The 229,315-nt window shown below is 39.6% G+C and overlaps 10 protein-coding genes and 2 long non-coding RNA genes across 25 annotated transcripts; 4 read left to right on the forward strand and 8 right to left on the reverse strand.

Moving 5' to 3' along the window:
* The first annotated feature begins 2,079 nt into the window (after nucleotides 1–2,079).
* Nucleotides 2,080–23,435, forward strand: LOC120786950 (brevican core protein-like). The gene is made up of 14 exons (XM_040122766.1): nucleotides 2,080–2,222; nucleotides 8,630–8,709; nucleotides 8,964–9,341; nucleotides 10,301–10,475; nucleotides 10,782–10,909; nucleotides 11,277–11,570; nucleotides 11,935–12,786; nucleotides 13,382–15,754; nucleotides 19,717–19,824; nucleotides 20,747–20,905; nucleotides 21,025–21,107; nucleotides 21,687–21,831; nucleotides 22,011–22,193; nucleotides 22,591–23,435. The coding sequence occupies exons 1-14, from the start codon at nucleotides 2,203–2,205 to the stop codon at nucleotides 22,710–22,712; spliced, it is 5,100 nt and encodes a 1,699-aa protein (XP_039978700.1). The 5' UTR covers nucleotides 2,080–2,202; the 3' UTR covers nucleotides 22,713–23,435.
* A 773-nt stretch (nucleotides 23,436–24,208) lies between these two features.
* Nucleotides 24,209–39,874, forward strand: LOC120786846. Its single transcript, XR_005706769.1, has 3 exons — nucleotides 24,209–24,289; nucleotides 31,495–31,596; nucleotides 39,511–39,874. It is a non-coding gene; the product is annotated as an uncharacterized LOC120786846 (long non-coding RNA).
* Nucleotides 39,875–72,015: 32,141 nt separating this feature from the next.
* On the forward strand, nucleotides 72,016–96,901 carry LOC120786329 (myocyte-specific enhancer factor 2D homolog). Of its 7 annotated transcripts, none has more exons than XM_040121742.1 (12): nucleotides 72,016–72,211; nucleotides 80,654–81,028; nucleotides 83,978–84,181; nucleotides 84,842–84,979; nucleotides 85,528–85,744; nucleotides 86,808–86,864; nucleotides 87,578–87,759; nucleotides 89,103–89,132; nucleotides 92,187–92,316; nucleotides 92,539–92,761; nucleotides 94,051–94,119; nucleotides 96,321–96,901. In XM_040121742.1, the coding sequence occupies exons 2-12, from the start codon at nucleotides 80,975–80,977 to the stop codon at nucleotides 96,808–96,810; spliced, it is 1,794 nt and encodes a 597-aa protein (XP_039977676.1). In that variant the 5' UTR covers nucleotides 72,016–72,211; nucleotides 80,654–80,974; the 3' UTR covers nucleotides 96,811–96,901. The 7 variants fall into 7 exon arrangements, with proteins under 7 accessions (XP_039977676.1, XP_039977677.1, XP_039977680.1 ...); XM_040121743.1 differs by having other exon boundaries at nucleotides 85,531–85,744; XM_040121746.1 differs by lacking the exon at nucleotides 94,051–94,119.
* A 7,777-nt stretch (nucleotides 96,902–104,678) lies between these two features.
* Nucleotides 104,679–113,703, reverse strand: tmem79a (transmembrane protein 79a). The gene is made up of 5 exons (XM_040122623.1): nucleotides 113,515–113,703; nucleotides 110,705–111,571; nucleotides 108,493–108,687; nucleotides 108,163–108,385; nucleotides 104,679–106,421 (listed from the first exon to the last, which is right to left on the reverse strand). The coding sequence occupies exons 2-5, from the start codon at nucleotides 111,444–111,446 to the stop codon at nucleotides 106,229–106,231; spliced, it is 1,353 nt and encodes a 450-aa protein (XP_039978557.1). The 5' UTR covers nucleotides 111,447–111,571; nucleotides 113,515–113,703; the 3' UTR covers nucleotides 104,679–106,228.
* A 1,362-nt stretch (nucleotides 113,704–115,065) lies between these two features.
* LOC120786901 (origin recognition complex subunit 4-like) lies at nucleotides 115,066–121,353 on the reverse strand. Of its 2 annotated transcripts, none has more exons than XM_040122652.1 (3): nucleotides 121,173–121,353; nucleotides 117,829–119,378; nucleotides 115,066–115,294 (listed from the first exon to the last, which is right to left on the reverse strand). In XM_040122652.1, the coding sequence occupies exons 2-3, from the start codon at nucleotides 119,335–119,337 to the stop codon at nucleotides 115,205–115,207; spliced, it is 1,599 nt and encodes a 532-aa protein (XP_039978586.1). In that variant the 5' UTR covers nucleotides 119,338–119,378; nucleotides 121,173–121,353; the 3' UTR covers nucleotides 115,066–115,204. The 2 variants fall into 2 exon arrangements, with proteins under 2 accessions (XP_039978586.1, XP_039978587.1); XM_040122653.1 differs by having other exon boundaries at nucleotides 115,178–115,294; nucleotides 117,873–119,378; nucleotides 121,173–121,352.
* Nucleotides 121,354–122,285: 932 nt separating this feature from the next.
* On the reverse strand, nucleotides 122,286–153,711 carry LOC120786842. 4 transcript variants are annotated; one of them, XR_005706767.1, is made up of 6 exons: nucleotides 149,861–150,620; nucleotides 146,717–146,770; nucleotides 144,840–144,941; nucleotides 136,072–136,151; nucleotides 125,649–125,731; nucleotides 122,286–122,419 (listed from the first exon to the last, which is right to left on the reverse strand). It is a non-coding gene; the product is annotated as an uncharacterized LOC120786842 (long non-coding RNA). The 4 variants fall into 4 exon arrangements; XR_005706766.1 differs by lacking the exons at nucleotides 122,286–122,419; nucleotides 149,861–150,620 and adding exons at nucleotides 152,860–152,924; nucleotides 153,581–153,711 and having other exon boundaries at nucleotides 125,553–125,731; XR_005706765.1 differs by lacking the exon at nucleotides 122,286–122,419 and having other exon boundaries at nucleotides 125,553–125,731.
* On the forward strand, nucleotides 153,245–156,649 carry LOC120786841 (40S ribosomal protein S19). Of its 2 annotated transcripts, XM_040122555.1 has the most exons (6): nucleotides 153,245–153,358; nucleotides 153,606–153,676; nucleotides 154,538–154,638; nucleotides 155,175–155,358; nucleotides 155,450–155,504; nucleotides 156,372–156,520. In XM_040122555.1, exons 2-6 carry the CDS (start codon nucleotides 153,606–153,608, stop codon nucleotides 156,417–156,419), a joined length of 459 nt encoding a protein of 152 aa, XP_039978489.1. In that variant the 5' UTR covers nucleotides 153,245–153,358; the 3' UTR covers nucleotides 156,420–156,520. The 2 variants fall into 2 exon arrangements, with proteins under 2 accessions (XP_039978489.1, XP_039978487.1); XM_040122553.1 differs by lacking the exon at nucleotides 155,450–155,504 and having other exon boundaries at nucleotides 156,372–156,649.
* Nucleotides 156,650–156,945: 296 nt separating this feature from the next.
* LOC120786565 (trypsin-like) lies at nucleotides 156,946–161,802 on the reverse strand. The gene is made up of 6 exons (XM_040122062.1): nucleotides 161,704–161,802; nucleotides 161,215–161,266; nucleotides 160,871–161,024; nucleotides 159,564–159,821; nucleotides 158,416–158,536; nucleotides 156,946–157,095 (listed from the first exon to the last, which is right to left on the reverse strand). Exons 2-6 carry the CDS (start codon nucleotides 161,252–161,254, stop codon nucleotides 156,946–156,948), a joined length of 723 nt encoding a protein of 240 aa, XP_039977996.1. The 5' UTR covers nucleotides 161,255–161,266; nucleotides 161,704–161,802.
* Nucleotides 161,803–162,804: 1,002 nt separating this feature from the next.
* Nucleotides 162,805–194,030, reverse strand: kmt2ba (lysine (K)-specific methyltransferase 2Ba). The gene is made up of 36 exons (XM_040121881.1): nucleotides 193,728–194,030; nucleotides 189,398–190,937; nucleotides 188,759–188,925; nucleotides 187,849–187,938; nucleotides 187,123–187,279; nucleotides 184,429–184,699; nucleotides 182,976–183,037; nucleotides 182,570–182,812; nucleotides 181,517–181,626; nucleotides 177,979–178,893; nucleotides 177,385–177,498; nucleotides 176,992–177,138; nucleotides 176,595–176,687; nucleotides 176,234–176,351; nucleotides 175,952–176,065; nucleotides 175,130–175,320; nucleotides 174,775–174,870; nucleotides 174,460–174,570; nucleotides 174,120–174,196; nucleotides 173,687–173,868; nucleotides 173,363–173,448; nucleotides 172,727–172,861; nucleotides 172,380–172,538; nucleotides 172,077–172,194; nucleotides 171,852–171,930; nucleotides 171,292–171,452; nucleotides 170,837–170,998; nucleotides 168,265–170,611; nucleotides 167,929–168,054; nucleotides 167,416–167,534; nucleotides 166,971–167,096; nucleotides 166,415–166,667; nucleotides 166,133–166,243; nucleotides 165,894–165,977; nucleotides 165,659–165,788; nucleotides 162,805–164,721 (listed from the first exon to the last, which is right to left on the reverse strand). Exons 1-36 carry the CDS (start codon nucleotides 194,028–194,030, stop codon nucleotides 164,446–164,448), a joined length of 9,573 nt encoding a protein of 3,190 aa, XP_039977815.1. The 3' UTR covers nucleotides 162,805–164,445.
* A 1,814-nt stretch (nucleotides 194,031–195,844) lies between these two features.
* On the reverse strand, nucleotides 195,845–198,558 carry LOC120786007 (oocyte zinc finger protein XlCOF7.1-like). Of its 3 annotated transcripts, none has more exons than XM_040121064.1 (5): nucleotides 198,497–198,558; nucleotides 197,849–198,001; nucleotides 197,574–197,689; nucleotides 197,228–197,371; nucleotides 195,845–197,103 (listed from the first exon to the last, which is right to left on the reverse strand). In XM_040121064.1, exons 2-5 carry the CDS (start codon nucleotides 197,946–197,948, stop codon nucleotides 196,417–196,419), a joined length of 1,047 nt encoding a protein of 348 aa, XP_039976998.1. In that variant the 5' UTR covers nucleotides 197,949–198,001; nucleotides 198,497–198,558; the 3' UTR covers nucleotides 195,845–196,416. The 3 variants fall into 3 exon arrangements, with proteins under 3 accessions (XP_039976998.1, XP_039976997.1, XP_039976996.1); XM_040121063.1 differs by having other exon boundaries at nucleotides 197,849–197,983; nucleotides 198,497–198,556; XM_040121062.1 differs by lacking the exon at nucleotides 198,497–198,558 and adding an exon at nucleotides 198,071–198,470 and having other exon boundaries at nucleotides 197,849–197,983.
* Nucleotides 198,559–199,101: 543 nt separating this feature from the next.
* Nucleotides 199,102–204,689, reverse strand: ndufv1 (NADH:ubiquinone oxidoreductase core subunit V1). Its single transcript, XM_040120973.1, has 11 exons — nucleotides 204,600–204,689; nucleotides 203,231–203,340; nucleotides 203,053–203,135; nucleotides 202,624–202,794; nucleotides 201,745–201,928; nucleotides 201,002–201,191; nucleotides 200,579–200,791; nucleotides 200,033–200,199; nucleotides 199,857–199,938; nucleotides 199,563–199,708; nucleotides 199,102–199,349 (listed from the first exon to the last, which is right to left on the reverse strand). Exons 2-11 carry the CDS (start codon nucleotides 203,333–203,335, stop codon nucleotides 199,272–199,274), a joined length of 1,419 nt encoding a protein of 472 aa, XP_039976907.1. The 5' UTR covers nucleotides 203,336–203,340; nucleotides 204,600–204,689; the 3' UTR covers nucleotides 199,102–199,271.
* A 2,271-nt stretch (nucleotides 204,690–206,960) lies between these two features.
* On the reverse strand, nucleotides 206,961–217,729 carry hcn3 (hyperpolarization activated cyclic nucleotide-gated potassium channel 3). The gene is made up of 7 exons (XM_040121800.1): nucleotides 217,315–217,729; nucleotides 212,204–212,633; nucleotides 211,906–212,067; nucleotides 210,460–210,678; nucleotides 209,773–209,919; nucleotides 208,496–208,736; nucleotides 206,961–207,371 (listed from the first exon to the last, which is right to left on the reverse strand). The coding sequence occupies exons 1-7, from the start codon at nucleotides 217,437–217,439 to the stop codon at nucleotides 207,169–207,171; spliced, it is 1,527 nt and encodes a 508-aa protein (XP_039977734.1). The 5' UTR covers nucleotides 217,440–217,729; the 3' UTR covers nucleotides 206,961–207,168.
* Nucleotides 217,730–229,315: the final 11,586 nt, after the last annotated feature.

Consider the following 229,315-nt stretch of genomic DNA (forward strand, 5'->3'; position numbering starts at 1 on the left):
GGAGCAGAAGGGCATACTTGGAATCATACTGTATGAAACTGATAATGACCACAGGTTTATCCTCGGCTGTGAATTTTACACATTACTGACTGATATGAGATTCTAGTCAGCTCTGCACTGTTTCTGCACGACTGTGCTAGAAGAGGGATCCCTCCTCTGTTGTTTTTCTTGGTTTCTTCCTTTTTCCTTCTCGTTTTGAGGAGGAGTTTTTCCTTTTCCAAATCGAGGGTCTAAAAATAGATGGTGTCATATGCTATTGAGATTGTTAAACCCTTTGAGGTAAATCTGTGAGTTTTGATACTGGGCTGTATAAATCAAATTAACTTGACTTGATGACAGGGTCAAGGATTGATATTTGACTGGGCGAAGCAGGCAGCTTGCCCAGGGCACCAAAACCCACCCAAATCTCCAGATTCACCATGTGTTTGTCAGTTTGCGGTAATTTGAATAACTAAATCTTTGTTTGAGAACACGCACCATGAAATTACAATATCAACTGATATTGATATTACCAGTATGTTTCGAATAAAATGTTTTTGAAATCCTTGAACAGCCTCCCCACACACCTTTCGAACAAATCTTTTAACTTTCCAAAACCGAAAATCTAACCTCCCTCTCAATTGCCGCTCTGCCGGTCAGTTGGTCGAGCACAGACTGAAATATCTCCACAACTGTCGGATGGCTTGCCATGAAATTTTGTACAGACATTTGTGGTCCCCAGAGGTTGAATCCTACTGACTTTGGTGATCCTGTGACTTTAACTTTAGCACTGCATTGAGGTTGAGTTCTTTGGCTTTTGGGTGAAACGTCTTGACAACTACAGTGTGGATTGCCACGAAATGTGACACAGATAGCAATGGCCACCTTTCCTCTGGCACCACCAGCGGGTCAAAGTTTTCATTTATCCTGTGAAAATATCTAGACATCTACTAGGTTTAACTGGCACAATATTTTGGACAGAAATTCATGGTTCCCAGAGGATGGAGCCTCTGGCTCAAAGCCCCACTTTGCCTGAGCACAGCCTCATAGAGCTGCAAGCATGGCTGTAGGTTCTTTGTCTTGTTTATTCTTTACACAACCTTTATCTCTTTTTGTGTGTAGAAATGAGCGCAACGCCATGACTGCTTTTTGAAGAGAGAGTATCCAACAGTCTGCACTGTTATCCCGGTTTTTACAATTCAACACATCTCACCCCTTTTGTCGATTTTTGTTGAGGGACCCTGTGTCAAATCTACTTTTACATGGCGCATTTTACTGAATAGATTTTTGTTCAGTTTCTTTACTTGAAGATGACAGGTCGCATAATGCCTGGAGGAAAAAACGGGTGGGGGGAGGGGTGGAGGGGTGGTCAAAGCTCCTTTTTGCCCAGGGCCCCCATGCAGGTCAATCTGGCCATGAACAGGAGACAAATACATGCTTTATTTTTCTTCAACAGCATTTATATAAACCTTTTGAGCTCGTTGAGGTTGGAAATGATGGAGCAGCTGTTGCAGTCTGTCACGCATGTAAAGTAAAGTTGTTGCAGACTGCTCATTACTCCAGTGGTGATGCATGCAAACTTGCTCAGTGTGATTTCAAAAAGACCAACAGTCCACTTAGCTGATGTAGCGGCAACATAAGACGGTGAGTCACTGTTCTCCCTCGTCCTCCGTCTCCACTATGGGTGACTGTGCTGCATTATCATGTCTGCAGCAGCATCAGCTGCTCCCCCTGTGTTGCTCCTGCGCTGACTCAACTCAGCCTGGTTTTATCCAAGTGACGCTCAATGCATTTGTCGTTTCCCTGCAGAAAAAAAGAGAAAAAAAAAAAACCATACAGGTCATCTCCTGATTGCAGGCTTCACTTCATAGCCTATAACATCGGTTATTTCAAATGTCATCCCTCCCAATCCCCCTTGACAGACATGCGCCATCTCCATCCGTGCCGTTGGGTTAAAAAAGTGGGCAGTTCAGGATTTCATATCTGGCTTCACTTTCGCTCAACTCCCTCCTTTTTCTTTCCAAGCCCCGGAGGCGTTCGAACAGCGGCCGCAGCAGCAGCAGCAGCAGCAGCAGCAGCCTCAGCTCCCATATAGGCTACCTGCGCACAGCATCCCCAGTCCACTCTCCCCTGACAGGACGGTCGCACTGCAGCAAGCTGTGAGGAGCTGACGGAAAAATACTTTTTACAGCCAAGAAGTCAGTCCATCCTGCGTCAGCTGAAATGCTGCTGAGAAGAGTCCGGTAGGTTTTTCTGTTGGGTTGTTGTGTTGATGATACGCAGTTGAGGCGGTTTGGTCGTTTCAAAGTTCTTTTGAACTTATATTTTCACGTTAAATTATGGTGTCATTTAAGATTTAATGGATTGCAATAGCTTTTCTGCATTTGGCGCAGTTAGTTATACATATTTTTTTTCCCCATAAGCTTTTTGTTTTCTCTCTTTTTTTCCCTTTGTTTTATTGCACACCATGAAACCACCACATGTGTTTCTAGAGGCCTTAGTCACTTCCACTTTCTCCTAATCAGTCCCCATGATAGTCTGATCACGGTGGAGCCCTGTAATGGTTTGTCACACAGAGGAATTTCCATGAAACTGAAAGAAATTCAAGGATGACTGCCACCTAAAACAGACTTACTGTCCTCTGCACTTCTACACTGAGGCTCTTATGTGATCCATTGCACTGCAAAACTTCTTTTTAACTTAAATGCTATTTTTGTGGGAGTAAAGCAAGGATGCTGCTGATTTCAAGCTCTGAGATGTTGCTCCTGTGCCCTGCAGGAGACACAAGAAGCTGCTTTCTGTCTTAAGTGCACATTTAGCCTCTTCTGTTTGTTTTCTGTGGTGCACCTCGGGGCTCAGGTGGACCTCAGTAAAGGGCAGGTAGAGAGATAGAGAGAGACCGAGGGGAAAATTGAATGAGGAAATAGCAGACTTTTAAAGATTCCCCTCCTCTGTTTGATGGTCCAGTGGCTCTCTGGTCTGATGTTTACCTCTGGAGCAAGTGAAGCTGAAAAGACTGGTTCTTTCTGACCAAACATGTACAAAAAGTAGCCCATGATCTCCTAATCCTTTATAATAATCCCAGCTGCTCATACTGACCCATCAAAACCTGAACTTGGTCGCTTAGTGCTGATTCTCAAACGTCAGGCATCAAAAGCAGATGCTTAGTAAAGTGTCACTTGATTATTTGCAGCATCTCCTCAGACCTGGCTACAGTTTTAGAGCCAGCTTAAGAGCCACACGTTAAAGAGTTCTTGACAGGAAAATGCAATTCAATAGTCCATTTACTGCCTTTATTCAGCTCAGTTGATTGTTTTATCGTCAGGAACACATGACAGAGCTAAGACTGGAAACCCCCTGTTTGCCAGGCACAGAGCGAATTCACAACCAAGTGTGTCTTTGCGTGGTTTATAATGGGCTGGCCATGCACAGGCTACGGTCCATCCATGGAGTTGTTGAGTCAGAACTGAGATCAGATGTTGTTTGAAACGTCCTTTTACTTTTTTCCCAGACACACTGGTTGGTGAATCATCTCCTGCTTTGCCAAAACAGCCATCGTATTAGAGACAGACAGCTGGTTTATTAGAGATTTCTGTGAAATGTAGGTGGGTGGGGGGGTGGGGGGGCTTGATGTATGCAGATGATGTTGCTGGGAGCCAGAGCAGTGGGGTTGAGTGAATAGTCTGACTTGGGTCCGACAGGGGCAACTTAGTTACACAGAGGCCATGCTGAGATACATACTGAGGAGATGACTGTACACTATCTGCTGCCTGTGGGTTCACAGATCAGAATGTTTCTGAGCCCAGAATCATTCCCAGATATGCAAAGACGGTGCTTCAGTTTCAAATCAGTGTAATTCTTTGGCAGGTTTTGTGTTGGTAGGTTGCATTTAATGGGTGACATTTTCCGGTGTGTGTTGCCAGATTTTGCAGAATGACTCCAACTTCAGTGATCAGCTTCTCCAGTGATTTAAGATCCGGTGCTTAAGTTATCCGGCAGATTTCATCAGCATAGATGAATTTTTGGGATCTGGTCTTTGGTGCTTCATTGCTACAGAGGTTGCTAAGGGGTAGTGCAGGAACTGATCCTTGTGAGAGCCTGTCCTCTTTATACACTTATAATCTGTCCAAGGTGAATTCTTTGTTGTTGACCAGAAATCTGACCATTTACCACAGAGACTAGATAAGAAGGAATAAAAATAACTTCTCTAACTAGTTATTTGTCAAATTATAATATATATAAAGACCGATATTTAATTTTGTCTGATTTTCTTCCGAGCAGAATATAAAAGACTTGGCACTGATATAGGTGGTAAGGTTGCAAAAATGGTCCAAATGCCCCAAATGTTAAATGTCAGTTATACCACTCTGGAAAACCTCTGATTTTAGGTTAGAAGATTTCTGCCAAGAATCAAGGGTGGGTGAAGTGGAGGAGAGTAAGGAAAACAAGGAGTAATAGGGAAAAAAAAGTACTTGCCAAAGGCCTATATAAACTGTCCATCTATGTTTAAAGTCATGTTGTTATTACCATAAAACAAAAGATATATGTAAATTAGGTGCCTTCTTGAAGAATGTTGTGCCTTTTTTAAGTAATTTATGTTGCACTTCACTTGTATATTTTGTTTGGAATGCATACCCATGAGTCAATAAATCTGAAATTTAAAATCTAAAAAAAAAAAACTGGAGATGAAAGGAGAGGGATAAAGCCACAATGCTCATGTGGTCGACAAAAAATGTAGACTAGAGGGAATTTCTGCCTTGTTAAAACGCAGTTACTGTGCATTTTAGGAGATCGCTACTGTATTTTATCATAGAGCCATCAGTGCCAAAGCCAGTTCCAGCTGAGCTCCCCACAGAGCTTTCATCAGTCAAACCAGTGTCTTTGCATGTTTGAACTGGCTAAACTGGGATCAGCAGTCATTTTCGGGCTTGTTGGCGGAGACGAGGTTTGCCTGACGTGACCTTGATGCAGACGGCTGCAGAGACCACCCACAAGATGTATCCAGATGGTTTTTGTTGTCAGTGCAGCACTGACAGGGATCTCAGCATCTAATTGCATGTTCCTTGTTTACTATTACTTCTTGCATCAACAATTAAAGTTGGCGAAAGTTATTTTGAACAAGATTTTTCATGTCTCTCTTCCACTGATGACCAAAATGTCAGTCTGCTTTCACTTACTTGTCTGTGTCTGCAGGAGGAGACTGGGTTAGTTCTGCTTGTGGATACTGCACTGGCTGCATTTTCTCGACCTTTCAATGCAGTGGGTGGCATTGATTTTTAGCTTGACTTGTCTTTGCTGTTATTCACTTTAAAAAGAGCAGAACTGCGGAGCGCCTGGTGACGGCGCTAACTAATGATAAAAAAGTAACAAAATGGCCAAAATGGTAATCAGGATCACCTCCTCTGCACAAACCCATATGTGAGCACACTCTCACAACAGTTATACAATTTGAAACACTGTGCAGTGTCTTAATGTGGCCGTTCCCTTTGTACGGAGCCTGTTTATTCTAAGTGGTTTAAAACTTCCTTTTCCATCCCAGAAAAGAGCGAGCGAGAAGAAAGAGAAAAAGCAAGCAAGTGTGCCAGTGGCCTGTCCTTTAATTTCACTTGAGGCCTTTTGTAAAGGAGATGGTATCAAGTGAAAGCACAGTGTGCAGCTGTCTTCCTGGCCCACTGCTTGCTTTTTGTGAGACGTTTTCTTGGTAAGAATACTAATAGTGATACCAGCTCTGTGGAGTCCACCCAGCTGGTGAGGGAAACAGGCAACAATTATTCCGCCATCAAAGAAGGCCATTTAATATGTCACAATTTAGTGGGCTGTGTGTGTGTGTGTGTCAACTCCTTACGAAGGATGTGTTGGATTTACAGACGCAGAATTTATTAGTACTTCTTAAACCTCTGGCTCACTCCAGAGGCTCTGATCCTGTCAGTATTACCTTTTTTTTTTGTTTTTAGCTTCCACATTGACATTACGGCTCTGAGGCTCTTAATGAGGCTGCGTGTGTCAAAACTGAGTGAGACATACAGCCATCTTGTGTCTGTTTTTTAAAACTTCATCTTGACATAAATCAAGGAGGTTGGCATGCACACACACACACACACACACACACACACACACACACACACACACACACACACACACACACACACACACACACACACACAGTGCCTCCTCTGTGCTTTACTATGGATTTCTTTGGAGGCTCTTTTCAACATTTGCCCATCCAGAGTTTTGTTGTGCCGGTGGCATCAGCAACAGTCAAACTCTTTGTTAAGAGTTTCTCTGGGCTTTTTTAAAGCCCCTTCATTATATTCAGCTTCTCCTTCATTTTCACACTGCACAGCTCTTTCCCACACCCATACTACACAATCTGGTGTGTTCACACTGGAAACGGGACAAAACAAGCTATACTCAAAACACTCAGCCAAAAAAAACCTTGATTCTTCAGAGTGCTGTCCCACAATGCAATGCTCGAAAGAAACAGAGGAGCAGCTCACAGCTGGAAAAATATAAAACCAATTTCTCCAAGAAAACCTCAGAAAAGAAATGAGTATTTTCCCTGGTGGTGCACAATATATATATATGTAAAAGTATGTTGATTTCTTGTATATTAACTGCACAAATAGTGTACTACAAAGATTACTTTGTAGTACACAGAGTACTGTATACAATTAGTGTGTATAGATTTACAGGTCATTTTTTAAAAATCCTTTCATTGCCATATCCTTCACTGTTTTATAATTTCTCTTTAAAAAGGGAGCACCGTTAAAATTACTTCAGACTTCCACCAAGACTCAGTCAACTTCATGGAGCAGGTTTTATGTAAAACCTTAAACTCTCAATATTCCAGGTGCAACACATTATGATTTATAGATTTGTCAAGTGTAAGGTGGGAAATCAATGATACATATCCGATATTCAGTATTTTTGAAATCAGACCTCATAGGAAGATCATACAGTATAGAGCTGAATGTAGTAAATGCTACAAATACAACAAGCAGTGTGGTACTGGGCATGATATTGATTGAATAACCTGACAAGGAAGATGCACTTTGACATCAACATTAAAACTTTGCCACATTTTGAAATTAAAAAAGATCCCTTATGACTATATCAGCCCTGAAAAGTGATTTGGAGGGCATGTGCTGCTTTTTAATGATGAATGAACATTTGCAGCTTCATCATGGCCGCCTCAGGAGGTTGTGTGAGGTCACTGTGTGCCTCCTGCCATGCCTGCTGGGTTAATAACAGGGCCAGACTGGTGATGGAGAGCTGGCAGGATGCTGTTGGGCTGAGACGCCGTGTCATTAGCTCCCGGAGGTGATGAATGGCTTGTGGTCAGGAGCCTTTGCTCTCAGCTTTGCTTTCAAAACCAGAGAAGTTGCTCTTTTATGCTCCATGGTTTGGCTTTGAGATCCGTTTTTTAGTATTTTAAGGGCCTTGTATGTCAGTGTTTTACACAAAGATTCACTTAAGATCCTGCTCCATTGATATGCTGTCTATAAAAGAAAGAACCTTTCTGCCCTATTTAGAAGGTTTTCTCCAAATGTATGATGTATCATCCAGTTACCAGTTTATTAGGTGCACCTTGCTAAAATCCAGTTTAATACCACAGTACTGCAACAAATACTTTCGTGAAGGTTGACACTGTTTTAGAGAGGTGTTGATTCAAATTTATGACATTTTGTTACATTATATACAGAGGCCTTTCTTTCTTTTATTTTGTAAGATGAAAATTAGACTGGCAGACTAACTTTGGCTCATTTACAGATCGTTTTCTCTGTTTATCCACTAGAATTGTCCCTTAAACTGATACTGATAAAATGAATACAATTTTTCCATCCCATTTACATTATATAGGTGAGTGTCAAATACTAAACTATGAGAAACATCTCTCAGTATAATGGTAATATTATTTCTGTATTTATCCAGTATGTACATTACAGGTATAATCTTTCTTTTATTGTGATGGAATTTAAAACAATATCTACTCCCAAAGGAAGATTTTATGGTGAACGTTGCTGTTTGTTTTAGTTTAGAAGTTATGTCATTCTTCTCCTAAGATATCCTGAAGATTTGAATTCCTCCAATTTTACATGGGTTTTGGGTTTTATGACCCTTTTCCTGATCTTAATTGTGTACATCTGTCCACATGAATTTTCATGTATCTTCTGTATTTCCAGTGGTAAGATTCAGCTCTAAATTATTATATAATTTTATATATATATATATATAAGCAGCAAATCATATGAAATACAAAAGAGCTAAGACTCAGAACACCACAGTGCAACTGTGAGACTGCCTTTTTACCCAGCTGTCTGTACATTTGCGAACCACAGTAGGTGGATGCTGTGGTGAAGGTACTGAAACATAAAGGTGTGCACGCTGTGACCTTTGATATTACAATAAATCAGTTTGGTGAGATCAATGGAGCGTGTTCCCCTGACTAGCTGAACCAACCCAATACATGACTTCCAGTATCAGAAATTGCTCTTCCTATTTAAGGTTAAACCTGTGTGAAATTGGAAACTGGGGATGAATCATTCGTTCAGTCATCATTTTTGTGTCCCTTCCTCCCTGGTTTTATTTTAGGAATTCTTTATTAATCTTCATCTTGATGTTTATTGTGTTGGCCTCTTTATCTCCATAGACATGTCCAAACTCTTCCACTTCTCTGTGCAGTCTGCCATCTCACTCTGGCGTTCCCCACCCAAACACCATCTGCATATGGTACGTCTACATTTTCCCAATATCTCTTACTTTTAATGAACATATTCATTATTCTTAATGTAGCATAAAATACTCTGTATCAGAGAAACCAACATAATATGAGAAATAAATATCAGATCTAGTATTTGTCATTCAGTTATAAGCAAAGGATACAAAGGTGCATTTAAAACTGTGGGCATGATTCAATATTCTCAGCAAATTTACAGAGCCTTTCTGCTCTTCACGCTCTGGATCCTCTATCTTTTTTTCTGCAGATGATGTCCAGTCCCTCCAGGTGAACATCCCCCACTCAGGTCCGGTTTCTGCCCCATTGGGCAGCTCCATCTCCATCCCCTGCTTGGTGTCTCTATCCTCCATACCCACCACCTCCTCCTCTTCCCCTGTTGTACCGCGGGTCAAGTGGACTGTGGTGTCCGATGGGGTGGAGACGCAGATCTTGGTGGCGCAGGGTGAAAGGGTGAAGGTCAACGAAGCATACAAGTACCGCGCCGCATTGCTCAACTACACGTACTCCTCTGATGATGTGTCACTGTGGCTGGGACATTTGCACTCCAGTGACTCGGGTCACTATCGCTGCGAGGTGCAACAGGGCCTGGAGGACGCCAGTGACCTCATACAACTCAAGGTCAAAGGTAACAAAATGACACATGGATCATCATTGAAGCTTTTGAATAATTAAGAGGAATATACAGTATAGGTTATATACTGTAGGATAGAACTTAACACAAGTTCAGTAACAATGGTATTGCATGTGATATTGATACTGATACTTTGACTGTAATCTTCGTGTTCCAAAACATCACACATAAATCACCTTTTTTTCAAAACCTTCCACAAATTGGCGTTTTGTACAAATTATCTAATTTATTTGAAAGCAGTACCCAGCAGAAGGGGTCAGGAGTGACTGAAACAAAGGGAAAATGTATTCTGTTTCAAAATATTGCATGAAATCTCTGTTGCACTATCACATGCAAAGGTTTTGAAACTAAAGAAGGATCTTTAGGATTTTTATAAGTATGTAGTTGGTTCCATGTGGTTAATATTTACTAGTTACTTCAGATGTGATTATCTTGCTTAGTTCACTGGGACTGAAGTGGTGGGAAAATGTTAGTGTGGAAAACAAAAATCCACATCGAAGGTTTACTTTGTGTGTGTCAGAGCAACACTCCTCTGACCAGAATCATTCAAAGTAGCTGAAAATAGGTTGTTATTAAAGCATAATGTCTCTGTGCATTGCCAACAGTCATTTCTCCTCCATTCTCTGCAAGAACTGGGCCAAAATGCTAAATAGGTTTAACAGATGTTGCCACATTGTGGGCTGATGCGTACTCGATCAAATGATCCACAGTTGTTTGTTTGATAAGTTAAGCTTTGTAACGATAGGAATTGATGTATTAATGCGATTATATACACTATATTGTACTTGCTGTGTGACTACCTCAATGCCCCCTAATGGATTTTGCTGTTACTGTAGCTGGTAAAGTCATTCTTTATGCTCTTATTATTATTGGAATGTTTTTTATACTTTGAATATGAAAGTGTTCTTAATGTGTGCTTATGTCCGTGCGTATGTGCATGTTTGTGTTTTTAGGTGTTGTATTTCACTACAGAGATGCCCTGGGCCGGTATGCGTTTTCCTTCCATCAAGCCCAGAGGGCTTGTGAGGCCATCAAGGCAGAAATCGCCACTGCCGACCAGCTTCTGGCAGCATATTATGATGGATATGAGCAGTGTGATGCAGGCTGGCTGGCAGACCAGTCTGTCAGGTATCTCATCACCTCTATATTCTGAATGATGCTCACACTCAAACTCCACAAACACTCAAATACTCAAACCGATGCTTTAAAGGCAGCACCTGTTCATGGAAATATTCTAGCTCCTTTTTTCAGTCTTATATTCACATTTTCCAAAAATCAAGGTATCTACTATTTTTGGAAACTACAGAATCTATTCGTTTTAACAATACCTGACTGCTCAATATGAATGAATTGTAATCACTGACTTGCTGGTCATTCAGACAAACTTAAGAGGTTAATGTTATGTAAAAATGCTGAACAGTTCCATTCTTCTAGGTACCCAATCCAAATGCCCCGTGAAGGTTGCTATGGAGACATGAATGGGCAACCAGGAGTGAGAAACTACGGGACAATGGATCCAGATGATCTTTTTGATGTTTACTGTTACGTGGAACAAATGCACGGTATGAATAATAACAGATATTTCTATAGCAAAAGCCTCTCCAATACTAGATTTTTTAGGCCAATACTGACATCAATATTTGAGAGCTTAGAGGCTACAATAACAGTATATCGGCCTTATTTATTTCAAAATTTTTGATCTCTTAAATTTGGTTGTTATAGTGAGAATTGTTGTATGACATATGTACTGAACGGCACGTTGAATAATGAAAATCAGCCAATAATATAATATAATAACGGCAATGTACAGTATCACTTGGGCTATATCTACTTATAACCATAAGAAAATAAATGATCCAACTAAAGAAATACTGTACATACTATAAATCAAAATAATTAAACTTTATAAAAAATATTTTGTGTTTTTAGGAGAGGTGTTCCATGACTCTGTGCCGCAGCGGTTGTCATTTGATGAAGCAAAGTCATACTGCCGAGCTGCCGGGGCAGAGCTGGCTACAACAGCACAACTGTACTTGGCATGGAGTGAAGGTCTGGACCGTTGCAGCCCTGGCTGGCTGTCTGATGGCAGTGTGCGCTACCCCATCACATCCCCCAGAGAGCGCTGTGGAGGGCCTCAGCCAGGTGTTAAATCCCTCTACCGCTTCACCAACCAAACTGGTTTCCCAGAGCCATCCAGCCTTCATGACGTTTATTGTTTGAAAGGTGAGTGTTTTGCGCCTCAAAAATGATTGTGCATAAAATATATTTAAAACTACATGTCAAAAATATATTAGATATACATGCAAACTTTTCATTACTACTCATTTGGGCAAAAACATTAACCAGGAAACTGCTATGAATACCATAGCCTCACGGTAATGAATCCTTGCTTCGCTTTTTATAATCATTACTAGAATACATTTTGTGGACATTCTGATATATGTAAATTTTAAAAATCTACAATTAGTTTGTATGTAATTAAACTGTAAGGAGATGGGCTAAATATTTGAAGTATAGAAAGCAAAATAAAATCGTCGTTCTCATACCTCTTACACTTTATTGTTAATTACTTCTCTGTCCTCTACAGATAGCAGAAAAGCTGCCACTGAATCTCCTATGGACTACATGGCCACAGAACCTGAAGACATTGGGCAAGATGTTGTTATTCTTATGGAAACAGCTCAAGAGCTCCAACTGAACCAACATGCAGAGCAAGTGGAGCGAGAGGCTCAAAGTGTCCTTGAATCTTTTCCCTTTGTCTCCCACCCTTCCACCAAGGAAAACCTGGTTGACACACATCCAACAGTCATATCAGACACAACAGAGTCTCCCCTCAACACCACATCTACATTTGACCTCCTTCAACAATTGGTTGAAAATTCATCTCCTACAGAAATGAGCTATCACTCCCAGCACCCTACAGCACTGATGAACAGCCCTATCAGCAGCACAGAAACCTATGATTTCCCACAAAACACATCATTACTGCCCAGTTTTTACAATGAGACAGATTCCCACCAGAACCTCAACTTCACCTTTCACCAATTTGAACTTGAAAACACCACAGGGTTTCCTGAACCATCATTTGAACCTCACTCACATAACTGGACAGTACCAGACACAAACCCTGAGAGGCCAATGGATTCCCAGGAACTTCAAGAGACCAACTTGGATTTAAGCAGATCACAAGCCAATTACAGCGAGGCAGAGAGCAACCATACTCAAGAGGAGAATGTCCTGGAGGCAGCCCCAATCACGCCTGACAACATGCTCCATCTGAAGCTTGAAGAAGCAGCAGTAGCAGGCCCTGGGCAGATGTCTCTCTCGACTCAGTTGCCAATTGAGGAAGGACAGCTTCTTACACAAACTACCCAAGCTACCATCAAAAAGCTAACTTCATTGTGGCTCCCTCTTGATGGGTCTGGAGATATTTCTCAAGGTAAGACTTTTATTGAATTATGATATAAACAGAACTAAGAGTCTTTAGCCATGCTAGCAGCTCTGTAAGGCTGCAGGCCTACTTAGCTAAATGCTAATGTCAGCATGCTAACATCTACACAATGGCAACGCTAAACACAAAATAAAGATGAGGCTGTTGGGAATGTCATTAGTTTTGCGGGCACTGTACTTGTTCGTAAACCAAAGTATTGTACACATACAAAGTCATCCTCTGGGTGCTAGCTGTAACAAATTTCATGGCGATCCATCCAATAGTTCTCATGACATTATCAGTTGCTTTCCACTAAAAGCCAAAAATGTCAACCTAATGGCAGAACTAGAGGAAAAATCAGGGGATAGCCAAAGTCAGTGAGATTCATTCTCTGGGGACCAGGAATGTTTACACAAAATTTCATCTTAATCCCTCCAGTAGTTGTTGATATATTTCAGGCTGGACCAAAGTGGTGGACTGACTGAATGACACTGCATTCTATAGAGCCATGCTGCTAGCATGGCTGAAAACATCAGTATCTTAATAGATACTTAAGATACTTATATGCTTACAGCTCCAAACATGTTTTATGTTTTTTTTCCAGAGAGTGACCTTGATGTAGAAGCTGTCAGTTTCACCTCCACATCAGATTCTTCTTATGGCTTCACCACTCACCCGTCACCTTCTACTTCAGCTAGCAGCGCTCCTGCTGAGCCTCGGACTGCACTCCCAGATCCAACGTCTTCATCTGGGTCACAAAATACTGACAAACTTGGCTTGGATATCCTCTCCACAGCAGCACAATTGTGGGAGTCATCCATTTCTAGACAGGAAGGAAGTACAAGCTTAGAAACTGAAAACACAGTCACCATGGAAAGTGAGGAAAAACAGCTGCACACGACAAAGGCTGAAGACAATCTTACTTCTGGAGTAAGTTTAGCTACAACTGAGTCTCCAGATGGGTCGAACACCTCTCAGTTGCCTACTGATTCCGCAACAGCACGGTATCAGACATCGGGGTACAGAGTGTATTTGGATCCTGTGACTACTACTTATGAAGAGGCAAGTGGACAGGAGCCTGGTACATTTACTGCAGTCCTTGGAGAAGACGTTAAAGTTGCTCCAAACCTTGAAGACGATGTTAGATTTAGCCAAATCCTTGAAGAGGAAATTAAAGTTTCCCCAACTGCTGAAGAGGAGGCTAAAGTTTTCTTTTCACTGGAACAGGAAGTTAAAGTTTCCCCAACCACTGAAGAGGACATTGCAGTTACCCCAACAACCGAAGAGGACATTACAGTTATCCCAACCCTTGAAGATGACACTAAAGTTGCCTCAACCTTTGAAGAAGCTGAAGTTTCCTTTTCACTGGAAGAGGGACTTCCAGTTGCCCCAATCCATGAAGAGGAAACTGGTGTTGCCCCAACACTTGAAAAAGCTAAAGTTGCCCCAACTTTAGAAGCTAACATTTCCCCAACTTTAGAAGCAGAAGCTAATGTTGCCTCAACCCTTGAAGAAGAAGCTAACATCACCTCAACCCTTGAAGAAGAAAGTAAGATTTCTCTTACTTTAGAAGAAGAAGCTAATGTTGACTCAACCCTTGAAGAAGAAGCTGACATCCCCTCAACCCTTGAAGAAGAAGCTAACATTTCCCCAACTTTAGAAGAAGAAGCTAACATTGCCTCAACCCTTGAAGAAGAAGCTAACATCACCTTAAGCCTAGAAGAAGAAGCTAACGTTGCCCCAACCCTTGAAGAAGAAGCTAACGTCACCTCATTCCTTGAAGAAGCTAATGTTGCCCCAACATTTGAAGAAACTAACATTGCCCCAACCCTTGAGAAAAAAGCTAATGTTTCCACACCCTTCGAAGAAGCTACCATTGCTCCAACCATTGAAGAAGACACTAACATTACTTCAACCGCTGTAGAAGAAGCTAACGTTGCCTCAACCCTTGAAGAGGAAACTAATGTTGCCCCAATGCTTGAAGAAGCTAAAGTTGTCCCAACCCTTGAAGAAAAGGCTAACATCTCAACAACTTTAGAAGAAGTAGCTAACACCACCCGAACCCTTGAAGAAGCTAATGTTGCCCCAACCCTTGAAGAAACTAACATTGCCCCAACCCCTGAAGAAGAAGATAATTTTTCCCCACCCTTAGCAGAAGCTACCATTGCCCCAACCATTGAAGAAGAAGCTACCGTTGCTTCAGCCCTTGAAGAAGAAGCTAAAGTGGCCCCAACCCTTGAAGAAGCTAATGTTCCCCCAACCTTTGAAGAAACTAACATTGCCCCAACCCCTGAAGAAGAAGATAATGTTTCCCTACCCTTAGAAGAAGAAGCTGTTGTTACCTCAGCCTTAGAGGAAGAAGCTAATGTTGCTTCAACTTCAGAAGAAGAATATAATGTTGGTTCAACCTTAGAAGAAGAAGTTAAAGTTGCCTCAACCTTAGAAGAAGAACTTAATGTTTCCTCAACCTTAGAAGAAGAAGCTAATTTTGCTGCTGCCTTAGAAGAAGAAGCCAACGTTGCCTCGGGCCTTGGAGAAGAAGGTAACGTTGCCTCAACCATTGAAGAGGACTTTACCATCTCTCCTCTTGAATCTCAAACATCTAACTGGGCTCTGCTGACAACCACAATAGGACCCCAAGAATCTCTGAAAGATCTTGAGTACAGCAGAAAAACCTCCTCCATCACCTCCACAGTAGCTCCAGATTCCTCCTCTAGTACAAAGCCCTCCTCTGCTACGACAAAGACGACCGCTGCCAACATCACAACCACCACACACTGGTCCAGACATACCTGGAGCCCAACCACCTCAATACCGAGAGTTTTCCACAAGACAACGGAACCCCAGAAGGTGACGCACCTCATACCACCAGTGGATCAGGGTCTGGTAGATGTTGAGTTTAGGCTCATCCAGCCACCAACCCTGCATATCTTGCCCAATGAGAGGGCAGCTGTAGGCGGTACAGGGAAAGTTTCAGGTAAAGTTAAAGCCACTCTCATCAGCCTAACCGTCCTCCTCTTGCTACTCGACGCAATGATGCACTAAAATCCCTGGTCTGTCTCTGCCCCAACCTGCCTTTGCTCCATTTTCTGTAAAGCACCTCCCCTCCTTTTCAAATGACTTCCCACGTTTGTTTCACTTGTCTCAGAAAGCCCACTCACCCTTTTGACTCCTCACGCTTCTCACTTCTGTCCTTGTGATCCCACCTCCCCTTCAACACTGGGACAGCTCCCATTAGACATTTGTCAACAGTCCAGTCTTGTTATGCATGATGTTTTCTTCCTCATCCAAAGATTGACTTCTGTGAAGTACTGTAATATAGTGGTATGATTGAATGAGTGTTTTAGCGCTTCTTCTACGTGATGATTTTCTGTAAGAGTGATGGTTACGGAATTGGTAAACCTTTTTATAGTAAAAGCATTTTTTTTGCAGTAATCTGGAAGTAACATGACAAAGGGACTTGAACTTTCTCTGTAACAGCAATTACGTTGAATGTAACAGCACTGACCAGTGCAATAGCAGTAATGTTTTATATTTAATGCATAACTGTTAGGTCATCACCTGTTAAGAACTGTTCTCTTTCCACAGATTTTTAGACTTCTATTGCTATTTTAGACGGTCAAGTACCAGAAGCACAAATTATTATCATGTATATAAGCACAAATATTGTTAAGTGTTGATTTGTTGTAAATGGTAGCATTTAGCAATATGTTTTTAAATGTTCCTTATGGGTCATTAATGTTTCATACTCAAGTCATGTTCTATTGTTTAATCATAATCGTTCAAGATTTGTACAGTATTGTATTTTTTAGGTGTAATAATGATAAAGTCAACTAACTGATGTTGCTGCTCGTCTCACCATCAGTCGAAATCTGTTATTTTGTTTTCCTGCAGTCTTAAACATTTTAGTTTGAAATTTTTATGCGTCAGTATAGAAAGTATAATGAACATTAGTTTTTACAACTAAATAAGGCAGCTGCAGAGAATTGTAAGGAAGCCTATTTCTGTCAAGGAAAGAAAAAAACAGGTAAAAATAAAAGAAACACAATCTTATTTGTGATGTAGGATCTCATAATGTTGATTTACCATGAGCATTGCTACTTTTATTATGAATAACTTTATATCTCTTTTTTTTCTTTTCCTGGCAGAACAGGGCTTCCACAGAACTTGCATTACTGTGTCGCCCGAGAATTGCTTTTCAACACAGTGGGCAATTACAAGTCTTAATATTTTAATCAGAGAACAAGACATATTTATTTATAGAGGACATTTCATTACAGGGGAACTCACTTTACTTTACATGAATGTGCATACCGCCAGTTCTCCAGAACAGTACTTAAAACAGAATTTAGAATGCAAAGACATTACTGTGCACAAAAAAACCAGAGTGGCACTGCATTTGGCTCCATACATATCTACAGGCACTTTCAGATTATTTTAAGATTACCGCATCAAAAAGCAGACTCGTCTTTACCGGCAATCCTGTTTTAACAACCCTTTGAGTCGTTCCAGTCAACCATAGTTGTGGTGATAATTGACTCGCCTGCTGCAAGGTCTGCTATTACATTTAGGACTTATTATCTAGAACTGTGAGAGAATCTCTTCAAATACATATGTTAGGAACGCCCATATTCATTTAAGCTCTGCTAAAGTGTTTTCACTTACCGGAGGACAAAATATCTCACTGTATTCATCATGGTGGTGATGCTGTACTTAATGACAGTCTTGTCCAGATTAGCTATATGTTCTCAAATTCAAACTGGCAGATACCAACAAGCTACGGTTAATCCAAGGTTGCAGGTACAGTTTTGTTTTGTTTTATTCATATCACCATATGGAGACTTTTTACTGTCAGGGTCTTACCACTCATGGTGATGAAATAGTAGGGAAAGCGTTTTGCGCTCTCAGATAGATCTGTGCAATATACATTTTTGAGACACACTTCCAGTAGAAAACATTCATCAAGCATAGGGAAAGATTGTATGTATATTAGACTGTTCATGATAATGAAAGACTGGAGATTCTACATCTTATAAAGGCCGAGAAACACAGTGGAAAAGCCACCGCTCATTCAGTAATTCAAATGACTAAGGTCATGACATCATATTCTCATGTGAGGAAAACTACACTACAACTACAAAACACAGGGAGATCATGTAAACTCTTCACAGACGGGTGAGAATTGAACCGAGGTACTTGTGGCTGTGCCAACTTGGAAAATAAAACGACTTTGATTATTGTAAAAATGCCAACATGGGTGACAGCAAAAGGTTTCATTGTTTAATACTCATGACTAGAAAGGCATCTTGATGGTTTTACATGCCCCAGCTGTGTCATTTTCAGCAAAACTGAATGATGGTTTATCTTTGACTGCATATGATTCTCATTAGACTTGTGTAGGGCAGTTATTACTTTTCATACACACACTGACTCAAAGAGAGCTGTCTAAATAGCAGTATGTGAGTGTTCAGTATAATGACAGACACCACAGAGTTCTTGTTTATGGGGTGTCAAAGAAAACCAATAAACCAAATCCACTTGTAGAAAGGTTTGATGGCAGCTCAGACACACATTCCGCCATTTGTCCTTCTTTTACAATTTTAAGAAACAAACTGAAACTCCAATCACGCTTTCTTCTTCAGGACTTTAAACAGCTAGGCTACCTTCTGATGGTGACCCTGAAGCACTGAAGCTTAAGATGAGGCGATATTCCTTTTGTACAGTGTAATCACCCATAAGGGGAGTTTAATTTTCCAAATATGTCAACACAAACACTTCAATCTAGCATATAAAGGAAAACATTTTATGGGAAATGAAATGATTAATAATTCATTCATTACATTACTTAAGAGTAAATTGAGCTGTCACATGATGCAACAGCAGCCATGAGGTCCTTGAAGTAATCTACAGTTTGCTGTAAAAAGTTTTTCCTTGAACTTAGTTGCATCCAAGTCTGAATAATGGTATCAAAGTGTGTAACAAATGTAGACAGGTATCTAGTCTATGCGAATTACAGGACGAAACACCTAACTTCAGATAAGGATTTTTCACAGCAGAGACCCAATGCTCGGGGTCAAAATGCACTATTGTGTATTTGTATCCACCATGACATGTTTGACATACTGTATGTATCTAACGACCAAAAGAGGGAGTTTCTGCTACTGCACAGAAACAGACTGTATACTTTGGTAGAGAGTAGACTGTCAATTATCATGTGTAACTATGTCATTGCATTTTAAAAGGCACATTGTTGGGTTTTTCCAAGTATAATATGCTGGCATGTTATAAACCCTGAACTACTGTTTTTAACTCCAAACCACAGAAAATCAAACTGAAGCTATGTGGACAGAGTATAGACACTGGTTATAAGGAGGATAATTGGAAGAAAATGAGAGAAAGACGTCCTGCAAGAACAGGACCCTAGGAGTTTGACATCATGACTCTCTGAAGTCTGTCCGCTCCTGCCATCTGGTGGCATATGTGGATCATGATGCTTTGACAACATTTTAACCGAAGATGTGTCCTGAAATTGGCCACTCTTACGATATTTCTACATGTTTATTTCCCTCTGCATATATGTATGCATTTAACTCATGTAAATATATATCTTAATTCACATTGTGTTACACATAATTGCAGTTAGTGCAGAGGATGTCTGCAAAATAGACTTGATTTCAAGATTTTTAAGGAGGGACAATAATATTAATTCTTGTGAGTTGCCTCAATCGTCGTTCAATATTCCTTACTCTTTTTGATCCACCAAACCCACCTTTTTCTGATAATTCTCTTGCTTTCATTTGTACTTGCAAATACATGCAAACGTTTCATTTTCTGTGCACTATTAACAATAACACACAGTATACATACTGTGTCCTGTGCTCTCATGTAGTTTAAGCTGCAGAATATTCTACTAATAACTGGACCTCTGTTGTGTTCCAGATGCCTGTAAGGACGACCCCTGTCTCAATGGGGGCACCTGTACAGACCGAGACGGGCAGATTAAATGTCTCTGTTTGCCAACATATGGAGGACACCTCTGTCAGACCGGTGAGCTCTCTGCTGGGGGCTGTTTCATAAAAGAAAAAAGAAAAAATCATCATGCAAAGATGCTTGATCAGTGATCACCTTGTAATATTGATAATTTGAATTACTTTGCACACAGACATACTGGGGTGGTTTCTTATTAGATTAGTCTGTTCAGATGTAAAACTATCACATATGGTACAACATATGGTAGTGCAAAATTTGTTTTTGTGTTTATACCAAACAAAGCTCTTGTATAAAAAATGGCACATTTCATCCAGTAAATTCAGTATACACCGAATATCCTCCAGGCAGGATTACCAACTGGGAAAAGCAGGTGGGTGCCCAGGGATCCGGACCCCCAAGGGCACCAAAAGCCCCCAGTGTGTTATCAGTTGTTTCATTGTAAATTGATTAAGAGCAAATTTTTAATTGTATTCATGATTTTACAATCACATTCCTGTTTCAATCAGACTTTGTAGTATATATTTACATATACTAAAAATATGCGAGGCATTATTGTTACTGCCCATCTTTTCCATTTTTGAAAAGGTGAGACTTTTAATCAAAACGAGGCTTTCCCTGGTCACATTAGGGATCAGTAAGAAAAAAATAATTGTCCAGCAATTGTACCAGTAAAAAAGTGCAGTACAAACTAAGTTGGGTCCTGCATTATGAACTTAAATTATTTTACTTCATATTGCGGTCATGAGCCACTCATTTCTTAATAATTTTGTTTGATCAAATTACCACAAAAAAACGGACACATGGAAAACTTGTGGTCAAGTAGTTATGATCCAACATAAGAGCAGCCTACCGGCTGGTTTCTGGGTCTCTGTGTTAATCTGTCCATGTCCATTTACTTGAAGCAATCAACATTTAGGGTAATTCACACATGTATGTCTACAAGTGAGTACCTTCACCTCTTCTTCTGTGTTTCTTTCAGACCTGGAGCGATGTGAGCCAGGCTGGGATAAGTTTCATGGTTTCTGTTACCGACACTTCAGCCAGCGTCTGAGCTGGGAGGCCGCGGAGCAGCACTGTCGCATGCAAGGAGCTCATCTGGTGTCCGTCATGACCCCCGAGGAACAGAGTTACATCAACAGTAGGGTCACTCTGCCAGCTGTTCGTGTATACAGGAATTTAGATAGTTTAGCCTGCATGTGTGATTTATTGATTGTTTTGTTAGGACGGAATATTTTATCTTTCTGTCCTCCTCCCCAGGCAACTACAAGGAATACCAGTGGACCGGTCTGAATGATAAGACCATCGAGGATGATTTCCGCTGGTCTGATGGCAACCCACTGGTGAATAATACTAGAAACCAGACAAACACAAACACACACAGTTGCGTGTAGGCTACAAATGTGTGACCGGCAAACATTTCACAGTGCATCACAGAAAGATAAACCTTGCTTAGATGAAGGGTGAAGTCCAAACAGAGGTTTTTCTTTGTGGAAAATGTTGAGAACCCTTCCAAACATCGGGTATTTTCTTCTTGCACTTTCATACCTTCATACTACATTTATTAGATTACTCTTCTTTTTTTTTTGTTAGTGTTTGTTTGATTTGTGTGGATGCTCTAATTATTGGACACTGAGCAAAGTATTTTCTAGTTTATGATTCGACCCACTTGTTAGATCATACTCTTAGTTTAATATTTAATGGGAGGTCCTGAGAAAACCCATGACCAAGGTTAATTAGATTATATTGATTAGGTAACTTTTTTTAAAAGTTTCACCAAAAAGAAAGCTTAACTAATTTAAGTTTATCAAACATCAGCATTAGACTTGTATCCTGCCTTAAAAATAGCATACGTCTGCTTGATATAAACTCCTAAAAACATGGATCTATACAAAATACATCTTTTCTCTCCATGTTTACAGCTGTACGAGAACTGGTACAGAGGGCAGCCGGATAGCTACTTCCTCTCCGGAGAAGACTGTGTGGTGATGGTGTGGCACGATGACGGACGCTGGAGTGACGTGCCCTGCAACTATCACCTGGCCTACACCTGCAAGAAAGGCACCTGTGAGTAAATCAGTGAGAATGAGCACCAAAGTCGTCATTTAAAGACCCTTATGAATGGGTTCAACTTCCCCATGTGGTGGATTTGGGTTATTACGTCAGTGATTTCTACAAGCTGAACAATTCAAGGAAGCAAAGTTGTGAATAGATATAAGATCTAAAGTGTTTATCTCTTCCAACAGCCTCATGTGGCCCACCACCAAAGGTCCGAAACACCTTCATATTTGGAAAAGCTCGACAGAGATATGAAACCAACGCAGTTGTACGTTATCACTGCGCCCAGGGTTTCCAGCAGAGACTAAATCCTCTGATCAAATGTCTGTCTGGGGGCACTTGGGAGAGGCCACAAATCCTCTGCATCCCTGGTAAGATTAGAGATTATCTTAACCCTTACAATAAAAAAGAAATCTTTATTTCTTAAAAAACCTTCATGGAATGTACCTTCAGTTGCCAGTGATCTTCTTGTGCACTATGTCTGATATGAAGTTATCATTAATTGGATTTATAGTACTGTACTTCCTGGATGAATTATCTCTGGTTTGGTTTAGCTTTATTTTGTTATAAACAATTTAGGCATAAAAAATGAAGAAGGCTGAAACAAAAGACACAAATTTAATCCAACATGGAACCTGGACAAGAGACAAAAAATATAAAAAGGAAATAAAAAAAATAAAATAAAAAAGACTTAAACAAACAACAAACAATTAAACCATGACACAGGATAAAACATTTTTAAAAGTAATATAATTTATTTATTTTCAGAGGCTGGAAGTCCAACCCAGCACCCTGACGTGACGTCACCGACCAACGACAACTTTGCAGCGAATGAAGATGAGTTTGAAGCCACTAAAGAGACACCACAGTACTGGGACATCAAGTTTTAAAAGTCAGCCACGCTTTCCTTGTCTTGTTTTCTTAAACTCTGCTGTTGTAACATGACAAGGTGTAAAGAACCGAATGCTTTTACCAATGAATGCTCAAACAGGACAAAATGAACCACAAAAAACACAGAAACACAGGTCAAACTGAACTGAACTTCCTCTTTGCCTTAGTGCACAGAGAGGAGCTAATTTTCTTTGGAGGGAGACACTGTTTACTTAAAAAACATTCCTATTTTTTGATGTCCTTTAAAATACATTTTAATGTATTTGGTTAAGGGGATTTTAGGGGTTAATGCAGTGACTGGCAGAGCGAAAAAGAGGCTAAAGTGATTACCTGATGAGTCCTAATACAGTAAATGTGTCTAAATTACTATGCCAGCTCCAAATCTACATTATAACTGTTCTCTTTGTGGTTTTTCTTACATCAAAAACCTTTTTATAAAATGGTGCTAATGTCTTCAAGACCTTTCAATCCAACAGAGATTTTTGTTTTCAGTGTGACATAGGAGTAGAAAACATGTTCATGGTTTTTCAAAGAATCCTACAACTCCAAAGCACAAAGTCAACCTTAACAAAGAGTCAATAAATACTGTACATATATTAGTTTTCAAACCTGTGATGCTGTCCGCATTTTTTTGAGAGAAACCTTTGACTTCCTGCAGACACAGTTTTGTTCGTCAGCTTTATGTTGTAATAAAGTTTTGTAGAACAGAGCAAAGAATAAATCAGTCTCTTATTTTACCCTTAACACTGTTTGTGGGCTTCATTTCATTCATTCAGTCACGTGAGAGGTGAACATAGTGACTAAAAGCTGACGCTGATTTTGGTGATTTGGTCTATGTGTAAACAAAAGTAGTAAAATCACTTTACGGATCCCATGGATTGAGATTCCACAATGCAAAAGGCATTTTAAAGGGGAAAAGATGATAGAAAAAGGAGGATTGTGTGATGTGTGAGTGTGATGAAATTCTTAAATGTACTGAAATCCATTGGATCCAATGTCCTGTTTTTCCTTAGTAGTACTTCTGAAGCTGCATCAATAGTTGATAATGTGGTATCACTTTCTATGTTAGGGTTTACTATACAAGGGGTTTATAAATTATAGCTCTAATCCTAATTCTTGTTGGTTAACTCGTAGTTTTTTTTAATATCATAGTAATAGTGGGAGAAAAAAAAACCCTGACAAACTACCAGCAGATTTCCTCCTCTAAACAGTGAAAAATAAACGACAGTGAGCTGTGTTACATTTTCTAACTGCACGAAAAATGAGTAAAAGTAAATATACACTGATTAATCCTCAGCCTAAGACGGACAATAACTATAAAAGAGAAAGTGGGGGTGTCAATTTCATAACGACTTTCTCAGTTTATTATTAATTCTAATGCTGCACAAAAACAAACAAACAAACAAAAAAACACACACTCAAGGTCAGGTGACCAATATGATTGTGCGCACGTGCGCCCATACCTGTCCGCGAGCAGCACAAACGTTGCGTCACGGTTTCGTCACGGTTTCGGGACTCCTCGGGAAAAAAAAAAAAAATCGAGGAAACGTGAAGGAAAACCAGAGTAGCACGGAAGGTCAGTCTGTTTGTAGATGTGTGTTGTCCACAGGTAAAGTTAAAAAAAAAAAAAAGTGTTCACCTGTGACATCTTCAGCGAAATGGGCAAAGGGAGGGAACCAGGTGCAAATGCGAAGTTGTTTGTGGGTGTTTACGCGCGCCACCGAAACACGTGACGCAGGTGAGTAAGCTAGCTTCCCAGAGGTCCTGCCCTGGGCCGGGAAAAGGCAAAAGGCGGGTGCTGATGAAAAAGATGAACTCCCACCTCGAACCGTTTTATTTGTTCATTTCCCTCCACAAACGATCGGTTTGATACGTAAAGTGTTCTTTTATTCTCGTAGCAGTTTGGGAACAGCGGTGTTTAAACACGCCCTGACGGTTCACGCAGGTCTGAGGGACACTTTGTCTCGCAGGCTGTTTGTTCCTGTGAGAGAGAGACACACACACACACACACACACACACACACACACACACACACACACACACACACACACACACACACACAGCAGGTGACAGCCAGAGTCGCAGTCACTCTACCACCAGATGGCATCGCTGGGCCGTGGTTTCTTCAAATGGCTTGGAGGCAACTCATGGCAACATGTCAGGGAACTCTGAAGCGTTTGCTGCTCTCACAGCTGAGTCCTCTACACAACATTTTGATCCGGCCCATATTAACAATGGAGGGGCTGAAACAAATAAAGCTGCTACCAGTCCTTCAGTTAGATATACGTGATGGACTGCACATATTGTGTCAGGCGAAATACTCGAAACCTCTGTCGTTCGGACACTTCAGCTTGGACCCCTTGCGGTTCTTACAACTAGCTGCATGTAAAGTTACTTATTCTGTTGATGAGCTGTTGAGTGCGGCCACATTATTAAACAACAAGTGGTCCGCACTTTGCTTTACTCTCCATCTTCCTTCCTGAAAACATCTCCACTTACTTGCTGCTCTGTTGCGTAAGTCATGAGGCCTCACTGTACAGTTTACTTTCCTTTTGACCAGTGAAAAATTTGGCTGTAAATCTTCTGTAGGTGATGATAGTGAATCGGGCAGTTTGCAGCTGTATGAGGGGGAAAAACATCCCTCAGGCTAATGCGCAACAAACACTGAAATCCTCAGAGGGAAACCATCACACACCCACGACCTACTGTTTGCGTATTTCAGAGCGCTATGCATTTTAATAGATAACAGTGTAAAACCTGTTTTAAATCAAATCAGAAGTTACCTTTAGTTTACACTGTGCTATCTTTTTTTTTTTAATCATCACCCATTTTTAATACTTTCAATCTTTAAGTATAAAGACCCAAATTGATTTGAGTACAAATCCACTGCTTTTGTCTGTTTTTATATTATTGTAAATTGAAAATATTGGGGGGGTTTGGATCCTAAATCGGAATAAACAAGCAACTTTGGGCTCTGGGAGCTTGTGATTAAACAGATTAACACCCAACCTTATCATTAATCCAGACACTCCCTATGTTTAGTGCAGTGGAGGAAGAAGTACTCAGATCTTTTTAAAAGTAAAAGTAGCAATACCACAGTGTGGAAGTACTGTGTTACAAGTAAAAGTCCCGCATTCAAAACTTTACCCAAGTAAAAGCACAAAAGTATTATAATAAAAATAGACTTAAAGTACTCATTTTGCAGAATGGCATATTTCAGAATAATGTATATCATATTGCTAATTTATGATTATTGATACATTAACATGTAAATCACTTTAATGATGCAGCTGATAAAGGTTGGGTGAAGTTTAATGGCTTTGGACAGCATTAGACATGCCAAAAACACGTGACCAACTTTTTCATCATTATATTTTTGTATGTGCGCGTGTCTTTTATGTAGAATGCAATAACATGTGTGAGAGCAGTTTCACATCAAAGTAAACAAAACCACCTTTCTTTCTAAGCAATACGCCAGTGAGCGAGGCATTTAGCCCGAAAGAGATCCACATTAGTGCTGCTCAGTGGCCAAAAATACAGGATTATAGTTGCTCCGGGCAGTTCCCTCTGTGTGCAATACGTTTGTATGCAACCTGCCTTCCTTCTGTTCCAGCTCAATTAAAAAAAAAAAGACAGATCCACATTATCAGACCTGATCAAAGGGCGAAGTTGAATTCATAAAGCCGGGCGGATGTTCGGAGAGGTGTCCCGGTTGGAGCAGGACTGCAGTTCTCAGGCCTTCAATAGCGGCGCAAAACTCAGCCTGAATGCCGAAGGTTGGTGTACGTCCCCTTCATCACAGAGCTGATAACACAGCGCCAGATGGGAGTGCATTGTGGCCTGTGACCTTGAGGTCACAGGGTCAGAGCGGAGTGAGCAGAGGCCAGTCTTTAAGGACTCTCTTTCTTCCAAAAGACACGTGGCTCGCTAATTGAGGGCCCTCCTCCCCAAACCCAAGTGAGAGGTCCTTGACACTCAAAAATGACCGCTGGTGCAAACTGCAGGGGGAGAAGAGAACTGTAGGGAGTGGAAAGGAGTGAGTAGTAATTATTGGGGGTGTGTTGCTAGAGCGGCAACAAATTTTTTTTTAATTAGTTTTGTTGATGGTATTTTAGTCTATAAAATGTCAGCTGGGTCGAGGACTGGAACAAAGGATTATTTTTGTTGTTTAAACTCTGTTTTTTGTTTTTTTTTTAATTTTTTTTAAAATTAATTTTTAGTCTATAAAATGTCAGAAAATAGTAAATAAATGTCTGTCACAAGAGCCCAAAGTTATGTATTCAAACTGTTTTGTTTTGTTGGTTTTTTTTGTTTTTTTTCCCCCCTCATATTTGAGAAAATGGAATCAGCAAACATTTGGGGATTTTTGCTTGATAAATGACCTAAATGACACATTTATTATCAAAATTCCTAGCTATGAATAATTTGCCAATAGACTAATCAATTGCTAGTCTAATTGTTTCAGCACTGTGTTGCCCTACTCCCTAAAAAAGAAACATTAATTTTTAAAAAGGAAACATTTACTCCACATTTACAACCCACATGAGATTCAAGTCAAGGGGAGACTATTAGATATATCAAAATGATCTTTTTTTTTTCTTTTTTAATCCTCCATATTCTCATACTTGGACTTTAACGAGCACATTTTTCCAGATTGTGTGTTGCACAGTTTTCATACTGAGAACCGATGTGAGGGCAGATTTTCCTTGGAAACAGGAGTTGAATATATCACTAATAATCAGTAATAATCGGACAATTGGTTCAAGATTCTGTTCGCCCTTCTGAAAAGACAGAAGGGTGAGGAGAAGCTGAAAAGGCGTGCCAAGCTGGCTGGGAACCTCCGCAGTAAGCTTTACCCACAACCCTTCACCCCACCATCACTGCTCACTGGGATACAAACAACCTTTGTGGCTTCACTCCCGCTGGTGAATTCCAGTTTGGACAAATGCAGAGTGTTTTTGTGTTTTTATGTTTTTTATTTTTTTATTTTAATTTGGGGTCTGAGCAGCATCCATATCTTCCTCTGCTATAACTGCCACAATATTCAGGCACACACTCAATTAAAATTTGTGTGCGTAGTCCACTGTAACAAAACCACAGAGTGAAATAAGTCTTCTCCCATCGGTAAAAAAATCCAAGGCTACAGCGTTTACATTTCTCTTATACAGGTCATGAGATAAAGTTATTTAAGCTTCATTCCCCTCACATAGATCAATACTTAATTTGATTTTTTAAAAATCTATAAAGACAATTTTGTCACAGGTTTTTCACGATCTTAAGAGATTTCATATATATATATATATATATTTATGCATTTTTTCTCGCTTCCCTCGCAACCTCGTACTCTTTCTCATTTGCAATGTTGCATATTAAGTACTAGTAATACATACATTTCTCACAGTTTCTTACTGTAAACCTTATCAATAATTCTTTGTCACAGTATTTTGAGCATTTCATTTTTCTTCACTGCATCTTATTCTGGTTCTTATTCAAGCCCAACTGATGCAGTATTTTTGAGGCTGATACCAGTATTGATAATTAAAACTTTAAAAAATCAAATAATCATATCAGTCAATATTACTTTTTTGTTACACATAACAAAATGTAAATACATATAAACAAATATATTTAATAACAATCCCCTTAAATGTGCATTGAAAGAGCTGTGATCAAAATCTGTACTGAGTGGGACATGAAAAGAAATTTCTCAGTTCTCTCTGGTGAACAAACACATGCAATGACAGTTGCACAGTTCCTAAAGCACCTCAGACATATACGTTCTCTACTACAATTTCTTGTTACCTTGTTATCTGCAATAAACTATTACTAACCGAATTATCAATCAGGCTCTAGATCCTATATTTTATAAACGTGGTTAACAGCAAGCAAATGAATTATTCATCGCTTATTATGCTTCAGACAGCTGAACGAATTTTGTCTTAACAATCAAAACTATTTTGGTAAAGGAAGTGGTAAGCAGTTTAACTGTGCAGCCACATAATGCCCAGGTTTGGTGGTGAAAAGTAAATTTTATTATTTATTTTATTTATTTATTTATTCTACCTTTCTTCATCTTTTTCTTCTTCTCACATTTAGAATACGTACACGAAATGAGTTATAGCTTACAGTTGAGTTGTTCAGCTGAACTAATGAATCAAGCCAGCCAAAAGAGAGCAGGTAACACTCTGCTGAATTAAACGGGTTGGCAGCCAACAGCAAATATCCAGTGTAATTGTGACGGGGTAAACTGTAATTCCATTCTTGCAAACAGTCATTGGAACCGTTTTATGCACAGATCATCAGGAGTGCTGTGCGAGACCTATCCTTGGAAAAGAGAGGGCATGCGGGAGCTGCAGCAGCTGCATCCAGCTGCACCAGTTTTTCAGCATGATTTTTTAAAAAGGGCGGGCTGCCTGCACTCAGCGGCTCGGCTCTCAGATCAGCTCCACTGATATAATGGCCTCTTTAATCCGAGCCAATTAGACCCACAGGGCACATGGAGTGGCTGTTTTCACACTGCACCAATTTGCACTTAGGGGTGGGAGGGCTGATTGACAGGCAGCCGTGTGAAAACACTGAGTAGGTTATAATTTGAACCCATGGAGAGGCGATATGGAGGATGCAGCTCGCAATAATCAGAAAAAAATGTTTTTAAAAATCTTTTTAATCATATCATAGATTTAGTAATTTTGTTACCTTTTAGGACCACATTTCTGAAACCACCGTTCTAATAATGAAAATAGGTGGGAAAGATGAAGCATATTTTCTTATAATTACTGTTGCAATGAATATGTATTGTGTTTATTAATTTTCCTTGCTTACTTGGATACTGACTTGCTTTTGAAAGCCAAGAAAAGTTGGCCTCTATTAGAAAGGAAAATCAATTAGGAACTACAAGAATTAGGATTTCTGTGAACTTCAGCATTTCTTAAAGTCTCCCTGCAAGGCGTCATAATCATAGCCACTCCCTTCTCAAAAATATTTTAAATAATCAGGGGAAAAAAATTAGCTTTAGTTTGAGAAACATGCAGTTTTTGGTCCTATTTGGTGATCTAACGAAGACTTAAACATCTCGATGCTGTTGCCAGACCCTCAGTCCTTGCAGTGCTGCAGAACTCCTGCTGGGGGCACTCTGAACTGAAGTTACGCTACAAAATAACTGCATGGGAATCACCTCTTCTCAACATTCAGCCTCCATTTCAGTTCATGTGATTGAAACGTGGGGAAAAAACTCCGGAGGATGCTTGTTGACTGTGTGTTTCTGTGAGGCTGTCTTGTTCTCACAGCTGTTCCTCTACATCAGCCACTGATTACCCATCTGAGTATCTAAATGATCCCCCTAGTTATGATGAAGTAGGAAAAATTAAATATAAAGAAACAAAACTGGTGTGATATGATGTTACTGTTTTGTTTTTAGTATTTTTGGGGCATTTTTGCATTTATAATGTAGTGAACAGCAAAGACCTGATAGGAAATGAGGAGAGGGAGAGAAGGGGGATGACATGCAACAAAGGTCCCCGGCAAGACCGGAACACCTGGATGCCTCGTGAGATATTAGTGTTATGTTGTCAGTGCATAACTTTGGTGCTTGACGGTTTTAAAGCACTAAAGCAAAATACACGCGGTTAAAATCTAACAGTAGAAAACTGTGCCCATGTTTCTCTTTTATGTAGACTATTTTTTCAACATTTTCAAATGGAAATGGCCAATGATTTTCCCTTAATAACCGCTGTAAAAAAATATTGTGACAGTGGCCGTGAATCTGAGGCAACAATAGTACAATAAAAGACATGAGAAGTTACTGGTTTATATTCAGTGGAGGAGCGATTATTCAGATCCCTCGCTTAACTAGAAGTAGCAATACTACAATGTAAAAATACTCACAACATTGTTACAAAAAATGTTCTTGTTTCAGTAGAAGTACGGAAGTATTATCTGCGAAGTGTACAGAAAGTATCAAAAGTAAAAGCACTTGTTATACAGAAAAACGGCCATTATCATATTAATGGATTGCTAATACTGATGAATTCATTTGTAAGCATCACTTTACTGTTGTAGGAGGTTGAGGCAGAGCTAATTTTAACTACTTCACTGAAGAAGTCAAAATTGATATTTTTGTAAGATTTTATAAGATAGTGTACATGTAAAATCTTGATTTTATAAAGTAACTAGTTGCTCAAGATGCCAGAAAAACATAGTGGAGTGAAAAGTACAACATTTCTCACTAAAATGGAGTGGATTTGAAGAAGCACAAAATGAAAACTCTCAAGTTATGGATAGTACAAAACTGTACTTAAGTACAGCACTTGAGTATCATGTATTCAGTTACTTTTTGCTACTGTATACAATGCAGCACACTCAGCTTCAAGGTTCCTCAGTCTTATGAAAATATGAAAGATTTATTCCAAAAACATTTTTCTGACGCAGTGAAATATAGCTGGAAGTCTGCTCCAGTGCTGGGTCAGATGGAGAAGGCGCAGTTGGTGCATTATAATTTTCTCAACACTGTCATCCATGTTGGCTCATGTCCATATTGTCATGTCATTTTGAAAGACATCTCAAATTTTGAACATTTGGCAAACCAAAGTCCTTCATATCCACAAGTTGAGTAGACATGTCTGTCAAACATGAGATTGTGCAGGATTTAAACAAGCACTGTCCTCTCAACGTCATAATCACCTCTCTGTGTTTTTCTTGTGCCGCTCTGAAGCATTAACATGTGAATGCCCCGAGTTCCTGTGAACTTATTTGACCTCTGACCTCCTCTCTATGTGTCGCAGACAACAAATAGCTGCAGCTGGGATGGAGGGTTCCCAGTTGGTTCTCACCCACAGACTCCAGTTCAGATTGACTGGGACGTGTCTGCTCAGACGCAACAATGAGTGAGTAAGAATAAGTGATTATTGTAAGTGGTTCTGACTCATTTTCACCCTTAATGACGTACTCAGACACACATTCTTTATCTTCTCTTAATACACTTGTATAGTTAAAACATGTAGGGAGCCAGGCCAGTGTGAGAGTCTGGAGCATTTGAACACACAGACATTACATTAACAGTTCAACAGCAGATAAAAACCTATGTAACATGTTGGAGGACAAATATTTCCTGCTGGAAATGTCTTTGAAATGTCAATAAAAGCTCCTCCACTGCACTGGAAAACAGTCATGTGATATATGATATTTGATAACCTGCAGAGGGTGCTGTGTTGAAGTGAGAGGGGAAATGTGACAACGAATGAAACTGAAGAGTGTCAGAGACCCATTTGAAGCAAGCATGTCATGTTAGATTGCTGGTAAAGACTGTAAATACAGAGAGAATATCACTCATTACAGACGTTTATATTTCTCAGTTTAAATACTGTTATTGCTGAATGGATGTGGTGTAGGTTCAGTAATTGTGCGGCATTCGAATTATTCACCGTCTTGATTTGATAGGTGCAAAAACCTTGTCATGACTTATGATACTGTCAATATTTGTGTAGCTGCAACATCACAAATATTATATATTTTGAAACGTTAAAGTCATGTGCATCTACACAATCAAACACACTAATTTTGCAGGTTATTGTCAAGTTAAAATAAAATACAACACATTAATCTCTAGGATTATTTTAATATCACATACTCCCTATAACAAGACCTATGGTGGATCTTTGGTAGAAATTATCGGCTTTATCTTCATTTCTTTGACATTATGTAGTCTTATTTAGCTGTTTACTGAAACAGTGGATAAATTATTCAGAATCGAACAGTTTTGGGACTGAATCATCTTTCACCAGGCATTCCTGAAGTGCAAGAGAGCTTAGAAATCATACTTGAAATAAGCCACTGCTGACCTGTACGAGATACTAACATGTTATATTTCTGTCCAGCTGAGTACTTTTTACTCAGTGTGTTTTTACTCAGCCCATCCACTTTCTAATGAATGTACATACAAGGCATTGGGTGTAGACAAGTGTCCAAACCTTTTTGGCTTGTGACCCCTTAAAAGAGGAGTCAAACTCTGTCCTGGACAGAAAACACAAGAAACGCTGAAATCAATGCAGCAGAAGCCGAGTTATCGTCTTTTTTCATTCGATGCGTTCTTCTTCCTTGTCAAAATCTAGCACCCACATTACCCACAATGCAACTCGACCATCAACATTTTGGTCACAGATTTTGGGTGTAGTATACAAGTTGCAGCTAGTGTAGCCTCAAGCCTCTAGCCTCAAGCACAGATGAGCAGTGGGCTACAGAGGCCTAGTAAACTCACCTCTTTGTAACTCCACACCCCCAGATTTTTTTCATTTTCAGACTTGTAGTCTTCAGACCCAACTGACACAGACTCAAGTTGACATCACCTGAGGCCTCTGGAGCCACAAAAGGTTTTTATCCAACTTTTTTCACATGCGCAGTAGTACTCCCCAACACCTGTAAACAGACTCTGACGTGTAAAATTGTTGGTGAGCCAGTCAAACAGATTTCTATTTGCGACCCCTCGTCACTACTTGCATGTGCATGCTGGTTGTGAGCAGTTTAGCCACAGGGATTTTTCACGTTGTGTTATATGAATCATTTTCAGAGGAAAAAATATTCAGCAATACTAATAATTTTACCTATAAAATCAAGAAAATAAGCAAATATTAAAGTCTGAGCCCCAGTTTGTAAACCACTGGTCTATACTGTGGTGTGACATGTTGTTTAGTACCGAACTTGGCACGTATTGGTAAATTTTTTTGATCATCTGGGCATGCAAATTGCCATTAGTATTTCATATTACAAATTAGTCATTTGTACCCTTAAGTTTATCATTCTTATGCATGATTTATGTCCCGCTGTGCTGCACGTATATGCTGAGCATTTGGTTTAAAGTACAGGCTGCTTACTTATTCATTTATTTATTTAATTCCAACTGAAGAAATATATGAAGGAAGTGAAGAAAGGAAACCCTGACATGTGGAGGAATCTTCGATTACAGGCCAAAGTCTTTGTCATTTTCATCTCAGGTGATCATGTTTACCTTTTTTTTTTAATGGACAGGAAAGTTTGTCACACTCTGCTACGACGGAACACCTCCAACATGTTCATTTATTAATGCAGCACACGCAGTGAGAGTCAGACCTGCACAGCCGAGACTCAGACATGCAAACGACACGGCACACACTTTCTCACAGCACTGTCCAGACACACACACACACACACACAGTGTGACACAGAGAGTTTGAAGGGCCTCATCTCGCCTGCCTTTCTTTGCCTGTCTGCTCTGTCTGACCCAGCCTTTTTATATGTCTAATTAAGTAGTCAGACCCTCCAGCGTGCCATGACATACTCATGGCTGATTTCTAGCCATGTTTTGTGCCTGTGTCTTCGTCTGGGTGGATCGGTTTTATATCGCAATCTATAAGATATTGTTTTCCCATTGAGCCCGGCACCCCTCTGTCACTGAGAAAGTTGAGGGATAATTCACAAAATGCTCAATAGCACCCACTAGATTGTTTTTGTGGGAAACCAGCGAATGGATGACTTTTAGACAGAGGGAGAAATTTCAGACAATGTTCATTTGTGGAGAGGGGTTCAACTGTGCATTCCCATGTTTGATCTCTGTCACACATCTAAGAGCTAAACAATATCTGATGAAGTGAGGAAAATGCAAAGTCAAGAGATTCTTTTTAACTTGTGTGGTCAGTCTGAATTGTTTTTTTTTTTTCAGAAGTCTGTGCATACGTTTATATATGCTTAAAAATGAGCTGTTAGGCTTGTATGTGTGTCTGTCTGAGCACATATGTGTGGAAATAAATTTCCACGGCCCACTGGGGATGGACGACACACTTCCTCGTCCTGTCTGGCTGTCCGAGGAAGACTTCCCCTCGACCCCTCCTGACTGAGTCACGACCTCTGAGCTCTCATCAAGAAGGAGGCCAAAAGGTTAAACTCAGCAAACCATTAGGGTCAACAACCTCTTTATCCAGCCTTGACCTCCATTCTGCAGTCTAGGATCGCACCGTGGAGCCTGTTTCTGACATTCCACATTTTCTAAAACTCTTCATCTTCACTAAACTGCTTTCATCTCATACAGGTTAATGACCTCAGTCCAAAAAACAAATGTAAATATGCATAGCAGAACTTTTTTTTTCTTTTCTCTCATTTCCATCCCCAGTTGATCATCTCACGACCCCTCACATTTATCTCGTGACCCTTTTGGAAGGGCCTGACCCCTAGGTTGGGAACCGTTGGACTAAACTAGCTAACTGTAAATGAAGTAAACAAAACCAGTTCTACCTTGAGCAGCCGCAACTGTAGAATGATACTATTGATGCATCAGGATTAACAAGCTAATAATTTCATATATAATTGAGTCAAAGGGTCTGATTTTCAGCAGAATGAGTACTTTTACTTTTGATACTTTAAGTAGATTTAGCTGGTAATACTTCTGTGTGTTTACTCAAGTACGATTTTGAATCCAGGAGTTGGTGGACTTTTACATAGTCGTATGGGGACTTTAACTTAAGTAAAGGATCTGATTAATTCTTCTACCGCCGACTGTCCATTTCGGGAAGAATTAATTGTGTTCGATCAGGAGGGTGTGTCACCATGAAAACTGAACAGCGGGATATCGCAGGTGTCTTTATGAGAAATCCCTGAGGCCTGCGAGGACACAGAACGATAATCAAAGGGATCAGAGGTCAGACAACTTGTGGAATTAAAAGGCCACTGAAGAGGGTCACACAGAACAACCCACCCCCCCCACGCTCTCTCCCAAGCCTCACACACGCAAACACACACAAATTCAACAGAGCAGTCAATTATGTGTAGAGAAGTGGTGAATTAGGAAGGAACTGACCATTGTCCATCTGCCCTGAGGTCCCATCTCTTCATGTCACACATAATTTCTGACCTCTAACAGGCTGAGGACCTTATATTTATTCAGTGCTTGTTTTTCACAATACGTGTTACTCTGATACGCAGCATACACTGTACATTACATAGACAAATGTTAGGAGTTGTTGCACAAGTACAGAGTTTGCTTTCTGCTTCTAGAATCTAATTAGTGAAAAAAATATAAAGTAGGTAACTTCCAATGTAAAAACATCAAAAGATAAAAAGAAATAAACATTTTTCTACACAAGGCTATTTTTGAAGTTGTATTAACTTAAAAAAAAAAATTACTTACCATTACATTGCTTGACTTGAAAAGAAAATCTAAATTGATTAGCAATCAGTACCCTTTATAGTGAATTAGGTTCACATGGCTTTAGAGTCTACAGTAAACAGCTTTTTATACTGGATGTTTGTGTTTGCTTCATAAGCAATGCAGGATATTCCCATTAGGGCTGGGTATCCTTTGGGGTGTTTTTTGATACTAGTGCCAATAGGTTTTTGTACCCGTACCCCGTACATTTTTTTGATATCTTATTTTGAGTACTACCACACATTTTTCTACAAACGCCTTTTTACCTTTTAGCAAAAGGACTGAAAACTGGTTGAACACGGGATTTTTTTTTTTTTTTTAGGCAATTTGATGATGTCAATCATACACTGGCTTATTGAAGTGATAAATATCAGTGGGGTTTTAGCCAGAATTGCTCGCTGGCTAAATAAGCTCAGATGCTCTGGAAACCATAAACAAGTCAAGTGACAAGTCAGAATTTGTAATGACTGAGAAGGTTTGTAGCTAAACGGTAAATTTACAGTATTTTGTGTTTCTCTTACCATGTGATCTTTGCCTAAATTTGTCTAAAACTCAGTTATTTTAATTAGTGTCTGATTTAAATGACAAGGAAACAAGAATGCAAATTTCTCAGTCCTAAGGGTTCAATGCAGCCCAAATTCTCAAATATTAAGTAACTTCATTTCTCATTTCTGATTCATTCTCATCGAGCGATGTCCATCTTTCATATGGTATCTAATTATTTTCTTCGGTAGTTAATGGACTTTTGTTTAGAGCTGAAACAATTAATAGATTAATCTATAGGTTGATTGAAAGAAAATTAAAATTAAAGTAAATTTTCTAGCACAAATACTGAAGATTCCCCAGTTCCAGCTTCTCACTTTGTGAGAATTTCATCTTTCTTTCTCTTGTGAGACAGTAAATATCTTTGAGTTTTGGATACTGCGACAGGTCAATTTTCAGTATTTTCTGATATTTTACACACTAAATGATTAATCTGTTTGTTGTGAATAGTCGTCAGTTGCAGCTCTACTTTTGTGTAACTGTCAGTAGTGTGTATCTGAATCTCAGTAAACTGTCCTCTGTGCTCAAAAACGTTTTAAATCAAATATGACCTTCACATTCACATTCTTAGTTAAAAGATGAAGCACATTAGACCGCCTGTGATCAGCTCTAAACTCTGTTTCATTGGGGAATCTGAGACAACCACGACTAACGCCCCCCCCCCCAAGAAAAGACTCTCTCTGAGAGTCATTCTCTGAGCTTTGCAGCAGTAGATTTAGACCGAGGTAGTTAGAGTGCGACAGGATTCTTTGGGAGATATTTTGTCTTCATCACCTCAACATGCAAACAAGGATTTGCCGTTGAACTTGAACCCAGTTCCCTCACACCGCCTGATTTCACGGTGGCAGCCTCAAACCCTCCAGCACCTCCCCCGTCCTCTCTGCCCCCCCCCCTTTCTCTTTAGCACCATGCCTGTCTTTGTGAAGCTGTCTTCCTTGACTTTCCGCATCCCCCGTCTGGCCCTCTGCAACCTCTCTTCCATCGCTGCCCCCTCCCCTCCCGCGCAGCCATTCTTCACTTCGGGGTCGGGGGGCTCCAGGAGACGGCCAACGGGGACTAACAGTACAGAATGCTAATCAAGCCCTCGGCGGCACTTCCCACGATTTTCCTCCCAGACATGAGCTATTGTTTTGTTATTGATTCCATTATAATCAGTCGGTTCCCGTAACTTTCCTGCTGTCTGGAGGCCGGCCTGCCGCACTGACTGCAGCAGAGGGCCTACCTGTCATATGGCCCTTCTCACATTCATTGAGGATTTACCTGTCACTTTAAAGTCAATCTACACTGCTAATTCTCATGTTTACAAGACCTGTAGATGTACTTATGCTCAAGCTTAAACAGAAGTACAAATTTTCACCCTCTCTTACTGTGATATGCTGCCAGTTAAAAGGATTTGGATAACCTAAATGTTGTTATTTAGGGTGAAATCTCAAGCAAAGTAATTTTAAATACCTTTTTATATTAGAAAATAAGTGAACTGAGAAATCTTGTTATATTTTTGTCTTGTTGAAAAATATGAATGTTGGTCTTGATCAGTCTGTAATTAGGTTCCAGTAACAGACCACATACTGTATAATTTGTACAGCTGCTACTAGGACTGTGTGTTTTTCACACTAGTAGATCTGCCAGGTCTTGTTTTAAATCTGATTTTTAATTTTTAATTTTTAATTTTTTGCCAGCTTCCACATTTAGTTCAATGCCCTTCTGAATATTGTTAATTTTTATGTAGAACAACAGGAAAAAAAAAAAGATTCTAACGTACATTGGCCATTAATAAAACTGAAAACTGCTTAGAGAATCATCTTGAAGTTACAGAGGGGTATAAATGTTTTGATTTGCCGATTAATTAATGCATTGATTAATGCTCTGGTCTCGTGGAATAATCTACAATACTCTTTCTCTTTCCTAGATCAATTCCTAAACAGTTTTTTTTTCTTTTTTTAAGCAATTTCTCTTTAAGACCATATTTAATTCCTAAGAGTAATAACTGAACTGAAATTTGCCTCCTGTGATGACTGCTTAGTGTTTTAGTGTCTTTTAATTTGAAACGACCTAATTGTTAAGCTCTGAAGACAGAAACAAGTGAAAGGTCAGACAGTTAAGCCCATATTTGTTAAAATATGTAGACAGTGATGGCATCAACTGTAAGACGAAGTAATAGAAACAGAGTCGTACTTTATAAGTTGTGATATTATTATAATACTGATTATGACTTAGGCCATTTCTAAACACATGGATGAATTAAAAAAAAAAATCATAACCACTACTAAATTCCTATACGCAATCTGTAATTGTGTTTTACAGTTTGAATGTATTTCGAACAGATGAACAGTCGCACTGACTGATAATTAACCAAAATGTTAAAATAGAGAATATTTAGAAACATTTGACTCTGTGCGTGTATGTTAAAAAGCATCTCTGAGTTTCAGGAGCAAAACAAAAATGGGTTTGACATAAAAGTAAAATGTAGTTACATCTTTATTTATTTTTTTTAAATGTTTTTTTTTTTTTTTTTTTTCCCCTCTCTGCCTGAGCAAAGCCTGGTCTTCATTGTGATCACCCGAAGTCATCGGTTTTGTGAGTCAAGTTAAGTCCACACAAGCTTGTACCCCTAGTGTTACAACCGGATGACCTCTTTTTGTTAGGAGTCAGGCAGACGCTGCATTCAGCACATACACTCCTGCCAGTAGGTGACGCTCTGAAAAGTGGCGACACAAATGTCCAAACTATACACAGCCATTTTAAAAAAATGTTAAAGTAGATTTAAAAATAAATTATTCTCTTTATTTTTTTATTTTATAGAGGTTCATCATTCTGTCTGCCTTCACTGACGGACAGCTTCACACATCGCATGTAAAACAGGCTGATGAAGCATACGAAAGAGTACGAAGCACGGATCAAAATACTCAACGTTCAAACTCCTTCCTTGACGAACATTTCTAAAACATCAGACTTACACTATTTGACTATAGTACAAGCTGTCTAGCCTCAGTCACTCATGTTGTTGTTATCATGTCTGTCCTATATAGTGGTTTGAAGGAGACTAGTACACTACTGTTTTCTCTTTCCTTGATCTGACCTTTAGCCCAAGAGTGTTTGTGAGCTGAGGAGCTTGTACTTCCAGATGTTTCCTGATGCTGCATGTAAAAGTAGCAGCTGGATCCACTGGCCCACACCTCCCTAAGAGCAGCTGTGCCACGTTGTCCCAGACACAACGCATCATCCAGATGTGACTCGGATTTTCCTCTGCAAGTGTACAGTGCGTGTAAACATTGATCAACATTATGTTTCGTGCTCATATGAGCACGTTGTACTCTTCTGCCTCCTGACGTTTCTAATGAGGGTTTCGCGTAATCAGTTGGTCAGTTACATGCCTGTACAGTTATATTGCTTTCACTGTAGCACTGTACAACCATGTCTTGATCCTGAATTCATCAACAGACAATAAATACTCAGTGCAGCCAGTCTCTCAAAGTTAGCTAATGCATTATTTATTAAATATAGCTGTAATTAGCATTATAGATATCAAAACATATAGCTCACACTTCCACAGAGTAATTTCTTAGGGCCTTCATCTGTTCGTCAAACACACTATCACAGTCAACACTGAATATATTTTAACAAAATGTGGGGTCGAGTAATACTGTAACCAGAATCACAGATATCAATACAATTACTGATGCTTTAATTTTTAAAAGCATCTAGTGTTTTATCATGTTTTTATGAGTTTAATGCAATTAACAGGCTTATGCCACACCACCACGATGGAGAGCATGCTGGGATTTAATCCAGATCCCATCTAAAATGTGTAACGAACTTCATCTCTATAACCTTTTTTTTCCCATTGTCTCTTTCTGTAAATGAAGCCCCGTGCTCGACATGCATCGCTCATTTTCTTTGCCTTTGCTAAGTGGAAAAAATGGGTAAATTTCTCAACAGCAGCGGTCTGCCTTCAATGTGAATATTCAATAACAGGCTCAGTTATCCTGACTAACATACTCGTTACCTGTCTGATTATGTTAGCAATGTCAAATGAACTACATTTAAAATGTTTTATATTTGATCAATGCATTTACTAATATATTTTACTTTTATTTATATTGGTGTGATATTAAAAACAATTAGAGAGCCTCAGCTAACCACAACTAAGTGGATTAATCAGTTCAGGTTCACATAACTTAGTCGGCAAACACGTATTCTTCATATGGGTTGTTTTTGTAAGATGTCAGCAGTGTAGAAGGAAATGTGATGCACTTCTGTAAATACGGACCTAATTTGACGATCCACTGTATTTGTAAAATGAGAATCCTACAGATTGAACTGTTAATCGTCTCAGTATTCATCTTGATTGTATCATGGTTGCCATTCTGATCTTAATGTACATTTAACACACAGAGAAAGACATATTAGATCATGAAGGTAGACATAATGAATCCACATTTAGACAGTTATTGCCTCATTGTAAACATTAATACTTTTATTGATTATATAAACTGCAATAGAAACAGTTGAATAGTACAGACACAGTAATGCGTGCAAATCAAGCTTATAAGATTCCTGACACAGTAGCTCCTAGTGCAAAATAATGCAATCATATCATTCCCTCTAAATAGTATTTAAACTGAAAAAAAAATCTATTGCACATATTCACAACTTCTCTGACAAAATGCATCCAAGTAGTTGTAATACAATGTCAGAGGAGCTGATTTGACAAATAAAATGAGAAATAAAATCCAGATTTTAGTCTCTGAGACTGTGAGTGCACTGACTGATTAAATCAATTGAAAGACTACATTTCTGCTAGCAAAGACTGACTTTGTTGTTTCTACTCAAACCAACTAAAACACACACATTGCACCTGTGCTCATATAGTGCACATTAGTAAAAAATCACATTTTACCACATTTCTCTGACTGTGGCCATAAACTAAACCCGTACATTTAGCTGTTAATGTGCGACCTTAACAACAGTACTGTGCAAACACCAATACAAATAGTGCAAACTTAACAACTCCTGCTAATTTTCTTTTGCATAGATAGAATGTAAATATCACAGTTTTGAAATTGAAAAAATATTTCCTGCAGTGAAAGTTGCTCTCTTGATTAAAATGGTGCAGTGTAAATGGAATTCAAATTCATAAAGATTGTAAAAAGTTGCTGTGACATTATGCTCAAATCACAAGGTACTGTTGTACATGAAATACAAAATAATGGAATAAAATGTAATGCAGCTAACCAAAGAACCATTTAAGACCACATAAGAACCAGTGCATTCAATCTAAATCGATTGACATGTTAAACAACATTTTGAAACAGAAAAACAAAAAAACAAAAAAAACGATCACATATAGAGTCAGAGGATGATGAAATTCTAAAATTGTACTGTGCACTGCTGTATCTGTCTAAAAAACAGTCAAATCTTCTGAAGAATTGATATAAAATTCATACTTGATGCATCAAGGCAGTAAAACATTTTTGACATTGAACCAGAAAAATAATTTCAAATGTATCAAGTAATATAGTCACGCAGATTGTCAACCGTTTGATCTAAACATCCAGTTTTAAGTGAGACAAATAGACAATTTTTTTTACTAGCTAACATAATTAGGCACAAATAAGATTCAAATGTATGAGAAGAAATGACATATTGACATTCAAAAATATAAATTTAAATTTTCTACTCTAGGAAGGTTAAATTGTTGAACTAATTATTCTAATCATTCGAAACACCACAGCTACTGTTTTAGTCATTATCTAACTTTTCCCCCTTCTTTTTTAAAATTAATTTGAACCACAAATGTGCATTAAAATCTCAGTTATGGCCTGACTAGGTGTGTGTGTGTGTGTGTGTGTGTGTGTGTGTGTGTGTGTGTGTGTGTGTGTGTGTGTGTGTGTGTGTGTGTGTGTGTGTGTGTGTGTGTGTTCGAGTGAGAGAGATCTAAGCTCTGACCCACATGAAAATCTAGTGCAGATGTTTCCTGAACATCTGTGCAGAGCAGTTCCGGAGAACACAGTGTGTAACACACAAACAGGCACACACAAAGAATCCCCCTTGCCGTCCTTCACTCCGGCAGTTTCAGCCTCACGATGGCCGAATGCCCTGTTGATTCAAAGTCTTCTGTCTTCTTATTTGTTTCTGTCATCACACAGATAAAGATGTTTTGTTTCATCAGCCGACAACAGTTTGGATCTGTTATCAGTTTTCAGACCTGAGAGTTTTAACTCTGTCCACGGTCAGTCTGACAGAGATGAATCCAGGTATTTGACCAGCGTCCTCCAGTATTAAAAACAGCAGCTAACAGTGATGTAGTCCTGTGGGGAAAAAGGCATCACTGGACTCAAAGTCATAGTCCGAAGATCAGGTTATTCCCAACTCCAGACTGATCAGAAACCTTAAAAGAAGAGGCAGAGACATTAAAAAGACTCCATTAATAAGTGACAAGATAAAGTACAACCACATTTATCTACAGTCTTTCAAACTTTGCATCTAGAAAGACCAAACTATGTAAAATATACTATCATCACTGCTCTAGCATTCATGTCTTGATAATAGGTACAGTTTTTAGATTAGTTATGCATTTTTAACACTGTATTTAACTTCAAAGTATAGAGGTAAACTATTTGTTTGGTTAAATCCATACAATCCTCGAGTTGCTCTGATTCTACTGGGTTCTAATTTACCGTATTTACACTTACATTTATCACAAAGCTCAGTGTTACTGTTTACTGTTTTGCCTTCTAACGCTCTACCGCCAGCTCCCATTCGCTGCCCATAGATGGCACACTAATAAGAGGCAACAAACTCACACTCACACTCACACACACACACACACACACACACACACACACACACACACACACACACACACACACACACACACATACACCAAATCATACCAGACAACAAAGTAAAATATGCCCCCAACCCCCCCAAAAAACACCAAACTCCAAAACAACCAGTCTAGACACAAGCTGCTCTACCAATCACCAGCATCACACCTCCTCTCCTCTCCTCTCCTCTCCTCTCCTCTCCTCCTTCCCTCCTTTCCGACCCACCTCCTCCTCACCCTCACCATTATTGTGTGAGCCACCAAAGTGTGTTTTCCCACGCTTTATTTTTGTCTGTTCCTGTTTGCAGCCAGGCAGTAGGAGGACGTGGAGGAGGAGGAGGAGGAGGAGGAGGAGGAGGAGAGGATGGGCGGGTGGAAGGGGTAAGGCAAAGGGGGGTGGGGGGTACGAACTGATGGGGTCGCCATGGCAACCCCACATTGGCATGCCCCTGATTGGAGTATGTGTTGGCTAATTATTCAGCGCATATGCTTAAAAAAAACAATAAAGTAGGACGTATTGAAATGCAGAGCCAAGCATCACATGGCGTGTAATTAACATATAAGCCCGGCACTGCTTTTGAAGAAAGACGCCTCAGTTACATCTTTCCATCCATCCATACAGCATGAAATGCCTCAAATGTAATATTTTTTTAATCAAATTTTAGGTGTATATTAAATACACTAGGATCTATCTTTAGAATTTGAACTGTAATCATGAATAATATTTTTTTGCGAACTGTAAACTCCTGTAAAATCCTGTATTTTTCTGAATTTATTGATACTACAAAACTACTCAAACTATTTAGCAAAGGTTAATAATTCATCTTCATGACAGTTTGCATGTGAGGATCAACCCAAACTTTACATTTAGGCTGTGAAAACTAAAACAAAAAAACTAGAGCAGCTTGCTAATGGCAGGCCTCTAAGCACTGGCATGACAGACAAATTGTGTGTGTGTGTGTGTGTGTGCGTGTGCGTGTCAGAGGCAGTAGGGATGGAGGGTCTGCTGCATGAAAGAAACCAGTGGGGTAGGGGTTTGTGTGTGTGTGTGTGTGCGTGTGTGTGTGTTGGGGGGGGGGGTTACTTTAACAATGGCCGGCATTGTTTACCGATCTCCCTCGTCCATTAATCAGGACGATCCGGCTCTAATTGGCGTTTTGGTTAAGCTGGTCTCCAGACCCCGTTCCCTCCACTGGCCTAAATAATGGCGTTACGCCACAAGTGCCGCCACACATTGGGGAGGACAATGTGCCGCTTGTCTGAGGGCCCGGGATAGGATCCCCACCCTCTCCTCTTCCCGTCTTTTCTTAGCGCCCCCTGCGCCCCCAAAATAAACCTCACACAGAAACACAAAGAAGGCCTCTCACTATTGAGATCTCACTGTCGCATGCTCTCTCTCCTTGTCTGTCTACCCCCCCCCTCCTTTGACTTTTTTTCTCATTCATTTACTCACTACAGTTTTCCCTCTGTGCACTTATAGATAGGTTCCTCGTTTTCTGGTGGTCGCCGTGAGAGTGGTAAGGCCAGAAAACCACATCAAAGGAGCTGATCCTACTCAGTTCAGAATTGCTGCTTAAAGGTTGGCTAATTTGCTACTGTTTTATGAAAACCTCATACCTCCAAATTGGGGCGATTTTTCATGTTTTTACACCAACTAGAGGATTGCATTGGTTGGGACATTTCTATGACTACTTCAGCTTGTAAAACCCTTTCAAAATCCAGTGTTTGACATTATGGTTGACATTTAGATGTGACTTTATATTGTTTAAAGTAATTTAAGTGTTTTTCCAATTAAATCCTTTTTAAAGATTAAACTTTCCCCTGATTTGGAGATCAGTGAAATGTAATGATAGTATGTTGAACAAATCATACGGCAACACGTTTTGGTTTTACTCTATGCTTCTCGACTTGTGACTCCCTTTGAATACCGAACGGTTGTGAACAAAAATTGCATGCTCACATAGGTTATAAAATTAAAAATAGGGTCAGAAAAGTTGACACGATGGAGGCACAAGGGGTTTCCAGTTAAATCTCAAAGTCTAGATGTTACCACAATTCAGGATTCAGTGAAAGTTAATGACAATGTGCCAAATTTTCCATATGGCAACACATATTCTTTTAAAACCCAAATAGTAAGTGTACTGCTCATGTGGGAAAACCGACTCTGTGGTAACAAGTGGAGATTTATGAAGACCACTGGGTTGCTAATTATGGCTCCTTGTGGATGTCAGAGAGCATGTAGGTGTTTTTTTTTTTTTCTTTTTCACATCATCAAACAAAGCTGTCTGCACAATCACGCGGCACAAAAACCGCATCAATGCTCCACATGCAGAAATCATGCCAGTAGTACAAATTGTAGCTCTTTGTAATTAAAATCCTTAGAATAATCTAATTAAGATAGGAACAGGGCAATCGAAAGAGATTCTGAGCGTCTCGGAAATCCACAAAATGGTCGATCATCAGTGCCTGCAATGTGACAACGGGCACAACGAAAGCGACGCAGGAGCCGCAGCTGCCCTTAAAAATGCCAGCTTGTCGACACTCAAAAGCCACTGGCTCCCCGGTTTCCTCCTATCTCATCCCTTCCTGCATGTCTCTTGGGGCGATCTCTGCAATTAACACACTGGCAGTAATTAACAGTGTCTTGAGGCAACCAATGGCGCGGAAAGGATCGGGGCCAACTTGAAGTGGGGGAAGGTGCAGCGCTGGCTATCCACGTTCCGCTTTTTCAGCTGCCATTTTGTGCCAGTCTCAACACCTAAGATGGTGGCAGGACTGTGACTTGCCGTGTGGGAGAGGAGGACAAACTGGCAAGGGAGGGGTCGGAGAAGAGGAGGATTATGGGATTGAGGAGGGAGTCTCTTATTTTCATTCTTTTAGTCGCTGCATTGCTTAATGGTTACCAACACAGGGGAAAGGGAGGCGGAGAGACAGAAAGAGGCATGATCGTCACATTGCTGCCCTACATGCAACACACATAAAGGAGGAATTCTCCCACGCATGAACAAAAAAAGACACTCACACACTGACATGTCAGAGAGGAAGAACAAAGTGTTTATACAGAGTGGGCGCGAAACACAACACCATGTGATGGTCTGTTTGTGTAAAAAAAAAACCCAAAAAACCCCATGTAATTTACATGTGCTTAATAAACGCTGCACACATATGAACACACACATGTGCCCATGCATGAACACACACACACAAACAACCAACACAGCCGTTCTCATGGTATGGTCTGCCCCTGAGCATGCAAATGACATTCATTATGCAAATGCATACAAATCAGAACCAACCATCTGAGAATCCAAGCTGGGAAAAAAAAAAAGAAAAGAATAAAATTAAATGAATGAGGGGAAGGCGTAGAGAAGAAGGAAGAAGCGTGTTGGGAAGTGTGTGTGGAGAAAGTACAGTGTCACTTTAAGGTGTAAAAAGCACATGTCAACACCTGTGGTCAACAATAAATAGCTTACAACCTGCTTCGTTAGGACACATATGCTTTGTCCACTGCACAATGAGGTTTACAAAGATAAAAACCTGCATAAATGGTAGTTAGTAAGTAATATATGCAGATATTAATGAATGGCAAGCAGAATTTGTAAGCTTTAACATCAATCCAGGAAAAATAATATATAGTGTATGCACATAGTGTATTCCAGAATAATACACTATGTGCTACAGTTCGAGGTGAGTGTGCTGTTCATTTGATCCCGATGGAGCTTAAAGGTTTGAGAAGAGATTATGTGGCCCATTTTTAAAGATTTCTAGTTCCTAGATACCATATATGCTCAACAAAGTTACATTAAAGATGGGAGATGGGATGACACACACACACACACACACACACACACGCACACGCATCTTTTCGTCACATCCTTTCTCACTACCAAGCGGTGCCCCACTGATGCCCCACTGTTGCCTTGTTTGAGACAAAATCCATTGATTTTTTTTTTAGCAGGAAAAGCAGAAAATCAACTGCAGAAAGAGCATCGACTGGAGTGGAGATGCTCCAGCGATGGCAAAGTGCCGCCAATTGCCTCTCGAGGTGTTCTTTGTTTTGTTTCACCTCTCTCACCGCCACTGCCTCTGTAGGACATGCTCTCTACCTCCAGAGGAGCTGCATGGCATTATCGGCCTTTTTTTTAAATGTATCACCTAAACTCTGAAACTCGACAAAAGCGGAGGAGGCGCATGATCGTCTGTTTTTGCTTTGTGTAAAAAGAAGCAAAACACCGATAACTCTGGATATCTCCACTGGAAATTAATTTCCGTATTCAAGTTCAAAAAATACATGTAAAATATATGAAATAACTGTTATGTGAGGGCAATTAAGAGGTACATGAATCTCCCTCTGCTTGCCAGTTACAGATGCCTCCATTTAGCAGGTGTCTGAATGTATGGGGCCTTGAGCTCCATGTCTCAACCTCGTGTTGTTCACACCTCATCTATCGACTACAAAACACAACAAACAGATTTCCCTCCTGAAAAAGGATTCAGCCAAGAAAACTGTGGTAAAACCAAAATTTAGCCAATGATTTAGCGTCGTGGAAATGGCCAAAAAAAAAAAAGGAAAAACAGAGGCTAATTAGGGACAAGTTGAGGCCAAATTCTTACCCAAATCAAAATGCAATTAGCCAAAGTAATTACTGTGTTTGGTTGTACGTTTGAGTGTGAGAGAGAGAGAAAAAGACAGAGGAAGGCTGATAGAGAGGCTTACAGTATGTCAGTGTTTTTGTTTTTAAGAATAGGGTACGGGGACATATTTTCTTCATTTCTCAATCCCTTTGAAACGCTTTATTCCCTTGTTGTTCTTACGCTTGAAATAACTGTGGCTCATGCCAGCAGAGTGCTTCATTCTTCGCTGAGCTTGTGCTTGCAGTATTGACAGATTTTTCAGGTGGAGACTGTTAGTTCTCAGAGGAAACCTGATTTGATTTGTGATCAGTCGGAGAGGCCTCTAAACTAAAAAACACGAAGACAAGATGTGACCACGTGAAGGCAAAAAAAATATCTGAGGCACACTAAGTAAACAACCTCTACTGAGTTTAAATACTACAGTACAAGGAAGTCATTTCTCCGTTTACTCCTCTTAACATAGATGTGTGGGATTTGCCTTATGAGAAAGTGGCAAAAAATCTTGTCAATAGCAGTCTGCTGTAGTCAGTTTTGTATGCCGTTTTGTCTGAAATACATAAACTGGGCAACACTGTTTGGTCTAATCTGGTACAGCGAGCAGATTAACACCCCTGAGAAGTAACTTGAAAATCAGCCTTGTCCTCAAGTGTGTATGTCAGCAGCAGGAATGCATGGTCAGTCACTACGAAGACGTAATCATCAGAGTGAAATGAATTTTCATAGCTTTGTGCTTTTTAAATTTGAAGCACTTCCATCGGAATGTTTGGACAGAATAGGAAAGGATTAATTCCACACTAGCACGCCAATCTGATTTCATTTATAGAGAGAAGGATGGTTTTACTGGATTTGAAAGGTTGGAGGCAACGGAATTTCTCAAAACTATGATTACACCAACAGTTGGCATTTTTCTCAGTACACAAAGTTATCACAATTCTGTTTTCTAGGAGGGACACACATTTTTGGATGTGAAAATGCCAGATTGTTTTCTTTCAACAGGAGTAGGTGTACATATTTATTATTAGCTGTATGCATCTCTTTTTCATTGCAGCGTGACTTTAAGTGCGTATTTGGGGAGGACGATGAAAACATAAATGTTAAACTAATCTTTTCCCTCCCTGTCGACCCCCTTGAGTGACAGTGTGTGCTACAGCAGCAGCGGTTTGAAATTACCCGGCATGAGGAAATATTCACACACACAAACGCACTAATGCACACTCCACATGTTGCACAATCATGTTGTCAGTCAACACCAAAATCCTCAGGGCAGCACAGCCTATACCCCACCTTCACTGTCGCTGTGGTTTGTATCAACAAGAAGCAGATTTAGTGCATTTTGTGAATTCTGTAATTATAGTTCATGTTGCCTTCAGTGCATCTTAGATCCTCTACGAGAAACACAGCCCCCCCACCCCCACTTAATATTGCCCCTAATGTAACACAGCATCATACCTTCATGTCATCAGTTAGCAGCGTCCGTCCGAGTCAGTCCCTCTCTACTGGTTATTTTTGTAGGTTGTTTTCGATGTGTTTTTTTTTTTTCTCGTTTTTTTTTCTCGTTTTCTTCTTCCGTGCAGGCGTGTAATGGGATTCTTGTTACTTTCGGTTATCTAGCTTTATGAAGAATGTACGTCACTCATACAGCTAGATAACCAAAGATAACAGACAACCCCTCAGGCCTGCGAACGTAGCTCTCTGCCAGCAACACACACACACACAAACTCCGATACACCTGCGAGGACAAACAGTGACAGGGGAGAATGCTTAAAGAGCTAATTCACCAAAACAAAGCTGATTTACACTAATCTACTGTTTTGCACATAATCCAGAGGTGAAAATAATGACAATAATAATCATATATGTGGAGTGTTAATGCAGATGATTTATCACATGGTCTTAAAGATGCCTCAGTGAAATGAGATGAAAAACAAGCATGACTAAAGATTCACAGGGGATACTGCTGGGAAAACACATTTTCCAAGCTATTAAGTGTTTTTATATGACTGAAATGTGAATGGGCTCTTATAGGAATTCAAAACAAAGCATTACAGCCGAATATCCAGTGGACTGAAGACAAAACACAGTAAAGATTTTTATGAGGGCATCAGAAGCTGGAGATAAAATAGCCCTGAGGGGAATGATTTACATGAATACCCCTGTAAAGAAAATATTATAGCAGAATGTAAAAGAGAAATCCCCAGAAAATGTAACACGTGCACTCATTTTACAGTAGGTAAATACTCTCTAGTTTCTGTGTAAAGGTATGTAAAGTCAGCCAATCTATTTTAAAGTCCTATCTGGAATTATTGTAACTATATAGCAAGCCAGATAAATTCCTAAACCATGTGTATAATTCTTAAACATTTACCTTTTTGCAATATCCTCTGTCTTTTCACATCTTCAATTACAGCTTTTTTTCATCCTGCATTTTATTATTTGAATATTATTAAGAGAAACTCTCACGGCCTCGAAAATGTTCCCTGGTCACGCACTGTTTAAAAAAAACAGTGACAAACATTCATCCAGCATTTCAGTTTGGATGCAGCACCTGCCGGAGAGCAGCTAGTTTAATAGAAGATGTGGAACTGACACTGACTTTACAAGAGACTCACATCCTCACATAGCTGCAAAAACTGATTCAATTAGAAAATGTATAAATTAAATCAAGAAATGTGTGGCTTTTTATTGTGATTAAGTTTCTGTTATTATTTTTCATTTACATTATGAGCCAATATTTTTAAACCCTGACATTTATTACATGTAACAGCCTCTAGTTTATATAGAGTTAAGTACTCTGTTCACATTTGTTTCATAAGGGTTTGGACATAACTCCCGTAATACACTATTATGTGAAAAGAATCTAATATTTAGACACTGAGCCAAATGGACCTTTTTGTGTATTTCACTCTAAAAAATGATTTTACGTATTAAAAAAAAAATAAAAGCCTTCCTCCATTTTTTTTTTCCATGAACTGCTGAGAGTGACGTCACAATCAATGCGAGGTGCGATACCTAATTAACACACACACACACACACACACACACACACACACACACGTCTCAAACATGCCATTATGGAGAAGGATGTTCTCTCTTGCAAAATCGTGACAAGGGGCCACTGCTTCTGTCCGCACACCCGAGTCAGAAAATACACAACACTGAGGGGGCACTTCAAGTTGCTGCTGCCGGTTTTTTGTTTTGTTTCTTTGTTTGTTTGTTTTTGTTTGTTGTTGTTTTTTTTTTTTGCAGAAAACCTCTATAAAAACAGGCCCACTGATGAAGATGTCATACACATAATTAACGCGTTTTTACATTTTACCTTACAACCGCTTTCTGGAAGAGTCTCCCGTAGCCTAAATCACAGAAGGCTGAATTATGCTCAGGCTCTGGACTTCTGCCAACGAGCATCCATTAGTGGAGATCACTTGGCTGTTTTACGTTTGCAGGCCGTGACACACACGTTTTAACACGAGTTCACAGCACTAATGTTCATATTTACATCTACCGACGACTCCGGCTCCCATAAAGCAAGCATTGTCGGGTTTATTAATGTATTCAAGACCAGTTCCACATATATACATGTATATATTTTTTTTTCAGCTAATAGCCTTTAAAACGTTTGTAATTTTGTGATTAACAGCGTTTATCTATTTTATCTATTGACGAGCTGCTGCATACAGATATAAAGTTGTATTGAACTGAATTATCTGGCTGCAGAAATTTGTCCCAATCAAGTCTAAGAGTGTGTGTGGGGGAGGTTTCTTTTTAAGTTTTTAAAATCCTAAATTTAGACTTTATATTTTGAATTGCATGAAATTTGAGTAGGATGTCTGTAGCTGCTACAATGGAAAAGACAATAGTTCAGTAAAAATCGACAAAATTGCCATGGAATTCGCTTTATATTATGAGGAGTGTGCTTATTTATGTCAATCTAAATTTAATAATAATAATAATTATTTTTATTTTAACAGTTCATTTATTTTCATTCTTTATTTTTTGTGTTATTCAGATCTCTCAGTCAGGTGCTAATTTTAGATTGTCACAATCATCACATCATTCCTCAGTTAAAAAGTAACTATTACTAACTAATACTGATCACGGATGACCGTAGATGAATGGCTCAAATGAGACGACATGTCATAAATACTGTCAAGGGGGGGGGGGTACAGTATTAATTTAATCTGGACATCTGGTGCATTTCCGGGATTCAGGAAATGCAGAGACCAGTAGGCTATAGCAGAGAAAGCAGCAACACACTATGGAGGAGCTATTAAAAAAAACCTGTAGTCTATTATAATACATTAAAAAAAATGATTAAAAAAAAAAAAAAAGAAAAAACAATTTACTTCCAAACTGAGTCGCCTCCACAAAAGCGATCCTGAAAGGATTTAAAAATGATTTCCAGGAGTAATCAATTAGTTCCACACAGCATGCTGCTGCTGCGTACTCGCTTGAGTGTGTGTGTGTGTGTGTGTGTGTGTGTGTGTGTGTGTGTGTGTGTGTGTGTGTGGCAGAGAAAGATGTATGTTCCTAATTTTCTTGAGGTGCTGTGAGAGCTACACGCCAGTTTAACACACGGAGTCCTCAGTGCCGGTAGTGATCCATGAATCCATGACAAAACCAAAAGTGAGATCATTCATATTCACCTGGGAGTTGGAGGAAACCTTGATCTTCAGTTCTGGTGCTTTCCTGTGCAAGTTTCTGGGGGAGGGGGGGAGAAAAAAAATGACTTGGGAATTAAAAAATAAAAATCTACCAGGCTTAACTTTGGTAAACTCAGAACTTCATCCACGTGAATGAAATCTCTCCTCCCTCTCTCTGGAAAACCCCAGGAAAACACCCTCCCTGGGAAATCTGCCTACTAGGTCACTGACAGCCCCAAACTAGTCCAGCTTGCGTTGCCTCGGCAAGGTCGTTCAGTCGGAGTTTTTGCACCTGCACCTCCACCGACTCTGCAGCAGTGAGGCTCCAGAGGTGCTGCTGCAGACTCGCAGCAGGTCCCGTTTCAAATCACAGCGTCTCATTTACTTGTGTCTCACAGCACAGTCTAAAATGTCTTAGCGTGTCTTCTAACTTTCCGGCCATCCCCGTCTGGCACTTAAAGCTTCTGGGGAATTTAATGGACGAGATCAATTCACAGCGGGTCGTATATATATATATATATATATTTTTTTTTTTTAACCTGGATTCACCTGTTAAGACTTAAGTGCAGGGTCGCGGTTCCCGCCTATACTGTAGCCTCCTTTCGTGTCTTCATTTTGGGGAAGGCCCCGACTAATTTCTGCTGTGCGTAATCCGACCTGGGTGCATATTGTTCAGGTACAAAAAGTAGCCCGGTGCATAGAGAAAGTCCAAACATATTGTAAATAAACTGGGAAACTTCACTAGGGCTCTCCCACTGTAAACCAGGGCATAGCGCAGCGACCACGAATACTTGAAATGTAATTATGTACTCATTATTATAAAAAGGTTAGGTAATCGTTACAACATGTACATGCATGAGAGGGAGGTCTGATACCCTCTCCCACAGATTAAGCAGGCCTTATGTAAGAGCTCCGCGCTGGCACCCTACTGTATAATCCCAGGCTGCAGGAAGCCGTGTTGGAGTCGCACGCTGCTGGGTTCATGTACAATAATCATCTTTACTTTCTTTCTTTTTTCCTTTTTTGTTTTTGTTTTTTTGTTTTTGTTTGTTTTCAACATGCTTTTCCTCCCGTTTAGCCCTTTCAGCGAGTAATCTGTTAACAGCAAAAAGGCGCAACCCAACACAAAACTGCGCTGTGAAAGGTTGCACCGCCCAAGGCTGCTGTGACACCACCAGCACCACCACAGGCCCGCGTTGTGGACCCAGTGCAACGCTGTGATTTCAGTTCATAGAACCTACAACCGAGACGCCTTATAGAAGAAGAGGTGCTGTATAATAACATCTCTCCAGTTTCTGAACTGAACTCATGGAAAGGATGCGGCGTGAACTTATTGTAATACTTGGGATGACAACGGAGCATATGGCTGATCCGGGGTCAGCATCACAGAGGAGAGTGAAATTCAAATTTAAATTCAACATTGCGTTATTGGCATCAAATACACGTAAGCTGTGTTGCAAAAAGCAGTGTTTAAAGTAAAGATTCCCTGCTCATTAGTGTGGTACTTTCTGGTTGTCATCTTTTAGTAAAATGTAGGTTAAATGGCCCGAGGGACTGGAGAGAGAGAAAAGGGGGACAGAAAGGGATTGTACAGACAAAAAAGCAGGTCCTCATTCTCTGGTATAATATTGTACTCAACGTCAATATCAATAAAGCTGACTGAAAACTAGTCAAAGGGCCTTGTGGGAGACAAGAGATCACCTGTGACCAACCTGAGACAAGTCAGATGAGCTGAATACTGAGATTGCGGACTGGCTTCACACTCCCGTGGACACATCTCCACAAACTCCCATGGACACACATGTCTAGTGCCAAACAAAAGTGGCCGCAGCCACAAGTGAAACTACACGTCTGTGCTTCTGTCCACAGATGAGGCTGAGCCTTTTCCCTCGGATGCTGCCGCTCCGCACCATTCATGCACCTTAAAGTGGTCCGAAAAACAGAGAGAGGCTCGCTGGGGGAGAATTTAGACCTCGATTTACTGTGAAACAGCCACCAAATCCTGTAAATCCTCACTTCTTTCACAATAGGTTTAAAAACACCAGACAGCTTGTTCTAGCCCAAACGCGCCCAGGCTCGCCATAAACCCTCTCCCGTGCCGCTCCTGCAGGTTTTTGTTAAAACTCAGACTCATATGAAATAGAATCACTTCTAATAAAACAAACAAATAAATGGGGGGGGTAAAAAAAAAACACGTTTCTTACTGTTTCCTCCTCAGATGCTGCAGGATGGGTTTGCACCGGGCTTGGATCAGCTCCTGGTAACGAGCGGTCCCCCCGGACGTGCGGCATGCTGGGAGCCAAATGAGCGCGTTCATGAGCGGCGTATTGAGCTTTGTGGCGACGGCGCATCGTGACGTCCCGCCGGCCGCGTCCATTTTTTTTCATCTAACGGGTCCAATTGTTTTTTGTTTTTTTTTTTTGTTTTTTTCACCCCCCCCTCGCACGTCGTCACACGGCTGTCCTCCACATCCACAGCCCCCGGTCCTCCCCTCACCAAACAGGGGAGTTGGGGCCGTCCGCCCGGAATGGCTACATCTCCACCACCGTTGTCTCCAAATGGTTTAACATCTCATTTGTCCAAAATCATATACGCCGTCCAAGGCCCACCCCCTTGTGAGACGGTGAGGTAACGCTGTTCCCACCCTCTGAGATTTCTGATATTATGCAAGACGGCCGATGTTATTATAATATGGACCTATGGCAGCGCCTCTCACGCCCCCCAACAGACACACGCAGAAGTGCACGGTGGCGCCATCACTCATCCATCCGCCAAATGCCACTTTCATTCCCGTTACGGCTTCTCATCAGTCAGCCTGTGTGTTTCAACATGCATGACTTTTATAGTGCTGGTTGCATGTTATCCCTGAATTATCTTTATATATCCTTACACTGGGAGTTAAGGAGAACTGCTCGGGTTCCTGTAAGGAGATATTACAGGCCTACTTACATTACATCACTGTATTTATGCTACTCTGAGCAACACAGCCTCTTTGTAAGTCTATTGTGGTCATGGTTTTAAACTGCTGATATCGTTCTTATAGTCTTATTGGCTTACAAGAGGCTTCTCCTGAGATATTTAAGCCTGTAATTCTTACCGTTGTATTTGTAGGCCCCGGTACCTTTTTAAAGTTGACCGTAGAGCCCATAGGCTCATCTATTCAGTGCTATAGTGCGGCCTGCACTACAGCTGAAGGCAAATCCCTCTAATTTACACGGTTAAATGTGGAGAGTCATGTGCTGTTTGAGTTTGGCTGCTCGACCATCTCAAAGATGCTGGTGTCTGCAGCTGAAACTTGCAGAGACAGAGAGGCGCTCCGGCTTGACTAATTATCATGATAATCACAGCAGAAATCTTCTCAGTGCACTGAAAGACCTCTCATACATTATTGTATAGAGTCTGAGTCTGTCCACATGCCTAGACGTGTTCATCATTTGCATCAAACAAAGTTAACTCAGTCATGTTGATCTGTCTAGACCGCGTCAATGTGTGGAAATGCCTTCACATGCAGGCCCCACTGTTGCATGTCTTTTGCCCAAGCACTGCAACGTTATATAAACGGCCAGCAGTTAGACTTAGTCTGTCTACGGTCGGCTCTTTTTGGTAACACTTTCTAGCAAGACACCTTTTTATAAAAGGTTTAGCTGTGAACTGTAACTAATGGTTGTGTAAATGGTTAATAAATCATTTACTAATGTTTTATAGAGCAGTTATAAACCATTTATAAGGACAAATTTTGCGTTCTTGTGAAAAATTGACTGATATGACCATTTACCTTCCAAAAAACTACTGGCCCAAATCCATTTACTAACAATTTAGTAAAGTATTTATTAATGGATGACCTAGGGCCTACACTAAATAATCATTAAATAGAAAGTGTCCAGATTCTCTACTCCAAGTAAAAGTAGCAATACCACAATATAAAAGTGCTCTATTACAAGTATGAGTCCTGCACTCAAAATCATACTTCCTTAAAAGTACAGAAGTATTACCAACAAAGTGTAATTTAAGCATCAAAAGGAAAAACTATTCATTTTGCAAAGGAGTGGCCCCTGTCAGTGTCTGTTAAATGTATTATTTATGCCTCAGCATGTAAGCAACATTTTAATGCTGGTGCTGGTTGAGAGGGGGCAAATGTTAACTAAATGATATACATTTGGGTAGTTACATCTTTAACGGCAAGTCATATTTTATAAACAGCCCATATGGATTTTACGTAAAAATCTTCCCACTTGCAAAAGCTTTCCACCACTGCACCAGTGCAAAGGATATTTCACAAAACTGGCAACCCAAAATTTGTTCTAATTGATGGCATAAAAAACTAGCCTATAAATGGTTAGTGAATCATTTATTAGTCATTAATAAAGCCATTAGTTGCACTCTATAAAGCCTTTATAAATGGGGGCTCGTTAGAAAGTGGCACCATTATGTTTAAATAGGAAATGTTCTAAAATAAAATCATTTTACCCTTTTCCATTATTATGGCTTAATAGACGACCAATAGGTTCTTGCATGAAGAAATGTTTCTTTTAATCCGTTGTTAAGGTGCTGTGGCACATCTTGACACAAGTTACCTACATCAGAAACAAGTGGAAACTAGTGTGAGTCCCCTTTGGCACTTTTATCACTCATTTAAAGAACACTGAGATTTGAAGTTTCCACACTGATGAGTCAAGGACTGATGATTTTCTCTGTGCCGTTCGCATGGGAACCAACCCAGACACGTTTACTGGGCTGCGAGGAGATAACTCGGGTTCATCACCAACAGAGACCCTCCACCTGCAGGCTTCACGGCACACACAGGCGTGCTCACAAGGATACTTGCACGCACCTCGTTGCCACGAAACCGTTGGACCATTACACTATGGTCCAAAAAAATATACAACAAATTCAGGACTTCTGTTTAAGCTACTTTAAGATTAAAAAGTCGACGCCGAATATACAGCAGGTCTAAAGATTTAAACTGCTGCCCCGGCACCGTGCAGCCAAAGGCAACTTTAACCAAACAAATGTTTAACCAAGTCTGGTTTATTAGTGTAGCCTCAAATCACATGTTGGTCTGGTGGGCTACCACATAGGACACCACCCACAGTATCCCTATGCCCTTAAGAGAAAACCCCCCTCCAAAAAAGGAGGATATCCCTCTTCCAGGACCGGTGGAGATGTTAAACTACATGTTGCCTACTTAGACAAAAGTAGATTCCCATTTCGACAGACGTCTTTTTCTGTTCAGGGGATCAACAATCGGAACTCCTTACCAACACAACTCAAAATGGAGCATGACCAGGATTTTTTTTTTTTTTTTAAAACTCAAATTGAAAGTTTTTTAAGAGGAATCAGTCTAGCAAACTGAACTTCCAAACTAGTATGGGCCATAAATGCTTTGGTATGTGGCATTGGTCCCTATACAAATAAACATTAAAGTTGAATTACGGTGTATGTATGAAACAGAAATGTAGTGCAACCAAGAATTATAGAAGTAACAAATCTACAAAGTAAATGAAGCCCCACAAAATGCCAGAGTTTTTAGCATATTTACAATATACCACCAAGGACTTTGTGTATAATAAAAATGTAGCCTACAGGCTATAGTGTAAAGTAAGTTAAGAGTCTCAATTATGTACTCCAGTGCTAGAAGAAGTGTCCAGATGCTTGGCTCAAGTAAAAGTAATACCACAATGTACAAATAGTAAACGTAGAAGTCGTGCTTTTTGCTTTCAAAATTGGAAGCAGTGTTGTAGGTAGGCCCACTGATAGTATCAAGAGAGTGAAGCCAGTGAGTAAACGTGCTCATTATGCAGAAGAAAAGCTCCTGTGAGTGTCTGGGGTCAATTCGATTCATATAACTAATGCACTGGTTCATGTGGAAGCTGCATTTACTACTATTGATCCAGGTGGAGCTCAGAGCTGCATTGCTAGCACATCATACGTTCATTTTCTGAGTATGTTACCTCTTGTAACGCGTTACCCAGGGCCGTGAGAAGCAGACAGCCCTTTGGCTGTGCGGGCCACAGCCTGTCTCGGATCCGCCAACCATTGTGTTACCGCTGCCGGCCCAGACGCCATATCGCGGCTTCCCTGGGCGGAGAGCGCAGCGTTTACCTGCGCCGGCGAGCAGCGTGTCGGCACGGCTGACATGTGCGAGGCCTCACCTGTCATCGCTGCAAATGCGAGCTGTAATACTGCTGCCTGCCCACAGTGAGTCGGCGCGTTTGTTCGTGCCCATGCATGCATGCACTCAGACCTGGCACCCTTTCACCCCCGTGTCGCGCCAATATTCAAATTGGGATCCTCCGATTTGAATAAGAGCTTAATGAGACATGGTGGTGTATAATGAATGAAAATGGAGGGGGGGGTAGTTCAGTAGATTGAAGGCATGCTGCAGAATTACTGGAGTTATATCAGAAGTGTAAAAAAAAATAATCATTTTTTAGAAATCAGGATTGTTTTTTTGCATGTTTGAAAAAAGTTATTTTCATGTGAATATATTAAAAAATTCCCAAAACACCACGCAGCCAAGTGTAAAAACTCAGAGAAATATACTTAAAGTAGGCTATATGGAAATACTGAAGTATATGAAAAGGACTCATAGTTAGTTAGTTAGTAAATAACTTGCTGAAACTTGCAACCTTAACTGCACCAACTGGTTGATTTCTGATGTGCACAAGACAAAATCCAGTATTTTTCAGTGTCAGTGGAGTTGAGGGATTCATCGCTGGCAGATCGGGGTGAAGGTCCTGTATATCCTGTAGTATTATGTCCTGAGAGAAAACTGCACAAATTCAACTGGTGCCCTATCGTGAGGACCACAAGCAAGCTCTCGCTCACCGTGAGGGGGGGGTCAGAGGACTTGCCGTGTCCAATATGCCACAGAGCGCTTATATAATGTTCCTCTTGTGCTGCAGCACAGTTCAAAAGCAGCAAAGTGGAGTTTGAGATTTCACTGGGATGTGAAGTCAGACATCTGATCTTCTTCATTTGTTTTTTCATTCAAGTGTAGTATTAAATTCTGCTTCTTGTTGCTTCATCTAGAAAAGTCAGCACCATAATAATGTATTGAGCAGCCTCCCATTTTACACCCCAGTGAAACGATGAACTCAAAGGGGCTTTTTCTCACTGATTTTCCTATTTAAGGGAAGAGTAATGTGTTTTCACAAGCACTGAGCCAGCTGTCCTGTATCCCAAAAGTTGTATACCAGATATTTAAGATTGACGCTCAAGCCCAACCAGAGGCTGTAAATGTTTGGATTCCTTTGTCTTTGCCCACTCGTGGGTATTTTCAAGAAGCTGACTGAATCACAGCTGAAGCAAAAGGAGTCCTTGTCTTCCTGGCCAGTGAGCCCGTGAAACTCAAAGGAAATGTTCACAATTTTTCAGTCTTTCTTAAAGAACAAATGTCAGGTACTGTATGTACAGTGAAACTGGTTTTGCTGGCTGTAATCATTCCTAAAAGTAGTGTTGAAAATAATGTCAAGGTTTTAGTCTACATTATGGACCATCCAATCTCATCTTCTTCTTAGGATTTGAGGCAGGAGTGTTAGGATTTGAACCACTATGTGTGCATCTCAAACACCTGTGGGTTATAAAAACGTTTATACTTTAAAACATAGACCAGTGTGACGTGCAGGTCACCACACGTATCCCCTGCAAAAGAGAAAGGAATCAAGGATGTTAAATGGCGTGGGAGATTCTTGATTTAAAAAAAAAAAGTCATATTATAGTCAATGCTTGTGAATGTTTTCATATCGAATGCAACTCCTCTAAAATAGTTTTTTAATCAAAGTATCTTTATTCCATATGTAGTCTATGAAAGACAGAAAAAAGAAATGGAAATAATATCCCAAAAGCAAAATCTCAGCAGAGACACATGTGATGGCAGCAAAACGGACAGATGTGTGGTGAGTAAAATTTCCTGTCGTTTCATAACACTAAGTTTTGTTTTTTTGTTTTTTTTTTGTTTTCTTTAACTGGTCAAGTAGGCTGACTGGATGGGTGGCTAAGTAGAATAAAGCGGAATAAAAGCGAGGAGGTTTTTCAACCAACAGGTGCACTTTGACATTTGTGGACACCAATTGAACTGGACAACGAGGCAAGACGTTTAAATAACAGCATTTGAATTGGTTCGGTTACCGGATCTGCACATTAAAAAATCCCCTCCTAACGAAAATACGTTATAAGACAAATAAATATTACTCACAGGCTATAGCCTATAATTTTTTCGCATCAATAGACAGCCCCCGTGAGAACAGCAGATGAATGAACTTCACTGAACTCACTGTCCACTTTTTATTTTCCGACACATTTAACTGAGGACCGTGATCGATCCGATCTTCAGTCGCAGCGGGCGAAAAAAAAAACAACCCAAAACATCTTTGGCTCGTTTTCAAGATAAATTTCGTTAGGTTTTTCTAAAACGACGCGTTTCTGAGTGAAGTGGCCTACGTTTATTTGGGAACTGACATTCATGAAGTCACAACAGAGAAGGCCCAAAACTAAAAATAGCACATTTAAAATGAGCATTTGCATCTCACCACTGTCAAAAACGGCTTCCTTTCATTCAGATCTTCTCTTTTTTTTTTAATTTTATTTTTTTATGAACCCTGAATTATAGTCCACAGTCCCAACTAGAATCTGCTCAGTGGTTTGGTTTATAGCTTAATAATACAAAAAAAACGCAATATACATTAATTGTTTAGGAATCTCAGCAGACTCGGTGAGATGCTTCCAGCTCTACTGATCGTTTTGTTTCACAGGTTTGGTTGAAAGGAGAAAAAAGAAAAGAAAAAAAACTACAAGAAAGGGACAGTTTTTATTTATTTGTTAATTTATTATTGATTTTAACAGTTCCAGTCTTCAAAATGAATGCCATTGAGTACTGGGGTCATTTTTTGAAAGCCTCACCAATTAAAAAACCGAGCCAAAACCGGAGGATTTCTGTCCAGCAATTAAACCATTATTAGTCTAACAGGTCCAGCTGTGGACTGTGGAGAAGGCTACTGTGGATGAGAGGAATGCCGTTCGAGATTTTCCACCTTGTAGGATTCAGATCCAGCGCAGGTCTCCTGGAGGTCTCACGCTGCAGGACAAATCTGAGCTTCTAACACAATGAGCGGATCTTTACTGGGACGGCGGGGTTTTTGTTGTTGTTGTTTGTTCTTTTGTTTTCTTTTCGTTATTTTTTTTATTTTATTTCTATGCCTATTTCTCGTGTATAGTATATTCTGGCTAAACCTGTAATAGCCCGCGGGTTATATCAGCGGATTTAGTTATTTCACAGCAAATCAAACGGGTCTGAGGGACCGGCTCACTGTCCCACTGGAGACGGTGTGTCGATCTCTCTGCGTGATGTGTTTACTGAAAGTCCGGTGATTCAATAAAAGGCGCAGTTACTGACTGACCACGGTGAGACACTTGGCCTCCGTGTCTGCATCAGCGAAGCGCCTGGCGTTTGGTTATTAAATCAGCCTGATTCGACCCGGCACACGAACAAACAGACAAACGAAAAACAACCAACCAACCAAACCAAACAAACAAACAAACAAACAAACAAACAAAACGACCATCACAGCCAAATGCATTTTTCTCTATTCTGCTGATGCCACCGTGTGGACATTTTTTTGCACGACACCCAGACCTCCGCGGCTTGTTGGACTCCAGCAATCTGCTGCCCCACCTGGACAAAGAGTGTACGGTCAGTGCTACTGGACTAAATGAGGAACCTAATAATGCTCAGCTTCTAATATACAGAAGCTGAGCATTACGCATCGCAGCGAATGCTTCTTCATTTCCTTCTTTTTTTGCCCTGGCACTGACACATAGGGGTTATTATGTTTTTTATGACAATGGCTGAGGAAGAGTTGACATTATGCAATCACAAACAAATAGCACGTGGTGCGGTTTAAAAGCTGTTTATGATTTTTTTTTTTTTTTGACGAAAAATCTTTCATGTTTTGGGCAAAACTAGTGGACTTAGTGTTTTTCCAACCAGGATTACAATTTATCTCTGTCTTGAGAAGGCTTCATCGAGGAACATTACAGATGAATGAATAAAATGTGAAAGAATAATCAAAAAGTTTTTTTGTTTTCTTGTTGGTGGCCTGGTTTTAAGTCAGGCGGGGTTGAGATACGACCTAAGAATTTCCTCAAGATGTCGTGACTTCCACTAACTGCAGATACGGAACCCCAGTGCCTCATCTCCGTTCACTATCTGCAAAATCCATCACCACCGATTTATGGCACTTAGCCATGTACTGCCAAAAATAAATAAAAGCAATCTGCATTCAACTGTGTGACAGCTTTTACAAGAGGGTGCTTTTAAACCTTAGGAACAAACGCTTCCTACAGACTTTAATCCAACTTTGCATCTCTTCCTAAATCTTCTCTGCTGTTGTCATTAACAGACATCAACATCATGCTGTGTATTGGTGGCAACATTTGAGAACAAATTCAGTTTAAATGTGGTAGATGTATCGTTTTATTATCTGTGATGTTACTATAATGTATCAGTTTTATAATGTAAACATTATCTCCGCCATGTTATCTTTTCTAATTTCTGATTCAAAGTCTTCTCTGCATTGCCACATTATTGTAAAAAGTCTGATTTAAAGATATTCAGTCTAAAAATTCCTTTAAAATTTAACCTTAAAAAAAAGGACATGTGCGATTTGTGTGTATTTGTAGAATGTAAACTACTCCTCAAGTTGTTTAAACACCCAAATTCCTAAAAGCGAGAGATCAAAGTCTTTGTCCTCAGACCTGGGCGGAGGATATTAAATTATTATATAATTTATTAATAAGCCAACAATTCTCAATTTAGCGTGTAGTAACAAGGATCTGTAATCAGGCTTTTACGCACTTGTTTTTTTTAAAAATTCTTAAATATAGAAGAGAAAACAGAATGATCAAAGGAGTGAAGAAATGTTTCTCTTTGGTTTTAGTCCAGATTTGATTTTGCTTTTGAAGTTGTTTTAATGTCTGTGCTGCAGGTGGCGTTAGCTGATATTTAATGTTTACAGCTCACAGAAAGTTCCAACATAGAGGTCGCTGAGGTCAGAACAACCTGATCACAACCACTCACACACATTTTGCCAGTTTTCTATGTTCCCATAGCTTTCTTGCCCTCAGGTCAGAGGTCAGGGTCAGTCCTGGAACAGTGGATGGGAATTTAGTGTTTTACTAGTGGACCCTGGAGTAGTCTCTTCTTCTAGCAGCACTTCACATATTTACAGATGAGTACTGCAGCTTCCTCAGAGACTCATCCAAATGAGCTGCCCCTTTCAATTAGCTTCTGTATTTCAGACTGTCACATACTTATACAGCTCCTCCAGAAACATTAAAAAAAAAATCTATGTTTGCAGTTCACACCATGTTCACACAACAGGGAGATAAAAGCTGGTCATCACAGGGGCTAAAATCCTGCAACTAATGTTCTCTAATTGTGATTTATCACATAACAGGCTCACTCTGGATGATCTTATTGGATCATAATCTGCACAAGGCCTTCCTCCGATGGTTGTATAACAGGAAATTTCCACAGTGCATGGAGTAGCACCTGTGCTTCCTTCCACCTGCAACACATCTTACTTTGTCTCAGGCCCATCTGGTATATTTGAAGGAGTGTAGAGTACAACTTTATAAAGGATACCTTTCATCCTTACTTCTCTTATATTCCCAATCCCTCATTTGATATAATATTCTACCTTTTTATCTTTACCTTTTTTCACAATTCAAATGATTTTTCCTTTATTTTTTTTTTTAAATTACTGTGTTGTAGACATCAATATTAATTATCTTTAACAGGCAGAAGTTGTTGGAAATGTGGAGAGAAAAAAATAATTCCTTCTTTCAGATGGTTCTTTTGTCACACACTGTAGTTACACACCTTTTAAGTTACAAATACCTCAAAGCATCTTTGATATTCATTTTCCATATACATCTCATTAAATGAGAGAACGAAAGATAGATATATATATCTTCCTTGTGAAGATCTCCTAGAGAATATACAATTTTTTTTTCAAGTGTTTTTCTATTCTCATACAGGAAGAGAATATTTGGTTCCTTTTTTAAGAATTATATGTGATTAAAAAGAAAATCTGGAAAAATGCAGGTGAAAACTGTTTATTGGTCAAGAAATCCCAGGTCTGCTCTTGTGGAAAAAGCAGGCTGTCAAACGGATACAATGGCAGTATGTCACGTAGAAAGGTATAAATGTTATTTATGTTTTCTAACCTTCTCCAAGCATGTGAATTGACATCATGGTGTAAAAATGACTTCGGAAAACATTCTTGTGTCTTGTCAAGTGAATCTTCCACATTATGGAGAATTAAAAGATAAAGGACAGAATAATTTTGTTACTTGTTGTCTTGTCAGTAATCTTGCTTTATTTGTGTTCCATGCTATTTGGTCCACATTCAAAGATTTTTCTGTGGACTGAGCCAAACATTGCTGCTTTATCTGTGAAATTACTTGCAACTGAACTATGAGAGTTCTCCCTTTGTAGCTCTGCACATTTATGCACACATTTATCTTTGAAAATACATTAATGAAAAACAGAAACTCCCTGCAGTAATAAAATGAAGGCAGAATGAGGGAGCACAATGCTCAGAGTTAGTAATGGCCTCATTTGTTGAGGCCTCATTTCAACATACAGGGACAAAAAGGAAATTTGAAATGTGTCCTTCATTGTGTCAAACTTTCTACCTCTGAGAATATTTTCATGTAAAACTGGTTTCTCGGCTTTGATCACAATTGTTATGTGACTTGACTTTACAATATATACAGTATTTAGTTACGTTGACTTTGTTAAGGGTATATATATAATAACTTAAATGTGAAATGAAGGTTACATGTTGGACCAAGTCTACAGCCATGCTAATTGGTCTATAAGGCTGTAGTTAGGCACAACATTGCTTTGCTTTAAATGCTAACATCAGCATGCCAATATGCTAACATGTTTAGCAGGTATAATGTTTACCGTTTTTACCATCATAGTTTACTATTAGCATGCTAACATTTGCTCAGAGTAAACACCAAGTACAGCTGAGGCTGAGGACTTTGATTAGTTTTGCAGGTATTTGGTCATACTGTAAAAAAAAATACTGGAGAACTTTAAATTTTGACCTGATGATGGTGCTATATGGAAAGAGAGGGTATCACCAAAGCTTACTTTTCATCCTGAGGTAGTTGTGAATGTCGCTGCTGTTGTTGAGATATTTCAGTCTGGACCAAAGTGGTGGACTGACAGACGGACCGACAGTCCCAGCTCAAGGTCCACTTTCTAGTTTTTTCAAGAACTTTCAACCATATGACGCAGTCTTCATCAGTGGTTTGAGGTAGTTCAACTGTCAATGAGACGTTGACATGCAAGCTCTGTGACTGTTTGATTCAAAGCCCTAAAAAAAAGGAGTAAGTGGACCACAACAGTTACTCTACTTGCATGTCAACAGATTCATCTCCATGACGACTGAGTTAAGTCCATCTGCTGATGAAGACTATTTTATACGGTTGAAAGCCACAAAAAAAGCTAGGGTGTAGGCCTTGATTTGGGAATCGTTTGTCTTAAACTAGTAAGCTTACATGCTTCGTAGTCAGATGTTTTCAGTGGGCAGCATAACAGACATTTACAGTGGGCAGCATAGCAGGACTAACACCAAATTGTCATTTTAAAAACTGTCCACAGTATACTAGTGTAATAATGAAAATTGTATTTTCACAATTTTCTAAATCATATGCTGTAATAACTTATCAGAAGCTGGCGTACGATGGCAATGTCAGTTGCTCCGCCACTTTGGAGAAGACTGAAATATCTCAACAACTACTGAATTGATTACAATGAAGATTTCTACAGACATTCATGGTCCCCAGAGGATGAATTCTAATGACTTTGGTGAGCCACTGATTTTTCCTCTTGCGCCACCATGAGGTTAACATGTCTCAACAACCAATGTATGGATTTCCTCATACTGTATATTGATACAGATGTCCATGCCAGTGCATAAATCCTAATGACTGTGGTGATCCCCTGGTATTTAATGAGGCACAAGCTCAACATCTGCAACATAGATTGGTACAAAACTTTGGTGCAGACAGGAATGATCTTCAGAGGATAAATCCCAAAAACTTTGGTGATCCTCTGACCTTTACCCTACAGTGTTTTGGTTTTACTGAAATGTCTCAACAACTACTGGGTGAATTGCCATGAATTGTTTTACAGATGTGCATGCCCCCCTCAAGATGAATTCTTATTATTTTAGTAACCCTTTGCCTCTTTGTCATCAGGTCAAAATTTTAATTTGTCCAGTACTTTGGTTTAGAAAAATTTGCATGCTAACATGCTAAACTGAGATGGTGAACATGGTAAACACCATATTAGCATTGTCACTGTTAGCATGTTGATGTTAGCATTTAGCTCAAAGCACCGTTGCTATTAAGTACAACCTCACAGAGCTGCTTGCATGGCTATAGACAGTTAGTCTTGTTTTTTTTTTTTTAATATAGCTTGTAGATAATAACTAATTACTCTTAAAAAAGTACAAAAGAAAACCAAGACGTTAAACTATTTATCAAAATAGAAATCAACCTCAAAAATGGCCAGTGCTAGAAAACACCCTCATGACTAATAAGAATGACAAGTAGCTCTAGTCTCAACAATAAAATGAGAATTAAAAAAAAAAAAGTAACATGATGGTAGAGTGGCGTTCATGTGGGAGGTCGTGTGGAGTGTGTGTGGGCAGCAGAGTGGGGTAGAGTAGCATGGAGAGCACTTTGGCTTGTTTTTGTAATTACCTCGGTGAGAGTAATGCACATTTCCAGGCATGCAGATGGGATATGATGACCCCTCAGGTTTGGTTGGTCAGAAGGATAGAAACACATTTGTCAAACAATAGATTCGCTTGTTATTCTGCCATTCATTCAGGTTGCACAAGCAAACAGGGTGACTTGATGACTGTGTTTAGTTATGGATAGAGTTTGAATTTACTTTAAACTCTACTTTATGCTGGACTATTTTCAAAAATTGGTAAGATTATAAAGCCTGATTTTGGATTGGCTGATATGATGATACACTGTGAGATAATAAACCTGTCATCTGTCAGAGATTTTGCTATGACATTGTAGCTCTCTCTTTAATATCTTTGGCTGTATTAGACAATTGTGGGCAATGTTGAAAGTTGAACACAGTTGTTTCATTTGCTGGACATCTGGTTAATGTATCCATAAACAGTTTCTCAATTGATTTTCCAGAAAATGTACTTTAACACGATATATATTGATCACAATATAACAGTAAATGTACTGTGATAGAGTTTTTTTTTTTTTTTGTACATCTTACCCACTGCTAGTGTGCTTACTTGAGTTTACAATCAAAGTCAACGGAAAACAATACTTATGCCAATATAATTCAATCCAGTTTAATAACATAATAAATACTACCTGTGTGGGTCTTCTTTTGCTTTATATCCCGTTTATCAACATAACTTAATGTTTGCTTTTTTTAATTAACAGCAAAACATGCACAAGAATCCCAAAAATAACATATTTGATATTTCTCAATATCCTATGAGTGAATCAGATGTTTGTTTATTCAACTTTATGATCATTTTTGATGCTGTTATTCATGATGATGTAGTCACACTGCATTATGCTGTAGTGTGAGGTGTTCCTATTACTGTGTCTGTCCATATATACATGTTTGAGCTGGCTCTTTTGTTTCACTGCTGAAAGTATCCATTGGCAATCCAAAAGAGTCTTTGCTCATAGTTATAGTTTCTGCAATTTAACCAGTTTCGTAACAGTGAATTCATTTGGCAGACACTGTCTAGTCAAGGACACTTCAACAGAGTGAAATTTGCAATTAACCTGCTTTACCAATTGATCTACAGCCACCATGCTAAAGGGTTCAAGCAGTTTAACTCTAAAAAGCTTTCCTCAGCATGTATACATTTGTTATACAGATGCCCACTCTGTTCATTTAAGGATTCCAAGGTCAAGTCTTTCTTGAGTTTCTTCAAATGAACTTTTTCTTCCTTTGCTGCCTGATCTCGCTGCCCCGCATTTCATCTCTTATGTCTGCCTCTAGACACTATTATGCTACAGAAGTTGAGTTTATACTTACTGTTGGGCTTCATCCAGACAACTTAGAAGAACTGGTCAAAACTTACAGGTCCTCACATGATTTCTGCAATCCTTGCATAAATCAAGGATTGCAAATCCTCCAAATTTCCAAATCCTTGCTTTCTTTTCTCCATCCACAAGAGCAGGCCTGGTTCTTATTATCCTCTGCTGTTTAACTGTAACTGTTTTCCTGGTTCATAGTGATGTCCATGCCTGAGCTGGTTGTTGTGAGATCGGTCTATGACTCATCTTTATACCTATTTGTGGTTTGTGGGTTTGAATCCAACAAATCAAGCCAGGCTTTGATACTGTGTTTCTAATCCAAGATGTCCCTTATGCGGCATTTTTCCAAGATGTCATGTGTTTTATCTCTGTCAGCCTCTCAATTCCCAGTAGTCCCCAGCACTGGTTCTGATACAACATATGTTCTTAAACTAGGACACAAGTCTGCATAGAAACTCAGAGGAAAGAAGAATAATGTGGGCAGCACGTTACTTGAAATTTAATGTTATTAAAAGCATTTTTTTTTTTTAACCTCCCCTGAGAGTCAGTACACATCCATGCCATCTCAGTTACAGGATGAACTGTGCCCACTGGTTGCCAACTGATAGTATATACTGTATCATAGCTATGACTGAGTTAACATATTTGTAGGCCCCAGGGCAAAAATGTGCAAATGGGCTCCTACTGACCTCATTTAACCTACTGCCCTCCGCATTTTGAGCTGTATTTAACCCTTCACCTCCAAATTCCTATTAAGTACAGAGCAGGTAGCAGACAGGGGCAGCTTCACAGTCTAGTATCTTTAGGAACTATGTTTGCATTGTATGTCCAGGGCCAACATTCAGTGCTACTGCAGGAAGTAGTGTTCCGTTCATGATAGCAAGGTGGACAGTAGGGGTGTGGAGCTCAGGGTGGTGAATGTGTCTGTGAAGACATCTGACTTTCATGCAGGAGCCTGGAATCTGCATCCTATTACTTTTCTGCAATTAATATTCTGCTTTTTATTAACTGTAACCATGATCTTTCCCTAACAGGGACTATTCTGTAGTTGATATGCATATGTATTTCAAAAAAGGAAGAATTTTAAAAACGTTAATCTAAAAAGAGAAAAAACAATTAAAAAAACACTTATCCGGCAACAGGATTGCAACTTCATCATACACGGAGAGACCAACCAGTAATATATGCTGCATAATACTACCAAGCCCAAGTTTTCTGTGTGTCAGCTACTCTAAGTTAATTAAGCACCATTCTACCATATGAGTAACAAGTGAGCACGATAGAAAGTAAAATAATAAAATAAAGGTGTCAGTGTTTGGGCTTGTGGAGAGAGAGTAAAGGTATTTTACTGTTGTTGAAAAATCACCAACAAATTTAAATTTCAATTACCAAAATTACCTCAGACATTTGGGGCCCTTTTGAGTGTGGGGTCCTGGGCCAATTGTTCGATTTGCCAAGTTGGTAATCCAGCCTTGCCAACTACCCATGGTACCATGATGACTGTGGTTCAAATAAAAGAATAAATCACATCCTTTTTCTTATTCTCAGGATACTAACATTTCTACCAAATTATGGATATCACACTGCATCAGTATTTTCAAGTGCAGTCATTTGAACTTGTCATTAAAAAAAAAAAAATTCCCAGAGGAAACAGCAATACCTTGACAAGAATAGTACTGCTAGGTTTCTCTTCACCAAGCCTGCCACATTGTAAAAAAACACCTTTAAAGTACCTGTCAGTGTTTCTCATTGAAAGGCATGGGATGGATACTGCTGCCAGCAAGCTAACAAGCCACAGTTGCTCGCTGCCTGTAGAACCCATTCGAATGAAATTGGGCATTGTAATAAGATGTTTCTCAGCTGACTAATACAAAGCAAATGATTTTCAGTATTTTGTCACTAACTGCCTGCTCGTCATGATCATAAACAACATGTGTAAAGGCAGATTTCGCTTGATGTGAATGTGCCACATACAGATATCACAGATTAAATAGAGTACAGTAAAATAATACAATGCAAGACACCTGCACCCCTTCATGGTTCTGCAGAATCAGCTTTATTGGCCCAGTACGTTGACACTCACAAGGAATGGAGATAATAAATACAGGCATACAGCTTAACAAATCTAATCAAACTTAACCGTTTGCAGCACTACAGGCAAGAGCTGGGCAACACATTATCTAATGTAAATACTACTGTATTAATTGTACACACAGGATTATGGTACAGGTCATGCAAAGAATGCTGTAATATCTACTCAAGGCTGGATTACCAACCAGCCAGAGAGGGAAGCTGCCCTGCAAAGACCATAATATGGCAATTACTTTGATTTAATTGACATTTTGTTTGCGAATATGCAACACTAAAGCACCTTTATAAACAGAAATCGTAAGGTTACTATATTGATCCAGCATTTTCATCTGATATTGTCTCCATGTCTTGGATGGACCTGTGTCACTATCAAGTTTTAATACCTGGAGTATATCAGCTGATATTTACATATTTACATGCTGCATACATAAATGTGTGCGTAATCAAAAATAATTTAAATTTACACATGAATAGGGTGGAGTGGATGGGCTGGTGTAGGAACCCATGGGTCGTTTTCCCCCAGGGCCCTCTAGTGGGTTAATCCGGATCTGTAATTATGGTATGGATTATAAATTAGTCTGTATGCAGAGGTGGTTTTATGTGCATTTATTGAGACTCTATGTACAGTAGGCCCATATACAACCAGATTAGATTTACATATGACTACGGTACATTCTAGTGCACAATGTGTGTTGCACTATAATATATTGTGCAGTGTATGATTGCGATGCAGTTCAAATGACACATTTTTAAGACTTCTCACGGCTGATTCGACTGTCCATGTGTCCCTGTATTTACTTACACGTATACGTACACGACATACACAAATTTTCACGCGGCGACTGGTCATGATGCCGTAACGTTTGATGGCATGATAAAAGACGGTCTGGGGATAGCAATTTAGATAATAAACGAGTCACAGCATTCAACATTTCTCATATTTACAACCCTCGCAGGCCTTAGCGGGACGGTAACTCCCGGTTTGCAGGGCTGTGGTAATTAGAGACGTGAAAAACAAATGGCCTAGCGGGGTCTCTTATGGAAAGCAGGCAGGGCACTGTAGGTCTACAGTGACATTTTCCCCACATGCAAAATCATGCAAAAGGTAAATACTGAGGCGGAGGGATACAAATACTGTTGCAGAACATGGCCGCCGTCATGTCCTCTCTCGCAGGCCAGCCCGCCTCGGTGACACTGCGCTCTGATTGGACGGGAGGTTCGCACGTCAGCCTCTTATTGGATTTCCGACGGGTCAATCACGGGCTAATGTCAATGACGATGATCGTACACTGGGTACACTGTATCGCCTGGGTGGACAGTATAGTTACTTCAACATTAAATGGAATAAAATGCCGAGGATTCATGTAAATAGAGACGTCGCTTGAGCGTAATTAATTCATGCGTCTTGATTTTGACGGGTCGCCTCTGGAGCGGGTGGTGGCAGGCCTATTTTCGATTCTTATCAGCAATATTTCAGGGTAAGTGGAGTGATACATTTCCTTCCTGCGTCTTTTTTCCTCTCTCACAGGAGCAGAGCTGCTCGCGTTATTATTTAAATGTAGCGAAGTAATAAGCAACACTGTACTGAATCACATCGCGTAGAAGAACAGTCTTAATTGGGACACAACATATCCACAATGTGATTTTTAAAGTAGTTCGTTCCCCAGCTCGCATAGCCGAGTTATATGGTGAGTGGTAAGGAAGGTAATGGCTGTCCGTCGGACTCGTAACAAGAAAATTGTGAAATGGCCCGTTTAGAGTTGCTCATCCTTTGCTCTGTACATCAACCCCGTTTATGGTGTCTGAAAAGAGTCCCCTAGTTTTGGTGAAATGAGGACACACGATCTTCCAACCTGTCAAATTAGACCCTGTAGGGGTACCTGTCTGCCGTCAGCGGGCCTACTCAGTCCTCCGTACTCCATCTGTCATAATGTGTATAGGATGGCTATAAATCCTGCTCCCACTTTGTGAAAAACTGTGTCATTTTAACCACATTCGGACTCCACATACCAGATCTAACATGGTCAGTAGTATAATGACATTAAGGAGAAAACAGATTAACTGCACATGTAAGAGAGCTATTGTTCAAAGCTTTTCATCTAGCTGCATTTTTCCGCCACACTCTTAACAAGAGGCTGAAGAAAAATTATATTCTCATGCACTGGTTTTAAGTTTGTATGCGTGTGTGTGTGTGTGTGTGTGTGTGTGTGTGTGTGTAAGTGTGAGTGAGATGGTGTGTGCTGACTCGATGACATTTTGGTGTTGAAGTAGCTTAGATTTTGTACAAAAGACACACAAATAGGCAGTAGGTAGAGTGCATTTGCATGGCCTTATTTACTGTAAATATTCTTAAACATACCCCCTAAGAGCCATCCTGGTCAGCAGTCGTACGGAGTTGTGTGTACTCAGTGGTTGGCTTGTGCATTGGAAATTAGCAGCCAAGGTTTTTTTCTGTGCCATCCCAGGGTAAATACCAAAGCTGTTGGGCTGAGAAGTAGGCCAGTTTGACAGAGTGATCCACCCTTGTGTGCCATCCCTTGGAGACGGGTTCATGTCAGCATCTTTAGGTGGTGCAGTCCCACTCAGTTCTCTACCACCAGCATGGTTACTGTAATGTGTGACGTGTATCGGATTAAGCGCAACATCATTGTTTTTAAAAGTTTAAAGCTGAGTTTTGTAAGTCCCGAAATTACACCTTATTGTTCGAACTGCAGAAGCCCTATTTCTCTGCTGGCCTCACAGCAGGTCAACATATTGGCTGCCTGAAAACCTTCATCTATCACCAACAAAACTGTTTTATTAAAATGCCTAAAATAACAGTGTCATCAAAGCTTTCAGTTCCTATGGCTAGGAATTTGATTTGACATCTTGTCATCAAGATGAACAAAATTATACAGAGCGACAGTTCCTTAAGAAAGAATTCGGATATTAAATTGTTAGCATCATATGCAGCATGGGAATTTCCACCTTTTCGCCTTAGGTCAGATGAAGCCATGCAGCTTAGACAAAGAATCAAACGATTAATAATATTTAGCATAGATGTATATTATAGCAATACACATATTGCACAAAAAACAAAACAAAAGAATATTTTCCAACTAATGTGAAGAAAATCAGAGAGGAGAGACCAGAATAGATGAGATTTTTAAAATGATTGAAATTGACAGTAGTACAAACAGACATGAAACACACAAAACACTTGGCACTTTAAATTTACAGTATACAGTAAAAGCATTCCAAGTTTCATTCCTTTATGTTTGTTGAAATACTTCAGACATGTCTAGAAAGTCGTAACTTATTTTCTACTTTGTTGGGTTGGAAACTGAGTTCCCTTGAACTGCCCCTTAAGAAAGACTGATAATCGCTAGCATTTTCCTTCCAAACATGTCAGCAATAAGGCCCACAGGAACACTCCACTCAACGACTTCGGTTGCATTTATTGGGGACTTGTACAGTCTCAGCAACAAAAATAATGGTTTTGCAACAGAAATTGCATAATTTGGTAATGATTTATGGATTTTGATAAAGATTTAAATGAGCAGTCATCTTGTAATTGTCTCCTTCTTAGCAATATTTTGTATAGTCTTTGGTGGCCACAGCAGCTCATTGTCAAGTAGAGACATGTTACACAACACTAGCATCAAAAATGACATCTATACAGTACTGAAAATACTGCATGGTCCTTCAGTTCCTATCTGGTCAGGTAATGGTTCAAGGGTCGATCAATCAATGTGATATTCTGTGAAAAGTGGCAGCTTTATTCAAAGTGGATTATTAGTTAGTTGATTGACAGAAAATGTATTAAACTATTTTGATAATTAAGTCATTTTTTAATTCAACTGATTTCAGTTTCTCAAATTTGAGAATTTGCTTTTCTTTTTTCTTTCTTTAATCTGACTGATTGTCAGATTTAAAAAAAAAGGAATTTAAAGATGTCGCCTTGGACTCAAGGAAATCATAATGGATATTTTTCACTATTTCCTGACATTTGATAGACAAAATGGTTGAGTAAATAATCACCATATTAACTCATAATGAAAATCATAGTTACATCTTAAATATTGTGTAATACTTGCAGTCAACAGAAATATATTAATCTTTCATCACTGTATGTTCCTTTTTGTTATCGGGCTTGAGGCTCATGCAAAGTCACAAAATGAAATGAGTGTAAATCAGTCCTGTCCATCTTTTGGGGGAGCAGTGATTGAGCCATTAAGGCCATCTTAAACCCCTGTCTCAGAGCTTTGGATGGGCAAACCTAACTGCAAGTCGCGTTTGAGGCTCCGACCATTATTTATCTCAGGGCTCTGGCATATTTCATTGGCTAGTGCATAATCTGCTAAAGGTCACTGCCACTAATTACACTACTCCAAAATGGACAGATGCCTACCCTGAGCTTGATTTGTGCTCTCCTTTGTCAGAAGAATATCCAAGGATTGCATAACCATCACTTGGATAATTTGAATAACTTATGCATGGCTCATTTTTTGGCGGAGTGACCAGATGCCTGCCCTCTTAAGATAATGAGGCAAACTGGGCCGAGCCAAAAGTCATTCATGTGCCACCATTATACTCTTCTATCTGGTGTCTTTGGATGGGTTTTCTGCTTCTGTTGGCCTGCTGTTTGTCACAGACCAAGCTTGGTTCGGCTGGATGAGGGGCTCAGTTTTAGCCAAGCGGTGACCTCATTATCTTGGCGTCCAATCAGTCCTCGGGCCACCTTCTAATTGAGCCATCAGCGCCTTAAGGGGGAAGAGGAGGGACGAACGTGTCAATTACAGTAATGAGGGGACAGCCATGCAGAGGGCAGTCAGGGAGAGGGAGGCTAGACAGAAGCCTTGCAGTGTAACCCTCTTCTTGTCAATTCAAGCCTAATCACAGAAAAAATTGCGCTCTGAGAGTAGCAAAGTTAGTAGAGTCAGTAAGGACGAGCATTTTTTAATAACTTTCCCCTCTAGCAACGGGGTATTTCTACATGTCTTCTTGTTATAATTGTTTAGGTTTGGTTCCTCAGTTATTGCTAATGAATGATCTATGATGATGCCCAGCACTACTGTGAAAACAGATTTAATGTACGAAAAGCTCCATCTTGGCACATCACAAACTACATCATGGAGTATCGCGTTAGTTTTGCAGCCTGTCCAACTAATGGCCATAGTTACAGGGTTTTGAACATTTTTAAAGTCTCTTTATCATTGTCACCATCACAGATTGTTTACTGGTTGTGGCCCACATTACCAAAAGAACTGTTAAAAATATAACTTTTTTTGGTGATGATGTAAATATTGATATCCAAAAAAAACCCCACTTTCTAATCACTTCTAAAGCGAGTAATTCCCAACCAGATGTACGTGGACATGTGTAGGGGCACTTGCACCCCAGCGAGTACTTCCACAGTTACTAGGGGTCACCTGGAAAGATACAAAAACACGATTAATTGATTACTTGAGAAAATAAACAATGGATTAATTGATAATTATAATAATCATTAGTTGCAGCATTAAATAGACGCTGTGATCCACTGCTGAAGCAATTGGTGGATTAAATAATTACTCAGGCGACAGAAAATTAGTCACCAGCTGTTATTTCATTTACATTTATTCATTTGGCTTTTGTCCAAAGGGTTGAAAAAATATTGTACTGAGGATATGATAATTGATTGATTGCTTAAGTCAGTTAACAAGCAAAAATGCCGAAGATTTGCTGCATTTCTTTGTTTTATATTACTGTAAATTGAATACATTTGGGTTTTTTGACTGTTGATCAGACAAAACAAGAAATTTAAAGACATTACACAGGGCTCTGGGCACTTTTTTTGACAATATATAGACTGAAATGTTAAAAAAATGTTTTAAAAAAAATAGTGAAAAAATGCCAATCACGACTTATCAGAGCCCAAAATAACGTTTTCAAATGTCTTGTTTTTTCTGACCAAAAGTCCAAAACCCAAAGTTCATTCAGTTCACTAATACATATATCAAACCTTGCCATTTGAGAAGCTGGAACTTGAGAATATGTTGGATCTTTTCATTATTTTTCCTTGTAAAATGACTGACTAACAAGCATTCAGTTATTGAAATAGTTGCTGATTGTTTTTTCTGGTCATCAAGTATTCAACAAATTGTGTCATGTCTATCTGCAGCTCCAATACCAGTGCTCTCCTTTTCTCAAAATTAAAATCTGTATACCTCACTAAATAGAAGTCATTTTTATTTAAGGTAATATGAGGCGCTAAAAACCTCTGTTGGGGGCCCGTCGTGACTGAATGAAGGTAACCAATAGTGAAAACACCGAATTTTTATATGGACATTGACAAAGAAACTGTGTTTATCATAAGCAACACCCAGTCCGCTTAATAATTGGTGTATTGGTGCCGATACCGTTTCGACGTATCGAATCAGCGCATCCCTAGTGAAAACTAGCTAGCAAGCAGGCAGAAAAAGTGTATAGCTAAAAATAATAGATAAATGGTTGAAAAGCCCAACTGCTGACACTCCAAATGTTAGTACAGATGCAAATTTTACCGAACGTGCTAAAAAAAAAAAAAAAAAGACCAACTCTTTACATTGACGATAACAGGATCATTATGTCGTTTATGAATTATATGTGCAACCACAGATCCATGCCAGCCACCATTGTCTCTGTAGGGAATTACTATTGAAGAATTCCAGGAAAGCTATCCCATCTATTGAAGGGGTGCTTGACCTCATCTGATAGACCTGTGTGGGTACACGGACGAAAAAGGTTGGGAACCACTCTTACAAAGCAACTATTACTATGTGAACTTAATCAGCAACCGTGTTAGGCTGCAATATTTTTGGAGTTGTTATGTACTACTGTTGATGTGATACATGGCACTGATAAATGACACTGGGATTTTTAGAGTTGAACCTAATATGCTGGATTTTATTACAACTTCTGATTAATTCTTGGGCTGGCTAAACTCTGAAGTGTTGAAACGTGGTTTGAGGAGGCCCCATGTGCACTCCAGTGGCGCTTTCATTTTTTCCGTTTGGCCTAACAACAATCCCACAGGAAAGCATGGACGTGTAGGGTCATGACTGGAGGGAAAACTTAGCACAATTGCCGCCGGGCTCTGCCTCTGTGTCGGAATGGACATGGCGTTTTTAGGGAAGGTAGTGTGCCTAATAGATGTAAGTTTGGTTTGTATTAAGAGAGTCGAAGATGTAGAATAAGTGAAATGATGGTAAAACTAACTAGTTTGTTGTCAGTTGTCACTCTTTCATCTGCATAATTCAGGAGTTTTACTACAGCAGTTTTCATTTTTGCAGTGGGACTGGATTAAATTTTGCTTTGGGATCCATTTGCAGACACCGTCTCATTTTTACTTCCAAAAGGTGTGGTTGCTCCTACAAACAAACACATATTCCTCTCCCTCACTTAAGGACATTAAACATACACATACGAAACAACTGAATCAAATCGCTAATAATAATAATGTCAAGCATGAAACTAAAGAAAAGGATTTTATTCCTTCATAGAAAATGCAGTTAAATACACTTGAAAATGTACTCACATAAGACCAGGTTATCATAGTGGAAATAAAAGTTTAGGCCTGCTGCTAACATTCATAAAACAATTGTGAAAAATGAATATCACAGTTTCCCAGAGTCCAAGGTGATGCCTTCAGATGTCTCATTTTGTCCAAAACTCAAAGATTTTCAAATTACTATGAAATGAAACAGAGATAAGCCCCGAATCGTCACATAGGAAATGCTCAAACCAGAGAAATAGTTGAATGGTTGGTTAAAAAAAAAATTGCTAAAATGATTAATTGATCCTCAAAATAGTGGTTAATCATCTGTGATTAGGGAGCACTTAATATAATCACCATCAGCATTGCACTTGACTTAATTTAATAAATTGTTGAAGCTAAAAGTACAACTATTACATGATTAATTGTACAGTCCTATTGTAAACTTAATTCACAGTTGCAGATTTAATGAAATATGTGGAGTTGCTGATATTGCTGTCAGTGAATTTGTATTCATGAAAATTCAGGAACTAATTTATATTCCCAAATAAACATTGCTAAATATTCATTCATGCCACCATTAATGCCTAACAGAAAAATCAATCTTGAATATTAAATCAGAACAATTCTATCTAAATCTGTAAGATTTTAAATTATCACCTCTAAAAAAGCCTTTCATACCTACAGTAATTCATGCAGGAATATCACTGTTGTTGAAACAAATATTTCCACTTAAGTAGCCCAGGCAGAGTGTAACATGATCAACAGAGTGACCAGTTCCCTCAGTTTGTATTTCCAGCTCACGCAGAGGTGAAAGAGTTCTCAAGGCTGTCTTATACATCATTTCTTCATTATTTTCATTTCTTATTCATGACTCTCTGTCCTTCGTACAGATGGTGTGGAGGATTTCAAAATATGGCCAATATAAAGAATACCAGACAGTGATTCAGAGAACACACAAAGACCTACAGCGCAGCCTACAAAGAAGCATGAAGCTATTATAGTCACACCCCCTCTGATGCAATACAGCTTGGACTGTTGTGAGTGAAGTGAACGATGAAACACTTAACCTGCGCCATGATCGTATCCACATGTGTGTAAATACTTTTAAATGCACTAATAGTCATCCGCAAAAAGTGATCGTTCTAATAGCATCAAGGTAATAAGCCAAACCATGTTTTGATATTTGTTTTGTCAGTTTAGCCCAACTTTAATTCAGGACCAAAATCCATGCAGGTTTGAGAGCATTGTAGAGCAGCAGTGACTTTTACTTTTGCCATGAATCCAATATGATTTCTGTTAGAGGTCTTAAGCTGCCCATACTGAATCATGTTCCCTGACATCCTCTTCATGAAGAGCTCATCTGATCTTTTCATTTAATAAACAAATAATTAGATTACATTGATTATTTCAGTGTTGTCCCTGAATGGACCTAAAGGGACTGAGGCATTACATTTGTGGGGAAAAAAACATGCTGACCATTTTCTCGAACACATTCTGATGACTCACCACTTAAAAATCTTAGTTCCATGTAGGGCTGCATTAAACTAGTTTTAGCACTTATTAATCTACCCAACTACTCTATTCAGTCTATAAAACATTAGAAGACAAATTAAGTTAATAGCTTACTTTTTTACTTCATGTTGTTAAAAATGATCATTTGCTTCACCACTGAGAGGTGTTTTGTCACATTATGTAACTTATGCAAAGGTGAAGTTTGCACAATGGCTTTTTAGTGTTAGGTAATGTCCATAGCACGTACACTAAGTTTTGTGTGCCATTGTGTGAAATTTATAGGACATTACATATCACATAACATGTACACTTAGGACACTCGACAGACTTATTGTTGGAAAGTAGTGCACTAGGTAGCAAGTAAGGTGTAATTTAGGACACAGCTAGAAAGAAGCAAGAATCCAAATCTCAAGGACTCAGATCAAATCAAAAATCTGTGTAATTGAGTGCTGTTCCCCTTGACATTTTTCCCCTTGACATGTTAGTTTGTTGATGGTGAGGATTAGAATGAGCCAAATGTCTTGCACCATGCTGGTACCTAAACAGAGTCTTCAGCAAAACTTGCCGCGTTTGACCTCCTAAAAGTCTTCATGTCCTGCAATGCTTTGAACAGCCTTGGAGAACTGGACGACAGTGAATTGAACCTGCGATTCTGGTACAAAGTGTTAGCCGGAGAGATGCCTTCACTGTCTCATAATCACACGGCCTTGTTGTCTTCATTGTTCTCAAATTAAGTTGACTGAACAGCACTGTCATTTTTATTTTCATAGTCTCACGCAACAAGAATATGATCATTTATTAATTTATGAATGCAAGATCCCCATCATCAGATATCATCAATTTATTTCCCTCACACGTCTAGTCTTGTCCTGACGTTTGTGTCTCTCTCTCTTTGTCTCGTCTTGGTCAGGAGAGAAGTGTCGGCAGCTGCAAACAAGTTTGTCCCTTTTGTCCCCGTTGAGCAAACGATGAACTGAGGACCTCCTCAACCTCATACATCTCTGCAGCACCCACTCTTCACCCACTGCTCGTCGGTAAAAGAAGTCGATCTCGTTGCCTCACCGCACCTGGGCAGAGAAATGCGTGTGTGCGCGTATCCTCTGATGCATGACTGTGTGAGAGTTCTTGGGCTGAAGTAAGAGGTGGTAGTCTGCACTTGTCTCTCACCCTCCGGGAGGCCCTTTCTCTACTTGACTGACTACGTCGTTTGTCCCCGCAACTGCAAAGCATCATGGGTAGGAAAAAGATTCAGATCCAACGGATCACAGACGAAAGGAACAAGCAGGTAACTTTTCATTTATATTTCGTCAGATTTTGTCTTTGGTATTATGTCTATAGCAGAGTTAAAAACTTTCAAATACTTTAAGTTGGCATCAGATGTCTGGTCAGATTTGTAATCTCGTTTGATTTTTCGGTAATCGTGTTGCTCCTGATTTAAAATCAAAATTTCCACCAATTTTAGTGAGCTGCTTGTGTTGAACCAACATTTAACATTTTATAACTTTGAGAGCTTTTATTAAATGGGGAAAAAAAGGGCTTTGTAGAGAATGTATATATCTCTCAAAAGACGTTGACAATACAATCTGTTTGGGTTGACAATACAATTTCACCACAAGGTAGAAAGAGTTTGCCTAATTGTTGTGGAAATGTAGAGGTTCAAATTTAACGTTTTCTGAGCACTTTTAAAAAAATTCTTGTCCATGTTGGCTTAAAGGTAGATATTATTTTTCGCATGGCAATTAGTAATTTTTCTAAAAGCAAACTATTTGCTCAATGAAGCAATATGGATCAATAATACAGAATATACAGATATACAGTATGTTTCCAGGGTAAGCTGACTTACAAGTAAAATGATCTGTAAAGTCAGCATATGTTTTAATCAATATTTCAGTTAAAATTAATGCACAATTATAAAAAAAATTCCATTTTCTTTTTGTAAAGACAAAGAAAATATGTTTGTAATACTGCCCAAATTAATTTTATTGATTGACTCAGAGTAGGTTCTCAGTGAGACTTCATTTATGAAAAGAGTAAAAATTTAAGACTGTGTACATTTTAAGTACTGACTTAATGGCAGCATTTTTCCATTTTTCAAATATTGAAAATATGGTTTGCACAGTCATAAAAAGGTTCAGTGTGTGAAAATAAAAGAAACCGAGCATCAGCATATAATAACAATGTCATACGGCTTGTTGTGTACAGTTTACTAATGTCATACTGTGTAATTTTTTTTTTTTTTCTTTTTTGGTATTGAGGTCCAGAGGTTTTTGTTCTTTCACTACATGTCTGAGGCACTAGGAAGATTTTACATGGGGAACACACATTGGAGGCAGCTCACTGTTTTGGTCCAGCCCTGCACAGTTTGCTCATTCTAAAGCCGCTCTATTGTTGATTTATGCTTGTGTCATTGTCCCACTCAGATACCCATATTTTCTGCTGCAAAACATGTCAAGTGCTTTAACGCAGGCTGCCCATAAGAATGAGCCTTTTTCAGTTCCTTTTGTTGTTTCCTTTCTTATCACAAGTCTTCACTGCATGAGGATGCTACCCAACTTCACAGTAGGCAGAGTGTTGGATGGGTGATGACATCAGTCTGGGTTCTGCCAAATAGCGCTTTGTGTCAATGCTGAAAAGTTCAGCTTCATCACATTTCGTCTCATGTTCTCAGCGCTGCATGTTTTTGTTTTTTTTTTTTTTTTTTTTCTCCTTTATCCAAGCACACTTTCTTGTGTCAATTTTTACCACAACTGGCTTTCTTTCAGCCTTTCTGCCATACCATCCAGATTTGTAAAAGCTGCATCGAATGTCCCTCTTTTGGATAGATCCACAATCATAGCTGCGAGCTCTGTAGCTCCTTCATGGTGACTCTTTCTCCCCCCTGACCAAGATTCTTCCTGTTTGCTCGCCTGGGTCTGACGGGTAGTCCTAAAAAAATTTTAATTTGGTATTTTTAGGTTTTAAGTTTTAACTCCAATTCCGGCTCCTCACAGCTCTGATCTTAAACTCTACAGACAGGTCCTGGACCCTTCTATTTGTTCTAGTAAATTGATCACAAGTGAACTCCAGTCGAATTGTTGTGACATAAGGTATTTAGAAGAATTTGTTTGTAGCATAATTTAGTTGATATTGTCAATGAAACATAGTTAAATTACTCAACATCTCAATGTTTTGACCCTTTTTTTTTTTTTTTTTTTTTAAATAATATAAAATCTGTGTTATCATAAAGTGGCACACGACAAATAATTCAAATTGAATTAAGTTTGAACTCAGGTTATAAATGCCCATGGTCAATGGGAAGACAGTGAAAAACCTGTGCCACTGTACTTTTGACCCTTTGCTTTGGCACTGAAAATGAACCTATTCACATTCAACCGTGGAGCATATCTAGTGATGGCAGAAGCTGCGACCGCTCGAGAAAAACTTGACTGGACTGAGAGAAGTCATTCAGTAGTCCCTGTTACTGTTTAAATCAAAATCTATTTGTCCTCATCTTCTTATTTTAAGTAGTTCAGCTATAAGTTTGAAAAAATTCCAAACATCAGAGAATCAAGGGTAAAAATAATAACAATTGGCAAAATTCGAAGCAGCTCATTTGACTGCATGTATAGTAAATGGCTGTATTAGCTGGGGAAACTATTGAATGAGTATCATAGAAAATGATCAGTGATTGTTTATTGATTAAAAGCCAAAGTCTGTGTTTTGAAGGATATTATTTCATTGTAGTGCTAATAGTTATGACTCGTAAATGGTCCATAAAAATAAGGATGCTTCATTATTGATGCTGAAAACTGACTCTTATCTGTCTCAAAGACTGCTCTGATGGCACCAAAAAAAAGCAAAAACATTTGCATACTATTTTTTGGCTATGTTACTCAGACTGTATCTAAATGTGAGTAATGTGACTGCAAATATTTTCTTAATTACCAGGCACCAGAAAGATTTTTCACAGGTCATCAGCTCTTCTCCTAAATTTTGAATTTAATTTTGATTTACAAGTCTAGACTACTTCGTGTGTGGATAATAGAAGACTTATGCTAAAGGAAAAACATGTGCTATAGTATTTTTTTCAATGTGTTAACCCTGAAAAACAAATGTGAGAGACGTGACCGGAGACGTTTCTCTGAATTTTAAAAAAGGTTATGTGGAAACACTACACAGCACAAATTATTATAAGTCGACTTAACCAAAACTCAAATAATTTTTTCTCCATCACCCCCACACCCCCCACCCCCAGGTGACATTCACAAAGCGAAAGTTTGGCTTGATGAAGAAAGCCTACGAGCTGAGTGTATTGTGTGACTGCGAGATCGCTCTGATCATCTTCAACCACGCGAACAAGCTGTTCCAATATGCCAGCACCGACATGGACAAGGTCTTGCTCAAATACACAGAGTACAATGAACCTCATGAGAGCCGGACCAATGCCGATATCATTGAGGTAAATCCATCACATTAGCAGTTTTTACATGATCTAAAAACTTTTGTTCTTTTATCGCCACATTTATTATTGCAGACTGAGACTGAACCCTAAAGCAGAGTTAAGATATCAGTCAATATCTATGGAAATTTACAGATTTCTTAATACAGGTTTACTCCATGCAATCTGGTAGATTTAGACTTTTTGAAATGTGCTCATTACAGTTATATGCCGTCATATTGCGGAAGTACTTGCAAAAAGTCTAATCTATATGTGAACTCTGGAAATCCTGCCACACATTTGTAATCCAAGCAGTTGTGTGAGTGAATTCAATGACTGGGTATTAAAAAAGAAAAAGTAGTAAAAGTTTAAAAAGTGTACGAAAATGGAATGCCATCATGATATCTTAAATAAAAATACTGTCTTAAGAGTCTGACACTTTGATCACAGGTACTATAAATCTAATCTAATAAACTAAAGTGAACAATTTTAAACATTAACAAAGTAAAATTTGTATCTCAGTTCTTACTGTAATTGCAACTTCCACATTGGGATAGGTTTGCCTTGTAGATATAGTCCTGTTTATTGTATGTATTCTGAAAAATATAAATTCCTAGCAACTTGTGTGACTGGTTTTACGCAACTCTAACTCATTTATTTCATGTTTTTTTTCCTTCACAGACTTTGAGAAAGAAAGGCTTCAACGGTTGTGACAGTCCAGAGCCGGACGGTGAAGACTCCATTGACCAAAGTCCCCTAAATGATGACAAGTACCGTAAGACCACAGAGGACCTGGATGTTCTCTTTAAACGCTACGGAGTAAGTCAACTGACTTGCACTTGACATTTTAATGTTCTCGTATTTCGTACAGAATATGCTGTAATTATTATTTGTCCTGCTTCTCTTGACCGTAGACTTCTTGGTCAAACATTTGTCTGTTATTGTTCTCTGTTTGGCTTGAGTGTGCCTACAGGAAGCAGCTACTGAAGTCAAGTTCCTCTAACTGGTTGTTTCACACATTTTTTTAGGAGATAACTCTCTTTTTCTTTTTTCTTTTCCAACTGCTTCTACTTTGGCTCTACTTTTACTATTATGTGACAACGATGCTGCCCCGTATCTTTCAGTTAAATCACAGGATTTGTAAGCAAGCAACTGTATGCTAAAAAGTCGTCCATATTAACTTAAAAGTTGATGATACGTTAATGCTTATTTCCACTGCCTTGATGTGGCCAAAAAATCAGTTATTGCAGGTTTAAAGGTGAAATAACCATACAGACTTTGGTCTTGAAGGTGATGCAGCAGGAATGGCGCAGTGAGTTTTCACATGGTTAAGACTAAAAGCAAACTTCTTTCTTTCCACTTTGCAGCAGTCGACAGCTCCGCCCCAGACGTTCTCCATGCCAGTCACAGTCCAGGCGTCCAATCAAAGCACACTGCAATTCAGTAACCCGGGCAATGCACTGGTAACTACCTCCTATGTAACATCATCGTCGCTCACGGATACCCACCTCCTGTCACCACAGCAACCAGCTCTTCAGAGAAATACAGTGTCTCCTGGGTTGCCACAGCGACCAGCCAGTGCAGGTGAGCAAGTGATATACTGCTGAGCGTGGCAAGACTGAAGTTGTCTCTAGACTAGCATATATCAACAGAATAAATCACCTACAATAACTCATTGTAGTCAAAGCATCGAAACAAAATTTTCACCCTTCAGTTCAATCATTTTTCTACTTTTACACTATCTGCTCTGCCTTAAAATCCTCCTCAAAGAATAACTTTTATAGTAATTGTAACCATTATTACCAGTTGTTATTTACTATTGTTAGTAGATACTGTATGTATCTAGCTCCTTATCATTATATGTAATGAGCTGCTTAATTCCTCCGAGTAGTGCAGATTCCTTTGCTCTGGACTAATCTACTGTGTCTGACATTTGATGATAAGCTACTCCCACTTAGACTTTTTAAAATGTTTGTGTTACCTTTTAATTATTAGTTTACAGCGGTGTCAAACAGATATTGAGCTTGAGACAACTGGAGTAAATAACTGCGGCTTCTGATTTCCTTAGACTTTCTTCTTCTGGTTTGTTTTAAGATTCAAAGGTAAACAATATGTGCAGTGAAACGCAGGGTGACTTACTCTTGCCGCTGTGCTAAGAAGTGCTATGTGCAATAAAGAATAATCATTAGAACAAGAGTAAAACTAATAATTAGAAAAAAAAAATTTAAATGATAAAAATGAGATAAGATCAAATAATAAGGTATTTAAAATGCTGAATTGTATGGGACCTGGTGTGTACTGTAGATTTCTATAAAATGTGTGTATGTATGTATATATAATATATTTTGTAATGATTTCAATTGACAATTTGTGGTTAAACATTTAAATTGTTTTAAGATTTAAGATTGAAAGTTTATCTTATTCACTTGTATGTACATACAGAGCTACATGTATGTTATAAGCCACTACAGTTTTCAATACTTCATTGTTTCCTTATTCGTTATCACTATTATCTGTGGTAAAATATATGTATTATATATACAACACAAAATATGAAAGCCCATCTCGTCTTTTTGGTTTTCAGGTACTGATTAGTGGAGACTGCACAGTAATAATCCTTTCTGTTCATTTAATCTTTTATCAATAGGTGCTCTCCTCGGAGGCGAACTGAATAATTCAAATGGAGGATGCCCAAGTCCAGTCCGTGAGTACTATTTGTTCGAAACCTGAGCAGGCTTTATCCTTTAGTTATTTTCTTCTTTTTCATCACCAAGTTTTCCTCTGTTGTCTGGTCTGTATTTATCCCAAATCCTTTCCAAGGTTCCTCCTCTCCTCCTCTGCACCATCTGTGATTGTGCCTTGGAGGGATCAGGGGATGCCACCAGTAACATCAACAGACATTCATGGGATTCCCCTTGGAAGCGCTGGGAATCCCATGCACGTAGTCAGCTTTATAGATCAGTATTTAATATTATGACACTTCATTTTTATTTTTTCGACCAGAATTCCTTTTAGTTCTTCGTTTTAAATGTTAAAATTCTATTTATTATGTGCGGAAATGTAGATATTTAAGAAGAGACTGCATAAGATTATAAAAGAAGGATTAATATAAGCCTGTCTTTATATTTGTCCAATAATCAGTCTCCAACACAAAGTGGTTTGAATATTATCTATTTAGGTCTCATTAGAGGAGAATTTTACTTTGCATGACACAGTGTTGGCTTTTCAAAGACTGTTATTCTGTTGACATTGACATGCCTTATAAATTAGAAACTCTCAGAATAGAAAAGAAACCTTTTTAGATTATTTTTTTAACACAACTTTCAGTGCCCACACAGCGTCTGCACCCCGCCGTCTGCATTCACCTGTTGATTTTCCTATTGATCTCTGTCCATTCGCACCTCTGTCTCCCCGCAGCTAATGGATACACCAGTGCCAGGGCCTCCCCAGGCCTCCTCACCGTTTCCAACGGCAACAGTCTGGGGAAAGTAGTTCCGGCCAAGTCTCCACCCCCACCTCCCAGCCCCCAGATGGTCAGCAGCCGCAAGCCAGACCTCCGAGTCATCACCTCACAGGGTGGAAAGAGCCTCATGCAGATGGTAAGCTTAATCAAGCCGAACTGTCTTTGTCCTTTTAGTTAACATTTTGGTCCTTGAAAGAGTCACACTTTATCAGGCATAACTGTTCTCACCTCTATTAAAAAGCTTAGTTGAGGTGAGATTGTTAAAAACTGACGATAATAAAGGAAAGAAATACCTTAACCTTTGACCAGGGAGATAGAAATTGATTTAATTTTGTCTCAGAAAAGCATAGCTTCACTGACAAATGAGTGAGATGGAAAATTACAATAATTTTTGTGTCTTTAGTAGAAACCGGGAGGAAAAGATTTGTGCTTAACACTTGAGGTCCAACATCTTGTTATTTACTCTGGCAAAGTTTGCAAAGTCTTAGATGAATCAGCCAACTCCCACTGACATACTGATGAGATTTCTCATGACTGAACATTTACATAACTCTTTGAACTGAAGACGCACCTGTTTTTACATATAACCACTGTTTGATAGTGTATACTAACCACCAACAGTTTTAGGTCATGAATACATTATTTCATTTGAGCCTGAAAGGTCATTCTTGACCTTGGAAACAGTATTTGCCAAAACAGTGTCTCTGGAGCTTTTGATGAAATTGCATGATCTTACTAAGCAGATGAGTTTTCACATTTTCAAATTTCCATTTTTTTGAACACTTTAAAGCTGCTTTAATCAATATTTTTATTCTTAGAATTGATCAAATGACTACGGGAAAATGTGAAAGGTGTCGCTCTTCATGATGATCCCATGGGGAATTATATTTGGCAGCTAAAGACATTTCCTCTGTAGTTGGTGGAGAGCAAAACAGAACAAGGAGAGTGAATATGGGACTTACATTCACCAGGTGACCAGAAACATGACTCCAAATTCCATGTCTGTTTGATGCATAAATAGGCACTGTTGTGGCCAAAAAAAAATCAGTTATGTTGCAGGTTTATGGACTTTTCCTCCATGTTTGCTTCAAAATCGAGACTTAAAGTTCATTTTTTATCTTGGAAACCATAGAAAACTGCCGAGAAAGATTTTGTGATCCGATCAAAAGTTCCAGAACAGCTTCCAAGAGACTGTTTTGACAATTCACTTTGGGTTGATCCATGATGACTGTAAGCAGGCAGAGTGATGGTACTATAACCCCTCTGACTTTAGGTCCAACACATTTGACATTTAGCCGTCATAGAATTATTTCATTGGAAACTTTGCTAAACAAACCAGTACAATCAATGAAGGTAGTCTGCCAAACTGTAATAAGTAGTTTTATCATTGTTTTCCTTTTTTTTTTTAAATGAATATATACGTTTTTAGTTACAAACCTGAATCAGAGTTGTAACCCTCTCTGTTGCCACCCTTTGCAGACAGAGGATGAGCTGGAATTGGTAAACGAGGTGATTTTTCCCCACGTCAGTCACTCGCATGAGTCGATGACTATCGACTGTCCGCACATTATTAGCATGGTTACAACACTGTACAAGACTTTGTCATTGTTTCGGTCTTGCTCCACTGACATTTCTTGGGAAGGTCTTCAGTTTGTGGTTCCCGCCTGACTGCATGTCGTTCAGGGCTCATAGTTGTGTTGTTTGAGCATTTTTATTGTGTTAGGGCCTTGAGCTTCTCGGTGAAAATCTAGAGAAGTCTGTGTAATATGGACCTCCACAGTAATCAGAAGAATTGTCCTTGAGTGATCCCGACAGTCCTCAGAAAGGCCCATTTACTTCATCTTATGATACCACTTAAAGCATGAGTGTCTTTTCACTTGGCATTGTGGTGCGAAGCGCCACAGAGCATGTTCCCTGTTCACTGACACTCACACCGACTCTCATTCTCACTGTCCACCAAAATTGTCAATTGGAGATGTTTTAAAAAACTAACTGGCATTACATTAAAGGCATTTCACCCAGTGTTTTTCCTTGATGTCTTTTATAAGTAGCTCTGAAGCTTTCTCAACAAACACTTAACATGACCTTTAAGTAAGTGTTTAATATTTCGGGACTGTGTGCCTCCTAATCTTTGGTTGCATTTTATTTTGAAACCAAATAATAGGTGCTTAAACAAATACTTGATCAATCAGTTATTATTAAATTATTAATATTAATGTATTAATATTAGATATTTTCTGGTTTCAGCTTCTCAGATGTGAGGATCTGACACTTTTCTCTGTCAATAATGAGAATGAACTGAGTATCTTTGGGGTTTGGACTGTTTGTCAGATAAAAGAAGAAATTTAAATAAGTGATCTTGGCTTCTAGAGAATTATAATAAGAATTTTTCACTAGTTTCTGACATTTTATAGACAAAATGAGTGAGAATGAAAGTAATCTTTAGTTACAGCCCTATAAACTGGTACTTGTTATAAAATAGCATTCGTAATGCAGAAAAATATTCAAAAATAATAAAAATTATAATAAAATTAGATAAAATTAAACTACATCTTAGTGATTTTGAAAGCTTAATATCCTTTAAAATTTAAAATACCTTTTTTTCATCTTCAATTTTAATTTAAGCTCAATTTACTCAAAGAGAGAGGGACGGCGGTCGCTGAGTTCTGCTGCTGGTGCTGATTGTCATTTCCCTCTTTTACAATTCCACTCAAAGTTGACAGGCAAGACTCTCATTTTCCACAGGATAGTGATTCATTTTCATCACTCTCACTCCGCCGCTCCTCCTCACTTCTTCACAAAGGCATTTAATTGAATCTGGCTCTTTTCTCCGGTCTATTTCTCTCTCTCTATCGCTCTGTAAATTCAGCATTACAGTCATAACTCTGGCCGACTGTTTCCTCCCAGGATGATCAGTCTCACAATATAGAAGAGTAATTCCAGACCAGAATTATTGCATCTTTGGCCTTTTTATATGCAGCCCTCCTCTTTTTTTTTTTTTTTTTTTTCTCTTACAAAGAACCTCAGTTTGCTTTTATCTGTGATTATAATTCAGCTATACCAGGCTCTGGAGTATTGTGCTTCTTCAGAGATTTGTGTCTTTCAGAGCGGGCACACAATAATAAAACCTCATGGTAGCAGTTTCTCAGATCTAGCAGCATGTCTGTTACACCTGTGTTGGAGAAATGTCTGACTTAATGTACAAACATTGAGCAAGCAGCAGGTTCGAACCTCATTAGCCTTCTCTAAGAGTGAATGATTGAAACATAAAAAGTATACTTTACCAGTTGTACTGTAAGGCTTTTAGTGACATCCACTGGAGAAACATGAGATTAGCTGCGCATTCAATTAAAAGTTAAACAAGATCTGGGTCACAACAGCTGCAGATAACTTTCAGTCCTTATTTTAATCTGCTTGAACACCTGGACAGTTATAATTTACCTTAGTAAAACTGTCCAAGTTTATTCTGAAATGTTTTCAATCTCAGGAATGTAGTGTATAAAATGCAGCATGTACTGTAAATACACTATAATTGATAGTATTACAACTGAAATGATTAGATGATTAACTGATAAGTCATTCAACAGTAAATAAATTTGCAACAATTTTAAAAAACAATTAATTTCTTAAATCATCTTAAAAAGGGAAAAAGCCAAAAATGTGCCAGCAGCTTCTCAAATGTGAATATTTGTTGTTTTTTTTTTATTCTATGATAATAAACTGAATATCTATGGGTTTTGAAACAGATAGTTGGACAAAAATGGAATTTGACCCTGAAGGATTTTTTCACAATTGTCTGACATTTTTAGACTAAACGATTAATCAACTAATCAAGAAAATAATAGGCAGATTATTTGATAATAATTGTTAGTTGCAGCCCTAGATAGTATCACATATACGTATGTGTGATGGAAACAATTAATATTTTATATATAATATTTTTATATATATATATATATTATATATGTGTGTGTGTGTGTGTGTGTGTGTGTGTGTGTGTGTGTGTGTGTGTGTGTGTGTGTGTTTTTTTTTTTTTTTTTAATTGAACATTTATATGTGAAAGATTACACAAAGGGCATACAGACAACCTGATGCAACTAATTTGCAACAAATTCAGACTGAAATAAAAATAGACATTTAGATGATAGTACAACAGATGAAATGGAATTTTAGCACAATTTAAAACATAATTCCAAACTTATTATCTTAAAAGACTTCATTTGAATAGGATGCAACTTTTAAAAAATACACCTACCCTTTTACATAAGTATAACTGAGGGTTGAATAAATTGCCTTTAATGTAATACATCTACAGCATTTATGGCTAACTCAAAACAAGGAAACTGTTTTTGATGCACGTCATCAAGAACCTCCTGATAGTAAATCCATCCCACTCTGAGATTTACTTGACTCGGTACATCATTATGTATCCAGCCATAAGCGCATTGTCATTCCCAGCATGTTGGAATTTACATTATTGAAATAAATCTTAGGTTTAGCTATCATGTGAAAGTTGTTTCTTTGTTTCTGCTGGGACTAACATGCCGTTGTCCTCTCTGGCAGAATGCCCAGCGGCTGGCGGCTGGAGCCCAGGTGGCACAAACCCTTACCACACCGGTGGTCTCTGTAGCCACACCGAGCCTGCTGGCACAGGGGCTGCCCTTCTCCGCCATGCCCACAGCGTACAACACAGGTGAACTAAGCAAACTGTATCAGCTCAGGGAGTCAAAATATGCTTTCAGTTAAAGGAGAAAGCAGAAGAGGTGACTCTAAAAAATGTATTATTTTACCTCCATGGTTCAGTAAAGATAGAACAAAGTGAAATCTGACAGTGTTGAAAATATTTCCCAGGTAATAAACCAGGGGAAATAAGAGTTTTGTTGTTGTGACTCTTCTACCCTTTGTCCTCTCTCAGAGTACCAGCTGACCAGCGCAGACATCACTGCTTTACACGCTCTGGCGTCACCTGGTGGCTTGTTGCCAACCAGTGTGTCCACATGGCAACAGCAGCAGGCTGTTTCCCAGCAACCACAGCAACAACAGCAGCAACAGCAGACACAGCAACAACAACAACAACAACAACAGCAACAGCAGCAGCAGCAGCAGCAACTTAATCTTGCATCACTCAGCAACTTGGTGTAAGTGCTTTATTTATTTTCTCACCTGCGCTGCGTCTTTCGTCAAACGTGGTTTCCAAAGAATTCTGCCATCGCTCACATCCAGTGCCAGGGATGATGGTGGTGGCATGGTGGAGATAGTTCTGGTAAACGGTCTGGTGTGATAGCTGTCAGTCTACTGATAACCCTCTTATTGCTGAAATACTTTACTACTGACCCTCCCAGGCAGCTTGCATAATATCCATACCATGACCTTATATGCAAGCAATTGGTCTCTCACCGGCATCTCACCATCTCTGCGTCGTCATTACATCAATCTGAACACGATTCAGTTTTTCTGGAGTTGATACAGTTAGGATGAAATGATGTGCAGTGTTTGGATGGAGGAAGAGAGAATAATGTCTCAAAGAGAAAAGCAGAATAATACTACTAAGAAATATACAAGTTATGTCTCATACAGTAAACTAGTCCCAACCCTGATACAATACACAGCTCATGCATGGACACTATTTCAGTACATTCAGTGAAGTTCATAAAGGTTTAAACAGTGCATAGACAGAGACAAGTTTTTTTTGTTTTGTTTTGTTTTTTTTTCACAAAGTTTTACCTCCTCATTCTTATTAAGATGTGACATGACAGTAGTTAGTGGTTTAAAATGACAGTGTTTTTCGCAAAGAATGTAGTTTTAAAGAGCTACACAGGTTTTTCTTTGTAGAATCAATACATATTTTTCTCAGACTGGGCTGAAGGAATAACTGCAGTCTTTAAATACAAGTAATAAATGGTTTGTGTTGTCAGTCAAGCTTACATCACAGTCTGTGTGACGTTATGTCATGTCATATCGAGTGTGGGGACAAAACATGAAAATAATGTTTGACAATTCAGACATTTAAGGGTAATCTTGTCACAATCCTCATATTGGTTAGACACACATCTGCAGGTAACCATGTCCTGTTGTTTTATGACCCTGCAAGTTCAGGACTTCACAAACACGAATTCCTACTTTTCTGTGAAGAAGCGGAAAAACTCTGCCAGTGTTTGTACAATTGCTGCTTAACTTTCTAGAACCAAGATTCAAAGGCAGTGTCAAGTAAATGGCACTTGATTCAGCAGGGTATGTAACTGAAGTTTGGTTACACTGGAAACACCAATGGCCAATATTTAAAGACTAAGTACTGTATTAGAGAACTTGTTAATAATATTGCTTAAGCAGTGCAGTATCAGTGGGACAAACGCTGCTGGTTTCGGGTTGGGTTTTTGGTGGCATGAACACCAGATCCCTGAAGTATGTTCTCTCCTCTTGTCCACAGCATGTGGGGCTTGGACAAACAGAGCAGCGAGCTGTCTAGCCAGGTGTCCAGCCTGGCTGCCAATCTGAGGTGAAAAGCCACTACTAGTGTGTGCGTGTGTGAAATGTCATGATCTTGTCTGTAGGGGGGGGTGGGGGTGGGGTTGTAGTCCATTTTGTATTTGAAGGGCTTTTGTCTAAAATTGCCACTAAAAAAGCTGTAATTTTTTTTTTCTTTTAAATTAACTCATAACAAACGACTGGTCTTAAAAATAAACTTTCTGAACCTTTTAAGTCTTAAAAACATGAAGGTTGTCATTAATTTTGTTAACAAAAAACAAAAAAGATAAAAGACAGTGCACAAGCTAGATGAAATTAAAATATCTGGTTTAAATAAAATAGAGCTCATGATTTCTTAAGATCCCTGACTTCGCGTGAGCTTTTTGAACTCCGCTGCATATGTGTTTGCTTTTAAGTGTCAGATCAGAATCAAAAAGCAGATTTCAGCATCTTTGTAAATGTGGCCACTACATAGTTACTAAATTAGGCCTTTTACAAATGAGCATTTTACTTTAGCTGTGTATTTATTTGTTTTTTTTTTTTGTTTTTTTTATTTTAGGATTGAGGACAAATTTTTATTGTAATTTTGGATGCAAGTACTGTGAATGCTATTGTGCTATGATAGCCATCAATTACTACTACACAATGTATTTTTATTTAGCTATCAGCGCAGATAATAAGAAGCAGCACATTAAGGCTGTAAATATATTTAATAATGTTTTTTCTGCAGTCGAACCATTCAGTTATAACATCGTAACACTGCAGCAATGGTTACCGGTATACAGAATTTTAAGAATATTGACATTTTTAATATACTTGTGTGTAGTCAAATAATTTTAAGTCCCCTGCTTTGAGATACCAAACTGCCAATACCCTTATTTTCTTCGCTCCTATTTTATGCTACAGCCCTGTAACACGCACAGACACGGTGGCCTCCAAGGACCAAACACAATCGAGAGAAAAAAAACAGCGCTTAAAATCATGAAACGCCGCAAATGCTGAAGTGCATGAAAAACCAAAAGCACAATCATTAAGAGAAAATTAACTATGAATTATAAACAGTGCAAATATAAAAACACAAACCACATGCCCATCTTGTTTTCACTATTGGTCTTGTATTGCTTCTTTCTGCCTCGATGGGAAAGCCTCAGTATTTTCGCTGCAATTTCCCTCCACCATATTTTTCACTGGCTGCACATTTATATTGTTTGTATTTTAGTATTTGCAGCCTATGGAGCGCATTACTCATGATAGGAATAATACTTTATTTAAACAGGATAGTAACTTACTGAGATGAAAAGGTCTGTCCTAAATGTTAAAGTTTTTGCATTCACTTTAGTGTGCATTTTGTCCTTAAGGGCCACCATAGACACTGTTTAATAAGGCAAAAGTACAAATAATGTCACTGTCCTGTGTAAATGCTTCATGCACTGTGTTTGTAGATCAGAAAACATTACTTTCACATCTGGATTTTTAATTAAACCGGAACAAAAATTCAGCAGATAAGGCTCTTTGTATTTCTGATGCTAAAACATTGTTAACATTATTGCTGTTGTTGAAGAAACCTTGCCTGCAATAATGTTTCCCACTTTTCTCCACACATGCCTTCTAATCCACCTCCTCCCTTTTGATTTGGGCTCCAACATTTTTTCTCCCCACAGTGTTGGCTCTCCGTCCAACCTGCTCTTGGGTAGAGATGAGTGGTTGGGCCGGTAGTGTATCACACTTCCTTTTTCCTGTGTGTCTGTGCGCTTTTGGCTGGCTCCCCCTAAGCATGTCTGTTGCTGTCTGCAGTCAAACAGGAAAGAGACGTAGTTCCGGTTTCTGCCATGTTCTCTAACCCGAGATTTTTTTCAGTTTATCATTTGTAGTTTCTTCACATCATAGCTGACTCACTGCGAACCACCCTGTCACACGAATCATTTCATGCTTCCTGGGCTGTTCTGTTGATCTTTTGGGAGCAGTGGGGTTGTTATTTCTGCTTTGAAAAGGCTCAGAACTGATTGGGCTGTTGAATAATCGAGTGTGGCTTTTCCCCGTTGGTGCTGTGCCTTGTAATGTTTGTTGTAATGTTGGTTTTTGTCTTGACGCGAGTGGCCTTCCAGCTTTTTATACGCCTTTGTCAAGTGGCTAATCATTTGTGTTTTTTTTTTTTTTTCCTTGCCTTTCCTTTGTTCTGTCCCTTATCTTCCATTTTCTTCCCCTCTCTGTCCTCTCTGACCTTGTTCTCAGGCCCGTGACCCATATACCTCAAGGTGCCATGCTGACCGTCAACACAAGCTCCAGCGTGAGCATCAAGTCGGAGCCTGTCTCGCCCGGCCGGGAGCGCAGCACCCCTTGCCCTCCTCCTTCCTCCACCACACCGTCCTCAACCTCAGGGGGAGCCGTCCTGACTGCTCCGCCGCAGTACCCCGGCTCCCTGCTGTGCCTGGAGCCGCCGACTGGTCGCTCGTCTGCAGATAGTGTAAGCAGCAATGCCAGCTCCTTCGAAGGCAGCGATCGCGATGACACTGGTGCAGCGGGCGGAGGCGGCGGCGGCAGCGGAGGTGCAGGTGGAGGCAGTGGCGGCGGTGGCAGCAACACAGCTGGCAATACAGGTCCCGCCAGCCGGTCCATGCCGCCGGACTTCAGCCCCTCGGCTGAGCTCCTCAGGGCGTCGAACGAACCAGAGCAGGAGGGAGGAAACATTAAACGCATGAGATTGGACACCTGGGTCACATAGAGGTGCCAGCACCAGCTCTCTGCACCCTCCGTGACGTTACGGTGACACTTAAACACCCACAACACACACCCCCACTCATCCTTAAACCCCCACTGCCATGTGACACTATCATCACACATCTGCCTCTTCCCAAAATTATACGACTCAAGCTGCATCACCCAGACTTATGAGGCTTTGCCAAAAAAAAAAAAACCAAACATAAAAAATAAAAAATAAAAATCCTTTGGGGATCATGCTCCGAGTGAGGGGAGGCTTAGTGCTCAGCTGGATATTTAGGCCCCTTGAGTAGAGGGACAGTAGATTTTTAAAGCCTTCTTGCTTGAATGGACTCCCGTATAGTAATTTCTTTTGGTAGAAATGAGGTGTTCAACCTTTTTTGCAATCTGACGAAACCATAGAAACATTTCTCCTTCACATGGTTTCTGCATCACCTTCATGTATTTACATCGAGCTCTGCAACATTGTTCACGATGTGATTGGTGGCGTGTCAGCATTATGGGACTTCTGCTGTATGACTCACCACTTCCTGCTCTTTGAAATCCAATTTGGATTGTCTGCTGTCCATTCTTCCATAAGTCACTTCCAAACTGCACTATTGGAAACAACTTCATCTGGACACGTTTGAGGACTGAGCATCTATCTGGCACTGAGCAAACAGACTCAAACAGGGTCTTCTAGGTAAGGATACTTCCCCATGAATGAATCTCTCCACTGCCAGAGTTACCAACCTTGTACACCCAGGCAGACCCCGAGTCCTCAGGTGGCACTCTGTGGCTGTGGAGTGGAGCACCTTGCCAGAGTGCCAATATCAACCTCTCTTTAGGAAAAAAAGAAAAAAATGCCAAATGCCTCTCGCACTCATCAGCGGTGCAGGGACACTGACGAATGATCACTCACAGAAAACGACAAGAACTCTAAACTGTCGATGCTTTTCAGGCTTTGAATTCGTCATCTCTCTCTCCTCAGACTGGGTGCTCCTCCCGTCCTCTCACCTCATCTCCTTTGGAACTTGGATGGAAATTGTTGCACCAGAAATCCAGCCAGTCACTCAGCTTATTACCAGGAGTAGATGCCATCCAGTTAAAAGCATAGTATGAGTTTTTTGAGCCCCTGGTGGCTTTTTTTGGGGTAGGGAAGTATTTGATTCCTTCAGTCCAAGTGTTCTTTATCTGTTGGTATTTTAAAAATCTGTTTTGAAGGTCCGTTAGTCGTCCAGAAGTAGGAATCCTGACTTTGTATAAAAATCACTCCTTATACAAAAGCTTTGATGTCCTCTTTAGCTCTCTCTAGCTCTCCTTAGCTCTTTGCTGTGTTTCAAAAAGTGAAAGGAAAATGACATTTTCTATATTTCTACCGCTTCAGTTGGCGACAAAGTACAATAGCTTTTCAGCTTCAACGACGTGTATGTACATATGAATATATTTGCATAGACTTTGCTAGGTATCCCTAAAAACAAGCAATGTGTTGATTCTCAGTGGATCCGTTTGCATATATGAGTGTGAATTTGATATGTCTTGAGCTAAGGTGCAGGGGTTACGCCACACTAGTAGTGCTGGTGGAATCGGACTTGTTTCAGTAAACCTATTTTATGCTAGTGTTGATGGTGTGTGCACTTTCTGTCTCTCACTCACAGAGGCCTGCTTGGTTGTGGTGTCATCATATTCTCCTACCACACATTTTTAAAACCCACGATCAAAGTACAATTCTCCACCTTAACATGAAGTCATTATTAGGACACTGCCATTCACTTATAGTGTACTTAAGAGATAATACACATATTTTACACATATTTAGATTGACAGAATCATGTAAAACCTTTTCCACATTAAGTAGACACAGATTATGCCTTTTTTTCACTTTGAAATTAAGTCAAGAGATTGGCTACCAAGTGCTGTGTTTGTTGTTTAATTGTATAGTTTCTAGCTCAAATTTGTTTTGTCCAAACCATTTCAGGTTTGTGTGAGAGTGTGTGTACACAGGTTGTTTATGCCTACAAACAGAAAGTCTCTCCTGATTGCTTGACTTTTTTTTTTTCCCCCCCTTGAGTTGATGCTGTAAGTGCAGACTGGTGTGTCAGCTGCTGTTTATTGACTGTTGATTATCTACCTAAGCAATCCTACACTTTTAAGTCAGTGTGGGTGAGGTGGCTGCTTTATGAAATGATGCCGTTTGATGCGTTTAGACGCAGCCTACAGTACAGTGTGTGAAACCAGTGTTGGAAACCGACGCTGGGGGTTTGTGGCGAGTGCCAGGGAAAAAACATCATCGTGCTATGTGACCTTTTCACAAAGGCGAACACATGTCTAACGCCAGTGTTGCTTATGTTTTCCATGATCAGGTCATTTTTCCGTCCCTCATTCGACAACGTGGCGGGTGGGTTTTTACTCTGCTAATTTCAGGTTATTAGCAGGTTCTTCTTTCGAGCACTGGAAATCAATTTAACCAACACTTTCTGTAAACCCATGTCGGGGAAAATTTGCGTCTTAAAGAAAAGTTTTAGGAAACTCATTTTCTTCCCAGAGTTTGATGAGAAGCTGTATACCACTCGTGTGTGCAGTAAATTTGAAGACACGGCCAGCAGACGGTTATCTTAGCCGGAAATGGGGGTAAAAGCTAGCCTGGCTCTGTCCAGGGGTAACAAACCCACCTGTCAGCGCCCCTGAAGCTCACCTCAAATGCTACGTTCATGTTATATCGCTTAGACCGTAATTACGAACGATCAACTTGTAATTCTGGGTCCGAAGCCAAGTTTCCATCCACATTTGGCACAAATTTTAAGCGACTTTCCAAAATTTCAGCAAAAGGAAAATCCGAGCTAAAGTGCATTTCCATCTGCTACTCTTATGCAAATATAGGGAGAAGTTGGATGCATCCAGATAAACATCTAGATGGTGCTAAATCTTCACTCTGGTGCCATTAAATAGTTGCAGAAGAAGAGGGTTCATTGAGATCGGCATTAAGAGCGGTCCAAAATAAAACTTTTTTTTTTTTTTTTTTTTTTTTTGTCAAACACCAAGTAATGCTTCATCACATGCTTCATGATTATCTGTTTTTTTTCCATTTTCTTTTTTTTTTTCTTTGTTTTTTTTTTTTTCAACTTTTCCAACACAGCCAAGCATAAAAACCTTTTTTTTTTTTGCGATATTTTTGACTTCCTAAGAAAAATTGCTTCATTCTACTCAAGTTTTTTATGCACAAATGGAAAATGTGCATTTTAATATTTTGATGGAAACGTGCTTAGAGATATCAGTAATTTTCAGAAAGTGATGATATCTCCTGAGTGGTGAGGAGACCTACAGGAAGTGGAAGGAAACTGTTGGCTAAATGGCTGCAAGGCAACCATCGCTGGAAGTTATATCGAAATAAAATCCGATATTAACTCTCTTACAATCAATTCAGCTAATTTAAAAAGGAGCTATACATATATTTTTTTTATTTTTTCTCCAAATACGTTACACTGCAAAAGTAACTAATTTAAGACTATTAAAATAATATGGCTTCAAGATTAACAGTGGGGTTTGCCATCTTATAACAGGTTCTCCTGTTCCTCCTTTTCAGCCGACATTGCATGAACGCAAAATAAAAACCCAGAAGACCCCAGAAAGTTACAGTGGATGACCAAGAAATAGTACGTAACACCACAAATTCAGTCGATTTTGTTACTTTTCGATTTTTATACGGATGAAACAAGCGATACAACGTGTCAATTAAGAGTTTCAGAGGTGTTTGTCGGCAGATTTTGTTACCGTTGGACAAAGCCAAGCTAGCTATTTCTCCCTGTTCGGATTCATATATAATGGGGAGGCATGAGGATGCGTAACAGTCTTCTCCTCTAACTCTGAGCAATAAAATGAATAAGCATATGTCAAAATGTCGAAACTATTCCTCTAAAGATTAAACTGATGAGCAGGTACGAGCCCTCGGACTGATCTCCTCTTTCACCACGCAGTCATTTCCGTTTTTACAAAAATGAATTCCCATGGAAACTCTTTGTTTGTGGGCACTGATGGTTGACTGAAATGTGACACCACACCGATTGGCTTTGGCATCCTGGCTCTCGCAGGTTTGTTCATGTACAAAAAAGATTCTCTGTCCAATCTAGCAGTGTAGTCACAAGACAATCTATATGAGAAATGAAAACCTGCACCCTGTTACTTGTTGTGTACAATGTTTTTTAGAATCTCACTATTTTTGGATTAATTTGTGCTGGTGACAGTTCCATTGTCTATTATTATAATGATATTATTATGGAACTTTTATTTTATTGCTGTTTTGTGTAGGATAGCCAACTGTTTTTATTTTCTCTCTATTACTTTACCTTCCTTATCATAAACATATAGTACTGGTTTCCTTTTTGAAACAACTTGCTGAAAATTGCACGATCAGTTATTGTGGTATTAGCAAATGCAATGAAGGAAATACCAGTTAAATGCTGCAGTTTTAATTAAGATATAGAATATATTTATAAAACGGGAAACAACTGAAATTAGTAATTCATGAAATTTGAAAAATGTAAATGCATGGGATACAGGTAACAACAAAAGTTATGTTACGTACAGTAATGATTAAGGACATGCATCACAAATGAGTTTGAAAACAACTCAGAATAATGTAGCATATGAAATACTAAAGATGAAATTTATAGCTAATATATTGTGTTGAGCTAGTCTGCTTTGGGTTTTTGTTGTAAAGAAAATATTTCTTTTTGTTGTTTTTTGAGAATGATATACAATTTGTGTATATTTTCATATACAAAGTATGCACTGATATGTTATTGAAATTCTATACCGCTTTTACAAAAAAGTGTTTGTCGTACCAAAGTATCCAAGTCCCTTGAAACCTTATCCTTTTTGCGTATGTTTTACCGTATTTTATATATTAAATAGACAAATTGAGTGAAATAAACGTGAATCTCTGGTTTGTTTTCTTAACTGACATAATAATGAAAGAGAGAACCACTGACTATTTACTGTGTAACGAAACAAAAGTGCCAGATCCTGTACTTAAGTAAAAGTATGGATACTATAATAAAAAAAATATTCCATTACAAGTAAACGTCATGTATTCAAATGTTAAAATGTTAAAAGTTAAGTACTTCTTATGCAGAAAACTGGCCGCTGACTTTGTTATTATGTATTTGAATTGATTAATCAATTAGTTAAATGACAGAACATTAACTTTAGACTTTTTTTTCATATTAAGTCATTTTTTTTCAGTAAAATTGCCAGACCTTTTCCAGCTTCTAAAACCTTTTATGATATTAAGTTGAGTATCTCTGGGTTTTGAACTGCTGCTTGAACAAAGCAGGATATTTGAAGATGTCACTGTGGCCTTTGGGAAATCATGATGGGCACCTTTTACTCACTATTTTCTCATATCTCATGCAAATAACTGATTAATCAGTGGAGAAAATAATCACTAGTAGCAGCCCCAATATATAATTTGATCTTATATTTTACAAAAACAACAACAAAACATTTTTTTGAAATTATGGATTTTAGGTTTTGTTGTGTTTTCTGAAAGTGTTGTGTTCCTCACCTCAGGGCCACCGTAATACAGATTTTAAAGCTTATTACAGTTTAAATAATATTTTTTTAAATTATACCTGTTGCTCTAAGGTACATGTGATTAAGAGAGAGGACTCATATATTTGAAAGTTCTTTCTCAGGATCTTTTTTCTGTTGCTTTTCTAGATTTGGGATGTTCCTTCGGTCCTTCAATAAAATAAAACGTTTTCATTTATTTCACCCTTTAGTCAGAATTATACTCCTGTCGGCTGTAGGAGTAGGTACAGTTTTTGATAATGTTTTGAGTTTCAGCTATAAACTTAATCGTATCATTTTCTCATCTGAGTGAAGCATCTTTTCAGGTAGAAAGAACAAGTTCAGTGTAAATTCTGTACAGGTCCTAGCAGGTCTCTCTTGATATTAAGCACAGAAGACCGGAGCAGGGAAACTGAACAGCTGAGACATAACTAACAGAATAGCAAGTTTCTGACAAGACAGTGGTGCATTTTGTGCCCTTGCAGCCACTTCTGTCCTTTCAATGACTTTTGCTGAACAGTGGCCACAGGGGCATTTACAGGCAGCTTCGCCAACTTAGCGCCTTTTGTGGCTAGATTTAGTCTAGATTTAGACTTCACTAGCCGTGAATCTAGCTACTTTCCTTAGAAGAGAGTCGCCAGAGTGGCCCCGCGAGCGCGAGGTCGGGCTTTCCCTCCGCAGGCACACCTCTGTCTGCTTCTCATTCAATTGACCGCAGGGTCGCTGCCTGGATGTGAACGGACTCCTAACTTTCTCTCTAAGGGATCATTTCACAAGTATATATAGCCGAAATGACAGCACAGCTTTGTCTTTAACTTATGTGTATGGTGATTTTTTGTTTCAGACGACGTCGTGTTTATAAAATTAGGATTTCAGCAGTGCAGCGCAGCAGCCTGGAAATGGCTTGGAGGCAGCTGCTGGTTAACGTGTAGTCATTATGGGCCGCGTTTCAGTCGCTATTTCGTGCTTGTCCCGTTGTCTGACCAAAAAAACCCCGAAAAACATGTAAATGAGAACAGCTTTGTTTGGGAATTCGGCAAGAAAAAAATAGTGTATCTGTAAGCACAGAGAGTAGGAGAGAAGAGAGCAGATAAACCCCGGTCCAGCCATATACTAGGTTTTGACCTAGTCTTATTGTAGTAGAACAGTAACACAAGTGGAGAAAGGTCATAAGGTCAGTAACCTGACTCAGTAATGTCTGTTACACAGCAATATGTATCAAAAGTTTGCTAGCATTAGCTATTGATCATTCTGAACAACGTAAGGCTGTAGCAGCAAAACCTCTAACTTTGTTGAACTGGATATGGGAGCGTTGCTCTTAAGCGCATTGCTTAAGAGTTCACATTTTTATTTGTAAGAGTAAAATTGTGTTGTTTCAAAAGTTAGAGTCTCTAAAATCTTAAATGTTCAAGGAAAAAAAACAATGCTAAAAGGGAGGGGGGGTGGGGTCAATCATTTCAGCAGCCCAGAAGTTCACATGAAGCTACACAGACATCTGGTGATTTTACACTAAATTAAAACATATCCCTTTTTTTTATTAATAAACCTTTGCAGTGAATTTGGATATAAAGTTTTCGAAGATTTAGAATATTTTCATACAGTCAGATTGCTTTGTAGGAAGGGAAACAGCTTTCAACTGTCCAATTGGCCTTTCACAACATAATGTCGACTGCACCATTGAAAGTGTTTTTTTTTTTTTTTTTTGTGTCTGATGGGTTGATTCATATATTTCATGTTCATAATCATGTAACTTTCTATAGTACTAGCACTCTGTTAAAGGTAGTGCTGGGGTCCCACGGGTGGAGCAGTGGATGGTAAAAGCGTAAAGCTGTAGGGTGCAGACATATTTTGGGTTTCACTAAAAATAAAATCTGTGAGGAAACATTAATGAATCCTGGCTCAGTGAAACTAATGCACCGACTTTGTTGCCGACTGTCAAGAGTTTATTCGTGTCTGTGGGTTTTTGTTTTGATGCGACATTTTTTGTGGTGTTTGCCTCTCTTTGTCAATGTCAACCATGACTGCTGTTTCTTTCTTCATCTGTGCAGTTTGCCTTCCTTTGTTGTCACTTGACAACTGGCTGCATTTCTCAGGTTTTCAATTTGGGCTCAAACTATTTGATGTTGTTGAAACTTGCCTCGTGAATCATGACCACAAAAAGACCCATAGTTGTAAGTCACTCTTTGAACTATAATTATAATCATGATTAACATTTTTCATGTGGCATTTCCTTTGTTTTTTGTATCCCCTCAATGTTGGACCGGTACCAATTAAAAGCCATGATGTGTTCCCCCTGAATCATCGGCTGCTGCACACTGTTGAGTATCATATTTGATAATGAAGCTTTATTTTACTCATTCAATATCCGATATATTGATCATATTCATTTTAAATACATATTCATTCATACACTGTGAAGGAGCCCTCAACGGAAAGCAAAGAAACTATCCAAAAATAGCCCAGAATTTTTTTGTTGCTGTAAACAAAAGCCTTTGATCAGCAAAACAAAGATGCATTTAACAGTCTGTTATAAATATAAAGTTTAAAGATTACCACTAGTACTGGTTGTGCAACAACTAAATAAAATGATAAATTCATAAAACAACTTAATGCTAATCAATCAACCTCATAAAAAAAAATCTAATGTAACCCTTCAATATTTTACTTTGATATCCAGCTCTATTGATTGAGTGCCCATAACTGACAGTTTTCAGGTTGCATGTGTTTTTTCCATGTCTGCGTTTTGCTGCATCACATCTAAACACCGGATGCCTCATACTGAAACTATTTGGCCTCAAAACTCGTTTTAATCAGTTCAAGACGAGAAGACGTTAGAGGCCGTGTAAAGGTTTGTCATGGAAGATAAATGGCACAAAATCAGTAAACACGCATTGTGAGAAAAGGCCTTCTTAAGGCCACATCTCTGTAGTTTTAATTTTTCTTTTTTTTTGAGTAATTTCCTGTCCAACTACCATGTGAATAATTTTTTTTTTAAACATACAGAGAGTACAATCTGAGCTCCAAATTTACTCCCAGCCTCTTTCATATCATTGATTTCTTTGTGAAGAGAGCAATTATCAAACAATAAAAGTTATAATCCTTAAGATTTTCATGAGATCAAACCCCAGTTTTGGTACTATTAATGGTTGGCATTCTTCCTGCAACTGGAATTTAATCTATTTACATTCAGTAATTAAGTGCCACCATTTCTGCCCTGGATTTACATTGCCTATGTGATTCACAGGAAACGATGCATGTATATAATCCGGCAAAATTTGATCTCACCGAGAACAGTGTTAACTGTTTGCTCTCTTTACACCACACTGGTTAGTAATTAAGTTACTGCTTTCCTACTGCTGCTTCACATTAAAAGCATTCAACTAGCGAAACACGGGGTGGCTTTTTATGGGGAAGCAGCCACAGCAAACGTAACATGTTCATCTAAAATGTGCCTACAAAAAAAAAAAAGCCAAGTCATTTCCTGCATTTTTTCGTCAGATTTTTTTTTATAAATTTCTGATTAAATTAAATCGTTTCGATCTGATTAATTGAGATTGACTGACTTCTTGATTAAAAACAGCAACATGAGTTTGTTTAGCTACTCTGTAACTGATACACTGCTCCCTCCCTCTTCTGTTGTGTTTCTGACAACACTGTTCTAGGAGTGTTTGCTGTAGTATTAAACCGCACTTGCCGTTACCATCAGTAGCCAGAGGTGGCACCAAATCAACCAGGACTGAAATCTTAAGGATTACAACTTTAAAAGCCACCAAAAGAACGAGCCAACTTTTCTTAGTGTTTGCGTCACGATGTTTAAGCCGCTTGGAGTCGTCCCTTGTCTCCTAGCTCCTCAGCCCCTTTTCGGACGTCGGCCTTTAACCCCACCAACGCTGCCTGGGAGGAGGAGCCGTCGTGGGCGGTGCTACGTCGAAGACCACCCCTTGTCCTACGGACGAACAGACGTAGTAGAAGTTGACGCCCAGCATGACCAGTATGGGGAAGAAGGAGAAGCCGAAGCCGAGGCCTCGGATGCTGCTGCCCAGAGAGAGGCAGAGCCAGTAGATCAGCCTGCATCACAGAAAACGACGCGAATGAGAAGCAGATGAGAATAATGTGCTCAGAGGTCTCTCTCTTTGATGTACACTGATAGTCAGCTTGACTTGGATAAGTGATGACAGAAGATCTGATAACCACCCACATCAGCCCATACACCCACTCGCCCTCTTTCAGCAGGAACATTAGACAGCTTAGCTCCTTCATACCTTTCATCAGTTTTTGTATCAAGTGCTTGATGACTCAAAGCTGGATTAACGATCTTGATGGGTGCTTTTTATTTTTATTTTTTATTTTTTTAAACTTGCTCAAATTTTCCCTCATGATGTATTTGAGTCTGCCTGAGAATATTTATTTCAGAGCCCACAGTAGTCACAACTGAAACCTGATGTTGAAATGCAAAAACCATCCAGAGTCTGGTTTTTATGAACACAAGATTAGACCTCTCATGCTTTGTTGCATTTCAATAGATCACTGGTTTGTGACATTTTTAATTTTTGGCATGGAAAGAACTGCGGATCTGAGGAGTGATATTAATTATGACTTGTCAACACAAATCTGCATTTAAATGCGATATGACGAATAGTGTGATGCCCCCACCCCAGTGGTGTCATCTTTTCTTAATTTTTCTGTTTTTTTTTCAATCTCTATCTGGGAAGGTTCTTGGGCTGAAGTAGACCCTATGATCTCCAATACAGATAACTAAAGAACAGCTTTAGTTATGGGGCCCTCGACCTCCCTAACCCCAAGTTATGAGTTACTGTCGTTGTTTATCAGGGTATTGTTGGTGATGTAGAATGTTTTTCCTTAAATGTGCAATCCTGTTTTGATACACAACTGGTAAACAAAAAAGAAAAAGAGCCTGGTTCGTAAACTTGAGACTTGCACAATGGTGAATATATTCATTGGAATTTCAACCCTGTAAGTGATCAGACAGGTTTTACTCAAATCCCCAGTTTAACCAGTTTATGCGGAGGCTGAAAAGATGAGGTGACTGCGTCCAAAAATGAAAAAAAAACCCCAAAAAACAACAGATCAAAGTCACAGCAGGATGTAGCCTCTGCAAAATGAAAGAGACATTACCGACAGACAGATTACATAATAAACTAAACATTCACCTCACATTTTAACTCCCACATACTAGCTGCTTTGGAAATTATGGATAATGAGGATTTGTTTTCGTCCTTTCAGATCACTCACGGTTTCACTGTGTGTTGTAAAAGCTGTGTTTAGCTGCGTCATGTTTGTGTATTTCAGACATACCCAGTAACAGCTAAAAACTACAGGTCTGTTTTGAAAGGAAAAGTGCAACTTGGCTTTTTTGGGGCTTCACTCACTCATTCATTTAAAGTGAAGACTGGCAAACTCAGTTCTCTGCAGAAAGCAAAACTGGATTTGTCACTGGCAATGATTTGTCTGTTTGTAACTATAGGCAGTTATTAGCAGTATTTCTGGGTACACGAAGCCAGACAGCTTTTTAAAACAGTCTGAAAACACACAGGTCATACCTGCTTAAAATATTTTGCCCTACATGTGTAATATTTAACAGTTCACACGCGTTTTGACTCAAATCCATTTAGCCTCTGCATTTTATAAAAATTACTATAAACTGCAATAGATAAGAATCATTCAGCAGGCATTACAGAACGAGAACAATATTTAGCATCATTCTCACACACCAGAATCATCCACCCTCTCATTCATCCCTGATTTGGATCCTAAACATCAAATCACATGTGTCAGAAAACACCCCCACCTGCCAAAAACAAATATGATGGTGAGCAGCGGCACCAGTTTGACCAGCTCCTGGCTGATGTAGGTTGCCATGATGGTGAGCTGCAGGAAGTAGAAGAGGAAGAGGGCCAGTGATTCGTTGACGTAGTGCCAATGCACGGCGACCTCCCTGTTCACCAGTTTACTCTGATAGAGCGGCTCCAGCGCGCTGTAACGCAGCCGGGCCACGCCCTGCACCACCACACCTGCAGAGGGACGAGGGTCGTCATTACCTGTGTTGATTGGTGTGCGGCTCACAGTGTTTGCTTCAATGCATGACAAACTGAACACGGGAAACACGCTGAGGTCTTACCGAGGAGGATGGGGATGGTGGCGAAGAAGGAGCAGCGTAGCGTGTACACCACCCGGAGGGGGGCGCTCTCCAGCAGCGGGGAGTCAAAAGGAAGGAGTTTGTAACCTCCCCACACCAGGAGCGGGAAGAGGAGCCCTGCTGCAGCCGTCGCTAGAGCCAGCCTCAGGTTTTCACAGCACGGATGCTCACACAGGTCTGAGGAAGGAGCATACAAAGATTTTTTTTAATGCAAAGTGATTTTTTTTATTTTTTTATGCTAAGTGTGGAAATTCAGTATTTGTAACTGTCTTTACTGAGACAGGAAGGTGACAGCAGGATAAAGAGGATGAGACTGAGACTGAAGTCATTGCATGATTCATCTCAGGACATGTAATTATATGACATTAAGGAGAAAAGAGATCATCCTGTCAGCTAGGCTAAGAGAGCAGGTACTCACTGAGCTTCAAGTGTTTTCTGCAGCACATTTTCACTGTCTGGATTACGACAAACTGATATGCGAACTGTTAAATCAAATAAAAAAATTCTTAATAGCACCTGGCTGCATTAGCTAAATGAAGTTAAATCCACAGCACAGCAATTTTTTTTAAATTGCTCGTCAAATTTTAAATCAAGGAGAATTGTGTGTTCTCTTTTTTTTCAAAAAGAAAAGGAAAACAAAACCCCCCCCCAAAAAAATAAAACAGGATTTAGGATCACAATAACAAAGTACTCTGTGAGAATCTTGCACTAATTATAATCTTACCTAATCTTGCCCTAATTTGATTTAATAGCTCTTGAAAGAGGATGTTTGGGCAGGAAATCACTAATTAATTAGTAAGGAAGGATTAGAGAACTAAGAAATCTTATGTTTATGATGTGCTGGTGGCTCAGGGGTTTAAGGCAGGGAAAAGCACAGATGTTACTAAAAGCGTTAACAATGACTCTGTTCTAGTCGAGTGTCCCAGTAAGTGGTGACGTTGAGTCAGCATGAACAACCCCAGGACTCTGAAGCTGAAGCAGCTAGACTGAATTCAGCCATCAACCTGTCAACACGTTGTTTGTCTCAGTGTTGCTGGAACGGAATGTTTTCAAAACTCTGAGACGCTCCAGCGCCTGAGATTTCGGATTCATCTGCCAAAGAGCATTAAAATCATGAGCCATATTGACAGAAATCAAACCTTGAGGGGAAACAATGAAGAACAAGGATGCTGGGAATTGGCAAACATGAATCTGGTCGTTTCTTCCAACTGACACTCAAGTCTGGGCATCTGTGACATCAGGTCTTCCCACGAGCGCCTAAATGCACCAACAGGGAAGGATGATTTACGACGTTTCTAAGTCTCACTGCATTCCCTTGTCTGTAACAGGTACCGCTGGCCAAAAGTGAAGCCGAGTAACTGACTTAAAAATCAAAAGCAAGTTGAAAAACTCTGCACGTCGGTCTTAATATCACAGGTCAGTATGTGAATGGAAACCGATGGCTGCCCGGAAGGTGGGTAATCAATTGAAAAATGCCCCTCGGGGAACTGTAAGCGGTAATGTTAAGTATAAGTGATGTCTATTAAAATCGGCTAAAATGTGCATAAACCAGTTATGCTTAAAGCTGAACAATTTCAGGAAAACGTAATGGCAATTTTTATGACAATATGGCAATTGTGATTTAAATTGAAATGTTCTATCATTTAAACCAGGCCTTAAAAAAAAAAAAAAAAAAAAAAAAAAATCACAAACCGCTCGTGTCTACATGAGAAAAAAAATTAATCAGATGAGGTGATGTAACTGTTTGTTTTTTTTCTCCGGATGTGTCAGAAGTTGACGTTTTTCTCGCTAACTAAGTTTCAGTCGGCACCATCAGACCTGTAGCGAACACCGTCTCTCCTCCTGGCTTTACCCTGCCTATAACTTTAATCTACTCCAAAGAATGACTCCTTTTTCATTGGTTTAGGCATCTATCCATTTCAATGCTGATTATGCAGGCCCCGGTCCCTCAAGTTGAGTAATTACAATGGTAGGAATTTTTGGTACATACAGTTAGAAGAGCTAGCTGACATCAGCTTCATGTATTTAATAAATAACTGATTGTAATTGTATAATAACCTTATTGTCCCCTACTGTTCACTCTTTTGACTGGTATAACTATTTATGTAAGTCTTGAAAAGACTTGCAAATTTCACTCGGTGAACACTGCAGAAACCCTGAGTAAATATGGGCACAGGTTGCGTCATAAACTCACAGTACTTGTCGTCCTGCTCCGTCCACTCGGGGTAGAACTGCGCTGCCGAGTCGGGCTCCACCTGCGGCTCCTTCTCGACGTCCTTCTCTATGAAGAGCTGGCTCTTCTCTGGAAGCTCTTTGCTGGACGGACACACAATCGTGACTTGTGGAATGAAACCCAGACCACCTTTCTCTGAGATCCATTTTGACTCTCCTTCTTCTACTTCCCCCTCCTCCTCCTCAGCTTCATCATCTGCCAGTGAGCTGTCCCCCTTATCGTCTCGCCGCTCCTCCATCTCATCGTCCCTCCACCTCTCTCCCTCAGGCATGCTCTCCCTCCACTTGGCTTTGCTCTTCCTGTCGCTCTCCGCCTGACTCTGCTCCTCTGACGGGTCTTGGCTTCCTCCACTGACCCCCTTGTCCCGCTCTTCGGGCTCTGAAACTTCTTTTTCTGACCAGATTCCATCATCGTTGTCCGCCTGAGGCCTCTTGTCTTTGTCTCCAGGCCATGGCAACGTGCTCGGCTCCAGAAGAGCAGAGCTGGTCACTTCCTCCTCCTTGTCCTCTTCTTGATCTTTCTCCTCCTTCAACACATCCTCTTCTTCTTCCTCCTCCTCGTCTGTAATCTTGTTTCTTTCCTCAACACTGTTGCTCTCTTGCGGCTTTTTACTTCCTGCTATTTGTGGCTCTGCGGTTGAACCATCAGGTGAAAGTGCCGCTTCTTTAATTAATTCTGAGACTAAACCACCTTGGTCAGACATTCTTGTAAAACTTGAGTTTTAAAATCCAGTTCTCTCTCTTCTCAGTCAATACCAGTTGCACTGTCAAGAGTCCGACTGTTAGCAAATTTTCTTCAGGTTGCTAAAAGTCATTTTCCTTGTTTTCCCTGTGAGGAAGAAAGAAAGAAAAACGGTTACAACAATGTGTAAAACAACATCCTGCTCTGCCTTCAGCTTCACAAAAAACTGAAATCAAAGTTCACTCTTTATCATGGGTGTGTTGCCCTGTATGGCTTGTCCTGCCCTCACACAGATCAGCAGAAGGGAGCAAGTTCAAGTCCGTACAGCTGTGAGTCCCGTTTGAGTATATGTCAGAAAATTAGGCGAAGATTGCTGTAAATATACTATATCTTTGAGCTTAATTTGAGAATGGCATGGTGAATAATAGGACTCACAAACATCAAAACTAGTATCAACAAAAAAACAAACAAAAAATCCAGTATACTTTGTGGAGCTAACAGCTGCAGCTAACAATTTCTCACTGAATCAGATACTTTATTAATTAATTGTCTGATGTCAATGTCAGAAAACTGTGAAAAATGCCCATCACAGGTTCCCATAGCCCCCATGGGACATCTTTAAATTCCTTCCTTTAAGTTCAAACCCCCAAGAGATTCATTCTACTGTCACATAAGAGAAAATAAAGCAGGAAATCTTCATATTTGAGAAGCAAATTTTCTCAGGTTTGCTCCCATCATAACTTAGAGGAATAATTGATTATCAACATTGTTACGGATACATACACAGCTGTAATATAGTCAAACGTCCATGGGGGGAAATTCGTCTGGAACTCTGCACCGCCGTGTCAGATTCAATAGGAGCAAATCACAGACAGAAAAACACTACAGAAGACAATGGGGAAAAGTTACGCAAAGTACATACTGCACGAGCCCTAGGCCAGTGGCTGCACGTTTTTACCTCAAGTTTAAAATACAGTAAGTTCTCCTCAAAACTAAGACCCCAAACAATGTGGAAAACACGCAGCCTCTTTCAAATTTGCAGGTGGGGATTATTTTTACAATTCAGAACTGACTGCAGGCGGCCTATTCACTAAAACACTGTGTAGTCAAAATATAAGACGGACACTCCCCAATCCATGCTTTCAGGCCAGCCAGGCTACACCTTCTACCAAATCTTACTTCCGTCAAAACTGAAACTCCTGATTTTTTTTTTGCCGTTACAGAGCCACTAACTGTACTGGATGGTAGGACCAGCTGTGGCACAGGGACATTACAGAGGCGTCCCCAAGAAACGCCCCCAGTGTGACACCTGCACATTTCAGCTATGAAATGGGCACCAAGCTGCATAAACATGGCTGCAGTCCTTCTCTGTGAAAAACACATGCAACTGCCCGGACTTTGTCAGCTACGGCACAACTCTGCACTAAATGCATGATAACTAGAATATGTTTGAAAGCTTAACTATCTTACAATTGGGTTATTTTCAATTAAGTTGTTGTGACTGTGAGATGAAGGTACAAACTGTGGCTGGATTTAATAATGAAATGGGTTTTTTTTTTGGTTTTTCTTCACGTTATAAATCTAAGATGAGTGGGATTTTGACTTTTAAAAACTCATATTGTATAATCTGCAATGCCAAAGAAGGCCCCTGGGGTGGAATTTCACCACGGTTCGGAGTCTAGTTTCAGAGGAGATTTCTCCAGTTTTCAACACAGGATTGCCGCCCACTCAATTTACGCGCAGGTGACATTTGCCTTTGTAATGGATTTCCCTCCGTGTCTACTCTGTGTGACTCGAATTGTCCTGCTCTTCAGCTCGTTACAGACTCTGAACTTTTCGCCTAAATACAGCCCCTCGTTTTTCCACATGGTCCGTACATGGCTGTGAGGAGGGAAGGTCTAACACAGCTTTTTTTTTTGGTTTTTTCCTTCCATCCTGTATCGACATGGAGGTGCAGCTCCTGAGGCCCGGGGGCACAGCAGGGAGGAAATGTAGCTTCGGGTGAAGAGTTCAAACTTTGGTCAGCGTCTCCGGAGTCATGTGATATTTTTTAACGGAGGAAAAATACGGATCGTTAATGGTTAACGTACCTGTTTTTAACTCGGTCACATCCCTCCCCCCCCTCGAAACGATCCGTGAGTCTGTTTACAGGGAGCGGGCTCGCTACGAGCTCGGTTGTTTCCCCCACTGGCGAAGTCGGACGTCACCTGGCAGGTGTGACCAGGTGCTAAAGCAACTCTCCACCCAGAGAGGGGGAGACTTTCAAGAGGTGTCACTCTGCTCCTATTTCCACGTACCAAAAAAAAAAAAAAAAAAAACCCGCCCCCGCTCAAAGGCCGCCTTTGGTCGGGTTCGACGTCACGCCGTCGTTGTAGGCCCTTAATCCCGAAGGTCCGGACGTCAACCTCCGCTTTTTTTTTTTTCAAAACCCAGAGAGGGAAACCGGGAGTGTCGATGAAGGAGGAAAAGGAGTTTGGGCTCTGGAATTGGAAATCCATTCTCATGTTAGTAATCTGTGCTTTCCATTTCATAATTTGAGCTCTCGATTTAGTGACTCATGTTCTCGATTTTATAATTTGTGCTTTCTATTTAATAATTCATAATTTTCTATATAAGAATCCGTGCTCTCAAGTGAGAAATTTGTGCTTTCAAATCAGAAATTTTTTATTTCATATTTTTCTCTGACTCCTCCTAGGCTTTTTTTTTTTTTTTTTTTTAGTGCAATATTGAACCTGAATCATTATCTAAAAGGTCCACATATTTGTTTATCACTATAGTTGACACATGCAAAATTATTTCTGGTCCTATATTTATATTTGCCTTTTTTTCATTACACACTTTATCATTATGCCTTAAGATCTAACTGCTTTATATGTGAAACCTACACTCATGCAGGACCTCTATCTTGGTCTGGTTTTAATCAACAAGCAACAATTGACATACCATGACAGTGCATTATACCTTCTGCAGCTGTGAATGCATTTTCTGAGTAAAATTTCTGTGGCATACTAACAGACTAGGCAGTCAAGTACAAAAGGCATATACTATTTACTGTACTAAAATTATTTTTTAATGCTAACTACAAATTAAAATGCAGTCCTTTGCTTTATGATGGTGAAAGTGTCTGGACTTTCTGGAAATAATAGGAACGGAATAAAAATAAAACAGGAACAGAAAGGAATTCAGTCATACCTGATCCAAGCATCACACCACACTGTGAAAAATAAAACGGCAAGATCAACATTTTATTTCAAGACCATAATCTCACAAATTATTGGCTTCTTGTTCAAAACGCACAAAATCCAAATATGTCCACTTAAAATGATTTGACTTCACAAAGCCAGATTGAACTTCATTGTGATTTTTTAAAACCATAAGCCTCTATATTTCCATCCTCATCTCACATTATTTTACACATAATTGGACACACAGAATCACAATTTGGCATTTAGAAATGTCAATCATTTGACCCAACCATAGAGGTGTTAATATCAGTAATAATGATATACAAGTCATGTCACACAAAATTTTTTACACAAGGTGCTCAAAAACAAGTAAATTAATGTTTGTAAAATCAATCAAATCACTTGAATTTAATCTCATGACAGTCCCAAGTTATATATATATATATATATAAAAAAAAAAAAAAAAAAAAAAAAAAGGAGGTTTCACAGCTACATGTAAACATTAGAGAAAAGGGTGAAGTAACGACTGCAAGTCGAAATAAGCTGAAACTAAAAAAGTAAATGCTACAGGTGGAGAGGGAAATCTTCAGGGCAACTATGAGTGGCGGGAAGGCATTTGATACGGAGCTTTTCGTTTCAGTCGAGGAATGCAGAAGTCGAGATCTGTGCAGGACAACTCATTGATCTAAATTAAGGGAACACGATGGTACATTCAGAGCTCTGACAATTAAGGCAAAACAAATTTGACATGATCGACTGTGAAATGGCACTGAGAAAAATAATGACATCGTTTAGACATATTTTATCTCCGAAACCCCAAAACTCTCCCCACAGATACTCAATAGAGAGCCGAAGTGGAACCGCAACTTCCAGGATCTGTTCCACATCATTGAAAATCACATCAACATTTGGAATAACACAAATAACTAAAAATCAACTCTTGGAACAGAGTCTTACTCAACAGTATATGTATGGTTCTAATATCGTTTTCAGTATGTCTGTTTTAAGCTGCCCTTAAAAAGTTCTCACAAGCCACAGACCGTCATAGCTTCAACCTGCTATAACTGATTTTCAACATTGATATATTATCACCTTTTAAGATGACAATGGTGAACTATTCACATGTTCAGAGGAGGCTGACATTTTTCTGGGAATCCTGCGGGTCGTGAGATTCCTGTGAAACTCCCGGCGGTCAATTTCACTTTTCATCGCGTGACTGGGACGGGAATCATAATAACAATACGTCAGTTTTTATATATAAATATTCAGCTCTAATATAAATAAATGCTACTTTCTTTATTTTGAACATAACACTAGTGGTTCTGTTGTCTTTTTTGTTCTCTCCTGTCTGCTCTGGTGGCTGGTCGGTTGTTTGCAGTCAGTCACCTGACCAGTGCATGACGTATGTGGATTGACAACAAATGGTGCAGCCAACCAAAAAAAAAAAAAAGCCACAGTCGGAGTCAGATTGGGGGAACACAGTGCTGCAGTGTGGAGTAAAGGACAATGATCCGTGTATCACACTGACAGAGCTTCTAAAGTCTAAAGTTTTAATGAAGTTAAAACTCAGCACACTGTTCTTAAGACATGTAAAGTGGTGATCAAATACACCACTGACTCAAATGGGTGGCCTTCAGAGACGCGCTTGTAAAGCAGGTGGCAGTGAAATACAACCAAAAATGACCTCTTTTGCGAAACATAATGGGCCAGAGGTGGTCATGTCCAGTACCCCGCCCCCAAAAAAAAAAAAAAAAAAAACAAAACAGAAACAAAACCACAGGAACAGGATGGGACTGGAGTCATTCTTCCAGGAATGGAACAGGACAGGAATTTTTTTGAAAGAGTAGGATGGGACGGGGAAAAATCCACTCCTGTCATCCTCTGATGTCCAGCAGTTTCAGAGCAACATTATCATTAATTTGGAATCGTGTTTATCACCACCAGGTGTATGTAAGTCCATTACTCACTCTCTTTTAGCTCTGTTTTTGGTCTCTACCTGAGGGAAACATCTGGCTCTTTAGCTGCTAAATGTTCACCAGCTCGTCGCTAACTGTGTCTGTCTGCCGTTTGGTGAAGAGCAGGCAGTGTACAGTGGCTTTTTAGAGCTTCTTCGCTGAAAATAACTGAAAACAACGCTAGAGAGCGACGTGAGAGTGAACCACAACAGTATATTTATGGACTGGACATCTAAAATGTGACATGAAACTCGCTATAAAGCTCTGTAAAGCAGAGGGAGCTGCAGATTCAGGGGATAATTCTCCCTTTCACATTGTTTTCCAACTGTCATTTGATATGCTATTATTTTAAAAATATTAATTATAGCCCCTTTTAAGACACAGTCAAATAAAAAGTCACTGTGTCTGTGTGTTTCCAAGTTCTAATCCTGTTTGTGTCCTTGAATCAATTTTTAAGTTGCCGAACATAGGTTAAAAAAAAAAAAAAACATTTTCAGTATCTTTATATCTAGATTCCTCCCCTCTCTCTTCCTGTAAAATATAAAAATATTTCGATGGCTTATTTTAAAGTCAAGGGGATTTACACAAATTTACAGGAGAAGGTGTGTGTTTGGATATCAGTTGGCAAATATCACGCACATCGCTCTATATTTATTTGCCAGTTTATCCTAGAATATGGAAAGCAAACCCCAGGAACACATATCATTTATATCAGAAAGATGGATGAAAGAAGTAATAAGAGATTGCACTGAGTTACAGAAGCTAGTGGAACAGAGGCTATAGCCCGGATGTGACGCCAGGACTTCGGCTCTCTATATTTTCACTGTGCTTGTTTTTTTTTTTCCCCTCTCATCTCTCCAACATTTGTCTGGAGTTTCTCCTCTCCAAGTCATTCCCCAGCAACTGTTTTACTGTCACATCTTAACTGACAAACACTACATCTGAAAGCTAAATGAAAACTGGAACAATCAGTCTATAATAATAAACTCTACATGCCAGTTCTAGTAAAATGTTATTAGTACTACTGTTTACTCAGATGAGAGAAATAAAATATTAAAAAAAATAATAATCAAGCACATTAAAACAAGATGAACAAGTTAGTTAGGAAAACAGAGGAGCTGCTGAATTTCTAGCCTACCCGACCGACAAATCTTTAAAAACGTGTTTTTCTGTTGACAAAGATTGTTTTCTATGTTTTAAACAGCAACTACTACAGCAACTTTTTTGGTCAGACTGGGATCGTTCATCAAGCCTGGTTACTAACTTCAAAGCCTGCATCCTGTTCAATGAGCGTTTCGTCAGTATTGCCGTGCTCGGTGGGCATCGTCTGCCTGTCATGCTCCACCTCTACTGCTGGTTCTCCTTCATATTCCACCCGAACAGCAGATGAATCACTCTTTTCTTTTGAATGGTTGGGGAGTGCGCTGTCGAGCTGTGTTTCACTTCTGACTTTATTTTTGTTGACTGAACCCTTAGGCCGGCCCCTTTTCCGTGGCGTGACATCTTCACTTTTTGCAGTACTTGGGGGGCGGCCCCTTTTTCTTGGGGGTCCATCATTGGGGTTGCGTTGTGAGGATGGAGTGGTAAGTAAACTCTTGCGTAAGTGTGCGCCTTTCTTAGACTCGGACTTGCGAGGCCGACCACGGCTTCTGCGAGGGGCTGGCGGAGCTCCCTCTGGAGGATCAACGCGTGGGTATTTCCTCGGCCGTCCGAGCGGCTTCCATACTTTTGGCTTTTTCAGCTCCTCAGGTGACGGCAGAGGGTACTTCCTTGGCCTTCCCCTTTTGGCTGGTTGTTGTCTTGGTCGACCACGTCTCCCTCTTGTGGGCGGGACGAGTACTCTCCGCGGCCGGCCTACCTTACCGTGCACCTTATATGCAGGGGGTTTCTTGTTTAAAGAGCCTTTGGGCCGACCTCTTCCCCTTTTAGCTGGCTGGCAGCCATCTGTGACCAGTTCTTGTTGATCTCCGCTATTCTGTTCAAGACTTTTTCTTGGCCTTCCCCTCCCTCTCCGAGGCGTGTTTGACACACCATTCGACGTATCCTGTGTCAACCTCCCAGTGTTATTCACCTCCGCATTCCTGAGCCGACCCCTCTCCCTTTTTGGTGAGTTTAGGCTTCCATCAGTTTCCACCTCCCCCTCGCTGCTCACCTCTCTCTCCAGTCTGGGTTTCTTATTGAGAGAGCCCTTTGGTCGACCTCTTTTCCTAGGTTTTACAGAACTGCCTTCATCCTCTTCACCACTTGTTAAACTTTCTGACTTGCGCTTTGTGGATCCCTTTGGGCGACCCCTTCCCAATTTTGGTGTATCAGAGCCACCGTTTGGTAAGTCTTCAGAAGTAGCCTTTTCGGGGGTGCTTTTGCTGAGAGACTTTTTTGGCCTGCCTCTTTTCTTAGGAGAATGATCTGTCATAGGATTGTCTCCATTACTGGTCTGTTTCTTGGACCCTTTCGGCCTCCCTTTACCCCTATGAGTTTGCACAGAATTATCAGCATCGTCGTCTCCTGATCCCTCCTGCAATGTGTGTTTCGTGGCCAAGAGTTTAGGACGCCCTCTTCCTCTCTGGGGCTGTGTGGACCCACCATTGGAAATGCCTGAAACCAGCTCCATTAGGTTAACGTCTGTTACACAAACCTTCAACTTCTTTGAACCTTGTGGCCTCCCCCTTCCTCTTTTTGTTGGGCTGTTGTTGGACATGTCTACACTGGACTCTCCCTCATTGCTCACACCATCTCCTTGTTCTGTCTCAGCCATCCTTATTTCTTCCTCCATACTTCCACCTTCACCTTGGACTACTTCTGTTAAGTTTGCACCTGTAAATAGAACATTGAAAACCACAATTAATATTTGATTAATAATAAATTAATCTGTACATTTAACAAGTTAATATTCATTACATGACTAATTCACAATTCTGGATTTCATTTTTCATGTAAATCACTAAATATGGACAGAACAATAGTAAAATCATGCAATAAAAAACAGTTTAACTACAGCTGCAACAATGAGTCGATTAATCCATTAGCTGATCAAAACAAAATTAACCTAAAACTATTTTGATAATCCCTTTGAAGTCATTTTTCAAGCAAAAATCCCAAACACTTGATGTTCTGAAGTTCTTAAATGTGAGAACTAGCTGCTTTTCTTGCCCTTAATATGAATTTTTAGGGGTTTTGGACAGTTGGTCGGACAAAACAATACTTGAATAAGATTTGCAATTCGTGTTCTAGGCTATTGTGAAAAATATTTTCTGATGCTTTACAGACAAAACGATTACTTTATTAATCAAGAAAATAACCTGCAGATTAATCGATAATAAAAAAATTAATTGTTAGTTGTAGTGCTAATTTAACTAAACAGGCTGATTTTGTGTAACAACCATTAAGTACTTTAATATAACAAAAAAAATGTTTTCACAGAAAAAGTTTTTGTTAAACTTAAATAAAGTGATATACAAAAATATATATAGTCTTGCAAAAACAACATTTTCTCACAATGCGCGTTTGAGACAATATCTGTCTTGTTTTTTGTGTTCCAATCAAGAAAAAAGAAATAATTTCATATTTTATGTCTGGTATAATTGATATATGATGTAGTAAAAAGATACCTGATTAAAAGGTAGTATAGACCATATTAACAATATAAAGCTACACATCCATCTTAATATGGTGAAATAATATGTAATATGTTGAACTATACATTTTATAATGTGTGTCTGTATCTAATATACTAAATGCACTTTGAATATAATTATGAAAAATCACTTGAATATGTCAATATAGTACCTTTGAGTGATGATTTGCTAAAATGTACTTGTTAACATTGGTTACATTTTAAAGGGGACTCATTAGCCAATTGTACTGACACACTGATTATTTCTCATTAAAAGAAATAATTAGAAGCTTTGTTAACTTTATTTATAAATCTGACTATTATCTGTATCTATGGAGTGTTACGGTCAAAGGCTTTACTGATGCACTCATAACAGCTTGAAAACGTTTCCCATTTCAGAAAAACTATTATTAATGAAAACCACATTTTTGGATATAAAATTAATATTACTACTCTTTTGCTGAAGAAGTGCAGAGGGAGCAAATATAACCTACACAAATAACATAGGCTGCAGAGTAAGACAGCAAAAACATGTACATATTTTTAAATATTATTTGGAAAGCAATTAATAAAATTTGCATATTTTTATTATTATTTACAGGATGGATTCTTCACGGCTACGTCTATTTTCTGGACTACAATCTTCCAACGGCGGGAAGGTGCACCGACGGTCAAGTGCTCAGCAGGCTAGCAACAACATGTGCACAGTTAACGTCGCTGCATGCAAATACAAATATTTTTTGTGTTCCTAGGCTGCATATTTACACATTGAAACATATGCAATTTATTTTAAAAAATCGTATAGACCTCATGCATTGTCAGATGCAACTGAAGGATAACAAATTTGTTCAGATTAAGGGCCTTAAACAATCGCGATGACTGTGGACCAGATTGTTTTCCAGGTAATAGTCAGCTTCAAAATCGACGGCGATGGAAAGAGCAGCTAGCGGCTCAAAGCAGATAAAATACAGCAATCAACAGAGTGCATATCTCACCTTAGAGAAATCCTCTGTAACGTTTTAGTTTATTTTTTCATCAAATATTGATTCATCAGACAGCCCGTAAAGTGAAAGTACGCCTTTATTGTTGCTGTGGTGGCTGTTTAAATTTGCGACCGCTTCCGGCCGTCCGTGACGTTTGGGAGGTTCCGGAGGAAACTGCAGCGCAGAGTTTAAGTTCCACTCCCAGACTGGTACTGTGACCTCTCGCATACAACGCGTCCCACACGTAGTATTTCTTCCCATATTTGCAGTGTCACTTCTTTACTCTTACTTTCACACCGCATACACATCCCACTCAGTTCCATTCCCTCAACTGCATTTTTTTTGTATTTCATTTTTTCATTGCAAATTCCTTGTTTCCTCATATTGTGATTGTCACCACTTAACAAATACCCAATACACTTTATAGTTACAATTTATGTCGGTGTGTGTAGTGATTACTACCTTCAATTATGTTCTTTCAGGCTTTATTTTAAGTATATAATCGTAATGTATGTACTAGACACTTAAACTGCTGTGACACTTAGTTCCCTTGTGTGGGATCATTAAAGTTTATCCTATCTCATCTCATGTATAAACATGAAAAAGCATGAAAAACACCAACGTGATACTTATGTTAAAAGACAGTTAACCAAATGTGCCTACAAACCCTATATATTGTGTAGGCCTCTGACAGAGGCCTACGGCAATGATATCATGCATTGGTGCACAGAGACAAAATGTGATGTGGAACATTTACCATGAGGGAGGAAAGTAACAAAATTCTAGAAATACACTGATTTAACTCTGTATCGCCATGATAAACACCCTACCCTCTCAATTCTACACGAAGAAACATGTTTGTATTATCAGATTTTAAAATTCTTCTAGTACTAAAAATAAGAATTCTTCACAATAATATTAATGGTAGCGTAAGGAAAGATGGCCTATTAATGTTTGGTACAAACTTAAATTGCAAACAGTCTCATAAAATCGCTTTAATGGAGAGAGAAATAGAAAAGGCTTTCTTTGTGGTGTAAAATAACAGTAAAACCTGACACAAAGTCCATGGTTTAAGGGCTATACCTTTCAGTAAAATGTACATAATTTCTGATGAGTTCCTCTAGTTGGAAGATTATAAAAAACTTTAGTTGTGTTCAATGAAAGGAATCTCTTTTGTGGCAGATCTTATTTCTTTGCACCCCTTTTTCACTAGTGCAACGGTACTTCTGTTGTCTTGTAAACCCCTGTGGGCTGGTCACCTGTAAACAACATAAACAACAACAATATCAGATACGTATGGTTCAGTTCAAAGATGCATTTCATTTTTTAACGACTGCAAGAGAAAGGGATGAAAATGATGGGCTCGCGCTGGCTAACCTAAGTTGGGTTTGAAGCGAGACAATTTTAAATTTTATAAGAAGAAATGACAGTCTTCCTTGTATAATGGAAAATTGAGTTTGAGTGATGAAATGTTCCCTTGGTGAATTCAATACACTCTGGGTTTTTGCTGCTAGCAGCCTTATTTGGTTTGGTATGACCAGTAGCTTATGGTGGCCAGTAAAACAAAGCTTTATTACAAACTTCATAAGTAACTGTGTATCTGACAATAGTCAGTTACTTGTTATACCTTTTATCACTATTTTGTAATGGTAAATGGTGCAATGGCCGCGGTTCAGAAAAAGTTACATGGCTGAGTTTAATTAGTTAAATAATTAAGTTAATTTATGGTTTTCAATTTCAAAGTCTTCTCACATGTAAATATTTAAAGTACAAGTACCTAAAAGTGTACTTTAACACAATAACAGAGTGAAAGTACATAGCTTCTTTCCATCTTTATATATATTTTAAGTGGGCCTAAGTGTAGCTCTGAGCTGGAAATTTCCGTTAAAACAATCGATCTGCCGACGAAAGACGATCCTAATTCTTATTTAAAGAGGGTGAGACTGATTTTTAAGATAAGATAACCTTTATTGATCCGAAGTGAAGTGTCACAGCAGCTGAAGTACGACAACAGTTGCATAGAATAGATTAGTAACCTTAAAAACCTATAACAGGCCTGTTATATACATTATGAGCATCTACTATGCATAAAATAAGGTATGAGAAAACAAATATGAAAATAATTTAACACTACACACACTGTACATATTGATATCATACGTATGATTGTGGAAAATCACCAGCTACATCCGTTCTTCTTCAGCATCAGCTTATTCCACATTTTCACATTGTTTTGGCTCTCGTCTTTCCTGTACCTCTCCACAGAGGGAAACCATATTGACAATGGAAGAAAAGGCACGGGGGGAAAAAAAGATAGAAAAAAAGAGGCAAATTAGAAAGAGGCAGATTATGTTGCGCAGGGTAGTTGGATAAGGGGGCGGAGTATGAGGTAAGGGCAGAGTGATGAGGTCAGCATCAATAAGAAGAATGCAAGAGAAGAGAAAGAAATATGCAAATTGTGTTTATATGTCTGTGAGAAGGGGAGAGACAGAGAGGGAAGCTGTCAGTTCAAAAGAGGGAGAGAGAGGCTGAGAGTAAATGACAGACGTGGCCAGAGGAAAGGAAAGGAGCGTTTGAGAAAGACAACCCCTGAGAGACTGTGCACTGAACCCGCTGCCCCGTCTCAACCCTCCTCCTCCTCCTCCCTCCTCCCTCCCTGTGTGCTTTGCCATGGTTACCAGACAGGGCTCCCAATGCAGCCAGTTAATGTGTTTTTCAGCGGCGGTCCCGAGCTGGGTACTAATGTGTCTCAGTCTGTCTCCTGCACAATCAATGTCAACTGTCCTGGGATGCACAAACACATGGAGGGCTGAGAGCCAGGGAACATTGAGCCACCGTGGCTGAGTGTCGGGGCGAGAGTCTGAAAAACCATGTCACTTTTGTTTATTCACCTGAAAACTGCCAGCTGTGGCGGTTTGTTAAGTGGTCAGAAAAATGTGCCAGCGAAGAGGCTTGATTTCACACGTTGATCTTTACTTCACTGATCTGAGGCGTTTATCTCACATTAAATTCCTGACTGGCTGAGCCGCTCATGTGCCACAAAATACCAGCAGGGCCATTTAAAGAAAACAGGTGATTGCATTTTTAAAAATACTTTTCAGTATTTATCGGATTTACATGATATTTAACAAAAACAGTGCAACACATTTTCACCATATCATTTATTTTTATTGTCATATTTAAAAAAAGGAACATCCAGAACAAGGTGCATATCATTCACGCAAGGAAATTAAGAAAATCCAGCAACAGAAAATAAATCAATAACTATTATGACAATCAATTAATTGTTTAGATTATTATTCAAACATTTTCTGTCTCCAGCTTCACAGCTGCTGTGTTTCTTTGTCTTATGTGATAGTGAACTAAATATATTTGAGTTTTGGACTGTTTTTTCAGAGTATATCACTTTCAGCTCTAGGAAATTATGATGGGGATCTTTCACTATTTGGTAATATGTTACGTTGAGAAAATGATCAGTAGATTCATTGATAATCTAAATTATTGTTAGTTGCAGCCCTATGAAAATGCACATCTTTTTTTCTCAGCAACATGTTTTCTTCAAAGCCTAACACTAACAAAAATACATCCGTTGCTGTGAGGACCATTAAAATTTCTACAAATTAATAAGTATCGATGTGATGACATTTGGCTTTCTTTTTATAAAATTAACCATAAAGTGTTTCCAGTCTCTTTACTACAGGTCGTCAGTGTCATAATTTTCCGTGTTTGTGAACAGATTTAAAAATCACATGTGATTCATATATCGGGGTCACGACCCTTGGCAGGCTTCTTACTGAACCGTGTAAGGGTTCATGGCACAAAGTCGGCAAAAGGTGCCGCCCCCCTTCAGAGATACACAGTGGCTTTCCCTGATGTCTGGAAAGTTTGGGGAATTCTCTCCAGATGACTTAATGCGGTTACAACGTCTAATTGTATGACTGTCCTTGGGACTTACTTTGATCTATTAAACATTTCTGATATTTGTGATAATCCCATCATTTAAAAAATACATAACATGCTGTCTGGCAACGTGAGAAGTTTTCTCTCGGTCTCCCGACAGGAGATGGCGTTTTCTCCAGAAGCAGCTGCATGCACCTTTGTTCCCAAGGACCTCACCTGTGACCTTTCATATCATCACAGGTTAAGGGTCTCAGGGACAATGAAGCACACCGACAGACGCTGCTGGACGGAAAAGGCAGCAGCTGACAGTCAGCTGTTCAATCGGCCTTGTCCTGAGTTAAATTCCAAAGTCTTAAATATTACTGGAAGTTGTGAAATTTTAACATGAAAAAATATATTTAAGTGACTCATATATGTGTATTGTATATTTATTGTGAATTATTTTTTTACGCAAGCTCATTGAGATTAACTTTTATTAAATCTGCATATAAAGACATTTTAATTACTGACAGATACATAGCATCTTCTATTTTTACAAAAACAGACTCTAAAATGAGAGACAGTTTATACGTCATATTTGATGGTTACCGTTGTTTGTTACCGATGCCGATGCAGTCTGATGTGAAATGTTTCATCTTGACACGTCTGCATAAACTGGACTGGATCACGCCCTGCAAAAGAAGGAGAAAGAAGTGAAAATACATCGCTGAATACACAAACATCAATTCTCATAGCGTTATTTTTCCGTTAATTTCATTTGCAGGGCCCTTTCACTGTCGTTCCTCCTGACATAGCCAGCGCCTGTTATTCAGTGCAGGTCTGTGCAGTAAGACGTTTAAACAAAATGCCCCCTGCTGGTAGACAGCGAGACAAAGCATGTGAAGATACACACACACACACACACACACACACACACACACACACACACATACGCAGAGGAAAATCCTCAAATTTAATGTATAAATCAGGATTTGCATTTGGGGAGAACATACAGCCGCCTGGCCTGTATGAGCATTAAACTCAACAACAGAGCGGTCATACCGTCCATAAACATACACGCTCAGCTTTTTGCTTGTGCACACGCATGGAACATCCACAGACAGCTGTGCCTGGAGCCGCAGACAACATTGTCGTCTTATATTTCCTACAGGCCTTGTGATCTCACAGGATTATGCAATCACTCCCCCATGACAAAGATGTTCAGCCTTGAGGGAGTAACACTGATTTACTCTTCCCCAGTCAAAATAAATGTCACACAAGCCTGACACTGCAGATGCAACATGAAGAATATGAGCCAGGTTCAAACAACTGGTACACAGCTGAAAAAGCTCCATTTGCATCTCATGTAAGTCTGCACAGACGACAGCTTTGTCGTCAATCTACGATCCAGAACATGTAGCTAACTTATAAAAATCTGTCTGTGGCCAGGTGCACGCAAATGCAGACAAAACATGCAACTCCGCAAAGGCACACAGAACATTAAGCCTTTTGCTGCCTGTGTGAAAATTAGACTGCCTCTCTCTGCTTCCTCTTTGTCTCTGTGCTTTGAGATATTTTCCTCTGTCCCAGTTTTATGAGCTCCTCTGCTGCTCTGTAAAGCAGCAGAGACAAAGACCAGAGGATGAAAACCACAGGCTAAAAGGGAGAATGAAGTGAAATATTCTCATGTAAAAAATAACCTAAATCCAAAATAATAAACACCAGGGTGGACACAAAAGAAGGGAAGATGGCGGGTGAACGTGGTCAGTTGAATTGTCTCGATTTGTTATCCGGCCCGCTGAAGTCGTTCTGAACTCACCATTTGCCTTTGCCTGGTGTTCCTTACATGAACACACACGCACACACACACACATTTGTACTCATGTCCGTGTGCACATGCATACAACAAGTGCATGTACATAAAGCAGGTACACGCACACACGCACACACACATATAACACAACGAACTCTTACGATGAGCTATTGATCCGTTTTCCCCCTGAGAGAGAAAAAAAGCATCAATTAATCCAGCGGTAAAGAAAATAACGCTTCATAAAACCTATCCTGCCCCATCTTCACAGTCTTCCTTTTTTCTGAGCGCTGTACGCGGCGGCAAACAGAAAAGCTATTCCCTTCTCGCTACCCCTCCATGTCTCGCTCTCCTCTTTTTGTCTCTCCTCTTCTTCTATCCCTCTCTCAGGCGCTGTCCCTGGCTCTGTTTTGTGCCTGTTTCCCTCTGCCAAGTCACATCACTAATTCTCCGGGCGATTAGAGTCCAAGCAAGCAATGTCTATGAGGCAGGTACGCTACACACACACACACACACACACACACACACACACACACACACACACACACACACGGATACATTCACACTCACACACACACACACACACACACACACACACACACACACACACACAAACACATACACACACAGACAATTGCATTGATTCCATTATCTGGTGCTGTACCAACACCCCCATTTCCCCCAGCCCCCATCAACAGCGCCTCCATCTATGACCCTCTCCTTTCATAAATCTGTGTCACCTACATACATCACACACAAACACATGCGTGCACGCACACACACACTCACATACACTTATGCAAGCATGCAGTATCTCCAGCTATCGCTCTTTCTTCTTCTCTTGCCTGAACACTCTCTATCACTCTGTCCCCGCCTCCCCCTGCTCTGTCTCAGCCCTTCCCCTCATTTTTATCCTTCCCTCCTTGTCTCTCCCCCTCTCTCCTACTCTAACCCCTTACATTTTTTCCAGGCGTGACGTCCTGTCTCGCCCATCTTGCAGTCTACGTTCACACGATGCCGTGTCTCTCTACATGGGTGTCTATTACCCTGTGTTTGTTTGTGTGTGCTTGAACTTGCACTGCTGTGTTCGTGCATCTGGAGGAGAGATAGCCAACGTGTTCGGACGGAGGCGCATGCATGTGAGGTGTGTGCGCTTCATGTCCTCGTGCACCGCTGTGCAAACACGCATCAGTGTGAGAGGGAGTGTGCATGTGCGGAAGGGAGGGAACAGAGGGTGGGGGGTGGGGGTGGGAAGGGGGTTGGGGGGAATCTCACAGACAGAGGCTGTGGATTTTACACAGCATGAGGATCAAAGCCACAGCAAGCCCAAAGGTGATTAACCTCCCAGCCGTTCTTACCACAACACTGCTGCTGTTCTTCCACATTTCATTAACACTGCTGTCCGTACAGTTCATCGCATATCTATCTATCCGCCATTGTTGCACAAATTCCCAAATATCCATTATGTTTGTGAGCAATAAGAAAGCTGTCAGTAAATTGTGAAATCACATAGTTGAACTTTGTGCCTTTAAAAGAAAAACTCCCAAAATTACACTTAATGTGGGTAAGATTGTAAAATTTGGTCTGACAATTTTCAATAAAAAGAAACATTTTTTAATTTCATGCAGCTGTGTACTGATAAAACGGAATGTAATACAATAAACTTAAGAGGAATTAACAAGAAAATAGAGCTGTTACTACGAAAAAAATATCATGTATGAAATGTCAGCATTAAATGTGAAAACAAATGTAGGAATCAGCCAAAGTTTATAAAATTGCGAGTGGCAGGAAGCTCTATTGTGACTGCTAAATTTCCTCTAGAGTTGGAACATGCCAGGGAGTCGTTTCTTTGTGTGCGTACAGAAAAGAGCAGTGCTCGGCAGAGATTGCTGATATATGCTCTTTTTTCCCCTCCTCACTGGAGCACTGCAACGCAATGCGGATACTGAGTGTCTGAGCCACTAGCCAGACACACCGGGGGACAGAGGGGGGGTGGGGGTGGTGGGGGTGGGGGTGCAGGAAGGAGAGGGGAAGGAGGCGGAGGCGGTAAGCAAGTTCCCATACAGCCCCGAGTTTCAAGACACACTAATACTAATGTCTGGGCTCACTGTCTTTATCTGCCCTGACTACAGAAAGCGGCACAGATAGCTCCCTCAGGAGATTGTTATGTCAAATGAATAAATACGCACTGAAAACAGCTTGCAAATTTAAACAAAAACTAGATGTTTTGCCATAAAATTCTTCATATTTGTATTTAATAAAATAAATTAAAAAAAAATCCAAGGCTGTATCATACTGCAGTTTAAATTTTATTAATTCAAACTCTTAAAATCAAGGACGAGGGATCCAAACCTGATGTACAATATGTACAAGGTAACACTTCCCTCTGTACAGCAGCAAAAATGCTCCCGACAAATAATGAAATTATCTAAAATATAACCTCTCTAAATGGGGACATTCCCGTTTTACTGGTTTTAGCATTCCAGCGTAATGTCGTCTAAAGAGACATTCTGTGTTTTTGTGCGCAGCATGCTAAGAAACAAACAGCTATTGATAGTTGGCTCTATACCCCATTGGACTGCACCAAATAACAAATCAAACAGCACTGCAGAGCAAGGTGGGTATATTGATGTCTGGATTAGCTGGACCTCAACAGCAAAACCTGATTTGTATTTCAGATGTTTCAGACTGAAAGTTGGTGCAGACACAGTTTTGTAGCTTGTTTTGATGTCATTATTATTATTAGTCTGGAATCAAAATGTAGAATTATTTTAGATCTGATAGTAATTTTTTAAATTGACCTTTATTTCTATCCTCCTATAGAGAGTTGGTCATTTTTAGAACTTTTTTTCCTTTTTTGTTTCAGTCGTTGTACTTACCACTTCAAGAGGCATGAAGGTTGATGGAATACGAAGTCTGGGTGACACCGCAGGGAAAGCTAGAAGGTTGTACAGTTATCTCCAGGCTGTTTATTATGCGAAACCATACAACCAACTACCTCACACTGCAGAGCACCGGAGCGGGGTCAGAGCTGGAGTCTCGTCTTCTTCCACGCAGTCCTCATCTTTTACTTTTGCCTGTCTGTCTTTGTCTGTCTCCACCTGTCTTATTTCCCACCCTTATCTCTCGCTTCATCCATAATCATGTACATTCATCATAAAGCTAAGTTTCACTATGTATTTGGGTATATTTTCCAAGAAATTTTAAAATTACTATCTTCATCACAAGAAGTAGACTGTTACAAATCTCCAGTTCCAACTAAAACCAAATAAAATAATATGTTGGAAAACTGTTTTTTTAAAACTTAGTCTATGGCTACAAGATCAAATTTTAGTTATGTGATTACATTGGAATTCAATGGAATAGCTGAGACTCACTACGGAACTGCACTCCATGCATTTTTGTGGACTTGTCTCCCTCTTGTGGGTAGACGTGGAACATAGACCGACCCCCCTCCCACTAGAGCCCAAGGCTGTCGATGAATACAAAGACAAGCACTTAACCTGCAGTTGCTTACTGTAGGCGTCTGCCTGACCTACTTATGCAAGTGGAGCTGGTGGAATCTTCCATATCCTCCAAGACTCCATTCAACAGTACTGAGCAGTACTTCATTGTCATTCTGAGGTTAAAGTCGAAAACTCCTCTTCTGTTTTGATTTCATTCAAACATTAGTTGAGTTAGGTATCACATCCTCAGCTGGTCGAAGGAACATCATTTCTCTTTGTTGTGTGGATTCTAATCTTGGCTATGGTAGTATTTTAACTCAACATATTAGACGAAAAATATTACTAAGATTTAATGATGTATTAAGGCTGCAACTAACGTTTCTTTCGCATTATCGATAAATGTGCTGATTTTTTTCTCTCGATGGAACATTTGCCTATAAAATGTCAGGTAATGGTTAAAAATGTCCACCACAGGTCCAGTTTTGTCTAACCAACAGTCCAAAACCTAAAGATATTTATTTTACTTTTATATAAGACGAAAAAAAGTAGTGAGTCTTCACATTTGAGAAGCTGGAACTAGCAAATGTTGGGCATATATGCTTGAAAAATGACTCAGACAGTTAATGGATTATCAAAGTAAACTTTGATAACTTCCCAGTTACATTGTGGTGGCGACGTAATTGCTAGCTGGATTATGTTCGGAGGCAACTTTTTTTTTTTTTTTTTTTTTTTTTTTTTTAAATGAATAAAGCGCTACAATTATTAACAGCAGCAGAGTCACCAGGAGGTGGTTGGGGTGGACGGCGGGCGTACAAACTGCTTGACTGTTAGACTGGAGTTCACATCCACAGTCCCGACTGTGGTTAGGTTTATGCAACAAAAACACGTTGGTTAAGGTTAGGGAGAGGCTGTGGTTTTGGTTAAATGTTAATAAGCACATGACATGTATTAAACCATTAATCTTTCCCTAACCTTAACCAAGTGCTGTGAATGCACTGGAAGATTGTACATTTAGTGGAAAACAAATCGGTTGTTAAATTTATCAATCCTATTTATATGAGTCTCTACTCTATATCACCTCGTCTTTCTTTTATATCGTGTCTTAATGTCCTTTATATCTGCACTTTTAATTGCCTTGTTGAAAGATGCAATCAAAATAACCTCACCCTCGCTTGCCTAGGATTCAGTTCGAAGGTGAAGGTGTGTCTAAACATTTTCGTAATTTTCCAAAACAGACATCACGCACATGCGGCCAGGTGTGCAGAGCCGTGAACGTTGGCAGGGTTTGAATTTTCTCTCTCAAACTTTTTTATTCACTCTATACGTGTATTCAACTGAGCACAAAAAATTAATGCCTTTGACAAAAGTGTGCCTCATTATCCCAAATTTGTACGATTCATTACGTCTATATGACTTCAGGCTCTTTGCCCCACCTGCAGGTGTGGTCCTTTAGAACAGGTATTTCACTTTTGCGTGTCATACAACTTGGGACCCATTTCATCAAACCTAAAATATGCAGTCTGTGATTTGCTACATGAAATAATTTCTTATTTAGCTAATTTTGACACCTTTCACTAATCAAAACAAACATCACACTGGTGACCCACGCATCAACATGTGAGAGCCCTGTAGGACGTGCAAATTTATGTGCAAATTGAAAGCAATTAATAATGAAATGTGATGCTGCCATAGTTGCTTGTAGATCACTTCCATGAAACAGGCCCCTGGTTCCTCTGAAGCATTCTAAGACCATTTTTGTATGTTCTCTCCCATTCTGTCTCTCTCCACCTAGCAACCACATCAACGGAAAAATATTCTTCGAAATACTTTGTGTTCCTAAAAAAAGGCGCTACTGACCTTGTGGCGGTGGATTGTCATCGAGTGTTACCTAACGGAATAGCTGCAGTAGTGAACACGTCACTGCCCTCGGTACTTTGGATCAACAAGGCCAAACAGTGTCACATACGTGAAGCACCCTACAGAGAAGCCAGTAAATGATGCTGTTTGAGTGTAGAAATGGCCATGCCACTTACCAGCCAAATATGAGTGAGCGCATGAATGAGTGGAAGATTGAATGAACTTTGTAATAACAGACAGTAAATACAAATAAATGCACTGTTTTATCTAGATTGTGTCCAGTTAATGTTTGCCAGATCGTTTATTTACTTTTTCCTTCATCGGAATCTCAGGAATGGTGTCACATATCTTGGCACATTTAAACAGGATAATTTGATTTGCAACATTTAATAATATATAATATTTAGAGAAAATATTTTTATATTCAGAGTAAGGCAGAAATTGCTGTATTGAAGGACAGTTTTCAGTGTAATAAATAGGATCTAATGGTTGAGTAATGAGATGACAATTCTGAGTAACAGCACTATCCAGTTCATCTCCCTCATTATGTTCCATAAATAATGGGGCGCAGCCACACATTCGACATCTAGCTGAGGTGATCTCCTGCAAAAGCGGCAAATTGGCTGTTGTTAGCAGTCAATGGCTGTGTTTTGACACTCCTTCTGTGTGCCTCAAGGACTCATTGATTACTTGATAGCTGCTGCACAGCAGAGTTGTTAGGCCTCCTATTCAGCCTGGTCAATGCACCAAAAATACAACCTTAAAGTCTTAGATGACTGGGGCCTCACTGCTGAATTCAAATATACTAGTTGAATATCTGTGATTCCTCGAAAAGGTAACTTACTCTATTGCCTGCCAAGACCACACCTGCATATTAATATGTATTGCATAGCGCAGGTAAATGTGTATAAGATACTGAAAGGCTGTGTTGGGTCTTGCTGAGTTACATTATAGGGGTAAAAACCATTTGTAATCAGCATTAACTTCTTAACTGTACAAAAGATTTACCGTTTTGCTATCCATCATTAAATGAAAAATGAGCCAACTAAGTGTTAACTTCAAAAGGTATGGCAGCACCATATTCTTAATAGAGACATAGATTCTTTTTTTTTAATTATTGGCCAGCTTCCAAATGCAAACCCATTCACCTCGTCTCTCTCCACTGCCCTCTGCCACGCTAAAAGCCCACCCTCCGCCTACCCTTCATTTTCTTTCTTTGGCTGTCCTCCTGCCTCTCTAAGTGCCTCTTATTTGCCCTTCATCACCAAACATTTCAGGCCTCAAATTCTTTTACAACTTTTTTTCGTTTTTTTCTCAGACAATCTCTCTGTTCATACCAACTAAGTCTCCCCCCTTCATCCCCTTGATTCCTCTCCTCCCCTTTTTAAACCTCTCTCACCGTCTCATTCGCAGTCGAATCACGCATGAATGCGGCATGGTTGTGCCAATGCCAGCTCTTTGCCAATCTGCCTGGGTGTGTTTGTTTGCCAATGTGAGTCTGGTGGGAAGCCCCTGCACTGGAGGCCAGGCTGGCATATAAACCCAAACCCCGGCTGGTGTTGGGTCAGGTGAAGCTTTGTGAGGATTACAGTTTGCCCTCTTGAGAGAGCAAAAAAAAAAAAAAAAAAAAAATTGATCACATTGAGCCAAACTAGAACCCCAGGTACGCCTAAAATCACCAAAGTGTTAATTAATGAATTAAATTTGTCGAAAACTGGTTATACTACTGAACTACCCATGCATCAAAATCTCTGTATATACACACACACAAACACACTTATCAGTTTGGAAAGGTCTGGAAAAGAACTAGTAGTGGAAATCAAAGTCAACATTTAAAAAATGAAATATTGGTTCCCATTTTCATCTAAACCAAATGCAAAATTTATGGCCATGACTTCTAAGACTTTTGACACAATCAAGATTTTGAGAATTGGTGACATCAAAAAAGTAAATATTCTGCTCTATAATCTTCAGAAATACATAGTAACTACATGAAATTTGTGTAAAGTCAGAAAGAAAAGCCATCAAATGGCAAAGACCGCATTGTATTTTACATGAGAAATGTGACCAAAAATCCAAAAACGAAAAAACTGAGTGATTGACTTACTGGAGAGATAATTAATGAGAGATTACTTAAAACAAGCACAGAGCTGCTTTGCAACAAGATATTTCTGTGAATTAAAGAAACCTACCCTATTAAAAAAAAAAAAACTAAAACATTTAGGCTCTGCTATCAAATATAGAACAAAGATTTCAGGTGGCTTTCAGCCACTCATCGTCTTTGAGAAGTGATGCACATAGACTACCACCCAAAAAATGTAGGGGCACAGAAGAGCGAAATCTGCCCAGTGACAGCAAATAAACCGTTAACCTCAGCTATGAATTGTCTGGCAAGTGCCACCTCAACAGGAATGTAGGCCTCAGACAGCGGTTCTCAAACTCAGGGCCAAGGACCGAATGCTGGTCCATTTGATTTTACAGAGGGGCCCACACTGTTTACGTGAACATAATAGTTTCTTAATTAAGATCATTCCAAAAAATTGAATGAAAATCACAGTAAAACAGAATAAAACTAGGATGAGACCATGACTATGTGATGAGAAAAAATGAATATGCAGATAGACAAACAGATAGATATTTACACATATAAATTAATAAATGAAATATTATCAGAAAAACATGTCCAAAATTGAAATTGAAATTTACCAGTGCCTACAGCAGAGTATGATCAGTACTTTACCTGTAACATTTTTAATTAATAAGTCATTTAGAGACTGAGAAAGAAGATTAAGATTACATGCTTCTCCTCTGTCCCCCTCAAAACTGGAGCTGACCCTGTGTGGCAAGGACTTGGACCTGAGATCCCCATCAATGCTAATGCACCTCTTCAGTCAGATCACAGCTTAGTGCAGGGACAGGATAAGTATCTTCTACTCACAAACCACAAATTATTAGCTCTCACAGGATAGAATGAGACTCTGTAGTGCAATTTCTCTTCACTCCCCTCGTACCTTATTTACACAGGCAGAAAACGTTACCATAGGAACACACTACTAGGCAACCTCAGTGGCTTGGCATGATGCCCAAATGGTTGCTAGGGCACTGTTGTCATTGGCTATTGGTTTATGTGGGCCAGTATTTCTGTGTGGACGTCCTGCATTTATGTGTGTGTTGTTGTGTGAGAGTAGGAGAGTCACTGTGTGCGTATCTGTGATGTTGGACAATGCACATACCGTGTCTCAGCTTGAAAAATATGTACATTAAAAATGTAATGTTCTTATTCCATAATGATGGGTTTATATGCATCCAATATGTCTTTATTTTAAATAATATGTACCATTTTGAATTGCTTTTCTTATTGCTGGTTTGACTCTGTGGGTGACAAATGATGGAAGGCAGCTTGAGTTGGCTAATATACTTTAATCTTTCTCTTTCTTGGTAAAGTGTATGTTTGTCTAAGATAAAGAAAGAGAGAGAGAATAATCATGAAAGCAGTTATGTGAGGTCCCATATGCAATTATTTTGAATAATGTGCATGATGGCTCTGAGTTTTGGTCTTTTTTCAACAGGTTTTATTGTGTGATAACTAACAGTTGGGAAGTAGTCTGTTTATAGTGGTATAACAATGTAACAATATAACAATTTTGCTTCATTACGCATTGTGAATAAGAACAAACTTGTGTTTTATGATGACAGTAAGAGTAAAAGAGACAAGAGGAGACAGAAAGAGACTGTCAGAGAAGAAAAAGAAGCTGAGTGACACAAAAATGTTAGTGTCTCTCTGTATACTTGGAGCTGACGTTCTCCATCACTAGCTCTGATCTCTGAAGCTGTTTGCTCGCTCTCTTTCATTTCAGTCAGATTCAAAGAGTCTTTGTTGGTATAAACGGGAAGAAACAGATGTTAACAAAGCATTTACCTCACAACCGGGATCTAGTTTGAGGTTTTTCCCATGGCTCTCTTCTCACTGGGGAGCTTCTATGGTTGACCACCGCATTCCTGAAATCAGCAGAGCATCATGCAGATTATTAGCATACCACAGGATAGGAAGGGGAGCATCAATAAACACACTGAGCCATGAAGTTGGGATAAGTAAATAAATAAAGTCAGTCACCCAGACACAACTCTATCTAGGCTTTTATCCAGGCCACATAGTCTACTAGTTCCGTTTTCAGCAAAAGTCATCCTGGACTCAATCATGAAAGAATACCACAAGATAATTAAATCATAATGGACCAAACCCTGATAAGAGATGAACCACTTGGCAGCACAACAAAATGAATGGAAACACATGCATTTATGACGGAGGATGAATCAAAAATCATGTGCAGAGTATGAAATAGATCAACAAAGTGGGAGATAATGGTTAGAATGAATACTGTGCCATCAACAAAGCATGAATGAGAGGGTGGTACAAAAATACATGTAAAGCGGAGATGGTTAAGAACAATGGTGATGAATAATACATTAATAATGCTGGAAAATACAATCAGACATCATAAATTAAACAGCAGTGTCCCAAACAAATGCAATAATTGTGACACTGCAACACAATTAAAGACAACAGAGACTGAGATGAGCGGCTTTTGTGCTGGTGTGTGTTCATTAATTCCCATGTTTATACGTATATACGGGTCTGTTTGTTCCTGTCTGCATGTACTTAGGGAGAGCGAGTATTGCCTGCCGTGTCTCTTATCTAGTACTACCGAGAGGAAGCACAGCCTCTCCTCCTTGCCTCTTTTCCCCCCGGCCCTTTGAACTCAAGCCACTGCTGGAGATGCAGTCTGACTGAGCACAGCATGTCCTTAAAGGAGGTCAGAGGGCAGGACAAACAGTCTGGTGTCATGGCAACTTGATGCCACCAACCAAAAGTTAAGAGTGGCTGGTTGGGCTGCAGGAAAGGTTGGTCAACCTGTCACAGCTTACTGAGACCTGCCACTCAAAATGCTGAATTAAACACTGAGCCTTAAAGGATAAAAGTATATTTTTTTTATCAAAAGATCCCTTGGCAAGACCAAAACCAACTATGAATTGGTCCTAATGACTAATTACTTTTTTTCCTCTCTAGAGCTCCATTGTTGTCTAAAAACTATTAAAAACACATCAATGAGCCAAACTGTTGCACTAGATGACATGTTCCTTCATTGACTCGACTCCACATACAACATCATGGTGACTTAAGCCGCTTTTAAACAGAGATCCTGCTATATTGCCATTAAGAAGACCCCGGCTTTGCTTGTTTACACTGAATAATGATGATGCCCCGCTGTGTGATTTTAGATAGGAACAATATCTCCCTTTTACACAGATATTGTTCCGGCTCTGTGACCGCCTCTGCTGCCGGCTTATAAGCGGAATATAATGCCCCCCCATTCCGTGTTCATACCTTTTATACAGAATGGCTAGGCGATTAAAGGTGCAACATCCTCGCCTTGAACAGGCTGTATAAAAGGGGCTATAAATATTCACTAGCGCATATTAATCTGTAGCTGAATATAGTACATGCACTATTTACTCTGGTGTGAGTAAAATTTGTAAAAATTGGCACTGCCCAGCTGTTTTAGAAAATTATTTAGCCAATAAAAAGAAAAAAAAATCAAAGTATCCAATTGTGACCCATTTTTAAAGATTTACGAAGAACCAATACACATCCGGCCTCAAGCCACGCGCCGGAGACGTCAATGCAGGGTTCTTGCGGTTTCTTTCTCAATTAATTATTAGGTCTATAAAACATCTAAAAAGTGAACAATTTCCATCACAGTTTCCTAGAGATGATATTAAATGTTTTTTTGTCCGACCAACAGTCCAAAACCCAAACTTTTCAATTTAGTTTAATGTAAGACAAGGAAAATCAGCGAATTTTCAAATTTGAGAACCTAAAATCCATCAAATATTTGGTATTTTTACTTAAAAAAAATACCTAAGCGATCAATTGATTATCAAAACAGACACCAATTAATTTTCTCTCAATCCACTAATCAATTGATTGACTAACTGATGCAACTCTTGTCATCCAGCAAAAAAGTTGGCACATCTTTTGATGGACCACTTCGTACCATCATCCTGCAAAACATAAATCGCATACATGTAAGCGCACATTCCAGATAGATTACTTTGTAATCTGAATGCAGGATTTGAAGTGTTTATGGTACAGTCATTGCAACATAAGATAAAATAATTGCTGCTGTGATCATTGTGTGTGTCAGAGTATTATAAACCGCTGTGCAGTGTTTTGGAATCTGATAAGCCTTCAAATTCACAGACTGTTATTCAAACTGGACTTCCTGGCTCAGTACTTGAAGCAACATACAAGGCAGGGCTATTTTCGGGCTCAGCGCCCGCTAACACACTGTTGATTTTTGCTTTCATATGGGATTTGTCGATGGTAAGAAAAATATGAAATAATGCGATCCTTATCCTTGCAATGTATTCTAGATGTTTATATATTTCTTTTTATTTTTATAATTGTGAATTTTTTAGGTTTTTGCTCTGGACTTTCAACACAATATATCACAATATATTACATTCCTCTTATCTTATGATAGAGTTTCGGGAAAGCCCATCAACGAACTTAGTATAGCCTTAAACTTGATTGACTTAATTTGATATTTTTCATTCTAAAGACTATAAATGATCTTCAAGAAATACACAATTACCGCCACAAATGATGCCTTGGCACACCTCTCTTAATAATTGGCCCCAAACTGAATTCCTTTCATTTGTTGTACTAATTATTCAGTATAATTCAGCAAACCTGAGAAATGAACTACAGCTGTAATTGTGTTGCCAGATGGTGCCAGCCCTAGACTGCCTGTTTTCATCTCTCTCCTGAGGTGTTGGATCAATATGGAGTCCAGGTTCCTTTGTATGTCATTAGCTTGTTTGATGCTTGAGCTGAGACCACTCCAAACCTTCATGTTCTCAGCCTCTGAAATCTCTTACATTAAGAGTGCGTGATTGCAGGCGTGTCTGTCCGCAATGTATAGATGTACATATTGACCTTCAAAGCAGCTTACATATAACAGCATCATAAATGGGTGTTTTCTCTCTGTACAAGAGTCTGTATGAGGCTTGTGTGCGCATAGTGTGTGTCCTGGTGTTTGTTCAATGCGGCAGAGGGTGGAGTGGCAGATCAATAGGAAACAAATGAATTCTGATCAATATAAAGCCAGGGAGTGAAGGAGAGAGAAGGAGAGATTGAAAGCGAGTGAGCGGGTTGATGCGCTAGAGAGAAGGAGGAGGAGGAAGAGGAGGAGTAGTGGTGGTGGTGGGTTGGAGGGGTGATGTGTTACAAGCAGCACAGTGACTAACTGTACACTTGGGAAAGACCACTCATTTCTACAGCCAAAACCTCAGCGCTTTGAGGTCATTGACGGTTAAAATGGATGGTTAAGCGAGTTAGAGAGAAAAGAGAAAGAGACATGGGAGCAGCAGTACATGGGAGAAAAGCCCGGCATTCCTGCATCATTGGTGGTGATCGGTTTTAGTGGAAAGTAGCAGCGAAATGCGGCTGGATAGTGCTTCTTTTTCTTCATATAGAAGACCCTTTCCTGGTTAAATTAAGTTACATATTTTCTCTCTCTTCATCGTATTTTATTTCTCACAGTAAGCCATTTAAAATGTTCTCTAAAAAAATATGCCTGAATAAAATAATTAACCTCTTCGTATTAACGTTTTAACTAGCGTTTCCCTTTTTTCAATCCATTCTTTCAAAGATTTTTCCTGCTTCTAATGCTTAAATAGCTGACAATAATCAACAATCATCAATGTTTTTCTAATTTTAGAGTATTTTAGTATTACACTTTATTTTTTGACAGAGACCAATCTGGTGATGACTGAGGTGAGAGGGTCACGGCTGTAAATAAACAAACCTTGATCTCACATCTCACAGCAACAACATCTGCCACTGTCTCCACACAGCAGCTGTAGTCAAAGTGAACTTTGACCCTTTTACTTCTATTCTGTGCCTTCATAACACATTTCCTTCACGCCTAGCATGGTAAAATTAGAAATTTTAGGCTGGAGAGGATTTAATTATGACCTTTCCACTTAAACTCCCAGTTGGAGCTTGACATTTACAGCCAAACCTACAAGGACCTAACACGTTCAGATTGGAAGAGGGCTAGAGGTTTCCTGTCTAATTTCTCATTGCTTTATGGAAGGTTTGGAAAGTACTATGATTTAACATTTTGCTTCAAACACAATTTACACTACTACCAAACGATCTTTGTTAGTAGAGCTACAATCTACAGTTACTTTCAATGTTAATCTGCCTATTATTTTCTCCAGTAATTAATTCATCATCTATAAAATGTCAGAACATAGCAAAAAATGCCTATTATTATATTTATGAGCCTAAGGTGACGTCTTCAATTTTCATCTTCTAACAGTTTGAATTCCAAAGATATCCAGTTTGCAATGATATGAAAAAGGGAAAAGCAGCAGACGGTCACATTTGAGAAGCTTGAAGCTTGGCACTTTGCTTGAAAAATGAATGTTGCGTTAGATCAGTTCATCTGTTAATCAACTATTTGTATCAGCTCTAAATTATAGTTTTTAATCTGTTTTGCACTCACAAAAAACTCTAATACTTGGTTTGGGTTTGTGTTTGGAGAAAGATTTCTTATCTAAGATGCCTGATTGAAGCTGTATTTCTTCCTATTGTTAGGTCCTCTGGTGAAATATGATATACTGGTCAACTATATTCTTCTAGACTTTGATATCACTATAATACTAGTGATAAGACTATAATATTTCTATTGTTGAAAATATTATTTTGGGTTGAGCAATACATTTGTGATGGATTGCAGCAGTATTGATATCATCATCTTCATGAGTATCATCAAGTATTTGTGGTATTTATTTAGACCAATTACGTAGATTTACATATGGTTTGTTTAATACATTTACTGTATATTCTATCATTAATTTTCTCAGTTACAATTATCAGCATCACGTCTATTTATTGGTGAGATACAGTATGTCATACCAGAGCTACGATTTCCACCTATGCTGCAAAATATTGGATTCTTTTGCTTTGCAGTATCGCCTCAAAATTGCAAACAGCATTGCATGGCTTTGTGTATCTGCTCATCTCTCGGCTGTGAGATCAAAGCATCAAGAGCCATTTGGGAGTCAGAACTGAATGAGACTTTGAAGTGATAGTGGCGAAAACAAACACATGGCTGCTGAGTGCTTGTGAACGGGCACTCTTAACTTCCAGCTCAAGGTTCCTCAGCTATTGAAATGGATTTCATGATAAATGTTTCAGTTAGCTTTGAATGCAGTATCTATGAGGCCTTGGAGAACATTCTGCATGGTGTAAGTGATATTGTTTAATCCAAGAGGATAACGGCAGTACATTTAACTGAATACTAACAGCCCAAAACCCAAGGGTTTTCAATTTACTAATAGGGAAGACACAGAAAACCAGCAAATATTAAAATTTGAGATGCCAGAACCAGGGAATTTTTGGCATTTTGCTGAAAAAAAAAAAAAATCCAAAACAAAACTAAAAACAAAAACCGGGGAAAAAAAAGTATTAATCAATTTTCAAAAGTGTTGCAAATTAATTTTTTTTTCAATTGACTAATTGATTTATCAGCTCTAAATTAAATGTTAGTATAATATCTTCTATAACCATATAATGTGAATTTTGGGTTTAGCCATGACGGTATAAACCAGTGTGAAATTTCTCTCACTTTATATACATTTTTTATTGAGTCCTATAGCATATCCAACTGTAGATAATACATTGTATTGTCCTTCAGTGTGTCTCAGAGCTAAATAGACGCTACTACTGCTTCTATGAATCATCATAAATTGCATATTTTGTAGCACTCGATGGACCTGGTGGAGGTAAGGAACGACTGGGTAGTTGTTGTCGCAGCCAATGACAACTGCCTTCTGAGTCAATCTATCAGACTTATGTGGAGAATAATGTCTGAAACAGTGAGATCAGCAGTCCTTTAACTAAATCACTGTTGCTAATTTCACCCTCACCCTATCATTTTTGCACACTGAGTGAAGTTGAGAGACAGTGGCTATGGATACAGATGAGATAAAGAGAGAGGCAGAGAGGGACAGAGATGCCGCAGATAAAAATGCGTGTTATGTGTACAAAAAGGGCCATTAGAGTGAGTGAGACACATCCTTTGTAGGGCTGCTACTAACAATTAATATAATTTTCTATTAATCAATTGGTGTCCATTTACAACAACCTCAAAAGGTGAGAACCAGCAAAACTGAAACCAGCAAATGTTCCATGATGCATGACTTTAATTGTTAATTGACTATGAAAATTGTTGACACTTAATTTTCTTAGTAACCACAAATCAATGTTTCCTTTATTTCTTTTCTTGCAAAAGACTCATTTTGTATTTTAACTTAAGTGATAAAGGAAGCAAAACCAACAGTGAGCGACAGACACACAGACAGAGAGAGAGAGACAGTGTGAGATACTTGAGGCAGTGATGTAGAACATCAACTCCAACCAGACAGTCTGCTAAAAAAAAAAAAAAAAAAAGCATGGAGGCAAACATCGGCATGTCTCTCAGCTTTTCTTCCTCTCTCAGCTCTTTAATGTGACACCCCCCCCCCGCCCTCTCTCTCTCTCTCTCTCTCTTTGTCTATCTGTCTCTCTCTCTTTCTCTCTATCCCCCTGAGCTGTGTTCTCTGTGTGTTCCACCCCCTCCTCTCTCCATCTCCCTGCCTCTAATGTGCTTTGGCGTGTGTTACCCACGGGTGCTTGCGCGCTGCTGCCGCCATCCTAAAGCCAGGTCAGGGGGGCAGCTGAAGCGGCGCGATGCTGTCTGTGACATCATCAGTCACTGCTATTACTCACGTCTCACCTCCCCTCACTGTCTGAAACTGCCAGGTCTTTAGGTGCTTGGTAGCGGGCCGACAAACACACACACGCAAACAAACAAACAAAAACAGATTTACAGCCATGTTGTCAGAGCTAAATGAAATATTATTTGAAGAGCTCAAATTCGGAATCCCATTTGGAGATTTTTGTTACTTAAAATAAATCAGTCTCTTACACAGTTGACACTGAAATCATTTTAGTGTGGTATACATAAATATTAATGCTTCATTACAAGCAATCACTTGGTCACAGTAGGTGTCAGTTTTTTAAAAGAACTAAACTCTTCATGTAATTATTCAGGTGACTAGTTTTAAACTAAATGGACTACAAAACGGTCACGACAGGACAGTCGATAATTTAAGATGACAGAACAGTTATTACACATTGTCAATCACTGTAATGTATGTAAAATGACTTTTATATGCATACAAATATGTATTGGGGCTGCAAGTAACCATTATTTTAATTATTTATTATTTTATTGATTTCATTTTCAATTAATACATTAATCATTTAGCCAGCAACATGGTTGAAAATAGTGAAAATGTCCATTGCATGTTCATGTTGCCCAAGTTGCTGTCTTCACGTTTTGTTTTTCCTTTACTATTATAGAAGACCAAGAAAATCGACAAATAGTAACATTCAAAAGGCTGAAAGCCAGTAAAATTTTTCATTTTTGCTTAAAAATAAAATGATTTACAAATCATCAAAAAAAGGTGCAGATTGATCTTCTGTCGATCTAGTAATCAGTTGACAAATCGTTTCAGCTCTAAATGTAATGTGCTTCTTCTTGTAGTATGGTTCAGTTTCTAAAATGATGAATATATTTTTTATGGGATTAAAGTCTTCACTTAATAATTCAGTTGGTTAGTTTTAGCCCAAAAGGACTACAAAATAGACATGACAGCACAGTTAATAATTCAACATGACAGAATAGTGTGGTCAAACAGTAAACTATGTTAAAATGAGTTGTACATACATGTATGAATTAGGGCTGCAACTGAGCCGATTAAGTGGTTAGTCTACAAAATGTCTAAAATGGAGAAAAATGCCCCTCACAAGTTCCCAGAAGACGAGCTTACATCCTCAGATGTTTTGTTCTGCCTGACCAACAGTAAAAAACCCAAAGATTTTCAATTTACAGTATTTTAAAGCAGAGAAAAGCAATAAATCCTTACATCTGTGAAACTACAACCACAGAATGTTTTGTACATTCACTTGATAATTAATTCAAACAATTAATTGATTACCAAAATTGTTGGTGATCATTTTTCTTTCAATTAACAAATGAAATAACTGAAAAATATATTTAGCTGTTGCTCTGATACAAGCAATAAACTTGTTATAGTAGATGTCAGATTCTGAGTTGGTGATTATCTTTTATGGAATTCGGATAGTTAAATTGACCACAAGATGGGCATGACAGAACAGTCAATAATTCAAAACGATAGAATAGTTCAAAGAGGAAAAAAAGAGTATTTCAGATGGTGTGGTATACTGTCAATAACAGACTATAATGACTTTTAATTCTGTTTTTAAAATTTCTCACAGTCATTATAAGTCCCAATATGGGAAACCCTGAACATCTGTCACTGAAGTAAAGTGAAATAATAAACCATATTCCACAAGTAATTCACAAGTGTATGGCTGTAGTGTACAAAAGAATCTCCAGATGAGACTGCCTCTGCATGAGGTATAAAGCTGTGCATACTCTACATTTGCGTCAAAGGGAGAAATGTGCTTCCATTCAGTGAGCATGTGTGCAAGGTTCAGACTGTGTCAAATCACCACATCTGCCATCAGCAGAAAGACTCCTGTACCTGGGGGTCTGTCTGTCACCCCCGCTGTCAGCCAATGAAGAGGTGAGACTCTGCAAACTCCTTCACTCAGGAATACTGATAGCTGGTATGAAAGCCCTCGGCCTGTGTGTGGAAACACACCATATAAATCATACATGACCAGCACCACCATGCACCATATGCACCATATGCATGCTATAGCACTGCATTAATAAGAAGCATGCCAGTGTCATATTCCGTAGCATACAGAGATTGTATATGCCTGCGTCTTCTTTTGTCTCACTCCCCTGCACTCCCGACATGTCCTCTTGAAAGCACCTGCAGCACTGAACACAATGTGCCACAGAAAAAGAGTGAGACAGAAAAGGAGAGATAGACTTGATACAAAAAAAGATAGGAGGGTGACAGGTTGGAGAATGGATAAAACCAGATAGCAATGACAGAATAATGACGTTTGGAGTATAAATACCTAAAGGCATGAATATTCTAAGATGAAAAACGCTGGCAAACAGTGCATGGGGACAAATAAAAGACGGAAGGAAGACTGAGAAAAATACAAGGCAAAGTAGGACAGCAAAATAGATGGTGTGACGGAAAGACAGATTAACTAAAAGAGACACAAGAGAGAGACAGACACAGACAAAGAGTGAGCAGAAAGAACAAAAGATGAAACGATGAAACGCAAAAGAAAGGAAGGGGAGAGAGAAGGACAGACTTGGAGCCAGACACAGAGAGAAAGAGGGGAGAGAGAGAAAGACAGGCAGGCAGAATTAGAAAAAGATAGAGGAGGGCACTGCGCAGGGGAACAGTGCGCATGCGGAAATAGGTGGCAGACGCTTGTCAGTGCAGTGACCTAGTCGCACAGGACTGAGGAATTCTCCCTGTCGACCCGGACACATTCCTCCAGTCCTCAAACTTTAACCCATGCCACACCACCATACTGTACTGCAGTGGCTTACATGGCTTTTCTGTCACTGACCCATGAAATATATCACTTTAACAATCTCGCATATACACATGCTACCGACACTACGCAGTTTATGAAGCAGAATTAACATTTAACAGCGGGTGCTGCGAGTAAATCTGGAAATCTAATAAATGACCTGCAGTGTATTTACAATGCGCTTCCTGACAGTGGAAGCAAATTGTTACAAATGTCTGAGCAAACACCTTCGACAAGAATTGAAATATCGGGTAAAGTGCACAGCTCCACCAGCACTGAATCAACGTTCTGTGCTGTCTGTAGAGAACTTGTGTGCATAGTGCCCTGCAAAAACACATTGTGAAAATATCAGGGCAAGAAGGGCTCTATTGTGTCGCTGAGGCAGAATGTAGCTCTTATTCTCCTGCTGCTGGACCGGGGGCATGGGGGTGACATCAGCACAAAGACAAAAATGTAATGTGAGGCATCTCCAAAGCTAGCTTCAAGGCTAGACCACAGGCCGCTCTTTATGCCCGAACTCTCTCACTTTTCAGCAACATCTGATAATCGGGACATGACCAATAGATGACCTTTCACTTGTTGCTTACTAAGATAAATCACAGCCAACAGTGTTACGCCAAACTGACTCAAATGTCTGCTTGCTGCTTTCACATAGGCCAATGGTTAGCACATATCTGGGAGGTTAATCACGACAGAATGACTCAGGGAAGAGAAATTCAATTATTCTGATGCTGTATTGACATTTTCGATCGGGCCGCAGACTAAAATGGCTGACCAAGTTTTCCTGACTGCTGAGTGCCATTAAGCAAAAATCTGGAGAGTAAAGCACTTGATTTAAAAAAAAAAAAACCTATACATACACTTGTTCTTTTTAGGATAAATAGAAAGTAAAGCATCTGCTGCTTATTGTTGACCCTTTTTGAATGAAATAAATGAACAGAAAATATTTCCTTACCTGATAAAAATCACATCTTCAATGAAAAAGATCAGGTTGTCTCCAGGGCTCAATCTGAAAAACAGGCATACATTATTTGCATATAATTACATTGAGAATTGGAGGTATTCTTTAAAACATGATTTATTTGACAAGATTTATGAACTCGTTCTGGATTATATGATTTTTATTTGTGTTAAATTACCCTGGATCCAACCCCATTCTTAACATTGATTGATATCCTTACTGAATATGGCCCTATATCTACTATTATTTGAAGATCTTTTAAATCCTCCATTAAATACAATACTCCTGATTCTTACAGGCGTTAGTACTATTTGTGTTTCACACCAGGCCTGTTGGGCTGTTGTACTAGCACCAGTCAATTTGTCGGCTTCCAACAAATTCAGTAGCACAAATTCAAACCTGCTACACACAATGGCAGCTTGCATGGGAATTCCTGAGGTCTGTTCGATCCATTAATGTATGCTGTGGTTGAATGTCATCAATTATGAATGAGAAACACATAAGATTCACAGAGAGCCGGTACAGAATCATGGGAACAGCACTGGATTGTAGTACCTCGAATATCTATAACATAATGTGTGAAGACGGGGCCATGCAGTCAGATGTAAGGTAGTTTAGTGTGCACTAATCTTAAAAGGGCTTACTCTTTTTAAGAAAAACAATTATCAGATTAGAGGTTGCATTCAATCGGAGATGAGTGAATGATTTTAAGATACTTTGGGATATACGAGACTATCTTAAACAGGAACAAAAGAGTTTGGAAAATTAAACTGAAACTAACATAAAATTACTAAATGTGGCAAAAAGCCTGAAACCTGCTAAAAGTGAGGCTATTCTACTTCCTCGGTCTTTAGGTGTCAGGCACTTAAGTCCATATGTGTGGATACCGCAGTGGAGGCCTCTTCCCCTTTAAGGCCCAGGTATTCAGGATTGTGTTGACCCTGCCAGTGAGTTCATACCATGAGCAGACCCATATAGCCTCTCCTCCAGAGCCCCTGATCACGAGCCTGCTGAGCTGCCGCCTCAGTTATGTAAGATTACGTAACACCAGGTCTGTCTGAGTAATATTTCATAACCTGGGGGTCCCACTACACTGGCATTGCCATCAAATCCCCTTAGGACTGGAATCAAAGGTGGTAGGCAGGTTTGGCAAAGTAAAAGTCAAATTTGAAACCAAATAAGAGCAAGTTGAGGGCTCTAAGGGGACCTGTCTCCTAACCTTTTCTGCGTCTTAAGATAGCAAGCACAGACGTTTGAATCAGGAAAAAATTTGACATCAACGACTTTTCTCTTCATTTTCTCGAGAGCTAAAGTAAAGGTCACGGAAAGGTCGAGCCAGAGACGCCACTAAACAAAAGCATCCTCCCCCCTTGGCTTATCACAGAATGCAGTGATGCTGTCTGCCCATAAATGTCATATCATTGTGTATTAATCAAATCATTGCATATGAATAAATCTAGCACACACTTAGACACTGAAAATTATGAAAGAACTAGGCCAGTAACTGTTATCTAACAGCGTCGGCTATACAATTAGCTTCTCTCTTATTTATATCTACAGAATTTATTTTTAAAAATGTCTGCACTGTTTTTAATCAAAACTTTTTTGACCACCACGTCCTCTCATAACTTCAATAACCTTGCCTCGTTCACAAACAGACGATAAAGACAGATTGTAAAAAAGAAAAAAAATCCAGAAACAAGCAGAATAAAAAGTGGGTTCAGAGCTTATCTTTTACACACCAATAAAGTACATCGACGGCAGAGGAACACACACATGTATGCACTTCCCTCGGAACGATACCAGTGAACAATCCAGAATATAGATAACAACTGGGGCAAGTGATAGAGAAAATGTGGGCAGGGATAACAGGAGGCAATGTAAATAAAAAACAGAGCAGCCTGATATAAAACACAGGAGAGGAAAAAAGGGAAAGGAAAGAGATCCCGGGAGATATCTGAGGCTGATACCGCGGGGCAAAAAGGTATACTCAATAGAGCTTACAGCATATGGACTGCAAACGGACGATAGCAGACTTGTGTTATATATCATATGCCTCTGTCTACTGCCTGGCGTTATGTCCAATGTACTTTGAGTACAATAATGCATACATGTAATCCATTACTGTCGACATCTTTGTATCGCAGATTTGCACCAAAGCCTCCATCTTTACCTGTAACTTCACCACATCAGACAAAAGTAATCTCGGCAAAATGCGCAGGTTGTAAAAATAAAAAAACTTGTTGAAACTGACTCCAGTTTGTTGCTTAGTTTACACCCTGGAATAAATCCACCCTTATCTTTTATTGACACCGAACCAGATCTTGGACTGTGGGTTTTGTCTTTAAAGGCGGACCGACAGATAGACTGGGGATACCCGGATGAACGGATGGAAGATGGGATAAAAAAAGGGGGGAAAAGCATGGGAGGAGTAAAAAATCTAATGAGAGAAGAAGAAGAAAACCCGCAGTACTTACAGTGTTTTCACCTCCTCGTTTCGCCTCATTTTAACACCTCCCCTTTCATTTCTGTGCATATTATAACTAACAACATCGCATAATCATTCCCTGAATATGAAACATGAAACGTGATTGTGCAAATCCACGCATGCGTAGGCAGGAGTGACCGTCCGCCACTGCCGGCTCCTTTAACTCTAAATCACACCCTAACATACAAACACACATGCACAGACACACAGATACACATGACTAATACAGATAGATACACTCACAAATGCACACACCCTGCCTCCTTCATATGCTACCCTCCCATGCATGGGCCCCCTAAAACTGGGTGCACTCAGTGATCCCTTTCCAAAGCCCTCATGTAAATGTGAGCAGAGGTAATCCTTCAAGGAGAGGCAAAGAGAACAGCAATAACCCATGATAAAGAGGGGCTGAAGCAGGAAAGAGAGAGACAGCGAAAGAGGGAGAGAGGTGGAGCGCGAGATGGGATAGACGAACAGGATGGGGGGATTAGCAACCGAGGGAACACATTTTTCAAACAAGGAAAAAAAGGACAACTGAAAAATGAAGCGAAGGCAAGGCGGGGGAGAGGAGAAGGCTTTAAAGAAAAAAGGAACGCAGAGACGATGAATGTATGAGAAAGGAAAAGGACATGTACACACAGTATACTCACAGATGAATGGGAGGGTGACCGGAGAAGTGATGAAAAATCATGTCAAAAAACAAAAATGAAAGGCGACCAGAGACTGCGTGTCTGAGTTTGTTGAGAAGTCCACGTTCTTCTCATCCTGGAGTTTTGTTTTTTCTCCTTTTTCCCGCGATTTTGTCAATTCCTATCCAGCCGACCCTCCTTCCTAAGTCTATTCCCTACTGGTCCCCCTTCTCCTCTTTTCCCCCTCCCGTTTTTCTTGCCAGTGCCGGTACTCTTTCTCCTACCTCTCTCTCTCTCTCTCTCTCTCTCTCTGTCTTTCTCACTTTCTCCCGCAGACCACGCTCTCCATTTTCCCCTCATTCTTTGCCTCTGTCCCCTTCATCTGTCCATTCATCAGACACTCTTTTCTTTTTCTTCAACCCTCAGCTCCTGCTTTAGAATACAGATGAGATTTTAAAAAAGGTTTCTAAACAGAAGTCGAGTTTTGAGTTGAAAAAAAAAATACTGCAGAAGAATAGAAAAAACTGTTTACAGGAAAGGACAAGCAGTTTGTGGCATGCAGTCTAACGCAGGGACAGTCCATGGCCTACGTTTTTCAGGGGCGCCACGCATAGTAGGGGTGAAGCGTCTGTGTGGTACTGCCTCCGTACATTAGGGCATAACCAAAAGCAAAGAATGGCAAGCAAAAAAAAAGCTGGAAAAAACTGAGCTTGTTGCAGTCGGTCTCCAGTGAAAGTGGACAGTAAGCGCGCGTTAGGGGAAGGAGTGGGAAGGAGTCCGGGGTGTGTGCATGTGAGGTGGGAGGGGATAGAAAGGAGAACCAGCGAAAAGAGAGAGAGAGAGAAAGAGAGAGACGGGGGGGCTGGGGGGGCGCCTTCATGGAGAAATATCCAAGAGGGAGGGATAGAGGAGGAGTGTGTCGGTGGGGAGAGGAAAGAGGAGGGGGCAGGAATAGGAATACATTTTTTTTCTTTTACACTCACGGTATTCGAATTTTGGGCTTTTCATTTTTTCACACCCCCATTCCATGGCTAATACCGTCTCTTTCTGTGAGAAGAAAACAGAGAGGAAGAAAGAAGAAGAGAAAGAGCTACTGTGTGCTTTGTCTCCCGCCCCTGCCATTCCTTTTCCTGGTTTCCTTTCTGCTCCGACTCTCCTCTATTCAGCCTATTTTCTGCACGTGCACTTGAACTCTAAATCCTGTCTGCTTTCCCCTCCCCTCTCTCTCTCTCTCTTTCTCTATCTCTCCTAGGCAGAGGCTTGAAATAGTGCTAGCAGGCAGGAGAGAGCAAGTGGGAGGGAAAAGGAGAGGGTGAGGGGGACAAAAAAGGGGAGAGAGAGAGATGTCGAGAGGGGGGAGGGGAAGAAGATTAGACGGCTGACACGGAGAGCACAGGGCTGCTATGTGTGTGTGTGTGTATGTGTGTGTGTGTGTGTGTGTGTGTGTGTGTGTGTGTGTGTGTGTGTGTGTGTGCATATGAACATGTCTGCACATTTATAAACACACATTCATCTACCTTGGGTTTACATGCAGTGTCTCACATGCTGGTGGTAATCCGCATATGATGTTAGCCTACATACCAGAACAGAAGTACATGACTTCTCGGGGGCAAGGAAAGACATAATTAAAACAGCAGGATTTTCTGTATTTCCAGCAGTTTATAGTGTCAAACTGCACTCATAACAAAGTACTAAAATCAAGCAATGCTTTGGAGACAATATACAATATAATCAGTGCTGTAAGGAATGACTGTTTTCACTATTAATTAACCCAACTATTATTTTGTCAGTTAATCATTCAGTCGAAAAAAATGTCGCAAATAATGACAAAGTCTTATCTCAGGCTATCAGAGCCATAAGGTGAGGTCTTCAACCTGCTCATGTTTTTGAGCTGACAATCAAAAACCAAAAGGGATTTTTAAGGATTGACTAATTTCCGTGCTAAAAACATTTTCCTGTTATATTTATTTCAAATTTCAGTGAATACCTTGAAATCATTACAGGTACACATCAGTCTCTGATTGTATTTTTTAGAAAATTTTTTGTATTTTTTAATACTAAAAAATATATTTTTTAGATTAGTACATCAACAGTAGGGCTGCAACTAATGATTATTTTCATTATCAATTAATCTGCCGGTTATTTTCTCAATTAATCGGTTAATTGTTTGGTCTATAAAACAGTTTAAGGTGCCCATCAAAATATCCTGGAGCCCACGGTGATATCACTGAATGTCTTGTTTTGTCCAAACAACAGTCCAAAATCCCAAAAAACATATTCAGTTAACTACAATGTAAGACTAAGAAAAGCAGTGAATTCTCAAATTTAAAAATTCAAAATAATCTGCAGACTTATCAACAGTAAAAATCACTATTAGTTGCAGTTCTAGTTTTATATAACCTGTGTCAGACAGATGTTTTAGTGTCTTTGGAAAAGGGATTTGTGAACTCAGACACTGCGAGTTTAAGAGATTTTTATAAAATTACAGCTATGTAAAAACACATTTTGCAGTCATTTTGTATTTCAATTCAGTTCACAGGTTGTCTGCAGGTATTGTGACAGGTAGACAGAGGATGGGAATGCATGAAGTTTTAAGAATTTGTAATTACCTTTTAAAAAACGCAACAACTAATATGATGTCAGAAATCAATGCAAAGAGGTGCGAATAGAGGAGAAGTTAGCCAGGTCACGGGAAGTCAAGAGAGAAATGTGCTGAAAAACTGCTCCCCTTGGTTGGGTAGCTCTATGCTGTATTTACACATTAACTACATTTGTGCCAGGACTGAGAGCTGTTATTTATAAAATACTGATATTAGTCAATGCATATCGCTTTGTTTTCCAAGAACAGCAGTCACCTTGGCAAATAGATTGCTGGACAGTAGCCCGAATCTAAAAAGGTGGCATATTATATATGCCATTGCGGCACAGCTTTCATTTCTTCCATGATCATCGTTGCCAGTGACTTTTGCAAGGGGGGAAGCTCATTTGGAAGAGAGATACAGTGAGTATGGATTACTGACCCTCCACTGGTGGTGCTTTCTCCTCTCCTGCTGACCACAGCACACGTCCTGAAAAGCCTTTGGGTCTGATAACACAGAGAAACGGGGCAGAGACGTGAAAAAGGTGCCACAACTCTACCCTCTGCCGGGATTCAACGGGAGCAGCTCACACCCAGCATCATCACAGTGAAAAACCACGCCGGTTTTATCATCGTTTAACCATCACTTTGGCCATTATATGAAGCATACCGCGCCATTAGGATATGAATGGAGAATATTACCGTTAGTGTTCGAGTTACTTGGGTTTCAGGGCTGGGATAAGCAGGAATTTGCAGCTGCTGGTGAGGTTAATTCAGGCTACGTTATCATCCTTTCCAAATGAGGGCAGCCTCCCTCCCTCCGTCCCTCAGCATCCTTCGTTTTGCTGCTTCACCGCATTAGCGGCCATCGGCTAAACTGGGACGAAACTCCATCCCTAACCTGACCACTTGGCTGTCGGCTTTGTAGGGATATATGAAAAGTAAGCCACTGCTTATTACTGGATAATGTTAGAGCCGTATGTATGGGTAGCTGTCAGAGGCGTTGTGACTTGTCTGAAATCAGGTACAGTTACTTTAGCTAGCTGGTGGCTACCGTTAGCAACAAACATATCACAGCTCTAACCCTACTGTTCCAGCGGCTGTTGTGCATTTTGGCTCCTAGAGCCACTCCGAGGACATTTAAAATTGAATTTTGAGCTCACCCCGTGTTTCCAATTTGCCTCTCAGATGCCCAGTGTCACGGTGAAAGATGTCAACCAGCAGGAGTTTGTCAGGGCTCTGTCAGCTTTCCTCAAAAAGTAAGTAAAGCTCAGAACCTGCCCACGGCTGCACGACTGGCTGATATCCACCTGTCAATCACACACGGTGACGATAGTGAATGTTCAGAAAGGGCCAAAATATCATTTGACCCTAATGTGACGAGAAAGTACGTTGTATTTTTATTTATTCAAAACTGGAGTTGCCTCGGTTAGAAATGAGAGGAGAGGGAACTCCGTGTCATTACGTGTTTCATTTATTGAAATTACAGGGAAGGGTTCTTTAGAGAACGCACCACTGTAAATTAACACAGAAAATCTGATCGTTTTAAGACATGTAAAGGTAAACCAATCATATGAATAAATACAGACAAGTGTATTTTTATCATCTGAATTTTAAGAAAGAAAAAACCATTCAGACCAAAAATACAACTAACAATTATTTTCATTATCAATTAAATCTTGAATAATCGATTAATCGTTTGGTCTGCGAAACATCAAAAATAGAATTTCCTAATGCTTGATTTGATGTCTCCCAATACCTTGTTTTGTCCAAAGAAAAAAACAGGAAATCCCCAAAATTAAGAAGCTGGAACGAGGGATTGTTTGGTATTTTTTGCTTGAAATATGACGTAAGCGATTAATCAACAACTAGTCTCATAGCCAGCTCACTATTGCATAGTCTGCCCTGTTTGTTTTGACTGACAGATAAACACTCTTTGATGAAAAAGTGTTTGGTTTTTTTTGTTAAAAAGTATTTACAGATACTTATAAATACAGTAGCCTAATAAATATGTGTTACAAAGTACATATGTGCTGAATAAATCCCATTTCCCTGTGTCATTTGTTGTTCGAGGAAAAGGCCCAGTCAGTTGCCTCATCAACTGATAATTGATTTTTCAGGTCTGGCAAACTGAAGGTCCCAGAGTGGGTTGACACTGTGAAGCTTGCCAGGCACAAGGAGCTGGCTCCCTCCGATGACAACTGGTTTTACACCAGAGCAGGTTGGTTTCACCGGCAGTGCTTCATCAGTTCGTCTGCTGCAGACATAACAATTAGTTAATTAAGCGGTAGAAAATTAATTGACAGCCCATTAAACAACTCTGCATCTTCAGATGTACAGCAAGTGTGACCTCACCAACCTCAAAGGAGAGGAATACTTGTAAAATTATCTACGTTTTCCCAGACACCCCATGTGATCATCTCAAGGGCTCCTGCATATATACGGTTCCCCATTTTAGGAACCCCTGTGTGATACACTTGTGTAATATTGGTTCGTCCTATCAGATTTTCCACAACTGGTACAGTATATACAGTGAAAGTATATGCACACAATCCTTCCTCAGCTGCTGTGTATGTTATCTACCTGGGCATATTGACCCCACAATAGCATAGGCGTCTGCAGAGGAAAATTTCACACATTTGATAAGTTGGAATGTTTGATTTCATGTCCTTTGGGTGAACAAGTCGAGAGCGTTTCAGACGATAAAACCGGGACATATTGTAAAGTATACTGCACACTGTTTGTACGTCTCACCAGCATCCACAGCCCGTCACCTGTACCTTAGAGGAGGGGTGGGCGTGGGCTCCATGATCAAGATCTACGGAGGGCGTCAGAGGAATGGTGTATGCCCCGCCCACTTCAGCGTGGGCTCCAGGAATGTGGCGAGGAAGGTCCTACAGGCTCTGGAGGGCCTCAAGATGGTGGAGAAGGACCCCAGTGGGTAAGAGAGGTGGATGATGGGCCCGAGACTGGGATGTGGTGATCTGAATGAGTTATGGATGTTTTTTGTTTTTTTTAACATTTGCTTACAGTGGACGGAGACTTACCCCTCAGGGCCAGAGAGATCTGGATAGGATCGCCGGTCAGGTGGGTTGCGGTAACTGCAGTACGTATGCATGCATGAGCCAGTATGAAAATTTGATTGTTATCCTGTCCGAGATGGTCTCCGTATATATCATTTCGGTAATTCCTCAAATGAGATGACAGTCAATGATACATCAGACTTTGAGGAGAAGCCCTAACAATCTGTTTTAGCGTGAATACATCCCCCTTTATATATTCATAAACTTTATTCAAATCCAGATTTCAACCCCCCCATGTACATCAGGGGCAAGGTCACGTTTTTATTTTTTTCTGGTCTAGAGGAATTTGATTTTCTCTAGGAAAAGGCAAAAGAAGTCGCAATGAACACTTAACTGAGACCAGAATCAACTGATAAAGTGACCATACGTGTAACTTACTGACTCAGAGAGTGGATATAGTGTTAAATAACTCTTAAGTGTCTTGTCATAACGTTTGAATGAAAATATTTCTTTATATTCTACAAACACAGCTCATTACATTACATTACATTACATTACGTCGCATTCATTTTGTGGACAGTTTCGTCCAAAGTGAACCCATTCAAACTCAACAGAAACACCTGGCTAGGACCGTACCTGCCGGTTCGGTCCTTACGTCGGTGCATGAAGGTCGTTATGGCCACTCCACAAGTGTGTGGCATAGGGGGTGGCTCCCCCTCGTGTCCTGCGTCTGCTATTGCCATAACGACGATGATTAAGCCAAAACTGTCCTCAAACGTTTGGATCCGTGCAGTTCAGGGACATATTCATTCTCGCGCCGTCCCTGAATCACTTTTATGGCCAGCGCGCGCACACGTCTCCCTGTTTGATACGACTGCCTGACCCCCCCCCCCCTTGTCGCTCTCGTCCTTCTCTCTCTGTGTGTGTTCAGGTTGCCTCGGCAAGCAAGAAACAGCGAAGTTTGCAAAGCGCCATGTGAGGAACGCACGCAAAGAAGCCCGACGACTGAAACGCAGTTGTGCCTCGCGGCGTATGTGCTCGAGTTCGCTCGTTTCCCTTATCACTCCGGTGCCCACGTTAACCGAGTACAAAGGGCGTTTCATAGAGATGCATGTGTCTATAGTACAGTAAGTACGATCCAAATATTATCCATGAATGTTTGGCAACAGTTGTAGTTTTTTTTTTTTTTTTTAAATTCATTATGAATTTAAAGAAAGTGGTGGCCGTGTGGCAGCAGGTCACAGACTGGGAACAGAAGCACCGAGAATGCAGTATTTCCAGGCAAGAGCATTTTAATGTGTGAAACAAAACAAATTAAATGGATGCCAATGTGTATTTTTATTCCTTTATCCATTTCTTTGCCTTCACTGTCGGTCACAGCATATTATCCCTAAACATTTTGTGTATGAGATGTATATGAATGACATAAAAATACGTAAGGTGTTCTCAAATAAACTGAGTACGGTGCCGTAGTGTCAGCTTGCATGTGGGTGTATGGTGTGTCTTCAGTTGTTGCGCATGACAGTGGCGATCCAGCTGTTGTAGCGGCACACACGGGCATAGACGCTGGGGTGTCCCGCCATGGCGCAGTCATAGCCCCAGGACACGACTCCCTGCAGCTGACCGTTGCACACCAGAGGACCGCCAGAGTCTCCCTGCAAACCCCGGGGCAGAAGGAGGAGAACGACAGGGCTTCAGGTGTTACCGAGGGGTTCTCATAGCGAACACACGGTACGCTCAGAACAATACAACAGAACAATGAGAGCAACGGAACACCGGGCTGGAGAGCGGCGTTTTGCTGCCCTCTCTGGTCGAAATTCTCGAGCCCGTTTCACACCCTTGGGTGTGGAAGGAAGTGTTCCTTGTTGCAACTGGGACCACCCGACACTAATGTCACAGGGTCCCGGGCTACACATGCACACCACAGCAGCGAGGTTGGACGTTCAACCTCTGCAAGCCAGCGAAAACAAGATTTTAAAGAGGTGTTGAATTACTCTTTAATAAAAAAAAAATCAATTCAGAGAATTAACTCGTTAATTCTAAAAAAAAATAGGAGGGATCAAATTTTCTTTCACAATATAAGTAAAATATAAGAATTTATATTGTAATATAGTAATTTTAATGGACAATCAAATCGCGAAAACAGTTTATAGATAAAATAATCAGATAGGCATGCCTGCTTTCAGTTAATCCAGTGGATTAAATACCAGACAAATCGAGTCATCGCATAGATTCAAAATTCCTGTAAATCCAGTACTGCCATAATGCGGTTGGGTACACTGATTTGCAACATTGACCACTATTACCTAATAAACCCAGAGATATTAAAATGACAGCTACCAACGGCTATAAACAGTACTGAAAAGGCTAAAGTGGGTGATGAATATCTTATCTTGTCATAGTATATATCATCATATTGCCCAACCATACCCAATGATATCCTAATATTACAGTTGCTTTATGATAAAACCACTATGTCGACAGATACAAGCCACATAGTGTATTACTGGTGTACGTGGTTGTGAGTTGGGTATTCAAACTCTATCACTCAAAGAAATAAAATTCTCCACTATTTCACATTACTGTACTGTTTAAGGATTATAGCATTACACACCGAGTATCCTCCCGTATATGCTTTTACCAGATCCCTTCTCTAATCTTTAGACTTTATTACAGTTACACTGCTCGTAAAACATTGAATAAACTAGAGGAGGAGACATGTTCAGAGGGTTTACGTGTCTCTCGCAGTACTGTTGCATCAGCAGTGGCAGTGGTGTAAGGGGGAATTCAAAAAGTGGGTATTCAAGGGTATTAGAGTAGACATTTGCATTTAAAAAGTAAGTATAACCAATGCTCAGTGAAAAATAAGAGATGTACTATGTACTTTTGTGTGCTCAGTACCACGCCACTGAGGTGATGCACCGTCATGTACCACCTGACTCCCCGTGGGTTCACTGTGGTTTAGTCCAACTCACTTGGCAGCTGCTGGCACCTCCGTGCATGAATCCGGAGCAAACCATGTTCTCAGTGAAGAGGTGGGGGTAGGCGTTCCTGCAGATCCTGTCATCGATGATGGGCTGTCTCAGGCACTGCAGCCTGTCGGGATAGTTGTCTGGGAGCAGGAAGGCAAGTCTCAGTTACTGGACCAACCAGTATGTAAATACTATATTTGATCTGTATCACATGGATATAATGTGGTATTAAGTATGATATGAGTTATGTTGTGATGAGTTGATTAACTGATTTGTCGATGGAAAATTAATTTACTCACATTTTGGTGGTTAATCCTTTATTTATCAGGTGCAAAAATGCTAAATGTTTGGTGGTTGCCACCACTCCATAATGAAGATTTTCAGCTTTCCTCTGTTTTACATCGTTATAAACTGAAAACATTTGGGGTTTGGAGCAGCTGGTCGAACAAAAGAGGCAATATAAAGATGTCTTATTGGGTTGTGGGAAATTCATTCTTTTCTGACAGTGCATGCTTGCAAAACATACAGTATATTGGTCCTCAGCTAACACAAAATGTGTGATATGTCAGGGATACTTTTTTACAATCATATCTCTCTTTAGAGCCAAAAAAGACATTGTACAACTGTTTCAAATTTTGAGAAATACAGTGCTCCTCATGATGAGTAAACAGAACATTATACATTAAATTTGTGGATTGCCCCTTTAAGCCAGTCCTATTTTGTGTACTATCTTATTTTTTGGCCAGCACCTGTACGCAGCTGGTGTCAGATGGCACACTATCTGCCTTCTTTAATTTTATACACTGTAACATTACCAAATATTTAGATAGATGTTGACTGATCATGCTGACTTTCTAGACCTTGACCATGAAGATCCCTCTAATGATTTAATATTTTCTACTGTTGACTTTCCTTTCCTTCATACCATTACTAGACAATGCTGAACCTTGCTGGTTATGGCAGTACATTCCTTTAAATAACAAGGCTTGTCTTTTACGATCAGGACTCATTCACACCCACACAGTGACAAGGTTAGGCTCTTCAGGTTTGCCGCCATCTATCCTTTTTGTTTTCTTTACCTCAGTGCAGTGAGACCATACTTATAACCTCTCTTCACTCCGCTCCTTTATGTCTTAGCCTTCAGACTCAACTTACCGCCGTTGGTGGACGTGTTGCCCCACCCGGACACCAGGCAGTTCTCATCGGCCACGGGGCAGCGAGCAGGCAGGGCCACGGTCTGCACGTAGCTGTTGAGGGTGGCGGGGCGGCTCAGTTTGATCAGCATGATGTCGTTGTCCAGGTTGTAGCTGTTGTACTGTGGGTGCTTGATCATCTTGGCGCCGTCAATCCACTGCTCTGTGCCCTCATTCACAGCAATGTTGTGCTCACCAAGACGGACCTGGATACGGCTGGTGGAGGTATGAAAGTTAGAGAGGTTTAATTGTCTCTTTTCTTAAAATGATTTCCGCGTCATTTTCATGAGCATGAGCCTATCGAACATCTTCTGACCAGCAGCCCGAATATTTTTCGATTGCAAAGCAATAACTATCAAAAGTTTCCTAACATTAACCACCATAAATTACTGGTCATACCAGACCAAGTGAGGTTGAATTAGCCAAACGAGGGAGTGCATTAAATTGAGCAAGGATGTGTTTTATTTCTTATAAATTCATTTTAAACTTGCTACCAAAAGGATTGTCTTATTTCTTCCTCCAAAAGTCACATAGTCTTACTTTAAGCACAGCATTAATGCACCTACATTTGTCTCACTATGGCAATGTTGGTGTCTGCTGAGTGACAAATTATCACAAGCAGTTGGGAGATTTTTAAGGTGCCCCTTTTTTTTTTGGGTGTATTTTGAATCCCGTACCTGTTAACTAGCTTGTCCCAAAAATGTAAATCTATATGCATGTATTGCAAGTTGGCGGGGGAACTACACTCAGCTGCGAACCAATAAAACCCTGGTATTAATGCGCTATCACAAATGATCCCAGTGCTTTGATATGATTAAATTTAAAGTCGCCCTCCCATCAAAAATGGGGTTTGCTTGCTGTTACTTCACTTGGATGCTTGACCTTCACTATGCAGAATGATGCATGTGCAGTAAAAGGCTGTTTCCAATAAATCAATGAAGGGGGAAAATCTCTCTGTGCTCACCTTAAGTCTCAGTTTAAGATGTGTTCGTGCATCACAGCTTGTTTAGAAGCCAATTATGATCTAACATGCAACCTGAACAAATAAGATGAGGAAACTTCCAGTTCACATACACTGCGAATGGACTTTTCAGTGAAGTAGGAGACATCACCAGCACTTAAACTTTTCAAATGAAACATTTTATTCAAGGCATTGTATTTTTGTATGTCTTAAACATGTCTGGAGGTGGTCTTTAATGGTCCTTCCGACAAAACTCTTCAGTAAAGCTTGCAAGGTCATCCGGAACGTGATTTCCTGTACTTACGACTTGTAGCAGTGAGCAGCAGACACCACCCACTGGCTGGAGATGAGGGATCCACCGCAGAAGTGGTATCCAGCGTTCAGAGACACCTGGTAGGGAACAGAGTGTCTGGGACACTCGTACCCTCCAACAATCTTATTGTCCTCGGATGCAGCAACTGAAACAGCATATAATGTATAGTATGACATATGGAAAAACCCTAGAAATACTTGCAAAAAATCTCCACAAAATATACACAGAGTCAAGCAAGAATAAACCTTTATAGTAATGAAACACGTGCCCTGGAATAAATTTACCGAGTTATATATCAGAACAGAAAAGAAGAATAAAAATGGTTAGTCCCTTACATGCCGCTCCAAGCAAAGCCAGGAATACCAGGGCCTTCATGGTGACAGTCGTCTGAATGTAAGAGAGAGACCATACTGTTATATATACCTGTTCTGCACTTTACGTTCCAGACTTTGTCAAGGTCAGGAAGGTTAAAGGCAAAACAGTTCTGGGAAAGAGCCATATGGCAGAAAGCAACAGCAAGACCTTGAGTGGTGTCGAAACTAAGGAGTAACCCCCCCAGGCCACTTAAGGGAATTTCTGATTTAACAGTGTTCTTTACTTGACAGTTATTCAGCAAATTTATCAGCAAATTATGTAATTTCAAACCAATTATTTGACGATCATATATGCACAGAGGCAAATGTGGAACTTTTCATCAAAATATCTTCACTGCAGAGGATCAGTTTTAGACCCAGACACAAATGTGTCATGAAACAGATGTCACATTTCCTACAGTGAGAATATTTGTCCAGAAATACAGCAGTTTACTTCAGGAGTGGATATACCCGATAGCAGTTCACAGCTTGCAGGTGTCACTTCTCTGCGTTTCCTCATAATCCACAGAAAACCCGATAAGACTGCTCCAAAACTGCAGCGGTAACACAGGAGAAAAGGCAGAGTAAGAGAATGACTACCGTGTTCCCCAACCCTGGGGTCGGGATCCTCTCAGCGGAGACATGAGATAAATCTCAAGGACATGGGCAGCCTGTAGTGAGTAAGGATTGCTCAGCTATAAAAGGTCACAAGTCACGAAGAGTGGAAACGAGTGGTGTATATGATTGTATGAAATATTATTAAGTTAAACTCACCACTTGTGCCCCCCTAATACAGACCAGTGTTTATATGTGACCCTTAGTCACAGGTTGCATGTCTTTGAGTTGTGAGCAGTTCAGCTGTTTTCCCCGTCTCAGACTACTTTTACTTAAATGGTTTTTAAAGCCGTGAAGAGGTAAATCTGCAGTTCATTTGGAAAACAATCCGGAACCCTTCAATTTTTTCACGTTTTTTTGCAGCCTTATGCTAAAATAATAATACAAAAAAATTCCCTCATCAGTCTACACTCAATAACCCATTATGCCAAAGCAAGAACAGATTTTATAAAATTTTCCAAAATATTTGTAAAATTTGTTAGCTTATTGACTTTGCTTGTATTTTTTTCTTTTCAGCAGCCAATTCCCAGCCGGGGACAATTGTCCCGACACTGAAGCCACCATTTGTGAAAATGAAACAGTCAGATTTGATTCCACAATTCAAAATTTCTTATCATTTATCAAATTTGTCTTGTAGTTTTAGGGCCTATTTGTAATATGCATAATTTGTAATATTTCTGCATTGTGGTGGCTTCTTTTTCTTTGGTTCAGTGGCCATACTGCATTATTGAAGGATGAGGAGCTGGCCTTTGACAAAAAACAATATCAAACATTAAAAATGTTCTGCACGGACATTTATGTATGTTCAATTTATAATCACAAATGATATTTTAATTAATTTGATATATACTGAATGTTAAAAACATTGGCAAAAGGAAAGAAAATTCTGAACATTTCAAATCTTTATTGAACATAAATTAAAAAACAAAAATTAGATAAAAAAATATTTAACAGGTTTAGAAATTCTTTATACAACTATATACAGGCGAGGATCCATCGTGAGCTGATAAAGTAACAAAGCTTTGCATGTCAAACTCAATTATTAATCCTAAAAAACAAAACATATATCCACTGCACTCAGCCTTCAGCCTGAAGATCCTATCTACATCCATTAGCTGGGTGGGGTTGCACACAGTAGGAAGTGGGCACAAAAAACGGTGGCCACCTTTTTTCACAAAATCATTGCAAGCATAATAGTAAGTCAATGTTTAAAAGTATTGATGTTGGTTGTTTTCATACTTTAAGGATGTAATGATAAGAAAGACTGAACAATAAGGAAGAAGTTTTTTCCACCAAATGTGTTGTGTAATTAAGTTAAATCTTGCTTCATAACACCTCTGAGGTAGCACACCTGTGAGACAAAAACAGGAGGAAGTGGGTGCAAAACAGCGGCAAAAAAAAAAGAAAGAAAAGATTAACTTCGGATCATTACTCTGCAATAGCTTCCGGTCTATTAGTCAGCCTTCACTTACAAACAGAGAGTTAAAAGCTCAAACACATTTATTTCCATCAGCTTGTTGAATATACATTTATTGTTCAAATATACAAAAATACAAAAAGATTTATAAGGGACCGAGCAGAGCAAGATCACTGTATTCATTTTGAACCCTGCACCGCGGAAACTCCCTCATAGACCTTAGAAATACACAAACAGTACAAATTAACAAATGAAGAACAGACTGTTATAGTGGGATAAAAGCATTTAGATCACAGCATCTCTGCTGTTACAAATAAAAACAAGACATTTCAACTGACTGACTGAGGGAAAAGGTTTGGGTGACTATATTAAAACTACCTTTTAGGGTAAATGTCACCAGCACCTCAAATATTAGAGTCCCTGTGGTATCCATAGTGATGTTAAAATGTAGCTGCACTACAATGTACACAAGGTGCTTTAGGTCAAATGTCTTTTGTTCTGAAATAAAATTTGTCCAGTCTGCTGTGATGACAGTGCTGCCAGAGGGTCTTGTCAAAGTAAGGTGCTGAATGAAATAAAATCTTCTCATCCTTCTCTGAGACCTTGTATTTACAAAGACACCCTGTCACCAGCATAATAATGGATCCCTCTTTACGGAGTAATAACAGCAATCGGGTTATTTTAGTTTGCACCGTTTGTAGCTGGTAGTAATTGCCTCCCGGCTGTTGTCTGGCCCCAGTTCCAGCAGAGGCTACTGACGACAAATTCAACAATGTAAGACTGAAAGAGTGTTGTGTATGAGATGATCAAACAGTACATGAATCAAAAAAAAAAAAAAAAAAAAAAAAAAGGAAAAAAGAAACAAAACAGTCCAGCAGTCTTAAACCATATAAATAGTCTTCATCCCAAGCTTTGACATATGGCTCTAATCTGGTTTTTCTGTGACTGTTAACAGCAGTTCAGAGGCCAGACAATCAACAAATGCATTCTGCCCTCACCCAGTCTATAAATTAAGCTTCCAATGAAGTGAAGATTCAGTAGATCAGGTCTGTGTGCATCAGCAACCTCACTCTTATGTTTATGTCACAACAGTTGCCTTCATCAGTTTATCAATGTCCACCTCCTTAATTCAAGCGCATTAAACAAGATGGCTATTATTAGATGGTGTGTGTGATGCTGCACTAATTCAGGAAGCGACGACAGCGCCTCGCCCCGCAGTTGCAGTGCAGCTTGTTGTCCTCGTCCTCGATGGGGAACTTGTAGTCGTAGGTGAGCTCTTCGCCCCGGTAGATCTTCCTCAGGGCGAAGATGACGATGTGCTTGCGGCCGTCCACATTGATGACACGAGAGTAGCAGTTTGGCTCACACGAGTGGTTGATAAAGCGAGCCGCGTTGCCTTGCATCGTCGCGTCCACCACGTCAAAGTCGTCGATGCGGAACATGTAGCAGCCGATGCCCTGATGGAGAGTGATTAAACAACATACTTACACACTGTTGTTCAACATTTTGACCACGGTCAACTGATTAACTACAGTTTGTTTAGAGGTTTCCATAGTTTCAGTGTAATTTTGAGTTAATTATTTTCAAGTGCATGTATATGCGCACATTTTTTACAGAAATAATCAAAAGGCACAGGCTGTCAGGGGCAGTGACTCACATCAGTTAAAGACTCATGCTGAAGAACTCAAATGAACGTGCAAAATGATGAGGCAGAGACTGAATCCAAATCGTCCACCGCCTGACCAAACCCAAGACAGGACTTCAGGACCTCGGTCGTTTCCATGAATATGAATTGAATTTCCAGATCCTATAACCCACCTCAAACTACTTTTCTGAATGGTTCAAACCATCCCCTGGGAAGGGGGGATGGGAGATTTGCAGGGGGAACGCAGCGTAAGAGATAAAGACAAACGTACTGCACGGGGTCAAAGGGACAGTTGCATGTGGAATGTTCTAAAAACAACTGGAAGTTTTTCCATTCATGGAGGCAGTTAAGGTATAAAGAGAAAAAAACCCATTAAAAAAAAAAACAACAAAAAAAAAACTCCTTGTAACTCCAGAACTTGCGTGAAAATCATCACATTCTTAAGTTTTTATTTCTTTCCCCAATCAGGAATTATTAATATCTACTTTTAATAGTGCCAATTTGCCAACGGGAACATTTTGAGGATCTCAGTTCCCCTACCTGCGATTCTCTGGAGGAAACAGGGTGTAAATTAAGTTCTGGGACTCTATGCAAGTCCACAGAAATTCCGCTTGAGGTCTTTTGTGGACCTTGACAAGTGGACTTGCCAAGAATGTGCCCAGTAAGTGCGGGGAAGTCTGTTAATCAGCCACAGTCTCTGGTTTTCATGATGATTTCTTAAAACAATAGTATTTACTGTGTTTACTAACCTTGCTGTCATAATATTTCTCTCGCTTATCAGTCAGGACAGAGCGAATGACGGTGCCAGCGTACTCTATCACCATCTCCCCAGCCTCGATGTTCCTCTTGCAGAAAAGTCCACGCCCATGAATTTGAGATCTAAAGAATTGAGGAGCAGGTAATTGGTAAAGTTATTTGATCATGCATGTTGTTTTGTACATTCATAAAAACCCAGGCTTTTTTCTGCTATTTGTTTGCCATTACCTGTAAACTCCTACTGCTTCTTTGGAGATTTTCTCCAGGTGCCTGAATCTCATTGCCATGGGAAGCTCACTGCTGGTGGCTCGCCTGTTAAGAGTGACACACAGAAAAGGTGGTGTCAACATGGACATGGAATCTGACTTTTAGGATATTTCAAACTCATGTTTGTTGTGGTGTGCAGCAGGGTTAAAAATTCTTATGTTAGGATCAAGAATGTCAAGGCAGAACTTAAATACTCCAACCTGGAAGATTTCAATGGGAATTCATCCTCCTCTTCATCAAATGGGCCTATTATGTCAGGGGGCTCTCTGTGCTGTGATGCCAGGAAGTTGAACATATCAAAAGTTGCTTTCCTAATTAGGAAAGGAGGAAAGAAAAATAGAATTGATTTGAGGTGTAAATCACAGACAAGAAATAGAAACAAAGACACCAAGCAACGACATGTAAATAAACCTTATTAACACTTATAAGTTCTTAAAAACAAAAACAATTTTGACAAAAAATATCTGGGACTGTGTTGGTACCGTGTGTAGATTTCAGTTCGGGCGCAGCCACTCGGGTTGAGGGGAAGCTCTTCTTCGATGTCGTCACAGCGGTGGAAGCGGAAACGGTGGTGTTTGCAGTTTGCGGCCCCCTGCAGTTGCTCCAGCAGGAAGATGACAGCATCGTGGACCACACCAAGCACCCGCGGCCCTCTCATCCCGCCCAGAGGCAGCTGTTTCAGGTGGAAGCCTGCTCGAGCTTCAAGGACGCCGTCAATCACTGCCCGCCAGGCAACTGAGGGAGGAAGGAGACAAAGAAGGTGTGGGAGCTCTGCAACAGTGCACATACACAAGACTGACTTTCTTGTGTTTACTCCTCTCAACCATTGTTATCCCTAAAACATGAGTCCAACAGAGTTATGCTCTGAATATGCTTAACATAGAATGATCAATGGTTTACATATTTGTAAAAATTTGATCAGTGGGTTTCACTGGAGTTAAACCTTCATAGATTTAATTTGTGACTAAAAGCAACATGTCTGTCAAACAGTACAGTTATTATCAGAATGCAAACAGGAAGTCAACGAACAGCTCTTACCCTCTATGCTGTTAGCTTTAACACTAAAGCCATCGTCACTGGTGATTTCAAAGCGCAGGTGTGGCTGGTTCATGTAAGTCCTCTTTCTGTGTTTAGGTGCAGGTGCATCTTCGTCTGAGCTGAAACCTGTAGAATTAAATGTAATTAATGTACAGCATTCCCTGAACAGCTATGATTATAGTTTAATAATTAAACCTAACTAAAATTTGAGTGTGGAGAATTTGTAAGGCAAATTTAAGAACAAGATATAATCTCAAAACCTCAAAGTAAAAAGGGATTCGTCTGTAAATGGCTTTTGGAAACATTTTTAACAGACAGATTTAACAAGTAAATTAAATTGCTGTTGTACGTTTTTCCCGTGTTGCTGCCAAAAAAGAGAAGCTGTCGGCGCCGGTGACGCTGATGGAGCTCCAAATAAATAAACATTTATTGTTCAGTCACAAACCTGAATAAGGGCCCCATTCAGAGAGGTCTCCGTGGCGAGCGCTGACCCACATGTGTGTTTGACTCTGAATGTGACTGTTCATTTGTGCGGATGTAGGAAGACTCTCAACCTGAGAACGCCTGAGCAGAAAGGACAGACAAACAAGTAATAGTATAAACAATAAATGTAGTAACAAGATTGGCAGGTACTATCTATACCTCTTTATATTTTGTTCATTTGTAAAATATGCACTTCTGGGGGAAAAAAAAAAACAACTCAAAAAACTACGCTGCAAAAATTAAATTATTTGATACAGAATGTTTCTTTAAATTTCATCTAAAAAGGTTGCAAGTACAAAGTTTTTCTTTTAAAATAAGCTTTCTTGCATTTCTACCCTATATGGATGTCAGCATAGAACTGAGTAAAGACTGATCTCCAACTTCATGTAACCTGACACTAATCATTTTCCTCTTTGTTACTTTATAGTAATAAGTCATAAGGCTTTAAATGAGGATACTTTTCAGATGAACTAACCTGGAGTGTATAGGCGGTGCTGGAGCAGTAATTCTCAATGGCTCAGGCTCATCAGACATATTCTCCTGGTCTAGATCAAGAATGTCCTTCATTGTTGGGGCTTTCATTCTCACACCACTCGTTCTGCTGAACGAAATCAAGACATTGTATTTTATATTTTACCACCTTTTCCACCTCTCCCAAGGCTCTGTAAGCCACTCAAGGCATTAGTTAGGTTAATACACAGACTTCTAAATATTTTCATTGTGTTTACATTTAGACCAATGTAGACTATATTAGTTTTTTTTTTTTTTAAACACTATGTTGCTAAGAAAAGAACTGGAAATCTTTCAATACCTGGCTTCATTAACTTCATCCAGCTCACTTGAGGGATCCATCAAGAAGTCCATCTTTGATTTCTTCCTGGAGGGCTTTTCAGACACAGATGACACCCTCTTAACCCTCACCTGGTGGCGTGATGAGGCAGGCGTTGGTTGCAAGTTCAAATTTGGTTCACTGATTAAACCACTGGGCGACTCTGATCGCGCAACTGGTGTGTGATCCGAGTCCTCTGCATCCTGAAACTGGGATGACCTTCCATGTCTGGCCTTTGGCTGTCGAGTGTTACTGAGGATGTTGGGTTTTGTCCTTTGCGCATCGCGGTGGGTAGCCATGGCTCTGTCAATAATAGCCTGAGCCGTGCTTTCTTCAATGTTGGAGAAACTATGTTCAGGTACACTCTGCACACTAACTGGAGCTGTGGAAGTGGGAGCACCGCTGCTTTTCACAGGCACCACTCTGACAATGATTTTTCTCTCGGATGTTGTTGTGTGGTTACTGGCAAGAGGGGTGTTTGTGGCAGAAGGGGTGGAGCGAGGCTTTATTATGACACGAGGGACAGAGCGCTGCAATGCGTTACCACTGTGGAGAATCTTGGCTATCTGGCTTATTTTACTGTAAGCAGGAGAATTTGAATTGAGCGACTGGTAAGTGTTTGATCTTGGGTCTTTGATGAGAATCTGACCTTGACGGTTGACCAGCAGGACTTGAGGGGCGGGGGCTGGGCCCGGGCCTGGGGGCAGGTTAGTGGCCGCAGCCTGATTCGGAGTCACCGCCTGCTGCTGACTTCCTGGCCTGGAGTTGTCCAAGCGGATGGCAATGGTTCTGCCCTGTTTAGCGCCAGTTTGAATAGGTAAAGCGTTTAAGCCATTGATCACGATGGGGGATGTGACTGTGCGTGGGACTGTGTAAAAAGTGGAAGCAGCAGCGGAAACAGATGCATTATTTGCAGTTTGTGAGGATAGAGGGGGCAACAACAACTTAAGTTTATGCTGCTGCTGAAGACACGGTTTTGGTGACAAGCGTTTGAGGTTTGATGTGGGACGTTTTGTCTTTACAATGATGGTTTTCATCTGAGTTATGGGAGATTTTTTGGTTTTAGGCTCCGGTGAGTAGTCTGGGTCATTTAAATCATCTTTAAATCCTTCAACAGAGTCAGCTGATGAAGAACTGTCATCTTTATCATCATCTACATTGCTATTTGGGTACACTACAGAGCCATCCTCAGCAGAAACAAAATGGCCTGTAGATGAATCTAAAAACACAGTATTTTGAGATGTTGGTGTTTCAGAGCTCATCTGGACCTCTTCCTCCTGAACTGACATGTCATCATGTGCACATCCTGATTCAAGAAGAGGAGATGGTGGAGAATTTTCTTGAAACTCTGGCTCAGTTGTTCTTTGCTGGACTGTTGACTTTGACACAGTGTAGATTGACTCCAGCCTCTTTAGAGCAACCGTCAGCTGTTTAGTGGGTGTATTATGATTGGTGTGAATTTTAGGTCCCTGAGCTTCTTCGTTGCTCACTTCGCTTTCATCACTCTCTGACCCACTGTCCGCCCCATCTAATTGTGAGATCGACTGTGCTGAAGGGAGCTGTCCAGGGGCGTCCGAGCCACTAGCTGTGTCACACACCACTGTACGTGAAAACTTAAAGTAATGGCTTGAGTCTTCTTCTTCAGAGTCATTCTCCTGATTATGTTCCTGCATTTCCACATCTTGCACTACACCTTCCACCTCTCCTCTCCCACCCTGTGCTCCGCAGTGAAGTACCACGTTCTCAGTGAGCAGAGACTCATCAAACTCAAGCTTCGCATTCAGCATAGAGGCCACTGCTACTTCTGTGTCAGTGTCAAACACAGTGTAAGGCAGCTCCTGGGACATCAGGTGGGCAACTTCCTCTTCCAAGTTATCAGGGGCTAGTGAGATCCCATTGGTTGTGGCCACGGCTGCGTCTTCTGCCTCAGACGATGCTAGGAAGTCTTGGGGAACCTCAGCAGAGACTGGAGTGGTGATTTTGAAGTTTTGTCTCCCTCTGGGGGATTGAGTGATGGCTCCTTGCCGAGGGGACAGCCCTGCAGAAATGCTTGAGTTGGACCTAGGTGGGGAGCTCCAGACTGGAGATGTTGAATTTTGTCGCGACAGAGGAGGCGAGGCTGGTCCAAAGCTTGATGATCTTGGCGGGGAGCTGAACAGGGCACATCTGGAGTGGACGGTGCCACCAGAGCGGAGGGTCATCGGTACAGACGGGTCGCTGTCTGTTGGAGAGGAACTGCAGCGGCTTCTCGATGAGAGCCTGCGAGTCCGACGGGTGTCCTCCAGGTCCCTCAATGTCAGGATGTGATGTGATTTGGGGGGAGCCGATCCTGAAAGCATCAAATAACAGAGTAATTTATGGGGTCTACGTCATGAATACACTAAGATATAACACATTTAACACTGAAAAAGGGAGAAAATGGAAAGCGTTGTTGGGGAGAGTGACGTCTGGACTAACCTGCCTAACCTGCTGCCATCGCAACCCGATTCCGGATTAGCGGAGAAAATGGATGAACGGACTTCTTTTGGTAACATTTCATTTTAAAACTATTTACCTGGAGATGGGAGTGGTCGAGATGATCCTCCCGCTGGTCTTCTGTTCTGTGTGTAACCTGGACTTTTGGATCCAGGTATATAGTGCTGTTTAGAGTTGGGTGAAGGGGTAGTGGACTTCATTGGGCTGGATGAGGAGCTTAAACGATCCGGAGATTCCATATCTGTCAGAGAAGAAAACGTATCCAACCACACTGCAACTAGTCACATTAAATGACACAAAGTATTTAAAGCTGCTCTAACCAATTTTTTCAATTAAAAACTGATAAAATTGCTGTGTAATGTGTCGCTTATAGCGACAAACCCAAACTGCAGTTCCCCTCAGATCTACAAACTGTTTTGCGCCTTTCAGCTTTTGTTTTTAGGTTTCTGGCCTAAAACTTTGCTGTTTGGTTCTCTGTCACTGCTCTCGTCAAACTTGTTTCCACATTAGAGCGATCTTTAAGGTCCTGCTCACCTCTGTGGTGTTTGGGACTGTGGACTATGGTGTGATTCTCTTCTTGGTCCCATCTTGGATCTTGTTCCTCTCCAGGGAGCGGTGTACTCACTTCTGTCACCTTACAGGTGTACTTGCAGCGCCTCCGGGGGTCCACGGTGCTCCAGTACAACCGAGAACATCTAGAGAATAAAGGGAAGAAGAATGTGTTACATAAATAAACAAAAAAGAGGAGTTATTGTTGTCATTTTAACAACAATGACGACACTACAGTCAGCAGCAGCAAGCTCCCAAAAGCATCAGAAATTATGTCCTATGAAGTGGGGTTTTTGGAGTTTGGGTTTTTAGTCAAAAACATGCTGAAGGACCATTTTAATGAGAGTAATTTACATACACAACATTTTAAAAAAAGATAAAAGATAGAAACATAAAAGATTGCTAATTATCTCAAATGCTACGAGTTTTGACTCAACAACTGATCAAAAGTCTACTTGGCATGCTTCGAGAACTACACTTAAAACTAAACTTTAACCATTCCTGAATTACCTGAATATGGCTTTATAATGAAAATGACCACTTACTGATAGCCGACAGGATACAGCATCCTCCCATTAGACGACAGCTCTGACAACACACCAAGTTTCTGAATCTGCAGAGAGCCTGGAAAAGTTAGGAAAGAAAAAGAAAAGAAAAGAAAAATAAATGAAAGGGTTCAGCATCCTGAGGATAGTCTGATATATAGCAGTAATATTTTATAGACACACACCCTGTACAGTAGTCAACAAACAACACCCAGATATTTTTACCTATGGTCATGTTTATGGATTCTGGCTCAAGACCCGTGAGGAACTTTCTCCTGAAATTGATCCCCTCGAAGTCCACATACACCCGTCGAGGGACTTCAAACCCTTTCCCAGAAACCATCTGCATTGGTATGGTAAATCATAAATCAGTATAATGTACAAAAAAAAAAAATCAACAGGTGTGAGGTGTAAGTGTGTAAACCTGAAGACTAATACTTTCGGCTTTGACACAAACGTAAACCATAATTGATAACTATAATATAACTAAATATAATAGAGAAGCTTAGAGGGAAATTGTGTCTATACCTTTGCACTGACAAGATCCCTGTGTTTGTAGCAGTACATCTTCCTGTCCTGCTGAAACACGCAGTTCTGGGCGCGAGCACACATGAAATGGAAATTACTCTGGCAGGTGGCAAGACAGCAGCCCACAGTGGCTCCGGACTGCCCACAACGATCACAACGCTGGAGAATGAAGGACAAAAACATAAACGTTGATCAACTTAGAACTCTGTCATAATCCTTTATACACAGGTTCATCACAGAGTTGATGTAATTCGTGCAAACAGCAATCCTACAACATTTGGAGGTAAATTGACAACTAACAATCTAGCTACTAAAAAAAGATAATCACCATAATGAGAATATCTTACCAGGTGGCGTCCTCTTGAGACAGCGCTGTGCACTTGCAAAAGAGCACTATTTTCCTCATACACCTCTGCAGACCAAAGGCAGCAGTTAATGTGGGCCCATTCATTCTGTCCCAAGTACAACAGCCGTCCTGCCTCCTGTCCAGATAAAAATACATTCATATCAATTAATAAGCAGCAGAGAGTAGCCACATTTAAATGACAAGTGAGAGAAGAAAAGGACACTTCAAAAAGAGGTAAACCGAGGACAGTTGCAATGTAAACATAATGTATCGTGTTTCTGTATTCAAATAGTTGACTTTTTATGGGAAATGCGGTGAGGGGTGCTGAAACAACTGGTCGATTAATCTGCTACTATTTTGATAATCAGTTCATTTTTTAAAGACATTGTTTCACAAATGTAAGGGTTTGCCGCTTTTCTTTGTCTTACACAATATTAAAACTGCGGAATATCTTCGGGTTTAGAACTGTTGGTCAGACAAAATAAGAGAAGTCTCCTTTGACTGTAAGAAATTGTGATGGGCATTTTTTTTATGCTTTCTGATTTGTTGAGAAAACAATCTTCAGACTCAAAGATAATGAGAATACTTATTAGGAGCAGGCCTTGCATTGTGGACACAGTAAGACAGCTAAACTCACACTGGGAGCAGAGTCTTCATATTGTTGGCATAGTGCACACTGTCTCATATCTTCACCCTTGGTAGTTTCGAGGTCACCTTTTACACCTGTGAGGGAAGAGCACCAAATGAACATATATGTTTTAAACCTGAGAAAGCCATATTAACACATTAATACAATTAAAAAAACAGCACATTCTTTTTGCATTTGCAAATGTGAAAACCTGTACAAATGCTATCCTTAACTCTAAGGATTAATGACTGTAGTTTTATGTCCACAGGTTCCGACTAAGATCACATTCCTGAACATACGTAATACATACACAGGCTACCATAGTTTCCATACCATGTGAATGCAGAGGGAGGCTGTGCGATGCACCAGTCTGCTGTGTATTGAGTGAGGATAGCAGAGAGTCTGTTTTCCCTGCCTGTGGGCCCCTGGACTCCTTAAGCTGGTATGTCCTCTCTAGCCACTGTGCATAGCTGTGCTCCTTAGATGGTGGGAGGACTGCCTCAGGGAGCATGCCACTACAGAGTGAAAGACAACAGTCAAACAGAGGGGGAGACCAGGGAAGACACTTGAAACTATCCATCTACGACAGCATCCTGAGTGACGTTTTTAGTCTCTAAGTCATTTAAATTGCATTTAACTGGACTGAACATTCACCTAAAGCCTCAACTATGCTATAACACTCAAATATAAATGGTGAGAGAATTATTTAAATGTGTATATACTTAGGCAATAATGTTTAGTTTATTGTTCTTGGCAATAAATTTACCTTGGGAATTCTTCAGAGAACGCATTCCACTTTTTTAGAATGTGTGCAGGAAACCAAGTGAAAACCCGCTCCACCACCTGTCAGAAATACAAAGTTTAAGATCAAAGGCAAACCAAGGTTAAATTATGGAGAAGGGCAGTGTCAATATTTTAGTCAAACAGTCTTTTTATAGTCTGTTGTCTAGTGACTCAGCTCAAAATTCCATCACCCCAAACCAGAGGACGTGGCCATGAAAACAGAAATGAAGGGGAAAACTAGATTTCCACAGGAAATCAAAGAAACATGGGTCTCTAAAAATACACTGAAACCATGGGAGATTTGGGAGAGGAGGGAAGCTTACTTTGACATAGTGTGCCCTGGCCTGACTGGTCGGCCTCTGATCCTCAGGGAGAAGCTCCTCCTCCTTCAGCCACTTCCTCATCACAGACATGAAATCCGCATGGAAAGCTTTCTGAGTGGGCGAGAAGAAGAAAAAAAAAAGAAAAAAAAGAGGCCAAGAGTTCAATCAAGAGCCTCTCACAAGAGTGGGTTTCAGAAAAAGAAAAGAGCAACAAAGAAAGACAGTACTGATTATGTGACATAACTCATTTTGTTACTACTTTCATTTGGTGACTGATTTCCATAAGTGGCAGATTATAATGAAGAATATACTCACTATTGAGTTGTAACCGCCCCCTTTGAACTTCTTCTCAATGACTTGCAGATCGCAGACTGGTAGTTGTTCCCTGACAAACCTTGAGTCGTTTGTTTCCTGATATTGAAAGGCAAAGATCACCAAATTTAATAATAAAAACACACCCGAATAAATAAATAATAATAATAATAATAATAATAATAAAAGATTTAAAAAAAAAAAAATAAAAAAAAAAAAATCAACCTTCATCAGCATAAATTGACATTTTTATGAATAAAAAGCTTCTTTATTGTTTAATTCAGCAAAAGTCAAATATACTCCATTGAAACAGAACTCTTAGGATATTATCTGTCACAAGGCTGCGGATATCTCTTACCGCTTCACAGATAAGGAGGTGCTTCATGGTGTCATCGGAGAGGAGGTCAGTGAGCACCTCCTCCAGCCCGGCTATCAGCCTGCTCTGCAGCTCCACCTTCAAGCTGCTTTGTTCATCTCGATGCTGGCTGCAGGGTGAACAGGTGAAAACCACTTCTTCGGGTTGGCTTGACAGCAACCAAAACAGCTCCTCTACAATGAAACAGAAAACATGAATACTTAGCGTTTTGTTTCTAAATCAGACATCTGCCCTTTATAAAAATTAGGTAAAATTTATGTTTTGATGGAAGTAATCTATGCTAAAGCTACATTTAGGCTATGCTGTATTATTAAATTCATAAAAACTATCAATTATCCAGTTATCAGTAAATAATAATAATAGTTTTAAGGCTGTAAATCATGTTGAGCAATGTGTATCTTTCAAGATTAGACCTGCAATAATATTTTGTACTACACATTTCAATGTGTGCATATTCTATATGTATAAATAGTCTCAGCGTTATGATTTATTAGACATATTAAGCATTTACTTCTGTCTATTTAAGTATATTTTTTAAAGTAGTTAAAATGTAGATAAATTTATTAGTGTGATTCCATGTTGTAATATTTCACATAGCCAAACAGATGTTTTATTTGAAAAATTCTATTCATTCTTCATATCAATTATCAAATTCTTCCACAAACTGTTACTTAAGATGGAAAATGATTTTTTTCTTATGAACACTAAACCTGTCAATCAAGTGCAGGAATATATTTGTAAAATCCCCTGATCTGGTGTTTGGTTTGAATGAAAACTCATTTATAAATAAACAGCATTACTCACCTGAAAGTCCTTCACATTTGTAATGAATCCACTGGCTGCATTCTGAACACTGAATCATCTGTGCATGTTGGTTGCTGTCGTCATAGCACTTCTGGCAGACAGTGCAGAAATTACCTGAAGTGATTAGAGAGTACAGGTCATCCCTCTAAGCTGCACTGGACTTGTTTGGTTAATTCATGACTAGATCTGGGAGGTTTACAACCAATGAACCATGTATTTACTGAACACTCACAAATATGGCTACAAAGGCATCAAGAAACACTGGTATCTCAGAGGTCGTACCTTTGTTGTGGAGAGAAGTGCAGTCAGGACAGAGATCCTGCTCGTGATTCCAGGCCAAGTCCCAGGTCTTTCCAGGAGTCACACCACAGCTTTTACACCGAATGCATGTCATGCACACCTACGCAAACACAACAAAGTCAGAAAATAGCACACATATGAAGTCCAGGGAGGATCTCCCCCTACGAAAACCGCAGAGATTCTCAGTTAACATACAGTTACTCTGTATTACATCTAATTTTATGTAGGTTTCACAGGTGGATAAAACTACAGTTTTACATTTCATGACACGAATATTCTCTTAGTGTTCCTATGACCTTGCAAGGAGATATATTTAAGTTTATTAAAACAATAGAAAGCATACCCAGGGCATGCTGCAGTTCATTGGTTTAGGGTATGTTGGTCCCAAGCAGGAAGGATGGTAGGAGGTTTGGCACCGCCTGCACTGCAACACAGGCTGGGGGGGACAAAACATACAGGAGGAGGCCACATTAATAAGAGACCTGAAGTTCGGAGTGAAGCTAGCACCTCTGTCATGTGTCACCACTCCCAGCTTTTCCTTTCCTTTTCCTTTTCCTGCTGTCTGCATGCAGGAGATAGCACTTTTATAACATTATTATTCATAAAAAGTCGTTAAATTTTACCTTTATCGAATTTGTTTTCAGCAAATATAACCCAAAAAGGATGACTTGGGAAACTTTTATGTTCCATATGACATCACAGATAAGTTTATGTTGTGAGAGCGTTGCTGGATGGCATACCTTTGTGCTCTTGCTTCTACGCCCACACACATGACAGAATTTGCAGCGCCTGCAGCACCAGTTCTCCTTGTTCTCCTCCTGGGGGCGTTCCTCTGGCGAGAGGCAGAAACTGTGGAAAGGCTCACAGCAGATCTGGCAGAATATCATCTGTGGGGAGACAAAGATTACTTGCACTGAGGAGCACCGAAATGATGAGATAAATTACAAACTAAACCAAATGATGACTCTGCTACTGAAGACTGCAACAAACATTAAAAGTGAAGTGGTTATGAGTTTACAACTGTAAAATAAGCACAGAAGACAACAGCAATATTGCTCAGAATATTCTAATTATCATTAATACTTTCCATACTTTGCCAGACTATTTAGGCTCTCACAAAAGAGCTGAATTACCTCATGTCGTCCTTTACTGGCACAGAGTAGACAGACAGGTTGTGGTGTGGTAGGGACAGATGTGAGGACGCTGAGTCCGCCCATTAGCCATACATTCTGGACAGCACAGTCCTCCTGGTAGTCACAAGTCAAAAAATAACATGAGGAACGAGATCAGAGTTTTCTTCCCTATTAGTTTGAGGATGCATAAGCTTTTTCATTTGAATTGAATGTATGGAATAACAAAAGCATGTAGCCTGGCTGGTGCTGGACATTTAAATAACAATAAACGTGTACTGCCTGAGTCTTTTACCCATGTAAAACCAGGATCAATGCAATCCTAATAACTCAAACAGATATGTGGTGTGTGTTTTCAAGCGTTTAATTTTCTTATTTGTGCTAAAGGGAACATGTCAATTCTAAATATTTGCTGGACATTTTTAATATAAGTAAACTATGTTCTCCTGTGGGGTTTCTGATCTACTCTTTCATTTAGGAGGAATGTGAAGTTGTAAACATAACCTTGGTGCTGAAAAGCAATATACAGTCATTTTCAAATGCACCCCAGTGAGTGGTAATATAAAAATGCCGCCCAACGCTAGTGCTAAAACCCACCTTGAAGTCCACGCGGATCTTGTACTTGTTCGGCAACAGGCCCTTTTGGGGAAATCCATTAGTTAAACCCGTCAGGGTGTTCACTGATGCACACTCTGCAGGATTCTGGGAACGAAGGACATAGTGTGGGTCAGTTGTTGGACAGTTTTTCTGCACTGTCTCTTTTACAGAAGCGTCCTCCTCCTCCTCCTCTTCAGGCTGATCCACTCGTTCGTCCTCCTGCTCTTCTTGTTTGCCCTCCTGTAATTCTGTGTCTGGCTCAACAGTCTGAGGGGGCACTCGCACAGTTTTATTTTTGTTAGCTCTGTATGTCTCAGTCAAAACATCTGGGTGCTGCACCTCAGACTCTGGATGTCCCTGAAAACACAACTTTGATGAAACCTCTGTCAGAGCTGAGTGCAGTACGGACTGGGGATGCTGTTGAGATGACAACGGTACACACTTGTGCAAATGCAAGGCCGACTGCACCACAGATTGGGGCAAACGGTGCAAACGTAAGAGCAGAGATTTTTTTACAGAGTCTGTTTTGGGATGTGGTGAAAGTGGAGAAGCAGGATGCGTTACAGGCTTGGACAATTCTGGAGGAGATTGTGTAGTAGAGTCTGATGAATGTGAAATAGTTGTCTGTGTTACAGGCTGGGACAATTCTGGACGAGACTGTGTTGTAGTGTGTGATGAATGTGAAATAGCGGTCTGTGTTACAGGCTGGGACAATTTTGGATGCAACTGTGCAGTACACTGATCCAGACACTGGGGCAACTGCTGCTTCAAAGACAGAGCAGACCGCAGGATAAAATCAGGGAGACGGTGTAAGCGTATTTGTAGCTGCTGCTGCAGCTTCGGCATTTGGCTTCTGGATGGGCTGGGTTCAGGGAAAGTTTCTCTGGGCTCCGTCTCTTCCGTGTTCTCCTGTTCCTGTGGAGGAGGGGACTGCCTAAGCCAACCAGCAAGACAGGTTCCATAGTGACACTAATACCAGTGACATGCAGAGGCGGCGACCGGCAGCAGCCAAAGTGACAGAAAAAGGGAGGAGCACTATGACTTCCAGAATAATGTGTTAGCCAGGAATAGTAAGTAAGAAAGGTGAAGTAGAATTTAGCAAATGCATTCAGTAGATACACACAAAGGTGTTAGACGAAGTGCAAAAGTACACATTAGCAACGTATTCATGTCTCCAGTGCAAAGAAAGCTAGATAATGACAAAAACAAAAGTAACGACTAGTTCATCATTTTGTTGACAACTCTTTAGAAAGTCAGCTTCATGGCAAAATGCATGGTGTTGTTCTCTTAGTTTGTTAGTTTCGGAAAAGGGGTTTTTCCATTGTACCTGTGCAATATGCAGTGTGTTACAACTATACATCTATATTACTATATTTAGCACAGCAGATGCCCATGTTGTAAGGCTATTAAAGATGCATGTAATTTCTAGTTTTTTTTTTTTAAACAGGTTTTTCTAAATGTAAAAAAGGACTTATACAGACATTTTAAGTCTAACACAACTTTTATGAATCTCCTGCAATTGTGCACCAATACCCACACTTCCAGACACAGTAAAAATGTCATGAAACCACTGACACACGTGCACATACAATCTGTTTAGAAGTGCCTAGCATGTACATGCAGGTATTAATATCTGCATTTTCAAAGGTGCATGTGTTATTACATTCATGCGGGTACTCCAATTAGATGTATACATGTATTAACATCATTTCCTGAACAGTGGGTCTCCACTAATAACCTTTAGATAAGGGTTTTATTTTTTAATAGGTCTCAGCATGAGAAACTACAGTGGGTGGGTGAACTGTTGTTTAAATTCTGCAGAGCTATTCTCCTTGAGAAAGTTGCCATTACACTCCCAAAGGGAAAGCCACCCATAAATTGCAGAAAACCATGAAAAGCTGCATGTTGCTTTGTTTCCATTGATATAGACCACGTTGTTGATTGTGTGTACTTGCAACACAAACCAGTGACTCAATCATCAATGAGAAGCAGCACGCAGTCACCATGATCTCAGACCGTGATGCTTAAAATTTAAAAAGAAAAAAAAAATGTTTGGTGTATGCATGTGTATGTGATAACTTGACACAACCAGCTCTACCAATTTGCAACCAAAAAATGTAGATAAAAATAAAATAAATGTTTGGAAGAAGCATCTATATATAGATACAGGGGAATTTCTTTTTCTCAGCGTTAAAGGGGATATCAGAAATTATGGAAAATGGCAGATAATTCAAGCAATGGAGATTTAAAGGTTAGAAAAACAGAAAAAAAGAAAGAAAAAAAAACACTGCTTGATTAGATTGGCATGTGATTTGAAGAAGTCAAATGTACATGCCAACTACAATCGACAGAAGCAGAGAATCAGGCAGTGCAGCCAAGATTGATGCTACTGATGCTCTTAGCTTGAATTGTGGCACAGTTTGACAGCCCTTTCAACACTGAAATTAGTGGTGTTAGAAAGCGATGGTGGATTTTCCTGATCACCTATACCGATGATAAAGTAAGCGTAGGCTCCATAAAATATACCTGTTACCAGCAGGGTTATAATATTATCATTAGCTACATTTTGAAGTTATTGTATTGCATTATTGGATTTCTCTCAAAATGACACATAATATACAATGACTGTTTTTATTTGAATGCGTTTTTATATGGATATGGGAAAATATATCTTTTTTTTAAAGTTATTGTGACTATTTTGCTTATTTACTGCTTACAAAAATATAAGGTGGTAGTTTTTTTTTTCTTTTGGTACTAGTTATTTTCTGAACCTTGGGCCCCCTCTACCTGCCCAAGGCAGAAAATTAAAAAACCCGCTTTAAACCATGTGTGCACATGTGTGAAGAAAAGAAAAAAAAACTTAGTGAAGCATAACCTGAGTTTTCCCTTCCCGTTAAGATAGTCAAGATACAGATTACATTCAAACCTGGAGTGTGGATAGACGTGGGAAACTGTTTGCCAAAAACATCAGTGCATTAGACACCCTCAATGTTACGTACTGCCTCAAACACAAACTGAACAGGGTGGGTGCGTTGTGCTTCTAGCAAAAAGAAAAAATGCATTTTACCATGAACAGAGCTTAAATCATCCATTATTTATAAAACATGAGGTTAAGTACATGCAAGGTGTTTAATACGAAGGAGAAACTTAAAAGTCAGAGACAAAAGATAAGCAAGGCTCAATTTAAAAGATGTTATTAGAATCACTCATTCAAACACAGATGATTAAATTGAAAATGAGAAAAAACTGAAAGTGAGATACAGACCTGGGTAAACTATTATTTGGAAATATTTGTTGTCTAAGTCATCAATATTCAGACTGCCAGTTAACCACGTCATCTAAAGTGGCAAACTCCCTTAAGAGATAAATTATTTAAACTGTGGGGTTTTTTCTGTATTATTTAAATTTGCAAATACCATATTTAAATTTAGCAGATAACCAATACATACGAAAACCATTTTCCAAAAATACAATTTGACCCAGGCTTGATTAAGTGGTACACCGCCGGCGAGGAGAGAAATCTGCTGAATGTTTTTACCTTGTGAGCTCTGGGTCTGCTCCCAGCTCCTCTGGAGAACGGCCGACGATGCCTCACCGCCTCAACTGGAGGGTCATTAGGCACTGATCCGCCATCTTGAGGAGCAAGAACTCCAAGAGAACATTAACAGACTTAAGACACAATTCTGAAATCCACTTAAGAGTTTCAAAATGTATACTGTCTTTTTTTTTGTGCAAAGCATTCATGACCCTGGGCATTTAAAATCCTTTTAAAACTAATTTAACAACCCAGAATTCTGAAATTCTAAATTAAACCTCGTCTGCTTGAAGCTTAAGTTACAATTCTTTGTTGAGGTGTTGGCATAGCTACACCACTAGTGCATATGGTGTTTGGGGTGTCAAATCCATTCTCTCACATTTACTTTGTGATACAGAGTCATAAAACTGGTGTGCAGGGACACGTTTACAAGGAAAATGACTCAAAGAGAAAGACCTAATTTGAATAGCCTTTCTCTAATTTGCTCATAATTGTCTTGTATGCTTTAGTGAGCAACACTACATAAAAAAAAAGGAGAAGTTAGTTAGTTCTCTGGTAAGTCGATCTTTATAGTTCGGTAGCTCGCTGCCGTCAGCGTGTGGCTGTGTGTGTGAGAATGGGTGGCATTTCTGTGCAAGTGTGTGCGCAGCCTAGGAAGTAAATGTTACAATAATTTGGTGAATGCGTAGTTGCATCGTTGGAATGCAGCATTACAGTCACCATGTTACTTGTAACCTTTACATACCTACAGAGATGTCATAGCTAACTACAGCGTAGGTAAAAGGGGACTGGAACTATTGACTCAAAACTGATCTTGTCAATTGATCTGTTTTGACCATTCATGGTCTGTGATATGCTCCTATTGTGATTTTTATCTTATTCTAAAAATATTTACATGTATTTACATTTCATGTAGATCCAAATCTACCCTACAGAACGACAAAGCCTTGAAATTAATGCCTGTCAGCTTCAACTCACTATCCACGAAATCTGCAGTAAAACATAAAACCCACTGAGAGGTTTAAGTCACATTAACAACAACACAGCTTTAGTTACCTTGATTGCTAGCAGTAGCTACATTTGGCTTGGTTGATTTATCATCCTTATCCTCTTCTTCCTCTCCCTCCTCCTCTTCAGATTCAGATTTAAGCAGGCTACTGTAGGAGCGTGGTGTGATGTTACGCAGGGACTGTTTCCTGACTCCAAGCTCCATTGAGAACGATCCCTCGCCTGCTCCTCCAAACCCCCAGTTCACATCGTCACTGCTTGACATGGAGCCTGACAACCGCCTCGCATGGACTGAGAAAAGGAGCCTAATGATTAATTATGCGCGCTAATTAAACATTAAGATATCCTTTTAAATTGATTTTATTCCTGTTAATTTAGTGAATGCACTGAACAACAAATATTCCTCTCAGGGAACAAAAATTACAGCAGGAGAATCATCTAATTAGAGACATACCTTTCAATGGTCTGACAATGCGCTCAATCTTCGCTTTCTCAATCCGCTCACACTTTTTATATCTGGGGGCAGAATAAAGAGTCAAATGTAATTATATGTCCAAGGTAAAGCTCATGTGTAGCCATCTATGAATGTGTTTAACTGTAAGAGTCGACTTGCCTTCATTAACTGGATTGTTTAATATGTTTACTGGAAAGAAATAAAAAGTATTTTCATGTTTCATGTACAAAAAATGTTTAACCTAGAAATTTAAACAGAAATTTAGGCACCATTTACTCAAACATTTTAGAACTTGATTTAAACTTGGTTTTGTCAGTCCAAAATTTAAACGTCAGTTCTGCCACTATTTCCAAAACACACTAGATGGATGATTAGTACTGTCCATCTTCAAAGCAATAGTTTGACATTTTGGGAATCACGCTTATTCACTTTCTTTCTCAGAGTTAGATGAGAAGATTGATACCACTCTCATGTCTGTGTGCTAAATATGTAACTATACCAGCAGCAGATTAGTTTAGCTCAGCATAAAGACTGGAAACAGGGGGAAACAGATCACCTTACTCTATGCTAAGGTAAAAATAAAAATAAAATCTGCCTACCAACACCTCTGAAGATAAATCCCGCCCCCCCCCCAAATGTCAAATTATTCCTTTAAGCTAGTGGCAAGCACTATGGGGTATGTAGAGTGCTGGTTAATCACAGTGCACATATGACAGACATTACAGTTAGATAACAATCTGATATATGGATCGACATTGAGAACTATCTTCAAATTGCCACACATCTGATCGCGCACAGTACATTTTCAAAGACAAGTTCGGAAAAAATTAAAGGACCAGTGTGGAGGATTTAAGGGCATCTAGTGGTGAGGTCGCAGATTGCAACCAGCTGAATATCCGTCCCCTTACCCGTCCCTTTCCAAGCGTTCAGGAGAACCTACATTGGCCTTCAGGTGAAATTAAAGATGTGAAAGGCCCTCTCTAGAGCCCGTGTTTGGCTCGTCCGCTCTGGGCTACTGTAGAAACATGGCGGAGCAACATAGCGAGCTCCGCGGACGAGGACCCACTCCCTATGTAGATATAAAGGGCTCATTCTAAGCTAACGAAAACACAATTCTTAGTTTCAGGTGATTATGCCTGAATGAAAACATAATTATGAATGCTATATTCCATTTCTGCCAATACATCCCCATAAATCGTACACATTGATCCTTTAAGATCTTCATATTTATTTAAAAAGTTGACTTATTTGGGTATTGGTCTTGCAGGCATTCTATGCGAGTTGGCAAGAATTGGCAATGTCTTTAAAACATTTCCTAAAAGTTCATCAATAGCTCACAACTGGTCTGTGAGAAATGTCCATGCCACAAAGTAATCTTGTGCAGTAAAATCAGCATATTCACCAGCTTCCCTCTGAAAAACAAAAACATGAATTTCTGATCAGTTTAACTTACATGCAACATTGCCGCTTGGTGTTGGGCCCTCCAAATTTGGGCTTATCGAGGCAGTTGACACACTTTGCGCAGTCCTCCTCTATCAAACAGCCTTTGCAGCGTCCACAGCGCCGGGCACGGACTCCCCCGGATGAATAATGACTCAATATCTTCCTCTTTCTGAACTTGTGGCCCTTCCCCCTCCCCCTCCTCCTCCGCTGGATGTTTTCCTGAGAGACAACCCACTGAGCCCTGCCCTGATCAGAGATGTCATCGTCATCATCTGCCACATCTGCAAGCGAGAGACAGAGAGGATGGGTAAAAGAGCTACAACAGACATTTCAGACATCATTACGTACATGTGAAGTGGGGGCGACATCTTTGGATGCCAGAACTTAGTATTCAGTCTGCAGGAGACATGATAGGTCTCTGTGATTGGAGGTGCTTATATACTAATTTGATCTCATTAACTAGTCTTTTGTCCATCAAGCAAGCCTAGTTTCTATAGCTACAGATTACTATTGGCTCCTTTAAGTGTGGGACATCTAGAAGTCACTCGAGCATAGAGTGATTGGATGAACACATCAGGAGCCTGAGAAAAAGCCATTGCTGGTTGAAATTCCCCTGCCTGACCTTTACAGATTTAAAAACTATTCTTGAAATGACCCTGATAATCTCTTGCATCCTCCATTGGTAATATTTTAATGTGAGCTGGCACAAAGCAACTTCACACCGAGAGGGGAAGAAAAAAAAAAAATTCTCAGAGGTGGTGACTGTCATAATTTTAAATGAATAATGTAGCTGGAATAACCTTGTATAAGGATCAGTTTTTCCCCAAAGGCACTAGATGTGTTCATTAGGAGACAAAATTAAGGGCAGTGAGTCTATTTGTTAAACAGCACTTCCTCACCTCATACTGAGTGATGCTCACTTGACCAGTGTTGGGTATAGCTTTCCAACAGCGGTGGCTAATCTGTGTGTGACAAAAGATATTTTTGCTGGCAAATATTTTAGTTACAACTACATTGAGCTAACAAAGCAGTTTTTTATTTGCTCAGCAGGTTAAGTTTGCCAAAAGCAATCAAAATTGTGCCCTCTTACAAAAGAAATTCTATTTTTTTAGGTGTGTGATTATAACTGCAGAAGCTTAATTTTGCCAGTTTGAAAGAATATTTTAGCCAGTGATTTTTTTCATTATAGTGGACTAGCAGAGCAGCTTTGCCAAACAAAAAATGGGAGATATAAATGTAAGTTTGGACAATGCTTATGAACCATTTTCATACATTGGACTGAAAAACAGTTAACCTACTTTAGAGCATTTTTATATACAGTATCAATCCTGACTATTCTAGGGTTGTAGTAACTCCTCCTGCAACAGTTGATGCAACACACCTTGCAATTTTCTGTGGGGATGTAAGCTTCTGAACTTGTCCTTTTTAGCCCTTTTTAGACCTTTTTAATACTAAATAGAATGAAATTTAATAATTGTTTCATGATCACAATGCCCAAACTATGAAATTATGATGGAAAACCAGCAGGGACAGGACATTTTTGACACCTATATTGATATTTGAGAGATTCAAAAATCCGATTACACAATATTCATTTTCTTTATACAACCCATTACATTAATAAACACTTTTCAATTTGTTTTTTAAACAATTTCAACCAAAAAATGTACTGAGCAATGCTGACACGGTTTCAAAACATACAGTATCTTTAGTATTTCTGTACTTCAATTTCTTGCCATGTATCGGCAGCCATATATTCATCTATATATGGATGGATGGATGAACCAATCAAAAATGATTCACTCATATGAGCTCATTTAAGTTTTTGCTAAAATGAACATTTGAGCTTCCCTGCTACTGTCATTAGCCGTAGTGATAGTGTTTGCTACAGGTCTGACAGGTGTCAACTGAAACTCCACAAAAGAAACGCTTGAACAGCCTCCTGCACTACAATTCACTGTAGCAACAATCCTTCAATTTAGTTCATAGGTGTGCAACGTCTCCCAACAGCCTGCAATGGGATATAAAAACATTTTATGACTAACATTACTACCTACTGCAGGCAACAATGACTTTTGTAAAAAAAAAATAATAATAAGAAAAAATTTAAGACGTTTTTATACCTTCAAAAGCTTTTTTTTTTAAAAAGGAAACTGAATTCAATGCTTTTTAAGACTTTTCAAGACCTGCATAGACCCTCTACCAAAGTGAGTGATCAAGTCCTCTTTGGTTGAGGTCCCTCCTTTGTGTTTTATCGTGTTATGGGTCAGTCTCTGGACATTTCAACCAGATCCTAACCAAGGAGGATGAGTTAAACAGAGAATAAGCATATTAAGCATATCTTTTAGCAGCATCATTTCCCTCATATTATCAAAGACCATGACTGCTCTGCCTTCCCTCCTGTATTTACTGGTATACTTTGTTGGTCCAAAGGAAAAGGGGGAACTCATTTGACCTTCTAAATAATATGCAAACTAAGTTTAGTTTAAATGCGATTTACTATTACAAATTAAATTTTTAACATGTTAATTCTGACTTGCTTAAAATGTAAAAAAAAGTAAAATTATTAAACCTTGGTTAAAATCATTACACATAGACAGTGCAATGCTAAATGGAACAAAGTGCTCACCCTTCTCTTAGTAAAACCAAAGGGAAGTTAATTTCTGCATTCTGCTTAAAAACAACACATGTAGATGCACTATACCTTCTGCTGTGGGAGAGAAGGCGATGCCCTCTCTCTCATGCAGTGGCAGGGCGCTGAGTCTGGGAATATCATCTGGGACCATGGCACGGGGCTGCCCCAAAGCGACTGCTGCTGCCCGACAGACATGTTTGATCCTCGGACCACCCAGCGGCTGCTCCTGCACACAAACAAACAAAAAAAAGGACATATTTGGATATAAACAAATTATCAATTCACAAGTTGTACATAAATAAACCTCCTTTTGAAATCTAGTCTGACATTTCACTGACAACGTGATATGTTGCCACTGGTAAAGCCTAAAGTACAAAGGATAAATAATGACATTGTATCTCTATCGATCATGGCATCAGGTGGTATTTAATCCATTTCCTGGTATGTGGATATACAGTAGCAGGTGATGTTTGTTTTCCTCTGCTTTATGTACAAAAGCAAGTGTTGTTCTTTTAGGTTATTCTGTCACACCTCAGCACCCCTTACACTGTGCGTTTAACTGGTATTTCTTATGCGCGCCTGCATGGCAGAAGGAAGCACACACAAACACACAAACAAACAAACACAGGCAGCCTGAGTGTTACAGAGAAGCTCTTGCCAAGCACATAATAAACGATCGAGCTAAGAATCAAACCAGAGGTGAATACAACATATGCAGCAGCCTTATGCTGCTTGGAATTATTAAAACACAGACAAGTAACATAAAAATGCACATTTTCAAGTTAAAAGTATTACCTGAGGACTAGTATCTTTGGGAGATATGCCAAGTCTCCTCCTCCTCCTCCTCCTTCCACTCACTGGCACTTGTGATTCTCTGGTTCCCAACTTTTGGTGCACACAAGGAAGAAAAATAAAGGATTTATGTAAAAGATGCTATAACATTATTATGTTACTATACCTTCTTAAATAAATAGCCAAGTTACTTGCCAGCAGATTTATAAAGTTCAGACTAAAATGGACAAAACAAATGTTACATACACATACATTGTTTACTAGATATAGTTATTCTGGATGATGTCACTTATCAATTGAAAGTTTCGGCCAGCAGCCATTACCAGCATGTATCTGGCAGACTGATTCTGGTTAGTAAACAGGATGGTCCCCTCGAATGGGAAAATTTTTTACAAGAGGAAATGTTGTATTTTTGCACATGTAAAATTAGTAGGGCTGGAACTCACAATTTTTCCACTGTAGATTATTCAGTCAATTACTTTAACAACCAACTGATTAATCATTTTGTCATTGAAATGTCAGAAAATTGTGAAAAGTGACCATAACAATTTTCCAGAGCCTAAGGTGTCATCCTTAAATGTCTTGTTTTGTCTGGCAAACAGTCCAAAACATAAAGATATTCAATTCACAATGATATGAAACAGAGAAAAGCAACACATTATCATCGTGAGAGCCTGGAAACATGTTTCCTTGAGAAAGATTACTTAAACAATTGATTGATATACCATAATGAGTAACTGAATATTTGACTTATAATATTTATAATTTCTTTCTTAATTTAAGATTAAAGTGGCTTTAGAACTATGTGCAGTCATATATACCAGATTGAGGAGCATTGATTTAATAATTCTTAAAAATCTTTCTTGCTTTCTTTTTTCTTTCTTTGCACAGAGTTGTGATCTTGGATTCTTACCTGTGACAACTTGAGCTGCTTCTGCTGATCAATCTTGATGAGCTGGACTTTGGCTTTCTTCAGCAGGTGGAGCATCCTCTTATTGGCTCCACTGAGACCAATTCGATGGCTGGGTCCACTGACTTCTAAAGCCTCCTGACTGTCCGCTGTCATACTTCCTGCTTGACCTGTACCAAACAGCATAATTAAGGCAACTTTGGTTATCTGTAAAACCAAACACCTCATAATTGTAGGCACACCTATCGAAAAACACACCTCTGAACTAAACAGTGAGGCAATCACTTCAATGAGTTAAATTATCTCTTTGCAATTTCCAAGATATTAAAAAAAAACAACAACCCCAAACTTCACGGCATCCTCAGGCCTTGAGATTTGTTTCATTATCCAGTCTTTCTAAGTCTTCCCTGTCTTTTTTTGAATTTCCCCTGTCTAATAAAGCTAATATATCTTAAAATTGCATAAATAAAAAACTAACCAAAGTCTGAAGTCTCTGCTGACTCAAAATCCCTATTTTTTCTCAGTTTAACCCGAAATCAACTGTTTTGTCCTATTACAAACAGGCATTTGTATTAACATGGCTACAATTAAGTAGCAAGATCTTCATAAATAATTATACAAAAAGGAAAAAATGATCCTTACTATTGTTGCCAATATCTTCAAATGGCATATGAGAGGGCGCTTCCACATCAGCATTCACTACCACAGCTAGTTTCCTCACAACACCAGGAGAGTCCATGTCAATCTCTTCCATCATGAGCTTTGACCTCCGCCTCTTCCTGACATGAGGGTGCAAGCCGTCACCATGATGTGTATAATCCCCCTGAGTGTCGGACTGGCCTTTCTTTTTCTCCGCCAGTTTCAAGGTCAGTTTTTTGAGGTTCTTGTAGATTTCTAGGTGGCTCGTGCCTGGACTGGGCTTCGATGAGAACTTTGTCACAGTAGATGGGCTGTCGAAAACAGATAAAGTGTCACTGTCTGACTGTAAGGAGTTGCCATCATAACCTGACTCATGAAGTGATGTACTTGGTTTTCCATCCTCTCGCTGTTGACTCTTCAGCCACGTTGACAGAGAGCCCTTTGGAAAGGGAATCATTTCCTCGTCCAAGAACCTCTTTGGAGCTTTAATAATGCGGGAGGACCGTGCACTCATTACAGGGGTGGAGGAGTTGTTGGAGCCTTGTTGGAATTGTTCTGAAAAGGAGCTGGTTTCACCTTCTGATGGAGTGATATTCTGAACTTGCAGTTGCTGCTCGTTCCCGTCCTGTGTCAGTGTGGCTGGAATGGGCTCTGGTACATATGTATAATAAACACGCCTAGTGCGGTTACGACCAAGTTTTGGACGTCTAATGGCTGTTGGTGGCTTACGCCTGTACCCATACAAAGACTTGCGTTGATGTCTTCTGTGTGTTCGTTTCTCAGAGGAATCTGCAGCTTTACACTCAAGGGGCATTGCTGCCTCCTCTCCGCTCTGAGCACCAGCCTCAGCTCCAGCTTCAGGAGAGGCACCCATACCCTTAGTCATTCTCTTCCTCTGCCGTTTGTGAAAGGATGTAAATGACAGAGCAACTGCTTGAGATGTGCGCTTGGTGGTCCCGAGTCGAAATCCCCTCAATCGTTTCACAGAGCTCAGTGGCTGGGATTGGTCTGTGTCTGAGTCCTCTGACACCTCGCCTCGTTCTTTGACCTTGGAAGCTTTTTCTGCGCCTTTCACTGCTGCCAGAGCGCTCACCAGCTTATCTTGCTTGGTGTCACCAGCTGAGGTTGCGGCTGTTTGGTTTTGCATGCTGCCTGAGTCAGCTGTTTCTCCTGATTTCCCGATAAAATCAGCTGATCTTGTACTGCTCTGTCTACCTGAGGTCTGCTCGTCTGCACATTTGGCCTTTGCAGTGAGAGGTACTTGCTTGCCGTGCAGTTTAATTACCACCTTGGGTGTTTCTTTGTCTTCTACTGGGGTCTCTTTTACACCCTGTCCTTCTTTAGGAACCCTTGGTACAATTTTCCCAATTAGAGCTTGTTTCGGGCTCTTGGGTATAATTTTTCCAATTAGAAGCTTTGTTCCCGGAGAATGGTCTGAAGCTTGGGGAGACTTTGCTTGGCTGAGTGATGAAGACCGAGGAACGGTGCCAGAAGTTTTCTGTGGACGAACTGTTGTGGTCCCAAATCCAGTGAAATCTTCCTCCTGGAGAAAAACAGAAAAACTGTAACATTTAATTGATTATAACAAAAGATTTGGAAGTATTCAGATGAAGAAATTTATGGTACTGCATATATTAAAACTTAACCGACAATTAACTTCTACATAAAATAGACATGGAAACTGACACAAAATAATGAAAAACGTGTCATATATTAAATATGCAACCTTTCCATAGTTTAGAGAGTTGATGCGAAAATGGTAACAAAGATAATGAATCAGTTAACTGCTTTGCCTACTAAATATTTCCTTTCAAACAATGGCACCTCAGCAGGTGCTCAGGGTTCTGAGTGCGCAGGAGGATCACTGCCACAAAGGTGTCACCTTCTTGCTATCATGATAACATGTTGAAGCACAACTTAAGTTTGAGCAATTCAAATCACACCCAGAAATGCAGGCATTATGCAACTCAAACAGAACTAGAATTAACCCCCTTGCGGCTGTATGAACCGTCAACTAGTCAAGTTGCAGTTTACATTCAAGTCTGTCCGGACTCATATAATGTATGTAGTGAAGACTTTGGAGGAATTTAATAAAAGGTATTAAGTGTATTTTACTATAATTAGCGTATCAATTATTGAGTTATAGCCAAAAACATGTTTTGGGAGGTGACGGTGACCTTGACCTTTGACTACCAAAGTATAATCAGTTCATCCTTGGGTCCACGTGAACATTTGTGCCAAATTTGAAGACATTCCCTCGAGGTGTTCCTGAGATATCATGGGACTGATCGAGGGACGGACAACCCATAAACATAATGCCTCCGGCCACAGCTGTCGCCGGCACGGAGGCATAAAAATTATTTTTGTGTTTTCAGGAAAGAATTTTCATAATTTCTCACACACGTCATCTTTTGATTATTAGGTATCAGCTCTATTGAAATTATGGGTCGACATCAGCACCGCTCTCCACTATTCTTCCAGTGTGCAACAGATTTTGTCTAGAATCTGTGAGTCAACTATGAGAAATAACTCAGCACATTTTCTACCTGGTCAGCATCTGCCTGCACATGTGTAATTTTTAGTAAGACACAATAATTTTAGTAAGTTCGATAATCTGCAATCTAACAGTAATGTAGCACTTGAGCTATTTAATGAAATTAAGTTGAGCATCCCCCACAAGCTTTAGCATAAGCCATGTGACTCTGTTACAGGCCTCTCTAAAGGGATTGCATCAGTGAAGTCTGACTAATGTCAGACACTAAAGCCCCTGCACTGGAGATTAGATAATATGAATAGATCCAAGTTCGCATTATATCATTATAAACACTGATCTTCCTGGCTGGCGCTAAAATGTGTATGATATATCACACCGTGGATTCTATGAAGAAACAATATGAACACACATTGACAGATCTGAATCCTCTCTGTTTGTGGAATATCAGTGCCATATTATGAATGATTGCAGCAATGATTAGTCGGTTGATTAGTAAATCAACAGAAAATTAATTTGCAATAGTTTAGAAAACTGATTAAGTTATTCATCAAGCAACAGTTCCAAAAATACTCTAGTTCCAGCTCCTCAAATGTGAATAGTCGGTGCTTGTCTTTATCTCATATCGTTGTGAACTGAATATCTTTGGGGTTTTGGACTGCTGATTGGACAATTTTGAAGACTGAGAACTTGTTATGGAATTTTTTTCACTGTTCGCTGACATTTTAAAGATCAAATGATTAATCAATAGTGAAAATAACAGTAAGTTGCAGCCCTAGATTCTAGCTTTTACCACTAACTACAAGGAGAGCAGAGCTGTGCAAAGACCATCAGGTTAAATTTTCATATTGTACATAAAAAGGTATTAATCCACATTGTTTTAACTTTTTGACTATATTTCTAGGCTTTTGTCAGTGTTTAATATTCAAATGAAAGTTAAATAAAAGTGACATAACAGTGTAACTGTCACCTAGGGATAAATTACTCCAATACTGCAACATAGTCAGTGCCCCTGGACCCTCTCATACATGGCAATTAACAAGCCTTGAATTCATGAATGCCAATCTATAATATCGGCAGATGGAACGAAACTTGCAATAACCCGCAAGAGAAGTGTGCTTGCAGAAATTGTGTTGCAGCATGCATAGCATTAACAGGCAAATCTACTCTTTTTTTTTTAACTGGACTGACTCCGTAAATTTGAGTAAAATGGAAAAGCCTTCTTCCATATTACCTTTTCATCAACTTCAGTATTGAAAGGGAGTGATGCGTGTTTGTAAACATGGATCGTGCAAAACTTAAATCTTATTTTTTTAAAAAAGGTACAGGACAAGTTTTTTCAGAGTATGACCCAAATTTAGCTTTGTGATTATGACCTCTAGATAGCGTTTCTGTCTGTTTTCCCGTTGCACTCCACGTTAAGATGACGTTAAAAACACCGAGCAGTCAGCTGACAGCTCCGACGTAGAGAGTGCGTTCCCTAAGTTATCAGCAGCGACGTTTTATCTACGACGAGATCTCTGTATGTAAGGCTGTTGCAATTTACAGCTACTTCAAAACAGACTATGAATTAATAATATCTGCAGAAGCAATCAGACTGTAAATATTCACCAATCGACCACTCCGAAGCATAACCTGCAGGCAGACGGTTGGCTACAATGCCCCATTAGTGTTTGCAAGCTAAGTTACCGCTAACTAGCTCTACGTTAGCTTAAATACTTTTAGTAAATAGCAAGCAAATTGTTGTAAATATCGTTTTTTTTTTTAAACAAAATGGCTTTATGTGCCCCATTAGGTGCATTGTTACCCATATAGTTTACATGCTATGGTTAACATATTCACCTCCTCACTGTTGCTGGAGTCGAACCCCGCATCTCTCTGCCGCCTGTGCTTCTCCGCCACCCCCAGCAAGCGCAGCAGGGACGGGTCCTCGCTCAAAGCGAGCCCGATGTTTACGGGCCTCGGCCCTCCGGCAGCCAGCTCCCCGTTGTCCGAGCCCAACCTTCCGCGTCTGGTACGTTTCTCCGACCGCAGCCTGCTGCGAGCCGTGCACGGCCGGCCCGGGAAACGAGCCCGGGCCGGTGCTTGGGTGCTCAAGCCCGCGACGGTAACGGGAGATGATAATCCGCCTCCCGATGCCGCCATTATTTAATACAACAACACGGACGGCGCGCTGGCGGAGGGACACTGTAGCGACGTGAGAGGAAAGATGGACCGCTCCAAGGCAAAGGCGCGAGATAGAAAGGAACCACAGGAGCATCATGGGAAAACGAATTTCGCCGGCCTGGGACGACCCCTGTTCGCCACACTGGGCGATTTCGTTTGCGTAGAGCAGCTTTTCAGACCTCAGGGCCCCCAAAAGCCCCATGTTTGATTAATCACTAATTTGTTAGAAACCTGCACCACTAGAATACAATATCAACTATGGCAGGTCTTCCATCCTCCATCCTTTGGACCTCATCTAGTTTTAACACCTAAATTATCTTTATATTTTGCTCATTTGTTTTAAAGTTGTGTTTTTATCAAAATGCTTTAATGTTCGTCTGTCTGTCGAGTATGTGAGACAGTAAACCTGAGGCAAGGTAGTATTATTCTATCACAGGAGTACTGTGAGGCTGCAACCAACAATTATTTTCATCATCAAAATGTTTGATAATTATTTAATAACTGATTAAGGTATAATAGTAGAAAATGTCCATCATTATTGCCTGCAGCCAAAGTTAACATATTTCCAATTCCTTTTTTTGACTGAGCAGCAGTTAAAAATGAAAAAATCTAGAGTTTACTCTCACAGAAAGCTGGAAAAAGTAGAAAATATTCACATTTAAGAATCTCATACCAGTGAATTTTTATTTAAAAATCAGTGTTGCCAATTAATTTCCTCTCAAATGACTAACTGAATTCTCAACCAATCATTTAAGCTCTAGGTTGGTTTCTGGGTGCCTGGGGAAATAACAAAAGTGCCCCATGTAGAGGAGGTTAATAGGGCCCCCTAGGAGGTTAAACATTTGATAATTCTTGTGCATGAATTGAAAATTCTGGAATCCAAACCGCACATTAAGATAGTGCCAGTGCTGGAGGAAGTTTTCAGATCATTTACTTGACTGAGAGTAGCATTACCTCTATGTAAAAATACTCCATTACAAGTCAAAGTCCTGCATTCAAAAAAAGCAGTATTAGCATCAAAATGTAGTTAAATTAGCAAAAGTAACAATACTAATTATGTAGAATGCCCCCCGTCAGTGTTGTGGTATTTTAATATGGTTCACTTGAACTGCTTTACACACTTCAGACTGAGCATTACAGAAGCAAAAAAAATCACATCAGTATTACTGGTAGATTCAGTTTTTTTAGTCATATTTTTCATATAATCATGAATTTGTGGGCTTACATTAATAGAGTATTCCAATGTTAGTGGTTTACAAATCCATCTCAGTTAAGAATTCAGATTAAAATCAAATGAAAAAAAAGCTGATTCTATTATTATTTTCTTATATGACAGAAAACACCATTCCAAAGAATCAGTAGGATTGAAGTAAATTACTTGATAATCAAGGTTTTACATTTGAGAAACATATGTAGTGGGAAATGCAAATACTGTGCATCTGCATATGACTTACATGTGTAATGCCTATTTAACTCTCTGCAAGGCTTGAAAAAAAATAAAAATTTGTAGCTTAATACACAGCAGGCAGGGAGAATAGTGATAGACAACTGTTTATGCCCTTTTTAAAATAAAATAGATTTTAAAAAAGCTAATAGTTTTATTCATCATTATTTTTCTTAATGGTAAGTCTTACTAAGTCATAAGTATGACATACTAACTCATAGTCTAAATAAAGCATATTCAGTGGTAGCAGTGATAGTATATCTACAGGATACTTCATAAATCACATATAAGTGTCTTATAAACAAATCACACGCACACTCTCACAAAGCGACAGACAAGGGCACCACAGAAATGTAAGTATTATTTAATGCAACAATTATTTTCTTTTGGAAAGAAAAATAAGACCCCGAGATTACATCATTGATGTCCCATAATAAAAAATCCTATACACTGGCCCATTTATCGGATTTTGGATTTCATTATGTTTAGGACTTACATTCTCCGTGTAGTTCTCACCTTTATGAGTTTTCCTGAAAATAAAATACAGTTAAATACAAAATATTCCCACACTTGAGGGAGATATAGCTACTCTACAATGAATATAAAACATTTCAGGTACGACAGAGGTAATATGGGCAGCAAAAAGGGCCTTGTGACATGGTTTCAGAGTGGACATAAATCATAATTATGTACAGAGCGGTACAGAGTTTTATTCACAATGTAGGATGTCTCTCTAAAAGCTACTAAAAAAAACAAACCTCCATAATACAATTGTGTTGCATAACCTTGTTTCAAAAACTCTCACCCTAAAATAATCACATAAAAATCTTCTTCCTACACTAAACAGAATATGGTAAGAAATACTCTGACAATCATTTAACTGAATGCTGTGGGATGAAGTTGCAGTCTTTTCCCCATATATTATCTTTTTTCTGCTGCCTTCTCTCCCTCAGTGTGGGTGCTCTGGTGGACCTTTAGAGCACTCTCTCGTGCAAAGCTCTTTCCACAGGTGGGGCAGGTGTATCCAGAGCAGTGAGCCCTGGCCATGTGTGCTTTGAGCTGCTCAGGCCGAGCGTAGCTCTCATCACACTCTGTGCATGCATGAGTCTTGCGAGTGGGAGGCCCATGTTTCTCCCTCTTGTGTGCCCGCAAGGATGCTACAGAAGGAAATATGAGGTCACAATCTGCTTCGGGACAAGGGATCTTGAGCTCTGGTTGCGGCTCATTGGAGGGACATCCCTCTGTTGGAGAGTCATCATATCCTTTGCATCCCCCTCCTATCTCCTCCCGTTTGATCTTCTTGCTGACAACCATCCCTCCGTGAGCTGTGTACTTGGGTTTACGGCCACGTTTTTTGCCTTGCAGTTTAATGTCACAGTTTAGATCACTAGCAAATCTCTCCTGGTGCTGCAGGAGCTCTTCTTCTGTCTGGAAACCGCGGCCACATTTGCAGCATTGGTAGGTGTTGATGTCATCAGCCACTACCGGGCTCTGGGGATGCACTGCAATGCGATGGTTGCGAAGTCGTGAGGGACTGGGGAACAAGGCGCCACAGTCTCTGCAGGGACATCGTCGTTCTATGCATTCATGTCGTCTGTGTTTGTTCAGCTGCATTGAGACATTAAACACTCATCAAAGACGATAAACAATTATTTTATCGTTTTGCAAGCAAACTATACTGCACATCTACAGTGCGAAAAACAGGCTTACATGCAGCCTGCTGTGCCCTCACCTCAGTGAAGGTAAAGAAGCTTTTCCGGCAGTAAGGGCAGCAGAAGGGCTTCTCCTCTCTGCTGTGGGTGGCCTGGTGCTGGCTGAGCTCCTCGGAGGAGGTGAAGCACTTGTCACACTTGTAACAAGTAAAAACCGTATTAGTCTGCAAAATGATGGGCAGAAAATCGGTTAAACATAAGGAAATCCTAACTCAAGCATCAGCAATAGAGAGGAAATTGCAGTACAAAAATGCCTAAGATTTTATGTAATTCAGAAGTAGTGTTGTTGTCTATTTCTAATGTATTGCTGAGTTTGTTTACTTGAAGCTTGACCTGGCTTTTTTTTTTGGGTCTGTCTTTCCCTACCTGCTGCAGCTGCTGTTTGTACTGGTCCCGATGACTCTTCCTCATGTGTCTCTCCTTGGCTTTGGAGTTACAGAAGGTGATGAAGCACTGAAAACACTGCAGACTCTCATGCTGATCTGCATCACAATGAGATGGCAAGTCGATTGATGATTATAGTCAAAACGAAATAGTGGGAACAGATTGTATAACTGCAGGGAACGAAAAGCATGTCCACTGTGAGCAATCAGAATTAGCATCACATCATGTATGAACTATGCATTTAAATGTTAGCTTACAGGACTGCAGAGGGGTGACAACGGGCTCAGACTTGATCTCCGCTGAGGTGGACCTCATTTCACTCCCAACAATGACTTGCTCTATCTTCAACATTTCCATGCTGATGCTTTCACACACTGGCCAGCCACATGGAGCTGTAACATAGGAACACACTGTTGTTGTTTACACACTGTTCGCTGGCAATGTTGAACCGACTACAGTGGAAGACAGCAGTAACAGACCTAAAGCAGGCGTCAAGTTAAACCGCGTACAAAGCATCGGGGAGTTTCGGCTACACATTTACAGATTGGTGGTTGGGCTGATTGAAGGCACAGTGAAATTTGTAAAACAAATGAACGCCCGATTAGAGGGTGGAGTTTTATATGCTTCGGGCAGACTAGTAATGAATTCAAAACAAAACAGCTAACGTTAGGCCTGAGCTAGCTGACAGAAGGATGGAGGCAAGAGACGCTGGTCGACATGCACAGCTAGAACTACAAGTGAGATGATTGTGCTCATATATTTTAACAATATTTTGTGTTGCCTTGTGCTTCCTTTGCTTTTGCATCTGTGTGCTTTAAAGCTGCATCTGTGTGAGGAATTGTGATTAATTTGGGTTTAAGTTTTTGTAAACAATTTTTAAAAAAAAAATGGAAACCATTTCTTACCGTTCGTCGCGTCCCTCTAAATGAAGCCGCGGCGAGTGGTGTGCCCACATCACGTGATACGGGCAAGGCTGCCAACATCTGCATTATCGCGAGATTATGAAAATGCCGCTTTGGTGCACCATTGCATCCTTTGTTGAGTGGCTTACAATCAACCTTTCCTTCACGGCCGACACTTTCTACAGAAATGCAAGTTTTAAAAGGTCAAAACATGCTTTAATATATTTAATTATCATTTTGTAGCTATACAGAGTCTTACATTAAGACTGATTCTTCATCGCTAAACAACAAAGCTTGGAAGGCTTCACCGGCATCAACAATAAAGACATCTTCTATAGCTTATTTTATAAATGTTTTATATGCATTTTATTTTTTTCCATAATGTGAGATAAACCCTGGCTGATGAATGTTTACTATTTTTGTTATGCTGCTGAATGGCTTTTAGACGAAATGACAACAAAACATGACTGTTATGTATGCCTTTCTCCTTTTTTCTATACATAAAGATGGAACAAAAAGACTACAAATAAAATAATAAAAATAAAAAACAAGAGTCTAAACAAGAAGTCTAATGTCCAAACAAGGAGTCAAATGCTAATTTAAGGTTCATAGAACTTTATTGGTAATTTCATCAGACAAGGCAGACACATTAATGCAAAACTTGATGATGAGGTGATAAGACGGCACATTATCTTTTTAAATAATTTGTCAGTGACACAAGCATGGGGTCAAGGGCACATGAGGCAGAAGAAGGTGTTCAAGAAGTTCAAGGAGCTATTTAAGCCCTGGCCTGCTTCTGCTGCTGGTGTTCAGCAATTCGGCTTTCCATCACAGGTCTGAAGTGCCTGATCAATCCCTGAGAACACAAAAGAGAACACAAAGGGAAGGTACAGGTGTTGATCAAATTCTGTGGAAATCTTGAAGGCAGTATTTTGTCCACCCTCAATGGGGGTGGACAAAATATCAGACACTTTCAATGTAATGCAATAACAATTGACTAAGTTCCCTATTGATTCTTTAAATGATCCTTTAAATATGCAAATGCATTCTTGAGAGCATATGTGGTTACCTGCACTGGCCATGCTGCACCATCTCCCAGGGCACAGATAGTGTGTCCCTCAATCTGTTTACTGAGCTCCCAAATCATGTCAATCTCCGCTGGCCGTGCATCACCACGCACAAAACGCCACATCATATTGTTCATCCAGTCCACTCCTACAGAAAGAGAAGAAAAAGGCGAAAAAACCCCCCCCCACAGAATTTAGATGTTTTACAGACAGTGCTAGACCCTGACTGAGACTCATGTGTGAAGCATTAAGGTTGACACTGTACATGCATAAAACGACACTGAAGCAGCCCTTACCTTCTCTACATGGTGTGCACTGGCCGCAGCTCTCATGTTTGTAGAACTCAATCAGGCGTGCAATGGCTCTGATAATGTCAGTCTGCAAAAGAAAAAAAAAATGTATCCACCAATGTAACAGATGTTTCCTGATTTCTTTATGCATGACGAATTACATTGCAGAGGGACAAACTTACTGATTTGTCCATGACAATGACAGCAGCTGTGCCAAGCCCAGTCTGAGCTTGAATGAGGCCGTCAAAGTCCATCAGCACCTCTTCACACACGTTTTTGGGAATGAGGGGCGTTGAGGAGCCACCGGGGATTACAGCGAGCAGGTTGTCCCATCCACCACGCACTCCACCTACAAGACAGATGTTTGTTTCAATTAAATTAAAAAAAATTATAATAACAATGCATTCACTTGGGTTAACTTGTGCTTACTTTAAGCTATCTTAATCTTTTCTGTCCAAGACCTTCTTGGTGCAGGAAAACACATGAAGATACACAGATGATGCATTTGGCTTGTCCTTTTCCACCAGTTTCACCTAACTGTTTTCGGGGGGGGGGGGCTTTATCAATTCTCGCAATCACAAAATTTGAATCATAACTCATGTTATAAAAACATCAACATCTCACTCTATCCCTCAGTTTGAGACCCAAGATGTTATTGTTAACTCAAAAATGTTGAATCAATGAATATGAGTCAAGTAGGCTCATTACAAAATTGGTGTCATGTGTACCTGCATGCCTCTCGATGAGGTCTTTCAGAGGGACGGACATCTCCTCCTCCACCGTGCAGGGGTGGTTAACATGGCCAGAGATGTTGAAGAGCTTTGTGCCGGAGTTTCTCTCTCTGCCAAAGCCCAGGAACCACGAGCCTCCACGGCGACAGATGGTGGGTGCCACGGATACCGTTTCCACATTGGCAACAGTTGTCGGGCAACCAAACACACCTGTAAGATAGGAGGAAAAGTGAGGTAGATGTTTCAGAACAGTTTTTATTTGGCAAGACAACACATTTCCAACAGTAGTCCCCTGTGAGTCAGATCATAATTACTTGTATGTTGAAGAAAATGTTGCCAATGTGAAAATGCAACAGGAGATACAAGCAAAAGGATGAGTAAGATCAGTAATTTTTCTAACTCCCTCTGTCCACAACTCACCCACGTCGGCAGGAAATGGGGGCTTCAGGCGGGGCTTCCCTTGCTTTCCCTCCAGGGACTCAATGAGAGCGGTCTCCTCTCCACAGATGTATGCTCCAGCACCACGCATCACAAACACATCAAAGTCATAACCGGAGCCACAGGCGTTCCTTCCAATCAGCCCAGCAGCATAGGCCTCATTGATAGCAACCTAAGAACAGATATTAGAAATATAATGCTTCAACAGGATGAATTACATTGTACTGTACAATCATACCTTGTGTTGCACATTAACTATTATAGTCATGAGTGTATTTGGCCTCTATTATGTTGAAATTAACCCAATTAAGACAACACAGAAATTGCAATGATGCATATTGCTATCTCAGTTTACCTGAATCTGAATCAGGTCATATATCCGTTAAGTGTAACAGAATAATGATATGTGGATTTTAGCACTTTAGATCCTTCTAGAACTTTGAGAAAAGTATGTGAAGAAATTATTAAATGCATCTTAAAAATGTCCAGATTATTTTGATTAGATAGATTATTTTGTTCCACACAAAATACAGTATGTGAAGTATTCCAAATTTAGTCACATTTTTGAGAGTAATTTTATCTTCATGTACTGTATAGAATACATCTTAAAATTAATTACGATTATCAGAGAGTTTGCAGTATTTTGTGACACAAAAATGTAAAGTCCAATTATTTAAATTCAGTAATTAAGTTTAAATCTCAGGATTCATTCTGTCCATTTTCACCTGCAGGTTGGATGACTCGTTGTAGAACTCTCCTCTAATATAGATATAAGCAGCACGCGCCCCCATTGCCTTCCCAGCGACCAGACAGCCCTCTACCAGCTTGTGTGGGTCGTTCCTCATGATCTCCCTGTCCTTACAGGTCCCAGGCTCTCCCTCATCTGCATTCACCACCAGATACTTTGGCCTAGAGAAAGAAATGAGAAGTGAGTTAAATAGGGTAATTCTTTTTTCCAAAAGCAGCCACTGTTGATGAGTCCCAACAGTCTGAACTTTTTATCTGTTTGGCCAAAAATTCACTGGTGGCTTGTTTTAAAGCTGCACTTGTCAATTTTCTGCTTTCAAGCTCTTAAGTACCAACAACAAATGGGGATTGTAAGAAACAATGTGAATTAATTCAGTAACTACATACTCAGACTTAACTGGTTGCTTCTGAATTGCTGGTCGGGATGGCATTGACAAAAAATAAATTTGCTGCCTTTTAGAAAAACTGATTTAAATGTCAAGCTAATTGATATATCAGGACATTAAAAGAATACTAATCAAATTTCACTTCACCAAATGTTAGATTTGGTTACTTTGTAATTAATAATCAACACGCTGACTGTGAAAATCGTCAGTTAGATCCATAAACAACTTTTAGTTTGGATGTATCACTTCCCATGTCCTAAGATTTCCCAGATAACCGCTGAAAGCAGAAATCAGTGCAAATACTTTGGGGCAAAATAAGGGAGCCGAACACACACTGTTGCGTGGCTCCAATTTCTGGTTTAGACTCCCTAAGACATTTGTATCTTTATATAAAAATCTTGTAAAATGACATGACAACATCAAGCAAAAAAAAAAAAAAGTGTCTGTGCAACTGTCAGTCTCCTCACTGACCTGCCATCGCTAGGCTTGTTCATGAAGCTCCATTTCATGCCAGTAGGGAAACCAGCTCCACCTCTCCCACGCAGGCCAGAGACCTTGATCTCATTGAGGATCCAGTCGACCCCCTTTAGAAGGATCTCCTTAGTTCTGTACCAGTCACCACGCTTCAAAGCCCCCTTCAGCCTGAAGCACAAATATAGAGTAGGTGAGGATTGTGTTCTGTTTTGTAGAAATTATTGATAAAGTTTTAATCCAAAAAAGATTCTTGTTAGGTTAAGAATATGCTGGAAATGGAATTCCTCTTCTACTTTTACTGCTCTGCCCATTATTTTGTAGTGTATAAGAGGAAGAGGAAGAGAAAAAAAAAAAAAAAAAAAAATCAACAAGTATATTATGTTTTAGACTTCACAGAGCACATGAGAATAATATTGGTGGTGTTACCTCCAGTCATGACGGCCATAAAGGTTTGTGAAAATTCTGTCCTCATCTGCCAGTGGCCCAAATGTTGTTTTCTTTGGAGCACTCTAGAAAATTGAGGCAAAGACACACAATATAAATGATACTTAATGCTACCATTTAATTGAGTCATTTAATTTTCAAATGAATATAGGCCAGGTACCTGTGCTGTGCTGTTGTATCGGATGATAGCAGTCACTCCGCCTTGACTGACAGCAGCTGGGGCCCGTGCCACCCCGCTCACTACAGCTCGAGACAGGGAGAGCATCCTTCCTGTAGGGAGGACAGAGAGCAAAATATTGACAACCGCTGAAACAGATTTCTCCCAGAGAGATTAAGACTGGGTATTGACCAAGAGACTTGTTTGATACCAGCCGAAAAATGTCCGCTGCACAGAGTATTAAATAACGGTCAAGAATTCAAATGTCTGGTCAGATTCCTGATCTTGCTTACTTATTGCTTAATCATATAATTCTTGATTTAGGTCAATATTTTGCCAATCTTAGAATGCATTATGTCCAGGCAAAGTGCTAGTACAGCTGCTTGTGTTAAAACAACACTTAACAAGTTTCATTTAACAAGTCTTTCATAAAATCAAAAAAAAAAAAGGTTTTGAAGAAAAAAAATTCATACTTCTGAAATAAGGTATGGGAAAAAAGAGCAAAAAATTAGATATGGTATCGGCATTAGTATAGAAACACTTACACCCAAATATTTAAGAAAGAAAATTAAAGTGTCATTTTTTCCAGTATTCAAGTGGACTCAACAACTACTCAATTTGGTAAGTGATATTCCATAACCAGACAAATGGATTTCTGTTATATGTATTTTTAATGACTATCAATTGACAAGAGTACATATTAGTTTTTAATACCGCAGTCCTGCTTTAATTAACTGTAAAAAAAAAAACAAAAAAAACCCTTGTTGTCATAAATGCCACTCAAAACAAAAGCAGTTGGGTGAAAGCTGGCCGACCCTGGTTCTGTTTTAGCGGTGTCGCATTTTATTTCAACACTATACAGGTAACAAACGCTAAATTAACGCTAGATCACTTTTTGGTGGCAACAAATAGACATTTGGGTGGGATTTTTTTTTTTTAAACCACTGGAATAGCTTTGACAGAGATCTTGTGTAACTTCTTATGTGATGTTGTTATGTCAGAGGTGTTAAGTTAGCTAACAAAGTTGAGGTTCAGTCGGTCCAAACACTCCAGCTGTATCGTTTGAGGTCAACACATTTTTAAATAATCTGAATAACTATTATTATATTTGAACTCTTTTGCCTCGCTTAAGTGTAACAAGAAGAGTACACACTGACCTCCATGCTCATTTTGCCACTGCTAGCCCAGCTTAGCCGAGTTAGCTAGCGGTTAACCTTGTAATGTCAAAATATAAGCAACGGATTCACGGCGCAGCAAGCTAATCTCACAGCGACATCACATGAAGTAACTGGTTAATATCAGCCGTGGCATTAAACGCAATGACAAGGCGAAAGGTTTGATGTAAGCTTGCAAAACAACCAGTCGTCCCTACCTTTTCTGCGTCCCGAGTTTATGAAACCTCCACAGGAAGTAGACGACGACACGGCCCGGACACAGTCATCAGCAACACCGCTGCAGCGATGTGGAGGATTACTTTAAAAAAAGATTTGGTTGCACAACGCGTCAGTGAAACATGTTAGGAAACAATTACTTCATAACGACAGCCTGTCCTTACTCAAGGCCAGTCTGTATGTCATGTAACGAATACATGATTTTAGTCATGTACTAAAATCATATTTATCATAATTAGTTCTACTTCGACCGGCTATAGGTGCAAAATTCTGCACATTAAACACATTGATGCGGCAGTAATAATAACTCAATAATATAATGTATTACAGCTTATCAGCCACAGGGGTATTTTTCTGCAGAATTAATAGTTCTTATTTTGATACTTTACGTACATTTACCTGCCAATACTTCTGTATTTTTACTTAAGTAGTTTCTTGAATGCCGGACTTTTACTTCTAATGTTGTATTTTTACATTGTGGTATTAGTACTTTTACCTAAGTACCCGTATACTTCTTCCACCATTGATTGTCCTACTCTTGAGCACCGTAACTATACAGTTGTTATACAGCAGTTTCAACATTAATATGATATAATTCAATATAATATAACACACTGAAAAAAGCCATTCTACATTTTGACTATTTTAATACTAGTACATAGTAATACAATAGAATGTAATAGTAAATTTAGCTTGGAATACTTCTGTTTCCTCAAGTATAGTTTTCACCTGTAAGTGGAAAGTTTTTTACAATGTCGTACTACTTCTTTTACTTACTTATTTCTCTTTGTGTGTTTGCGCGTGTGTTCAAAAACACTTATAAATAACATCTTTGAAATATTTATATTAACATGACATTATCAGTATGAGGATCATTCATCATAAACTTTAAATTATGAAAAGGGATATCAGCATAGTGGTTAAAATTGCACAGATTCACGTGTTAATTAGTTCTTATTGTATAATACTGTAAAATGGATAACATTTCATAGCCAAGGGATTTTTTCTCTGCATCAAAATTACTTGTAAAAAATACACTGTATCAGTTAATACAATAATAGCAGCACACATATAAGAAAAAACAGATATTCACGTTATTCTTTGTCTTATCAATATTAGTATCTGTTCTTATTGACAGATGATTAGGATATGAACCTATTATTGGTAGCCTACTCATATTTGTTAGATCTTGTTTTGAGGCAAAAACTTTACAGTTACTAAAGAAAACCCTTTCATAATATGTTTTTTTTCACAGCCAAAATTTTGACACGTCATAGTAGGACAAGCACAGGTGTAATTAATAACAATAATTATATTGGATTCCATTTAGCTGCTTTCGTTTGTCTTGTGCATGCTGGCTCACTGCCACACTGTCAGTGTCTTACTGGGACTCTTGAACAGAACTGAGCCATTTTTACTGTTATTAGCTACACAAGTCAAAATATCTGCTATGAAAACGGTCTACAACCTCACCTATATTTATCACTCTGGTTGTTTTCTACGTTGTTAGCCAATCAACGGTTCAAATGAATCATTCTATTTTTTTTTTTTTTTACAGAGATAAAATTGTACATTATAAATCAGCAGCCGATTTGTATCTTCTGACTAACCAACTCAAGGTTTATTTTCTGAAATTAAAATTTTAAAAAGCAAAAAAAAAAAAATTAACTGTATGCAGAAATGAAAACAGATTAAGGTGCATTTTAAAAGGAAAGCGAATAAGTTCAAGTTCTATGTGGAAAAAAATTACACCTAATAATACAGGATGCTAAACTGTAGAGATGCAAAGGTATAGTTTTCAGATGATCTCTTCAATATTATAAAATAAGCTCCAATTGTGAGTACCATGAAATGTGGCAATTTAAAGGATGATGTATAACTACTTACAACCGGCCTCTGTACAGTCAGTTATTACATCACAGCAGCTTATCCTCAGTGAACACTGGTATTAAACCCTCACTTGATGTAACCTGCAGACTTGAGGGATGATTTGAATCAGAGCTACATAAAGCTGTATGATGCATCGCCCAGCTGGTGCTCCTGTGTGCTTCCAATATCCTGTATGACCGATCGGATGGATAATGAAACTGCAGTCCCATGAAGCATACATGTCACTGAAAAATGATTCTTATAGCACTATTTACATGCGGAAGAAGCGAGGGTTGCCATCGGTAAAAAGCACATGTATCACCAAAAATGTAAATTGCTGAAGAAACAAGAAAGTAGAGATTATTTTCTCATAGATGTTCATACGATTTTATAAATTGTACAGTGGATCTAACATGAAACATGTAACAATATCTAACCCAAAATGATCGTGTAGATTATTGAGATTCAATTAACAAAATTAAATTAACTGAAGGTACAACATTTTCAACCAAATGCATCAATAATGTGTCAATATATAAAACTGAGGGTTTCCATCAGGTTGTCCATCGCTGAGTACTAAAGTCAACAGCAATCAGTAAAATATACATTCAAGGTTTCTTTGTCAAATTCAGTCAAAACTTGACTAATATCCTCCTCGAGTCTCTGCCTGTACTGAAGAAGTCACTCTGCTGGGGGAGGCTGATAACTGGGTCTGCGAGCAACCCGTCCCAGTCGGTCCACAGCTACGCTCTCAAAGGCCCTCCTCATCAGAGGATGTTCCTCCAGGACCTCATCGAAACTGTCCACACTCAGGGAGTAAAGACGACAGTAGGTTTCTGCCCTCACGCTGGCGGTGCGTCGTCCCTGGGTTAGCAGGCAGATCTCTGAAACGAGGCACAGAGAGTCAGTCTAACCATTAAAGCAGTAGTTTGATGTACTGGAAAACACACGTGTTCGCCTTCTTGTCAAGAGTTAGATGAGAAGATTGATACCCCCTCTCGTGGTTGTGCAGTAAATATGAAGCTACAGCCAGCAGCTGGTTAGCTTACGTTAGCATAACGACTGGAAACGGGGAAACGGCTCTGTTCAAAGCTATCAGAATCTGCCTATCAGCACCTCTACAACTTGTTATTTTTACACTTTGGCCTCATATTTGTTTATTCAGGCTAAAATTCATGATCAGTATGTTTTACAAATTCACTTTTCTGCCCTTAACGAGGGGCGTTCTTGTTAGAGCTGAGGCCATCAATTGATTAGTTGATCGACAGAAAATTAATAAGAAACTATTTCGATAATCATCGAAGTAATTTTTTTGGGCTTTTGGGAATTGTAACAGGCATTTTCTTGTATTTTTCGACATCATATAGTCCAAATGATTGATAGATTAATCTATAAAATAAATGGCAGATTAATTGATAACAAAAATAATCATTAGTTGCAGCCCTATTCTTATGAGAAGTGGATAAGACAGGTGGCGTCTAGAAAAGATTAAGTTTACCCGAATACTAAACCCTTTGCAATTAATCGATTTCTCGATTAATACAAAAGTAATCCATAACTCTTTAGATAACTGCGTAATCATTTAAGTCATTCTCAAAGCTGGTTCCAGCTTCTCAAATTTGAATATTTGCTGTTTTCTTAGTCGTCCAAGAACGTAAACTAAATATCCTTTGCTTCGAGATTGTTGGTTGAACAATTTGAAGATGTCAGCTTGGGTTTTGGGGAATTTTGATGGGTATTTCCAAATATTTTCTGACATTTGTAGACCAAACAATTGATCAATTAACTAAATAATCAGAGGTTGAAGCCTTACATACAGTGCACAGTGGATAATAAAAGTATACAGATGAGCAATAAATTACGGACCCAAATAGCAGCAGTGAAGTGAAAAGGGGTCAGCGGCAGCTTTGACAGGAGAGCAGCAACATAGAGTTAGCAGAACCACAGAGCCTCTTATAGATTTGATGGGGAACTGTCTGAAGGTTGAAGTCAGTGACATATGATTTACCCCCAAAATACGCTCCATCGCTGAGGCTAATCTCCTTACTGCCGCGTGGGATGATGGTGACAGTCCCGTGCTGGATGAAGTACATTTTCCGACCCAGGGTTCCTTCTCGTATAATGAAGTCTCCGGGTTGGAAGACTTCGAAACGCAGCTTGGTCAGGATCACAGTCACAAAATGAGGGTCAGTGTTCGCAAACAGTGGCATGTTGGCTACTAGTCCACGGCAGTTATAGCTGACTATCTCCTGCATGGTGGGGAGAGAGAAGAGAGAAAACATTCAGAAATGGCCAAAGTGACATTGAGATATCCCTGCTTATTTACTAGTACTACTTTACTATTACTGGATTTTGGTCGATTGTTTGGACAAAACAAAAATACAACTAACAGTTATTTTCGTTATCAATGAATCTGATGATTAATTTTTCATACTATCGTTTGTTATATGAAAACTAGTGAAAAAAATAGTGAAAAAAGTCAATCACAGCTGCCCAGAGCCCTAGGGGGACATTTTGAAATGTCCTGTCTTGTCCGACCAACAGTCCAAAACCCACAGATTCAGTTTACTATTGAATATTACAGGGAGAAGCAAAAAAATCCCCAGATTTGAGAAGCTGAAACCTGGAAATAAATGGCATTTCTGCTTGAATAAAAATGAATAAAACAATGAATCAATGACGAAAATATTTGCAGATTCATTTTCTGTCATTCAGCTAATTGTTTCAGCTTTACACAAGACATTTGAAGATGTCACCTTTGGCTTTAGAAAATTCCAATGGGCATTTTTCGCCATTTTATGACAAATTACAGACCAAACTCTTAATCAATTAATCGAGAAAATATTTGGCAGATTACTCTATAATGAAAATTATTTTTTTTTAGCCATTTTCAAGAAAAATATGTGGAAAAACTGCTAAACATTCCACCTTCTCCAATGTGAGAATTTTCTGCTTTTCTCATTGTAAAGTGAATATCTTTAGGTTTTGTACAGTTGGTTGGACAAAACAAAGACGTAACCTTGGACTCTGGCAAATTGGTATGGTCATTTTTTCACTATTTTCTGACATTTTCTGACTAAACAATTCATTGAAAATTATTGATAGTAAAAATAACGGTCAGATTAATCAAAAATGAAAATAACTTTTTTCTTTAGGCCCATATTGATTTCAACCTTATCGTCCAGGCCTTCATTTGCATCTGTGTGGCCAGGTGTCAACAACAGTGAGAAATAGAGAGAAAGCAAGTAACACCAAGTCAAATCAAAAGTTTAATGAACAACACACCTCTTTGAGTGGATCACTGAGCTCTCCAAGGATGCTGTCCTCGTCAAACATCTTGCCTTGGAATCGCTGCTCATAATAGTCATGGATCCTCTGTCTTACATCTGCTGGCAGTTTATGGAACGACATGTACTGCTCCACTTGCTTATACTGAGAACATTTGAACAAAACACATGGTGATTTGGCTTTCATGAGGATACAATTCCATAGGACTGATGTCAGATCTTACATTTAGTCACGTTTTCTGCCATGTGTTTGCTGAATTATTCCTGAGCACAATAATTATGCATTCATTCTATTTGTTTCACAGGCTTTTTTCCTTTTTAAGTGGATTACAAACTCATTTGTAATGGTCATTGGCAGACAGCAATCCAAAACAAAGGTGCTGCCATTTGTCTATCATCTTCTCTGGTCTTGTGAAAATCCCCTGGAAAGGGTCACAGTAAGGCCACAAAATCCACTGGATAATACACATATTCTCTAGACATTTGGCAAAATTTCACCAAATGAAGTATGAGCAAGTAAGCAAATCTGTGATCTAAATCACGGCTGTGATATTAAACCTCAAAGCCAGAATCAAATTAGCATCCACCTGAGGCTCCCCGGACATATCGTCCACAAAAAAACTGAAGCTGCAGGAAAAAATGTTTCAGTCTGTTAAACTTTTCAACTCAAAGCAGAGATGTTTACCTTCTCTTGATACTGGCGATGTGACGCATCCAGGGACTGGACCAGGTTAGTTGCATGGCCGAGGAACATGGCGTAGCAGGTGGCCCCCACAACCATACTGACCATGGTGAGCCAAACGTCGCTCGTGCTCTCTGGAGGGTGGGCACCGTATCCTATACACAACATGTGACTCATGGCCATAAACAGGGCGTATGAGTACTGTATGTGCCATGTAGCATTCTGAGAAGGGTAGAGTAAAAATGATGGGACAAAGCAATGTTCTCATGAGAGAATATACTTTACATGGTGATGATCATAATTACATTGGCTAAGAAATGCCAGTTGAATATAGTATAAGTGAAGTTTTCAGCAACATTATTTTACAGATAAAGGTTTCCTAATAATTTCCTTTAAGTTTCCTGGGATAAATTTAATTTGTTATCAATTATAAGGAAAATATAAACAGTTTTCAATTGGTGCAGTTGGAATTAAAAGTATAGTTAGACATTTTTGACATTTAATTCACTTTCTTGCCGAGAGTTAAATGAGAAGATTGATACCCATCTTGTGTCACTATGGTAAATACACTATAAGCAACAGCCGTTTAGCTTAGCTTAGCACAAAGACAGGAAACGGGGGGAAACAGTAAGCTGTAATTTTCTAATGAGTGAGATTTAGAGGTGCTGGTAGGTGGACTTGTTACTTTCCGGTCTTTCTTGCTAAGCTCAGCGAACCAGCTGCTGACTGTTACTTACAGTATGTTTACCTTGCAGACCTGAGAGTGGTATCATTCTTCTCATTAAACTCTCAGCAAAAAAGGGTGTATTTCCTGCCAACATCACAATATTTCTTTAATTATTTGAAATTAATTGCCAAAGTGACATAGAGCCTTTTGGTCAGTGCAGAGCCGGTCAGCTGAACATGCAATTCATTTTCCCCTAAGTACCAAATCAGGTAGTTCTTTCTTGGAAACCTCTTTGGAAATTATTAAGAAACTTCCAAGCTGTAAATCGTAAAGTGTTAAAGCGTTAATAAGTTTTCCAGGTTTAAAGGAATCGTTTGACATTTGGGGATATATGCTTATTTCTGTATCTGTCCATTAAAGTTAGCCAGAAGCCAGTTTCCTTAGCTTAGTATAAAGACTGAAAACAAGGGGAAATAGTTAACCTGGCTATCTCCAAAGGTCAAAAAACGTTCTGCCAACCAGCACTTCTAAAGCTCACTAATTAACACGTTATATCTTGCTTATTTAATCTGTACAAAAATCGACATGTAGAAAGATGAAGTTGTGTTTTTAGAGGGGGTTATATGCTGGACTATTTTTGTTCAGGTAGCGACTCATGGACAAATAAACAAACAAGAAATAACATGTTAACTAGTGCGTTTCAGAGGTCTACATAGGCAGATTTCTTTACTTTTGTAGAGACTTAGTATATATTTAACTATATTTTGATGACATGGACTCACCACCATATTATTTTTGGATACCCAGCAGTCTGGAGGAAAGTCCTGCAGCATAGGCACCATAAAGGTCAAGCAGCCATCCCAGTGACACAACAGCAGCATCATGCCAATCAAGTTTACGATACGCACCACTGCACTGGCAAGGTCATAAGTCATATGGAAAATCTGAAAGAGGGAAAGTTGTATGGAGGAAAAAAAACAAAACAATATTACACTGGACAGATTTTGAATTTCTCATGTGCACTGCTATGTATCTAATAATTTTTCTAAGCATATGCTCTCTTCCCTTCCTTTTCTTTACCTCTTCCCACTGGTGAATGTAGCGGATGAGGCGAGACAGTCGGAGAAGACGCAGCAGACTGAGGATCTTGGTGAAGCGCACAATGCGGAGTGCGCGGGCGGTGCGGTACACGTCAGATGACTCGTTCCGGGACTCCAGGTCAACGATGAGGAAAAAATAGTCAACAGGAATGGAGGAGATGAAGTCCACCAGGAACCAGGTGCGGAGGTAATGCATGCGGATCTCTTTGGGGTCCAGGATGATGTGGCTGTCCTCTCCCAGGATGCCGGTGCGGAAGTTGAAAACCAGGTCCATGAGGAACAGAGTGTCGGAGAGGACATTAAAGGTGATCCAGGGCATGGTGTTCTGGTCCTCAAAGAAGGTGATTCCCCAGGGTAAAATCACCAGATTACTCATCATCAACAGGAGCATCACGATGTCCCAGTAAAACCTGGACAGAACAGGAACAGTGGAAGGTTGAGGTTGTGCACATGTAAACCTTTGAGCATTTCATTTGTGTTTACTTGTACAACTAAACCCAAAACCATTTTCAACTAGTGCTATATAGAGACACAACTGCACATTTGTACATCCGGTGTCCAGAATCTTTTGGTCCTCACTGGATAGGAAATAACACAAAGCTGGGGAGTAGACTGCTCACAGATCATTTTTTCTTCACAGTAAACAAACTCTGGACTGAATAGGATGGAGTGCAGATTAAAAATGTACGTTTTGCTACTTATTAATAAAATAATAAGGGTCACACTCTACTTGAACTCTTTGTAAAGATGTGACGCAACAGAAGTTGATAAATGGTATTTGATGCAAAGCTGTGCAGTTCTGCCAAAGGTTTTGATTCTCCATCTAAAGAATGACAATGTGGGCATATTATATAAGTTCATCGATAAAAGACAACATTTATAGAAGCTTAGAGGGATATAACTAAAAAAAGAATCATATATTTCTATACAAAACATGCAGGTTAACAATTCTGTAGTGCAGTGTAAATTTTAAAAACTTTAAAAGCTGAGTATTAAAAAACTGAATGGCTACCTCTATGTTTGTGGAAAAATTAAGATTGTGTTTACACCTGTGGTAACTGAAATAAGGGGTATATGTGCAAAGCAAATAGCTTACAAAGTTACAGACAACACTATAAAAGCAGGAAAATGTCCTCTTACTAGTTCATCCATGGTTTTGATATATACATAATTGGGTTTGTTATAAAGACCAATGATGTGTGAACGCTGCATAAGCAAAATGAAACATGTGTTCTAGTGCTGTTTGCTGTCTTTAGTAGGCTTCTCCTGTTGACATTACACCACCTTTGACAGGGCTATCCCTATGGCAAGCATGAGGCTCATACTGAATATCTGTTCATATGATGATGAATTTTTAGGGTCTTGTGGTATCAACCAAATGGCATGTGTTTTGCTGCAATTTATATTGTATTCACTAGATACTGAGACACTACTCTGCCGTAAAAGGGTGACAACCATTTTTAAATCACTTTCTGAGAGGGAAGACTTGTTGGCCACTGCTAGTAATTGTAGCTCTTCCTGTGTCATTCTGACATGAGTGACTTTTGACGCAATATTTGGCATCTAACATGTGAGACTAGACATTACAGGAAAATACATATAATGTACAAGACCACAGTTTGTTTACTGCAACATGGTGTATGAACTTGAGCATGTTCCGTGTTCAGGAGGAAATTTCATTCTGACATTATTGCTACTCAAGACATTTTCCAAAATGATGATGTTTTTATTGAGCTGAGCAATTCGCAAAGACGCATGAGAGACGTTGGCAGACAACTAAATTAAAAACTGCAGAGAAGCAGAGAAGAACACAATGCCACTACGTGCCAGTGACGAACAAACCAAATGCAGCTAAATGTTACCATGGATACTTGTATTGTGCAGTGCAAGCAGAGAAACATGCAGAAGATAGGAAGACAGAGAGACCGCAAGTGTTGGTCAAAAACTCTCAAAAACTTTGATGAAGAATAATGGAAATAACATTTTCGCATATCCCGTAGCACGTTGGAATGTGTGCTTCAACTTGTGGAAGACGCCCTAAAGCAAAAAAAAAAAACACTCAATATCAAAAACCGATTGAACCTCCGTGGAAAATGTGAGGTAGATCATCTCCAGAAGTGGTCTGGTTAATCCAATCACATCCGGTTCACAATCTGCTCTGTGTGCATTTACACCTGGCATTGACATGCGTTTTTTTCCTCATCCAGATACAGAATGATACAGAATCAATTTTGTAACTTTCCAATCATTCTGTATCCGGAAAGTTCGAGAATTTTTAATTTAAGTCAGAGAATTTGAAACAGTCATCAAGGTGAACTGAATTTATCCAGTCAGGTGGACGGTGTGCAGTCCAGGGAATAACCCATTTCAGAGTGACCCTTATTCCCATAACAGCTTCTGTCACAGGAGGAACCCCTCTCATTAAAAATGCATGGTGTTTACCTCATCAGGCTCAAGATACTATCAAGAAAACAATGTAGAAAAGAAAACATCACTACCAGTGGAGACTACCACTACCACTGTCTGGCCTGTGATGTGTAGTTTGATGCTTCAGACATCGGAGTGCTGAAGCCCAGACATCTGTGCTGTACACTCATCACTGTCTGATTCATGTCATACGAGTCCCATTTTCCTATAGGTCTCCAGTGTCCTGTTGTACACCACGAGTACAAGGTTGGGTTTCCTTAAAGCTTGTTTCCATGAACCAGAACCATTTTTGATAACCGTCACAGCTTGGTGATGGCAATATGAACCCTGTGAGAAAACAACTTTCTTCTTTAGCTGGACAGAGTGGATATAAAGGGATAGATTAGTTCCTCATTCTTATTCATGTTTATCCCTCCATCAATCTCTTGCGTCCGTGTCCTCTGTGTCTGCACGCTGGTTTACATGACTACTTATCATCTCCTCTCATGTTGTAACAGATTAGTGGTTGCCTGCTGCTAATAACTCCGCCAAAGACTCTGGGTGGCATTATAGCTGTTTATTTGAAGTGAGTGCATAGTGTATATATGTATGTGAGTGTTTGAGAGAGAGGCCGAATTAATCTGTTGTATCAAAACCTTTTAGACAAGCTATTAGTGTCAATGGGAGTGCAACAGGAATAGAAATGTGGTTGTTTGATAGCATTTTATGTTGAATCTGAATCCAGGATTGAATATTCTCATCAACAAAGTTTACTTTATTAAAGCAACAGAAGTTATAAAAAATTAAGAACTATCATGCAAAGTCCAACATTCAAATAACTAAAATTTAAGTTCTGCCCAATAGGTTACAAATTAGCCGTTAAGATAAACGACCACCTGCTATTTTTTGTCATTAACCTTTTTAGCCAACCTAGTGGCGTGGCTCCCGCATGGCAATGAGTGGGTCCACCACTTGGTCCCGACTTAAATATCTCAAAAACTATTGGATGTCTTGTCATGAAATTTTGTACAGACATTCATGGTCCCCAGAGGATGAATCCCCATATCTTTGGTGATATCCTGGTTTTCCCTAGCGCCACCATGGCACTTAAGGTTTTGAGTGAAATGTCTCAACAACTATTGGATGGATTACCATAAGATTTGGTACAGACATTCACGTTTTCTACAAAATGAGAACCATTTTGATGATTTCCTTACTTTTCATATAGTGTCACTATAAAGTCAAGACTTTGATTTGTCCCATACTTTGATTTATGACCCAAGTATTTTTAATACTAAAGACATTTCCTTCAACCTCAGATGAAATTAGCATTTAGTGGTAGTTTGCAAATTAAAAAAGCTATGATAGTAAATGTTACACCTGCTGAACATCAGCATGTCAACATTATGATTGTGAGTGTTTAAGCATGTTGACATTTGCATTTAGCTCAATACAATGCTGTGCATTGTACTTGCAATCTGCTGATAAAAACCATGTGACACCGCCAACAGCTCCAGAACAAACCAGTGAGAGGACTTTAAGTTACTTTAAGTTATTATGTTGACAACCTTACAGTTTTGTACATTGATCTTCACTTAAAACAAAAAAGAGAGGAGATAAGGATTTGACAAGAGGGGTGTTGTAGTGGCCTAGCAGTTTAAACACAGACCATATACTCTCATCACATGCATGTTACTTTCCTTCTCTGTCTCCCCTCATTTCCTGTCACTTAAATATTCTGTATATAAAAATCCAATAAATGGGTAATTATTCTCTCAGATTAACATATTTGGTTATTTTGACCCACTTTGAACTGGATTCAAAATGAAAAAAAGGAACCAACTATCTGACCTTAACCCCTAAACAGTAAAGTTAGCACCACAAACATGCTGTTTCAACTCATCCATTTTGAAGAGGAAGTTGGAGCATAAGGTTTAAGGATAGCAGGCGTTTGATAATCCCCCTTCAGCTGTTTGTGTATTATTGCATAATAGAGCAAGATTGGAATTATAGAGATTCTTATGGTCAATAATCCCTCTGCACTGGTTTATCCTCTCTGTCTGGCATAGGCCTGATGTTTAAAATTGTTTAAAATTGATGACGCCTATTATTAGTGACCACACAGATGGATAGCTAGGGCATCACTGAACTGTTGTTCAGCCCCAAAAGCTGAATGATCTGGCAAATCCTCCAAAAGTGAGACAAAACTATAGAAAGAAATTACTGGATGTTTTTCAAATTGAACACATTGGATCACTTAAATTATCGGGATCAATGAATGTAGTTCTCCCTCTTCGTAAACAGGGATAGAGGGAGTCACAAGGGAGTGGTATCATTAATCCAGATGATCTTGTCCTATATACTGTATCACTAATCAAATCCTTTCATCGCCTTATCATGCTAGGAACCATGACATCAGCTGCTGTACTGCAGTCTGTCCTTGGAAAAATCGGATCGGGGCATTCTATCACAGACTCTCTAGCTAGAAGAAAATTGGATGCTTTCGAGGATAATTTTATGGAAGATCAATGACAAATTGGGTAATATTTTGTTGGGAAAAAGTTACATGTGACATGTGGCCTCACCCATTCTGCATTTCTGTCCATTTTCTGCAGAAATAATTTTTCCTACAAAAAACACTGAAATTAGGAGGAAATGCTGAAGACAACCTGCCCTCATCATTACCTGAAGTCACTGTAGGGGTGGATGATCCACACTCCAAAGCTCTTGACCCTGGCTTGCTCAGCAGCAACGCCCTTGTGACTTCCAAACATGCGCAGGGAGAACTTGTTCACCCCGGGCTGCAGCATGGAGCCAAACTGCCTCTGGAAGTAGGTGGACTGGTCCTGTGGGGGGTCGTCACTTTCTCCTTCATGCTCCACGTTGGTGTCCAGCAGGCCGTCGGGGTCGGCTGTATAGTCATCATTGTGAGTCTTGACCAGGGAAAAGAGTGTGTTTGTCACGTCGCTCCTCTTGTCTGTCTTCGGGGAGGGGGTACCAGGGGGGCTTGTCCTCTGGGAACCACTTCTCCATCTTGAGAAGCGGAGGCTGCTCCAGCTGCAATATCTGGGTGTCTCCGGTTTGTGAGTCGGGCTCTCACTGATGCCTCTCTGGTCGTCTGTATTCTTGGAGGGGCTGGTCATTTTTAAACCTTGCATTTTAGACTGAGCAAAGCAAAGAGGGCTCTTGTGTCCCTATGATTGGCTTGTGGGGGCCTGATTACAAAGTTCACTAATTAACCAAGTTTACTGCAGATGCCATTTTCCATCTGATATCTGCTACTAATGTTAACTTCCTTTACAGAATTAAATACCAAATTTACCCCAAAAAACAACAAATTTATACAAGATGGACAACTTTAAAATAGATTAGCCAAACTTCTAAATGCCATGCAGTAACTATAGTTTAAAACACAGAATATCTTCAAGTGACACCACAGCAACTAAAAATACCATGATTATTTTTAGGAGGTCACTTTTAGCTCTCTACTGAGTCCAGCATACACTATGCAGGTATCTAAATTAATAATAGAAACAGTGGTTTTCCTCACACCAGTTCTCCCACTATAAAGCCATAAAAAGTTGCACCGTCCATAAAAAAAAAAGTACTCTCCTGAGGTGATTGAGGTCTACTCCACGGAAAAATGGAAAATTTCAGCTTCAGATGTTCTGTGTCCGTCTCCCGTTGGACCATGAGCGGACAGACGCAAATTGACAGGGAGGGATCAGTAGCACTTCAATAATCTGCTTGTTGGTATAACTGCGTCCATTCACCTCTCTCCTCCTCCTCCTCCTCCCTGCCCAGGAAGTGCCCTCCCTCCCTCTTTAAACCGAGACGGAGCGGTGATGCGGGTCAAGTTGCGGTGCCGCGGTCAGGTCGGGCGGCCTCCGGGTCAGCAACGCCCAAATATAATTAATTACTCATTACTGTTCAACCCCGTTCCGGAGGGAGGACGACTACTGTTACTACCATTATTATTCGGTCCTCTTGAAATATTAAATGAATCTATCTTTAAAAAATATCAGAACCCCTTAAAATGAGTTAAGGTAGAATCACTGAACATGGGAAACATGTATGTTTTTTAATGGATAACTTAAAAGTCTGGCCAAAGGACAAGTGGCAAACGCTGACAATTTACAGTCATGATGATCAATTTGCACTGACTCTGTCAAAAACCAATTAAAAACGGTCTACATCAGTAGGCTAATTTTATATTTTTTTCAGACCACCTAAAACTTTTTTTTTGTTTACTAATATAATGGATTATGCAAGAAAACAGTACAGTAGCTTTCAAACCCCTTTATTTCATAGTCAAGGGCTAAAAAAAGAGTAATTGTGCAACTTTAATCACTTTAGTGTAGGAAAAGTTATGGAGTGCATTCAGTTGTCATACTGAATAGGCTTTAATTTATGGGCAAGTAGCATTCAGGAGGTTTTTAAGAGCTTTTCTGCTGAGGAAAGCCGCCTGCTGTGGCTGAGGATGACGCTGTGAGAGCGGCGAGAGTGAACCAGAACAGTAGAGTTGTGGGTCATAAAACCAAAACAGTGAGGCAAATTGGATGAAGCTCAGTAGAACTGAGAGGGTTTGCAGAGTTGGGTCATAATTCCCTGTGGCGTCATCATTACGACTGACCTCTTTCACATACAATTATGTAATCCTTTGTTAATATGAAAATATTAATTATAGCTGCTTAAACAATCCGCTTTTTTTCGACAGCTTATACTTGATAATAGTCCATAATGGAAAATGCTAGAGAACATGAATTTTACAGAAACCTTGTTTAAAAAGCCTTTATTTATGAGGTTAAGGGTATAACAGGCTCATGTTCTTAAAGTTAAAAAAAATAATAGAATAATTCTAAAATCCTTGATTTATCCTACAGAATGTATTAAGTGCAAAATTGTGACATGTAGTGCAAATAAGACATTATGTCACATTGTGCATTAAACCATGCACAAAAAGCATTAAAAAAAAATCCCTTCATGCACTAGTAACTCCATGAATCAGTCCATGAATAAATACCTTAAAAATCTTAAACCTTAACAATATAAACCTTATTGCTTAAACAACGGAGTTATTTTTCAACTAACCGATTGATCATTTAGTTGATAAAATGTCAGAAAATGGAGAAAAAGTCAGAGATGATTTTTTTCAAATTCTTATGTCCCAACAATCCAAAACCCAAAGATATTTCATGTTTATGTCATTTACAATGATAGAAAATAGAGAAAAGGAGCAAATCCCTCTTTTTTTTAATTTTATTTTCCTCCTCTGTGAACTATGTCCTCTTCATATTATTTGCGTAGAAGTCAACTGAGCACACTTGTTCTTTCCCAAAAACACTTCACATTGCATTTTTAAACACCATCTGACCCTCAGTGAGCAGCCGCAGCCGGGCGTTCACTGCCTTGCTCAAAGGCATCTGCACAGTGGTGACAGGTTGTCCATCTGTCCCATTCTCGTGAATGCGATCTCTCAGGAACACCTTGTGGGCATTTTCATCAAGTTTGGCACAAACATTCACTTGGACTGAAGGATGAACTGATTAAATTTTGGTGGTCAAAGGTCAAGGTTACTGTGACTTCTTGAAACATGTTTTTGCCATAATGCAAGAATTCATATGCTAATTATGACAAAATAACTTTCCATCAAACTCCTTCAAAGTGTTCACTACAAATATTTTATGAGTCCGGATATACATTGATGTAAACTGCAACTTAACTGGATGGCGGAGGAATACAGCTGTGAGATGGTAATTCTAGTTTTCTAGCTGCTCTGTGGATTAAGGTTTAAAACCAGATGCCAACACAGGTTTGGATGATTGACCTGATTTTTACATGAAGACAAAGGAAAATGGGTGAACTTGTTTCGTTTGGTAGCTATACCTATACTCTGTCAACTGCTCCACTCGTTAGCGGGAATTAGTGTAATGCATTTTAATTAGTCTGTTGTAAATCGAAAGCAGATTAGGGAGATCCTGATGGAGTAAGATGAACATGTTTAATTACACCCGTGTATTCGGATATTCAGCTTGAGCGGAATATAAGGCCTGTAAACTTGCTCATTGCTGCCCACAACATGGTATTTTCCTGTCCGTGAACAGGTCAGTCTCCAAATCATTGCGCAGACTCATGTACTAGATCGCATTTCACCATTGTCAGCCATGCGCTCTCTAAAGTGGCAGGTGTCGTGTTCACATTTACACCACTGACTCGGACACTTGTGCACTTGAGAAGCTGCAGACACAATTACTGGGTCACACCTAGAGCTTGCTCCTTGTCAAAGTTTCGAGTTTAGGATATCATGGTCAAAGTTCATCAGTGAACAGTTCATTTTTAAGATGAACTAAACATATTATACATTATACATTATACTTTTAAAAATATAATGTAGGAGAACAGGTACAGTCAAAACATCATCCGCAGTATGGGTGCAAAAAAGGTAGGAGTGTTTCTGTTATTTAGCCTTCCCTCACTGATATACAGCACATGGAGTGGACAAAGCATAAGGAGCACCTGTAGGCATAATGCAATACAGCTCATCAGCACCACAAACTGTTGCCTCCAAAATGCACACACAGTTGAAACAACACCTCGCTAAAACAGTTTCAAAGCAAATACCTTTACTACCTTTACTTCTTGGACTAAATAAATCATTTAAAAACTCAGTCGATTATTTGAATAAATGCAATGTCGTTTGAATGAACATTATTGTTTGTTTTAAACATTTAAACATTTGCATTTATCTATTTTATATTTTGTCACTTTTATTGTTTAGGTTGTATAATTTCAAATTTTCATTACCCCCTTTTTTTTTTTTTTTTTAAATTTAAACTGTTTACATTTGTAATGGCTTCTTATGAACCTGTGAGTCACCTGCAAAGCACTTTGAATTGCAATAAAATTGTATGAAAGGCAGTATACAAAGTTTGATTGATCATCTTAACATTGAAAAGAGGGCTGTTTACCTTAGTTCATGAAAAGTTTTGGACACACGGTTTTCACAGGACAGCAACAATATGTAAATGTATGGATAGATAAGACATTTGTGTATTCTATGTGCTAAAACTGTGCCATACTGTATAGTGCCTTCATGAAATACTACAAATAACAGACCAATGCCATAAGGACAGATTAGCATCGTGAAGTGAGAACATTTACAGATAAGGTGTAGCTAAGGGGTCTAAGATGTCGGTTATGTAATCACAACATCCCCAGTCTGAGGCCGGCAGGGGACCTGTGTTGCATGTCAACCTGCTCTCTTTCCCTTCATTTTGCATCTACACTTTATCTAATAAATGCAAAAAAAAAAAAAAAAAAAAAGGCCCCACAAAAAGTATATATGGAAAAATATAGACGGAGAACAAGTGCCGCACATTCCAGAAATGATAAATGACGTGACAGAAAAAAAAAAAAAATTCCCTGAGAACATCACAATCTCACAAACATTTCAGTAAAAATCCAGTTTTATTATCAGTGTTGGGTAAATTTTAGTGCAAAAACATATTAGTGACATTGTATTGATCAGTAATAGGAATATTATCAATCAAAATCAGTCTGACACTTTGAACAAATGTTAACTACTGACGTTGTGGAGTTAGTGTCCTGTGGTTGCTGAGATTTTTATGACACTATTGTTTGTCAGGATAGGGGTTAAGGTGGTGGTGATGCCACATAATTTCCTAAAAGAAACCATAATATCATTATTATTCCACCATTTATGCTCCGTATTTGCAAATGTTTGATTTATTGGGATTTTTGTGGCTTACATAGCTAGTGTGACCTTTTTCACATGATCACATATAGGTCTGTACCCCGTCAGTTGTGCTTTCAGAGTGTCAGTCTCTTGTTTCCAGGCATCAGACTCCGATTTTAAAGTAGCTTAGTGACAAAGAAAAGAAAGGGATCGATTCAGAACTAAACAGTTATTCTTGCAGTTCGCCACCTGGTGGCAGCGGCGTCTGAGCATAAATGATCTGTGAAGTAGCTGCGTGTTATACCTTCAGTCTCAGTGTGTACCTTCTTCAGGTCCGCCAGCTCATCATCTTTTGTTTTCTACAACATTGTAGGGGAAATTTCTGTCAAAATAAACTGGAACGGGTGTTACACAAAACAATGAACACTTGATTGTCAGGCCTTATCCCCCACAGTCACCTCAAATCTGTAACACTAGTGGGAAGGCTTTAACATTACCATGGGTCATTCACCAGGGTAGTAGGAAGAGGAGGAAGTACTCAGATCTTTTACTTTAGTACTTTTTGTCAGCAAACATGTGCTTAAAAGTATTGAAAGCAAAAGTCTCCAATCTTCAGAAAAATGGTTATTGTGACAGATACATTATATATTTATATAAATAGATACAAAAAAATAAATAAATGAATAAAATAAAATAAAAACTTTACCTTTTCTGCTTGACAGGCGTCATTTTCTGTTTTCTTCATCTCCATTTCCAGGCTGAGTTTGGCCACTGTAGCCTCCAATTCCTCCACTACTTTTTTCCCCTGTGGCAGCAGTTTTTCCACTGTGACTTTAAAGAAACCTTCATTTATAAGTTGATCATCAAATCTCCGTGACTTCATCTGTAGTTTTTCAGTCACCTTCTCCAGTATGGTCAACACTTGATAATGGCCCGTAATAATCCCCAGCAGTCCCATGGACATTAATATGGATATAATGGACACAATCCACTGAACCCGCATTGTTGCCGTTTTGTGTCGCTGAGATGCGGAAAAAGTGAAACAAAGAGACTGAGGGAATGAGACGCAGGGGTGACGGGTTTCCTACAGAGTGTACAGTCAAGCTCTTTTCACTAATGGTGTTATGACAGAAGCAATTGGACTTCAAACTCCCTATTTGTACTTCTTACCTCCTATGTTTGTCCACTTACCTTCTTTTCTGTATATAGTCCACTTTACTTCCTGCTTTCTTTTGCTCACTAATGTGCCACAGAGATTTTGTCTCCCCAGACAGCAAAATTCCACTAAGTGCAGGCGGTCACTTGATCTGCCATCAGTGTCAGTTCATGCTCTTCTCACCTCCTCCCTCTTTCTCAACAGGATGGTTGGTCTGATCCAGTTTCACTGTGCAAATAGGTTGAGCAACTCAGTTAACAGTCATTGTAGCTCTTTTTGCTCAAATATGAAAGTCATAAAGGTGAACCTAGTAAAGTGCTTTTACTTTGATGGGGCGAGGGAGCGTGCTTTCCCAAGAGAGAAGCTAATTGCTCATTGGAGCAAATGAACACACCTGTAACTAATCAGGACTTTGTTAGTGATTCTGGGAAAAGTAGGCTATGGGCAGAGTTAAGTTCCTGGAGGGCAGTGTTTTTGGAGCTGGCGCCTTCTCCAAGAACCAGGTTCCCTGATTCATTTACATTTCTGAGTAAAACATGAAACAGACCTATTTACATTAACACATGTGGATCCTAGGTTTTTCTTAGCAACGTTCAGATAATGCCTGCTTCTTGGAAAGGTCCCTGAAGACCAGGGGGTTTAACATGTCTATCAGGAGATATCTATTGCTTACATCGTTGTTACTGTATTAGGAAAACATGCTGGCAGCGGAGTATGTGAGATGCATCCACGGCCCTGTGACAGGTGGATTTAAAGGGTCCCCTGCTTGTGACCCCCCCCTGAGCAGAATCCTGGCTCCCTTGTGAGGAACCCCTGGTGCAGCTACAGTATACTTCCGTATGTGAGGATTTCTATTCTGCTAGACTAGATAGCTCCAGCAGCCGGTGATTAAACCCTGCCCAGAGGCTTCACAGTGGCACTTTGTCAACTCTGGTCTAACCAGCCTTACTGGTTTTACTGGGTTGAAGTGAAAACAAGGTGGCTGTTTGTCCAAACACTATCTTATAGTGCAATGTCGGCCCTGGGCATTCCTTGTGTCTATGTTTGAAAGCTGTGTGGATGTTATTTATTTAGTTAACAACTTAGTTGTTTAATACACCTGTGGTTTCATCTTTACATTGACAAATATTGATATACTGGCAGTTAAGAATCTAGGTTTATTAACACACAGTATCTGGTATATATTAACTTTTGTCTTCCTTCTTTTGAACATTTTTTTTTCCATAAGAGATTGTCATATAATATTATATATTAACTGATTTCATTGGCACTACCTCTCGCTCTAATTTTTTCTCTTCCCATGGCCAATATCTTTAAGAAAGAAGAACTGTTTGCGGTAGTTTTACTCAATCTGCAGAACTGTAAATACCACTTCCTTTTGTGTTGAATTTGTCACACCACATCATAATCACACCTGGTGATTGTTTTGCTAACCTGTTGCTGCGTCGCCTGATTTTTAATGAATCTGAAAATTGAAAAAAAAAAAATTGCTATGATTTCCTGTTTAATGCTGACTCATTTTAAAACGGGAATCCTTTAAAAGGGTCTTGAATATGCACATAACGGCTACATATATGATATCATGTTAAAAGACTGGAGCTAAAGCTACATGTCCCAGGCAGAAAGTCACCATCCTCACCACTGAGGCTCCATGTAGAGGACATGAAAATAAAGAGGAGGTATTGTTCTTGCAGTGTAGCCTCCATTTTGGAGGCTGCAGTTTGTGATGCATTTGAACTGTATTGCATTATACAGAGAGGTGTTATTATTATTTAGCCAACAGTCATTGATATAAATGGTGTAGACAAAAATAAAAGAAAATCAAGGCTGTTTTTCTTAGCTCACTAAAAGCCAACATTTTGGAGATACACGGTTTTCACAGGACAGCAATGTACGAGAAACATCTACAAGTATGAAACAAAAACTGGCATATCTCTGTGTTGTGCATGACTATATAACAATTGCTGCTGATATATATACATGCCCGAACAAAGTTAGTTTTACCTATTGCATTGTTTTTCTGCAGATTAAATTAACCAGTAAGATTATATCTTTATCTGTTTACATTAGACAAATAACATTGGCACAATTAAGTTTTTTGGGGTTTTTTTTTTTTTGTTTGTTTTTTTTACAACATCACCGCATCACAATATGTCCACTACTCTCAGGACAGCAGAAAACAGCTCCATTTGATCTTTTTGAAAATAATCACGACAACATCAAGGCCGCTCATAAGGATTATGTATTGAGGCAACTCACACCCACCCATTATTCTTGTGGCTGGTGACCAAACTGCCACAGTGTCAGCAATTAAATCACAGTTGATGAATGTTTTACAGTTACACAGTAACTAAGCATTCCTCTAGTGGTCTATATGAGAAGTGTGAGACAAAAAATAATGTGCGATTATGTCAGCCTTTGGGAAAAGGAGCGTGCTGCATCTCTGGAGATCCAACACCTTTGTCAACACCACCTATGACTTCCAAGGCACCTGCACCTAACTCGCAGCTGGAGGCTGCCACTTGAGCGGCACAGGGCTCACTGACTTCTCGTTGGCAGTGGAGAATGAGAAGTGGTATGGTATGTCAGGCAATCCCCAGGTCTCATTAGCCAAACTTGTGGCAGTAGACGTTTATGGATCCGCCTTGATCCTTCGCAGGAATGAAGCTAAAATGGTTCGGTATTTCACTAATATCGACATTAGTGAAAGGACTAAAATTGAGCTTATGTGCACTTAGGGAGCTACACAAATGAAAGTAAAAGCAATAAGAGACATAACAAATAGTCAAAATGTGCACCGGTTTTCCTAATTTTTAAATTCACCAGGATGACAACAAATATAAATGCCAAATTAAAAGGAATGATGGATAATCAAAACAAATTAATTGTTTTCTTCAGATAAATGGGGTCTTACATCATCTTCCACAAAACCTTTTCAATGGGGCAGTGATGATTTACCAGGAGGGAGCAAATGATGTCATTATGACCGACTTTGGCTTGAGGGTCACTTATGATCTGGTCTAACGCATTACTATCACTGTCCCTGGAAACTACCAGGGCAGAACCTGTGGTCTATGTGGCAATTTTTAACAATGACAAAGCAGATGAGTTCCAGCTGCCTGACAGAAACGTGACCAAAGACTTTAGAAAATTTGGAGCAGCGTGCAAAGTGCCTGTGCCCAGAGTGGTCTGTGAAGATGGCTGCGACTTCTGCCCCAAATGTGACGATCCTAAAAAGTCTGCATTTGAGGTGAAATGCGCAATTATTACAAATCCCAAAGATCCCTTTGCCGCCTGCCACGATGTTGTTGAGCCTGCATCCTACTGTGTCCTGCGGACACTGTGTCTATGATGTTTGGATGGCTAAAGATGAGCAAAGTATGCTGTGCCACAGTATTGCTGTATGTACGTTAGACTGCCAAGAGTTCGGGGCAAAGATTCAGAACTGGAGAAGTCCTTCTTTCTGCCGTGAGTCTACACATTTTTCCTCTTTATCGTACACTAGAAAATATACCTCTAACTCCAAGTCTGTTAAACATTCACTGACATTTACTACTAAAAAAAAACCAATTCCTAACTCTTGCTATTTGTTTACAACATTTACATGCCATGCCAAAAGCCATTATGAAACCTGGGTCCTGCCCTGTACCTTTCCATGTCCTGGTCTCACTGACACCATCACATGCACCACAACTTGAGTTGAGGTCTGTGCCTGTGATAAAGGCTACCACTACAATAGAACTGGCAGTGAGCTCCTTTGACCAGTGCAGCTATTATTACAATGGCCAGACTTACAAAGTGAAAAGAGAATACAGTATATTATTAATGCATCACAGACAGATCTGAAAAATAAAGCTGAGGTGATAGCTTCAAATTAAATTTATCAATGGATTATAACAATGACCCTTTTGACCTATTTAAATTAGATAGCTTTTGAAAGGTACCAGGTGTACTAGCTGCATAACATGATAACTGTTATTTGTGGAAACGAGGCTTTCAGGGCAGTTTGGGATATGAGTTTTTTAGCCACCAGCCAGACTGAAATATGTCAACAACTGATAACTGATGACAAGATATGACATTAATTTTACCTATTTTACCTAATCTTACCTCTCTAAAGTTGATTTATTACTATAGAGTGTTCAGTCTGTGTTCACATATAGATGGAAGGGCAATGACTCAAACCACTTTCTCCCAGAACAATGTAAAAGTTGTGGTCTCTGACAATACAGTGAGAATTAACAGCCCTTCCAACCTTCAGCTGGCCTTCAGTTCAGCTAATGACCTCGCACTGAGTGTCAGTGACGAAGTCGCTAACATGGTATGTGAGACATGTGGGAAGCTCAAGCCTATTGACACAACACTATGAGCTCTGAGAGAGAGTAGTGCCTTTGCATCACTGAAAATTGAGCAATGGATGGCTCCTGATTTCCCCCGGTGGTGAGTACATAAATTACTTATAAATTAATTATTATTTTTATTACTATTATTGTTTTTCAGTAGGAGAACTTCTGATTGTACTGTGACCTTGGTGTACTCATAGACCTTAATGATCACTTTGCCGACAAATGTGACCTTTGAACCAGTATGTTTGTCATTCTGAGCATCAACCTCAAAAGCTGGAAGGTCTTCCCCAACATGGCAGTTCTTGACCATTGTGTAGTGGCAGTTGCCCACGAAGTTGTAGTAGTTGCCATCAAATGTGTGGTAGTGAGGATCGCCCATGGCCCAGCAGGTACCTGCTTCGGTGATTGGTGGTTTTTTGGCGCATTTTGGGAAGTTTCCTTTCATCTGAAAGAGACATCACAGTGACATCTTTGCTGGCCTCAATCGGCAAAGTCTGACGGGACTTTTTACTGCCTTTCATCCCCACACTGTCGGGTAGCTCGAAGGATTCAGCCAGGATTAATTTCCTTCTCATAGACCTCAACTACAGCAGTCGCCTTGACCTTGGTGCTGCTTTGTGAAGAGGGGCAGAGCTGCAACCTCAACCAAGAGACGAGTATCCCCACCAAAATCCACAAGTATGATATCATCATTTAGTCATTAAAAACCGTTCATAGAAGAAGTACTCTGATCTTTTAGTTAAGTAATAGTAGCAATACTACATTGTAGAAATACTGTTAGAAGTTTATTTACATAAAGATGTACTTGAAGTACCAAATGTTATCATACTCTGTATGCAGAATGGTCTCTTTCAGAATAATGTATATTACATAACTGAATTATAATTATTGATGCGTTAATGTACAGACACTTTAATGTTGGGGGTGGTAAAGGTGGGGCTAATTTTGATCACTTTATTTACTGCCGGTTAGCAGGTGAATTTCCTCCAGGGATCAATAGAGTCTTATCTTAAATGATAAAATGATTTTATTTTGCATCAATAATCTGAATCTGCAAAGAAACTACTGACTAAAGTTATTAAATAAATGTAGTTGAGTAAAAAGTACAATAATTGCCTCGGAGAGAGTGATATATGACAGAATTTGACCGAAAACATTGTGTTCACCAAAATAAACCTTCCATCAGTATGAGGAAAACACATATAGATACACAAACAAAGGTTTTGGAGACAAACATACATTTTTTTTTAAAATAAATGTAATAAATAATAAATATTAAATATATGAAATGTGATCATTCAGAAAAATCACAGTTTAAGAAATAATTTTAAGAAATGCAATGTGTTTCGTTCCCCCAAAACATATTGAGGAAAAAGGCAGCACTCCAGTGGTATTAAAACTGACAGCATGACCTCAGCCCTGAATAATTTTGGTGAATTTCATTTACAAGAAGCAGAGTAGCGATTTCTGGTACAACTTCACCTACTT

The sequence above is a fragment of the Xiphias gladius genome, chromosome 24, assembly GCF_016859285.1.
Source record: "Xiphias gladius isolate SHS-SW01 ecotype Sanya breed wild chromosome 24, ASM1685928v1, whole genome shotgun sequence".
In the NCBI taxonomy this organism is placed as follows: Eukaryota; Metazoa; Chordata; class Actinopteri; order Istiophoriformes; family Xiphiidae; genus Xiphias; species Xiphias gladius.

Coding starts and splice junctions, on each gene's coding strand:
- LOC120786950 (XM_040122766.1), top strand. CDS start 2,203: ATGCTGCTGAGAAGAGTCCG. Junction 11,571..11,934: donor TGACGTTTATTGTTTGAAAG/GTGAGTGTTTTG, acceptor TGTCCTCTACAG/ATAGCAGAAAAGCTGCCACT. Junction 21,832..22,010: donor CACCTGCAAGAAAGGCACCT/GTGAGTAAATCA, acceptor CTCTTCCAACAG/CCTCATGTGGCCCACCACCA.
- LOC120786329 (XM_040121742.1), top strand. CDS start 80,975: ATGGGTAGGAAAAAGATTCAGATCCAACGGATCACAGACGAAAGGAAC. Junction 85,745..86,807: donor ACAGCGACCAGCCAGTGCAG/GTGAGCAAGTGA, acceptor TTTTATCAATAG/GTGCTCTCCTCGGAGGCGAA. Junction 89,133..92,186: donor AGCTGGAATTGGTAAACGAG/GTGATTTTTCCC, acceptor CCTCTCTGGCAG/AATGCCCAGCGGCTGGCGGC.
- tmem79a (XM_040122623.1), bottom strand. CDS start 111,446: ATGTCTGACCAAGGTGGTTTAGTCTCAGAATTAATTAAAGAAGCGGCA. Junction 108,688..110,704: donor GGAGCAGGACGACAAGTACT/GTGAGTTTATGA, acceptor CTCCTTCCTCAG/ACCTGTGTGAGCATCCGTGC. Junction 108,386..108,492: donor CACCATCCCCATCCTCCTCG/GTAAGACCTCAG, acceptor GTCCCTCTGCAG/GTGTGGTGGTGCAGGGCGTG.
- LOC120786901 (XM_040122652.1), bottom strand. CDS start 119,337: ATGGAGGAAGAAATAAGGATGGCTGAGACAGAACAAGGAGATGGTGTG. Junction 115,295..117,828: donor AACAGGATGCAGGCTTTGAA/GTTAGTAACCAG, acceptor CCCTTAATTTAG/ATCAATGAGTTGTCCTGCAC.
- LOC120786841 (XM_040122553.1), top strand. CDS start 153,606: ATGCCCAGTGTCACGGTGAAAGATGTCAACCAGCAGGAGTTTGTCAGG. Junction 153,677..154,537: donor CTGTCAGCTTTCCTCAAAAA/GTAAGTAAAGCT, acceptor TTGATTTTTCAG/GTCTGGCAAACTGAAGGTCC. Junction 154,639..155,174: donor CTGGTTTTACACCAGAGCAG/GTTGGTTTCACC, acceptor ACGTCTCACCAG/CATCCACAGCCCGTCACCTG.
- LOC120786565 (XM_040122062.1), bottom strand. CDS start 161,254: ATGAAGGCCCTGGTATTCCTGGCTTTGCTTGGAGCGGCAT. Junction 158,537..159,563: donor ACGTCCACCAACGGCGGTAA/GTTGAGTCTGAA, acceptor CTATCCCGACAG/GCTGCAGTGCCTGAGACAGC. Junction 157,096..158,415: donor GAGGTGCCAGCAGCTGCCAA/GTGAGTTGGACT, acceptor CGGGGTTTGCAG/GGAGACTCTGGCGGTCCTCT.
- kmt2ba (XM_040121881.1), bottom strand. CDS start 194,030: ATGGCGGCATCGGGAGGCGGATTATCATCTCCCGTTACCGTCGCGGGC. Junction 182,813..182,975: donor CATTGTCAGACCATTGAAAG/GTATGTCTCTAA, acceptor TCCTTTTCTCAG/TCCATGCGAGGCGGTTGTCA. Junction 165,978..166,132: donor TTCCCATTGAAATCTTCCAG/GTTGGAGTATTT, acceptor CACTCTTAACAG/GCGAGCCACCAGCAGTGAGC.
- LOC120786007 (XM_040121062.1), bottom strand. CDS start 198,128: ATGTGTAGCCGAAACTCCCCGATGCTTTGTACGCGGTTTAACTTGACG. Junction 197,984..198,070: donor TAACTTGACGCCTGCTTTAG/GTCTGTTACTGC, acceptor CCTATGTTACAG/CTCCATGTGGCTGGCCAGTG. Junction 197,104..197,227: donor GCTTCTTTACCTTCACTGAG/GTGAGGGCACAG, acceptor GTCTCAATGCAG/CTGAACAAACACAGACGACA.
- ndufv1 (XM_040120973.1), bottom strand. CDS start 203,335: ATGCTCTCCCTGTCTCGAGCTGTAGTGAGCGGGGTGGCACGGGCCCCA. Junction 200,200..200,578: donor CCTCATCGAGAGGCATGCAG/GTACACATGACA, acceptor TCTGTCTTGTAG/GTGGAGTGCGTGGTGGATGG. Junction 199,709..199,856: donor GTGCACACCATGTAGAGAAG/GTAAGGGCTGCT, acceptor CTCTTTCTGTAG/GAGTGGACTGGATGAACAAT.
- hcn3 (XM_040121800.1), bottom strand. CDS start 217,439: ATGCTGCAGCCCGGGGTGAACAAGTTCTCCCTGCGCATGTTTGGAAGT. Junction 212,068..212,203: donor ACATTCACCAGTGGGAAGAG/GTAAAGAAAAGG, acceptor TCCCTCTTTCAG/ATTTTCCATATGACTTATGA. Junction 210,679..211,905: donor TATCCAAAAATAATATGGTG/GTGAGTCCATGT, acceptor TACCCTTCTCAG/AATGCTACATGGCACATACA.